The following is a 262280-nucleotide window of genomic DNA, read 5'->3' as shown; positions in this document are numbered from 1 at the left end:
CCGCAATATCCTTTCTTTCAAGAGTGCTAGTTCTGCAAGGTTCGCAGGAGAGCTTCTGTAAATTTTGGAAGGTAGGAGACAAGGTACTGGCAGAAGTAAAGCTGTGAGGACGGGGTGTGAGTCGTGCTTGCCCAGCTCAGTTGGTAGAGCACTTGCCCGCGAAAGGCAAAGGTCCCGAGTTTGAATCTCGGTCCGGCACACAGTTTTAATCTGCCAGGAAGTTTCATATCAGCGCACACTCTGCTGTAGAGTGAAAATTTCATTCTAGAAACATCCCCCAGGCTGTGGCTAAGCCATGTCTCTGCAATATCCTTTCTTTCAGGAGTGCTAGTTCTGCAAGGTTCGCAGGAGAGCTTCTGTAAAGTTTGGAAGGTAGGAGACAAGGTACTGGCAAAAGTAAAGCTGTTAGGACGGGGCATGAGTCATGCTTGGGTAGCTCAGTTGGTAAAGCACTTGCCCGCGAAAGGCAAAGGTCCCGAGTTCGAGTCTCAATCCGGCATACAGTTTTAATCTGCCAGGAAGTTTCTGAAACGTTGGTTTTATGGCATAGTTTAGTAAGATGCCATTGTAATCAACCATTCTGTGTTGAGCTACATGCTCTGCAACCAGTCATTCAGAATTTGGCAGTGGCTGTTCATACCAGTGGAAGAATTGTTTGGTGGATATGGTAATATACCAATTCATTACTACTGGTTATACAGCGAATTGTCGATGGAATGGGTTTTTGTCATTATTATAAATGGAGTTGCATTGAACAAGGTATACACTTTACTAAAATGCAATTTTTGCGTAGCTGATTGTCTTGAAGTTGGCTTCCTTGTCCTAACATAGAAGTACGATAATGGCACAGGCCTACTTTGTAGGAATAAAAACCACTGTTGGTAGGATTCTGAAAGCCTTTTGAATCTCTGTTTATGAAACAAAATAAATATTTGTATTTTAACCCTTCAATCATCATAATAACAAAATGTAACATTCATTTGCTTCTGTGAGCTATCAGGTCCAACTACAAAGTGTTTGCTTTCTACTGCTTCACAAACACGACATTTCTCCATTACTGGACAACTTTCCACCAAGCATTCCCAAAGAACTAGTAAAAAGATAACATTTAAAGCCAGTTGATTGACATCATTATCAAAGATGTTAACTGATAACTATTTAGCTAAATTTAGTATATTTAAATTTACAGTTTTTATGTTAAATCTTCTAAACATAGAAGATATAAATAATTTCTGTTATGTTGGAAGTAATTAAGTTTAATGGGTATAGTTGTATATGAACACACAAATTTATATAAAGAAATTACCAAAACCTTGCATAAAGATTTATGGATGAGAATGTGCCAGCACAGTGATTGCAGCAAGCCAGTACTAACAGAAACTCCTTTTTTTCCAATATTGCAAGACAAACCGGAAAAATTTTCAAAATTGTAGATTACAACTGTTTACAATATGTACAGTCTTGTCCTCTGGTCTTGACTTACAATCAGTTCTTCTGACTTCTCCTTTACCCACAATCATAGTCCTCACTCTGTTATCCATTAGTTTATTACCTCTTCATCATAGTGTCTTTTGCTCAAGCATGGTAATAGTAGTCTTTCACTTCGTTGAGGAACCATCAGTTTGTCCTACAAAATATTCCTTGCATTAGTACACAGAACCAGGTTCCCCTAACACATAACAAAATATATTAAAGCAAAGCTTAGTTGGAATTGTAGGAATGAGAAGACAAACTACTCAATGAATGTGAGGTAAAATTTCTTAACATATACCACTTAATTTGCAACAAAGCAATTGTAAACAATTATTACATTTAAGATGTTTTCATGTGTAAAGTTAGACAATCAATAGCATCTTCAGATGACAAACAATGTAAGTGAAGATAAATTTTATATACAAGAAACTGTCATCATGAAATATCATAAGTTTGTGTGTATACCAACAGCTAAACGACCAATCATACCCATGTACTGAAACAGATGAGGATATGAGAGAGTGTTTCACAGAATGTGTGTTGATCATATGAAATAACTTAGCAAAGCTTTTCCATATATAATTTTGCATCAATATCGACACCCCATATCTTTTGATTCATTTTTGTAGTAATTTAACATTAATACAGTTCGAAATACAGACCATTATGCACTTAAGTAAATAAGTCCTAAGCTGTGCCTAGATGCATTGCCATGGTACAAAATACGAAAAGGTTGTCACCTGATAGAAGTAACACAATGAGAAAACTGCGTAAATAAAAATATTAATAAAGCTAATGGGATTGATGTCATTCCATATCTGTGATCAGTATTTTCATTGTGAAATTATTTTTTGGAAGAAAATAGACACGCTGCCTCCATATAGTGAAAAAATAAGTATAATATTTCATAAGGAAATTAGTAATGCACACAAATATTATAGCAATTAGTGTATAACATGTGACTAAATGTACGGACAAACCATATCAGCACATGGTAAAATATTGAAAACTACAAATAAGTACAAATTAAACTAAAATGTACAGCTCCTTAACCACTCATGTATGCTGGTGATATTGAATGTTCATTCATAAGTATTCATTTCCTGAACTATATTGAAAGTCAAGGTATTATGTTTGCATTCTTACACAGCAAAGTCAAATAATGTAATCACTTTGCACAAATACTGTCATGTAACATTGTTCATTTATAACCACCACAAACTGTCATGCTCATTGCTGAGCATCATGTCACCAAGAATCAGTCGTCTACATCCTGGACTTTACCAGCTTCTCTTACAGCCTGTTGGAGGCATGAGGGACTAGTTTTTGGAGGAGGTGACTGAGGCTTTGAAAGGCCTGCAGCCAGGTTCCTCAAAGCAAGGGCTGCCTGTCTGCCACAGCCTTCTGAGTTGGTGGTCACTCATGGTCCACACTTTGTCTGAAACCACATGGACAGACCTCGTAGCGACAGTGCGGCCAATGTCAGTAACACCGTCCAGCAGAGCAGATGATGCCCTCAGCCAGAGACAGCATGCATGCCACCTTCCCTTGAATGCTGTGCATGGATGTAATTCAAATGCTGTGCCCAATCAAATTGCATTCTACTAGACCTACACAGATATGCCTTGTTCTGCTACAACAAGCTGTGTCTGAATTTAGTAAATTTCCATTATACAGCTAACAGTTCTTTCCTAGTTACATTTTAGATTCTTTCATGTTTTTGGAGCATCGTACATGCAGAACCAACCATCAAGTGTTTATGTTCCCATCCAAAATTTTTATAGAGAACAAATCCATAATCACTATCATCATAAAATAGACAAAATGTTAAGGAAGAAAGATTGTGTTTAATGTCCCATCAACATCAAGGTCATTAGAGACAGAGCAGAAGCTCAAATTGTGATGAGGATGGGGAAGGAAATCGACCATACCCTTTGAAACCGTCCCGGCATTTGCCTAGCATGATTTAGGGAAATCATGGAAAATCTATATCTGGATGGCCAGATGCAGGCTTGAACTATCCTCCTCACAGATGCGAGGCCACTGTGTCAACCACTGCTCACCTCACTCGGTAAACAAAATGGTAAAAATAAGTCAAGTCTGTACAGAATGTTGCAGTTACTGAGCACTTGTTATAGAATGAAAAGCTTCCTCACACTCTGTCCCATATCTAGACAGAATTCTTTTTCAGTAAGTTGCAGAAGTGTGATGCATTTGTACCCTTGACTACTAATGTATTCTCTATGATATCCATACATGACGAATAAGGATTTCAATTGATCCTTATTGTTGGGTACTGGAAACTCAGCAATGGCTTTAGAAAACTCTGCCCAACAGTACCGATCGACCACCGTATCATCCTCAGCCTAATGGCATCACTGGATGTGGATATGGAGGGGCATATGGTCGGTAGGTGTACTTTTCTCAGTAATGCAGTATCCCAAAAACTTCAGTTTATTAACTACAAATTTATATTTTTCTTTTTTAATGTCATCTGTCCTGATTGCAATTTGTCAAACACTTCTTTTAATAACAGGAAATTCTCATCCCAACTCTGAATGTAAAGCAAAATGTCATTAACATATAAGGTTAATTTAGAAGAAGATTCCTGACCTAAAACATGATTCAAAGCTCCGATGAACTCAGCTAATTTAAACCAAAGAATACATCACAGTGCTGGTAACCTTTGCCATTGTACAAAAATGTTGTATATTTCTGAGATTCTGGAGCAAGTGGAACCTGACGAAACCAGATATCAAATCTAAGCTTGTCATCAGTTTAATATACTGAAACTTTTGTAATAACTCATTTATGTTCTCCAGCTTGCTGTTTCCTCGATGTATAACTTTTTTCAGATGTCTGGAGTGTAAAACAAGTCTAACACATCCATTACATTTTGCCAGAACCATCAGAGGTTTATAATAATCACTGTTACTTCTCTCAGTAATACCACGCTTTTCCGTCTTTTGCAACTCCTTGCAATTGGTACATTATATAGTTTTATAAAAAAAAAAAAAATGGGCCAAGAGGTTTCAGTTTTAATACACATTCAAAATTCTGTATCTGTCCTGGTATATCACTGAACACATCCCCATCTTTCCATAACAAACCTTTTTACTCATTCTTTTTGTTGTGATAGTGCCACGACATTTAACAGTGCCGCCACGACAGTACGCACAAACGGCGATAGAGGCGCTCCGCAAATCGGATGAGCGTGGGAGCGCCACCTAGCTACGAACGGCACCGGCCGCATGTCACGGCACAGCACTCGAATACGAGAGACTGAGTTGTAATCATGTGATCAGCTATTGTTTCTAAGAGAGAGTGTGAAAATCCACGCAATTATTGTGATTAAAGGTTATAACACTTTTTGGCGACGAGGTCGGGATATTTTCACCGCGTTGTGGATTTGCGTGTTCGTGACGGAGCAGACATGGAACAGCTTATGCAAGCGCTCATTGAACAACAAACACAGCTGACGGCAGCGATTCAGGCGTTGTCGACGTCGCTTACTCATCGTCTGTCTTCCTCTTCTCCGCCTCCATTCCCTCCTTACGACGAGGCCGCTGAAGACTGGGAGAATTACGAGAAGCGTTTGCGGCAACACTTGTTGGCTTTCGGCGTTGTCGACGCTCCTATGTGTAAGTCGTTATTTCTATCTTGGATTTCCCCTCGGGTCTATCAGCTGCTATCTCAGTTAGCCCCTCTGCGGGAACCAGCCTCCCTGTCCTTCCAAGAAATGTGTGACTTATTGTCTGCCTATTATCGAACAAACACCCACGTCGTTGCCGCCCGCGTGGCGTTCTACCGGTGTCGTAAACAGCCCCATGAATCTTACCGGTCTTGGGCGGCGGAACTACACGGCCTGAGTAGGAAATGTCAGTTTGTCACGGACACTCATCACGAGTCTTATGCTGATTCAATGGTTAGGGATGCTATTCTACGGCTTGCTCCTGATAAAGAAGTTCGGCAACGTGCCCTACAACTGCCAAACCCGTCGTTGTCGGAAGTTCTAAGCATCGCTCAATCCTTTGAAGTGTCTCACGCCGCTGGCGCGCAAATAGACGCGTGGTGTGATGTAGGCGCTGTACAGTCAACTCTCGACAAGGACAATTTGCCTGTTGCACAGGAGAACGAAGATGTGGCGGCGGTTCACTCGCGTAAACAACGTCGCGTTGGGCCGCAACGCTCGCAGCGAAACCAGCAACTACAGAAGCCGGTTCGTTCCGCGCTTCCTTCTTGCCCCCGTTGTTTCGTACGGCACGACAGGGCAGCGTATCCAAAACGTTGGGCCACGTGTAATTCATGTAGGAAAAAAGGCCACATTGCTTCTGTGTGTCAGTCCCATAAAGTTCCTGTCGACGAGGACGAGGCGTCGGACATCGATGTTCACTGTGTGCTTTCTCAAACAAATAAGTTGTTTGTTACTGTTCGTGTTCTGAATAAAGACATCCGTATGCAAGTGGACACTGGCTCTGCAGTAACTCTCATTAATTCTCGCACGTATTTGGCGTTGGGCTCCCCTCCTTTGTCTCCAGTTACGCGCAATCTGAGGACTTATAATCAGCAGAAAATTCCTATCATGGGCCAGTTTGATGCTTCCACTGCCTACAAGTCTGTTGTTCTGTTGTTCGGCCCCTCACGTTTTATGTGGTGGATCATGCGGGCACTGAAAACCTGTTTGGTTATGATGCTTTCCAGTTGTTCGGGTTCTCCATTGATGATGATGTGCACCTCATATCTGAGGACATTCCGTATCAACAGCTGGATGGATTGTGTTGTGAATTTTCGTCCGTGTTCTCTGCTGGTCTGGGTTGTGCCAAGGATTTTGCAGCCCACATTACTCTTAAACCTACGGCTCGCCCTAAGTTTTTCCGGGCACGCCCTATTCCGGTGGCGTTGCATGCACCTGTCAAGGCTGAGCTAGACAGGTTAACAGCTTCAGGGATTCTCCTTCCGGTTACCTCCAGCGAATGGGCATCGCCGATCGTGGTGGTTTCTAAACCAAATGGGAGTCTGCGATTGTGTGGTGACTTTAAAGCCACTGTCAACGCTCAGAGCTCATTGACACTTATCCTCTTCCTCATCCTGAAGAGTTGTTTACCAAGCTCGCTGGGGGCCAGTTCTTTTCCAAACTTGACTTATCGGAGGCGTACCATCAGTTGCCGTTGGACGCTCCTTCCAAGGAATTTCTCGTTATCAACACTCATTGTGGGTTGTATCAGTACCAGCGATTACCATTTGGCGTCGCTAGCGCACCGGCCATTTTTCAGCGGTTTTTGGAACAGCTCACGGCTTCCGTTCCCGGCTGCATAAACTATCTGGATGACATTGTTGTCACGGGAGCCTCCACTGCGGAGCACCTTCGTAATTTACGTTCACTGTTTCGGGTTTTGCATTCGGCTGGGTTGAGGTGCAATCTGGACAAGTCACAGTTCTTCCAACCCTCCATTGAGTATCTTGGTTTCCACTTGTCCCGTGAGGGCATACGCCCTCTCCGTGAGCACGTTGCGGCCATTAACGCTCTACCCCGGCCGTCTACGGTCAAAGAACTTCATGTGTTTCTAGGCAAGATTGCTTATTATCACAAATTCATTCCATCCGCAGCAGCGGTAGCTTATCCTCTGCATCAGCTGTTACGCAAAAACGTCCCCTTCTGTTGGTCCGACGGGTGTGAGCAGGCTTTTGTCCGCCTGAAGGCTCATTTGCAGTCGGCGCCTTGTCTTGCCACATTCCGTCCGGGTCAGCACTTGGTTCTGGCGACTGACGCGTCACAGTATGGCCTAGGGGCTGTTCTCGCCCATCGGTATGAGGATGGGTCGGAACGACCCATTGCCTATGCTTCCAAGACCCTCAGCGAGGCGCAACGGCGTTACTCTCAAATCGAAAAGGAGGCGCTCGCTATCATTTATGCTCTAAAAAAGCTCAGCGTTTTTTTGTATGGTTCTAAGTTTCACCTCATCACCGACCACAAACCGCTGGTCTCTCTGTTCAGCCCCTCGGCGTCACTTCCGGATAAGGCAGCTCACCGCCTGCAACGTTGGGCCTTATACTTGTCTCGTTTTCATTATGATATTCACTATCGCCCCACGGCCCAGCACGCAAACGCGGATGCATTGTCGCGATTGCCGATGGGCCCCGACCCTGTTTTCGATCGCGATGAACTCCTCTGTTTCCACATTGATGAGGAAGAACGTCGTGCAGTCGAGGGCTTTCCACTTACAGGTTCGCAGGTCGCGTCAGCTACTGCGCGGGACCCGGTCCTGCGTTGGGTGATCGGTTTTGTTCAACGAGGTTGGCCGGACAGGACCGGGGGCCGGGCATCGGATCCCCTTCGCAACTACCATGCCTTGCGCCTTCGTCTGTCTGTTCGTGATGGTGTTGTTCTTCTGGCCACGGATGGCGCATCTCCACGGGTCGTGGTGCCAGCCTCTCTTCGCAAAGATGTTCTCAAACTGTTGCACGGAGGCCATTTGGGTATTTCTCGGACTAAGTCCCTGGCCCGCAGGCACGTTTATTGGCCTGGCATTGATTCGGACATCGCCCATATGGTTGCTGCATGTGGCCAGTGTGCTCAACAACTAGCGGCACCTCGTACAATGCCCTCTCCGTGGCCTGATCCAGCTCAGCCATGGGAACGGGTGCACGCCGACTTTGCTGGCCCCTTCCTCGGTACTTATTGGCTACTGTTGATTGACGCCTTCTCGAAGTTTCCATTTGTTGTTAGATGTCCGTCGCCCACCACTGCGGCGACGACGCTGGCTTTGTCCAAAATCTTTGCGCTAGTAGGTCTTCCATCCACGATCGTCACGGACAATGGCCCTCAGTTCTCTTCACAGGCCTTCCGTGATTTTTGTACTGGACAAGGGATTCATCATGTTACCGCACCTCCCTTCCATCCGCAATCGAATGGGGAGGTCAAGCGCCTTGTCAGCACTTTCAAATGCCAGATGAAAAAATTCCTTAGTGATTTTTCCACAGATGACGCCCTGCTGCAATTTCTGAGTTCTTATCGCTTCACGCCTCTGGGTGATCGCAGCCCTGCTGAACTCTTGCATGGCCGCCAACCGCGCACTCTACTGCACCTGCTTCACCCTGTCAGGCCTTGTACTGTGTCCCCTAGTGCGGGAAAATACTCGGTGGGCGCCGACGTGTGGGCACGAGGGTATGGATCTCGCCCTAAATGGATTCCAGGGGTGGTCAAGGCTCTTCGCGGCCGCCGGCTTTGTGAAATCCGTACGGGCGACGGCACGGTTGTTCGCCATTACGACCAGATGCGCCCACGAGCGGTGGCCACGCCTGTGCCACCGCCCCATCCTTCGCCTCCACCAGCTCGAGACGCCAGTCCTGTCGCTGCTGCCGATCTACCGTCCGTGTTGATGCAGCCGCCGTCGCTGCCGCTTCCAAGTACTCCGGAACCGGCCCCAGTCGCGACGCCGCCTTCTCCGGGACCCATCTCGCTGGAGCACACTCCCAGGTCAATGACACCTATGGATGCTGCTCCGGAGTTTTCACCCATCATCTCATCCAGGAGGCACGTTCCACGCATGAGCTTCCGTCCTGGACATTTTCGACCATACTCCCGTGTCTCTGTACGGGATCTCCTCGGGGCCTCACAAGAGGCCATGGATGTCTCTGCGCTGTCCATGTCTCCAAGGAAGTGAGTGTTTATTTTTTTCAAGGGGGGAAAAGTGTTGTGATAGTGCCATGACATTTAACAGTGCCGCCACGACAGTACGCACAAACGGCGATAGAGGCGCTCCGCAAATCGGATGAGCGCGGGAGCGCCACCTAGCTACGAATGGCACCGGCCGCATGTCACGGCACAGCAGTCGAATACGAGAGACTGAGTTGTAATCATGTGATCAGCTATTGTTTCTAAGAGAGAGTGTGAAAATCCACGCAATTATTGTGATTAAAGGTTATAACACTTTTTGGCGACGAGGTCGGGATATTTTCACCGCGTTGTGGATTTGCGTGTTCGTGACGGAGCAGACATGGAACAGCTTATGCAAGCGCTCATTGAACAACAAACACAGCTGACGGCAGCGATTCAGGCGTTGTCGACGTCGCTTACTCATCGTCTGTCTTCCTCTTCTCCGCCTCCATTCCCTCCTTACGACGAGGCCGCTGAAGACTGGGAGAATTACGAGAAGCGTTTGCGGCAACACTTGTTGGCTTTCGGCGTTGTCGACGCTCCTATGTGTAAGTCGTTATTTCTATCTTGGATTTCCCCTCGGGTCTATCAGCTGCTATCTCAGTTAGCCCCTCTGCGGGAACCAGCCTCCCTGTCCTTCCAAGAAATGTGTGACTTATTGTCTGCCTATTATCGAACAAACACCCACGTCGTTGCCGCCCGCGTGGCGTTCTACCGGTGTCGTAAACAGCCCCATCAATCTTACCGGTCTTGGGCGGCGGAACTACACGGCCTGAGTAGGAAATGTCAGTTTGTCACGGACACTCATCACGAGTCTTATGCTGATTCAATGGTTAGGGATGCTATTCTACGGCTTGCTCCTGATAAAGAAGTTCGGCAACGTGCCCTACAACTGCCAAACCCGTCGTTGTCGGAAGTTCTAAGCATCGCTCAATCCTTTGAAGTGTCTCACGCCGCTGGCGCGCAAATAGACGCGTGGTGTGATGTAGGCGCTGTACAGTCAACTCTCGACAAGGACAATTTGCCTGTTGCACAGGAGAACGAAGATGTGGCGGCGGTTCACTCGCGTAAACAACGTCGCGTTGGGCCGCAACGCTCGCAGCGAAACAAGCAACCACAGAAGCCGGTTCGTTCCGCGCTTCCTTCTTGCCCCCGTTGTTTCGTACGGCACGACAGGGCAGCGTGTCCAAAACGTTGGGCCACGTGTAATTCATGTAGGAAAAAAGGCCACATTGCTTCTGTGTGTCAGTCCCATAAAGTTCCTGTCGACGAGGACGAGGCGTCGGACATCGATGTTCACTGTGTGCTTTCTCAAACAAATAAGTTGTTTGTTACTGTTCGTGTTCTGAATAAAGACATCCGTATGCAAGTGGACACTGGCTCTGCAGTAACTCTCATTAATTCTCGCACGTATTTGGCGTTGGGCTCCCCTCCTTTGTCTCCAGTTACGCGCAATCTGAGGACTTATAATCAGCAGAAAATTCCTATCATGGGCCAGTTTGATGCTTCCACTGCCTACAAGTCTGTTGTTCTGTTGTTCGGCCCCTCACGTTTTATGTGGTGGATCATGCGGGCACTGAAAACCTGTTTGGTTATGATGCTTTCCAGTTGTTCGGGTTCTCCATTGATGATGATGTGCACCTCATATCTGAGGACATTCCGTATCAACAGCTGGATGGATTGTGTTGTGAATTTTCGTCCGTGTTCTCTGCTGGTCTGGGTTGTGCCAAGGATTTTGCAGCCCACATTACTCTTAAACCTACGGCTCGCCCTAAGTTTTTCCGGGCACGCCCTATTCCGGTGGCGTTGCATGCACCTGTCAAGGCTGAGCTAGACAGGTTAACAGCTTCAGGGATTCTCCTTCCGGTTACCTCCAGCGAATGGGCATCGCCGATCGTGGTGGTTTCTAAACCAAATGGGAGTCTGCGATTGTGTGGTGACTTTAAAGCCACTGTCAACGCTCAGAGCTCATTGACACTTATCCTCTTCCTCGTCCTGAGGAGTTGTTTACCAAGCTCGCTGGGGGCCAGTTCTTTTCCAAACTTGACTTATCGGAGGCGTACCATCAGTTGCCGTTGGACGCTCCTTCCAAGGAATTTCTCGTTATCAACACTCATTGTGGGTTGTATCAGTACCAGCGATTACCATTTGGCGTCGCTAGCGCACCGGCCATTTTTCAGCGGTTTTTGGAACAGCTCACGGCTTCCGTTCCCGGCTGCATAAACTATCTGGATGACATTGTTGTCACGGGAGCCTCCACTGCGGAGCACCTTCGTAATTTACGTTCACTGTTTCGGGTTTTGCATTCGGCTGGGTTGAGGTGCAATCTGGACAAGTCACAGTTCTTCCAACCCTCCATTGAGTATCTTGGTTTCCACTTGTCCCATGAGGGCATACGCCCTCTCCGTGAGCACGTTGCGGCCATTAACGCTCTACCCCGGCCGTCTACGGTCAAAGAACTTCATGTGTTTCTAGGCAAGATTGCTTATTATCACAAATTCATTCCACCCGCAGCAGCGGTAGCTTATCCTCTGCATCAGCTGTTACGCAAAAACGTCCCCTTCTGTTGGTCCGACGGGTGTGAGCAGGCTTTTGTCCGCCTGAAGGCTCATTTGCAGTCGGCGCCTTGTCTTGCCACATTCCGTCCGGGTCAGCACTTGGTTCTGGCGACTGACGCGTCACAGTATGGCCTAGGGGCTGTTCTCGCCCATCGGTATGAGGATGGGTCGGAACGACCCATTGCCTATGCTTCCAAGACCCTCAACGAGGCGCAACGGCGTTACTCTCAAATCGAAAAGGAGGCGCTCGCTATCATTTATGCTCTAAAAAAGCTCAGCGTTTTTTTGTATGGTTCTAAGTTTCACCTCATCACCGACCACAAACCGCTGGTCTCTCTGTTCAGCCCCTCGGCGTCACTTCCGGATAAGGCAGCTCACCGCCTGCAACGTTGGGCCTTATACTTGTCTCGTTTTCATTATGATATTCACTATCGCCCCACGGCCCAGCACGCAAACGCGGATGCATTGTCGCGATTGCCGATGGGCCCCGACCCTGTTTTCGATCGCGATGAACTCCTCTGTTTCCACATTGATGAGGAAGAACGTCGTGCAGTCGAGGGCTTTCCACTTACAGGTTCGCAGGTCGCGTCAGCTACTGCGCGGGACCCGGTCCTGCGTTGGGTGATCGGTTTTGTTCAACGAGGTTGGCCGGACAGGACCGGGGGCCGGGCATCGGATCCCCTTCGCAACTACCATGCCTTGCGCCTTCGTCTGTCTGTTCGTGATGGTGTTGTTCTTCTGGCCACGGATGGCGCATCTCCACGGGTCGTGGTGCCAGCCTCTCTTCGCAAAGATGTTCTCAAACTGTTGCACGGAGGCCATTGGGGTATTTCTCGGACTAAGTCCCTGGCCCGCAGGCACGTTTATTGGCCCGGCATTGATTCAGACATCGCCCATATGGTTGCTGCATGTGGCCAGTGTGCTCAACAATTAGCGGCATCTCGTACAATGCCCTCTCCGTGGCCTGATCCAGCTCAGCCATGGGAACGGGTGCACGCCGACTTTGCTGGCCCCTTCCTCGGTACTTATTGGCTACTGTTGATTGACGCCTTCTCGAAGTTTCCATTTGTTGTTAGATGTCCGTCGCCCACCACTGCGGCGACGACGCTGGCTTTGTCCAAAATCTTTGCGCTAGTAGGTCTTCCATCCACGATCGTCACGGACAATGGCCCTCAGTTCTCTTCACAGGCCTTCCGTGATTTTTGTACTGGACAAGGGATTCATCATGTTACTGCACCTCCCTTCCATCCGCAATCGAATGGGGAGGTCAAGCGCCTTGTCCGCACTTTCAAATGCCAGATGAAAAAATTCCTTAGTGATTTTTCCACAGATGACGCCCTGCTGCAATTTCTGAGTTCTTATCGCTTCACGCCTCTGGGTGATCGCAGCCCTGCTGAACTCTTGCATGGCCGCCAACCGCGCACTCTACTGCACCTGCTTCACCCTGTCAGGCCTTGTACTGTGTCCCCTAGTGCGGGAAAATACTCGGTGGGCGCCGACGTGTGGGCACGAGGGTATGGATCTCGCCCTAAATGGATTCCAGGGGTGGTCAAGGCTCTTCGCGGCCGCCGGCTTTGTGAAATCCGTACGGGCGACGGCACGGTTGTTCGCCATTACGACCAGATGCGCCCACGAGCGGTGGCCACGCCTGTGCCACCGCCCCATCCTTCGCCTCCACCAGCTCGAGACGCCAGTCCTGTCGCTGCTGCCGATCTACCGTCCGTGTTGATGCAGCCACCGTCGCTGCCGCTTCCAAGTACTCCGGAACCGGCCCCAGTCGCGACGCCGCCTTCTCCGGGACCCATCTCGCTGGAGCACACTCCCAGGTCAACGACACCTATGGATGCTGCTCCGGAGTTTTCACCCATCATCTCATCCAGGAGGCACGTTCCACGCATGAGCTTCCATCCTGGACATTTTCGACCATACTCCCGTGTCTCTGCACGGGATCTCCTCGGGGCCTCACAAGAGGCCATGGATGTCTCTGCGCTGTCCATGTCTCCAAGGAAGTGAGTGTTTATTTTTTTCAAGGGGGGAAATGTGTTGTGATAGTGCCACGACATTTAACAGTGCCGCCACGACAGTACGCACAAACGGCGATAGAGGCGCTCCGCAAATCGGATGAGCGCGGGAGCGCCACCTAGCTACGAATGGCACCGGCCGCATGTCACGGCACAGCAGTCGAATACGAGAGACTGAGTTGTAATCATGTGATCAGCTATTGTTTCTAAGAGAGAGTGTGAAAATCCACGCAATTATTGTGATTAAAGGTTATAACACTTTTGTTCATCATGCAGCCCCTCAGTTTCAGATACCTTTCCCTCAATTGTTTTCATTAACCCTCGAGTGGGTGTGACTATGTATAAAGTGCACCAACCACAAATAAAATTGTTTTGCGTTGTTCCATTGTTGTTTCACAGTTGTAAGCTCATAACTATACCTTCATTACTGCTTTAAACACAGTGATAAATTGTGTTGTCATATGTGCAAGTGAGCAGCAATAGTATAAAATGAACAGCAAGTTAAGTGAGAAAAAATTAGGATTGGTGCAAGAAAGTGACACAATTCTACAATGAGGCTTTTCTCAACGATATAATTTGTAATCGAGTAAATGGTTGGATGGGATCTGATGTATCTGCACTGTTTAATGCTTTGAGTGAGTAATTACTGTAAGGTAACTCCTGTCCATGGCGTCAGTGTTGCAATCAAAGTTTACTTCACTATTGTTTAATTAATCTGTGTTTTAGCTTATATCATGTAAGTTTATTTTATCATTGTTTAATTAAACTAAGATTAAACTGTGATTTTGCTCGTACATATTTCCTTGGTATCTTGAAAACAGCAATTCTTTACATGCATACAATGTGCGCTGCGTACCTGCTGGTGTTATGAAAAATAGTGTGCCAGCTTGAGGGTTAATTCCTTGTCTTCAACTTCCTGATCTGAATTATTCTGTACTACATGATTTCCCTCCTTCTTAAATGACAACCTATTTACGTTTTCACAAGCAACTTCCTTTCCCTCCTTTATAAATTTTGTTCAGATTATGTTTCCCTTTATGTCTGTCACACATAAGGTTTTCTCTTTCCGTCGAGAGCAGCACTAACTTTGTGTAACCTATCTGCTCCCAAAATAAAATCTTGATGTAGTTCTGGAACTATCAAACAATTGTGTTCAAATTCTATACACTTGATTTCAAATGTCAGTAAAGTTTGATTTCTTACCATGTGCTGTGCCTACCAGTAGCACCTCTAATCCTATTATAACTGGCATTTCAGTATAATTCTTATATTGCCTCATTTTATTACTTAAAGCCTCTGACAATTCAGAAATTCTACTATATAAATCAGCTAATGTTTTTTCTTCAAAATTCCCCATTTTCAAGTAAGCATAGGGGTTTCCTATCTCATCCGCCCGTGTATCAATGCCTTCATCTAGAAAATCCCTTAAAACTTCACTCAATTCCATATCCTTGCTATTCTGGATACTTTTTTTCCTGTTTCTAGTAGGTAAGTCACTTACCATCTTCATCCAATTAATATTTAAACCATAAATAACATTGCTTCTTATATTATAATGGTCATCCCATAAGTTACCCGAAAGCTCAATTAAATCTTCACTCACCCCTACCTTTCTTATATATGGTTCATAAATTGTATTGCAGTTTTCTTTCCACCAGTCATGGTAAACTCTTTTGCACAACATAGCTAATTTTTTTCTAAGTGAGTAACTAAGTAGCTCTTCCCTAACATTCATGCGAACTATGTACAGAAAACTTTATCACTAATTTCCAGATTTAGAACTGAAGACTGATTAGACAACTCACATCCCTATTTGTTCTGAACACTTTCTGTAACTGTTTTATGAACATAATTAGTATTCATACATATAATATATTCAGACACTTGATTTATAACTTCATTTACATTTTTACTTGCCTCTAACAAACTTAATGAATAACGTGGAACGATATTTCTTCTCATCTAACAAATCATCTTTTAATCCAACAAAATAATCTACATTTTCATTTATTATTATTATTATTATTATTATTATTATTATTATTATTATTATTCTTTCTTTCTTTTTCCATACTACGCAAGCCACCTGACAGTGTGTGATGGAGGGTACCCTGAGTACCTCTATCGGTTCTCCCTTCTATTCCAGTCTCGTATTGTTCGTGTAAAGAAGTATTGTCGGTATGCTTCTGTGTGGGCTCTAATCTCTCTGGTTTTATCCTCATGGTCTCTTCGCGAGATATACATAGGAGGTAGCAATATACAGCTTGACTCTTCGGTGAAGGTATGTTCTCGAAACTTTAATAAAAGCCCGTACCAAGCTACTGAACGTCTCTCCTGCAGAGTCTTCCAATGGAGTTGATCTATCATCTCCATAATGCTTTTGCGATTACTAAATGATCCTGTAATGAGGTGTTCCGTTGGATCTTCTCTATCTCTTCTATCAACCCTATCTGGTACGGATCCCACACTGCTGAGCAGTATTCAAGCAGTGGGCGAACAACCGTACTGTAACCTACTTCCTTTGTTTTCGGATTGCATTTCCTTAGGGTTCTTCCAATGAATCTGTCAGGCATCTGCTTAACCGACGATCAACTTTATATGATCATTCCATTCTAAATCACTCCTAATGCGTACTCCCAGATAATTTATGGAATTAACTGCTTCCAGATCCTGACCTGCTATTTTGTAGCTAAATGATAAGCGATCTATCTTTCTATGTATTCTCAGCACATTACACTTGTCTATATTGAGATTCAATTGCCATTCCCTGCACCATACGTCAATTCGCTGCAGGTCCTCCTGCATTTCAGTACAATTTTCCATTGTTACAACCTCTCGATACACCACAGCATCATCTGCAAAAAGCCTCAGTGAACTTCCAATGTTATCCACAAGGTCATTTATGTATATTGTGAATAGCAATGGTCCTATGACACTCCCGTGCGGCACACCTGAAATCACTCTTACTTCGGAAGACTTCTCTCCATTGAGAATGACATGCTGCGTTCTGTTATCTAGGAATTCTTCAATCCAATCACACAATTGGTCTGATAGTCCATATGCTCTTACTTTGTTCATTAAACGACTGTGGGGAACTGTATCGAATGCCTTGCAGAAGTCAAGAAACACCGCATCTACCTGTGAACCCATGTCTATGGCCCTCTGAGTCTCGTGGACGAATAGCGTGAGCTGGGTTTCACACGACCGTATTTTTTGAAACCCATGCTAATTCTTACAGAGTAGATTTCTAGTCTCCAGAAAACTCATTATACTCGAACATAATACGTGTTCCAAAATTCTACAACTGATGAACGTTAGAGATATAGGTCTATAGTTCAGCACATCTGTTCGACGTCCCTTCTTGAAAACGGGGATGACCTGTGCCCTTTTCCAATCCTTTGGAATGCTACGCTCTTTTCATTAATCTTAATTCCTCCCTCTTCAGTAACATCATTTACATTCAAATACCAGTTGTATTTTCATCTACCATGTTTTTCCCATTCTGCTCATGCTCCACTATTTCTTCATTTTTGGAAAAGATATAGTAAATATTTAAGTTGTTACCACCAGACTCATTAAAATTTTCTCCCATGTCAGTACCATAAAAGTTTTCTTGATCACCTTCTTGCAATTCATAATTACGATTTTTTCTATTATGTTCTAGTCTTTACCTTAATCTGACCAGAAATTACTCTAAAAATCTTGATACACTGTAATTCTATTATTTTGGTATTTTTGTGTACTTACCCTGAAGTTGTAACAATCATTCTCTATTGGATATCTGTCACGACTACTGGTACATGAATTAAGTATATTATTTTCCACTCTCACATTGTACACCTCAGATGCTGTGAGCATTACTTTACCAGCTCATTAACTTTAGTACTGTGACCCAAATGCTGAGGTGCATGTTGATTATGATTGCAGTTTCTACTACTTTGTTCATATTTTCTATTATATTGTCTCTCTCTTATCAGATTCTCTTGATGCTCCCCTTTCTTGATTTCTATGATTATTACCTTCATTTCCCCATTATTTTCTCAGTTTCTATTGTAACCTTCTTGTATGAAACGATTTGGACCAAGACCCTATTTGTTACTTGTTTCAAAACCTGTATCCAATTTCTCTATTTATTTGAGAAACTGTTCAGCTGATTGGTCAGACCCATGCATCAAACCCATTGGACATTCTTAGTTAACCTTCTCTTTAATAAGTCGATTTTGTCAGTTTGTCAAAAGGTTGGTTCAAATGAACAAGTTTCCTTGATTGATTTTTACAAAATTCTTTCATACCCCCTCTGTAACTTGGCCAGCTGAGAAATTTGCTTTTAACTGTAGCCTGTTCTGATTCTGACCAAAATTTATTAAGGAAACTCTTTTCAAAAATCTTGTATGTTAAGTATTGTATGCAAATCTAATTTGCCCAATATTATGCCTCCCTATCAGAACATCTTTATGCAAATTTAATTTTAAGATTATGAGTCAGATCTGCATAAAATTGTATTTGTCATTCTAAGAAGCCAAAAGGATGCAAACAACCATATCTACATCTATATGTACATCCATACTCTGCAAGCCACCTGACGGTGTATGGTGGAGGGTACCTTGAGTACCATTCCAGTCTCGTATTGTTCGTGGAAAGGAGGATTGTCAGTATGCCTCTGTATGGGCTCTAATCTCTCTGATTTTTATCCTCACGGTATCTTCGTGAGATATACGTAGGAAGGAGCAATATACTGCATGACTCCTTGATGAAGGTATGTTCTCGAAACTTCAACAAAAGCCCATACTGAGCTACCCCATACCCTTAATCAGTGATGTAAATGTTTATCCAGGAGTGAATGGCATATCTGGCCATATTGTTGTGTTTGTCACACTTGATAACTTACCCGATTACTGAGAAGTGGTGGGACAGAAAATAGAGTATGTATTTAATGGAGACGTATATGAAGTAACAAATGTCAATTCTAAATTTAATGTATTTGTTGATGGATTTCTATGAATATTTAACAGCTGTTCTCCCAAGAAAACAATAATATGACAGAAAAGCCTTGAGATATAAAAGGAATCAAAATAACAAGCACAAGGAAATGAAATTCATATGAAATTGCTAGCACAAACAGAGAAGTAGGACTGATTTCATATTACAAAAAGTACTGCTCTATCTTAAGGGAAGTTATTAGAAAATAAAGTAACCTTCCATACAATGCCTGAAATTGATATTTCAGATTATTATCTGAATTATTACATCAGAGATGTTTTGATTTTTTCATCTGTTTGGACAATAATTAAAAAGAAACCAAGAAATAAATTAAGGATGTGACATCTTTGTTATTAGAGAAAACAGTCAAATAACAAATTTTAGCAATCAGCTACTCAATGTATTTAATTATCACTTCCTGGAAGTAGGTAAGAAAAAAGGTGTGGGCTGATCAAGGCATAAAGCAATAGAATCCATGCAAGAAACAATGTCAGTGGTTGAAGAACCAGATCACGGTGACTCAAAGATGCTCAGCCAAATAAATTAAGAATGTATTTAATACCTCCAAAAGGAGAAATGATAGATTATACACTGATGAGCCAAACCATGATGACCACTGGCCACTGTGAGGTTGTATGCTGCCTGGTGCCACTAAGGGCATGTTGATGCAGGAAGAAAAGTACGGGGTGGGGCAAATAAAAGTGGCCTGAATAACAGAGTTCCAGGGTACAAAGAAACACAGAAGAGCAAAGGAAATATAGTACTAACCTGACTATATTAGATGTTTAAAGTGACCACCATTCATCTATGGGCACTTTTGGACCATGGTCAGCAAGCTGCTGAAGCCCAGATTGATTGCTGCAGTTTCATCAAATATGTTCTGCTGCAGTTTTTGAAGACAATGAGGGTAGTTGCAATACACCTTAGACTTGAGGGCTCCCCACATGAAGTAATTACACACCAACAGATCAGGTGACCTGGGTGGCCAGCTAGGGCCATGATCAGACTGACCTCGGCTAACAACTCTGTGAGGTGTGAAGACTGTGTAAGTGTACTCCAAGGTTCATCTGGCTGTTGGCAGTTGCTCCATTCTTTTGGAAGTTGGTGTTAGTGTAGTTATATGCATACATTCATGCCAAGTTGTATCCACTCATCCAGGCTGTTTATAAGCCCCACCCTGTACATGAGAGGAGCAGAGACAAGTAGCGCAGATACGGAAATCCACTGACTTAAGTGACATAGATAAAAGCCAGGTTGTTGTAGCCCATAGCCTGGAAGTTTGTATCTCGGAAATGGTGAAACTGGTCAGCTGTCCACATGCTCCTGTGATGAGCATCCATGGAAAGTGGTTGAAGAACGTGAAATGATGAGTAGACAACAAGAAGTTGCATGTCCATACCTCATCACAGAACACAGGGATAGGAGGCTTGCCCACTCTCTAAAGCAGGATAGTGGTGATCTGTGGCAGGTGGTGACAGAGTACAGTGCTGATGCAGGCCTAAAAGTCTTGAAGCACACTTTTCAGTGCACATGGTGTTCCACAGCAGAGGACCCCTACATGTTTCCATGTTTACCCAACGACATCACCAATTATGATTACAGTTAGCATGGGATCATCTAGACTGGACCGCTAATCAATGGAATCATGTGACCTGGCTGGATTAATCCCTTTTATTGTTAAACCAGGTCAATGGTTGTGTCCAGAAATGCCATCATCCAGGCGATGGCTGCTCGAAGCATATAGCATGCCACAGATGCAGGCCAGTGGGAGCAGTATTATGTTATGTGGGAGATTCACCTGGTCTCTGTTTCTATTCCCACACTTAATCACTTTGATGAAGTGCAGTAGCTGCCTATGGAAGTACATCATCATTAATGTGATGGTCTTGGCCTCCTGAGGCTGTCAACCCACCACAGCCCTTCTGTCAGCACTGCAGAGCACATACGCAGCACCCAGAGCACAAGCCACCACCCATACATCTGTGCTGGCCAGGGACAACAGAGTGAGGTATGTTTTCCTCACTGAACCATGACGTGTGATGTACTGGAATTAAATGAAGGCATTCTTTACCATCAACAGTGTTTCCACTGGGCCCACCAGCTTGTCACCACCACTCACTCACCCCCCTGAGTGCAACTGCACTTTTCATCTAAGTCACTTATATCTTCTACATTTACACAGTGAAGCTGTAAAATTTTGACACACACTTTAGTCTAGTAAGTTTATCACAGATGGAGTGATGGAGTAACAAACAAACAAGTAAAAAATAACATGCAATCTGATTTTGATGTATTACTGACCTTTGTAGTCAAGGTTGCAAATATACATAGTGTGGTCACATGCAGCTAGAGTAGCTAATTTGAATCCTAGCAGTGAAAGAAGCAGAGATTATTGAGAGTTGCAGAGGGGGAATTATGCAATGTTTAGCTGAAACTGGAAGGGAATACGGTAGAAGACCAGTGGTTGGCTTAGAGAGATGAAATAGTGAAGGCAGCAGAGGATTAAATATGTAAAAAGACAAGGCCTAGCAAAAATCTGTGGACAGCAGAGGAGGTACTAAACCTAATTGACAAAAGGAGAAAACATAAACATGCAACAAATTAGGCAGGCAAAAGAGACTACAGGCAAGTACAAAATGAGATTAGTAGAAAGCAAAAAATGGCTAAGCAGGAATGCCTGAAGAACAAAGTCAAGGCCATAGAAGCATGTATAACTAGGTGAAAGATAGATACCAGCTATAGGGAGATTAAAAAGACCTGTGGAGAAAAGGAAGCAACTATATGAATATCAAGGGCTTCAATGGCAAGTCAGTTCAAAGGAAAGAATGTACCCGGGTTCAATGTACCTCATGCCGAACGCTGGAGCTTGGGTTCAGTTACCAGCCACGTTGAAGATTTTCTCCACTTGAGGACTGGGTGTTGTGTTGAAACTTCCTGGCAGATTAAAACTGTGTGCCGGACCGAGACTCGAACTAGGGACCTTTGCCTTTCGTGGGCGACTGCCCTACCATCTGAGCTACCCAAGCACGACTCACGCCCTGTCCTCACAGCTTTACTTCCACCAGTACCACATCTCCTACCCTCCAAACTTCACAGAAGCTCTTCTGCAAATTTTGCAGAACTAGCACTCTTGGAAGAAAGGTAGAGTCAGGCTTGATAAAACTATTCTACCTGCTATGTAAGACACTGATCAGCCACAACATTATGACCATCGATATAAAACCACCTACGCAATAGCAACATCGCCTAGCCAAGAATGACTGCTAGTCACACACATGCATCATGGATGTAGTATCAGTGAGTGAGCTGTCAGTGGGTAGAATGTGGATGACGTGCAATCTGTCTGAATCTGATTGTGATGGTCTGAAGGCTCAACATGAATATTTTGAAAACTGCACGACTTTTTGGACATTTGAATAGTGCTGTGGTGAGTGTCTTCAACACATGGCAAAACCAAGGTGAAACCACATCCAGATGTCATGACATTGGGTGGCCACCTCTTAGTACAAATGTCGGACATCGTAGGCTGGGCAGACTGGCAAAACAGGACAGTTGGCAAACTGTTGGGGTACTAACATCAGACTTTAATGCTGGATAGAGTGCAAGTGTGTCTGATCACTCCTAATGATGGGCCTCTGCAGCTGGTGACCCAAGCGTACACCAATGTTAATACTATGACATCGGCAAATATGACTGAAATGGGCACATGACCATTGGCACTGGACATGGGTGCAGTGACAGAACATTGCATGGTCTGATGAATCCTGATACATTCATCACCATGTCGATGGGAGGGCATGAATCCATTGTCTTTCAGAGGAAGAAGCTTCTTGAAACCTGTACTGTGGGATGGGGACGAACATGCATGTGGGCATCCATGGGTTGATTGGAGCTCATGAAAGGCACCATGACACAAGGTGTATCGTACACTGGATGTAGATCACATACACCCCATCATGACAAACATGTTTCCTGGTGGCAGAGGCATCTTTCAACACAACTAGATAATGTGCCATGTCACAAGGCCAGGAGTATGATGGAGTGGTTTGAGGAACACAGTCGTGAGTCTCAATTGAAGTGCCGTACTCGCCCTGCACGCAGACCAACTGTAGTACACCGTGTTACCAGACGTCTGTGATAGTGTAGTGTTGTAGGAACTGTGACCATGGTGTATTTGAACTCTGAAAAGGCGGAGATGATACTCATCTATGGCGAGTGTCGACGAAATGCAGCTGAAGCTTGCAGGGTGTATGCAGAACGGTACCCGGACACAGAGCATCCAACTTGCCGCACATTGCAAAACATCTACGCCAACTGTATGCAACAGGTATGGCCGTAGCACGCAAACGGGTCCGTAACAGGCCCATCACAGGAGAAGTGGGTGCAGTTGGTGTGTTAGCTGCTCTTGCCATGAACCCACACGAGTACACGGGACATTGCGAGAGCCGGTGGACTGAGTCAAAGTAGTGTCATGTGCATTCTGCATCGTCACCGCTTTCACCCGTTTCATGTGTCGCTACATCAGCAATGACATGGTGATGTCTTTAATCATCGAGTGCAATTCTGTCAATGGGCATTAACAGAGAATGCGTTGCAGTTCTACCTGTTTACCGATGAAGCGGGTTTCACAAACAACGGGGCAGTGAATCTGCGGAACATGCATTACTTGTCTGTGGACAATCCTCGCTGGCTCAGAGAGGTAGAGCGACAGCGACCGTGGACTGTAAATGTATGGTGCGGAATCATTGGCGACCACCTCATTGGTCCTCACTTCATTGCAGGAGCCCAAACAGCTGCAACATACATCGCGTTTCTACAGAATGATCTGCCAACGTTGCTCCCACTGGAAACGCGTCGACGTATGTGGTATCAGCATGATGGTGCACCTGCACATTCCGCAATTAACACTAGGCTGACCCTTGACAGGATGTTTGACGGGTGTTTCATAGGACGTGGAGGATGCATAAATTGGCCAGCCCGTTCTCCTGATCTTACACCTCTGGACTTCTTTCTGTGGGGTACGTTAAAGGAGAATGTGTACTGTGATGTGCCTACAACCCCAAAGGATATGAAACAACATATTGTGGCAGCCTGTGGAGACATTACACCAGATGTACTGTGGAGTGTAAGACATTCATTACACCAGAGATTGTAATTGTGTGCAGCAAATGATGGCCACCACATTGAACATCTATTGGCCTGACATGTCGGGACACACTCTATTCCACTCCGTAATTGAAAACGGAAACCACGTGTGTATCCGAACCCCACCCCTCGTGGTAATGTACATGTGCGTGACTGAAAAAGACCAATAAAAAGGTGTTAGCATGTGGATGTAATGTGCTGTTCCAGTCTCTTCTGTACCTAAGGTCCATCACCGTTCCCTTTGGATCCTTACGTAATTTAGTGCTCTCCAATACACACGATCAAACAGCGGCGGAGTGGTACTCAGGTGTCAACTTAAGGTTACAATATCTCCGGATGTAATTAACATTTTACAATGCAACAAATGGCACAGATTAGGTATTTGTTTATATGTTCAGATGTGCTAACAAAACTAATGGGGTCCCATTTTTAAAAAAACGTAGGTTTGTGTTAAAAAACATACTTCCGTGCATTTTTTTTTATGGTTTGTATTAACCAATTACACTAGCCCCTCTCCTCACATTCGGTCTGTGGAATTGATTCGTTAGTATTTGATGTGGTTTACGAAATACATCCAGCGGTAATGTTAGGTGACTCACCCTGTATACAGTTTGCACAGAAAACACACTGCAGTTAGAGGAATTGAAGGACATGGAAGGGAACTAACTGGACAGTGTCTTGAAATGAGGTTTTAAGATGAATATCAGAAGAAGTGAAACAAGGGTAATGGAATTTAGATGAATCAAATCAGGCGCTTCTGATGGAATTAGATTAATAAATGACACATTAAAGGTACTGTGGTAAATGAGTTTTGATATTTGAGCAAGAAAATAACTGAGGATGCCCAAAGTAGAGAGGTTATAACATCCAGACTGACTACAGCAAGGAAAGCATCTGTAAGAAACAATCCAGACTGACTGTAGCAAGGAAAGCATCTGCGAGAAACAAAAATTTGTTAACACCAGACATAAGTTTAAGAGTTTGAAAGTCTTTTATGAAGGTCTTTATCTGTTGTGTAGCCTTTTATGGAAGTGAAATTTGGACAATAAGCATTTCAAATGAGAAGAAAATAGGAGCTTTTGAAATATGGTGCTATAAAACAAAGCCAAAGATTAGATGAGCAGATCGCATAAATAATTTGGAGGTACTGAATTGAATTGAAGAGATAAAAAAATTGCACAAATTAAATAAAAGAAGGGATTAGTTGATGGGACACATTCTGAGGCATCAGTTGTGGTGCTGGCCAGAAGTTTTGTAGAGGGGGACCAACAAGGTATGAATACAGTATGCTGATTCAAATCAATATAGGTTGCAGGACTTATTCAAAAACGAAGACGCTTGCACAGGCTAGACTAAGAGTGGAGAGCTGCGTTAAACCAGTCCTCAGCCTGAAGTCTACGGCCACTACAAAATGGTACAAAAATTCACCTTCTCTCTTAATTTTATTTTCATAAACATTCAAAACACAAACACAATATATACTACAAAGGACTGAATAAGTGACAGTTTCTTTCTTTCCTCCATGTACCCATACCATAGCAGGCATACCAATACCAGTACTTTGTTTAGCCAAGTGACAACACTGTGTTACTGTGGTGTTGTGGTTACGGTATTTATTTATTTTTTTTCATTACTGTCCCAGAGAAAGGACATTTTTTCCTGTTCAGCCTTCCTTCTTTGACACTGACTTACTTCTCATTTTCGGAGTGGCTCCATGGATTATTTCCTAAGGTCCTTAAGTTCTGTTCGAAGCAGGTAGCATTTAACAACAGGGTTTATTTAACCCTAAAATGGTCAGATTGGTTCTGTGAAACCCACTTGTTTTGTTTCACTTAATTTATATTCTTATAGCTGCTGATTTGACTTGAGCCCTGGCTAGCTTCCTGAAACATCTGAGAGAAAGTGTTCATGTTATGAATGAGGTTTTGCTTTATTTGGTCATTGTCTGGCAGTCTTACGAAAAGTGCATGTGTATGTCACCAGACCACATATGTTACTAAGTTCTGCCAATGTGATCCCATTTTTATTTTCGTGTAGGCCTATACTGAGTTACTTTGCTAACTATTTGTGATGTCCTACAACTGAATTATCATAGTCAATAGCTCACAGTATAAAATGGCAACAGAAAATCTTTCTTACAGAATTTATATCACGAGAGTGAAGTAGATGACTGTGATGAAGACACAGACTTTGAAATAAACAGTGATCATGACAGTAATAGTGAAATATGTGGTGGTGAAGAGAAAGATGTTTAGTCTTCTGCAGTCACCAACACACCTACTGTTGTTGATCCAAAAGAACAGCTCCTCTAATTGACTCTGGAACGTCACCTATGCTCTTTTATAAAGGAAGGAAAAGAGCAAATAAATGGAGAAAGACTTGTTCCCCAAAAAGCATTTGAACAAGACATCACAATGTACTTACATGCATTTGCCTGGAAATATTTGAGCTGTGATGGATGTACATTCACTGTTAGAATCATGGTAGTTGTTTTTTAGCAGTCCATTGACTGATTTAGTTCTTGAATCAACCAATATCTATGCATATCAAAAAAAGTTTCACACCACCTCAGTTCCGGAACCTGTACAGAAAATTGGAATAAACACATTGCATGTTGTACCACCATACAGTGAGACCTTCAGAAGTGGTGGTCCAGATAGCTGCACACGCCGGTACCTCTAATACCCAGTGGCACGTCCTCTTACATTCATGCATGCCTGTAATCGTCATGGCATACTATCTACAAGTTCATCAAGGCACTGTTGGTCCAGATTGTCCCATTCCTCAATGGCAATTTCACATAGATCCATCCAACTGGTTGGTGGGTGATGTCATCCATAAACAGTCCTTTTCAATCTACCTCAGTCATGCTCAACAGGGTTCATGTCTGGAGAACATGCTGGCCACTCTAGTCGAGCCATGTCATTATCCTGAAGGGAGTCATTCACAATATGTGCACAATAGGGGAGCAAATTGTCATCCATGAAGATGAATGCCTTGCTAATGTGGTGCTGATATGATTGCACTATCAGTTGGAGGATGACATTCACATATCATACAGCCATTACGTTGCCTTTTATGGCCACCAGTGGCATACATTGGCCCCTCATAATGCCACCCCAAAACAGCGGGGAACCTCCACCTTGTTGCACTCACTGGACAGTGTGTGTAAGGCGTTCAGCCTGACCGGGCTGCTTACAAACATGTACTCCGACAATTGTCTGGATGAAGGCATATGTGACACTCGTTGAGAACGAGAATATGATGTCAATCCTGAGCGGTCCATTTGGCATGTTTTGGGCCCACCTTTACCATGACGCATGGTGTCGTGGTTGCAAAGATGGGCCTCACCATGGATGTCAGGAGTGAAGTTGCACATCATGCAGCCTAATGCACACATTTTGGGTCATAACTGTGGCTACACGAAAAGCGTTATTCAATGCAGTAGTGTTGCTTTCACGTTTCCTCAGGATCCATAATTCGTAGGCAGCGGTCATCCATTGCATTAGTAGCCCTTGGGCGGTCTGAGTGAGGCATGTCATTGACAGTTCCTGTCTCTCTGAATCTCCTCCGTGTCCGAACAGTATCACTTTGGTTCACTCAGAGATGCCTTCCCTTGTTGAGAGCCCTTCCTGGCACAAACTAACTATATGGACAAGATTGAAAGGCAGTATTGACTGTCTAGGCATGAGCCGTGTACCGCATTCCTAGCGGAATGGCCGGAACTGATCGGCTGTCGGATCCCCTCTCTCTGATAGAAGCTGCTCATGCATGGCTGTTTACATCTTTGGGCAGTTTTAGTGACAAATATACAAGTGACCTGTTGGCACAAGATGGACTGTCAGAACCTGCATACACTTCGTTGATGTAACCACACTACACAAAAACTCCTTTGAACAATATTAACATTAGCTTTATAGGTCGCAGTCACAGGAGACGGCAAAGAATACATAGCTTGTTCGCTCTTTATTAGCTTACAGTTGAAAATAACTTAACATCCAGGGAACAAAAACATCCACATTATCTAACTAAACTGCTAGTTTGGAAGATACAAAAACAAAACACACGTGTATAAAACACAGCGCCTCTGGTGGGTGGCATACGAATTGTTTGATGGCGTGACTGTAGCACCTCTGGTGGCTGGCGTGCAAAATGCTTGGTAGTGCAGTTTCCAAACACATGCTGATGACATGCGCGATACGTTACGTAACTGCATGGCGTTGCCACATCAGCCCCCATGGTGGAAGCGGAGCATCATTCCAAATAGCAGGCTGGAAAGTGGACATGTTGACCAGATCCTGAGGTACACGTTGTAATCTGTGCTGGTGGCTCTGGAGGCGGTGATGTGGTGGCTGTTGGGTGTCGTTGAAGTCTTGGAAGCTTTGGCATTGTTGCTTCTTGGAAGATGTAAGCCGGTTGAACCGTGCCTATAGAACAGTAGTCACCTTCCCGTTAATTGAAATGTCAGTTGTGGTAGCTGTACTGTGTATGTGAGGCTGATGTGGGTGAATTCGGGTAAAGTGCCCTCACAGTTGGCGTAGGAATTCTGGTTGATCATTCCTTGGTTGTGACAAAGCGTTTGTTTGCATGAATTCTCCTGGAAGCCTCAAAGTTTCGTTGTACACCAGTTCCACCAAAGATGTGTCTAGATCCAATTTGAAAGAGTTTCTGAGGCTAAGTAGTACCGTGGAGAGGGCCTTAGTCCACTCAGTGTGATGGCAGATTAGTGCAGCCTTCAGTGAGCGATGCCATCTCCCAATCATCCCATTACTGGCTGGGTCATAGCTCGTCGTTTCGTGGTGAGTTGCGCCACAGAACTTCGCGAGTTGTCTGAACGGGTCGGGTTAAAACTGCCGTCCTCTGTCTGTCATGATGTGTGATGGAAAGCCAAAGCGAGACACCCAGTATGGCATTAAAGCGGAAGCCAGAGTTTCTGCTGTAACGTTGTCCACTGGTGTGGCTTCCAGCCAGTGTGTGTAATGGTCTATCATTGTAAGCATGTTGCTGTGGCCTTCTCCACCAGACATTATGGCGCCTAGAGTATCAGCAACCTTACTGACAGCCTGCAGCCTGGTGTTGCCTGCTTCGCAGGCCACCGAAGCACTACACAACCGACAGGCAATATTGATGAACGGCCACAACAACAACAACAACAACACAGCAAAGACACCAGCGGCCACCAGGGGCCACCACCGGCTCATATAAACATAAGGCAGAGGTCGCTGCAGATCTCAGAACTATTTTCACATATCAAACCACGTGATGGAAAATAGTTCCGAGGTACTCATCCGCCGAAGCACTATAAAGGCCGGCGCTCGGCCGCACATCCGCAGTTCATCGACCGCGAGCAGACATGGATAGCTGTCGCCCCGTCAGCCCGGCTTGGATCTTCTCGCTGATCTCTGGATTATGGTTGGTATATTGGAGAAGTCTCTGGCGGAGACTAGTAGGAAATTATTTCAGTTGTTTTCTATATTATTCTTGTATGTAGTTGTGATTCGAAGACGGATCACTGTTTTGTGTTGGTGTTGTACTTGGAGAATTTGTTTTGGTTAATTGAACAGTCCAATAAATTGTTTTCGGACTTTGATCGTTAGTTTCTTACGCAAACATATCACATGTAATGTTGGCCATCGGATGATGGCAATGAACCAACGACGTTGATGTGGACACAACTGAGACAGGCCATTGTGATCAGAAGTTCCCTATTGGTGCTTGCATGTGGTGATCTATCTTGCTGCATTGGCATTTAAGACAACACCTCGCCCATTCAGGGGCTGTTGAAAGGCTACATTACACCTTCATGAATCATATTGTCGGTCTATGCTTCCGCATTTTAAGATGATCTGGAGCCAAACGCTATGGTCTGCAAGACGCGATGGAACCGTCGGTCATCTCTATTTAGTAGACAGTGTCGTACCTTACCTCCTTAGATGTTCCAAGGGGTCGTGTCAGACCCAGAAATCCCTTCAGCAACTCTGCGTACTCGCTGTCCGTCACCTGTATTACCTTGGCAGTATGAACAGCTGCAGTGTTGTCAGCTAGGTGTGAGTACTTCATTTCTGGCAGTAGATTATAATGGGCGAGGAAGTTCGCTCCGATGATAGCTTCGACGACGTCTGCAATGGTAAAATCCCACATGAAAGCTTGTTGTAAACACATGTCTACTTCCAAGTGCAGGGTGCCACACGTTATGACCATGTTGTTTGCAGTCATCAGACAGAATAACGTAAGTCGTCGCTTCCTGTGTAACAGTCTGTGGGTAAACGAATAAACTGGATCCAGTGTCTATTAAATATATCCAGCTGGATCGTCGATCACTAACAGGCATGGAGACACTGATCGATGGAGGAGGTGCCTACTTCCTACCTGCGTTGTCATTTGGGTAATTGCAAGAGGTTGTGCATCTGCACACTTGCTCCCCAAATTTCTGGTGATAACAGAAGATGCCTTGGTGCTCAAGTTCATCTGTAGAAGAGGTCGTCGACGATCTGCTGCACGAGCAGTATAGATACCGGCTTCTCTTGTAGCTCAGGTCATGTTGAGTTGACAGCTCGCCGATCTGCTGTATCAATGGATCTATCGTGGCCGCCAAGGCGTCGTAATCTATGGGCGAAGCAGTTGGACTCGTGTTAGCACCCTGCACAGTAATTGTGCTAACAAGAGCCGGTGTCAACATGTCCTGGATTTCATCAGCCACTTCCGCTATGACATACAATGGTGTCAGATTGTGACGCTACAATTGCTTTGACAGGTGGTGGCAAATGACTGCTTCCTATTGTGCACAGTACGCTGTCCAGAATGGTTTCCTTATCTACTTTGCTTCTTAGACAAGGAAAGTATTGCCAAGGCTTTCTGTCTCCAATATTTTCATGAGTGAGGACTTGACGGATTTGCTCTTCCTGCGATGCTGACACTCAATGGATCAACTCTGCTTTAAGCCGGTCGTAGGAGTTAGCCTCTGGTGGTGAGGTAATATTATTTTACACTTCCACGGCGTACTGGTGATCTTATTGGCTTACTACCAATGCAAACTTGGTAGTGTCTGCCAAAATTGCAGAATAGAAAATCTGGCCTCCGTCTGTGCAAACCACAAAGCTAGACTGTGTGGCCAGAAAGGTGGTAGCCTTACAGCCAATCATAACATGGCAGGGTTCGTGTGAGTCATTTTGTAATTCTCTTCTGTAACCGCTCATTAATCCAATGGTACTACACAGGTGTATCACACTGTGATACCAATTTGTCAGCACAAGCTGGGCAGACTGTCGTTTGACTGTTAGCATCTGCGTGCACTTCGTTGAGGTGACCACACTACACAAAAACTCCTTTGAACAATATTAACGTTGGCTTTATTCATCACAGCCATAGGATACGGCATAGAATAAATGGTTTGTTCACTCTTTCCAAGCTTACAGTTGAAAATAACTTAACATGCAGGGCACAAAAACATCAGCATTATGTTGTAACTACACATGAACTAAACTGCTAGCTTGGAAAAAATAAAAACAAAACACAGATACATGAAACAAAGCACCTCTGGCGGCTGGCATGCAAAACGTTTGACAGTGTGGCTTTCAAATAAAAGCAGACGACCCGTGCAATACAACAATACCTAACTGTACAATGTCACCACAGACCAAAATATGGCTAGGCCACCAAGTTTGGAACATTGTATGGCGGTGGAAAGAATATTGAAGACTTTTGGAATACTGCAGGGGCCAGAATAAAATCTTTGGAGCAATTATGTCACTGAAGAGGTTCAGAGTTTTGACTCGTTGTACCATATTTGAAAACAACTGTACGTGGGAAGAAAGAAAAGCACAAAATAATCTTGCTGCCATAAGATCCAGTCTTTGTATGTTTGTCTCCAACTGCCATACATGTTTTTCTGTCAAAGAAAACGTTACTTTGAACGAAATGCTTGTTCCACACAGAGGCAGGAGCAGGTTCAGGATGTATGTCCGAAATAAACCTGCCACGCAGCGGATAAAGGTTTTCATCCTGGCTTGATTAAAAACATGCTGTATAAAACATTTGGAAGTGTATGCTGGTGCACAACAACAAGGACTTTACAAAGTCAGCAATAAGTCAGTTTTGCATCTTCCAGACTCATTGAAAGTGTCTGGAAGGAATATGAGGATAAAAAATTACCTAATAATCAAAAACGCACTACAAGAAAATAACATTACTGCTGCTGGTACGTTTAAAAAAAAAAATAAGTCTGAAATTCTAGTTGAGTTTCTACCCGAAGATTCTAAAAAAGAGTATTCAAGAATGATTGATTGATTGATTGGTCAACTTAGTGGCCTCTTTTATCATTTTTACACATAGTTACAAATTGATTTGGACAAGTCAATTTTTGTGAGATGATGATATGACACAATGTGAATTTGAGTGCTGATTATGAATTGTGCACCTACTACAACATGAATAACTTTACATCCCCCCTGCAGGTCCGGGGGTTAGAATAGGCCCGAGGTATTCCTGCCTGTCGTAAGAGGCGACTAAAAGGAGTCCCTCCCCCTCAAGGGGGTAGTTAGCGCCTGCGTCCGGAGACGGACGGTTTCACGACCTATATTTGCGTTCATTTTGATTTTTCACTAATTCTGGTTTCTTCCTTCCTTTGGTTGGTTCCTTTCTTTGTTCTTCTCCATCTCGCTGTCTTACTTACTCTTCTCCTTGCCTTCTTCTCCTTCTCTCGTCTCCGCTTCGGCGTTTGAGACAGTATGTCCTTTCTTTCCCTCTCTCCTTTCTTTTTCCTCTTCTTCCTTCCTCCCTGTGTGTGCCTGAAGGCCGACCCACGCGTTCGCACACGTAGCCGGTGACGGGGGTAACGCGTAATTCCCCGCCCTGGGTAGACAAGTAAGGCATGCACGTACCCCCTGGAAAAGGCCAGGCCCAGGGAGGGGTGATTGCCTGAGCTGACACCTTCCGACCGTGCCGATTGGTCCCTCCGTCCGTTTTTCGGGATGTGTGACCTGAGGTGTGAACAATCACCTAAGGCGGGAGTGCCCTCTGAGAGGGTCCCCACAAGGAAGGAGCGCGCCATCGGAGACGCTGGCAATCATGGGGATTCCTCCGCAATGGATTTCTCTTCTTCTTCTCTCTCGACTTCTGCCCACAAACGGAAACTTGACCAGCCACCAGCGTCAAAAGTACTACCACCTGCCCCACAGTTCCTCGTAGTTTCTCGATCTGAGGACGGAAAGGATTTTTCCTCTGTCAACCCTTTCGTTATCCAGAAGGGCGTAGATGCCATAGCCAGATCTGTCAAGTCTTGTACCAGGTTGCGTAATGGTACCTTGTTACTAGAAACTGAGAGCGCCTTTCAGACACAAAAACTGCTTCGGGCCAGACTCCTGTACACGTTCCCTGTCCGGGTGGAGGCTCACCGCACTTTGAATTCGTCTCGTGGAGTGGTCTATACTAGATCACTCGACCCATTGACTGACGAGGAGATTCAGTCTTTCCTCGCTGAGCAGGGCGTGACAGCTGTCCATAGGGTCATGAAAAAGGTCAACAATGACCTTGTACCGACCCGGACATTTTTCTTGACCTTTGACAGTGTTCAGCTGCCGTCACGCATCAAGGCGGGCTATGAGGTTATTTCTGTTCGCCCCTATGTCCCGACACCTACGCGCTGCCACCAGTGTCATCTTTTCAATCACACTCGCCATTCTTGTTCCAATGCGGCTACATGTGTGACTTGTGGCAGGGCTGTGCATGAGGGTGACTGTCCACCTCCGTCTCCTCGTTGTGTGAACTGTCGCGGTGACCATGCAGCGTCCTCCCACGACTGTCCCGTCTACAAGGAAGAACGCTGTATCCAAGAAATTCGGGTCAAAGAGAAAGTCTCCACCTCGGCTGCTCGCAAGCTATTCGCTAGCAGGAAGCCCACGTTGCTCCCAGCGGGGAAATAAAGTACTGTCCTCGCCTCTCCTCGGACTGCCAGGGAGGTGGCGACGCAGACATGCGATCTGACCTTCAGCACTACGGTCGTCCGTTTGGCCAGTGCTAAGATCACCCGGTCGACGTCTCCTCTTCCTCCCGTCGCTCCTCCGACACAAGCACTTTTATCAGCTTCTGCCAGGACGAAGACGCAGAAGTCAGAAGCATGGGCCTTCAAGAAAGAACTGTCTCGTGCAGACCTTCTACGTACCTCGAACCCTCAGCCATCGACCAATCCTTCCACAAAACGGCCTTCCAAGAAGGCTCATAGGAAGCACAGTTCTCCTTCCCCGCCACGGCGCATTTCTCCTCCTGCGCCCCCCAGCGGTTACCACCCCAGGCCGTCATCCATTTCGCCTGGCCGCACCGCTGGTAGCCAAACATCTGGCCGTTCACCAGCGCAGAAAGCTCCCCCTTCTGGCCATCTTCACAAGATGGCCGATGAACCTATAGAACAAATGGACAATGACTGTCCGCCTCCTGTTAGCAGCGGCAGTGCTCTCTCGAAGCCGGGCCCTCAGCGGCCTTCTCGATGACCCCTACTTGCATCTTCTTCTCACGATGGCACTTATTCACTGGAATATTCGCAGCATTCGTTCCAAACGAGAGGACTTGAAATTGGTGCTCCGCTCGCACCGTCCGCTCGTCGTAGCCCTCCAGGAAATGAAGCTACGCCCATGTGATCAAATTGCCTTGTCACACTACACCTCTGAGCGTTTTGACTTACCCCCTGTGGCAGGTATTCCGGCTCACGGAGGGGTTATGTTGCTGGTCCGGGATGATATCTACTATGATCCCATCATATTGCACACCGGCCTGCAGGCAGTTGCCGTCCGCATTACTCTCCCCAATTTTACATTTTCCATCTGTACCGTTTACACTCCATCGTCGTCTGCCGTTACCAGGGCAGACATGCTGCAAATTATTGCTCAGCTCCCTACACCATTTTTGTTAACTGGAGACTTCAATGCTCACCATCCTCTTTGGGGCTCTCCAGCATCCTGTCCGAGGGGCTCCCTGTTAGCAGACGTTTTCAACCAGCTCAATCTAGTCTGCCTCAATACTGGCGCCCCTACTTTCCTTTCAGACACCTCTCACACCTATTCCCATTTGGACCTCTCTGTCTTTACTACCCAAATTGCACGTCAGTTTGAGTGGTATGCGCTTCCTGATACATATTCGAGCGACCACTTCCCGTGTGTTATCCATCTCCTGCATCATACCCCCTCTCCGTGCTCAACTAGTTGGAACATCTCCAAAGCAGACTGGGGGCTCTTCACTTCCAGGGCGACCTTTCAGGATCAAACCTTCACAAGCTGCGATAGTCAGGCCGCACACTCACGGAAGTCATTCTCACTACTTCTTCTCCACGCCGCGTACCGGTCCCCTGGTGGACCGCAGCATGTAGAGACGCCTTACGTGCTCGTCGACGTGCTTTACGCACCTTTAAACGCCACCCTACAGTGGCGAATTGTATTAATTACAAACGATTACGTGAGCAGTGTCGTCGTATTTTTAAAGAAAGCAAGAAAGCCAGCTGGGCTGCTTTCACAAGCACCTTCAACAGTTTTACTCCTTCTTCTGTTGTATGGGGTAGCCTGCGCCGGCTATCTGGCACTAAGGTCCACTCACCAGTTTCTGGCTTGACGGTCGCGAATGACGTCCTTGTGGCCCCTGAGGATGTCTCCAATGCCTTCGGCCGCTTTTTCGCAGAGGTTTCGAGCTCCACTCATTACCCCCCTGCCTTCCTCCCCCGAAAGCAGGCAGAGGAGGCTCGGCCACCTAATTTCCACTCCTCGAATTGTGAAAACTACAATGCCCCATTCACCATGCGGGAACTCGAAAATGCACTTGCCCGGTCACGGTCCTCCGCTCTGGGGCCTGATTCTATTCATATTTAGATGCTGAAGAACCTTTCTCCTGCGGGTAAAGGTTTCCTTCTTCGTACTTACAATCGCATCTGGATTGAGGGACATGTTCCCGCATGCTGGCGCGAGTCTATTGTTGTACCGATTCCTAAGCTGGGGAAGGACAAGCACTTGCCCTTTAGTTATCGACCCATCTCGCTTACCAGCTGTGTCTGTAAGGTGATGGAGCGAATGGTTAACTCTCGGTTGGTTTGGCTGCTCGAATCTCGACGCCTACTTACCAATGTACAATGTGGATTTCGTAGGCGCTGCTCTGCTGTTGACCATCTGGTTACCCTGTCGACCTTCATTATGAATAACTTCTTGCGGAAGCGCCCGACCGCGGCTGTGTTCTTTGATTTGGAGAATGCTTACGACACCTGTTGGAGGGCGGGCATTCTCCGCACCATGCATACATGGGGCTTTCGCGGTCGCCTCCCTCTTTTTATTCGTTCCTTTTTTAATGGATCGACAGTTCAGGGTACGTGTGGGTTCTGTCCTGTCAGACACCTTTCGCCAGGAAAATGGGGTGCCACAGGGCTCCGTTTGAGCGTCGCTCTCTTCGCCATAGCGATCAATCCAATAATGGATTGCCTCCCAGATTATGTATCAGGCTCCCTTTTCGTGGACGATTTTACCATCTATTGCAGCGCGCAGCGTACATGTTTCCTGGAGCGCTCTCTTCAGCGTTCTCTTGACCGTCTTTACTCCTGGAGTGTCGCCAATGGCTTCCGTTTTTCTGCCGAGAAAACGGTCTGTATTAACTTCTGGCGCTACAAAGAGTTTCTCCCGCCGTCCTTAAGACTCGGCCCCGTTGCTCTCCCATTCGTGGAGACAACAAAATTTTTAGGTCTTACATTTGACAGAAAACTTAGTTGGTCTCCACATGTGTCATATTTGGCTGCCCGTTGTACCCGTTCTCTAAATGTCCTCCGTGTTCTCAGTGGCACGTCGTGGGGAGCGGATCGAACCGTCCTACTTCGCCTGTATCGGTCGATCGTCCGCTCCAAGCTGGATTATGGGTGCTTTGTATACTCATCTGCACGGCCGTCCATCTTACGCTGCCTCAACTCCATACAACATCGGGGTTTACGGCTTGCGATCGGAGCGTTTTATACTAGTCCCGTCGAGAGTCTTCATGCTGAAGCCAGTGAATTGCCACTCATCTACCGGCGCGATATGCTGCTTTGTCGTTACGCCTGTCGGCTTCTGTCAATGCCCGACCACCCATCGTATCGTTCCTTTTTTGACGACTCTCTCGATCGTCAATACGGGTTGTATGTCTCTGCCCTGCTACCCCCTGGAGTTCGCTTTCGTCGCCTCCTTCAACACATTGATTTTTCACTCCCTGCAACCTTTAAAGTGGGCGAGAGCCACACGCCACCTTGGCTCCAGGCTCAGGTTCGCGTTCACCTTGACCTCCGCTCGCTCCCAAAGGAGGTTACCCCCGGTTCAGTATACCACTCCCGTTTTGTCGAACTTCGTTCGAAGTTCATTAATATGACCTTCATTTATACAGATGGCTCTAAGACCAATGACGGGGTGGGGTGTTCTTTTATTATCGGTGCACAAAGTTTCAAATACCAGCTACATGGCCATTGTTCGGTCTTCACAGCTGAGCTCTTTGCCCTCTACCAGGCTGTTCTTTACGTCTGCCGCCACCGACATTCTGCTTATGTCATCTGCTCCGATTCTCTGAGCGCCATCCAGAGCCTCAGTGATCCGTATCCGGTTCACCCTTTCGTGCACCGGATCCAACGCTCTCTTCAGCAGCTGGTGGACGACGGGTCTCCAGTTAGCTTTATGTGGGTTCCTGGCCATGTCGGTATCCCTGGTAACGAAGCTGCAGATGCCGCGGCCAAGGCTGCGGTCCTCCAGCCTCGCACGGCTTCTTGTTGTGTCCCTTCATCAGATTGTAGCACGATCATTTGTCGGAGCATTTTATCGCTGTGGCATGCCAATTGGGCTGCACTTAGGGACAACAAGCTTCGGGCCTTGAAACCTCTTCCCGTAGCTTGGACGTCCTCCTCACGTCCTTCTCGGCGGGAGGAGGTCGTTTTGGCCCGGCTACGAATTGGACACTGCCAGTTCAGCCATCGCCATCTGCTGACGGCAGCGCCGACGCCGTTCTGTCCATGTGGGCAATTGCTGACGGTCCGCCACATTTTAACGTCCTGTCCGGATTTTACTACGCTGCGTCTTGATCTTGGCCTGCCATGTACTCTGGATGCCATTTTAGCGGATGACCCAGGAGCTGCTGCTCGCGTTCTTCGTTTTATCAACTTGACACACCTGTCTAAGGACGTTTGATTATGCTGTAGTTTTTTAATCCTATGTCTGTTAATACGTCTTTTATAGTGTTGTCCCTTTTAGTTGCTGTTTTAACCTTGTGCCTCGCGGTACATTCCTAAATTAGTCAGGGCGCTAATGACCATTGTAGTTGTGCGCCCTAAAACCACACACAAAAAAAAATAACTTTACATACATAAAACTGCAAGCAAGTGTATACATACAGGTTAATGTCTTCAAGCTCTTCTCAAGAACTTATACCAGTTTTCTAGATAAAAAGCTAGAGGATTTTTACATTATTGTGTTGATCATAGCTTGCATTTTTAAGACACAAATTTACATTAAATCATGATACTTTTCTTATTGATTAACAATTATCCTAAATAATTATAAAAGCAGAGTAATATTTTCAGTTTTTGTGGCATCTCCATGATTATAGTTTACAGCTTTTGCATTTGTACAAATGCCACAAATTTAAAGATTAGAAAATAGACTTCACTAGCTTCTAGATAATTTAAGATTGTTTATATTCATTAATGGATTCATGTTCCAAGAAATTTAGTGCTGTATATAGTTCATAATTGTTTGACAGATAACATTATGACAGGGCTTGAGAGGTGTATCATTTGTGTTGTGTATAAATGCATACTTACTGTCTTTTCTGCATTTGTGATAAGACTGTTTCTGGAGAACCTGTCAGTTAGGTGTAATGTGTGTACTTTTTTTTTTTCTAGCTTTCCAGTTCATCTGCAGACTTCCCTTCTGTCAGAATGTTGGTGTCATCTTCAAATTTTATACATTTGTGGGAAGGGGTTGCTGACTCTTTCATCTATGAACAGCAGGAACGAGATTGGACCTAGAGTGGAACCTTGGGGCGCACCATATTTAACATTTTGTTTACCTGACTGGTACATGCGTATGTTGTTTCCTTCTTGATGTTTAAGTTCCACTGTTTGTTGTCTGTTTAGTTATGATTCTATCCATTTGTGTCCTAGCCCCCTGACACCTACATGTTCCACTTTTGAGAGTAATAGTGCATACTTAATAACATCAAAAGCTTTGGCGAGGTTCAAAAATATAGCAGATAAGTGTTGCTTATGGTCTACTGTTGGAAACTTGTTCCATCCCAACATTTGGTGGAACCATTTTGATAAGATTTTCTGCTCCTTGTGTAAAGTAAGAGTTAAATTTATTTTCAACTTCTTTGGGTCTGATATTTTGGTTTACTTTTCCAGTAAGTCAATATTGTGGTGGTCTTCACACTGTTTTCCTGTTTCTTTTCTTACTATACCCATCGTTTTGTTTGGGACACGATTTACAGAATTCTCATTTGTCAGTTTCTTAGACATTTTATTGAGTTTGTTTAGGATATGTTTATATCTCCTAAAATAAAGAACCAAATCTGGTTGTTTTTCTGTTTGTTTAGATACTTCATATAGAAATCCCTTTTTCTTAAGTGGTATCACTATGCCTGGTGTGGGCCAATTACGTATCTTATTTCTGTGTATTAACTTCTTTCTTTTAGGAGAGAAATATAGTTCAAAATAATAGCAGAATGTGTTACTGAAAGCATCAAATTTTTCATTTGTGCTCACAATGTTGTAAACTTTTACCCATTTGTCCCTGGTTAAAAACTAGGCCTACTGGAAGGAATTTGTTTTGTTTTTTGTACCTGACAACGGCTGATACAGACTGTTTTGAATGTTGACAATGATTTTTTTATTTGTACAGAAATTATTTGAGCATTGTGGTCCCCAAAGCCTGTACTGAAAGTTTGCCAATTGTATTTCCATGGCATATTTGTAAATATTTGATCAATGTTTGACACTGATGTTGCTGCTCCTATTTTAGTTTTTAGATAAAAATTTAAAAGGAGCTAAAAAATTTCAGTTTTTTTATTCTTTCAGAAACTTAATAGTTCAAATGGTTCTGAGCACTGTGGGACTTAACTTCTGAGGTCATCAGTTCCCTAGAACTTAGAACTACTTAAACCTAACTACCCTAAGGACATCACACACATCCATGCCTGAGGCAGGATTCGAACCTGCGACCGAAGCGAGAAACTTTATATTTAAACCTCCACATATTATGAGAATTTTGCACCTTTTTGTTAAGATGTGGAGGCATGATTCCCAAGTTGTTAGCACGGTAGGTATATTGCGTGTTGGACTTCTAAAGAAGCAAATAATACCTACATTTTCAGCTAGTAATTCAACTCCAGATATCTCTAAAACTCCTTCTTTAGGTGTATCTTTTGGGAAATGAGTAGGTGCGAATTTTATACCACTTTTTACATACATTTTTGTCAGTGATTGCACATTTTGATGAAGCACCGAGAAATTTGTAAATAACTTTGATATTTGAAACTTACTTGTTACATAGTGTAGTTTCTTGTCGAGTTACAGGAGGTGTCATCACCATTATCTTGTGTGCTTTCGTTTCTGTCTGCCTCTGATTAAAAAATCATTCAAACAGGTAGGTGGCACTGTTTTTCTCCTGTGTGCAGTATTTGACCCTGTTTCTTCCTTCTGGACACCTTCTCTCCTTTTGCTGTTGTTGCTCTAGATGTTGAAACTGTAGCTTTTGTAGTTATTGTTGGTGTCTGCTCTGATGTTCCTGATGTTGAATGTAGCTCAGCTGCTTCTGTTGAGACTGAGGCAGATGTTTCTTCTACTACTGCAGTTCTCATGGGTTTCATCATTTAGTTCGGAGCAACTGTTTCTGTTTTTTTTTCTGTGGTCACTTAATCTGGGATCGCTTTTTCTGTTCCACTGCTTTCTGGATACCTCAGTGGGGTGACAGGTTTCTTCAGACTGTTTCTTTTCTTGCCAGCCATATTTTTCTAATGCTTGGGCGATTTTATCGCCGAGTATTCTTTTCCCATTTCTGTTCAGATGCATTCCATATTTAGTATAATTGAACCTTTCCACAAAGTTCACACTAAGGAAATAGGCATTTATATAAATTTTACAGATCATATGAATTTTACAGATCCGTTTGCCTTTTTAATTTCAGAATTTACACAGGAAGTAGACATGAGATCGTGTCTGTGTGGTATTACTGCTGCTATAAAGAGTTTCTTAGTTGCTCAGTGAAGAAATTGCCTTAGATTGCGGATTACAGTTAACAGCTCATTTCTGTAAATATGGTTTGCACCCCTAATCAACACACTACTTCCGTTTTTGCTGTCCGAACAGTCCTGCTCGATAGTTGTGGTAACTTCATGCATGGCTGCACCAGGTTTAGCATATCCATATGCTTTCACAGTGAAATCATTTTGTAAGATTTCTGCAACATTGCGTCCATGACTATCCAAATGAACAGCTATTTCTGCAGGTTTACCATATCGTTGTGACTTCTTACTTGTATCTACAGTTTTCTGTTGAGCAGAATTCTTCCCTTACCACTTTGATATGATTTTAGTGTTAACATCTGGTTCGCTTTAATAGGTCACAACACTATCACTCTCCGATTTTCAAGGCTCCTTAAAGTAATTTTAGTCCGTTACCCTTATCTTTCTTTGTTTTCTAGATTTCCACATTATGTTTGCATACTTTACTTCCATCCACTTCTCCGACAGAGTTGGACTGTCATGGCGAGATGTTGATTGACTGATTGATATGTTTATTCAACCGTATAACAGTACAAATTGTATGGATGCCGTCAGTTGTGTCTCATAAACTAAAACATACATACGTTCTAACAATGTTTACAATTCAATTCTTACATTTTTTACATGTTGGTTCTTACAATATTTATAATTTTGCCATATGCAGTCACTTTATATAGGCCTATGTAGTATTTGCGTCTACTAAATAGCTATCTACAGCTATTCTAAATATTCATTTGCCTTGTAACAACTTTTGCTTAATAAATACGATTTTAGCTTTTGGCTAAAGATATTATATTCATTTGCACCCTTCATTTCCTGTGGTAGTCTGTTGTACAGTTTTAGGCCATTATATACCATCCTGTACTGTTTTAGGGACTTGTTTTTACCTGTTTAGGTATAAGTAGTGGCTGGATCTAGTTTCATGGCCATGTATTGAGCTGTTTGTACCATACAGATGAATATTTTTCTTACATACATTAGTGTAGAATATGTATTCACATGGGATAGTCAGTATTCTAGTTTTTTGAATAAATCAGTACAATGGTCTCTATTGCTACTATTTCTTATTATCTATACAGATCTTTTCTGTACCTTGAAGACATACTGAATATTCCCATCACTTGTTCCCCAAAACGTGATTCCATAACTAAGGATTGAGTGTGTGTATCCAAAATATGTCATTTTGAAGCATGAAGTATTGCACACTGGTGCAAGTATTCGTAGACTATAAGATGCTGTGGATGGTCTTTGTTAAAGCTTTTACATGTTCTATCCAATTTATCTGACAATCTACCTTCCACCCCAAAAATTTTGGTATCCATTACACATTCTATTACATCATCATTAATTGTTAACATGTCATCATTGTCTTAATTCAACTGGAAGTACGTAGAATTAGTTTTCTTTACGTTTAGAGTTACTTTATTTGTCTGCAACCACTTGTGAACATCTTTGAGGGTTGCATTAGCCTTTTCTGTCAACTGTGTTGGAGTTTTGGCTATCATCAGAAAATTACTAATGTAAATAAGAAAAAGGATTGGACCTAATATACTACGTTGCGGGACGCCTATATTAATATTTTTTGAATCTGATATGTCTTTTATTAGAAATCGTTCTGAAGTATATGAAATCCCTACAGGCTGTTTGGTTTTACAGGTAGGGCTTAAACCACTTCTTAACTACACCTCTTATTCCTAGTAACTCTAATTTATGTAATAAAATTATGTGGTCCACTGTATCAAATAAATGCCTTTGGTAAGTCCAAGAAAATTCCATTAATATGGTGACCTTCGTCCAGTACCTCAAGAATGACCCTTGTAAGCTGTGCAATAGCCGATTCTGTACCTCTTTTACGTCTGAAACCATGTTCTTTGCAAAAATAGGTTAAACTTTATTAGATACTGCATTAACCTATTTTTCATTACTTTTTTCAATAATTTTGGAAATGGTGGATAGTAGGGAAATTGGTCTGTAGTTTTCTACATTACTATTTTTAAGTATGTGTGTTACTTGTGCCAGATTTGAATGATTCATTGATTATTTTTGTTAATGGAGATTTTATGGAATTTGCACCTTCTTTAAGGACACAAGCTGGGATTTCATATAGAGAAGTTGATTTTATATTTTTGAAAGATTCAGTTCACTGTTTTCTTTTTGTTCGAAGTTCAGGAGGACGTCACATTGTTTTCATACTTACCAAAATGAAACAAGTCAGTACTGCTTATTTTGTCAATTCATCATGATGAAATTGACATTGGCAACGCCGAAAAGAAAAAACCAAGTATAGTAACCTATAACAACAAAACAAAAGACGGCATATATGCCGTTGATGCTGTGTAGTGAATATACTGTTCCTAGAGGGACAAGACTGTGGCCTCTCTGTGTCTTTTTTTAGTTGTTGAACATTGCAGCTCTCAATGGCTACATTGTATTCAAAGCAAGCTAAACACGTTGCAGGTAGAAGCGAATACATAAGAACCCTTGGAAATTCTCACGTAACGTCATATTTGACAATGCTCCCTTGTGAAGTTCGCAGGCTTGCCTCTAACCTCTCTGGCACCCAAGAACAAGGAATAGTTGATCACAATCAGGGAAAGGGGAAGATGCTGCAAATGTAAAGACAGCAAAACTAAATACTTTTGCAAACCGTTCAAGTTGTTGTTATGCTGAAATGTTTTCCGGGGACTGATTTTAGAGAACGATATCTCTCAAACTACTCTTTACATTCACAATTTCCATTGATGTAATGAAAATTCAAAATTTTTGGTTCTTAGTTCTACAACTTATTCTCATTTGTATTCGTGTTTCAGTCAAATTTACTTGTATTTCTAGTTCACTTATATTTAGAACTAAAAAGTAGTATGTTTTTCAGTTTTCTTGCAATTCTTGTATAATTGAATAAGTTAAATTATGTCACTATAACATTTAGCACTACCGGAACAAAATAAAAAAAATCATCATTTGATGTAAATATACTGTTTTTCACCTTAATAAGTGTTTTACTTATTGGTTTCCACAGACCCAGCCCGACCATTCTTTAAAACTATTTTTCGCCCGTTCTAGGGTTACAACTGTAGACTATTTTCGCTATTAATCGCTATTCATTTGACAGAGGGTTGTCCATTTGGCCATGGGCAATACTTTAGACAGAGACCATGGCGGCCAACACTCTGCCCAAGGCATATCAGGTTCTCTGCTGTCAAAAACAGTGTGTCGTTATTTTCATCACAAGCATTTATTGGTCATATGGTTTCGTTATATATGTCATTGGTACATCGGGTGTGAGACAACCCAATTTTGCAACTGGAGTGCTGACACCAATAGTAATTAGTATATGAAGTGATAGTTGCTCATTTTTCAGGGAATTACTGGTGGCAACCAATATACACCACAACGCATAATTAGATGTTCCTAAAACTTTTGTGCCTATAGATGGGCTTTAACCATGTTCCACTAAAAATTTTCATTTTTCTCAAGTAGAAGCTCACGAACAGTCATTGTATCTCGTAACAATTCAATTGCCCACAAACAACTCGTCACAGAATGGGCCGTTTGTGTCTGGCAGCATGTACTTCGAAATCCTGTTCGATACAACAACTAAAAAAATGGTGAAATGTTCTATTTAGCCTTGACCGTATATTCCAATTTCGTTGTGCTGATTCAAAAATAAGTTTGACTACGCCAAATTTAACATCTTTACAGCGTCACCATTCATCGAATTGACTCCAGGAAAATTTGTTGCATGCCTGATTTACCACTATTCACCTGTTTCTCACTAATCGCTCTTTTGTTTAATCATGGCTAATACAACGTGGATAGAGACGTTCTGGAAGAATGATTACGAACATGGATTTGCCAGCGAAATGGTAATTAAAAACCTTAATGCCTCGAAGGCAACCCACTTAGGTGTTATGCTGTTGCAATCATAAGGAGTATATACATAAATGCGCGACGATTTTATGCTGTTGATGTTCCCTACATAACCTCCACTGCGTAATGTGGCACCACTGCGATTTTGATGCTTCGAATTCGGATCAGTAGTTTACAGACGCAGAATGTGACAGATATGCTATTTGTTTTGAATATGTGGCCATGCTTATTGTGTGTACTGAATTAACTCTTAGTAAGTGCATAATGCTTCGTGACAGAAATCATTAACAATGAACACTGAAATAGAGTGGTTTGTGTATGGAACTTCAGCGTTTTACATGCGCGATACGGAATTTTAATTAAATGTAACTGAATTAGTACGTTGGTAGTGGTGTATTTCTCGTAGGTTGAAAAATTGTATTGTGTATATTTATTTCTGTATCATCGTAATGATAAATGAACCCTGATGAAAGGCAGTTTGCAACACAAATAGAGATTAGATACGATTCAGCATTTTTCCTTGGTGCCTCAGCTAGCAGAACAATTTCACTACCACATTTTGAACTTTGTGGCACACCCATCACATTTGATACATTGCTCAAAAAATAATCGGGTTAAACCACAAAAGTGTGATACAGGTGTTACACTTTGAGCAATTTGATTGAGCACCAGGGTTTGTAATTTCTACATCTGTTCTTCATGTTGTTCTGAAGTACTTGACAATAAATTATATGTTTGCAGTTTTCATGGCGCGATTGGTTGCTATTAAGTTTCCGTGACTCAGATCACGTTAATATTTTATTTTTAGTAGGCAGAACTGCATTTGAAATGGTTTTTACATGATGTGACTTGGTGAAAGGGTAAGTCACACCTATATACAAGACTATCTGAAATGATCTACAGAACTAATCTATCTACAGAACTAATCTATCCAGACTGACATTAGTCTGTTGTGGAATCTTAGAACATTTACTGAACTCAAACATAATGTTTCCTTAACCTTGCCAACCAGCATGAATTCCAAAAACATTGCTCATGTGAAACCCAACTTGAATTCTCCCATGACATCTTGAAATCTGTGGATTAAGGTAGTCCTAATAAGGTGGATGTAACATTTGTTGGCTTCTGAAAAGCCTTTGTCAGTACCACACTGACATTTACTACCAGAAATATGATCATATTGGGTTTTAAACAAAAATTGTGACTGGATTGAGGATTTCTTGGCACAAAGGACACATGTTGCCTTGGATGGAGAGTCATTGACCGAGGTAAAAGTAATGTCAGGTGTGCTCCAGAGAAACGTGTTGGGACCCTTGCTGTTCATATTGTATATCAGTGACCTTGCAAGCAATATTAATAGTAACTAAGGACTTTTTACAAATGATACCATTATGTGTAATGAAGTACGATTTGAAAAAGACAACAATGTCCGTAAATCGTCATTGGAAACAGTCATTGAATACAAATAGCTGATGTAGCAATTTGGTGAGGTATGAAATGAAATAAATGAAATAAAACACACAGACTTAGTTTTAGGTGAGGCAGAGGTTGCAGATTTTGGTTCATTACCTCATTCATTAGCATGATATTGGAAAAATGCAATTAGTTTACAAAGTAGATTATTTACAAAGCACCACTGCATACCTTCTTAGTTTAGTGTTAGTGTGTTGGACCCATACCAAAGTGGAGTACACAGGGGAGATTGAATGTCTGTAAAGGAGGATTGCATGAATGATGATGGGTTTATTTGACTTGGCTCATGGAAATGCTGAATTGGCAGCTGCCAGCCATGCTGCCAAAATCTACTTACAAATTTCCAAGAACTAGTGTTGAGCGAGGTATCCAGATATATTTTTCAACCCTCTACATATTACTGACAAAGCGACCACAAAAACAAAATTAAACTAATTGTAGCATGCACATAGATGTTCAGTTATTCCTCCCACACTCCACATGTGATTGAAATGGGAAAGAACACTAACATTTTGTACAGTGCTAAGTGCCCACTGCTCAGCACTTCAGTAGTTTACACTGTTTATGTGTAGACAGAAATATGATTAATACAGCATGTGAACTCAAGTTTACAGGGTACGATTTAAACTTGTGTGTTCTCTGAATTGTCAAAACATGCTTTTCTGTAATATTTCCAGTGTCGAAATGCTTGTATGGGCACGTTTCTGAGAGAGAGAGAGAGAGAGAGTGAGAGAGAGAGAGAGAGAGAGAGAGAGAGAGAGAGAGAGGGGGGGGGGGGGTACCTTGAGTTAAGTAGGCATATATACTTTTTGTTCCATTGATACATATGGAAAGGATCCTGATGGATGCAAGAAATGTCATAGACAAAAATGCATATATACAAAAGAAAAGACATGTTAATTTTCCTTCCACATAGTGAAGTAGGCCTCATAGATGTTGTATAAGAAAATATGTGAAACATATTGGGGCTTTGGTTTGTGTTACCTCCTGTGGCAACAATTCGTGATTGTACTGTTCTCTCATTTCTTTGTGGTACTTGAATAGTGCAGTTTATTTTTTGAACTGCTCCTGACTGTAAAGTTCATAAATTCCTGGTGTCATTCAGTGTTGTTATAGACAACATCAGTTCAGGCTGGGGGTTCTTAGTCGTGAATATTATGGAACTTGACACATGATAAAATTCGGTACAAAGTAAGAAATCTAATTTTTGTGTTTTGAAGGAAAAAAAAACCTGATATATTGGTCCCTTGAGATGGAACATTTTTCATATAAGTCTCTTGGCAAATTATTAAAATGATACACCTCTGGTGGTTCAAGGTATTTTGCTGCTGCTTATTCCTTTAATGGCAGCCCCACTTTGGAAATGTTTGTCCAAGTTCTTTCACTGTTGCTTTCTAATTTTTTAATAATTTTAAAAAAATGTTTTTTCCAATAATGCCAACCCCAAAAATTTTGTCGTTACTAGTGTTTATCAGTACCATATGGTAATATGTTTTCTGAAAATGTAAATTTGTACTTTTCAGTGTAACAGATCTTATAAACGGTATTCATGTTTCAACTTCTGTGTATAATTTCCCTGTTGCATTTGCTTTAGATTTTTCGAATCTCAAAAGCACAATTCTAAGAAATTCTGAGAGTTTTACAGGAGCTCTTGAACTGGGGTGTTACATACCCTGTTAAGGAATCTTCTGTTGGGACTTCTCCCACCTCCCCCACTTCTTCCAGTGGGGTTCCCACATATATGTTGCCATTGGTTCCTATCTCCCCAGGCTTTGTCTTCTTGTATCTATCTTTTTCTCATGGCCTACTACCATACAACTTTCGTTCTTCTCCTTCTTTCCTGAGGATGGTGCTTCAAAATCTTTGGCCTTGTTTCATCTGTCATTTGCATTGTATGTCCGTACCAGATGACTTGCCATTCTTATATGCTATCTGTGGTGCTATCTTGAGTCTAGGTCAATTCTCTAATTATTGTATTTCTTACGTGGTCTCGCTAAGATATTCTACACATTCTTCCAAGATAGTTCATTTCTACAACTGTCAGAATTTTTGTTTCTATTTTTTACAGTAAGTAATTGTTACTTTGTCGTAAATTACAATATAGTGCTTTTTAAATTCAGTAATGTCCGAGACTGTGGAGTTATGATTTCTGTAGCATCCCTGAAATGATGTGTGCTACAACTTCAAGTTTGATTGTAAAACTATATTTTATTAAATTTCACACAATCAGTAACATGATTGTACGGAAAAAAAGTATTATCATTGATACCATATTTAATTGGTGTTAAGAATTTTTTTTATTAATAGGCAGAATGAATATCTCTTGTATTTTCCTAGTTATATATCCTCTACTGCTATTATTCAGTTTCACAACACATGGTGGACTATGTGACTTTTCTTACTGCCTACAGTCACCTTGGTCACACATTTAATAACACAACTGTTTTGATTTTATTGGTACTTATTTGTTGTTCTCTCCCATCCATGGCACATTCCTGAAATGTATAATGTGCAGTTTTGTGATGATGCATCACCAGCAGTGGTTTTTACTTATTGACACTTTATTCAAGTGATGAGTGTGCAGGATGATTCACTTAGCTCTTAAAAATGTACATACCCTATTAGTCCACATAGAAGAGTTTTACCGTATAAGGTGGATCATCATTGTCACTTAACAAGTCAGTTTACAAATCTCTCTCGACCCAAACATTCTTTCCAGTTCAGTGAATCATGGTGACTGTTTCTGTAATATGTATAATACATATATAATTTGCAAACAACTGTAGAATAAAAGTGTGTTCTGCAATTGTAACATATCATGTGGAAGAATGACTACTTAAATGTTTTTGTTTACTCTGTAATTAGGCTAATCTTGTCTTTGCCAACCCCTTTGGGAGCAGTAAGCAAGGAGTTATAGCATATTTCTAATTCCTCAAAAACTGGCTCTTGCAAATTTTTGAGTAGGCTTTCAAAAATATTGGATTAACACACAGGAAGTTGTATAAACACAAATGTACACTCAACTTTGCTACTTGAAACAGTACTCTCCTTCGACAATGAGGAGGATACACAGCCTGAACATACATTTTTTATGGATTAATCCTCTGCATAGAAAGTGCAACACCTATTCATGGACTGCCACCCAGTTTATGAACTGCAGTTCCGGGCGTAAAGTCACTGTACGAACTGATCATTTTAGCCAGAGAAACAAATGTAACTTTGAAATTCAAGCACATGCATTTTTCAGCAAATCTCTCACCACTCCTGTAACTTAATAATTATACTTGAAATAAAAGCACAAAGTACAAGATTTATACCCCACGTAGTATATCTGCCAGTGATATACTTTTCATTATGCACCCTAAGAACAAGCTTTGATTAGGAGTCTTACAAAGCATGTCAGTTGGTGTGACTTAACTGTCAGCACTGACATTTCACATTTGTTGTTGTCTGTGACATAATGTTGGAAATATGGAAGCGTCCGATCCCACTCGTCTGCTTTGACCCATAATGTCACAAATATGGTAGAAACGACCATAAACCACGATTCCAATATGGCGCATATAAAGTCGGTACGTACACATTATGAGGACGAAAATACATCGAAAAACAAACACACACACTTTCCACAAGAAGTCTAATGACACCAACGGGACAAGAGCGGGAAATGGGATATTTTTGGGTGGGGGCAAACTAAATAAAATCAAATTTAGACACCTACCTCCATACAAAGCTACACAAAATGACGAAAAAAACCGACATCACAAAACTCCCCAAATACCACTTAACACAATATCATCTGGAATCGGACACTTCCCTTGACCTATATTGCTCAACAGCAGCTCCTGATCCCATAAATTAGGATCAAACACTTCCCTTGGCCTATATAGCTCAAAAACATCTCCCGATACCAATATCAACATAGCCACACATTGGGATCGAACACTTCCCTTGACCTGCACACTGTTAATTTTATCCGTCATATCCATTCCTGAACAAAATCAACAACTGATTAATTTTACTAAAATTACCACACAATGTACAGCGAACAACACTAAATTAACCTTCACACAAAATCGTTAACTCACTGGAACAAATTACACTACAAACACAGCCGACACTCGAACAATTCTGGATAATGAGCAAAAGCAAACTGAGCCCATTACACCACACAAACGAAAACCCTGAACATACCACCAGAGAGCACAACAAACCACAACACAACGACATCTACAAACACGCCACTCTCACAAACCAAACTCCGCGCCATCATGTCGTCACACACGACAACACCCTTACGTCACGGGTCAAAGCCGACACGTTGGATCCAACGCTCCTGTATGTTACTCAGTGCTGACAGACAGCAGCTGTTCCATTGTGAAGTATTATAGACTGTGACAGGTAAATGATTCTTTTTAGCCACCAGCTATCTTAAAACCTATAAATTAGTGTTCACCTTGTGGGCATTAGGTGGTTTTAGAACAGACACCACCCTCAGCAGATGCACTGTACTGTGTCACTATCCATTGAGTGAAAATTACTTATTGTATAAAATACTTAAGATTGTTCAAGTCGTCGCAGTAGTCAACAGCCTTTCATCTCATTACTTGAACAGCTTTTGAATGAATGGACCTAAGCTGTGAATTCTTTGAGAGACGTTGTGGGATCTTACGAATCTAGATGCGGTTGACATAATTGTTTTCACCATGGACTGGAATAAATATCAACCATTGTAACTAAGAAATCTTGTACTCCACATTATGTTTTTACAGAAGTATTTTATCAATTTGTAGAGAAAAACCACAATTTTAAAGTCCTTTATGCTGATGGTTCCAAGTTGTGAGAGGCAGTCAGTTCACAGTATTTGATGCTGAGCCGTGTGTGATCTGAAGGCAATAAACTTTCTGGAATATAGCCAAATCAAGAATTTCCTCACCTGTCCAGATTCCTTGTGTTCTCCCACATATTCGACAGAGAACTAAATGGCACTGATCATGCAAATTAAACTTACCTTGTTATAACAATAAGGGAGGTAAAGACTATTCTGCTCAGTACCAGGGCAAGAGGGACTCCAAGGGAAGAAACCAGTGGACAGGACAGTAGGAGACAATATGGTGTTACTCATTGTTATGATGCGCTGCCATGCTACTGCATGCTTTCAGCCCCCATAGGAGTGGTCATGTCTCGATTGGAGATTGAGTGGCTGGAGGTGCTATAAGCAGCTACACCAGCCAAAGTACACTACAGGCCTGTGGAAGATGATGTTGAAGTAACTCTGACGGAAAGAAGTGGTATTATCAAGATTAAGAACAAGATATTGGCACAAGACTTATGTACTTATCCTGGGGAGGACCCACAGATTTCTGGTGTTTTTGGCAGACCACTTTTTAATATGCCATAATGCCATATTTTATTGGACAGCACTCTTCATTCTGACAAACTAGCAGCAGTTTGTTTGGATTCTAGGTAACAATCTGCTGAGTTTGAAATTTTTAATGCTGTTTGTGTTGTTTGACTACCTGATCTTGTCACTAGTATATTAAACCTTATCTTTCTGCTACTTTTGGTATGTGTGGTATTTTAATGTGTAAGAGAATTGGTGCTTCATTCTCTTTTAGTTATTAATCAACCAGCCACATTTTTTTTAAATATTTACTTTTGATTTAAATTTTAATAGAGCATGGGGTTTCTTTTATTGTGTATTTTTCTGCTTCATCAAAGATGTCTTCCTTATCATAACAATACTCTTCTCAGTGAAAAAACATTGCCTTTAATGACGAGTTTGTCATGCACCCTAAAGACAAATCTGAATTGCATACACACATGCAGCAACCATACTGTAACAGATTCATAGTCCATATGAGTGTTTGTTTGAAAAATGTATTGTTAACAGTGAGGAAAGAAGCCCATAAATTTTTATTTTAAATAGTTAAAAACCTGCTATGTCAATCAAAACTGATCTGAACTTAATACTGTAATAACAGGAAATATTGAAGAATGCAATACGACCCATCACCTTTGAGCATTAACACTGTCAGCCAGTATGATGGCTGTGATGATATACGATTGTGTGAAATTAACAAAATATTGGGGCCTCTGTGAGTTTATGGGGATTTAAGATGAGGATGTTCTTGTTATTAACACATCTTTCTATCTTCTTTACGTATCTGCCACATTTTTCTGTCTGTATGGGAAGGATAAGTTTAGAAACTACTCCAGGGAGTTTGATACGATGTTCACTAAGAAACAGACTGATTCATGAGGAAGATTTGTGGGCAGTGCTAGGCTGGCACGGTGTGCTCCTAAGTTTGTAAATGACTTGTGATGCAGGACATATCAGGTATCAAGCAGATTGATATGGGATTAATGTTTAAGGGGCATGAAGGGAAGTGTGGAAAAATGTCAGAGAGAGAATGTAGCTTGTGCCTGACTGATGCTGGAGTTAGGTGGCCAGCTAGTGGCCACAGCTTGCACTGAACTCAATTGTAGTTGAGTGGACTATGCATTACTGGCACAGCAGGCAAGCAGCTGTTAAGTGGCCATAGCTCATGGTGAACTGGTAGTGCAGTGAACTGCACCAGGTGGCGTGGTAGCTTGCAGCTTCCATTGTGGCTGTGAGATGCCAAGTAAATATGGAACAGATAACATTTGTCTCTCTTGATAGCTTTCCTGGCGTTCACTACTCAAATTATCAGTTACTTAATGGTGTCCTCTGAATTTTAATTATAACGCAATGCAGTTGCCCATAAACAAAATTACCACTGTCAGACAAGTCGTTTGCTTGTAGATACTTAGTACTACCATTGTTAAGCCAGGGTTGGTTGCTAATTCAAAACATATTAAACACTTTATAGACCACAGTAGGGAAATAAGGATTGTAAATAGAACCATGGGATGTGCAGTACATAAAAAAAGAAATATTGTCATGAAATGTACATTGGATTTGCCAACTTGCCACCAAGATATGACTTTCTAACTTAACATAGATCTTGTGCTATTCTCCAGACCTGTCTGTAGTACTACAAACTTAATGAAAGTAACTTGTTAATGTTACTTATTCATAGGCATCACTAACTCGCAATGAAACTATCACCTTTCAGCATAACCTAATGTTGGGCTATGCTACAATTCAATCAGTCGCCACAGTATTCACTAATTAAAAAACGCTGTTGGTGGTGAGGCCAGTGGTCAAATCAGAATGTCAGTATTGTGATATTCAATAATTCCTGGCAACCTGTTGTTCCAGTTAGAATGTTTTCTTCCAGTTTGTCTCCAGAAACCTCCACTCATGATCTCTTCTCAACTCTTTCCTTGTATTCAACGCCACAATGGAGGCATTCTCTGTCTAATTGGGCATGTGATTGTATTTGAGGGATAAGTGAGTGACACATCTAACACCTTAATGTTAGCAATAGCCTTTGAAATTGGAGCTGCTGTTTTGCCTTAAAGTCATCCAGTTTTTATTTGCATCAGTTGCTTTCCTTTCCCACTATGCACTATAAATATACTGTCTGAGTTTTCCATTTCATTGTTACCATCCATGCCACCCATGCATCTTGATTGAGTTTCTCTCAACATCCCCCATTTCCCTCCTTTACCAGAAACTGCAGAACTGTTCAGAAATCATCCTTGGCCTAATGTGTACCTTACAGTATTAACATAAATGAGTTGCAAGTCCAGTAAACCTATAACTTCTATCATTGTTTTCATTTCTGGTGCATTATTCTGTTTATTAGACAAATATTATCATAGCACAATTATTGCTGATGGGAAAAAACCTTATATTTTGCACTGTACTGTTTTTATAATAGTGTAACTTGCTGTTAGCCGAAAATGTGCTGCTGATAAATTATTTTATTGTGAATAAACTGTTGTATAGTTCTGTTATAAGTGTTTTTTTATTTTGTGCCCCTGCAGTAGTCTTAAAACAGAACACAACAAAAAACTACTGGAAAGTCAAAGAGATGTGCAGAAATGATGGACTATAAAATTTCTTTAGAAAAATGATTTTGTATAGATATTGCTCATCAATTGTAGAGTGTAGTTGTTGATCATTAACCTTAGACCTTCTCGTGTAATTTTGTGTTGTAGAGCACTAATTTGAAGGATATGCAAGTGATAAGTGCTCAATCCATCTGTGTATCAGATGGACCCTTGATGTGATACACCAGCCAGCCATGTGCCATTTTCTTGCAGTCTCTCTCACCTTTATTCACTACTTTCAAAGAAACACTTAATAAGCAAGGGGAATAAGAATGCAATGAGCAGGATAATGTTAGTGTCGAAGAATAGAACACAGCGGGAGGGGGGGGGGGGTGGTTTTTGATTTACATTGTGTCAATTACTTTGCTTAACTAATAAGAGTTAATTAATAAAACTTTTAAAATTCAAGGATGTATTTAAATCATGTTTTTGTTTATTAAACATCTTGAAATGCTTTGACAGTGATTTTGGGGACCTGGCATGATTTTTGACTGACAAAAGCTTACAAAGCTTACAAAGCTTACAAAGTTTCAAGAACCAGTATAAGGGAGGAATCCAAGAATATACTGTAGTCTTTTACAGATCACTCCAATAGGGGCCATGAACAGGATGGTGATTCTTCTGAAATACCTGGATTTCTCAGGGAATCAGATATTATCTGGAAAAATTGGAAATTTCAGGGAGTGTCATGAATTTCACAAAATCTCAGGAAATTCTGTGTTTTTAACCTAGCGTTGGAATTTAATTTTATTGAGTGTTACAAATCACGAATTTTAAAATACTTGATATTTCAAAACATGTTAATTATACGAGTTATTTAAACTATCAAAGTTTAAAAACTGCAGTCAAACTACTACTCATGGTCAATATTTCTCAGCTGAATGGGAATAAGAGTCATTATTGTGGTATGCCAAAATTGCTCCCCCTGCCAGGAATCCCCAGGGAATATTTTTTTCAAGTTTGAGTAGTCATACTGATGAAAGACTATATTAATGACAGTGCACACAGATCCATTTAAATGGCCATTCTTCCCATGCTCGATACCTAAATGGAACTCAAACTCTTAATATGTGGTATAAAGGGAAATACCCTCTGCCACGTACTTCACAGTGGTAGGTAGAGCATGGCTGTAGATTACACCATTGTACTACAAGGTAATAATTTTGATTCCAACTTTATTTTGCAGAATTCTGGTTTGTAATGCAAGCGTTTTTAAACCTGCTATCGAGTGAGGTGGTGTTGCAGTTAAGATACTGCTACAGTCAAATTTTGGAGAAGTGGGCTTAAAAGCTCCACTCAGCTGTCAATTTTAAGGTTTTCCTTGACTTCTCTAAATCAAAATGGATACCCCGAATTTCCTTCCTTGTCCTTATCCAGTGTGATCTTGTGTTCCATCTTTAATGCTCTTATCACTTAGGTGATACGGTACTATAATTTTGCATCATACTTTTATTTTTTATTTTTTGATGTTTCATTTTAGATGTGTTGATTATGTCAGTCTTTTACCCATCCTGAAGTAGTATTCTACAGGTCTGAAGAACGGCCAAATTTAACTACCATAATCTCTTTATTGTGCTTGAAACTATTTCAAGCTAAAAATTTCTTTGAATGATGGAATAGGTAGAAGTTAGAGGAGACCAAATCTTTCAACCAGTTGCTCTAGTAGATATGTGTAGTATTTGCCAATTGTTGTTCTACTCTCTGTAGGAAGACTACCATTTGCATTCCAGAAAACTCAGACTGTAACCTTCCTGCACACACATTCAAACTTCATGTTGTTTTTGGTGAAAGACTACTGGCATGTACCCACTGGCAATTTTGCTGTTCCATTTCTGGAGTTTAGTTGTGGACCCGTGTTACAGTACGAAAAAAAAAAAAAATTGTACTCCATATAAGATGGTCTCTCTCTCTCTCTCTCTCTCTCTCTCTCTCTCTCTCTCTCTCTCTCTCTCTCTCTCTCTCTCTCTCTCTCTCTAACAGTTCAAACATTGAACAGTCCACCGGTGTTCTGCCAGTTAATTGTGCCCAGCAGGCACAATATTTTTGCAATCAAACATGTTACCATTGTCAGGTGCACTGTTGAATGGACCACCTGGGGGTGCATGGCTGACTTACACCCTCTCCTCCTGCGGCCCCCATGTACGGCCCACACCCGAAGATGCACATTGGTTGCTGAAGAGACAGTTACTTTGGTGGCTGTGGCTGGCACCACCCAATGGAGTACCTCAATTCCGGAAGCATAGGTGTAGGCACCATATCTGCCCTGCCTTCTGGACACTGTGAACTGGCAATACATCCATGGACTAGTCAGTCAACTAATATGGCAAGAGAAACTTAAGAATCACAGTTCAAATGTTGCTTTTGTGTGTGTGTGTGTGTGTGTGTGTGTGTGAGAGAGAGAGAGAGAGAGAGAGAGAGAGAGAGAGAGAGAGAGAGAGAGTGCGCATTTATGGTCAGCAACAGCTCCCATCTTGTCTTATAGTTAATTTTTCATAAAAGATTGGTGCCAGCTATTCAGCTATTTTGTACACCTTGATCAGTAGCCACACAGTAGAATATTTTATTGCAGTTTTCATTTATGGTTGCAGTTACGAGATGTCATCAACAGTGATCATCATCAGTAATTCAGCTGCTTATTTCTTTACTGTGAAAAATAGAATGGTAGACTTCATTTAACCCTAGAACAGTGAAAGAGGTCAAAAGACACTTTTCAACTTTTGTTTCCATTGCAATGAATTCATTTTTTAACATCTCTCCGCCAAAAGTCTTGACTTTTGCTCATTTCTTCTACTTTTGACAGTAGTATATAGCAGTTTGCTGAATATTCACGATTTCGCTGAAATTTCAAGAAGTGTGCCGGGAACAGCAGGAGGAGTCAGTTGACCCTAGGATGTAACTCCTGTTTAGACAATTGATGTTCTCATACTTACAACAGTAATTGTGTTGCATCTTGTTATGGTCAATACTCATTGTCTCAAATGATGATGTACATGTTATCAGGAACATTTGCACGCTGGACATAATAATGTAAAATTTCAGTCATGTTTTGTGTGTTTGTTGTTACTCACATTATCAGTGGGAGGTGGTGGTGGTGGTTTTTTGCCGTAGCAGGTGTTTTCAATTATGTTTCGTCAGTTGGGTGGGTCTTGGTAAGGAAGAGATGATATATATTCTGTAGAACTCTGGTATTGACTCAGAAAGTGGCTTCTCTGATTCAGGTAGCGATTTACTACCAGAGACAAGTGACGATGAAGAGGTGTTACTATAGATGATGACGCCCCCATCTCTTTTCTTTCCACACCAATCTCAGGAGTCAACTGTTGCAACAGTGAAGAAATGCAGCTTTAGATGGAACGGAATGGAAGGTCATAACATGGCATCACCTGGAAGAAGGGCTGCTGTGAATGTCCTGAAGGAGAATTGATCCACTGCGTATGCCTGTCACCAAGTAGATAACTGTCATTAGTGCCTTCCAGCTTCATTTCGATTAATTAATGCTGCAGTATGTCACCGAATCCAGTTCTTAAAGAAGAAGTCCAGCCAGACAACCAGCCATTGGGAGAGTATGCTGTTCCGTGCCTCATGGAACCATTTCTAAATTGAGAAAGACTAACAACAGACAGTTTCTTCACATCCCATCAGCCTACATTTTGTAACACTACAGAGTCTGGTGTGGACTTCATTGATCAAATGATCTCTGAGTATCCAACTAAGGTTGGTTACAAGTGAAGATTGTGCATGACTTTTACAATATCCTAGATATCACAGCAATAAATGGGTGGATCATATGCAGTCGAATAACAAAATGTAATTTGAAGAGAAGGTGTTCATTCTTCAATTGATAAATGAACTTACAAACGGGGAAACAATAAATAGCAAGACATGAACAAGGAAGCTAATCAAAAGGAGAAGAGGTTGTAGCATCAGACAAATAAAAAAAGTGAAAGAATTGTCAAATTGTTTGCGCAAAGGAAAGATGACCAAGATGAAAGATAAAAAAAAAATAAACAAACAAAAAAGCCATCTGCAGAAAAGTGTGGAAAGTATCAGTACTCAAAGATTAATTCCAATGTTTTGGAACAAACAAGTGTAGTAAGTGAAAAAATATTAGACTTTAGAAATAGGTCACATATCTGGGTAGATGGATGATCTAATCATGTGGATTTTTTATGCATATTTCATTTGGGGTCAAATGGCACCTTCGTGCTGTTCTAGTCTTAAGCGGTTTTGGATAAATTGGTGTTAACTTTTTTGAAACAGACTTTTGTGGCTGTATAGAATTCCAGTTTATCCATTTGAACAATGGGTACTACTTAGTCATTGTAAACAAAATTATTCCATTTATAAAATTGAAATTTTACTTATGGTATGGAACAATATATCCCAACAAAACAGAGAATTTTTCACATTGTCCTCTTACAAGGTCAGCTCTGTCCCTTGCTGGTTTTGTAAAACTAGTAACCCATTACATTCAACCAGATAGGCCATACCTAGTGTCGCACCTTGCCAAAAAGTCTTACATTGTAAATTCACTCGTTTACCATATACTTCAAACTATGTGCAGTTGTTTTTTGTTTACTATTTATATTGGAAAAAGTTTAACAAATTCATACACCTGCACTTGGCAATCAGAGACAGTGAAAAATATTGAAAGCAAACACACATACTTCCGTGAGAGATTCATGTTTCAATTTTCTAATTAACCTGTATGTGTTTCACAGTAAAAGTTTTATTTTCAGGTTTGAGTATTTAATTGAAGTGGAACACCATTATTATAACAGATTCTGGTGATTAAATTCATTGTCGTGATTGATAGAGCTGGGGCAATACTGAAAAATTCATGATGGCCTTACAGTGAATCAGATTAATTTAAGAGGTTCAATTGCTTCACCAAGTTATTGTGTGGACATATGTATAGTTAAATAAAAAGCTGAAATACAGACAGTCAGTAATTTTATTAATAAACTGTAGAACAATGACAGTCACGGTACAAGTTTAACAGTGCCTGGCTGATTTAAGAAATTCATCAGTAAGTTGTGGAACATTTTACACTGAAACCATCATTTACCACTCTGTCACTATTTCTGAAAAACATGAATGGAAAGGAATATAAAACTGGATTGTTCAAATCAAATGTTTGCAGTATAAACAAATCACTAAGATGATTCATATTGACCACAAAATGCACAGAAAATTTTGTTGTGGTGTAAGTAATATTGTGGCAGTTTGTCTTGTGGCACAATAAAAGCACTAATTGACAATTGATATTTATTGTGTGAGGTGTACTGCCTTTCTATGCAAACATAACATTTGACACACAGTAGTAGAATAGTATTTCAAAGGACACAGTGTAGGCTATATTGCATTCATACTTGAATGTGGTCTGTGTAAACACCTGCTTCACCTATAACTTGTCTGAGGACGAAACTGGAACATTCATCATCTGTACTTAAAGAAATACATAAATAAGAGGCTCCAATCTTCCTTAACATTTTATGTTATCAAAGTGTGTGTTGAAACAGAATACTTGTCACCAAGCAGTGACATGGGGGGGGGGGGGGGGGGGGGGTCAATGAAACAGATGAAAGTGGATAGATACCTCTCCTTGAATACATTTGGAATTGTCTGAGATACTGCTTATCATGTTCATACTCAGATTCTGTTCACCAGCGCTGTTGGAATAGACAATGGCAAGATTTCTTTGACTGAAAGTACATTCCTACATTCATAGGTTGTTGTTATTGTTGTTGTTGTTGTGGTGGTCTTCAGTCCTGAGACTGGTTTGATGTAGCTCTCCATGCTACTCTATCCTGTGCAAGCTTCATCATCTTCCAGTACCTACTGCAACCTACATCCTTCTGAATCTGCTTAGTGTATTCATCTCTTTGTCTCCCTCTACGATTTTTACCCTCCACGCTGCCATCCAATACTAAATTGGTGATCCCTCGATGTCTCAGAACATGTCCTACCAACCGATCCCTTCTTCTACTCAAGTTGTGCCACAACCTCCTCTTCTCCCCAGTTCTATTCAATACCTCCTCATTAGTTATGTGATCAACCCATCTAATCTTCAGCATTCTTCTATAGCACCACATTTTGAAAGCTTCTATTCTCTTCTTGTCTAAGCTATTTATCGTCCATGTTTCACTTCCATACATGGATACACTCCATACAAATACTTTGAGAAACGACTTCCTGACACTTAAATCAATACTATGTTAACAAATTTCTCTTCTTAAGAAACACTTTCCTTGCCATTGCCAGTCTACATTTTATATCCTCTCTACTTCGACCATCATCAGTTATTTTGCTCCCCAAATAGCAAAACTCCTCTACTACTTTGTGACATTTCCTAATCTAATTCCCTCAGCATCACCCGACTTAATTCGACTTCATTCCATTATCCTTGTTTTGCTTTTGTTGTTGTTCATCTTATACCCTCCTTTCAAGACACTGTCCATTCCATTCAACTGCTCTTCCAAGTTATGCTGTCATTAATGCCAGGTCTTCAGCCATAGCAGCGTGGCACGAAACGGCAAGACATGTGGTGGGAAATGTAGTGTGTGCATGTGAACCTGGAAGGGGATGTAACTTGTCAATGTGTTACTAACTGTTTAACTTGTAGAAGACAGCTTCCTCTTTATGTGTGGGAGTGAGAGATTAAAAACATCAAAATTATGAACTGAATACTATATGCAGAGGCAAGTAAACTGCATAAATTACAGTAGCAATCCACCTTCTCATCGTCTTTCTCATCTATTGTCAAGAAGTTCCCTTCCAAAGTGAATTCAATAACACAAATTCTTCTTCAACTACTACTTGTGTACAAGCTCAAGTGAAACAGAACTTCCATGAAAAAGTCACATGCACCACTGAAGATACAACAAACAAAGTAAAATCAAGCAGTGTTCGGTCATCTGTAACCACAGGATATAATAAAAAATTTCCTCTCTTAAAACTATCATTCTCACAAGGTGTTGGCAACTCAACTGTTGCTGAAGATTGATATTATGAGATATTGAAGATGGCTGAGGTATATAGTGTTCAGTCTTTTCTTCCCACGTTCCAGTTGTGCCGGTGATGGTGATTTTGTAGCATCCTGGGGTAATTTTGTAATGACTGAACTGCTCTACTGTTGTTCTGTAGATTACAGGTGGAAGTTTGTAATGAAAACTCAGTGGTTAAGGCTGGAGGGGTTAGTTTCAGAATTCTAAGTTCTGCCTGCACCTCTGGTGAACAGATGCCAAACACATTGCTGCTTGTCCTTTGTCAGAAGCAAAGTGGATTTTGTAGAATGAGATGTCTCTTACACCAGTTCTGCCATACTGAGATCCCTTCTCTCTCACTGCCTTCACTACCATTGAGATATTCAGTCATCAGTACGCCATCACAAGGTTCTATCACCCTTGCCCTCCTTCAGTAGATCGTACTTTTTATTTTTTATTTCATTGCCATACTAGTATTGGACTTGTGCCCATCTTCAGGGGCATCTGCATTATGGAAAACAAAATACCTTTCACAGTGTATTTACCTATAGTTTATAGCTATGAGCTAATGTGAATGGTGTCTTTTCAGGTTTCTTAATTTGACTTACCATATACATTCTGCTTTCTAGTACATGTGTGGTTCTAGGCCGGCAAAAAAATTAGTAGTACACTCTATTGGACAGCTCACTGCAGCATGCATGTACACACATAACGACATGACATATTTTCAATATTTTGAAGCTGCGTAACACCATGTGAAATATTAGTGCATATATTTGCAGGAAATTGTTTCTGGTCCACAGATAATTGCTATGAAACATTTTATATTCAGATTATCAAACATAGTCCTGTTTGAGGTGACATTCCCAAAAGTTTACCATCCATGCTACATGCACTTAATTCACAAACATATTTTTAATATACTGGGGATTCATTCACTAAGACTACATTTTACATCTACTCTCATACAGAATCTATTGTGGTTTCATCAAGCACGGTGAGAGCGAGTGATGACATGAATTTAGTGAGTGCAAATCAGAGAGATGGATCATTTGAAAACATTTACTTCTACATTGTTAAAAAAATGTGGGTTACTTTGCAACATAAATTTTCAACAGGCTGTTCCAAGAATTGGAAACTGTGAAAAACCTCAGGGTTGTTCCGTGGTCTGTCCATAGTGTTTGAGTTTTCTATGGTTTTCGTAAATTCTTGCTTCCTAACAGGCCATAGCCTCCAGATTCTCTGTCTTCTGCCTACTTTTAACAATTTAAAAGTAGTCTTGTAACTATATTATTATTATTATTATTATTATTATTATTATTATTGTCCATATCAACTGCACCTTCATTAGGTAATAAGAATTCATCATATCAGTGGCTAAGGATAAAGCTTCTCTACTTTCTTCTGTTGATCCAGACATGAAGATGGTGGAATTTCTGTATACATAAAAACAAGGAAGCCTCTTCAAACTGTTTGGTAAAGGCCTGAGATCAAAATTTTGAAGAATTATTGATTCAGCACAGCATAACATGGATGTGGCAGTATCTTTATTTACAATAGTGACTTCTAAAAGAGTCATTGACATCACCACCACCAGTATTAGTAGATGTTACTATAAGCTATTCACAGTTCAGACTCAAATATCTAATCATGGACAGCTGGATCTTTTTTACATGGGTAATGATGTATCAGAACTGAAACAAACACTCAAGATCACCAATGATTAAACCATGACCATCTTTAAAAGAGTATTAAGTAGAGACCCTTGTACTGAAACTATCTACAGGCACAGGACGTGAATGAAAAAAAAAAAAAAGAAAAATGCATTATAAAGGAAAAATATAGAAGAAAAACTGCAAGCTCAGTAGGAAGCTACAAGAACTGAGATGGTTGGATGATGCTGAATGCTGCAAAGTATTATGAAATAAATACAGGAAAATTATAAGAGACCAAAGCTGTTATCACTACCATAAAAAAATAAAAAATTGAGTTCAGTGCAGAATACAGTTAGCACTGAAACAATGACTCAGAAAAAGCAACAAATATTAGGACAGTGAAGACAGATAATGCAGTGGTTACTAATATCAGGAAAGTAACAAACATACTTAGTGACTAGTAAATAAAAATGATAGAGAACTCGGCACAGGAAAGAAACAGTCAAATAAATAAATAATGCTAAACCTCTAAGCCCTAAGGTATTAACATCATACAGCATGATGGTCTAGAAAGCAATTATGAAAGAGAAACTCATATAAAATATACAATAACTGAAGACCACGAAATCAGCTAGCGTTTTATTGATGCACTTAGGACGTCTAGTGAGTGAACAAATAATCACACTGTTGCTGGACATAGCAAACTGCTGAGAACAGAAAAACTAAAGTTAAGCAGGGTGGTGACAGAGTGCAGGAAAAGGGACAAGCACAATCCCTATAACTAAAGACCAGTTTTGCTGATATCGAGCTTCTCAAAAATTGTGGTGTATCTGGACAAACACAACATTCTTGTGCCTTCAGAACGGATAAATCTACAGAATAGTCAGTTGCCTGCAACTGACAAGTAAATGCTCACGCAATAGTGAGAAAAACTGTGGCATTACCTGGCAAGCAGGAAAGTGGGTACTAATTGTATCTGAGCAACAGGAAACAGTATGTGTCAGTTGAAACCAAGGCCATCAAGTACATAGCTCCCCAGAGGTCCGCTATGTGACTGTTGCTGTTTAATATGTTTAAAAATGATCTAAACATGGAAAATAAAGAAGGAAAGAAAGAGAGAGAGAGAGAGAGAGAGAGAGAGAGAGAGAGAGAGAGAAAATATTGTATCTAAATGATAGGACGAAACTGAGTGAAGACAAAAATAATGTGGAACAGCTTGAGAGAGGAGCATATATTTCTGCAAATGTCACACCATAATGACTCATGAAAAATAAACTGGTTATAGACCTGAAAAAGACTGCACACACAGTGTTCAGGAACAAAGAAAAGTCTGAGAAAATGGGTTTAAAGTGGTTGAGAAAAGGCTGGAAGGTAGCGTCTACTAGAGTTTTGGCTATTATTTAGATCAGATCAGATCAGGCAAGAGAAGTTTCAGTAGAGTGTAAATAAATTAGGAGTAAAGGAGACCACATTCCAGATAGTGTTGAGTCAACAGGCACACAGAAAAGAATGAAAACTTTCTAGCTCTCAGAAAAATCCTTTGATGAGGTAGAGAATAAATAAACACATAAATAAGTGCACGCGAATGCCCGCATACTCTCACCAGACACTCACCACCCCCTCCCCTCCCCGCCACCTCCCCCCTGCATCGAAACCCTCTGCCCAGCAGTCTACCCATGATATGCCCTGTCAACCATGTCACATCATTGTCATTGTGCGCTGCATGAATTCACTGGCACCACTGTCTGCGTGTCGGGTTCCTATCCCATGCACTCTCTGCCTCTCTCTCTCCTGCATTCCTATCCTGCACACGTTGCGTCCCTTCGAGCCACCAGCCACTCCTCCTCAGCCACACCTTAGCAAGTTCTCATTCTTTTTCTTCTTTTTGTTTTGCCTGCTGACAACCCAATGCTTTCACTGTTTGGTAAGTAGTACCCACTACTATAAATTATTTACATTAGATTAGATTTACTTTTTTTTTTTTTACATAGATCCTTAGTGAGAAGATCCTCAAGAATATAGAATATGTCCAAAAAAATAGTTTCATATATCATGAGATCAAAGGAAAACATTATGTTAACACTTTCTGTAAAAGAACTTGGCTGTCGCTTACAAAAAGAATCTGTGGATAGTATACTTTGGACTGTTTGAAGCTTACCTGCAATATGGAGTTCATTGTGGGGAAACTTACACAGAAAACAAAACAGAATGTTCACATTGATAATAAAAAAGGATCATTTCAAGAACAAGACCATATGAGACATGCAGATATTGCTTCAAAACCTAGACACCTTAAATTTGATATTTCAGGGCATATATAAAACAATAATATTAATCACAAAAGTTAGCCAATAGTGAACAACAAAACAAGTATGTTCTCCCACAACACACAGAAAAAGAACCAATTAAGAAACATACTCTTCAATACTTGACAGTCTTTGAAAAAAACACCTTCGTGCACCGGTGTCAAGTTAATAGTAGATGTGCCAGAATTCTGTGGGATGATATAAAAAGAGATTAAATTTCCAATGAATCCCAAAGACTATCTGGCGGTAAAGAAATATTACAAAGTTAAAGGATTACTTATTAAATTAAATAATGTTTTTTGTAATCATTGGTGTTAGAAAGCTTAATCGCAATTGTTACTCTTTAGGAAATATGTGATATCAAATAGTTTATATTATTTATGGAATATTCCGTCAGTTCTCAAAAAATAGGAATTATAGAGCCAACCAGATACAAATAACTGTGTGGTAAACTGACCTATGTTTCGACACCTATTAAGGGTGTCCTCAGTAGAATGAAACTTCATTCTGATGAAGACACCCTTGGTAGGTGTCTAAACCTAGGTCAGTGTACCAAACAGTTATTTGCAATTGGTTGGCTCCATAGTTCCTATGTTTGAAAATTATATACCATTGCTGAGAAAGGGCCATGTTTAAAACTGTGTAATTCCATCAGTTCTTGTAAGAACATAGACATATTAAATACTTCAATATACAGTATTAATGTTCCACAATAATATGTATTTAATAGTTCATTGTGAACTGAGTTTTGGCTTCTAATGATGGTGTAAGAACCCCAAAGCCAGTTTGTAATGAACTATTAAATAAATATCATTGTGGAACATTAATACTGTGTATTCAAGGTTTTAATAGTTTACATTCTTGACATTGCTGTATGATACATATTCACTTGCTGTACACAAAGAAATGCTGCATGATAAGTTAGTTAGTTTCGTGTTCTACGGGTGGTTTACACAATAACTCATTACGAGTCTTTACTTTCACATCACAAATTAATTTGTAAGTAAGGCTACATGCTGAACATTTCAATTTTTTCTTTTGTTTTTAATTTTTATTAAAAAAAAAAGATATACAGATGTGAGTTAGTAACTCCTACTCACCACCTTTCAATAATACTTATACAATATGATAGGAGTCGTCAAAGAGGAACTTTTACACACTATTTTCCAAGTGTACTTTGCTGTCTTGCGAGACATTTTGTATCACTGGGTAAGTGATCAAAGATTGTGGTTGCAGCATTGTGAAACCATTTTTGTGCTAAAGACAACCTTAATGTGAAATAATGAATGTGATTTTTTTTTTCTCCTGGTATTGTAATTATGAGCATCATTATTACTTTTGAATTATACTGGATTACTTACAACAAACTTCATGAGGGAGTAAATATACTGAGAAGCAGTAGTCAAAATGCCTGACTCCTTAAACAAAAATATCTACATAATGGCCATTTTTGGGCACCACATATTATTCTTAAAGCTCATTTTTGAGCAATGAAAACTTTTTTTTCTGAAATGTGAGTTGCCCCAGAACATTATTCCAGATGGAACCACTGAATGAAAATAAGATTTCCAATTTTTCTAAGTGCACATGTGGCTGAACTAGCTTGTTTTAGGATCTCGAGAATGTACTTTTCCCAGATTAAATTCTCAAGAATATGAACACGTAAGAGTTTCAAAGTTTCTATGCTATTTATAATTTCTTCTCCATGTCTGACACCTATCACTTGTGTTATATCTCTAGATAGGCAAAACTGAATATGTTGGCACCATTTTTTTCTGACGTTCCTTAGTTGGTTCAAAATTCATGGAGATATGTTCTGTCTTTGCAACTGAATGAAAGGTGTTTTTTCCATGTGTGTTTCGCTTCTTTTATTTATAAAGCATATTCAATGGCCTGTAATACATGTTTATTTTTACATATTTTCAATTTCTGGTGTTGTTTCACTTACATTTATTACAACACAAATGCTGGAAATTGGGCAGCTGGTGCACGGAAACTGAATGAATACATCTCCAAGACTACACACATGGACTAGCAACATTGTAAATTGTAAGTACCACCAAACAATAATTCAACCTCACAAAACTTGTTGTTTATAATCTGAAAAACAAGAGAAAAATGTTAAAAACCTAACATAGTAACATATTTGTAACTCCTACATTACCATTTATTAAAGCAAGTATTACAGACTGTTGGAGATATTCATAAATAAAAGAAGTGAAACACATATGCCAGAAAACAAACTGCCTTTCATGTAGCAGAAAAGCTGGAAAACGCCTCCATGAATATGTTGTGTCTTTATAAAATTGATGAGTGGGGGACCATTCACAGAAAACCAGTGGTATTATTAAGAACATTGTTTACAGTCCTTCTGTAAGTGTATATATGCTTGGATTCATTACAATACTAGTGTCTTCTGCAAAAATAACTAATTTTGCTTGTTGTTTATTAGACAGAAGATTGTTCGCATGTAAAAGGAGGAACAGTAGCAGACCTAAAATTGAGCCTTGGGAACCCCAGATGTGATATGTCCCCATACTACGTTGGTCGACTTACGAAGTACAATTTCCTGCATTCTTTTGGGTAGATATGACATTATCCATTGGTTGGCTACACCATCAGTTCCATAAAACCTCAAATTATCTAGGAGAATATTGTGATTCACTCAGTCAAATGCATTAGATAGGCCGCAGAAACTGCCAACTGCAATATTTTGTTACTTAATGCTTGTAAAATTTGGTGAGTGAACAAGTAAATGCCATTCTCAGTAAAGCAATTCTTCTGAAATCCAAACTGTGGTCTGCAGAGGATATTATTGTTTCTCAGGTGAGATCTAATTCTAGAACACACTACTATCACAGAAATTGTGGAAAATGTCAGTAGTGAAACAGTTCTGTAGTTATTGACATCCCTATTATCACCTGCCTTATAGAGGGGTTTAGCAACGGCATATTCCAATTGCTCTGGAAAAATGCCTTGGATAACTGATGAATTACGTATTTCAGATAAGAATGCATGTATGATATGGGAACAAATCTTTCGTATTCTGTGGGAAAGACTGTCAGATCTAGATGAGCTTTTATTTTTGAGAGGACATATAATTTTCTTCATTTCGGAAGAAGTTGGTGATACATTCCTATGATAGAATTTGATTAGACTTGCTTCTTCAACATACTGCTGTGGTGTTTCTCTTGAACTATTTGTTCTCATATTTTCTACTGCATTTAAGAAATAATTTTATTTGTTACCTGTCACTCATCATTTATAGCCATTCCATTCAATTCAACAAAGATGTTATCCTGTTCTGTAGCTGGTTGTCCGTTCTCCCATTTCACTATGTTCATTCTAGCCTTAAGTACGTTGTTGGAATTACTGACTTCTGAACTAATGTTTATGTTCCTTGATTTTTAATACCTTTTCTTTGTAAATTTGAGTAGTGTTTCTAGTGTGTAACTACTGCAGGATCTCTGTTTGTTCTTGGCAACACACAAACTTCCTTTTTCCTTTCACAAGCTACTTTAATCCCTCTAGTGGTGTATCATTTTTCACATGGCTGTTTAATATCCTTTCTTATTAGCTTGTATGAAAAGCTATTTTCAAATAATGATATGCATTTATCACAGAACAGATTAAGTTTTGTCAGCATTTGGTTCATTATAAATTTTATCCCTCATCTCTTGTAAACTGCACTTAAAAACATTTTTTCTGGCGTCATGAATTATTCTAACTGATGTCCACTATGGGTATCGATACTGTAAGGCAGTATATTATTTATCCTGACTAACTGTGTGTCATGATCAAAGAGAATTTGTTAGTGGGAATACAGTTCTTTTCTTACCTTGAGCTTCATTAAAGAAAACATTATCCGTTGGGATCCCAATGTCTTTATTCACCCGCCCTGGAAAGTTAATTACTGAAATCAAATTGTAGGATCAAATAAGGTTTCCAGATAATTTTTCATATTGGAATCCTTTAGAAAATCTATGTTGAAATCACCACAGACTATTAACTATTTAAGGAGTAGTAAGGAATCTCAATTCCTCATAAACGATTCAAAATTTCCTAGTGGCGATCTATGTACCATTACAATTAAAAGTGAACTGTTTTTCAGTATCACTTCACAAGCACACACTTCTGTGTGATGATTACTACAAAATCAACTTGCCTCAATGTTTTTGAACTTGGGTTCTGTCTTAATATATTTAACTATTCTAATCCTGTGGTGCTAATATAGACACAGGATGTTTACATTTTCAGAGCATCTAAAGTACACAAACAGACAAGAAGCTCATCTACTTTATTACTCAATCCTCTAATATTATGATGAAATAAGCTAACCTTACTTCTCTGCACATTCTCAAGAATTTTCTGGGGCTCTTGTGTTATTTTAACACCTTTCATAACAGGCTGCCTGAATACTGATTCAACAGGGTGCCTGAACACTGATGCTAACCTAAGAAAGGTATCTCTCTGATGCCTGCAACCATGGGGATGTTGATTTGTGTGATGATGCCCCTCCCCCCCCCCCCCCCCCCCCCTGTAAATTTTCTGCAAGAAGCTCAGAAAACCCCTTTTTTCCTTACTCTGTATATCATGTTGCATCATCTGAATGTAAGGTTCAAAGTCATCCTTTGCAGTGTTATTAATGAAATTATGATCTACCTCATAAAGGCAAGAAAGATTTGTATGTTCAAGTAGGTGATTACTGTGTTACTGTTATCAAGTGTGCAGGAAAGACTGGAACAAAGTCAACCCTCATCTGTTTCCAGTCTGAGTTTGGAAGGTACCATTCCATCTCTTGATAACAAAACAGAAGAGTCTGTCCAATGGAAATATCACATCACAAGGGCCTTGTTCAAGACAGAAAGTTTGTGATGGTAAATAAAAATATGATATCCAGAGACAACACCACAAGTCAGCTTTGTAGACTTTTGCCAGAATTTCTAAAATATTTTGTAACATAGTTTTTTCTGTGACAAAGTTGGCAGTCCCATTCCAGACACATTCATTTTGTGGAATGATGTAGCTCAGAAAATTATTTCAGATGTAATTCTGATGCAGAAAATACCATAATATACACAATAGAGACTTATTCCTATTGTTCTCTAATTTTGGAGAACTTTTATTTTCACATCTTCCAGCATGGGAGCTACAGAACTTTGTCAGTTAACTCTTCAGAATCTGTAGAAGTGGGTAACACTCACCAATTTTCACTTTCAATCACAATGGAGTTGAAGACTGATCATTGAAATTAGTACCACCTCTGCTCTGATTTCCAGAGTGCAGAACAGACTACCACGCAGATTTATTTAGCTGAGAAAATGATGCAAGACATTATGGATACCTTTCTCTATGTATAATAACAGGAGAGTGGGAAACACAGTGTGGAATTAGGACAATAAGAAAGATGATCACAGAGCCCAATGATACATATAAAGAAATCGGTGGCAAAATATTTCATCATCCTCAAAAATCTTTTGAGACCCAAACTTTTGAGAGATAAGTTCATATATTTGTTTGTGGCTATACATACAAAAAAAAAAAGAAGTTAGGGATCATAAAACTGACAGCCCAGCCTTGGAGAGCATCTTACCAGTTTGTGACTTCTTAGGCTTTCCAAGGGTAATAATTCTTGATAATCTCCCTGTGGTTTGGTTCTATATCCTAAAATCAACATTATTTGACATTTGAGTGATCCATCAATCTCTTCAGGAGAATGCTGCTGCTGCTGCTGCTGCTGCTGCTGCGTCCCCAATGAAAATGGGACTCAGCAGATTTTCATTGGGGACTCAGCAGTAGCGTTTTCCTGAAAATGGCAGACAGATGGATTGCCAAAATATTGAATTGTGTGGATTTTAGAATCCAGCAGAAAAGCCGGGTGGATTATCCTACCAGTTTATTTACATGAATATATGGTAAATAGGATTGATAAGATCTTCTACCTTATACATTTAGTATTTTGCACTTCTCAGTATTCACTCTGGTTTTGCTGCATGTTGCACTTTTTTGTTCAGTCTTCAAGTGCTGCAACCATATTCTCCTTTACTGTGATGTCTCCAGTGTCTTCCGAAGTAAGTTGGACACACATTTTTGTAATAATAGAGCTAATATTCCTAAGTTGTCTCTCTAATTTTCCTGTTGTTTCTCCATCAAATCACAGAGTATACTTTGTAAGCAGAGGGAGTTCAACATATGACTAAATTTGTTTGGGAAGTATAAGGTATTCAGAAAAAATTAATAAAAAAATGTGGACAGACTGAGTTAGTGTGTGTGTGTGTGTGTGTGTGTGTGTGTGTGTGTGTGTGTGTGTGTGTGTGTGTGTGAGAGAGAGAGAGAGAGAGAGAGAGAGAGAGAGAGATTGCTTTTAGTTTTATTAGCAAAATTAATGGGAATGCTTATTATTAAAAAATTAATAATGATATAGAACTACAGTAATTAAAAACCAACTTCCAGTCAAAATTAATAAAGTACTAAGATTTTTTCCAGCTGCAGAATTTTTAGTTCCATTATTACAAGAGCTGTAATTTCAGTTCAATTTAGTATTACTGACAATGGAACAAAGGTTTTGCTCATCATGAAACCATAAAGTGAAGTGTTTGACAATGCATGAAAATTGTTGACATAGTTGAAGTACTAACTATTCTTGACAGTTCTCTCATATCACTAAAAGTGAATATAAAGTCATCAGTGTAGTAGATGAAGTTTGTATGAATTGTCTAATAACTGGAATATGGTTGAAATAGGCTATATTGATGTAGATGTACTTTTTATTGTTGCAATAATTGTATTGTCTGTCCTGTTCGCAGGTGACAATGTTCCTGAGTACTTTGACACCAAAGTTCTATGTAGCCTTGACTGGAACATCATCACTAATATCTGGACTGATTTTGGTGAGCTGATGTTTAGGTTTTAAATTTTTGTGTCACTTTTACACAGCTACTATTATTTTCTGTTTACTTGCACTCACAGTTTCACAGTATTTCAAACAACATGATTTTCCTCCTTTACTGTTACTGAATCTTCCAATATAAATTTTGGCATGTTTCCCAATTTCAAGTGATCACTCAACAAGAAGACTGTCCATACATATTTTTTAATGTTTAGTGGACACTGCTGTTGTGTCCAACCATGTTCACATATTTCACTTCACCTGTGTGAGAACAAACAGATTTCCCATAGTCAGTATAAATGGAGGTCATAACAGTTTGTATAATAATTTCTATCAAACTCAGTGTTGAAACTCCCCCTTTCTACCATAGTCCGTGCACCAGGTACAATGTATGACAGTTCGTGCAATTATACAGACAAAGTTAAATATGTGAATATATGATTTATTTTAGAATGATGTCTATAACAGTAAAGAATATGTATTAACATACTTCATGTTGAGTTATCACTTGCCAGTGGCACACATCCCAAAATCTCAATTGTGACGTAAATAAATCGGGTAACAGTCCAGGTAGAAAATCTTGTCGTTCCTTAAGTACAGTACAAGTAGATAATTCGACATGCTCTGGAATCTGTCAGTGCTGAATTATGAATATGCTGGACTCTGAAGATCATTTTTTTAAAAATGTTGTTGTCATACAAAAACAAGTAACAGTAATGTAATTGGGATAGATAAAAATGTACTCGCCAAGTGGCTGCAGAACACGCACGTAATAGAAGATGACAATTAGGCAAGCTTTCGGAGTCAGTGGCTCCTCCTTCAGGCAGAAGTGTTGAAGGGGAAGGGAGATCTACTTTCATTTGTGTGTTATGCCACCACTTGGTGAGTAGATTTTTTATCTATGCAGTTACATTATATTGTCAAAAATTGATTGCTTTGTTGTTATAAAAACAAATAACTGTTATTCATTAAACATATCAGGAGAGATTATGCTATAAAAAATTAAAAGTATGTAGGATTATTACTTTCTTGTAAAAACAAAATTGAATTAAAAGTCAAATACTGTAAGTCTCTGTCAAATTATAAATTCAGACACATTGTATTGTTGGCTACATCCAGCGAATTTCACAAAAGTTTTTAAGGTTGTTGAAGCCTGAGCTCAAGATATGAGAGTTTTAGACTTTTCTTCTTGTCACTTTGTTTCTGGTGTGTGTTTTGGGTTGAAAGCACTTTCGTATATCACATCGCCTGTCATCTCTTCTTCAGTAACTAAATTTGTCATTGTCAATTCCCGTGTTTCTTGGAGGCGTCCAATAATACAGCCAAAGCCAACATGCTGAGCTAAAAATATGGGAAAATCTTTGATGTGTGGACCACTATTGGGTCTGTCATATTACCGATTGCTGGATTATCACTGTGTTACTGTACTATGGTGACAGTTGTAAGAAACTTCCATTTAAATAAAACTTTTGTTCATTTTGTTTGTAATAATTTGTGACATCTGAAGAACTATTGGATCACATTATATGAAGGGAAGGTATAACAGTGGTGCTATAGTGTAGTTATACGATATGTGTTATGAGGACAGTAATTAAAGCTGTGGTATTGTCATTGTCATTTACTTTCTCAACTTATTACAGTAATCATTCCAGGCTAATACTTACAAACCAGGCTAATGCTTACAAAAATTTCTATTCCAGAGCATGGGCAGTTTTCTATTATTAGGCTTGATTATATTAAAGTCTTCCATTTACACGTGTCAACTCTTGTAAGCAGTCCTGTCAGTGCTAGTAAGATGCATGACACTCCAGACAGACAAGAAGTACCATGTTGAAACATAATATGAATCAAAAGGCATTACTTTGAGCGGACTTAAATTTCTGCTTTTCATATCTTAGTCACAGTGAATGGACCGTGCTGCCACCTAGCAAATTTTTAGTCACTTGCATCACTTGTCAAGTCAAAGCTGGAGTCACTTGCTTTTGAACAAAGGGGAGAGGGATGGATATTTTATTCACTATTTACCATACATTAATCTGATGACAAATGTAAAATGTGTACAGACTAGTCAGAATTTGCAGTTTGGAAAAAATGTGAGTGAATGTTCGTGATGAAAAGTATTTAATTATTTTCTCTCATTTATTCAGTCATTAACCTTATAACTCAATGATGATAGTTCTCTGTAGGCTACTAAGGTGCAGTTGCATAAGTATATTCCCAGACTTATCCATCAGCTATTATTGAGGGCTAGGGACTGTTTTGAATATTTGACTAAAAGTCACCAGTTACTTATAAATACAGTAGAAATACATCTGGCTTTAGGAGGTTACAGATCCCTATGGTACAGTTCCAAAACAGTACCAGCAATATATTCAAATGCAAGGTTTCTTTGTGAATTACACTGATAAGCTCTTCTTGCGAAATGAGCCACGTAATACAGTGATTTCAGAGTAATGTTTTGACAAGTTTCTTACTTATCCTCAGATGAGATGTCTGAATCTTGTAGGACTGTTATTTACACTTTACAGATTGTGTATGTTGATATTCTTGTTGTCATATTTCTATGACATGGCATCTTTGTCTCTTCAGAATTGACATATATCCCTCCGTGATGCTGTGCTCTGCTACCACTGACTTCTCTGTGTACCTGAGGAGGACATTTCTCACCTGTCCCATGCAGCTCTGTGATATGCAGTGTTGTGTCTGGCTGATGATGTGTATGATGTATTGGCAGAAACATACATGATGCTGTGCATACCATTTGTCCTTAGTCCTAAGATATCTTTTATGGAGCCCTGGATGTTCCTAATTTTACATGCAGGATGGAAGACTGTCGTCATGTTAAGCTTGTACAATATCCATTGGAATATAACCTCCCTTAATTGTGTACATAGGCTGGGGAACCTAAAAAGAAAAATGTATTAGTTGAAGTTAGATATAATGGGAATTAGTGAAGTGTGACAGCAGGAAGGTAATAACTTCTGGTCTCGTGAGTACAAGATCATGAAAACAGTCATATGGGCTAATGCATTAGTAGGTCTGATAATTGAATGAGAAGGATGTGGGTTGGCTCTTATGGACAATGCAGCGAACACAATATCATAGCCGATACAGTCACAAAGCCAACAACCAGCACAGTAATGCAAGTTTTTATGCACTTACTAGGTCTGCAGTTTATAAACAGACTGACAGACTGTATAATGAGAGAGAGGGAAAAAAACAGATAGTTAAGGGAGGAAAGAGTATTTGCAGTGGGATATTGTAACTCAGTAGTAGGAACAGGAAGAGAAGGAAGATAATAGGAGAACATATCTTGGTGAAAGGGGAACCAGCCTTGTAGAATTTTGCTCAAAGCACATTTAAACTTTTTCAACTCCTTGTGTAAAAATCATGAAACTAGGTTGGATGTGTAGAAGAGGGGTGGAGACAAAGGTGTCAGGTACAATATTAATGATAAGACAGATTTCAAAATCAGATTTTAAACTGGAAATCAATTCCAGGGGCAGATGTGGACTCTCACTGTAACTGTTGGTTATGAACTGTAGATTAAAGCAAAAGAAATTGCCGAAGTTGGGAAATTATGGATATGGGACTTGGATAAATGAAACAAACCTCTGGTTTTCAGAGTTTCAAATAGAGAAGCAGGCAATGATTTACTGAAGCAGAAGAAAATTATAAACTGGAAGATAAATTGGTACCTTTTATAGATGAAATAGTGAAGGCAGAAGAAGATTGAAAAGACAAAAATACTAGGTCCAATAGAAATCCTTGGGTAACACATCACATATTGAACTTAACTGATGAGGAGAGAAAATATGAAAATGTGCCAAATGACGTAGACAAAAGGAAATATAGGTGTCTAAAAAATAAAATTGATGGAAAGTAAAAATTGTAAAATAGGAATGGCTAGAGGAGAAATGTCAAGCTGTGGAAGCACGCATGACTATACGAAAAATAGATGCTGCCTATAGAAAACTGAAGAAATCGTTGGAGAAAAAAGGAGCAGTTATATTAATATCAATAGCTCAGATGGCAAACCAGTACTAAGAAAAGAAGGGAAATGAAGGTAATATTATAGAAAAGGAAGAGGAAGTAGGTAAAGATGTGTTGGAGATACACTGTAAGAATAATTTGACAGAGCACTGGAAGTCCTGTGTCAAAACAAGGCACTGGGTGTCGACAACATTCCCTCTGAGTTATGGAGATCCTATAGAGATCATAACATGACCGAGCTATTCCACCTTGTATGCCAGACACATGAGACAGGTGAAATATCCTCAGAATTCAGGAGGAATGAAATAGTTGCATTTCTAAAGGAAGCAAGTGCTGAAATGTGTGGGTATTACAGAAGCCTAAGTTTAATGAGTCAAGACCTCGTGGGAGGTTAGTTTGTGTCCCGGACAAATACAGAATGTTTTAACCCCTACACGGATCACTACATACTTATTTTATGAGCTCACTCTCAGATCAGAGGTGACGCAGGATTTTTGGTCATCTGTTTGTTGGTACATGAGCAGCTATTTTTAAGCTGGAATTTTTCAGATGTCTTTGGTTGGAGACAGTATAGAATGTCTTGGATGTTTTAGACTAAGGAAGGAGATATGGTTGCGATAGTGAAATGAGTCTCTGCATTAGCTTACTGGTCTGCTTTTTATTGCTTCTTCACATGTTAGCAATGGACATGCAGAAGGGCACATATGCTGGCTTACAACAACATAGATGAGGCTTGCTAGATTCTCCTATCAATTACCAGAAAAACTGGCCAATCCCACCTATCACTTTAGTTATAATTGAACACTTATGTTCAAGTACTTGTCACAGTGTAACTGACATACAGACATAGGTACATGTAGGCGTATGTATGTTGGAAACCAATAACCCTAGCCCAGAGATACATACAGGCAAGCTTTGCAAGTCCTCTTAGTGCATGAAGTTAATTGAGTCTGATTCCTCATTTAAATAGCACCTGTTGTAGGCTCGTTCATATGAGGCATCTGTCACTGGATCTCTTCTGTTCACCAGAACTCTCAAACTCTGCCAAATTATGTCTTGCTTGGCATTTGAGGACCTCTGTATAGAGCATTTGAGGCTTTTTGCTTAGAGACAATATGTAACTACATCACTTTTTACCTCTAATTTGCAATCAGAGAGTGTGAAATCAGCAAATTTCTTAATACATATATTCTCTTAATGGTTTGACAAAAGTGGCTTACACTGTGTGCCTGTACCTACAACACAAGTTTTATGGTTAATATTCAAATTTGAATAATTTTTCTTTTTTTTCTGGCAGTGTTCCATGATTCTGTCATTACACCTCTGTTACTGGGGGAAGATTCGCCCTCAAATCTTAGACACTAATTTTACAATTTTTCTTATACAATTTACATTGGTGCATACATATACGTACATAAAGGCATGGGTTTCGCTTTTCTTTTTACATATAAATATACATACATAGATTTTTCCATTGATACATCTAATACACCCATAAATACGTACAAGCAGTAATCACGTCTTCTCCCATCTTCCTCTGTGATCTTGTACATCTGGTGATGAAGTGCTGGGATTAGGAACAATTTCACTTAGTGGGTGCACATCTCGTGAGATTTTCCCATGAGTTAGATCACAATCCACATACACATGGTCGTAATACTTCTCCTCTTTCCACTTTTTGCACTGGATGATGCATCTGAGATGTATGAGTTTCTAACTTTTACACTTCTCACTGATGTATTCCATCTTTGTCGTTTCTTCCTGTTTGCTACTGCAGCCGGGGGTTGGCTGGAGTGACAAAGAGACTGGTGTCAGGCTGGACTGATGACATTGTCTCCCTCACCTATGCCTTTAGAATTTATATAAGCAAGACCCTCTTTGTATAAACTCAACTTTATCACAGCCTCACATGTCTAAAGTCATTATCTGCCTTAATCTATTTGTGTGTAGTGTTATGAACTACTTATTTGTTCATTGGAATACATTTATTCCGTGAGTCCTTACAATATGGAAAGATCCCCTCTGTGGGCTTGTTAACTGCTTTGACTGCTCTCTTCTCACACTTTTGTTGTGTAATAATAGCTTGTCTTCTTTCCTGAATTCCTTGGGGTTTTGAGTGCAATCATAATACTCTTTATTCTTCTCTTTACATTCCTTATTAAATCTTCTTGCCACTTGATGCATTTGGCACATCCCTTCCTTTAGTTCCATTACCTAATCATCATGGTTGTATTGTACTTTGGCCAGACCCCACTGTAGGATCCTGGTTATGTTGCATATTCTCTCAAAAAATAACTCAAATAAGGTGAACCCTGTTGATGAATACAGTGTGCTGTTGTATACAAAAGTGGCAAAATGCAGCCATTCATCCCAGTTTTCCTATGTCATCTCCACATAATGGAGTAGATATTCTGTTAGCATTCAATTCATCATTTTGAATGCCCTATTCATTTGGGGAAGGTGTGCACAAGATTGAATCTTCTTGACCCTCAGTAAATGAGAAACTAGATCTGCACTGTTGTGTCAGCATCCTGTTGCACTATAGGCTCTGCTGTAGTGAATTTTGAGAGGACATCTTGTACATTGTGATTTATCTGTTCCCTTTATCTGTTATCTGAAGTGGTCCAACCATGCTGATATCACAATTAGCTAATTCCTGGTTGGGTATTTTGGTCAGTACTAAGGGCATCTTCACCTTATTCTGTGTTATCTTTTTCTTCTGATAACTCTCACAACTTCAAATGTACTCTTCTATGTCTTTCTTCAGACCTTTCCATGGCCTATACTTTTTAGTATGGTCATATATGTGGCTGATATCTTGGTGTCCAACTACTAGTAAATCATGAAATGTCTTCAGAATAGTTCACTTCTCCTCTTTACTAACCGCGGGTTGCTGGTCATCTTGTTCTTTCATGCTGATCTCTTCCACATCCCTAATGACTGCAGTTGGCTCTTGTGGTATCTATGACAATCCATTTATTATTGCGTTTTGCAATCCCTGTTTTGTATATTATCTCAAAATCATATTCTGCCAATTTAATCCTGATTTCATTCATCTTAATGATGGATCACTTACATGTGCCAACCATTTCCAAGGTTTGTGATCAGTACATACAATGAGTCTTCTTCCATACACATAAGGCCAGTAGTGCTTCACTGTCCCACACAATGGTTGAGAGCTGTTGCTCAATCATATTATGTCCTCTCTTGGAGTAGTTCAATGTTCTGGATGCAAAGGCAATGGGTAAGCCCTGTCCTAATCCTCCTTGGCTCAGTTAGGCACCAATCAACTGCTTGCTAGTGTCCATTGCAGTTATGAACTGCTTCATAAAATCAGTATACTGTGAGATTGGGGGTGAACTATTTTTGCTTTCATTGCTTGGAAAGCTGCTTCCAGCTGAGTCAACCACTCATATGTTGCTTCTTTCTACAGTAATTCGTATAACAGTTTCACTGTCTGTCTGAAGTTTTTGATAAAATGATATGGTCCTTAGAAAGCTCTTTAATTATTTCATGGTACTGGGTCTTGGATACAGTCTTATCATGTTAGTTTTTAATCCATCTGTCATAATTACATGCTATAGGTAAGTTACTTGTTTCCATAATGGTTCACACTTGTCAACCTGCAATTTCAAATTGTGAAATAGGAACCTCTCGAATGCTTTCCTTAGTCTGGCACCATACTCTTGTAACATAGCTCTGAACATGACCACATCATCTAAATATACAAACATCACGTGTCCCTGAAGTCCATTTAATACTGTGTTCATCAGTCTCTGAAAAGTAGCTCCACTATCTATTATTCCCATCAGTAATCATTTGTATTTGTAATGTCCTTATGGAGTAGATAATGCTGTTTTCTCTCTATCATCCGCTTTTCCTAAGTAGTGTAAAATTTCATCAATACTGGGTAGTAGAAATGCAGTGTTAATGCAAATGTCCTTTAATCTCCAATAGTTTGCAACTATTCTCCAGTTTCGTTTCCCTGAAGCATTCACGTGTTTTGGAATCATCAGTAATGGAAAATTACACCCACCTGTGCTTGGCATAATGATATCCTCCCTTAACATTGCATTTATTTCATTCTTTTGCCTCTGTGTACGTTAATCTGTCTGCAGGCATATGAAATACTTCATGATACGCAATATACAATTCAATAACTGAAGTCCTTTCTTCTTTGTTTAAGTGATCCACTCAAGCCATATCCTATAATCTGCTAATTTGTGACCTTGTCTCTCGGTCCACTGGATGTATACTATGTATGCGGCATTCCTCATATTCTCCCATGCCAAGCAAGGCTTCTGTTGTCAATTTAGGACATTTTAATATAACTTCTTACACACGTGCCTATCTGCTCGATCACCAAGGCTGCAGGAAAATACATTCCCATCTGCAACTGCTGCTTCTCCACTATTTCTTTGGTCAGATCAGTGTTCTGCACTTTAATTCTTAAAATCTTTTCTTGTCGTGGGCCTATTTGTATAACTTCACACAGCCACAATTTCCTTTCCACCTGTTGCTCACCTTTGTTCCTTGTTCCTTGTTTCCTGTAGATGTGCCATTGTATCACTTTTTATCTCTTCTGGTTCCTCACTTTGAAGGTCTCTCTTCTCTCTCAGCTCTGAGTCTAATCCTACCTGTGTTCCTACTGATACCTCTGGCTTTGCATTTGCCCTCGCAACTCATTTCTCTCAATGCAGTTCTCTCCCAGTACTCAAGGTTTATTTCTCTGAAACACTTGCAGATGTCTATGCCTACAATTCCTTCATGTGGAACATCTGAAACTTGTGTTCCACACACATTGTCAACTATTGGTGTTAACATCTTGGTTCTGTTACTTCTTTAGTGATCTTTAAGTTTTATTCTTTCATCTATGCTACTGCCCACCATACTCTTCAATGCTGGTTCTTTTGTTATGCTCACCTGAGTGGCACCATCTACAATGAAACTTGTAGTTCCCAAGCTTCCCTGTGTGCATCTTATATTTATAAAATCATTCCTGCCCTTGCTGCCTACTGAGTACAATTTTGCAGTACTGGTCAACTGCCTATTTATGCCATTCTTTTGTTTGCCAGTTTTTGGTCTCACCTGATCACATGGTCCTGTATGCCTTGAAGATAGCATCATCGATGGTACACTGTTGCTTGCTTGTTTCCCATTTCCCTGCGACGACCTCTACATAGTATTTCCTCTATCTTTCTTGGCAGTAATGGAGGATGGTGTGCCCATTTTTCTGCTCCACCGCAACTCAGGTGCGTGGCATCTATTTTCATGTCAAGTTTTTCTATAGTGCAGTTCCTCACATGGTGGCCGCCTCTCTTACACTTAAAACAGAAATCTCTCATTATACTGGATTCACCAAACTTTTCTTTACAAGAGGTGATGGGCACTACTTCTGCTGATGCTAGACTCATTGCATGTGCTAATGTTAAATCTTCTCCTTGTGCTATCATGACTCTTTTTACTCCTCTCATCCTTGATTCCCTGTATGAACACTGTTTGCGCCAGCTTCCCAATTAGAGTATGGCTATCTGGAATGTATGACCCCCTTGACTCCCTAGATGGCTTCTCAAAATCGGTGTTGCTATTTTTTCAGCCACACTTTCAACCCTTCTCTGTCTACTAGAGAATAGTAAACAATCGTGGTAATCCAAAGTCTGTTTTGACTCATAGTTCTACAATAAAATCCCTTCCACATATGCCCAAGTTGATGTCAAAGTGCATGCAAGTAGTAGCTGCACCACAATCCTAGTTATAACAAATTTTAATAGCACACTGTGACTATGCTGTGGTGTTAGTTTGAATGATAGGTGACAGTTGTGTATGAATTCTCTAAGTTCACCTTCATTTTCATTAAAAGCTCTCAGAGTTAACTTAAATGTGTCAGACAAGACTACGTCGTGAGCAAGGCCTCACTACCTTCCAGATTCATATTAGATGTTTTTTTGATCTTTCTCCCAGCTGTAGACTGTGTTTCCACACTATTTTGTGAGGCACTCAATGTGTTTCTCGATCAGGTGGCAGTGCTGTGTTGACATCTCGTGCAGATGTGAGGTTTGAATCTGGTGTGGTCAATGCACAAGTGCCGCTGATTCAAGTGTCGGTGCTCCCAACGTCGGTTGTCATAACTGCTTTAAAGGTATCCTGATTAGTTCACTGCTTCAGGCTGCATGCAGCAGTCTTGTAATTCTTCATCACAGGACGGTGACTTCTTATCATCATCATCATCATCATCATCATCATCATCTTCTTCTTCTTCTTCTTCTTCTTCTTCTTCTTACCACCTTGCTACTGCTGTGCACTACAAAGCAATGTTTTGCCTGGGCACTGCACTTGAGCTACCTTAAAAGCTCAAGCTTGTTCGTCCTGAGATAAGGCTTGTTAGTTCTTCGAAGAGGAAATCGTATTTTCCGTACTCTAAGGCACCTTAGTTCTCAATAAAGCTACTCAGCCATGAATCGAAGGCTGGACCCCCGAACCTTACACAGTTTTATATATTGTAACCCAAAGTGGGTCATGATATACTGTAGCAGCTCACTCTTAGATCAGAGGTGGCGGGAGAGTTTTGGTCATCTGATTGTTGGTACACGAATGGCTGCATACAGGAGTGAAACTGTGATGGCGTCAAGCTATGTTTTAGTTGTCTGTGGTTGTAGACAGTACAGAACGACTCAGATGTTATACTAATCACCATTAAAGTTCAATGTTTCTGCAAAAAGTGTAGAAAACTTCAAGAGGTGTTAAGATATACAAAAGAAAAACTGTTTACTTATCTTGATTATCTCGTTGTTGTAGGCTCCTAGTCTAGGGGTACATTCTTGCGGCTGAAATTTTGATTTAACATTGAGGATTTCTGAAGATAAAATAACTGATGAAGATTTGCCTGTTACTGTGAATATTTTTATATTTTATCCAATTTTTCTATACCACACTGGCTACACAGAAGACGAAATAACTGATGAAGATTGGCCTGTTGCTGTGAATATCTTTTTATTTTATCCAGTTTTTCTATATCACACTGACTTCAGAATCTCCATTTTTCTCACACCAAAAATTACATTGTTGTTGGCAAGTTTAGCAAAATAAGTGTTTTTCCATCAGAGGCATGCCCACTACTGACTTACATTCTGCAGTACTCACATTATTCCAAATAGTTTACAAACTTTCATGATAAAAGGAGAACCATCACCAGTACATGGCATCATTTTATAAACTGATCCAGAAATAAATTTAATAATTCACATTAGATTCTGTAATTAATAATATTAATTTTAAGCATACCAAAAATTTTGTGATTCCAAATATTTCTAAGAGAGGAGTTAGTTTAACTGTTAGTACACACTCAGGGTGTATACGACCCGGGAGATCGGGGAAAAACCCGGGAATTTTCTCATCCGGGAGAAAACCGGGGAAAACCTGGGATATTTTTAGAATTCTGGGAATTTTTCATTGTTCGAGTTTTCAGTTAAATTTTTGTAATTTTGACTGGTAAGAACCGATACTCTAACAATGGATATTACTGTATCCCGCTACTGCGGAATAATACTTCAACAATAAAACATAAACAAGAGAAAAAACGAAAATAACTTATATTGCAAAGGAAATGCGCCATATACGACGACGACACACAGTGCTCGTGCAAGCGTCTGCCAATTGAGAATGTGTCAAAGGCTGTAGGAAGACTATGCAGTGCTTCGTAACAACAAATTGCCTCCAATGAGCGTGAAGTCGCAACTGTTTATATTCGATTTGTTTTAGCAGTTACGCGCGGGCTCATGCTCACGTTTGAGTAGTAGATTCTCCGGCTTCTGGCTACAGGAATGTGGCTGTTGGCTGTGCAAGCAGCTAGATGCTACTGGGAAAAGAGGGCGCCAAATTTGTATTCTTGAGGGAAAAAAACTTGTTTAACAAAGTGCCTAGCATCCAGTGCACGTTTGTCTATCGATTATTCATATTATTTTGAAACGCTTCCCTGCTGGTTTTTGAACACATTTTAAGTTGATTTCTGAATGAATCATTAGTTGACTTTTGAATACATATATAGTGTACGTGATGTCTCTATCAGGAGAATCCTCGTCGCATCTAGAAATAAACTATCCGCAGACAAAAGGGGGCGGGGCAGTACGAGCTGAGGGAATAAAGCCGAATGGATGAATGTCAATCGCTGTCTGATTATGTGGTTGATTACCTTTGTGAATGATCAGCATTGTTATAATTACTAGCGAAATCCATAGATTCAGACTACCAGAGTGGAAATAAACGACTAACAGGAATAATAGGTGAGAAAGATTACGTATTATCATCTCGGTGTATCCAAGAAAATGAAATTTTGAAAAAATGGCTCTGAACGCTATGGGACTTAACTGCGATTCTGACAGGGTTAGTGAAGTTAATCGCCAAACAAATTTTGACAATGGCAGCAATAGCTACAGAATTGGTGATGACAAGATTGTTAGAACGAGGAAGGAGAAGAAACAGAGACATTACACAAATTATGGAAGAATGAGACGATTCGAAATTTATGTAAAAATTTTGTACTACTACTTTTTGATCTCATGCTTGAAAGCTGGTGTTTATGAATGAAATGTGAAACTATTTCCTAAAATAAAGCTTTTTGCTTGTAGTAGGCCTAATAGGCATTAGATATTGGTACTTTATGGATTATATTCTGTCGTGTTATAAAAATGGCCATTTGTGCCAAAACAGTCTCATTTATTTGGTGTGTTTCAAAATTGCTGCCATATTAGAAAGACCTATTTTGTTTTATCTAGCAGACAGTGACAGAATAAACATAATCAGATGGAGAAACCACACCAATCTTTGGTATTATTTGCGTTAACAGCTTTTTCAGTATTAGATAACGACATTTCAATTTTTCATGTAGCAAAACGTTTGACGAACTTTGATGAGGTAATAGATTCTTTTACAGAAGGGAATGCACGCCATGTAAAGCTCTAGCAAGATTAGAGAGAAAAAAATGCCAGGAGCTAAGGTTTGAAGAAACGTGTAATTTCTTGGTTTTATATATCCTATATTTAATTTTATCTCTCACAAAACAGAAAATTATTAACTAATAGGCAATAAACAGCTCAGCTTTTCTGAAGAGTTCTTGTTCTCTCGATTACAAATAGTACCATCTGCTATTAATTGCGAGATTTTTTAAGAGGGGCAGGCTGTCAAACCGGCCAACTGGGAGCAGGAGAGGCACCACAGGACATTTCAATTTCCACTCGCCTGAATATAGTTTGGACGTGCGGTAGAAAAATGCTTTATGAAGAGGCGTGGCTCTGCACTTTGGCATACTTAAGGCCAAATAATATGTCCTACATTTCCTCGAATACATATGTTTTATGGTTCAAATGCCTCTGAGCACTATGGGACTTAACTTCTGAGGTCATCAGTCCCCTAGAACTTAGAACTACTTAAACCTAACTAACCTAAGGACATCACACACATCCATGCCCGAGGCAGGATATGAACCTTCGACTGTAGCGGTCGCACGGCTCCAGACTGTAGCGCCTAGAACCACTTGGCTGCTCTGGCCGGCCATATGTTTTATGTTTCAGACTTTTCAGAAAGATGTGCGCTACAAGATTAACATATTTTGAAAATTCGATTTTTTTTTAGTATTTACTCAGTTCACAAATGTCGTAGATCCGGGGCTGATGCGCAGAGCAGTCTGAGTTATAGTGGGTAGTCTACACGTGACCCTTGTTTACATTTAGTGATTTTGCTGTTTCCCCTTCGTTTACTCTCGCGTCAAATGAAAACAAAAAGGATATCTGTGGCTGGGAGCTATCAAGTGAATTAAAACACATTCACATAATTAACGGAAGGCTAAAATATGTCATTAGTTTCAGATTTTATTTTATTTCCACCTTTCTGACAGCCAAGCATTAATCACCTTGTGAAACAATGAAGTTATTTTTGTCTGTTAGCTAAAGAAATTTAACTTGTGTTAACCTTTTCCGCAGAGGCAGTCAATGTATTTGAAACAAAATGTTTAATTCCACAGTACTGGCTAGTTTCAACTGTTCGCTGCATTGCAAGTACACGTTTTCATTTTCTAGCACGTATGGAATTATATCATAATAAAGAAACAAACATGATATATACCGAGCGAGGTGGCACACTGGACTCGCATTCAGGAGGACAACGGTTCAATCCCGTCTCCAGCTATCCTGATTTAGGTTTTCCGTGATTTCCCTAAATCGTTTCAGGCAAATGCCAGGATGGTTCCTTTGAAAGGCCACGGCCGATTTCCTTCCCAATCCTTCCCTAACCTGAGCTTGCGCTCTGTCTCTAATGACCTCGTTGTCGATGGGACGTTAAACACTAACCACCACCACCACCACCACCACCACCACCACCAAACATGATATAATACAGTACTGGTGCTCCAAGAAAATTTACATCCCGAAAGCCACACTGAAAAGCTTAATATCAGGTCGAGGTCCACTTAATTGGGAATCCGGACATACGAATGTGCACTTTAAGTGTGCACATTTTAATATTGTTCATGAAATTCCGATGCTCTTGCCGTATCCTCTGATGTCTTGTTTCTTTTATGACATAATGTATGATCTTCCAATGTTTTACACGTACATACATACGGGCATCCTACATCATGATAGCTACCCAAGTGCGGTGTTGCCTGTTATCTGCGCTTTCTGGCAACTGTTGAAACGAACCTTTTTCTAACAGGTTGCTGCAAAATATTGGGAATAGTGATTTGAAAAGCGTTACTTTCAAAGTAAATATCCTTTTACGTAAGTTGAACTATGTGCAAGAATGTGCCATGAATTTATTAAATCACAGAGCGTTTGACTCTCATTCAAAAATCAACTCTTTGATGACGCGCCATGTAGAAGAATTTCGAACCCTGAAGATGAGACATTTATGTCAGCATTAAAAATTTTACTGGCGCATTTGTGGGATATATCTTAAAGTGTAACACGCGCAAAAAAGATCAACAGTATATGCGAAAGCTTAGCTTCTCTTGCAGGTTGAGAACAATATTATATGTGAAAACCTTGCTTTTCTTGTAGCAACACTATGTATATTAATTTAAACTATTAACTTTCCTTACCAAGCGAGGTGGCACAGTGGTTAGCACACTGGACTCGCATTCGGGAGGACGACGGTTCAATCCCGTCTCCGGCGATCCTGATTTAGGTTTTCCGAGATTTCCCTAAATCGTTTCATTCAAATGCTGGGATGGTTCCTTTGAAAGGGCATGGCCGATTTCCTTCCCAGTCCTTCCCTAACCCAAGCTTGCGCTCCGTCTCTAATGACCTCGTTGTTGACGGGATGTTAAACACTAACCACCACCACCTATTAACTTTCCTTGTTTGTGTGTTCGTGCTACTTAACAGTGATGTTGCTGTTGCTGACTACATCGTGTGTCCTGTGCTCTGAATATCCGCTGTCATCGGCTGGCGTGATCACATGACATGAGCTACAAATGGCCTACAAAAGCACATCAAAAACTCGATTTCAACGATTCGGAAAGTAACGTGCAGTGTTTGGTGGAATTCCAGTGTATACTTTCGTAATACAAAAATACCCAGCGTACATGTTGCTGCACATCACAGATGTTTCCAAAACGTGTCTCTTTCCCTGAGTTTCATTTTCTAAAGTGCCAGGAAATTGTACGTCCAGGTATAAAACTATAACCATTCAAATGATTGATAAGGGAAAAAATACTGTCACCTGGGAGAAAGTGTATTTTTAACCAGGAAATCCGGGAATTTTTTTTTCCTTGTCCACGTATACACCCTGACACTGACTTTAACACATTAATTTCTTTTTTATGCATTTTAACCTGAAATATAATACATTGTATACAATACGAGAGAAGGAAAGTTGCTACTCACCATATAGCGGAGAGGCTGAGTCGCAATAGGCACAATAAAAAGATTCACACACTCATAGCTTTTGGCCATTAAGCCTTTGTCAGCAGTAGACACACGTACACAGTCACACAAATGCAACTTGCACACATACCTGCAATCTCAGAGAGCTGAAACTACACTGCGAGCAGCAGCACCAGTGCATGATGGGAGTGGCGACTGGGTGGGGGTAAGGAGGAGACTGGGGCAGGGAGGGGGAGGGTTGTATGGTGGGAATGGCGGACAGTGAAGTGTTGCTGTTTAGATGGAGGGCAGGAGAGAAGATGCGGAGGGGGGATGGGGTAAATAGCGGGAAGGAGAGAAATAAAAATAAATTAAAAGACTGGGTGTGGCAGTGAAATGACGGCTGTGTAGTGCTGGAATGGAAACTGGGAGGGTGCTGGATGGGTGAGGACAGTGACTAATGAAGGTTGAGGCCAGGAGGGTTATGGGAATATAGGATGTATTCCAAGGAAAGTTCCCACCTGCACAATTCAGAAAAGCTGGTGTTGGTGGGAAGGATCCATATGGCACAGGCTGTGGAACAGTCACTAAGATATGGGGTATCATGTTTGGCAGCATGTTCAGCAACAGGGTGGTCCACTTGTTTTTTGGCCACAGTTTGTCAATGGCCGTTCATGCAGACAGACAGCTTGTTGGTTGTCATGCCTACATAGAATGCAGCAAAGTGGTTGCAGCTTAGCTTGTAAATCACATGACTGGTTTCACAGGTAGCCCTGCCTTTGATGGAATAGGTGATGTTAGTGACCGGACGGGAGTAGGTGGTGGTAGGAGGATGTATGGGAGCAGGGGTTGTGTAAGGATGGACGGGTATATTGTGTAGGTTCAGTGGATGGTGGAATACCATGGTAGTAGGGGTGGGAGGAATAGTGGGTAGTACATTTCTCATTTCAGGGCACGATGAGAGGTAATCGTAACCCTGACGGAGAGTAATTCAGTTGCTCCAGTCGAGGATGGTACTGAGTTATGAGGGGAATGCTCCTCTGTGGCCGGACTGTGGGACTTTGGAAGGTGGTGGGAGACTGGAAAGATAAGGCAGTGTTTTTGTACAAGGATGGGAGGATAATTACGGTCAGTGAAGACTTCAGTGAGACCCTCGGTATATTTAGAGGAGAACTGCTCATCACTGCAGATGTGGCTAGACTGTACTGAGGAGACTTCTTGGCATGGAATGGGTGGCAGCTGTCGAAGTGGAGGTATTGCTGGTGGTTAGTAGGTTTTATATGGGCGGAGGTACTGATGTAGCCATCTCTGAGGTGAAGGTCAACATCTAGGAAGGTGGCTTGTTGGGTTGGGTAGGACCAGGTGAAGCAAATGGGGGAGAAGTTGTTGAGGTTGTGGAGGAATGTGAATTTTATTGTGCCTATCGCGACTTAGCATCTCCACCATATGGTGAGTAGCAACTTTCCTTCTCTTGTATTATTACATTCCATCCTGGATTTTCCATTGTTTGATACATTTGTTAACCTATGTAAGACTCTATAGTATACATGTTATCAGTTATCTCTATAAGAAAAAGGTAATGTTGGAGGAGGATGATTCATTATAAGGTAGATATGGTGACGATAGTGAAATGAGACTCTGGGTTGACATATGGGGCTGCTTTTTGTTGCTCCTTAATGTATTAGCAATGAACATGCAGAGGAATACCAGGGTGTATACGACTCGGGACTGCCAGAAGATCCGGGAAAAACCCGGGAATTTTTTCACGTGGGAGAAAAATGGGAAAAACCAGGGGAATTTTTCATTGTTTTTGTTTTCAGTTAAATTTTTGCAATTTTGACTGGTAAAAACCAATACTCTAACAAAGGATATTACAGTATCCCGCTACTGCAGATAATACTGCAGCAATAAAACATGAACGAGTGAAAAAACTGAAATAAAACTTAAATTGCAAAGGAAATGCGCCATATACAGTAACAAAACACAGTGCTCATACAAGCGTCTACCAACAGCAAAATATGTCAAAGGCTTTAGGAAGGCTGTGCAGTGCTTCGTAACAAAAAATTGCCTCCTATGAGCGTGACATCACAACTGTTTACATTAGATTCGTTTTAGTAGTTACGAGCGGGCTCAAGCGCATGTGCAGTTGAATAGTAACTTCTCCCACTGTTGGCTGTGTAAGCAGTCGCAGCCAGCAGCTAGATGCTACCGGGAAAAATTTTACTGGAGCGCCCAAGCTGCCAGCTTAATGCATGCGCAGCAGGTCCAGATCTTGGGGAGGGGGACCTTGTTTCACAAAGCGACTAGCATTCATCACACGTTAGTCTATAGATTATTCATATGACTTTGAAACGCATCCCTGTCAGTTTTTGAACATTTTTACACACACTGTAAGTTGATTTCGGAATTAATCGTAAGTTGATTTGTGAACGTGTGCATAGTGTACGTGATGTCTCTGTGAGGGGAATCCTCGTCACATGTAGAAACAAACTTTCCGACAGACAAAAGCAGCTATAAGAGCTGACCGGAGCAAAGCCGGAATGGATGAATGCCAACCGCTGTCTGATTGTGTGGTTGATTGGGTTTGCAAATGATGAGCGTTGTTATAATTACAGGAGTGGAAGTAAACGAATAACAGGTAAGAAAGATTACACATTACATTCTCGGTGTATCGAAGAAAATGAAATTTGACGGAAAATTTTTGGCCAGATTGCTATACTAGTAAATGCCAGTTGTACAGTCCCCAGCTAGCAGCCGCCTTAAGTTCTATTCTGGAAGAAGCGCGGAAAACGCGTTGTACAAATATGTAACAACGCCTAACCGGGGAATAATCGCGGGATAACTAAACCGGTAATTCTGGCAGAGTTAGTGAAGTTAACCTGTGAATATGTTTGACACAGTCAGGAATAGTTACAGAAATAGTGATAACTAGGCTATTTGTTAGAACGAGGAAGGAGAAGAAATGGGGACATCACACAAATTATGGAACTGTATGACGATTCCAAGTTTGTATAAAAATTTTGTACTACTACTTTTTGATCTCATGCTTGAGAAAATGGAGCGTCTGAATGAAGTGAAACTATTCCCTAAAGTAAAGCTTTTTGCTTGTAGTAGGCCTAATAGACATTTGACATTGGTACTTTGTGAATTATGTACTGTTGTTACAAAAAAACACAGTTTGTGCCAAAACAGTCTAGTTTATTTAGTGTGTTACAATTGTTGCAGTATTAGAAAGGGCTAGTTTATTTTGTCACTGTCTGCTAGATAAAACAGACGTAATCAGGTCGGGAAACCACACCAGTCTTGGGTCCTATTTGTATTAACAGCTTTTTTAGTATTAGACTGCGACATTTCGATTTTTCATGTAGCAAATCGTTTGACGAACTTTGATGAGGTAATACATTCTTTCGCAGAAAGGAAAGCACGCATGTAAAGCTGTAGCGAGATTAGAGAGAAAAAAATTCTAGGTGCTAAGGATTGAAGAAATGTGTATGGTCTTGCTTGTCTTATGTTCTGAAGAGTTGTTTTTTGTTTTGTTTTTGTTTTTTAATCAAAGAGAGGGGCAGGGTGTGAAACCGGCTGACTATAAGAAGGAGAGGCACCACAGGACATTTTAATTTCCTCTGTCCTGAATATGGTTTGATGGCATCCATTACAAAATATATACGTTTCAATTCCACAGAGCAAAATACAGTGACATGAGGTAGAAGAATGCTTTATGCAGAGGTGAGGCACTGCACTTTGGCCTACTTAAGACCATATAATATGTCTTACATTTCCTCGAACACACGTTTTATGCATCAGACTCTTCAGAAAGCTGTGCCCAACAAAACAAACAAATTTCTGAATTTTTTTTTCTTTGACGTTGTATCTCAAATGCTCGAGGGAGTGGCGGGGTATTGCCCCGGTTCGGAAATATCGTAGACCCGGGGCTGATGCGCAGAGCAGTCTGAGTTGTAGTGGGGAAGTGGGTAGTCTCCACGTGACCTGTGTTTACATTTAGTGATTTTGCTATTTCCTCTTCATTTACTGCTCTCATGTCAAATGAAAACAAAACAGATTTCTGTGAATTAAAATACATTCACATAAGGCCTTCCTGACAGTCAAGCATTAATTGCCTTGCAAAACAATGAAGTTATTTTTGTTGGTTTGCTAAAGAAATTTCCTTTTATTAATCTTGTCTGCTGAGACAGACAACATATTTGAAACGAAGTGTTTAATTCTACACACTGTTCGCTGCATTTCAAGTGCTTGTTTTCAGCTTCTAGCACGTATAGCATTATGCCATAATAAACAACCAAATATGAGATAACACAGTATTGGTATTCCAAGAAAATTTTCGGCCTGAAAACCACATTGATAAGCTTAATATCAGGTCGTGGCCTACTTCACTGGGAATCTGGATATACAAATGTGCACTTTAAATGTGCACATTTTAGTATGGGTCGTGAAATTCCAGTGCTATTGGAGTAACCTCTGATGTTTTGTTTCTTTTATGACATAATGTAAGATCTTTTAATATTTTACACGTACGAACATATGGACTTCCCACAGCGTCGTAGCTGTGCAATCGTGGTGACGCCTGTCATCTGGCGCTCTCTGGCAACTGCAGAAACGAACCTATTTCTAACAGGTTGCGGGAAAATATTCCGAATGGTGGTTTGAAAAGCCATTTAGATGAATTTAGAGCCCAGAAGATCAGACATTTATCTCGTTATTAAAAATTTTACTGGCACATTTGTGTGATGTGTCGTAAAGTGTAATATACACATAAAAGACCAACATTATATGTGAAAGCTTAGATTCTCTTGTAGCATATTAATCTTATAGACCAATATTATATGTGAAAGCTTTGCATTTTGTGTAGCAACACTATGTATATTAATTTAAACCATTAACTTTTTGTGTTTGTGTGTTCGCACTACTTTAGTGGTGTTGCTATTGGCTGACTGCATTACCTGCCCTAAGCTCTGAATACCCCGCTGTCATTGGCTGGCAAGATCATGTGACGTGACCTATGACTGCGCATCGCTACCTCGATTTCAGTGCTTCAGAAAGTAACATGAGGTGTTTGGTGAAATTCTAATTAATACTTTCGTAATACGAAAATATGCAGCGCACATGTTGCTGCACATCAAAGCTCTTTCCAAAACGTGTTTTTTTTCCCATGTTCGGTTTTCTAAAGCGCCGGGAAATTCTACGCCCATGTATAAAACCGTAATCATTCAAAGGACTGATAAGTTATACAGTTCAAAGAGAAAATATACTGCCAGTTACCAGGGAAAAAGTATGTTTTCACCTTGGGAGAAAGTGTATTTTTAACCGGGAAATCCGGGAATTTTTTTTCCTTGTCCACATATACACCCTGAATACAGACATTGGCTTATAAAAACATAGATGAGGCTTACTAGATACTCCAGTCAGTTACCAGAACACATGGCCACCCTGACTTTAGACCACAAACCATGGAGGTGCCAGTCACTCTTGTTCTAATCGAACCCTTGTGTTCAAGTACTCGTCAAAATATAGGTGACCTATAGACATGGGTATACGTAGTCAGATGTGCGATGGAAACCAATAACCCTAGCCCACAGGTACATCAGGCAAGCTTTGCATGTCCTCTTCAGTGCACAAAGTTAATTGAGTCTGATTGCTCACTTACATAGCATCTGCTGTAGGCTTGTTCATACAAGGTGGCTGTCACTGGGTCTCTTCCATTCACTGGAACTCTCAAACTCTGCCAGACTCTGTCTTGGTGTTTGAGGGCCTCTACATATGGCATTTGAGGTGGTTTACTTATAGGTGGTAAGTGACTGTGTCGTTTTTTACCTCTAATTTGCGATCATTGACTGTGAAATCTGCAGTTTCTCAATGTGTTTGACCTCTTAATGGACTGACAAAAACAGTGTGCAGGTTAAAAGGCTTGCAGCTAGTATTTATACTTGGATGATTTTCCTTTTTTCTGGCAACTTTTCATGGTTTGGTCATTACAAGGAGCGGATGAGCCAATATTGACGCTACGACTTATCTTAGGAGATAGACTGAAGAAAGACAAGCTTGTGTTTATAGCATTTGTAAATATAGAGAAAGCTGTTTACAGTGTTGATTGGATGACAAGTTTCAAAATTATAAAGGTGAAAGGAAGACAGTACAGGGAGCAGAAGGTTACATACAACTTGCACAGGAAGCTGACTGCAGTTACAAGAGTCAAAGGTGGACTTGGTTTTGCGTTTTATTCGGGCAGGTTTTTTTTATCCTTTAATCTGAGTGTTTGTTTTTTAGTGTTGATTCTGGCTTTTAGCCTCTGATTTTAAACTGAGTTTTTAATGTGTTCTTGGTGGTTGGCTTTTCTTCTTTTTTTTTTCTCCATGGTCGGCCAACCACCATCACACTGTGTGTTTTAATTTGTTTTGTCTGGTCTCTGTCAGAGTATTTCTTGTCCTGTTTCGTCTGCTGTCTTTCCTGTTGTTCGTTTTTTATTCTCTTTGGGTGGTTTTTTGCAAAAAGGGACCAATGACCGTAGTAGTCTGGTCCCTTTACTCCCACAAACCAACAAACAAGAGTCAAAGGTCTTGAAATGAAATGAAATGAAAGCAGTAGTTGGGAGGAGGGAGAGGCAGGATTTTAGGCTATCCCCAACATTAATCAATCACTGCATTGAGCAGGCAGTAAAAAGCTAAGAAGAAATTTGGGAAGGGAATTAAAGTTCAGGGAAGAGAAATAAAAACTTTGAAGTTTGCCATTGATATTGTAATTCTGTCAGAGATAGCAAAGAACTTGGAACAGCAGTTGAACAGAATAGACAGTCTCTTGAAAAGAGATTATAGGATGAATATCAACAAAAGTTAAAAAAAAGGGGGGTAATGGAATGTTTCTCAATTATATCATATGATGCTGGGGGAATTAGATTATGAAATGACAAGCTAAAAATGAGGTGAGTTTTGTTATTTGGGCAAAAGAATAATAGATGATGATCAAAGTAGAGCAGATATAAAATGCCTGTGGACAATAGTGAGAAAAGCATTTCTGAAGCAGAGATATCTGTTAACATTGAATATAAATGTAAGTGTTAGAAGTCTTTCATGAACGTATTTACGTCGATCGTAATCTTGTAATGATGATAAACAATTCAGACAAGAAGAGAATAGAAATTTTGTAATGTGTTGCTACAGAAGATTGCTGAAGATTACATGATTAGATCAAACATCTAATGAGGAGATACCAAATTGAATTGGGCGAAAAGAAATTTGTGACACAACCCAACTAAAAGAAGAGATTGTTTGATAGGACACATGCCAAGGTGTCAAGGAACTGTCAGTTTGTTAATGCAGGGAAGTGTAGGGGTAAAAATTGCAGAGAGAGACTAAGGCTTGTCTACAGTAACTAAGTCCAAATGGACATAGTTTGTAATTGCTATGCAGAAATGAAGAGGCTTGTACAGGATAAAGATTAGACGGGAGAGCAGCATGAGATCAGTCTTCAGACATTAAGCAACAGTTAACCAAACAAGTTGATAAATCAACTTCCAAAAAAGAGTTATGATCACCTAGACACATGTTAACAATTTGAAAAATCTTTTAGAATGAGTATTCTTCTCTTTTATGTTGAACTTTGCTATTAATACTGTCACTGCTAGATAAATCAATTATTACACAATGTATAAAAATGAGGAAGACAGCCACTCCCGTATAGCATAGAAATGCGTCTGACAACACAGTGTCCTGGCAAGCTTTTGAGCTTCCTTTCTATTTCTGTTGTGTGTACTTCCTAAAAAAGAGCTGTTCTGTGTGTCTATGTGCCACACATTAATCAGCTGTGAGAGAGTTGTCAACTTTCATAGTTTTTGTTTGTTTTTGCCCATACTGGAATGCTTGTTATTGCCAATTTTTTTTAAGTATAGCCAAATAACCAGCTCATAGAAGTTTTCTAATATGTTAGTGTGACTAGAACAATTGAAAAATTTAGAGTTTATAAGTCAAAAGTGGTATGCAATATGTTGTTCCTGAATTTTTTTTGCTCTTTCATAAAGCAGTTTATTTATGGCCCTGTTTTTGAAAAATAGGGAACTTTGTGAGTGGTGGACAGACAACTTATTTTGAATCTCAAGTCCAAGGGCTTTCTATCTGAAATTCATTGTGGATTATGGGATGCCTGCTCTACTAACCACCACCTAATTCTTTTGACTTGGCTATCAGAATGGCATTTGTTTGCCACCAACATTTCACAGATTTTTTTTTACCAGGTGAAAGTCTATGACATAACTTGGCTGCATCATATTTTTACTATTCTACATGGATGGAACTTTAGATGTGCTGTTTTCATTTTTATCTCATTGTTCCTTCCATGTTTGGGTAGGAGCTTCTCACAGCCTTCCCACCCCACAGAAAAACATTGTCCCACAAGGTTCTGTTCTGAATGTAGCCTTTTGTATAATAGCTATTAATGGACTTAATGACATGGGTTGACAAAGTGACGAGATGGTCAACTGCAGAAAGGTGCAGTCAAAAACAACATTGTTCAGTGGTTAGTAGATGGTGAGACTTGAGCCACCATACCAGCCATCCATGAATCATATGTTTCATCAGCTTGCAAACACAGCTGGTAAGAGAAATGGGGCAGTAGCTAGAAGGAAGGTGTTTGTTCTTACTGAGCTCACATCATCCAACCCTGGGGTGGCAGATTGGGATGAAATGATTGTATGGTCTAGCTCCCTCGTAGTAAAGTTGTAGCATTAATGATTCTGAGAGGTGAATATATCACTCGAGCCGCCTCCACTCATTCCTGAGGAAGAATGGCGGGATGATAGAGGATGGTGCTCAAAATCTCCACGAAATAGCGGCCCAAAGAGTTGGAGATGGCATAAAGTTCCACAATGACATCTGCTGTGGACAGGCCACGGGCACTATAGTCTCACCTTCCCTGTATGTTGATGACTACTGCATTTATTACAGTTCTTCAAACATAAGTGTCATAGAATGTCAACTACAGGGCACCATAAGGAAATCTAATCTTGAGCCTTCATCCATGGCTGACAATACTCTATTTCCTAAACATATATAATGCACTTCTCCTGTCGCTGAACTGCTCGTCCATACCTGGACATGCCATTTTGAATTGCAGAAGGTAGTATTAACATATGACTTCATAGGGCTAATTATTGATGCTAAAATGACGTGGCTGCCTCATATACACTAGTTGAAATAGAAGTTCCAAGCAGAATGCTGTACACTGCCAGAGGAACACTTTTTGTGGTGGTGATAACTCCATTATTTTGTGACTAAATCATACTATCCCACTTGGGCCTATGGATAAGCAGACCCATCAGAGCTACATTTTTTAGATCCAATTCATGTATCTGACTCACAACCAACACCTTTTGAATAAATGTTGGTAGCCACCTGACACAGATGAGCATAGCCTTGCAACAGAGTTGACAGCTTCAACTATCACTTAACTGCATGTCCATGTACCTAGCCTCAAAGACCATCCAAGCCACCATATTCTGTTCTCAGATAAGAGGACACTACCTACACGAAACACCCTAAGTCTGGTGTCCTGTCATCAGTCCATCCTCTCTGAACTAGAAGTAACTTTTGAACCCTCTCTCACAAGCATTTTCAAGAAAACACCTTTGAAGGGTCTGAGCCCATAACTAGATGCATCCTTCAGCTCAAAAGGCATAACAGACTCATATATTCAGGGTGAGTATTATATCCAGTTGTGAACAAATTCCAGAGTTCAGAAAACAAGTATACCATTGGATCATGGGTTGATGGCCAGTGGATGTGGACAACAGGACACCAGGATGCAGTGTCTTCACTGCAAAAATTGTAACCATTATATAATCTCTAAGATACATTCAGATCTGCTCACACAAGTCTTTTCTAATTTGCAGTGAGCCTGTGAGCAGTTTGCAAGTTATAACTTAAAGTGCGACCTTTGCCACCCACTGGTATTGTCCATTCATGACCTTCTCTCTGAGCTCCAAAACAATGCCACTCTGACTGTATATCTAGGCATGATGCCAGAATCCCAGGAAACAAACTCACATTTGAAATGACAAATGAACCTACCAAAAAGGACACCCTAGAATTAAAGATACTGGGCCTTAACTTCGAAAGTATAGAGAGTAGGATGATGTAGCTACCACTAGTATGTTATGCACTTCAAAAGATTCGACTGCTGCATGGATGTCTTCATGCAGAATGTCTCACCAAGAACCTACAACCTCCCAGGGGAGTCACCATTCTTTGGTGAGTTTGTGTGTGGCTACCATGAGGCCTCAGCCTTTTGAGCACCTCTTCCCTTTCCACACTGCATGTATATTCTCCTATCATTCTTTTTCACCTCCCTTGGTTGGGAACATGTCTTGAGTATCTTCAGGAATGCATTCTGAAACTTTGGTAGCTTGGCATCGGAACAGTCCCTTGTCAGCTTTTTCCTTCTTCCATAATTCTCCATCTCCTCGCATTCCTCTGCTTCAGCGTTTGAGGTCTCTCTTTGTTTATTCTTCCTCCCTGTGCACTCCTGAAGACTGGCCCACGCATTTGACTTGTTGCAGGTGATTTATGAACAGTCACCTAAGGCTGGTGAGCCCCTCTCTGAGGGGGCCACTAGTTGGAAGGAGCGTGCCATCAGAGATGCTGGCAATAATGGGAGATTTTTTCACAATCAGCCAATCACCATCTCAGTCTATGTCTGTTAAACGTAAATGGAATGAGGTTAAATATTCAAAGACTTTCCCAGATGCACCTCGGTTCCTCGGGGTATCACATACTGAAAGAGGTCAGTCCTTTGCTACTGTTAATCTGACCAATTGTGATTTTCAAACAGCCAGATGTGTCACTTGTGATGTAGATGCTCACTAGGGTGATTGCTCGCCTCATTCTCCCTGCTGTATCAACTGTAATGGTGATGGTGCCACCTCATCCCATGAGTGTGCCATGTATCTCAATGAGTGGGCCGTCCAGCAGATCCAGGTGAAAGAAAAAATACCATACCCTGTCACTTGCTAGTTGTTGGCTAGTTGAAAGCCCTGCATTTTACCATCTGGCACTTACAGTACAGTTCTTGCTACACCTTGCTCCATGAAGGATATGACCACACAGACTTGCAACCTCCAGCTTAGTATTGCAGTTGTGAAATGGCCCAGTGTCACAGGAGTGTCCCCATATCCTGCTCCTACAGCTGCACAACAGACCTCGAAATCCACAGTGAAATCACTTGCTACACAACCGACAGGCCGGAAAGGACAAAAGGGATACTTGTGCAAAGACTTCTTGTGCTCCTCCAGCCAACAAATGTCTGAGTATTTGTCTGCCAACCATGAAGGCTCTAAGAAATCAAAGAAAGACAAGTGATCTTCTCCTTCCTCGACTCAGATATCCTCGTCAACAGTGTTGCTGTGTGATGTCCTAACCGGCCAACCTCTATTTCACTGGTGCATATTGCCTACCATTTTTCTGCCACCTCCATTTCACTGGTGCACATTGCGTACCATTTTTCTGCCACGGAATCCACAGGCTGACCCAGGGAGATTGCCAACACCTCTGTAGAATTTTTCATGGGACAGAATCCTCTGGCCTCTACATCCTATAGCAGTGAGGCTTTAAAGACTGGTACTCGGCAGCCACTGAGGTGACTAACCTTCATTTATCTCCTCCTCCCCATTCCCTGTTATGACTCTTCTCCTCCCTGGCGACCTTCGACAAACATTTCCTCAGTTGTGATGAGCAGGTAGAGTACCTTAAAAATGTTATCGTTACTGCCACAGAATGTTCCACAACTCCCACTTTTTCTTTACCGCGCTGTGTCCTGGACCCTGTGTGGACCGAGATGTGATTCACACATGGAGATATGCTCTCAACGTTTTTAACCATCATCCTACAATGGAAAACTGTATTCATTATAAACGGTTGCATGCACAGTGTTGTTGCATTCTATGGGATAGCGAAACAGCTAAACATTTACTAGTTCTTTTAACAGTTTCACTCTCTCTTCTGTTGTGGGGCAACCTCCATTGGCTGTCTGGGACTGGGGTCCATTCCCTGGTGGTTGGACTGACCACAGCAGATATTATTGTGGAACTTTATGCCATCTCCAACACTTTGGGCCACTGTTTTGTGGAGATTTTGAGCACCATCCTCTGTCATCCTGCCATTCTTCCTCAGGAATGAGTGGAGGCAGCTCGAGTGATATATTCATCTCTCAGAATCATTAATGCTACAACTTTACTATGAGGGAGCTAGACCATACAATCATTTCATCCCAATCTGCCACCCCAGGGTTGGATGATGTGAGCTCAGTAAGAACAAACACCTTCCTTCTAGCTACTGCCCCATTTCTCTTACCAGCTGTGTTTGCAAGCTGATGAAACATATGATTCATGGATGGCTGGTATGGTGGCTCAAGTCTCACCATCTACTAACCACTGAACAATGTTGTTTTTGACTGCACCTTTCTGCAGTTGACCATCTCGTCACTTTGTCAACCCATGTCATGAATGGTTTTATTATGTATATGCCACACTGTGGCTGTGTTTTTTGTTTTGGAGAAAGCCTAAGACACATGCTGGAGGACCGATATCCTCTTTACTCTATACATGTGGGTCTTCTGAGGCCGCCTGCGCCATTTCCTTCAGGAATTTTTAATAGACAGAATTTTCAATATGTGTGTGAATTTGGCCATGTTTTTCAGGAGAAAAGGATGCCTCAAGGCTCCGTTCTGAGCATCATTCTCTTTGCTGTAGCCATTCACCCAATTATGGACTGTCTACTGCCCAACATCTCCAGCTCCCTTTCTGTTAATGACTTTGCAAGCTGTTGCAGTTCTCCATGAGCTTGTCTCCTTGAGTGATGACGTCTTCAGCAATGTCTCGATTGCCTTTATTCACGGAGCATCAGCAGTGCATAAATTTCTTGTGGTGAAATGTGTTTCCTCCAATGTCTTTACATCTTGGGCCTGTTGCTCTTCCATTTTCTGAAAATACAAAATTCCTGTGGCTCATGCTTGATGGGGAAACTTTCGTGGTCCTCCCACGTGTCTTACCTAGCTGTATGCTGTACCTGGTCCCTCAATGTCCTGTGTGTCCTAAGGGGTACTTCCTGGGGAGTGGATTGGACCACCCTCCTCCATTTGTACCAAGCCCTTGTCTATTCAAAACTAGACTGTGGGTGTGTTGTTTATTCGACTGCATGTCTGTGCATCTTACATCATTTTAACGTAATCCGCCATCGTGGAATACATTTGGCCACTGGTTCCTTTTACGCTAGCTTGGTTGAGACTTTCTATGCAGAAACTGCCAGATTACCCCTGTCACACAAGTGTGATGTACTCCTCAGTGGGTACGCATGCTGTTTGTGTGCCATACTTGGCCATCCATCTTATGCCCTCTTCCTTTGATGACTCTCTTGTCCACAAGTATGTAGCGTGCCCTTCTTCTCTGTTACCTTGCGAAGTTTGCTTTTGACTACTGCTCCAACAGCTTAACTTCACAATACCTGCCATGTTCCCAGTGGCCTGGCTTCGTGTGGTGGCCCATGTTCATCTTGGACTTCATTCGCTTCCCAAGGACACCACTCCAGATTCAGTCTGTTGATGTAAGTTGCTCAAACTTCGCATGCAACTTGCGATAGCACCTTCATGTACAATGATGGCTCTGAGCTAACTGTGGCATTGGGTGTGCCTGCATCATTGTCACCAACTAATTCCAGTATTGGCTTCCATAACAGTGCTGCATTTTTACAGTAGAGCTCTTCGTCCCCTATCGGACCACCCAGTACATCTGGCGACACAGGCTCTTCGATTTTCATGTGCTCGGATTCTCTCTGTGGCCTTCAGAGCCTCTGTGTGCTGTACACAGTCCATCCTTTAGTGCAATGTGTCCAAGAAAGCTTCCACTTGCTTGCTGTTGAGGGAGCCATCATAATGTACATGTGGGTTCCTGGTCATGTCGGACAAACAGGAAATGAGATTGCTGACACTGCTGCCAAGGCTGCAGTCTTCCCACCTCTTCCATTCCTTCAGATGATCTCCATGTTGCCGTCTGTCAGCAGATGGTGTAACGTTGGCATCACCACTGGTCTTTTCTTCATGGGAACAAGCTCTGGGGAATTAAACCTCTCCCAATGCTTGGAAGATGTCCCCTAGACCCTCTTGTCACAAGGAGATAATTTTTGATAGGTTGCATATTAGACACTCTCATTTTAGCCACTGCCATTTTTACATGGTGATCTGTACCACTTTGTGCTCCTTGTCATTAACCTTTGATGGTTCACCATTATCTGACCCAATTCCCTCTTTTAACTGCTTACACTTCAGTGTATTTTTGCCGTCTGAGTTATTGGCTATTTTAGGGAAAAATGTGTGGGCTGTTGGCTTCGTTTTACTTTTCATCCATTGTAGCAGTATGACATTTAATCTTCGGTTCAGGAACTCCACTGTCTCAGTGGTGTATGTTGTGGATGTTTCTCCAAGGGGAAGCCCATGTTTTTAGCTCTGTTTCATTCCATTGGTTGGGTTTAACACACAGTAGCTTTTACTTGTTTTACTTCATGGTGTTCTAATGTTATGACATGGGCATTTGTGACCTCAGCTGTTTGTATGCCCTGGAAAAAAAAATGAGCAGCACATTTTAATAAAGAGCCCCATTTTTGTCACATTAAGGCGATCACTGAAGCTAACTGACGCATTACCCTCAATTTTAGTTGATATAATCCCAGTTTTACACTTAATCTGACTGTGCAGCTTGTATAATCTTCTTTGGGGGTCAGAAAGTATGGTCTTGATGGCTGCAAGTGAGAGATGGCTGGTTGTATGTTGCTGCTGCCTCAGCCCGGAGAGTGCTTGACTTCCTCTTGCTACTGTGTTGGGTTAACTCCACCTTTTAATTCATTAGTCTTTCTACATGCCTCAGTGTTTTAATCTAAGGATGTTACCTTATTTACTTTTTCCATTTTGTTGGTCTGACTATCTCACCAACTTTTATAATGATCAAGAGTCTGACAGTTGGTTGCAGAAGGTGTACTTCTCGCCACTGACAAACTCCAGAGGGCCTTTGGCTGTTCCTTTTTTTTTTTGTACCTTTTTCATTGCAGATGAACATACAAATGATCATTTTGGCAACCTGTCTCATTCCTTTTAGAGGAATTTTATTGATTAGGTGCTCTCAGGATGGAGGGACCAATGACCTAGTATTTTGGTCCTCATAAATCCAATCCAATTGAACCTGGGTTTTCAGGGGTGTCTTGTATCCATCCTCCCTATTCATGCTGTTGAGGCATTTAATGATCTCAGTAGCCTCTATTATTTTCTGCTGCTGCGTTGATGGATACATAGCAAGCACACAAGGTTCTTGAAAATTAATAGGTCATCGTTAGTCCAGGAGGTGTTTAGGTATTGCTGATTTGCTGTGTTACCCCAACACCTTAATGCCCTGACATGTGATTAATGGATTTCTGATTTTCACCAACATAGATGTTGCGATTCATCTCAAAGGCCATGGAGAGCATTTGCAGGTTCCTATTTGCCCCTCAGTAGAACTCGTTTATTGCAGTTGCACTGCGACATTGGCTTAATGACTCCATGCTGCAGCCAGAAATACGGCTATAGTGATGTAAAATTTAATTATTCATTAGGTGACTTCCATGAACACATCAGCTGAAGAGGCAAGGAAGAACTTATTGCCATTCTTATCTGCCTGCTAGTAATATTTGCCTTGACAACAGTAATATGTTGTTCACAGGCACAGCTGCATCAAGTTTTTGTAAATATCTGACAGTACTTGCTCCTGTAAGGTATTGGTAGTCTCAGCTATAGACATATTCAGAATCAGAAGTTTTACATCAAACTGACCAATAGATCTGTAGCTTGGACGTGTTGTTTCTGTATTAGTTGGTTAAAATGTGTGGAATCCTTTTTTATTTATTTTTTTGTCTCTGTTTTTTGGCAACCAGGTGGCATAACTGGTAGACTATGTGTTTTGCCTGATAGTACATTGGTCAGTTGATTCCACTGATAGGTCTTAGAGGGCAGTCCTCCGTATGTACCTTTGGTACACGAAATATACTTTGTGGCACTGGAAATATCGATGTCAGTCATAGGTCACACAGAAGGGGAAAAAAATAAGAACAATGAAGATGCATGAACCGTATAGAGAAACTGAACAAGCTAGGACAAAATGGCTACAAGAGGACTGTGATGGAGCTGAAGCACTGTAGAAGAAGGGAGAGTAAGATTTGCTGTGTGACAGAGTAAAGGGTACATACAGCAAGGGACCAAGTCAGACATAGAAGTTCTTACTCTGCAAATTCTCACCAAGGACAAAAATATAGTGTACAAAGGTTGCAAGGAAGTCCCCCAGAGATGGGAACACTATTTATTTTGTCAGCGCATCAGCTTGTAACGTTTTTGTTTTGCATTTTGGTGCATATGCACCATGTTTGGGGGTAATACCATTGGACAGAGAATGACAAGAGAATGGTTTTTTTTGTTTTAAGGAGGATAATTTTGACAGTGACTCTCCATGTCCAGGAAGACTTTCAGGGTTTGATGGAGATCATGTAAACACATTAACCTTCAATGATCCATGCCACTGTACTCGAGAAGTGGCAAATTTAATGTACTGTGATCATTCCACCATTGTATGACATTTGTATGCAGTGTGGAAGGCTTAAAAATTGGGTGTATGGGTACTGCCTGTTCTCGGCCAAAATCACAAAAAATCTGTGGGTGGCCATGTGTGCATCTCTGCTTGCTTGTCATCAACTCTCATGTGAATAATGGCAAACATTCCTATCTTGACTCATTACTGGTGATGAGAAATGGTGTCGTCATGCTAACATAAGGAAAATACAGGAATGGTTTAGCCCAAACATAGCAGCAACTCCCTGTACAAAGACCTGCGTGCATCCACAAAATATAATGTTATGCATCTGATGAAACAGTGATGATATGTTGTTCTATGAATTTTTTCCCCAAGATGTAACCATCACTGCTGACATTTATTGTCAACGACTGAGATGTCTTGAATATGCAGTGCAAGAACAATTGCCAGGAAAATGCATGAAGTGATGCTACTCCACAATAACACCTCCCCACATTCTTCTAGACTGACAAAAAACAGCTATAGGAGTTCGGTTGAGAAGTCATTTCACACCCACCTTATTTACCTGATGTTGTGTCATCAGATTTTTACCTTTTCTGCCCACAATCAAACAGTCTTCAAGATGAAAATGTGCTTAGAACATGGCTTGGCAAGTTCTTCATTTCAAAACCATGAGATTTCTACAGTCGTGAAATTGAAAAGTTACCCAAGAATTGGCAGACTGTTATTAATAGTGAAGGAGATTATATTATTGATGACTAAAGCCTATGTTATATGTCTCTGTTGTGTTTATTAAACTTACGGGAATCGATAAATGATGTGGATGTTGATGAGAAACAACCACAAATTATAATTTAAGAAGTAAAGAATGCAATAGCTGTAATGAAAAATGTGAAAGCAGTAGGTATAGGTACGATACCAGGAGAAATACACGAGTGCATGAATTAGGAATGAATTAGAGATAATGACGTTATGCTACAAAGTTTTTGGTGGTGCTGAACGGACAGAGGACTTTTTGACAGTGGTAAAGATTCCAACAAAAAGAAAAAAAAAGAAAAGAAATTTTATTGTGCACAGGAAAACTAATCCCACATACAGCCTAACTTACGTTAATGATCATGACTAAAAGACTGGAAAAGGCAAAGGAAAAGAATCTGGCTGAGGAGCACTTCAATATTAGAGATTTATTGAGAAGGAAAGAGACTTACACATCTTTCTTTGTAAGCCAGGAAAAGGTCTTTGAGAATATGGCTTGGGATACTCTTACAACTGCAACGAGAGAAAACAGTGTGTGCTAGAAAATCAGGCAGCTTATAAAGGCATTATATTTAAATCAGAAGGCAATGGGAAGAGTGAGAGGAGAAAGTAACAACTTGACTTAATTAGAAAAAGGATTAAGACAAAGCTGTTACCTGGCTGTTACCTTTTTTAGTCTGCTCATAGGTAATATGATTGAGAACTGCCCACTAGACAACAAGTGGTAAAAAATGGGAGGAAAGAGAATATGGTGTTTAAGGTTTGCAAATTACAAGATCGTTCTAGCAGTGGATGGAAAAAAAGAGTTGCAGGAAATAGTGGAATTCATTGAAACTAAAAAAAAGAGCTATGGAATGAAAATTAGTACAAAGACAATGAAAGTAATGTTACTAGTAGGAAATGAAATAGTAAAGATACTTCTGTATAGAAACATTGGAAGATGGGCAAAGCTTTGAATACCCTGCAACCAGAATAGAAAGTGACTGCATGTGCAGCATAGAAATTGAAATGAGAATAGCAATGGTGGAAGAGACTTTTTGTAAGGGAAGGAGAATTTTCTGCAGCAGTATGGACAGAGAACTGAGGAAAAGACTGATAAAAGCATTTTGTATGGAATATTCTCCTGTATAGTGTTGAAATATGGACAGAATGAATGGAGACTTTTGAGATACAAATGAGGTGCAGAATCAAAGGAAATAAGTTGGATGAATGGAAAGATCTCTTGAGAAGAGAGAGGGAACAGTGTCAGTTACTTGGTGTCATAAAAAGGAGGAAAAGAAACAGCATAGGTCATATATTAAGAAAGAAGAAAGGGCTTATAAAAACAGTCCTGAAAGGTTATGTGGAATTGGGCTATGGGGCCCTATTCAGTCACCTGTCTGGTGAGGCAATAGAAGATACCAAAACAAAAGCTGAAGTTTTAAATTTCATTTTTAAGAAATAATTCATGCAGGAGAAGTTTACAAACATAGCATATTTGATCATTGCACAGAATCCCATATGGAGGGCATAGTAATAGGCATCCCTAGCAAAGAGAAACAACTGAAATCATTGAAAACAAATAAGTCACCGGGTCCAGAGGGACTCCCAGTTCGGTTTTATGAAGAGTACTCTACAGCATTGGCCCCTTACTTAGCTTACATCGTTCGCGTGTCACTCATCCAGTACAAAGTCTCAAGTGACTGGAAAAAAGTGCAGATGACTCCTGCATATAAGAAAGGTAAAATAATGGACTCACAAAATTACAGACCAGTCTCCTTAACATCAGTTTGCTGCAGAATTGTTGAACATGTTCGCAATTCGAATATAATAAATTTACTCAAGGTGGAAAAGTTTCTGTCCATGAATCAGTGCGGTTTTAAAGAGCACAGCTTGTGCGAAACTGAGCTTACCCTTTTCTCACATGGTATCTCATGCACTGTGGATGAAGAGCAACAGGCAGATTCCATATTCATAGATTTCTGTAAAGCATTTGGCACCGCGCACCACAGCAGACTGTTCATGAAGGTAAGAGCATATGGTATAGCTTCTCAGAAACATGAGTGGCATAAAATATCTTAAACAACAGAACACAGTACATTGTTCTAGACAGTGAGTATTCTTGAGGAACAAGAGTATTGTCAGGAGTGCCCCAGGAAAGTTTGATAGGACCGCTGTTAATATCTATATACATAAATGATTCAGCAGATGAGGGAGCAGCATTCTGCATCTGTTTGCTTCAAGGGAAGTTGTTGTTGTTGTTGAGTGACTATGAGGATATAAGATGAATTGGACATAATTTCTGGTTGGTATGATGAATGACAGCTAGCTGTAAATGTACAAAAATTTAAGTTAATACAGATGAATAGGAGAAACAAACCTTTAATGTTCGAGTACAGCATTAGTATTGTGCTGCTTGACTAAGTCACATCAATTAATTATCTAGACATAACACTGCAATGCTGGCCGGGGTAGCTGAGCGGTTCTAGGCTCTACAGTCTGGAACCGTGCGAGCGCTACGGTCGAAGGTTCGAATCCTGCCTCGGGCATGGATGTGTGTGATGTCCTTAGGTTAGTTAGGTTTAAGTAGTCCTAAGTTATAGGGGACTGATGACCTCAAGAAGTTAAGTCCCATGTAAAGATTTCACTATGAAAGGTGAATGGTCAACTTTGTTTTATTGGGGGAAGTTTAGGAAAGTGTGTGTCATCAGTAAAGAAGACTGCATATAGGACACTAACGTGACCAGTTCTCCAGGTCTGCTCAAGTGTTTGGGATCTGCACCATGTTGAATTAAATGAAGACATGAAGTAATTCAGAGGCAGGTTGCTAGATTTGTTACCAGTAAATCTGAACAACAGACAAGTATTACAGGGATGTGTCAAGAACTGAAATGGGAATCCCTGAAGGTAAGGTGACGTTCTTTCCAAGGAACACAAGCGAGAAAATTTAGAAAACCTGGCATTTGAAGCTGACTGCGTAACAATTCTACTGCTTCCAACATACATTTCATGTAAGGACCATAAAGATAAGAGAAATATGGATGCATATAGATAGTTTTCCCTTTCTCTGTTTGTGAGTAGAGCAGGGAAGGAAATTACCAGGAGGCTAACATAGTTGAAATATGATTGTGGTTGTGGTGGTGGTGGTGTAAGGGATCACTCAGCCACCCATTCATTTTGGATTCATACATTATAGCATGCATTATTGTTGTGGCATTTCCTTTGTCTGCCTGTAGAATCATAATATTGTCCTGTAGAAGAAGGTGTAATTAGGTGAATGATGAAAACTAAGTTCACTTAATGAAGGTTTATTCAGCTCTTGCACATACAAGAGTGCGGAGTATATATACAGCTACAGAAACAGAACATTCCAGTACAATAATTCTTCACATTTGTGGTTACTTCTAGAATGTACTCAAACTGAATATAGAAATTGAAATTGTACATTCAAGGTGAGTTTTGAACTCGTGACGCGCCATGCAACAGTTTAGTATCATAACCACTACACCACAGTGCTACTCAGCTTCTAGTGGCATTGCTCCCTCCTTAAGAGAACAGCATCTCGGTGTTACATTGTCCTAGTCCGAGAATGTGTCATCAGTCCTGCAAACTCTGACTCCTGATGACTGATTCTCACCCTGGTGGTGCTCTTCTTAGAACTTCTTTTGTCGCTACGCTCTTCGTCACCTTTCCACTTGTTGCCTGTCACTGGAGCTCTAAATTTACCCTGGGTTGCTGGATCCTTATAGGGCTTCATTCGAAGGACGTGGACTGTATCTCTGATCTTTCATCATCTTGTGTCGGGGTCAAAATCTTCAACTTCATGTGTAACATCAGACAATTGTTTTACAACTTTATAAGGTCCAAAGTAGCGCCTGTGGAGCTTCTCAGAGAGACCAACCTCCCAAACAGGAGTGAAGATCCAAACGAGGTCACCAGGCTAGTAGACAACAGAGCGGTGGCTTGCGTCATACCTTCGGCGATCATTTTCTTGAGCCTGCAATGTGTGAAGACGAGCTAACTGCCAAGCTTCCCCAGCTCTGGTTAACACCTGGTCAATGTAGTCGTCGTCCACGTCATCAGGATGTAACGGAAACAGTGTCCATCCTCGTAGTCGCCTCATGCCTATGCACCAGGAAAAATGGCATAAACCCTGTGGTGTATTGTTTAGTGGTGTTGTAGGCAAACGTCGTGAAAGGTAGCACCTCATCCCAGTTGCTCTGCTCAACATTGACGAACACTGATATCAAGTCAGGCAAGGTCTTATTAAGGCATTCAGTAAGCCCGTTAGTTTGCGGATGGTAGGCAATCGTCATGTGATGAGTAATGTTGCACCAACGGTTTATCTCTGTCACAAGATTCAATTGAAAAACTTTCCCTCGATCCATAATTAACGACCTTGGGGCACTGTATTTTAATACAGTGTCTTCCACGATGAATTTGGCTACCTCGGATGCTTTGGCTGTTTTCACAGCTTTTGTAATGGCATAGCGTGTGCAGATCAGTGCAAACAATAATCCAACTGAAACTTCCTGGCAGATTAAAACTGTGTGCCCGACCGAGACTCGAACTCGGGACCTTTGCCTTTCGCGGGCAAGTGCTCTACCAACTGAGCTACCGAAGCACGACTCACGCCCGGTACTCACAGCTTTACTCTGCAGCGCACACTCCGCTGCAGAGTGAAAATCTCATTCGGGAATAATCCAACTATTGCCACTAGCAGATGTTGGAAATTGTCTGAGGAGATCAATCCCAACATGCTGAAAAGACGTTTCAGCTGGTGGAATTGGTATGAGTCGGCCAGGTGGTTTATGAGGAACAGCTTTTTTCCTCTGGCACTCTCGACAGTGCGACACATATTGACAGACACTCCTAAATAAACCAAGCCAGAAAAATCTCTTGCGGATTCTATCATAAGTCTTAATAAATCCTGAATGTCCGGCCTCAGGTGTCTCGTGGAATTTCTGTTGAACATCCAAGTGCATGTGTTTAGGAATCACTGGCAGCCACCTCTTTCCAAATGGATCAGAGTATTTTTGCAAAGTAATCCATTAACCACCTTAAATTGTCCTTTCACATCCTCTGACCAATTTAAGGCAAGGATAATTCGAGATATCTTGACGTCCTTCTGCTCAGCAGAGAGGTGCTGGAGTGCAGCGAGACAGTCACTATCTTCATCAAAGTCTTGATGGTCTTACACAGGGTTTCTTGAGAGACAGTCAGGCTTTTGGTGTTTTCTTCCCCTTTTGTACATTATGGTAATGTCATATTCTTGAAGACGTAGTGCCCACTTGGTGAGTCGTCCTGCACCCACATCTCCTTGTTCATCTTCGTTGTCCCGGAGTTGACGTCGGCTAACATCGGTCTGCTGTTTTCTGACACAGCTGTCATCAAATATCCGCTGCCTTTCTCAACAATAGCGCACCACATGTCCCGGTCGTCCATAGTGGAAACATACTGGTTGGTTGTCTTGGGTCCTCCAGACATCAGTCTTCCTTGGTGCCCAAACATGTTCCTCATGCAGCATTGTTGGAATGTAACTTTGCCTGGGTCTTGACTTTTTCACTGTTATGAAGGGAAATGAAAGACAAGAAATTGGGTTCAATGTCTGCTCCACTTCCTCCCTTATCACCTCTTAAAGTGTCTGTTTTTTGCTCACCATGCAGTCCAAGTGCCTTCTGAACTTCCTCTCTCACTATGTGATGAAGAACACTTTAGAAATCAGTTGCTTCCTTTATGACAGACATCGATACGACATTTGGAAGCCATTCAAACTTCTTGCATGTAATGCTTTTTTGATGCATTGTCTTGATATACTGGCACCATTTTATGAAGTCATTTGCTGTCGAAACCACTTTCAGGAGTAGGGCTTGATACATGTCCTCGGCAACACCCTTCATGAGATGTGCAACCTTATCTTCCTCCTTCATTCTAGGATCCACTATTTTACAGAGCTCCAAGACGTTTTGAATGTAGGATGCTGCAGTTTCCCCTGGACACTGTGCCCTGCACTTTAATTTATCTGCAGCCTTGCACTTCTGTTGTTGTTGTGTCACCGAAATACTTGTGCAGATCCACCTGAAATACTTCCCAGCTTGTGAACGTCTCCTCGTTGTTCTGATACCATTGCTTGGCAGTGCCCCCCAAGTAGAAAAATATGTTAACCAAACACATGGTGTCATCCCATTTGTTAAATTTGGCTATGCGTTCACATACCTTCAGCCACTTGCTTGGATCTTGGCCATCGTCACCAGGGAACCTGGAAGGATGTCACATGTGGTGGCACACAGTTGCTGTCATTGTAACGTCCCCTCCTTCTTTTGTCTCCGATAGATTGCAATCTGTTGAATATGGCTCAAACTCGGGTCTCGCCACGTAAACGGTGACTCTGTTGTGGCCTGATGGGAGCTACTGTGTCGTCGATAATGTGTGCCATCACGAGTTCCAATACCCAACGTCCCCACCAAAATAATGCACATACAAGAGTGCGGAGTGAACTGCCTCCGGCCAGAACACATACAATATATGTACAGCTACAGAACATTCCAGTACAGTGATTCTTGACATTTGTGGATTCGTCTAGAGTGTACTCTAACTGAATATAGAAATTAAAATTGTACAATCCAAGTGAGTTTTGAACATGCAACAGTTGAGTATCATAACCACTGCATGGTATTATAACTTAGTAAATGTTTACACTTGTTGTTGTTGTTGTTGTTGTTGTTGTTGTTGTGGTCTTCAGTCCTGAGACTGGTTTGATGCAGCTCTCCAGGCTACTCTATCCTGTGCAAGCTTCTTCTTCTCCCAGTACCTACTGCATCCTACATCCTTCTGAATCTGCTTAGTGTATTCATCTCTTGGCCTCCCTCTACGATTTTTACCCTCCACGCTGCCCTCCAATGCTAAATTTGTGATCTCTTGATGCCTCAGAATATGTCCTACCACCCGATCCCTTCTTCTAGTCAAGTTGTGCCACAAACTTCTCTTCTCCCCAGTTCTATTCAATACCTCCTCATTTGTTATGTGATCTACCCATCTAATCTTCAGCATTCTTCTATAGCACCACATTTCAAAAGCTTCTATTCTCTTCTTGTCTAAGCTATTTATCGTCCACGTTTCACTTCCATACATGGCTACACTCCAAACAAATACTTTCAGAAACGACTTCCTGACATTTAAATCTATACCCGATGTTAACAAATCTTTCTTCTTCAGAAACACTTTCCTTGCCATTGCCAGTCTACATTTTATATCCTCTCTACTTCGACCATCATCAGTTATTTTGCTCCCCAAATAGCAAAACTCTTTTACTACTTTAAGTGTCTCATTTCCTAATCTAATTCCCTCAGCATCACCCGACTTAATTCAACTACATTCCGTTATCCTCATTTTGGTTTTGTTGATGTTCATCTTATACCTTCCTTTGAAGACACTGTCCATTCCGTTCAACTGCTCTCCCAAGTTCTTTGCTGTCTCTGACAGAATTACAATGTCATCGGCGAACCTCAAAGTTTTTATTTCTTCTTTATGGATTTTAATACCTACTCTGAACTTTTCTTTTGTTTCCTTTATTGATCGCTCAATATACAGATTGAATAACATCGGGGATAGGCTACAATCCTGTCTCACTTCCTTCCCAACCACTGCTTCCCTTTCATACCCCTCAACTCATATGACTGCCATCTGCTTTCTGTACAAATTGTAAATAGCCTTTCGCTCCCTGTATTTTACCCCTGCCATCATCAGAATTTAAGAGAGAGTATTCCAATCAACATTGTCAAAAGCTTTCTCTAAGTCTACAAATGCTAGAAACGTAGGTTTGCCTTTCCTTAATTTTTCTTCTAAGATAAGTCGCAAGATCAGTATTACCTCTCGTGTTCCAACATTTCTACGGAACCCAAACTGATCTTCCCCGAGGTCGGCTTCTATCAGTTTTTCCATTCGTCTGTAAAGAATTCACGTTAGTGTTTTGCAGCTGTGACTTATTAAACTGATAGTTCGGTAATTTTCACATCTGTCAACACCTGCTTTCTTTGGGATTGGGATTATTATCTTCTTCTTGAAGTCTGAGGGTATTTCGACTGTCTCATACATCTTGCTCACCAGATGGTAGAGTTTTGTCAGGACTGGCTCTCCCAAGGCTGTCAGTAGTTCTGATGGAATGTTGTCTACTCTGGGGGCCTTGTTTCGACTTAGGTCTTTCGGTGCTCTGTCAAACTCTTCACGCAAAATCTTATCTCCCATTTCATTTTCATCTACATCCTCTTCCAGTTCCATAATATTGTCCTCATGTACTTCGCCCTTGTATAGACCCTCTATATACTCCTTCGACCTTTCCGCTTTCCCTTCTTTGCTTAGAACTGGGTTTCCATCAAAGCTCTTGATATTTATGCAAGTGGTTCTCTTTTCTCCAAAGGTCTCTGTAATTTTCCTGTAGGCAGTATCTATCTTACCCCTAGTGAGATAAGCCTCTACATCCTTGCATTTGTCCTCTAGCCATCCCTGTTTAGCCATTTTGCACTTCCTGTTGATATCATTTTTTAGACGTTTGTATTCTTTTTTGCCTGCTTCATTTACAGCATTTTTATATTTTCTCCTTTCATCAATCAAATTCAATATTTCTTCTGTTACCCAAGGGTTTCTACTAGCCCTCGTCTTTTTACCTATTTGATACTCTGCTGCCTTCACTATTTCATTCCTCAAAGCGACGCGTTCTTCTTATACTGTATTTCTTTCCCCCATTCCTGTCAATTGTTCCCTTATGCTCTCCCTGAGACTCGGTACAACCCCTGGTTCTTTCAGTTTATCCAGGTCCCATCTCCTTAATTTCCCACCTTTTTGCAGTTTCTTCAGTTGTAATCGACAGTTCATAACCAATATATTGTGGTCAGAGTCCACATCTGCCCCTGGAAATGTCTTACAATTTAAAACCTGGTTCCTAAATCTCTGTCTTGCCATTATATGATTTATTTTAGTATCTCCAGGGTTCTTCCATGTATACAACCTTCTTTCATGATTGTTAAACCAAGTGTTAGCTGTGATTAAGTTATGCTCTGCGCAAAATTCTACCAGGCGGCTTCCTTATTCATTTCTTAGCCCCAATCCATATTCACCTACTACGTTTCCTTCTGTCCCTTTTCCTACTATAGAATTCCAGTCACCCATGACTATTAAATTTTCATCTCCCTTCACTACCCGAATAATTTCTTTTATCTCATCATACATTTCATCAATTTCTTTGTCATCTGCAGAGCTAGTTGGCATATAAACTTGTACTACTGTAGTAGGTGTGGGCTTTGTACCTATCTTGGCCACAATAATGCGTTCACTATGCTGTTTGTAGTAGCTTACCCATACTCCTATTTTTTTATTCATTATTAAACCGACTCCTGCATTACCCCTATTTGATTTTGTATTTATAACCCTGTATTCACCTGACCAAAAGTCTTGTTCCTCCTGCCACCGAACTTCACTAATTCCCACTATATCTAACTTAAACCTACCCATTTCCCTTTTTAAATTTTCTAACCTACCTGGCTGATTAAGGGATCTGACATTCCACGCTTCGATCCGTAGAATGCCAGTTTTCTTTCTCCTGATAACGACGTCCTCCTGAGTAGTCCCCGCCCGGAGATCCGAATGGGGGACTATTTTACCTCCGGAATATTTTACCCAAGAGGACACCATCATCATTTAATCATACAGTAAAACTGCATGCCCCCGGGAACAATTCAGCCATTCGCAGTACCAGAACAGGAAGGCCATTTTGGTTAATATTAAAAGGCCAGATCAGTCAATCATCCAGACTGTTGTCCCTGCAATTACTGAAAAGGCTGCTGCCCCTCTTCAGGAACCACATGTTTGTCTGGCCTCTCAACAGATACCCCCCCGTTGTGGCTGCACCTACGGTACGGCTATCTGTATCGTTGAGGCACGCAAGCCTCCCCACCAAGGGCAAGGTCCGTGGTTCATGGGGGTGGGGGGAGAGTTTACACTTACACATGCATATATTATTCATTACCTTTATTGTTAAAAATGAAAGGAAAGAAGAGAGAAACATAGGGGTTGAAGAAAAAAATTGCATTCCAACTTGGTGTACCAAGGAAGGGCAGATGATGTTGACACCCCCTTATCATTTACAATGTGCCACACACACACACACACACACACACACACACACACACACACACAGCATTGAACAGCTGTGTGGTTATTGTCATTAGGTCATCGCTGTGTAATGTAACACATTTTATTATCTGTGTTAAATATTTTATTCATTGAAGAATGATTATTGACAAAAAAATTACTACTGAATGTGTTAAACAGCTGACATGTGTTTCATCATAAATGTATTCTTAAATGTTAAACAGTATTCAGGAAGAAAATATGCTGTATTGACAGATGTAGTGATGTTTAAGACAAACTATAGTTTCCTATTCGGTTCGTTTCTTTATTTACTTTTGTATGACTGCACTGCTGTGAAGATAAAATGATAAAATTAACATAAACAATATTTAATAACAAAGAATTGATGCCCAAGATTCTGGAATCATTTGATTCTGATATTAGTCGATTCCTAGAGAGTCGATGATTCTTGGAATCGTGGAACTGGAACAAGACACATCCATAATTATAATCATTATGGATAAACTTATTTTACTCTAATTTTTTTCAGTAGTATAGTATAAGTAAAAATATTACCTGCAGGCTATCTTCTTAATATAAACTATACTTGACTTCAGAAATTACTTTTAAATTTGAATGTTGTTTTCTTATTTTATTATATACTACCCCAAGAACTGACATCACTAAAGATGCAAAAATTTATATTTACAGTCCAATCTATTTCCCATAATAATTCTCCCCTAACTCTGAAGCTGCTTTTTCAGCTTGGTTACCCCTCCACTGCAGAAGCAGTGTTGCGAAACACCTTTTCCAATACAAAATATGTTTTATAACTGCTGCTTGTCAATTAATCTTTAAAATGCATAAATGGCTGGACATTTGGACTTTGGCCCTGGCATTTCCCCTGGGCATTTGCCCCAACTTATAAATGACCAGGCATTTTACACCACTAGCTACAGTATTGAGTGTGACGTGGTGAAAACAGCCTCTGCAACAACCCATACCAATGTTGGGCTGGTGCCTGCTTTCGTGTCGCATGATCAGCCCCAGTTGAACTGCTCTGTCAGGAGGGCAAATATGGAGTTGGATCAGTTACGTAGGGTGGCCACTCTGTCAGACATCGGATTGGTTCCTGTCGAGGGTATTGATAGGGGGAATTTCACAAGGTATGGCCTACACCTCAATAGGAAAGGGAAGGGTAAACCTCTTTTTTTAGACTAATATCAGTGTCCAATGAGAAGTTCAGACAGGCAGGTGCTAAAGAGGTCCACAAGTCACAAGATTCTCACAACAGTAAAGTAAATAATAATGTTACCATATTTAATAAAAATACTGGTGGATTAAAGAAAAAGTAGAGTCTCACAAAAGTAAAGTAAAAAATAATGTTACCATTTTTCGCCAGAATATTCTGGGATTGAAGAATAAAGTAGATGAGCTCCTGGCCTGTTGAGATGACATTGAATCTGATAATGTAATAGATATACTGTGCCTGTCTGAGCATAAGATTGTGTCTGATATGGAAAAGGTAAATATCAGTGGTTATAAACTAGCTGCACATATGAGTAGAGAGAATAAGGTGACAGGAGGAGTTGCTATGTATGTCAAAAGTTATCACTGTGTAAAAAGCTTAGATACAAAAAAGTTTTGTCTAGAGCAACATATAGAACCACATGCCTGTCAACTTAAACTGAAGGAGGGCTCTTTTATAATTGTAACAGTATATAGGTCCCATTCAGGAAACTTTCATTTATTCCTGGGAAACTTGGATGCCTTGCTGTGCTATCTGTCAGATAGGGGAAAGCAAATTATTATTTGTGGGGACTTCATTGTTGATTCGCTGAAGGAGTGTAATAGGAAGAATGACCTGGAAGTCTTGCTCGGTTCTTTCAATTTGACATTTGTCATTAATTTTCCTACTCGGGTAGTAAAGGACAGCAGCACATTGATAGATAACACTTTTATAGACCAAGATAAATACTTGTCCTGTTGTGAATGGCCTTTCTAATCATGGTGCTCAGCTAGTTACAGTATATGACATAGCTCCATTCAGTAATTCGAAACTACCCTCCAAAGTTGTGTGTTCAATTAACGACTCAACAATTAGAAGTTTCAGGGAAATTCTTCAGCAGTTAGACTGGGATGAAGTGTTCAAGGAATCCAATGCTAATTTAAAATATAACTTATTTCATGATACACTTGTAAGAGAATTTGAAAACTGTTTCCCCAAGAAAGTAGTTAAATCTAATTATAAGAAACCATTCAGGAAACCTTGGCTTACTAAAGGAATAAAAACATCTTGTAACCACAAAAGGGAACTATATCTAACAACAAGAAAGAGTAATGACCCAGAAACAGCCAAATATTATAAAAACTACTGTGCTACATTAAGAAAGGTTATTAAAAAGTCCAGAAACACGTGCATCATGTATGAAATTAATACCTCTGATAACAAAATCAAAATAATTTGGAATATTATTACTAGGAGACAGGGCAACCAAGAGAACAGGATTGCCATCAAAGTGAATGGAAACTTGACAAAGAACAAGCCAGAGATTGAAAACATTTTGAATAATCATTATTTAAATGTTGTAGAGAAAATAGGATCTTAATGTTCATTAGAAGAAGCAAGGCTGTTAATGGAAGAGGCCTGACCCACACAGTTGGATACAATTGAAATTCCAACCACCTCTCCTGCTGAAATTAGGAAGATAATAAACTCTCTCAAGAATAAAAGCTCACATGGAATTGACCCACATGGAATTGAGGGCATTTCCAAGAGGATAATAAAAGCTTGTTCCCAAGAGATTAGCCACATATGTAATAGCTCTCTGAAGCAGGTTATTTTCCCAGAGTGGCAAACTTCAGTCTTGAAGTATGCCATTGTTAAACCACTGCATAAATCAGGGGGTACGTCTGATGTCAACAACTACCGCCCAATCTCTCTTCTGACTGCCTTACCCAAAATTATTGAAAAAGTAATGTATTTTACAGTAGCTTCACACCTTTGTAAAAATAAAGTTTTAACAAAATGTCAGTTTGGTTTCCAGAAATGTTTTTCAGTAGAAAATGCTATATATACTTTCACTAATGAAATATTAAATGCTTTGAGTAACCGGAAGTCACTCTTTGGAATTTTTTGTGATCTCTCAAAGGCGTTTGACTGTGTAAATCATGGAATACTCCTAGATAAGCTCAAGTACTCTTATATGAATGGGACAGCACTCAAATGGTTTAAATCATATCTAACTGGAAGAGTGCAGAAAGTTTGAAATAAACAGTTCATATAATATGCTAAAAAACTGGTGATTTCTCAACCTGGGAAACAATCAAGAATGGGGTGCCGCAAGGTTCGGTCTTGGGTCTTCTGCTGTTATTAATATGTATTAATGACTTGCCATTCTATATTCACAAAGATGCAAAGCTGGTACTTTTCGCCGATGATACAAATATAGCTATCACACCCAACAGACAAGAATTAACTGATGAAATTGTAAACGATGGTTTTCAGAAAATCATTAAGTGGCTCTCTGCAAATGGGCTCTCATTAAACTTTGACAAAACACAGTATATTCAGTTCCACACAGTAAATGGAATGACACCATTAATAAATATAGACTTCGATCAGGAATTGGTAGCTAAGGTAGAATATTCAAAATTTCTAGGTGTATGCATTGATGAGAGGTTGAACTGGAAAAAACACTCTGAAGATCTGCTGAAACGTTTGAGTTCAGATACTTATACTATTAGGGTCATTGCAGATTTTGGCGATATACATCTCAGTAAATTAGCTTACCACACCTATTTTCATTCTCTGCGTGTAATCAGAATAATTGCTGGAGCTCATCCAAGATCATCCTGCAGACACTTATTTAAAGCGCTAGGGATCTTCACTGTAGCCTCACAATATACATATTCACTTATGAAATTTGTTATTAACATTCCGAACGAAGTCAAAAGCAATAGCAGTGTACATGGCTACAACACTAGGAGAAAGGATGATCTTCACTACTCAAGGTTAAATCTAACTTTGGCTCAGAAGGGGGTAAATTATGCTGCCACAAGCGTCTTTGGTCACTTACCTAATAGCATCAAAAGTCTGACAGATAGCCATATAGCATTTAAAAGGAAATTAAAAGAATTTCTGAATGGCAACACCTTCTACTCATTAGATGAATTTTTGGATATAGTAAGTGGGTAATTCCCCTCCCCCCTACACACACACACACACACACACACACACACACACACACACACACGGTACAAATGTCGACAAAACCAGCACTGCTGGGGTACCTGCCCAGCAACAAGAGGTTGAGCATTGTCTGTGGCTGGCCGCACTCGACATCATTCTCTAAGTGCTTAAAAAAAAAAAAAAAAAAAAAAAAAAGGGAGCCTCCATAGCTGGGAAATCTTCTACATACTTGCGCATCTGCGTCTAAATGTTCGGACATGACATTCTGCATTGCCATATGACTGCCAGAGAAAGGCAGGTGCTATGGCATAGTGAATGCCATTGTGTGGACAAAAATCCTTGCAAGATTGTGTCTCAAACTGAGGACCATTGTCCAAAACCAGGGTGCAAGGCAAGCCTTCTATGGAGAATACCTCCTACAGGGCCTAGACAGTTGTGTCTTATGTGACAGATGTACAATGAACAACATAAGGGAAATGAGAAAAAGCATAAATTTCGATTAACCAGAAGCTGTCTGCAAAAGGACCAGCGAAATCAATGTGGACTCTTTCCCAAGATTGTGTAGGGGCCGGCCATGGTGAAAAAGCAACGTGTGGTGCCACCTGCTGCCTCGAACACAGGTGGCCAGTTGTTTCACCTTTTGCTCAGTGCCTGTCCAGAACACATGGCAGCACAGTAAGTTCTGTGCAAGAGATTCCCCCAGTGACCCTGATGTAATAAGCAGAGGATCTCCCACTGCAGAGCAGCTAGAACTGTGATACGGGGAGTAAACCTTCTTCAGTTGAAACTTCCGGGCTGAGAGGCCATGGTCGATGTATAAAATTTCCACCTAATGTTTCATCTCCATCTGTGGGATACATCTTCTGAGGTCCTCCGGCTACTGCCACTGAGGCTCCAGGTACTTTCACATTTATAGAGCGCATAGAGGGCACCACCATTCATTACATGATCCTGATGGTATGTCTATCTTTGGAAGGCGTCATCATTCTCGATTAAGAGTAATTGATTGTCATTCTGCTGGCACAACCTCGACATCCAAATTTTGTCTAACTTTAAAATTTCCTCTTTTCTATTAAAATTGTTATGGTGTTTGTGAATTTCTATTGCTTCTCTATAAATGCGCGCATGATAATGGGATGTCCATGCTAGAATGCTTGTCTTGTTAAATTTAATTTCATGGTTCCCATCTCGAAAAACATGCTCAGCTATGGCCGATTTTTCGATGTGTCCTAAGCAACAGTTTCCTTTATGTTCGGCTAAGCAGGTGTTTACACTTATTTTCGTTGTTCCAATATATACTTGTCCACAACTGCATGGAATTTTGTATACCCAAGGTGTTGCTAGGGGGTGTCGGGTGTCTTTTCCAGTTCTTAAGTATTCCTTAATCTTCTTGGTGGGTCTGATGATTTTTTTGATCCCATACTTGGTCGGAACTTTCCTGATACGGTCCATGACTTTAGTAATGAATGGTAGGAAAACTTTTCCAGTAGGTGACCGTTGTTGCTCTGGATTTCTGGCTTTTCTTCTTTGATGGAGGTCTTAATCAATTTCCTTGCTGGTATATCTGTTTTTCATGAGGGTTGACCTTAAGTTATTTAGTTCATCTTGTTAAGTAAGCTGGCTCACAGATTTTGTTGGCTCTGTCCACCACGGTTTTCATGACACCTCTGTTTCGCCTAGGATGATGGTTTGATTCTTTGTGGAGGTATCGGTCCATGTGAGTGTTCTTTCTATATACCTTGTGACCCAGCGTCCCATCCACCCGTTTAATTACCGACACATCCAAGAAATTGAGTTGACTGTTGCTCTCTTTCTCCATCGTAAACTGTATCTTCGGGTTAATACTGTTCAGATGCACCAAGAAGACATCCAGCTCTTCTTCACCATGAGTCCACACTACAAATGTGTCATCAACATAGCAGTACCATTTAGCTGGCTTTTTACTGGCAGTCTGCAGCGCTCGCTGTTTGAAGATCTCCGTAAATAAATTGGCAACAGCTGGGCAGAGAGGGCTTCCCATCGCCACCCCGTCGATCTGTTCGTAAAGCCCGTTGTTATACGGGAAATAAGTTGTCATCAGGCAGTCTTTAAATAAAGCACTATGTCAGTCAGAAAAATATCTGTTATATATGAAATAGCTTCGTTTACAGGAACCATGGTCAATAATGTCACTACATCGAAGCTCACAAGAATATCACTTGGGCTGATGTTAATCTCCCTCAATTTTTCAATAAAATGCGCCGAGTTTTTAATGTAACTGTCCGTTCTGCCAATGTATGGTTGCAGCAAGCAGGCAAGATATCTGGCCACCTCTTGTGTTGGCGATCCTGTGGCACTCACAGTTAGTCTCAACGGGACCTGTGGTTTATGTACCTTTGGGAGTCCATATAGTCTGGGTGGATAAGCTTCCATTTTGGTGAGTTGTTTTTTATCATCCAAAGGAAGAGAAGATGTTTTACCAGTTGACGAATGGTGGTGCCCTCTATGCACTCTATAAATGCGAGAGTACCTGGAGCCTCAATGGCAGTAGCTGGACGACCTCAGAAGGTGTCTGCAGCAGATGGACATGAAACGTTAGGTGGAAATTTTATACATTGACCATGGCCTCTCAGCCTGGAAGTTTTAACTGAAGACAACACCAGCTGTGAGAGCCTTCATTGTATGAGTAAACCTTCTGTCAACAGCAGAATAACGCCATCCTAAACAGAGAAATTATGGTGCAGTGCATGAAAATTCTTAAGAGATCCAGTGACTGTCCTGGTGGTCAGTCAGGCCACCTATGTTGGACTGTGCCTATGACCAGTAGGAGTACCACATCCTCCATCACAGCAAAAGCAATATGGGAACTGGGGATGGGAAAGCCATGCATTTTGTTCCCCCTCTCTGTATGCAGTTGGAAACAAAGCTGTTTCTCCTCATCAAGTGAGGGGTCAGGACCCGTGGAGAGACCCGGGACACAGCATCTGTGTTCACATGTCACAATGTGGGATGAAAAAAAATTTCATGATTTTACTGGGACAAGAACAGAGTGCAAAAACAATGATGATGATGATGATGAGGAGGAGGAGGAGGAGGAGGAGGAGCAGCAGCAGATTTGCCCAGTGAGGATGCTGATAAGCTACACAGAGAAACCAAGGGCTTATGATCAGTAATTAAATGAAATTTTGCACCATACAGGAACATATGAATGTTTTTAAGGCATCATCATATAACACATGGGAATAATGTTTCTGAGGCACTTTGAGTGTTTTTGATGCAAAGGCAATAGGCTATGTGAAGCCATCTGAATGGCAACAGGCCAGGACTGCCCCCACCCTGTACTGGGATATGTTTGTAGCCAGGACCAGATGCTCGCTGGGTTGAAATGATGCAAGACACAGCACAGAGTGAAGAATATCCTCATGCTGCATACCAAACAAAAGGAGTGCTTCCCCAAAGCAACAGATGCAAGAGGGATTCTAGCATGTCTGGGAATAAACTTGTGATAGCATGCCACTTTGCCAAGGAATGCCTGAAGTACTTCTAAATTACACACATGGAGCAAAGCGTTAATGGTGGTGACATGTTTCCATGGAGCACATGCCCTGCCAGGAAGTTTCATGACCCAAATAAACAATGGTTAGCTGGAAAAAGTGTGATGTAGTGAGATTACATTTGAGGAACATGACCCGTATAACAGTAAACAAAGAACTCGGAGGGACAACTGTTGTAATGTGTTCTAAAAAATTTTGAAACATGCCAGATGCAGTAGCTACCCAAAATGTTAACCATTGATACTGATAGAGATGAAAGGGTATGTTAACCATGAACAACTGTTTCTCCTCATCAAGTGAGGGGTTTCTGTCCAACAGAATCTGAAGATTGGCGTCGACTGAATTGATTTTTGGAAAGAATTGAACCCCAGCCAACTTTGTGAGCAGCTCCTCCAGGTGAGGCAGAGGACTACCTGTGCATTAACAGTGACTGTGAAGTCACAGTTGAGCTGAAGCTGGCTACACAACTCCCTTACAGTCACTAAGGGCATAGCCCATTCTCTTGAACAAATTGGTTTAGTAACTTTCAGTAATGTTAAACGTACCAGCTCCATCTTAACCTTGTTGTGTAAAGCTACTAACACTGGCTGCACCAGTAAAAAGTGATGGTCGGTGGATGGTTTGAGGGCGATGTGTGCTGTGAAATTGTTTACACAACCTAACCCTGAGGCTAACAGATGGAAAACTCAGCCCACCAGGAATGCAATTTGTGATAAGGCACTCAGTCCAAAATCAAATGCACTATTTCTGCAAAAGAAGAAATAAAAGTAGCAAACAAAATTTCAGTCTTGCCTCATTAACCACTAAGTTTATAATGAAACAGACAAATGGCTTGTAAACTATGTTGGTGAAAAACTGGCTGAGAATAGGAGTCTGCTGTTATAGTTTACCAAATGCCACTCAAAGCATGCCACTGTTGAGGACTGTAGCCTGGCAGGCATCTGCAAGTTGCATGGGGACATGGTGTCACCCATGTCGACTTGTAGGATTAAAGGCTTATCCATCACCCAAACTTCTACGAGACGTTTGTTCTGGCCAGCAGACAAAAACATGAGGATGAAATAGTATGAATATCAATGTCCATTGATTCCTGCAGAGACTCCTGGAGGCATAGAGATCAGCATACCACTGCTGTGCGGACCCCAATTTTCTTTGTAGTAGGTCCACTGTTTGGGGCAGGCTGTGTGCTCGACCTGTATGAAATAAGATTGGGCATGAAGGAAGTGGCTTTTGCTGTTCTTGCTACTGACAATGTGTTCGTCCTTGTCTTTGTGGTTGGCTTGTTTGACTGTAGGTACCTCCTGTTTCCCGAGCATGCTAGGCTACATATGTCAGGGCTGCATGCCATCTGCAGTGGCAACATTACTCCAAGCCTCCAATTTGTGGCCCCTGGTGTGAGAGACCTTGAAAGACTGTGGTTTAATCAAAAACTCTTCTAATTCAGGGTCTTCAAACTGAGGGCACATTGACACACCTCCTTTATCTGGGGTTGGATGAATGATTGCATCTCTGACCACTGCGTCCACAGAAGACTCCTGACAATGAAGCCACAATGAACTGACACTTACGACTGAGACCATGAAGCTCAGCTGCCCAAGTTCAATGAGATTGCTGCAGCTGTTTGTGAAATTGGTAGAATTTGCCACATGCGGCAACCACATTGTATACTTGTGGTGACAGGAGGACAGCAAATTAAACAAATTGTCAAAATAAAGTGACAGTGGTTTTTGCAGTAAATGATACAGATATGAAATTCTTGCAAAGCTGCTTCTTGTAAGCGTTCCACTTGTCCATGGAGTTGTCATAGGGAAGGAATGGTGGCAGGTGAACAACCAGTGGCTGGGACTGGGTCAACGTAGTCAACAATCATTCAACGTGGCTGTACATGCCATGGAAGAGCCAAACAACAGGAAAATAGCAAAATCCAAAGCACGCAAAATTCTGCCCGTGACATCACCACTTATGTTCTAACAAGGAACACCATAAAAGAGACACAGTTTATTGGATCACAATGTGATATCAACAAGGACACAGTGAAAGTAGTTTACATATCTTCAACACATTTAGCAACTGAGGGCCTGGAGGTGTGCGCATGCCCCTCTCTTTATGTAAGATGTACATTAGTGGCAGTAGAAACTTTCTGTAGTCTGTTGCAAATGTCAGTTTCCTAAACTTTCTCAGTAGTGTTTTTCAGGAGGAATGTCTTCTTCCCAGCAGGGATTACTATTTGAGCATACAGAACATTTGTGTAATACTTGATGGTGATAAAAACTACTGCTAACAAAATCTTATCAGTACTCTTCTGAATTGCTTTGATGTCTTCCTTTAAGGCAAAGTTCTCAGTTAAATGAGTAAAAAATAGGCTAAGTTAAGAATTTTTTGAGACAATGAAAATACATACAAAGGATATGTTTAGGAATTATGATTGATCATACTTTGAACTTCATTTTAGATTTTCAACACAAAGAAAACAACAAAATGGCACTCATAATTATGGTTTGATCAACCACCTGTTAGTTTGAAGTATGCAGAATGCATGGCATGATAAGTTTTCTACCTGAGCCAGGTATTTCCAGCTGAGAGCATCCCAGGGCGGCTGTGATGCTGCTTCAAAACTTTTGCAACACATGGTTTTAAAAACCTTTTCATACCAACATTTCAAGAAATGCAGTAAAATAAAAATTGAACTTTGGCCATTTTGAATGAGAACTTGGCTGTAATCCTAGTCGAATGGGATGCAGAATTGCTCTGAAACATTCTTCTTTCGTATATGACGTACAATTTCCTAGAATTTTCCCAATGAACAGAATTTGACCATTCGCCTTCCTAACAACTGACCTCGTGTTCTTGGCTGTGCAATGTTATGCCCAGATATTTGATTGATGTGACTGTCAAGCACCACACCACTAATACTGTATTCACAGAACTGTTTCTCCTATTCATCTGAATGAACTTACTTATAGCACAATGCCACTCATCAGACCAAATGTATATTCTATGTGAGTCATCCTGTACCATCCTGCAGTTGATCAATGGCTACAGAATAGTCGCAAATTGGTATATACGTAAATGATCTGACAGATCACCTTATCCTTCAGATACTTTATGTATATAGAGAACAGGAGTTGTGCCATCACACCTCTCTGGGACACTCATGATATCCTTGTCTCTGGTGAAGACTTGCCTTCAAGGATAAGGTGTTCTGTTACTTAAGAAGTCTATGAGCCACTCACATATCTGCGAACCTATTTTGTATGCTCCATTCTTCATTAACAGTCTGCAGTGGGCTCTTTGTCAAATGCTTTCTGGAAATATAGAAATAGGGAATCTGCCTATTGTCCTTTAACCATATTTTGCACTATATTGTGTGAGATAAGAGCAGGCTGAGTTTCACATGAGTGATGCTTTCAAAAACTTTACTGATATATGGACAGAAGTTTTTCTGCCTCAAAGAAATTTATTATATTCAAACTTAAAATATATTCAATAATTCTGCAGCAGATTGATGTTAAGGATATTGGTCTGTAATTGTGTCGGTCGATTCTTTTACCCTTCTTATATACAGGAGTCACCCTCACTTTCGTTTTCTGAGTGCCAGCTATATCTGTTTCTGCATCCTTCATGTGGGAGTTCGTGTGACTGTCAAATGATGGTATGTCTATATGATACTCTGCATGAATGTTTTTTACGTGAAATTTAGAACAACAGTTTTCCTTTTGCTGCCTTCTATGCCTACATCATCCTCGTCAATAAGTGACTGAATGCAAGCCTTCAAGCTCTGACTATGCCAGTGTTCCTCACTATAAACCCCGCTGCAGGACCTAACAGAAGTGGAATAGTAATAGACTGTAGGCAACTAGTCTTGGAGTATACACTCTCTTTATATTCATAACTCACACCCCTGGCAGCTGTGATGGGGGCATAACCCATATCTTGAACTAATTTCTATTTTTTTTCTTTCTTCTTCCTGCCTCTTGGTTAGATTTGTACCATTTTATGTTTACATTAGATCTTTTAGGTCAAACAGAAATAGCCTGCACAAACCACTAGTGGAACTGTTTGCGTCATTTCATTCTACTTGCAGAACAAATGTATATATGAGCTGTGATTGAATGCCATAATTGTGTATAATTTTATTGTTGTAACTTTGATACTGATTGTGTCATTAATGTAATGTGTGAACTGCCATTGTATCTAGATGGTAGACCGTAGTTCTTGCAATAAATAAATAAATAATTAAATAAAGAAAGAACTTATAACCAAACATGACATTTGTAAGTTAAAAAATAATGATAAGTTTTCACCCATTACAAAGTTTGAAAAACATGATTGACAAAAATTGAAATGTAAACTCAATTAGAAGTTTTAACTTCAAGAGAGATTATGCTTTATGATTTATTTAGTGCAAAAGTGGAACAAAAATGTCTTATAGGTAACTAGTTACAGATTTGATTTGGGTGTTTAACAATCAAAACTAAACAGTTATCTTTCACAGTGTTACTAAAAATAGTTGTTTTTGTCACAAAGGTATGTGTCTAATGTCCATAGAAATCAGCAAGCAATTTTTAAATGAATGATAACTGTTAATCAATAAGGACTAAATTACTATTAGCAATTTAAAAAAATGCACAAATACTTCCTGTTGTTGCACCTAAGTCTCTTGGAAGTGGCAATATGCTGCTTGCATATGTATCTGAGGTGTAAACTGAGATATAAAATGTTTGTTGTACCGTTTTGCAACAAGTTTTATAAATTTTAATTGGCAATTTTCTATGCCATTTAAAAGATTTTTTTTCAAACACAAGCTGCAGAAATTGCAGTTGTGCTTGAACATTTCCAAAAGTGATAAACAGTGATAGTTAGCAATAATTTGTACATGTGTTCTACCTGACAGTAAACAAAATAAAATGATATTTAATGTTAATCAGACTGTATCAAGTAAGTGCATAGAATCTCACCGCTATTACTGCCCCCTTCCACCCCTATAATTAAACTTATTTCTTAAAAGAATTTTGTGGTGCTTGAATCTTTTTTCATTAGAGGACTTAAGTGATATTATTTGCATCTATCTTGCAGATTTTTGAATGGTGGTACTTCCGCAAATATGGAACATCATTTATAGAACAGGTATCACTAAATCACATCAGCCCATGGATTGGAGGTAATGACAGTTGTGGAGATATCGCAAACATACCAAATAATGAAAATACCATTGTCAATAATCAGCAGACTGTTCCAGGTAAGATACTGTCACCAGGAATACGTAATGGATAGACCTATGCATATACTGTATTTTGTATACCCCCACATCTAAACTGAGAGCATCTTCATCCTCAGATAATTCCGTTATATTATTGTAAAGGAGCACACTGCATTTTTAATTACTAAATAAGACTGTTTGGATTTAATTTTCAGTGTGATATGCTTGCACATACATATCATGGATTTTAAGGTGATGCTTTAATGCAGATTGGAAGGAGTTCTTTGTCAGATCTTTTTATATTCCATTTTGTGTCACCCTTATGACAGTTGTTGAATGTGGAACACTCATTTATTGAAGAGGTTTACTCCGTCTTTTATCATTCATTTTCAGCTTTTTCCCAATTCAAGTTAATGACAAATTTTAAAATCATTTACAGATTGCAAAGTATGGAGAAATCCAATGAACCTTTTTCGTGGTGCAGAGTATCAGAGGTATTTTTGGGCCACTAACAAGGAACCTCTGACTTATTATGATATGAATTTGTCTGCCCAAGATCATCAGACGTTTTTCACTTGTGAAGGTGATTGTGGGAAGCCTGAGTATGAAAGTAAGTCCATAACTAAGCTCATAGATTATGTATCACTACATTATTATTGTTGTAATGGATAATTTAAAATGACAGCATTCGAAAAGGTAAGAGAGAGAATCTGAAAAGGGAGGACATCATAGTTTAGCTTTCAGAATCATGTTCGATACCATGTAGGAGTGGAGATGTTCTTCTGTTTCCTTTTCTCAAGATGGGTTTGTCCAAATGACCATGTTGCCTACCTGACTTCATCATTGTAATATATTTCTCTATCTTGCAAGTTGTTCAAAAGATAATTGAATACATCTTCATGGACAATGACATAGACTGCTTTACAGTCTTTTTTAGTGACCCAGGGGAAATACGTCTCCAATCATGTGACCTTTCAATACAATTATTCATCACAGAGCTACATTAAGTGACACAATTACAAGAAAGATTACCTACAGTCTTTTTTCCATTATTTTTCTCTCTGTACCAAAAATAGGACTTGTAATGTTAATTAGAACTGAAATTGTATCAATTGTATCTTATGAAAGATACAGTCTTTTGTGAAAAATGTGTGTGATCTTTTGTATTTTAACTTTGTTAAGAGTCCTCGTAAAATATCAGTCTCTCTCTCTCTCTCTCTCTCTCTCTCTCTCTCTCTCTCTCTCTCTCTCTCTCTCTCTCTCTGTGTGTGTGTGTGTGTGTGTGTGTGTGTGTGTGTGTGTGTGTGTGTGTGTGGGGGGGGGGGGGGGGGGGGATGCAAGCATGTGTGCATGAGGGGTCTTTAACTGTTGCTGTTTCTTTCATCTGCCAATCTTAACAAGATATTTATGTTATTAAATATGAGATTGCAGAAAAATATTTATATTAATTTTTATGTTATTGAAAATGATTTCAGGTTTAATGTTTAGTACATAATCTATATTATGGAATCTTTCATAATCTGCTGTGCTTCATCTTGGGCTGCTGTTGATTTTGTGAATGTAATTTCCACTTGTTTAAAAACGTTAATTTTGTGGCATAATTATTGCTTTGTGACAGTAATGCAAACAGCGTGGCGGGAGCGTAATCCAATTGCTAGAATCAAAGCTGCCCATGAAGCTCTTGAGAAAAACAATGAGTGCACACCTGCATTTATACTTCTGGCAGAAGAAGATGCTACAACAATCAGTGAGGCGGAAAGAACATTTAAACAAGCATTAAAAATAGCTGAAGCAAATTACAAGAAGTCACAGCAGTTGCAAAACCAGAGCTCTGTTGCAGAAGCAGTACATCGTAAGTGAACTTTTTATCTTGAGGTGAAACTGAAAATATGTTATTTCAATGCTATGCTTTAATCCTTGAAAATTAATACTCTGATTATCAGTAGAATTAACATATCTCCTTGGTCAAGTGTGCCATCCCTCTTCCCCAACCCATGCCCCCTCTTTCCCCCTCAATGACGATGGGGTTTGTGTAGCATAAACTCCATAAAATATAAGAAGCAATACACTTTGTATGGTTGAGATCAAGTTGGTAACAATAAGTTCATGTAGTATATGACTAGCTAGCAACACAGTAAAAAAAAAAAGAAAAAAAGAACCGGTTAAGGTCATTATAAACATACAAGGTCAGTCCATAGTGAATGCCAAACTAGCGAAACTGTACAACAAGCTGTTGAGCATTGTGTCCACTGATATGATCTGAAAGCTCTGAGATAACAGTTAAGTGGCTGTATATGAATCCACATGTGTTTTTAAGCAGAGAACTCTGCTACACTCCATATTGATTCTGTAACATTGTGGTAAATCTAAATCAGTATAAGAATAGTGTGGCAATGCATTGTCTTGCTGGCTCTTCAAGGGGCCACTGTAAGCCGACAAATTAATACCATGATCGTGCTTAACAGCTTAATATTAGTGTTTGACAGTGACAGACACTTTTGGAACCTATAGTGAGAGTATGGTATAGCTCTTCACATATTAGACGTGGCATGTTGTTACACTGCAGCCTATCTGCTGTTAAAATTCCAGCTAACTGAACTTCAGCAAAGCATACATAAGTAAAATGAAGGTGAGTCATCAACAACATGATATGAATAAGTAGGAAACTGACTGGAAAAAATGGATAAGTTGGACTGAATTACTGATGTTAGATTATTGCTCTTCTTTTACACTGCTTGCTTTTGTCATGTCAGTCATGTGTAGCGTATTAGATGGACTTGTTATTACATACTGGCAGTATTATTTTTCTGCTAGGGCTATGAGTGATTAACATTTCCTGCTATGTCACTGTCCTCTATTTACATTTGCTACAATTGCCTTTTTCGTACCCTCTCAAGAAAGCTAGATTTTAATGAAACTGTAGAAAGTAAGTCTCTGTTGCTGTTTATCTTGCCTTGATTCCTCATTTGAAAGACTATTTCCATCTGTCAGATGAGTTGCGTTTATGATATTTCTTCAAGTGATTATTAATCTGGCAAATGCTTATTCTATCTTACATTAATGTGGATGCTAGTCCTTTAACATTTCCCTGTATGACATACTAATAACATATGGTGGTGGTAAAGATATAGGATCTTTTGATTAATCGTGCACTTCACATGTGCTTATGACAGGTCAGCAGTCTTGTACAAAATACTGGTAATCTGCACCTCATCCAGCAGTTTATAACCATTTACCACATAATACAAAAAAATGGCTCTGAGCACTATGGGACTTAACTTTTTTGGTCATCAGTCTCCTAGAACTTAGAACTACTTAAACCTAACTAACCTAAGTATATGACACACATCCATGCCCGAGGCAGGATTCGAACCTGTGATCGTAGCAGTCGCGCGGTTCCGGACTGCGCGCCTAGAACCGCTAGACCACCGCGGCCGCCCACATAATACACGTAACAGTACAATACACGTAAGCAGTATCACTCCAGAGATTTCTCAAAACTACCAGCATTATCTTATAACTCATTTCTATACATTGTGAATAATAACTGTCGTCTTATATTTATGTGAAGCACATCATTGCTGGACAGTAAGAAACAAGACATCAATCTGAGAGACTTTCTCTGTCTTCTTGTGGATTTTGTGAATATATAGGGTAACCTAAATTCTGGTTTGTGGAAGCTAATGATTCCAACAGTCTACTCTGAGGTGACAAAAGTCATATATCTGAATATAATGTCGGATCTCCTTTTGACAAGCATAGCACAGCAACTCGATGTGATATGGATTCAACAAGTCGGTGGAAGTCTCCTGCACAAATATTGAGCCGTGCTGCCTTTATAGCCATCCATGATTGTGAAAGTGTTGCCGATGCAGGACTTTATGCATGAACTGACTTCTCGATTATGTTCCATAAATAGTTTGATGGGATTCAGCTGAATTTCCAGGATGTTCATCAAAGAAACTATGAACAATTGTGGTCTGGTGACATGGTGCATTTTCATGGGAACACGAAGTCCATGAATGGCTGCTATTGGTCTCCAAGTAGCTGAACATAACCATTTCTAGTCACTCGTTCAGTTGGACCAGAGGATCCGGTCCATTCCACCACCAGTTGCACAGTGTCTTGTTGAGAACGTGGGTCCATGGCTTGTGGGGTCTGCGCCCCACTTAAACCCTACCATCTGCTATTACCAACTAAAATCGGGAGTCATCTGACCAGGCCATGGGTTTCCAGTCATCTAGGGTCCAACCGACATGGTAACGAGCACATTCTACATGTCACATTGACCTCTGTGGTCATTTCATGCAGTGTTACTTGTCTGTTAGGACTGACAACTCTACACAAGTGCTGCTGCTCTCGGTCTTTGTGAAGGTTGTCAGCCACTGCGTTGTCTGTGGTGAGAGATAATGCCTGAAATTTGGCATTCTTGGCACACTCCTGACACTGTGGATCTCAGAATATTGGATTCCCTAATGATTTCCAAAATGGAGTGTCCCATGTGTCTATCTCCAACTGCCATTCTGTATTCAGAGTCTGTTAATTTCAGTTGTACAGTCATAATCAAGTTGGGAACATTTTCACATGAACTGCTTGAGCGCAAAAGACAGCTCCGTCAACACACTGCCTTTTCATATCTTGTGTACGTGATACTACTGCCATCTTTATATGTGCATATTGCTTTGTCATGACTTTTGTGGGGTCTCGTGGTCTCTGTAACTCATAGATGTTTCATAATTCTACAAGAAGTTGCATGAATCATATAAGACTTGTTTTTGTGAACTACTTTGAATATTGCATACCTCCTTTTCCAGTAACAATAACAGGGAATACTCAATTGCTTCAGCATTCGACTAACAAACAGCTGGTAGAATCCCACAAGTTATGACATGTGAAGCTAATATCTATGTTCTGGCTATTAGAAAATGATTGCACTTACTTTTAGGCTGTTGTCTTTTGTCATTTCACAGGTAGAGATACAAATGTTTTGCTTTATATAAAGAGGCGCCTAGCAATGTGTGCAAGAAAATTGGGAAGGGTCAAGGAGGCAGTAAAATTGTTTAGAGATGTAAGTATGTTTTTTCTTAATGCGTATGCATAATGTATTTGTCCCAGTGTATAAGTAGGTTTTGCACCATTATTTTTATACACATTTATCATGTTTTCATTTGTGTGACTTGCATTTAGTAATTATTCTTTTTCCCTTCTGTTGCTGTAGAGTATTTTACTTTCTACATCTTACTCACAGTATTGTTCATGCCTCTGCATAAATTAATTACTGCTGGATATTAACAGCTTAAAGAATTATTTTTTTCTTTGCAAACACTGCCTTTTTTTGTCATTCATTTTTGTATGTGAAACTTCTTCACTATCTCTCTGTGTGCTGCAACATGTACTATTTGCTACTCTCCTTTTACTACATATCGTAATTCTGTTTACCTGTTCTGTAAGCCTATTGTGTAATTCCCTTTTGGTAATTCATTCAATTCTCTCTCTCATTAAGCTTTTTTCATTGTGTATGGTTCCTTGTGGGTATTTTACGGTGCTATTATTTTCCTTTTTCTTCTTATCCAAACATTTGCTATTAAATATTCCCATAATAATTTTCTCTGTTATTGATATTGTGTATGGCTGTTTCTTTTTGCTTGCTTAAAATTATTCAGTTACTAATTTACTTCTTATTTTTACTTCTTATTTTCAGTGGAAACTTGTGGTGATGCCTCAATGTGCAACATTCCTCTGTGTTTCCATTTACATTTGTAACAAGTTAAAACATTGTTCCCATTGGAGCAGTTAACTGGACTGGTCTCTTTTAGGCATTGCTTGCATGTGGAACATCATTGGTAACCATTTGTGTTAATGTCTAAATCTCTTAAGGAAATAATTATTTAATTGTTGCCATTTGCCATTTTATGGTGGCCATTCTGCACATATGTACAATTCAACTAATTAAATAATAAAAGCATGATAGGGATCCATTAGACTGCGTAGTGTGTGTGGGATATTACTTTAGTACTGAATGCAAGGACCAAGGAATGCCTTCTGAGGAATGGTTCTTCATTGTCCCTTCAGATCAATCTGGTTCTCACTATAAAAGAGTGAAATGGGATTATCTTGTACCATGCCTGATGCCAATATTTTTTTTTCTTTTCCGATCTCCTTTATTATTAAATAAAATAACAAAAGTCCTGTTCAAGCTATGTTTTGTTAAACCACATTTTTTACAGTATAATTTACCGATTGTTTATGACAGTAATAGAAATAGTTCATGTAAAATGATTTTATTTGAAGAAATTTTCTAAATTTAGAACACCTATGATCTATGTTCACTTCAAAATTCAAACCCACTGAAAGATATTTGTTCTTCAATTTATATACCTTATAAAGCCCTCTTTCTCCACTTTTCAACCAACATTTTACTTCCTTCAAAAACTGTGTATTTAAAAAAATGATAACTATTCAACATTATCAGTTCCAGAAGCTCTCAATCTTAAACTGCAATCCTGTCAAAATTCTACCATTAGTGTAGTAGCTCTTACCCTTTAGATTCCAAAAATGTGTGATTTTCGTGAAATAACATGTTAGTTAGCAAAATATGCCAATTAGAGAATCTAATTTCACAGAAAATTCGTGGTGGGCTTTGAAAATCCGTGTCCAGAGAAACTTCCATGTCATAAAATAGTACCTATAATTGTGTCAGTTCTATTTATACAGCTTATCGTTAATCAAGATAACATCACTACCTAATTTATTTGTTTATGTTTTTCTTTCTCTGTCTTTTATGTTAATATCTAACCGTAACAGTCTTTTATGTTACCATTGTGTAGTTTATGTACTACACGCATCTTTGTATAGGCATCACACACGAAGCCACATGCAGACTGTGGTAGTTAGTCAACATGTTAACTTATAAGTAAGTCTGTTTAAACAAGATGCTACTTGTTAACATTTGCTACGCTAATAATAGCCTCTGCAGCTTAGTGACCTGTCATGTTACACTGAAATTATTAATGACAAGCAATATGATCATCTAAAGTGCTTCTCTTCTCTTTCCTAGCCTTTATTCCCTGTGATTATCTAAAATGCTTATGAACAATAAATATGAAAAAAGCAAAGGGTAGTATCATCTGGCTTGTATGCAATCATTTTATAAGGTGTGATAAAAAGAAAAGTTTCCACTCAAAGGCTATACAGTTCAGAATCGGCATGCCAATCAGGCAAAATCACTGTGAGCATTGAGGTAATCATGCTCCGATGCACCAGGTTGAAGATATCTATTTGATAAAACACTGTGTCCTACTGTGTGAAGTAGTCCGTAACTGCCTGATGCACATCCTCATCCGACAGGGATTTTTGTCTATTCAAGGCCTTTTCTAAGGGACCAAAGACATGATACTCACTTGAGGAGATATCAGGACTATAGGGTGGGTGCTAAAGTGTCTCCCACTTGAGTTTGCATAGCTTCTGCATTATGACATTCGCAATAGGGGGACATGCAGAGTTATGCAGCAGCCATACCCCTTGTCACACCATTCCACAATGTTGGTTTTCAACATACGTGTTGCGCCATACACATTCTTCATTCTCAGATATATGTCTACCAATGTTTGTCCTTCAGCAGCCAAGAAAAGAATAACAGCATGTTGATCCTGTTTGGACGCATTTGATACTAATGTCATACTGTTGATGTTTTCCCATTTACATATCAGAAAGACACAAATGCCATACACTAATCCCTTGCCTACATGTCAGTGCTTCTCTACCCACATTGGAGTTGTGCTACATTGCACATACGCTGCAGCAACACCCTCAAATGAAAATTTTTTGATCATCCCTTATATAATGCTTCAAATTTCCTAATACTCATCAATAAGATATAAAGCAAAAGAAGAAATTTGATGAGATTTAAGAGAGGAATCAAACAGGTCATTAAGTTACACTGCCCCTGTCTTTTTGTTCTTTTTCCGGTGGTCACTAGTTTCTTGTGCCAGTCTCAGTTTTCCTTATTCCTGTCTCAGTGTCCTTCATTTTTGAGTGGTCAGTCATTACTTGTCCCACCACTGTACTACGTTCAGTACTAGGTTGTAATTCCTTTTGTTAATTGAATACTCTCGTTCTCGTTCACTTTTAAACTGTTCTCAAAAACTCGACTTCTTTGCCTACAGATGTTGTTGTTGTTGTGGTCTTCAGTCCTGAGACTGGTTTGATGCAGCTCTCCATGCTACTCTATCCTGTGCAAGCTTCTTCATCTCCCAGTACCTACTGCAACTTACATCCTTCTGAATCTGCTTAGTGTAGTCATCTCTTGGCCTCCCCCTATGGTTTTTACCCTCCATGTTGCCTGCCAATACTAAACTGGTGATCCCTTGATGCCTCAGAACATGTCCTACCAACCGATCCCTTCTTCTGGTCAAGGTGTGCCACAAACTTCTCTTCTCCCCAATCCTATTCAATACTTCCTCGTTAGTTATGCGATCTACCCATCTAATCTTCAGCATTCTTCTGTAGCACCACATTTCGAAAGCTTCTATTCTCTTCTTGTCCAAACTATTTATCGTCCATGCCTACAGGATAACTTTTATAATTATATTTTCAAATTAAAATAAGACGTCCCAATTCACTGGAATGTGTTTCTCAACTTAATATTTCATGTTTTTTGGAAGGAAAGTGTTCATAATTTCACTTTAGCTTTCACAAATAAAGTTTATTAATGCCAGTGTTTATATTTGTACAGTTATGTTCTATGAATTGTTAAAAAATAAAATTTTAAAATTAAATTAAAAGAATTTATCAGAACTGTACTATTTTTACTTCTCAGCTTCTGAGGCAAAGTCTGTCCCTTGAAGATATTAAAGAGCAGCTGGACTATGTGGAGTCCTTCTTAATATAAGGTTTTTCAATCAGGCCAGAAACTTTTGTAGTTTTAATTTCAAAAATTTCTTAGCCTATTTGAGTCTGACATATATACAAAATTTATCTAAATATTTCAATTTTAAAAATGACAACTTTATTACAGTAAGCAAAGTTCTGACAGAATGTAAATAATTTAGGAGTAAAGGAGACCACTCACTGAATAGCAGAAGCCTTGAGACATCGACAGGCACAGTAAAAAGAGTGGAAGCTTTGCTAGTTTTCAGGAAAAAAAGAATGACAACTCTGCTAGCTTTTACAAAGCAGTTGCAGGATCAGCACATGGTGAAACTGACAAAACCTGGTTGTTTATAGAACATGAGCATAACCAGTTTGGAGGGAGGTGGAGAAGGGGAGGGGTGCTAGAAGAAAATGTTCATAAACCGGACTTGCATCCATACCCTGCCTCATCTCACAGAGATGCATATCAATTCATTATCAGTTTGAAGTAATGCTAAACATGTAATAGATACTGATTGGTGGCAGCATAATCATTTGTTGTAAAATTTCAAAATTATTTTGCTGTTCACAAAGAAACTACGAAGAGTCATCACTAACAGATGCCACGTTCCCTCCCCTGCTTCCCTTCCAGATTTGCGGTTGTTTCCTGATGCTATGGTGTACAGGCAGGTATCGAAGATGAGTGACTGTAGAATGATACAAGATGTCTTGGACAAAATTTCTAGTTGATTTTATGTATGGCAGCTGGCTCGGAATATTGAAAAATGTAAGTTAATGCGGATGAGTAGGAAAAACAAACCTCTAATGTTTGGATACAGCATTAGTAGTCTCCACCTTGACATAGTCATGTCATTTAAGTATCTGGGCATAACAATGCATAGCACTATGAAATGGAATGATCATGTGAGGATTGTGGTAGGAACCGCGAATGGTTGAGTTCGGTTTACTGGGAGAATTTTAGGAAAGTGTGATTCATCTGTAAAAGGGACCCCACATAGAACGCTGTTATGACCTGTTTTGAGTACTGCTTGAGTGTTTGGGATCCGCATCAGGTTGGATTAATGGAAGACATTGAAGCAGTTCGTAGATGGGTAAATGGTTGCGAAAACACACTTGACCTCTTGGCCACAAACAATCCAGAGCTGATAGAGAGCATCATGACTGATACAGGGATTAGTGATCACAAGGTCATTGTAGCTAGGCTCAATACCATTTCTTCCAAACCCATCAGAAACAAACGCAAAATAATTTTATTTAAAAAAGCGGATAAAGTGCCACTAGAAGCCTTCCTAAAAGACAATCTCCATTCCTTCCGAACTGACTATGCGAATGTAGACGAGATGTGGCTCAAATTCAAAGATATAGTAGCAACAGCAATTGAGAGATTCATACCTCATAAATTGGTAAGAGATGGAACGGATCCCCCGTGGTACACAAAAAAGGTCCGAACGCTGTTGCAGAGGCAACGGAAAAAGCATGCGAAGTTCAGAAGAACGCGAAATCCCGAAGATGGGCTAAAATTTGCAGACGCGCGAAATTTGGCACGTACTTCGATGCGAGATGCCTTTAATAGGTTCCACAACGAAACATTATCTCGAAATTTGGTAGAAAATCCGAAGAAATTCTGGTCGTATGTAAAGTACACAAGCGGCAAGACGCAGTCAATACCTTCGCTGCGCAGTGCCGATGGTACTGTTACCGACGACTGTGCCGCTAAAGCGGAGTTATTGAATGCAGTTTTCCGAAATTCCTTCACCAGGGAAGACGAATGGAATATTCCAGAATTTGAAACAGCTCCCTACTTAGCACTCATATACAACCGCTCGCTCACCGATAGATCTGTACCTACAGATTGGAAAATTGCGCAGGTCGCACCAGTGTTCAAGAAGGGTAGTAGGAGTAATCCATTTAACTACAGACCTATATCATTGACGTCGGTTTGCAGTAGGGTTTTGGAGCATATACTGTATTCAAACATTATGAATCACCTCGAAGGGAACGATCTATTGACACGTAATCAGCATGGCTTCAGAAAACTCTTGTGCAACGCAGCTAGCTCTTTATTTGCGCGAAGTAATGGCCGCTATCGACAGGGGATCTCAAGTTGATTCCGTATTTCTAGATTTCCGGAAAGCTTTTGACACCGTTCCTCACAAGCGACTTCTAATCAAGCTGCGGAGCTATGGGGTATCGTCTCAGTTGTGCGACTGGATTCGTGATTTCCTGTCAGGAAGGTCGCAGTTCATAGTAATAGACGGCAAATCATCGAGTAAAACTGAAGTGATATCAGGTGTTCCCCAGGGAAGCGTCCTGGGACCTCTACTGTTCCTGATCTATATAAATGACCTGGGTGACAATCTGAGCAGTTCTCTTAGACTGTTCACAGATGATGCTGTAATTTACCGTCTAGTAAGGTCATCTGAAGACCAGTATCAGCTGCAAAGCGATTTAGAAAAGATTGCTGTATGGTGTGTCAGGTGGCAGTTGACGCTAAATAACGAAAAGTGTGAGATGATCCACATGAGTTCCAAAAGAAATCCGTTGGAATTCGATTACTCGATAAATTGTACAATTCTCAAGCCTGTCAACTCAACTAAGTACCTGGGTGTTAAAATTACGAACAACTTCAGTTGGAAGGACCACATAGATAATATTGTCGGAAAGGCGAGCCAAAGGTTACGTTTCATTGGCAGGACACTTAGCAGATGCAACAAGTCCACTAAAGAGACAGCTTACACTACACTCGTTCGTCCTCTGTTAGAATATTGCTGCGCGGTGTGGGATCCTTACCAGGTGGGATTGACGGAGGACATCGAAAGGGTGCAAAAAAGGGCAGCTCGTTTTGTATTATCGCGTTATAGGGGAGAGAGTGTGGCAGATATGATACACGAGTTGGGATGGAAGTCATTACAGCATAGACGTTTATCGTCGCAGCGAGACCTTTTTACGAAATTTCAGTCACCAACTTTCTCTTCCCAATGCGAAAATATTTTGTTGAGCCCAACCTACATAGGTAGGAATGATCATCAAAATAAAATAAGAGAAATCAGAGCTCGAACAGAAAGGTTTAGGTGTTCGTTTTTCCCGCTCGCTGTTCGGGAGTGGAATAGTAGAGAGATAGTATGATTGTGGTTCGATGAACCCTCTGCCAAGCACTTAAATGTGAATTGCAGAGTAGTCATGTAGATGTAGATGTAGATTTGTTACTGGTAGGTTTGATTAACATATAAGTGTGATGGAAATGCTTCAGGAATTGAAATGAGAATCCCTAAAGGGAAGCCAACATTCTTTCTGAAGAACACTATTGAGATATGGTAACTTGGACATAATTCTGTATTGTTGTTAATGAGATGTAATTATCATATATTGTATACATTTACTAACTACTCGGGTATGACTCTTCCTTTTTTTTTTTTCAGCTATCGAAAGAGGTTCCACCAATTATGAATGTTCTCAATGTTCATGAGAATCTCATTGAAGCCTTACTAGAAATGCAGGCCTATGCTGATGCACAGGCTGTCTTAGCAAAATATGATGATGTTACATTACCCAAATCTGCTACGATATGCTATACAGCAGCTCTTCTAAAAGCAAGAGTAGTGGCCGACAAGTAAGTGTGTGTGTGTGTGTGTGTGTGTGTGTGTGTGTGTGTGTGTGTGTTTAATTTTTATTTATTTATTTGTTTTTTATTAGGTTATCAGCAAAGTGAAAATAGAAACATAACACTATATTCTCTTCCCCACACTATACATTCTATAAAATATTAATAGGTCTGCTAAATTCTTTATCGAAAATATTCTTTAATGTTTAATATGGATCATTAAAACCTTGATCCCGAAATCAAACTCCCATTCTTTTTCCAGTGAAGAATGCTTGTGTCTGTGCTTTACTGAAAAAATAATGATAAAATTAATAATATTATTAATTGTAATGATTATAATTGCTGTATGCACTTTTTAAATGACAGTTTAATAGCTGGGGATACTGTATTGATTAGGCTTGTCAAAGTAACTAAATGGTATGTATTTGGCACAGGCAAGCCATCTACCCATTATGAAGTATTTGTTACTCATTACTTTTCTTACTAATCACATGTGACCACAGACATGCTGTACTGTGATTCCCAAAATATTTTATGCACCAGGCAACCACAGCTGTTGAAAGGTATGATATTATGAAGAACTCTGATCACAGCTACTAAAATTGTTGTTCATCAAAACCTGACTGGTTTTGCAGCTTTAAGCCTTATCATCAGGTGAACCTATGTGGTAAAAAGCAAAGTACAGTGTCACCACTTTTTGTGAATATTAAAATTAGTAAAAGAATGCCTAAAATATACTCACAGTACTAAAAGATCATACGCGTACCCATTGCCACTAGTCAAAATGTACTATTCAGAGAGTATCGTCAGTACTATGGTGAGCGAAAGATAAACTAGTAGTGCCCCATTCTTTAAAATTTGCCTGCATCTAAAAAGAAAAAAGAAAATATTTTATAGTGAGCAGACAACTATTTTTTTTATTTTATTTTATATTTTTTAAAAAGAGGCCAGATTGGTGACAAAGAATTGTCACTGCTAACATGATTAGTCATGGCACACAAAAATTAGAATGTGGAAAGAATAAGGTGGCAGTGTCTTACCAATATGCCAGCAAGGCAGCTCAGTGCAGGCAAGGCAATAGCGGCCTCCACGAATGACAAAGCTGGCTGGCGGAATGGAAGCAAGCTTGTAAAGGTAGTGACCCAGCACTCCTAGTCATAAGTATACGACACCACACTGTCCAAATTAATAGCTTCCATTCTGCCAGCCAGCTAGTCTCTCTTTGTCATTCGTGCAGGTCACTTATGCCCTGCCCTCCACTGAGCTGCCGTGTTGTCATACTGGTAAGACACTGCTACTTGATTGTTTCCACATTGTAATTTGTGTGTGCCATGACTAATCATGTTAGCTCTTTATCACCAATCCGGTCTCTTTTTTAAAAAGAATTTATTGTCCATTCACTATAAAATATTTTCTTTTTTCTTTTTTGAGGCAAGCAAATCTTAAAGACTGGGGAACTTCTTATTTATCTTTCGCTATCTTTAGTATTGATGATAATCTCTGAATAGTACATTTTAACTAGGAATGATGGGCATGCCTATGATCTTTTAGCATTGTGAGAATATTTTACACATTCCTTTACTAATATCCACAAAAAATGCTGACACTGTACTTTGCTTTTTACCATGTAGGTTCACCTGATGATGCGGCTTAAAGCTGGGAAACTGGTCATGTGTTAATAATCAATAATTTTACCAGCTGTGAACAGAGTTTGTCCTAACATCATGTACTATGATTGGCTGATGGAGAGCATTCGGCACGTGCACCATATTTGATTTCGTAATCCTGAAGTTAACATTTTTGTTTGATAATTTTGTATTAAAATGTGCATGCAATGAAAAAAGCAGTGTGTGAATATGTCTAGAAGGGCACTTAATGTTACAGTGCACAATGCTTTCATTGTTTCTCAAGCAATTGAAAAGGCAAAGGATGATGTACATATAAATTTCAAGTCTTGTATTGTAACAGTATTGCTGGAAAATCGCTGGAAGAGACTGTAGTGTAGGACTTTCTGTTGAAGGTTGCTGCAAAGTGTACCATTTTAAATGTAATAATGACCTAGTAGTAAAATTTTGTTAAATGTCATGATTTAAATAAAATGATTCATTTCTGTACCAGCTGGCCTTGTAAACTACAGCCAGTACGCTAGGTGTGTGCATGGAATTTACTGACACGAACAGTTGATACATGGGATAAGAATATTCTGAACTGTACCTTCATCTTGCTAGTTTACTTTGTAGTACCTTCCAATAATGATATTTAGAAGATTATTGACTTTCAAATATTGGATTGCTCTCAAATCAGTAACAGCAAGTTAGTTTAAAAAGTACATAAAAAACTGTCACAACACTGCTAAAAATGAAAATTTGAATGATGATTTCATCCTCGTGCATAAAATATTCCTGAGGTAAAACAGTCCCCCATTTGGATATCCGGGGAGGGACTACTCCGGAGAATGTCACCATCAAGAGAAACAAAACGGGCATTCTGTGGGACATGGCATGGAATGCAAGATTCCTTAATTGAGCAGGCAGATTAGAAAATTTGAAAAGGGAAATGGATAGGTTGAAGTTAGATATAGTGGGAATTAGCAAAGTCCAGTGGCAGTAGGTACAGAGCTTGTGGCCAAGTGAGTACAGGGTTATAATACAAAATAAAATAAGGTTAATGCAGGACTAGGTCTCCTAATAAATAAGAAAATAGAAATACATCATAGTGACTGCATTGTCTTTGCCAAGATAGACACAAAGACAACACCCACCAGAGTAGTACAACTTTATTTGAGAGCTAGCTCCACAGATGATGAAGAGATTGAAGAAATATATGATGAGATAAAAAAAATTATTCAGACACTTAAAGAAGATGAAAATTTAATTATAATGCCGGACTCGAATTCAATAGTAGAAAAAGGGAGAGAAGGAAAAATAGTAGATGAATATGGATTGGGGGAAAAGAATGGAAGAGGAAGGTGCTTGGTAAAATTTTGTGCAGTGCCTAATTTAATCATCACAAACACTTAGTTTAAAAATAGTGAGAGGAGGTTGCATACATAGAAGAGACCTGAAGACATCGGAAGTTTTCAGATTGATTATATAATGGTAAGACAGAAGTTTTGGATTAGATTTTAAACTTTAAGACATTTCCAGGGGCAGATGTGGACTCTGACCATAATTCATTGGTTATGAATTGCAAAAAAAGTAGAATGAGCTGAGACCTTAATAAGTTGAAAGAACTAGAGGTTGTTGACAGTTTCAGAGGGAGCATTAGGCAACAATTGACTATAACAGGGAACAGAAATGCAATAGAAGACAAATGGGTAATTTTGAGACATGAAATAGTAAAGGCAGCAGATGATCAAGTAGGTAAAAAGACAAGGCCTAGTAAAAATCCTTTCTTGGATATCACAGGAGATACTGAATTTGACTGATGAAAGATGAAAATATAAAAATGCAGCAAATGAACAGGCAAAAGGGAATACAAACATCTAAAAATGAGACTGACAAGAAGTGCAAAAGTGCTACGCAGAAATGGCTAGAGCATAATTGTAAGGAAATAGAAGCATATATCACTAGGGTAGAGAGAGATACCACCTACAGGAAAATTAAAAGGCCTTTGGAAAAAAGAGAAGTGGCTGCATGAATATCAACGGCTCAGATGAAAAACTAGTACTAAGCAAAGAAGGGAAAACTGAGAGGTGGAAGGAGTATGTAGAGGGTATATAAGGGAAATGAAGTTGAAGGCAATATTATAGAAAGGGAAGAAGAAATAGATGAAGATGAGATATGATACTGCAAGAAGAGTTTGACATAATGCTGAAAGACCTGTTGAAATAAGACACCTTGAGTAGATGACATTCTGTCAGGACTGCTGACATCATTGGGAGAAATGGTTCAAATGGCTCGGTCATCAGTCCCCTAGAACTTAGAACTACTTAAACCTAACTAACCTAAGGACATCACACAACACCCAGCCATCATGAGGCAGAGAAAATCCCTGACCGCGCCGGGAATCGAACCCAGGCGTGGGATGCAAGAACACTACCGCACGACCACGAGATGCGGGCCATCATTGGGAGAGCCAGCCATGACAAAACTATTCCACGTGGTGTGCAAGATGTTCGAGATAGCCAAAATACCGTCGTACAAGACGACTGGAATAATTCTAATTCTAAAGAAAGCAGGTTCTGACAAGTTTGAATATTACTGAACTGTCAGTTCAATAGATCATGGTTGCAAAATATTAATGTGAATTGTTTACAGAAGAATGGAAAAACTGGTAGAAACCAACCTCAGGGAAGGTCAGTTTGGATTCCACTGAAACGTGGAGCACATGAGGCAATACTGACCCTTTGACTTCTTTTAGATTGGTAAAGAAAAAGCAAACCTACATTTGTAGACCTAGAGGATGCTTTTGACACTATTGGTGGAAGACACTCTGTGAAACTCTCAAGGTAGCAAGGGCGAAATACAGAGAGTGAAAGCCTATTAACAACTTGTTGGGATACAGTTTTGCTAGAGGGTGAAGTTTTTGAGTTATTCATGGAAAACTACAAAAGTGACCTTCAAACATGCCCCACTCCCACACTCAGCCCCCACTGGTCAGGATTTCTAGTATGTTAGTCATGGCACTCCCTCCTGCCACTGTACAAATATCTACATCTACATCTACATCCATACTCTGCAAGCTACCTGACGGTGTGTGGCCGAGGGTACCTTGAGTACCTCTATCGGTTCTCCCTTCTATTCCAGTCTTGTATTGTTTGTGGAAAGGAGGATTGTCGGTATGCTTCTGTGTGGGCTCTAGTCTCTCTGATTTTATCCTCATGGTCTCTTCACAAGATATACGTAGGATGGAGCAATATACTGCTTGACTCTTTGGTGAAGGTATGTTCTCAAAACTTTAACAATAGCCCGTACTGAGCTACTGAGCGTCTCTCCTGCAGAGACTTCCACTGGAGTTTATCTATCATCTCCGTAATGCATTTGCTATTACTAAATGATCCTGTAACGAAGCGAGCTGCTCTCCGTTGGATCTTCTCTCTCTCTTCTATCAACCCTATCTGGTACGGATCCCACACTGCTGAGCAGTATTCAAGCAGTGGGCGAACAAGCATACTGTAACCTACTTCCTTTGTTTTCGGATTGCATTTCCTTAGGATTCTTCCAATGAATCTCAGTCTGGCATCTGCTTTACCGACGATTAATTTTATATGGTCATTCCATTTTAAATCACTCGTAATGCATACTCCCAGATAATTTATGGAATTAACTGCTTCCAGTTGCTGACTTGCTATTTTGTAGCTAAATGATAAGGGATCTGTCTTTCTATGTATTCACAGCACATTACACTTGTCTACATTGAGATTCAATTGCCATTCCGTGCACCATGCGTCAATTCGCTGCAGATCCTCCTGCATTTCAGTACAATTTTCCCATTGTTACAACCTCTCGATACACCACAGCATCATCGGCAAAAAGCATCAGTGAACTTCTGATGTCGTCCATATATTGTGAATAGCAACGGTCCTATGACACTCCCCTGCAGCACACCTGAAATCACTCTTACTTCGGAAGACTTCTCTCCATTGAGAATGACATGCTGCATTCTGTTATCTAGGAAATCCTCAATCCAATCACACAATTGGTCTGATAGTCCATATGCTCTTACTTTGTTCATTAAATGACTGTGGGGAACTGTATCGAACGCCTTGTGGAAGTCAAGAAACACGGCATCTACCTGGGAACCCGTGTCTATGGCCCTCTGAGTCTCGTGGACGAATAGTGCGAGCTGTGTTTCACACGACCGTCTTTTTCGAACCCCTGCTGATTCCTACAGAGTAGATTTCTAGACTCCAGAAAAGTCATTATACTCTAACATAATACGTGTTCCAAAATTCTACAACTGATCGACGTTAGAGATATAGGGTCTATAGTTCTGCACATCTGTTCGACGTCCCTTCTTGAAAACAGGGATGCCCTGTGCCCTGTTCCAATCTTTTGGAATGCTACGCTCTTCTAGAGACCTACGGTACACCACTGGAAGAAGGGGGGCAAGTTCCTTCATGAACTGGTATCCCATCAGGTCCAGCGGCCTTTCCTCTTTTGAGCGATTTTAATTGTTTCTCAATCCCTCTGTCGTCTATTTCAATATCTACCATTTTGTCATCTGTGCGACAATCTAGAGAAGGAACTACAGTGCAGTCTTCCTCTGCGAAACAGCATTGGAAAATGACATGTAGTATTTCGGCCTTCAGTCTGTCATCCTCTGTTTCAGTACCATTTTGGTCACAGAGTGTCTGGACATTTTGTTTTGATCCACCTACCGCCTTGACATAGGACCGAACTTTCTTAGGATTTTCTGCCAAGTCAGTACATAGAACTTTACTTTCGAATTCATTGAATTCGCGTAATTTTTGTTTGTCTGCAAGGCTTTGGCTATGGCTATGTTTATGTTTGCTGTGAAGTTCCCTTTGCTTCCACAGCAGTTTTCTAACTCGGTTGTTGTACCACAGTGGCTCTTTTCCATCTCGTACGATCTTGCTTGGCACATACATATTTGTGACTGCACGAATTATTCCAACATTCAACTTCTTGTTGGTCTTCATTGGCCATTTTCATTATGCCACTGACTTGGTTGAGTCCTTACAAATTGTAAAATTTGAAGTTTGTGTAAATTTTACATAATAATTTTGTGACTATTAACAGCATAAAATAAATGGTTACATCGTTGCATTTGTCAGGCCTTCTGACTATGAAACTACTGTTGTTATAAGGGTTAAGTTCAGATCAAATTGTAAATATAATTAGTGTAACATCAACAAAAGTAATTTTTCTTTCATTACGCTTGTGACACGTTTAAATTGCTGATGTTAACTAAATAGCCAACTATGATAGTGTTGTAATAGGCCCGTCAATAGGGACCAAAAAAAGTTGAATATTGGGAATAGTTTATGTAGTTGGAAATTTTTGTACAGTGGTAGACAACTTACTAGAAATCCTGAATGATGAGGGTTGAGTGTTGTGCGGAGGTGTGTCTGACAGTCACCTTTGTATGTTTTTCCCTGAATAACTCGAAAACTGTGGCCTCCAGTGAAAACATATTCCAGTACAAAATTTAACTGCATAAAATTTCCTACAAAAAGACACTGTTCTTTTTTTCTGTAAGATGAATAATTTGAGCATAGAGAGTGAGAGAATATGAAAATCTTGCACATGGTTTATTTATTTATTTATTTATTCGCACTTCAAGTTCCGTAGGACCATATTGAGGAGCAAATCTCCAAGGACATTGAACGTGTCAGTGCATGAAATTACAATGTAAAAGTAATAACAGATAAAAATAAAATGTTTATGAACCCAAAAAAGTCAATTACTGCTAAGATTTTTAAATTCTTATGGTAGCTTATTGAAACTGAATGCATCAGTATACTGCACACCTTTCTGCACAAGAGTTAAGGATGTCCAATCCAAATGCAGATTTGATTTCTGCTGAGTATTAACCCAGTAAAAACTGCTTATTTTTGGGAATAAGCTAATATTAACAAGAAGGGACTATAAAGAGGCCAATTTTAGAATACCCAGACTCGTGAACAGGGATTGACAAGTACCGTTTAAATAGTAAAAATGGCTACATTAAGTCTTTGAACAAGATCCTGAATGTGGGATTTCCACAACAGTTTACTATCGATCTGAAAACCCAGAAATATGATCTGTTCAGTTTCACTAAGCATTTGCCCATTCTGTGAAATTAAAAGGTTAGGTTTTGTTGAATCATGTGTTAAAAACTGTAAAAACTGAGTCTTATTGTGATTTAGCATTAGTTTATTTTCTACAAGGCATGAACTTATGTCACGAACTGCGCTATTTGAAACCAAGCCAATGTTGCACACAACATCCTTTACTACAAGCTAGTGTCATCAACAAACAGAAGTATTTTAGAATTACTTGTAGTACTAGAGGGCATATCATTTATATACATAAGGAAAAGGAGTGGTCCCAACACTGATCCCTGGGGCAGCCCCTGCCCCCTCTCCCATTTGAGTGCACCCCACTCAGACTCTACATCACAGCCATTCTCAGCACTATGAATAATGACCTTTTTCTGTCTGTTGCTAAATTAAGAGGTGAACCAATTGTGAGCCACTTCCTGTATTCTGTAATAGTCCAACTTCTGGAGCAATATTTTGTAATCAACACAATCAATTGCACAAGTTAAATCAAAAAATATGCCTAGTGTTCAAAACCTCCTGTTTAACCCATCCAGAGGAAAAAGGAATATAGCATTTTCAGTTGTTAAATTACTTCTGAAGCCGAACTGTATGTTAGATATCAAATTGTGTGATATAAAATGATCAATTATACTTACATACACAGCCTTTGCAGTAACTTTAGTAAACACTGATGGCATAGAAATAGGCCTAAAATTGTATATATTATCCCTTTCTCACTTTTTATTAAGCTGCTTTATTACTGAGTACTTCAATCGTTTAGAAAACTGACCATTCCTAAAGGAAAACTCACAAATATGGCTAAATACAGGGCTAACATGTGCAGCACAGTACTTTAATATTCTGCAAGGCACTCCATCATACCCATGAGAGTCCTTAGGTTTCAGTGATTTAATTATTGACTCAAGCTCCCCCTTGTCACATAGGCGTAGGCCAATCTCGGAAAGGGATATACCAATAGTGTTACATAATTCCCTCTAAAAACTAAATTTCTATTTAAAAAATCAACAATGCTCAGAAAAGATTGTTAAATACTGTACATATATCTGATTTATCAATAACCGAAATATTTTTACTATTAACTGACTTCATATCGTCGACCTTGTGCTAGTGACCAGACACTTCCTTCACAGCTGACCGTATGGTTTTAATTTAATCCCATGATGTAGCTATTCTATTTGCATACCACATACTCTTTGCCTTCATAATAACACTTTTAAGCACCTTACAGCACTGTTTGTAATGGGCTACTATAGCTTGATTGTGACTACTTCTAACATTTTGATATAATTCCCACTTTGTTCTATATGATAGCCTTATCCCACTAGTCAGCCACCCAGGTTGCCTTTTACTGATAGTACCCCATTTAGAACATTCTAATAGAAAGCATGTCTCCAAGAGCATGAGAAATTTGTTAAGGAAAGCATTACATTTGTCATCTGTGTTATCGGCACTATAAACATCCTGCCACTCTTGTTCCTTGATGAGGTTTAAAAAGCTCTCTACTGCTGTGGGATTAACTCTCTACGTAGTTTGTAATTACATGTGACATTTGTTTGAATACAAATGCCTTTTAGTGTTGAAATTTGTGCATCATGGTCTGAAAGGCCATTCACCATTTTACTAACAGAAGGTCTATCTAGTAATGAAGAATGAATAAAATATTGTCCATGGTTGTTGCTATTGTTCCCCTGCACCCTGGTTGGGAAAAACACAATCTGCATCAGATCATATGAATTTAGGACATCTACCAAGATGTTTTTTCTTGTACAATTGTATAGAAAATTAATATTGAAGTCACCACATATAACTAGTTTCTGGTAATTCCTACATAGTAAATCAAGAACCCTGTCTAGCTTGAGCTAAAATGCTCTGAAGTCAGAGTTAGGGGACCTATAAACAACAACAATTAGAAGTTTAGTTTCACTAAATTCAACTGCCCCTGCACAACATTCAAATATCTGTTCAGTGCAGTGTCGTGATATGTCTATGGACTCCAATGGAATACTGTTTTTTACATATATAGCCACTCCCCCACCCCACAAGGAAGTTCTTGAAAGCAGCCAGCTAATATGTGTCCTGATAAAGGAAGTCTCTGAATTTTCAAATTATTTAAGTGGTGCTCTGATATACCAATAATGTTAGAGTCAACATCTTAAAGCAGTTCACCTACTTTATCTCTAATACCTCATATATTTTGATGAAATATGCTAATTTCTTCTCTACTTGGAAACATGATGTCCTCTGTAGGTGATTCCTTAGTTACGAGGGACTTCCTTTAAGCAGGTATACCTATCAGCTGACTTCAGTCTAAAAGAGATGCAGCTCTAACACTAACTACTATAGGAATTTTTCCATGAGTGATCCCACCACCACCCTCTACACTGTCACCTATAACCTTTGCCGGCCTCCTCCTCCCATACCTATTGACGTGCAGGCCATGCCTAGTGAAACCTGGTCTAGTGATAGACTCAACTGGCACCAGTGCAATGTGACCCATGCCCTCTCCAGCCCCGTGTTAACACGCGTAACAGCCACATTAAGATGAGGCCGATCATGATGCTGAGACAATTGCATGAAATTCACATTAGTGCCACCAGTTTGAGTAGCTATCTTTACCAAGTCACCACATACATCATAGTCCCTGTCCGTATCAAGACATACTTCACCAACTATCACTACCCGATCCTCCTTTGTAAAATTCCTACATGACTCCCCTGTGCTGTCAGTCACCAGAGCCAACACTGCACTAGGTTTCACAATGTGGGTGACCTGGTACTCACTCCCCAACACTTCCTGCAACTGCTGGCCCACACGTCTCTATGCGAACTACGTAGCAGCAGAACCTTCTTCTTTCTGTTAGACTTTGCAAGTGACATAGGCCTCGTAACTGCTGAGGACTGCTGCATGTTTTGTACACCTACTGCTACCAGAGGCCCCTATCCACTCAACTCTGACAGTTGGTCAAATCTATCACATATACGCAAAGTACAACTGTCTGAATACCTCCTCCTTCTTGCTGCCTTTTTGCCAACTGCCAGTTCCCATTCTCCAGCACCCTTCACCCTCAACCTACCTATTTCCTGCTTTGCGTATTGTGCACCTGAAGGGCACAGATTTTACGTTCCTGCTCCTCTATCAACTCATTTCCACAACGGATTCTGCATTTCTAGGAGAGTATATCACTAGAATGCCCACTGGCTTCCTCACTGCATTCCCCCCAATGAAAATACTTTGAACAAATCTCACACTGTAACCAACTACTCACAAACCTACAACAGAGCCCACACTTCTCACTCATGGTAAAATTTAACAGTTACTGAAAAAACTATATGTCTATGTTACCTAAGTTGAGTTACACCAGTAGAAATATTTATAGAACTAACAGTAGCTGTTTTGAAATTCTCCCTGTACTAAGAAAGAAACTACTTTAATTAATACTACTAAACGACAACTAATACCAGTACCAAGAAAACTTCACAAAATTGATTAACTAAATCAAAAATTCAAACGGCCACTGGAACACTCAATGAAGTTAAAACAGTAAATGAAAATTTTACTGAAATATTTCACTAGAAACAATAAGAAATGTCAGCTGAAAACTAAAGTGTGAAATTTACTAAATGATATCAACACTCAGAAAGCTCTAAAAAAACACAGTGAGTGAACATTTCCAAAAGTTTGTTAAAGTGTTATTTTACCACCAACAAAACGAAGCACCATTGAAAACTATTACATTTAGTAACTGTATAACAGCGCACAAACAACTTTGTCAGTACTTAGCTTTATAACCACTGCAGCTGCAACTGCACACCGCGAAATGCACACACACTACTAAGGCGTGAGGCTTGGACGAATAACGTAAGCACACTCACGAATAACAGACCACTTGAGTCAATAACACAGGAAGAAAGACTGAGATTAATGAAAATCAACAAATAAGTTACTTTTACAGCAATTATTAACACAAATAAACTTTAAAATAAGTAGCTGAAGACTAAAACTTTATAAAATGTTGACGAGCAATTTCAGCAGCAGTCCACCACATGTGACATCATGTCAAAGAGTCTGCGCCACTTCATCGAAGGCCTGGTACAACATTGTGGGTTATGTAATATGACAGTGGTAGGGGCAGCTGTATTGTCATTTAGATTTAAGTGTTAGTAAGAAGCTTTTGAAGAGTTGTGGTAGAGAAGAATGCTGAAGATCAGATGAGTACTTGAGGTAAAATCTTCTGGATTGTTAGGATACATCGTATTTCTTATAAATGATCAATGGTTCAACCTTGTGGTAGGATGTCTTCAGGATCTGTTGCTGTCCACTGTAGACTGAGCCCTCAGTCTACAGTGAACACCTGAACAACATCCCAGCAGAGGGGTCGAAATGTTGACCGTTTATAAGCAGTATGGTGCCGCTTAACAACACGGAAGATTTTAACTTCAGTGAGAATGGCGCTGGCCATGGCCTATGGACAAACATTAATTGGGTCTGTATGTCCATCTTCTCAGATATGGTTACGGGACCTCAGCTGTTCAGTGCAGAATGTCAAATCAAACACCATTCAGCTGACTAATTTCCAAACTGTTATTTTATTGGGCTGTCAGTTTTGGTGGTATATTATGCCATCCTCAGGCCCCCTAACCAATTTTTAGGAAGATTCTAACCTTAGTTCCAGTCAAAATAGGGCCCAGAATTGCAAGACTGGTATCTGTAGATTTTTGATACAGTGATCACTTAAATCATCATCTGACCATTCCAGAACCAAGGTTGGAATCTTCTTACACATCAGTCAGGGGCTGTGAAGATTGCGTAACATATCACCAAAACTGGTAGCCCAATAAAATAACAGTTTGGAAATTAGGCAGCTGAAAGGTGTCTGATTTGACATTCTGTTACTTTAAATGGGTAGATCATGTAACTAATGAGAGAAGCAAGCATTTTCCTGAACATTGTTACCATTGAGGAAATGCTTCAACAATAACACCAGATTTAATTTACTATAAAATGTGCCAGATTTAATTCCCATTTCAATTTGAGTATGTATGCTTCACATATTATTTCTTGAATCAAACAGGTGCAAGAAGACTTGGCATCTTCTTCTTCTTCTTCTTCTTCTTCCATCCGTAAAAAAAAAAAAAAAAAAAAAAAAAAAAAAAAAAAAAAATCTTGCAGCTCTAGGCTGATTGTAAATTGGCTGGAGGGACCTGGAGCTGGGGCTTGTGGAGGGTAAACATCGGGTGTGCCCACTAAAGTCCACACTGGTTTTTTTGGTGGTTCAGTGACATTGTTGTCATTTTTCCAGCTTCCAAGATATCAAAAGTGTTTGACTGTAGTTTCAACGCCTTGTATAGGCCATTGTACTCAGGGTGGAGGGTGGGTTTGATGGCATCAATCCTGAGCATGACGTGTCGACACAATTGGAGGTCCTTGGGGACAAAGATGGTTGGTTTGGCATGGTAGAATGGTGGTGGGATGCGGATGTGGCAGATGTGGTCCCAGACACATTTTACTAGATCTGGGAGGTTGATGTCCACGGGGTCAGTGGTTTCTGATACGAACTCTGCTGGGAGGGTGATCGGTTCCCCGTAGAGAATCTCTGCCAGTGAGGCATCCATATCTTCTTTGTAGGCAGCTTGTATGCCCAGCAGCACCCAGGGGAGGCCCTCTGTGCACTCCTGGTCATTGCATATGAACGCTGTCTCGAGGGTGCGGTGCCACCGTTCCACAAGTCTATTGGAATGAGGCCGTTGTTTGAACCAGCGGCACCCACAGAGGCGGCAGACCTCAGAGAACAGGGCTGATTTGAACTGCCAGCCCTGGTCAGTTGTCAGGGACTCTGGGCAGCCGAAGCATGCAATCCATAGTAAGAGGAAAACTCGGGCGATGGTGTGGGCCAAGATATCGATCAGAGGTGTGGCCTTCACCCATCGAGTTGTTCTGTCGGCTGACAAGATGTACTTGTATCCATTTGAATCTAGGAGTGGCCCCTCCATGTCGATGTGGACATGTTGGAAACAGCCCTTCGGGATGGGGAATTTCCCGGAGGGCAATTGGGCGTGACGTCCTGTGTTCTTTCTGTTGACATTGGATGCAGACTCTCGTCCACGCAGTGAAGTGCCATTTAATGTTGTGGCGGAATCATCAAGAGGAGGTATTGGTTGGTGGGTTTTTAATAGTGTCAGACAGAGGACAGTGGTTTCTGTAGATAGTAAGCAGCCAGCCCTTGATATCATCTTGGAAGTACCAAACTGCCTCGTATATTGCCAGAAGCTCACAGTCGAAGGTTGATCACGTTTTCTGGAAGCCGGTAAGTTTCCGCAAGAAAAGCCATAAGGGTTGGGATCCACTGGGTACTTCTTGTTGTAGCAGCCCTGTCACTGGCATTGGCCTTTATAACCATATGGGCATCCGGCGATGAGAGTGACAGGTTACGGATTTGGTCTCTCCATTACGAGGTGAGCGGATGCCTAAAGCATTAATGAGGTGGCCTACAAATGTAACACATTTTCGCTGGAGTTGGTCTTTGTCCTCATTGATCACAGCATCATGCTCTGCTGGTTTGTTGAATACCACGTGCAGATGCTTCTCATGATCTTGAGCTGTTTGTGAGAAAATAATAACATTGTCCAAGTAACAATAGCAGAAAAGCAAGGTAAAAAGCAAGCCGTCAATGAACCGTTGCCAAATCTGGGCTGCGTTCTTTAGTCCAAAGGGCATAAAGAGGAATTCAATAGGCCAAATGGTGTAATTATTTCCATCTTTGTGATGTCCTTTGTGGCCATTGGGATCTACAAATAAGCTCTTTTGCAGTCGATCACACTAAAGATTGTTGCAGCAGCCAGTTCCTGGGAGAAGTCCTGAATATTGGGCATGAGATAACTATCAATGATGGTGTCATGTTCAAATGTCTACAGGGTGAGTCACCTAACATTACCACTGGAAACACCTCCCAAACCACAACAAACACTGAATAACCAATTCCACTGATCAAAAGTGAGGAGAGTGCTGGTGGAATTGGTTAATACAAACCATTGAGAAATGCACGGAAGCATGGTTTTCAATACATACTTAATTTTTTTTGAGTGGAAACCTGTTGTTATTTTTAGCACAACCCGTTTGCATGTTACGACCATACTTTTTGCATACAATTGTTTGTAGATGTTTTCAAATGTGTAGCACATTGGTTGATCTCTGTCTGGTTACCTTTCTGCATACAACCTGCAGGCTGCAGCTGCATTTTGTGTACACTCGCCATAGGTGAATATCACCTCTGCTTTTTCAGAGTTAGAATAAATCATTTTCACAGTTCTTACAACACTGTTCACACTGTTGTAATTGCGACCTTCGCCCATTCCTACTATGTGTACTTCTGTTATTACTTGTGTACAGTACACTATCACAGATGTCCAGTAACACAGTGTACTACAGTTATTCTGAGTACAAGGACTAATTCAGCAAGTGCTACATGCAGACACTGAGACAGTCAAACTCGTAAACATTCTAGTCGTTATAAGCATACCCCTACAGACCTTGTTTGTTACATCACACAACTGAACGTCTGAGGTTTCAAGTGTCAACCTTACATTACAAATTACTCCGGATGTACTTAACATCCTACAATGTAACAAACAGCATTGATTAAGTATTTGTTTTTATTTTTAGTTGTGCTAAAAATAAAAACAGGTTTCCATTTAAAAAACATAAGTATGTGTTGAAAAACATACTTCCGTATATTTCTCAATGGTTTGTATTAACCAATCCCATCAGCCCCTCTCCTCACTTTCGGTCTGTGGAATTGCTTATTCAGTGTTTGTTGTGGTTTGGTAGATGTTTCCAGTGGTAATGTTAAGTGACTCACCATTGTATAGTTCCCACACAAGGGCCAAGCTTTATCTTTATAAGAATGAATCTCATAGTAATCGTGAGGCCCACACGTGGCGGCATCTCGGGCAGGCGGCTCTTGTTGTTGCTGGTGTTGTGCAGTTGTGCAGTGAGCTCAGAGCAGTGGTTGCATAGCTGTTTGTTAGCTGCTCATGAGCTGGCATTCATATGGCGGAGGTAGGTGTATGCAGTAGTTTGCGGTTTTAAGCTGCTCAAACAATACATGGCACTTTAGCGTGAGGTCCAGTGCTGTTTTAGAGGTAGGAGGAGCAGACGGCAGAGTCTCGTCCATCAGTAGGTGGTTGCTATTTACTCCACAGATCATCTTGTGGCTGTCACGATGTAGTATTAAGGTTGTAATATTACAGGACATATTGGGACATATTGAAGTATTCGATACTGTAGACTTTTAGGGGATGTCGATACAGATATGCAAAATGTAAAGGGAAACTTTGGTGATGTTTAAATATTGTACGGTGTCAATATTAGGACATTTTGCACAGAAAGAACAAAAATAGAATTAATGTAAATATATATTAGTGTTAGTAACCTATTTTCATTCAATTTTGTAATTATATTTCATTTTGTGGAGGAGGGACTCGCTGTTTGCTGTAGCTCTGATTAATTGTGTGAATTATCAGTTTTGAGCTGGATTGTTTCGTATAATATGGACAAGATACTTTTGGGAACTCACGAGCTAGAGAGAGGGTCTGTGAATGAACGTTTGGTGCACACTTCTGGAACTTTCTATGGAGAAATTCTGTATTGTGATCGCAAAAATACGAAAACTTGTGAAAACTGTTTCATAGCCTAGTTTCGAGGGACGATTTGTATCAAGAAATATTGCTAGGAGGATTTGTTTACGTTTTGAAACACGATTTAAATCATTTTGCATGTAGATAGTTGTTCTGGATCACTCAAGAAATATCCAGAATCAAATGTCAAGATATTTCTGGAAACATCGGTACAAATCTGGTGAAGGTTATCCAGAAGCTGGTAGAAAAATGTTATAAAATCTATTTGGAAATTATGCTTGTAAAAATTTATATGTACTGATCCTTTTACTTACTTTAATCTGTACTAAAATTCTGTAATGTCTAATTTAGTTTTGGGTCGTGAATTGCTATCGTATTGTAAACAAAACATTGTCAAAGACTCTCATTGTTTGGAAAGATATTAATACACCTAGGACTTGTCAGTTGCCAGTTCGGATATGCAGTGCGGTTAGCTCTGAGAGTCAGTTGTTGAGTCTGTGAAGTCTGTCAGTTCTGTTTGTAAATAAATGTCTGTAAAGAAGAATTACTTGTTGTCGTCAATATGAACTCAAGACCTTTTGCACGAAGCAGACACCTCCTAATGCAGCGTTTTAATTTGGTGTTGAGGAGCTGAAACGTTATAATTTGGTTGAGGAAGCTGGGATCGCTATAAGTGCAAACAAATTGAAGTGGGATGTTATAATTTGGTGGAGGAGCTGAAATGTTATAAGGTCCTACCCAGGTCTGGCAGAAGATTATAATTCCTCAAAAAATTAGTACCCAACACTGGCTCTATCGTGTCGGCCATGAAAAACGTACATGGGTGAGGGGTGTGGTTGTACAGTTGAACTGTGATAGAGGCCATGCATATCATGGGAATCACTGAATTGTACATGGTGCTTAGTTATATTGCGGATGGTGTACGTTTTACAGGTGCCAGTTGAGTTGGCAGCGAGCTGTTGTTGGCCGCCGTGTCGACTAGGAAGTATGTTCTAAGATGGTTGTCGTAGACAAAGAGCCATGCACTGTTAGAATGTAGACACGGAATATGATGAGTGTTGTCATGTTTCATAGCGAGGTAGCTTGAAGTAGGGGAGCGGCTTGATGTACCTTTGTCAGGCCACTGTGCTAGTTTGGGTAGCTGCAGTATGGACGACAGCAGTGCGCTTAAGCACCGAAGTGTGCATGGAAACAGCAGGGACAGTCGGCCGAGTAGATGCAACATTCTGACTGGGTTAGTTGTGAAGGTTAGGCATGGGTCAGCAGCTGGGCGAGAATGAGGCAGGTGGTTGTTTACAGTTCGCTACAAATGTGGTGTCTAGATCTGTTGTGGTATGTGATTGTTGGTGCCTCGACGCAGCAGTCTTGTGAGGCTGCTGCGGGTGCAACATAGAAGGGCTCAGTTGAGGTTGGAGCAGCTCAGCGACTGTCGGTTGGCCAGGTGCTGCACAGTAGTCTCTGTGGGCATGGTCAGTGTGCAGACTGGCCCAGGCTGGCTGCAGATGCAACCAGTGTTGACTTCAGTGCCAAAAAATTTTTTCAGTGCATGATGTTATGTGAGGGCAAACATCCCATTGGCAAGTCGTAACTGGGTTTCCAGCGGTTTATCCTTGTGCATTAGCATGGCCGTCTGTACGTTGTCAGGCAGCTTGAGAAGCCATAGTGACCAGAGAGCACGATCTGGTAAGATGTTTGTGTCGATTCAGAGGCGTAACCTATGCCAGAACACTGACAGGGTATCATGGCTCAGCGACATCTCAGTGGAGTTGTTGTTCAGATGAATGGGACAGGCACTGCAGTATGAGCACCTTCACTGTCTCGTATCTGTCAATGGTTGGTGCGTGCAATAGGAGGTCACTGATAAGATCAGTGTTGGTATGGTGGTGGTTCAAAGCACCAAAGACATGTCGTCGCCATCTGTGACTGTACCGTGCACTCAGAGTGCAAACCATACATGCAGAGAATCAACTTGCAGCGATGGCAGATGTAACTTGGTCTGTGGCTGGTGGTAATCTGCCTGGTGGTAATCTGCCTGGTGGTGAGCGGCCGAGCCCTATGAAGTTGTTGTTATCATGCGAAGTACATGGAGCGGGATCATGAATATCATCTGGTGGCACTGATAGAGGTGGCAGTTGGCATCGTGTCTTGGTAGTCATGTCAGTAATGCACGTCTTGTGACCGATTGTCATGGGACGTGGCGCGGATGTCGCAACTGGTGCTTCGGTGTTGTGGAGGATAGCATCGTACTTGGGTACCAAAGAACGCAGTGCAGTGGACGGGTCCTGGTTGGTGGGTGTCATGGTGGGCAGTTCATCAGTGTAGGTCATCCAATGCAGTGGCTGTTGTAGGTTCTCCACGTGTTCCCATGGTGCGTAGGTTGTAGTTGCCGGCAGGCTCGCCATACTGATATGCTGTGGTCACGAGGTGTGGAAACTGTGTGTGGTTGCATGTAGACATGGTGCTCCAGCTTGTCGAATGATGTCACGTGGCAGGCGTGGCCCAGAGTGCGGCTCAGCTGTTGTTGGTGTGACATCATTGTGATAACATGACGTAGGTTTGAGCATGGCCGTAGCAATTGTGACCTCACCTGGGTGATGTACAGTATCGTGCAGAACGCAAAGTTTGAGCATAGGCTGTGAAGAAAACAGTGTCTGGCACAGGAAGGTCACTTGTAGGATGGATTTGTCTGCAATAACCTGTAAATATCGGTTCTCTGCTGTGGAAGGTGGTCATGTACAGTGGCGATTATTTATCAACAACTACGGAACTCTTGAGGGTGTCCATAATTTGGTATGTTGCACACAGACTGTCAATATGTGCTGAGTCAGTAGAATGAAAATGAGTGATCTGTAGTTCGTTAACTCTGCCACTGATAGGTATATTAGTAGCACTGGTTAGGTGCAAGGTGGGGATGGCAGCAGACAGCCATTGTCCACCGTGTGTGGTCACTGTTGATGTAGCACAGTTAATTAAGGGAGTGACAGGCTTCACCTCACCACCTTCACTGATAACTTAGTTACTTGCTATTAATACATGCAATTGGCAACAATCTTGTTATTGTTTTGATATGGGTGTGGTAATGTGTAATTAACCATTTTCACTGCTCTAGGCATGTTAATGTGCACCACTATACCTGTCCCTAATGGCTCTAGACATGTTAATGCATTTTCACTGCTCCTCTGAACAGGTGCTCTAGAGGCGTTTACACACATTGCGTTGTGAACCTCTGTGCACTTCTTTGTACTGTGTACATACTAATGTACAGAGTTGTGTTCCCACTTCGAGTACTTTGTAGCTTTTCAGTGTTCCGCCTGCCAAGTTGGAGGCTCTGTTTGAATGTGCTGATGTAGTTTGGTGTTGCTGTGATTATCTTCATTATTAGTCATTAGCTGTTGAATTAGATTTCGTTTTGTGAATAAAATGGCACACCATCCTTGTTGCACAGAGGAAGAAATGTATGAGATTCTCACTAGAAGTGACAGTGAGAATGAACTCTTTGATTTCTATGATAATGACCCCTCTTTGATAGAATCTTGAAGTTGCTATCTTGAGCCTTGTACATCAGCTCATACAAGACAGCCATTTGTTTCTGCAAGAGATGAAAACTCTTCAGAACCTAAAATGCCTATGAGAGAGCACTAAATGTTTTGTAGAAGAGCACATTTTAGCAGCAGGTATGACTGGAAGAAGAGTGATTTTCATCACACTGTAGATGTGTTGACAGTTTCTGTCATTTTTATCTGATTTCATGGCAAAAGGTATGATGAAACCCATAGACTTTAGTTGTACATGAATCCAGATATTCCAGAATCAGTGAATTTTTAATTGTAAATATGGAAAGAAACAGGATTTGAGGCTATCTTCCTTCACTGCTGTTTATCTGCTTATGGGTGTTGTTAAAAAGTGGAAAATTAGTGAGTATTGACCCAGTTATACGTTCATGAAAGTTCTAGTTTTCAACAAAATTATATCCAGGGTAGGCATGGATCCAGGGAGGGGTAGTAAGCCCCCACCCTCCCCCTCCCCCCCCCCCCCCCCCCCAACAAAAAAACTATAAAAAAAGGTACTAACCAACCACTGAGGTAAACAATCTGGTATGACTGTGTTAAAACATTTTATATATTTAATTTTTATTAAAACCAATTTATTTTAGTTAAATGTCTGTGTGACTGTAAAGTGAGATTTTTCTTTCTTTTTTTAAGTAGGGGGCTTGCAGGTGGATCTGTACTTGGTTTGGAGATCATTTTCTGTTAATTTTTATAATGCTTCGCATTAGTAACATCTTTGACTGACACAATTATCATTTTTCGAACAGTATATTCCATCAGAAAGAAGTAGGTATGGAATAAAAACTTTGTGCTATGCGACTATCAGACTGTATATGTCCTAGATCTTATTATGTGTACTGGTGCATCAATGGAAACTGGCTTACACAACTTTGAAAAAGGTGGTGACACAGTGTTAATGCTCATCAAGCTTACATGGAACAGACATACCATTAATGCTGATGACTGGTATTCAGGACCAGACCTGTTTCTGCATCTTCATAACAATGGAACAGTCACGTGTGGTCCTTTATGTAGGAACTGGCTTGACACCTTTGTGTAGGAACTGGCTTGAGATGCCATAACTACTGGACAGACTGAAAGGAGAAAAGATTCAGTTTACATCCTGTATTATAACTTTCCATAAAGTGGTGCAATAAAAGGGAAGTGTGGATGTTGATCAACTTTAATACCACAGAAATGTTTGAGATGGGAGAGACTGACAGAAAGAAGGGTGTGTTGCAGTTTACAACTCAGTGTATATGAGCAACCGACCACACTGACGTGCTAATGAGTTCAGTTCAATCAACTGCAGAAGACTTTCAAGTGGGGCAAAAATTTGTTTTTCCACATACTGAACCTGTGCATACTTCAGAGTCATAAAAGGACAATAGCAGCACTTCATCTGTCTCCAGTAGCAGAACTTGTTGAAGCTTATGTCACAGAATAAAGGGAATCTGGCAGATCTTTGGTGACAAGAATCATTTGTTATATGCTGGGATTCTTTTGACTAATACAAACATTATTGAGAATGAACACTTAAAAAAGTATTCCAATCTGTAGATGTGCAGCTTTCTTGAAACAGATAGTGTACTGTGAAACAAAGCATAAATGCTGAACATGCACTGTACCACTGCATATTCTGCCATCTTTTGAAGCTTATTATTAAAAAAAAAGCTAGTCAGTAGTTGCAACAGGAAAAATGACATTACATTAAGACTCCTACAAAACTAAATGTAAAACAAACAGAAAAACAAAAAAGCCAAAGATATACAGAAAGTGTATAAGGCATTATTGACTTTGAAACTTCTCTCCAGATATAAACATACAGACTTCACAGATTTCTGAGGCTACAATGAGTGATTGGTACAGGAAGGAGAAAAAGTAGAAACACAGCATAAATTGTGTCTATGAAACAAAATTCTACATAATCACCTCTTTCGAGTGCGCAGCAATTATTTGGACACTAGCAGAATGTATGTGGATACCTTGATTATTTTGTTTTGGAGGTTGTCTAGGGAAATTTTATGGGGTTTCTGTGATTATAAGTAATGATAACCTACCAGAGAGTTTTCCAGCACACAGACTTTCCTTTAAAGTCAATTGCAGAACTGCTGTGGTGGCACTGATGGACAGTAACGGTCGAACATGTTCTACAGTGTTTATTTCGTAAGTTACAAGCCAGTGAAAGCTCTGTGGCAGACATGTAACCATTTCTGATTCACATGAAATGATTCTAAATTAAGGCAATTCTTTGATGGCCTACTACACTAGATGATGACATGCATGTCTTACCAACACTATTTACACATTGTGCTTATTACAAGTAGACAATATGCTTGTGATTAAGATCTCAGTTTGCTGTTGTCTAAGGAGGAGATTGACATGATATTACCAAACAGCTTTCATTAAATGGTTGGAAGAAAATTGAGTTAAACAATTCTTGCTTTGTTTCAGAGTTAGTGACGATGTATGGAGAGGTGTAATTCTTAGTAAAGAAAACAATTTCAACAACTCTTGCAAATTTTTGTAGTCATAGTCAAAAACTTTAACTGTCTGAATTACTGACAGGGTCACCATTGTGGGCTGTATAACAACACTGGGTGAGGCAGGCTGCATGGGTAGCTCAGTCCTGGGCAGCAGCCCTAGCAAAAGGTACTTACGATGGGATGATGCCTATTTGTTGTGACCAATTTTGTCCAAATTTAAGAAATATGCAGGGGTTGACCAGACAAGAATGTGACAGAAGTAGGAGCTCCAGATAGCCAAGTTCAGAAAAAATAGCATTTTTGACTTGGGTTGAGTGAGACATGAGCCATTTATGCTAGTGTAGTTTCCAGGCAGCGGTTGGCATAGTGGGAATATTACAGAATGGTAATTTGAGAGTCAGGCGATTGAAACTCTATTCAGAAATATTTTCTATTTTGAGTTTTCATATTACTGACACTAAATATAATCAAAATCTGGGAAACGTGGCAACAACCTCACACAAAAAAATTTTATCTGATGCAATGAAGCCGTAATGTAGGAGAACAAATTTCTTATGATAACTGAGTAGTGGGGGGGAAAAAAATTATATGACAAGATTTTTCAAGATGGAGGAGGATTACTGTTGTGCAGTATTAAAGTCTCCACCCCCCTCCCTCCCCTCCTCCAAATGCACTCCACTAGTGCACCCCTGCAATGTATTATTTTTATTGCCAGGTAAATAATTTGATCAAAAGTATTCAATACTACTATTATGTTAGTGAGAAAGGAAAATAAATCACATCCAAAGATCACTAGATCAAAGTACAGTGTATTGTACGAGGGTCAGTCAAAAAGTAATGCCTCCTATTTTTTTTTTTCTACGTTTAATTGTCAGGAAATTTAAATGCAATTACATAGGTTGAAAACCACAACATTGAGGATCATTTTGTCATTTTTCAATGTAATCTCCGCCCATCTCTACAGTTTTGGTCCATCTTTGAACAAGGGCATGTATCCCAGCACGGTAAAAATCACAGCTCTGCTTCCTAAGCCATTGACGCACGGATGTTTTGACGGCCTCCTCATCTTCAAAATGAATCCCACGATGAGCTTCTTTTAGTGGCCCGAACAGATGGAAGTCTGATGGTGTCAGGTCAGGGCTGTATGGGGGATGAGGCAAAACTTCCCATCCAATTTTGACAATCTCGTCAGAGGTGTGACGACTGGTGTGTGGTCTTGCATTGTCATGCAAAAGAAGAACATCTGCCATTGATTTTGTTTGGCGAACTCGCTGAAGACGTGCTTTACGTTTTTTGAGGGTTGTGACGTATTGAACAGAATTTATTGTGCATCCCTGCTCCAAAAAATCAACCAGAATCACACCCTCTGTATCCCAGAAAACTGTTGCCATAACTTTCCCTGCCGATCGCACAGTTTTGAATTTTTTCTTCCTCGGCGAGCTTGTGTGACGCCACTCCATTGACTGCCTCTTTTGATTCGGGTTCAAAAAAATGCACCCATGTTTCGTCCCCGGTCACAATTTTTTTCAGAAACTCATCTCCCTCCAAACGGAAGCGCTGCAAGTGTTGGGAGGCTATTGTTTTCCTTGCCTCTTTATTCTGATCGGTTAACATTCTTGGAACCCACCGTGCACAAACTTTTGAGTACCCCAATTGTGATCACACTGCCTTTACTAAGAGAAATAATGCGACACACTTCATCTGCAGTCACCCGACGGTCACCACGAATGATGTCATCAACTTGCTGAATGTTGTGTGGAGTCACTGCACTCACCGACCTGCCGCTCCGCTTTTCGTCAGTCAACGGTGTTTGCCCTTCAGCTTCCTTACAACGACGAACCCATCGTCTAACAGTGCTGACATCCACTGTCACAACACCATACACCTTCTTCAGTCTTTCATGAATGCGTATGGGCGTTTCACCTTCTGCATTCAAGAATTCAATCACACAACGCTGTCTCAAACGAACATCGATGTCGGCCATCTTACAAATTTCTGCTGTGCTGCCACCTGTTGACACAGAAAGTTACTACTGCAGTGGATTGCAGAAGAAGGTTTGAGGAATGTCGCCAAATTCAAATTTTTCACTTAACTTAATTTTTTAAGTAGAAAAAAAATGGGAGGCATTACTTTTTGACCGACCCTCGTACATCACCAACTATCCTCACCAATATTTGGTGAAATGATGTATTATGTGTGGTTTGGTGCCAAACTGTGGGATCAGAGAGAGCCTTTTATGAATGTAAACCAAGTTTGTTTTTCTATAGGTACTAAAATAATGTCATAATTATGAAAATTGAGCATTTATGTAATATACTGATAAAATTACTGCTTCCACTGTTTTTATAATGAATATCACCCCACCAACTGTGAAGTAGTAATAAATATGTAACTTTATGTATGAAGTTCTTGTTTATACCTTCCAGTTCCTTCTTAATGTTTATTTGCAATCCAAAATTTTCCCTTCGCTTTCCTTTTTGTGCCTTTAATGAAAATACTAATACATGTAATGTATTGGGCATATTTTGTTCTATTTGCAGTGTGAATAATGTAAAAATTGAAGATAAAAATAATTAAAAAGTTTCTGGTTATGGACTTGAACCCACAACCCTTGGATTACCGTTCTGTGCTCCTTCCACTGTGCCAACCACTGCCTGTAAAGGCCACCTGGAGCTCCCACTTCAGTGATTTCTGTTTTGGACCAAACTCTGCATATACCATAAATTTGAACAAAATCAGTGATGATCAGTAGATTTGGTCCACTCGTTTGTTAGCTGGTAGCTTAATTACCAATAATGACACAACAGTTACATGTCTGCAGCAGTCAAAGGATTAAGAAACAATTTGTTTCTGTACATAATAATATATTGTTTTTGTTTCCTTGTTATTGGTGTTTTAAATCAAGGTTGACACTGATGAAAAGTGGAAGTTTTATCATGTTCAGCATTAGTTTATAATTAATCACCTTTTCAGTGACTCTTATATCTACTCTGGTAGCTAAATTTTTTTCGTAAATCATTGAAAATATAAAATAGGATTGACATGGCATAGTTTTCAACTGTCAGAAACTAAAAATCTACTTATAATCGGTACTGTGTATTTCTGTACAGTACTCCATCAAAAAATGGTATTGTAATTTTTTTCTGCCATTGATGCTATCCTTAACTATTTCTATCATTAGTAGAACTGATGGTGTATGTGACACCTGTGCTAGTGGAATAACTGTTTTTCTTGCACACTTTCTGCAAATATACTCTTCATTCTGTCTGAAAATATGAATAAGAAAATATGACTACAACATAAATTAAATGATACCATTCTACCTTTTGCAAAGATTTTATTTCTGCACAATTTTCCTTTCAGATTTTCACCTGATGTTGCAAGCAAACGGGGTCTTACAACAGCAGAAATGACAGCTGTTGAAGCTATTCATAGGGCAGTCGAATTCAACCCTCATGTTCCAAAAGTAAGTGCAACTCCTTAATACATATATGCTATGTAAGTAAAGTAGCTGGACTAGACTCAACAGTGATATTATAGACATAGTAATGTAACGTAAATAGACTCTACAGCTGCAAAAAGGTAGTGTAAGAGATCAGAGTGACACATTCTGCAGAATTCATGGAGACACATAATGTCCAAGTGATTTGCTATCACTGATGTAATAAATTTCAGCTCTTCAAAACATACTAAAGTCAATGTTCTTAAAATTTCATTGGGAGATGACCATTTTGTTTTAATATTTTTGTGCCAAAAACTGATTGTATGGCATTTATCGGTGGAAGTCCTCACCTGCAGCAATTTGCCCACTGAGTTACAAGTTTTGTCAGTTGACGCCACATTGAGTGACTTGCATATCAATGGCGATGAAATGATAAAGAAGACAACACAACATCCAGACCCTGAGTAGAGAAAATCTCTGATCCGATTGGGAATTGAACCATGGCCCGCTGCGTGGGAGTCAGATATGCTGACCACTCAGCTAAGGAGGTAGACTTTGTGTCAGGGAAAAATATTGTTGAGTAATGAAGAGAGTATTCCGCCAAATGAAGAGTTTTTTCTTTCATGACACCAACAAAGAATTGTACAATTTCAGTAAAGAATTTTCCCTAGCATGACAGTTTCCAATAATATGTGTAAACTTAACTGTCATGGCCTGTGAGCTGCCCATAAGCCACAATAGTGATATTGCATTGAATAATCTTTTTCGAGCAAGAAAATGGGCCATAAAAAATGAGAAATGTGTTTTGTGTAGTGATCAGTCTCATAAACGATGTAGTTTTCTAATGGAAGCATGTTATTTTGCAGAATATCTGATAAATGGCATGTGTATGCATAGAAATCAGCAGTACGTGGGGATAGGCAGTTAAAATGAGGTTTCACTACTAAGGACAAAATCATAGGCTCTTGTTCTATTGGAGGTTTATAACAGTGTCTTACTGTGTTTTTACATTCTAGTATTGAAGAATTATTTAGAAAAAAAGGTATTATATCAGCATAATATACCGGGTGATCAAAAAGTCAGTATAAAATTGAAAACTTCATAAACCACGGAATAATGTAGATAGAGAGGTAAAAATTGACACACATGCATGGAATGACATGGGGTTTTATTAGAACAAAAAAAAAAAAAAAAAAAACAAAGTTCACAAAATGTCAGACAGATGGCGCTAGACAGCAAAAGGTCAGTGGCTGCGCATGACAATAGTGTTACAGAATCGCATCATCCCCAGTCTGGCTGATAAACACCTGCTAGAACGTATGATGTTTATGCAGGAAGGCGCTCCACCGTATATTGTTAGACGCGTGAAAGGTCTCTTGCACGCTTCGTTTGGTGATGATCGTGTGCTCAGCCGCCACTTTCGTCATGTTTGGCCTCCCAGGTCACCAGACCTCAGTCCATGCGATAATTGGCTTTGGGGTTACCTGAAGTCGTGAGTGTATCATGATCAACCGACATCTCTAGGGATGCTGAAAGACAACATCCGACGCCAATGCCTCACCATAACTCCGGACATGCTTTACAGTGCTGTTCACAACATTATTCCTTGACTACAGCTATTGTTGAGGAATGATGGTGGACATATTGAGCATTTCCTGTAAAGAACATCATCTTTGCTTTATTTTACTTTGTTATGCTAATTATTGCTGTTCTGATCAGATGAAGCGCCATCTGTCGGACATTTTTGAACTTTTGTATTTTTTTGGTTCTTATAAAACCCCATGTCATTCCAAGCATGTGTGTCAATTTGTACCTCTCTATCTACATTATTACCATGATTTATTCAGTTTTCAAATTTATCCTGACTTTTTGATCACCCGGTAGTACCGATCGCACACTTTTACCCGGTCCCTGAGCGGAGGCCACTGGCAGCAGCAGCAGCCTGCAATTCACTGGCAGCATATTGGTTCTGAGGCAAGCCCTGCCTCCTCCTCCCAGAGTGACCAGCTTACAGTTTATAAAAGAAACAAATGTGTAATAGGTTAATGCAGCACAGAAGTGACATGAAAGTTGATGGTGAATCACTAGGGATCAGTTACTGCCTCTTTGTTCTGTCTTGTAAATAATATAATCACTATCCACAACACTGCACATGGATCAAAACAATATTCACAATGGCTACTTATTGTTATGGTACACAATACTATTATGTGTAGCTAATGTTGGCAGCAGGCATAAACATACTGGAGTGGCACAACATCAGCTGATCCACCGATCGCAAAGGTGCTAGGATAAAATGTGCAACCTGTATACTAAACTCTCACTAATGCTACCCTCTGAATCCCCAGTTCTCAGTAATATGAATGAGATTTTCACTGTGCAGCGGAGTGTATGCTGATATGAAACTTCCTGCAGATTAAAACTGTGTGCTGAACCGAGACTCGAACTCGGGACCTTTGCCTTTCGCGGGCAACTGCTCTACCAACTGAGCTACCCAAGCACAACTCACGCCTCGTCCTCACAGCTTTACTTGTGCCAGTATCTCGTCTCCTACCTTCCTTTCTTTCAGGAGTGCTAGTTCTGCAAGGTTTGCAGGAGAGCTTCTGTAAAGTTCGGAAGGTAGGAGACGAGATACTGGCAGAAGTAAAACTTCGCAATAAGGAAATCCCAGTCAGTAGCCTAATAAGAAGGGGGGGGGGGGGGGGGGGGGAACAGTTGCATATAACAACGTGGTGACTGTAACTTGTTTGTAGCAAGTGAGGGTAGGGTATGAAACTAGAAAAGATTACAAGATGTGAGACAGATACAACCATTGGGGAAAGTTGCTCATCTAATGAAAAAAAGATGCTGAAGAGTTTGTAAAAGAGACAATGAAGATAATACTGTAAGAAGTTTAACTACCGTTTCCTTGCACAATGCTGATGAAACTGGCCTTCTTTCAGGATGCTTCCATTAAAAAATATTAACTGCCAAGAATGAGAAGGAAGCTTGTGGATACAAACAACAGAAACAGGGTGTAACATTAATGATGGATTATAACGCAAAAAGGAAGTCATAAAGTCTTGCTCATGGTGACTGGAAAAATCCCAACATCCACTGGGAAAATCCCAACATCCACGTTGTTTTCAACTCGGTGACAGGAATACAGTACCAGTGCACTACTGTATTGTGCTCAGAAGAAAGTGTGGATGCACAGATAAATATTCTCTCAGTGTTTCCATGAAACATTTGTGCCAACTGCGAGAAAAGAGCTGAAGAAGGAAAAACTTCCACTGAAATCTGCCCTTATAATTTACAATGCTCCCAGTAATCCTTTTTATGTGAATCTAAAGTCCAGTGTGACATCACTGATTCAGCCAATGGACTAGGGAATTTTTGGAATCAATTGAATGTCATTATTGACATGCGTGTCGTGCCCGCTTGCTGCACAAATATGAAAATGACTCTATTGAGGCTATGCTGAAGGTGTGAAAAGCAATCAACATACATGATGACGTTTTCTGAATAGCTGAATGGCATAACATGGAGAATGCTAGCATAATGAAGAGTTGGAGAAAAATGTGTGGCCATCCATTGATGCAGTGGAGCCACTACTGAGCAACAGTAATGAGCCAGAAACATCAGTTTCTGACATTTTGTATCTTGACATGTTCCAAAAGATTTCAGGAGGAGGAGAACTTGATGAGGATGATTGGTGCTGAGTGACTGAATCAGGAGAACGGTGAGACCAATCTTCAGAAGATGAAGTAGTAGTCAAAAACATGCAGAAAAATAATGATCAAAGTGTTGAAGAGGCAGACATGGGAAGAAAGAGCATGAAAATGTCTCTCACTGCTGGTGCTGAAGCTACAAATGTCTTTCTGGAGTATGTAAAACATAAACTCCGTCCACAGGCACTGGCAGACCCAGCAGTACCAACCGGCCACCATGTCATCCTCAGCCCACAGGTGTCACTGGATGCAGGTATGGAGTGGCATGTGGTCAGCACACTGCTCTCCCGGCCGTAGGCCAGTTTCCAAGACCAGAGCCACTACTTCTCAATCAAGTAGCTCCTCAGTTTGCCTCACAAGGGCTGAGTGCACCCCACTTGGCAACAGTGCTCGGCAGACCAGATGGTCACCCATCCGAGTGCTAGCCCAGCCTGACAATGCTTAACTATAGTGATCTGATGGGAACCGGTGTTTCTACTGCGGCAAGGCCGTTGGCCTCTTTCTGGAGTACAGTATGCAACAACTAGATACATGCAGTGCTGATGTAATGGCTTGAAAGCGGTTGCATGATAAAGCATGCTGTTGTCATGTATCATCATTTCAACAACTAAAAATTCATGGCATGTTTCATAGTGAGTGATACTACCATATATTAATATACGCAAGGCCTAAGCTTTCTGTGAAAATGGATGTCTTATTGGATTTAATAAAGTATAGTCCCAGTAAAATGGCACTTCCACTAATATGTCACCCATAAAAGCAAGAATAGCTGTCTAAATAAGAGTCTAATGTGTATTAGTTACTGGAGAGCGATGTCAAAATAAAATGTACTTGTGTTGTGACTGAGTCTAATCAGAATCCTGGTTTTGGTATTGACAAAGAATGTCTGTGTTGCCCACAAATCTTTTACTATCTAACCGGTAGTGTGCCAATATGAATAGACATTGCATTGGATAAATTGTTCATTCTGTACACCCATAGTGATGAGGTCTCAGTGGATATGTACTGTGCCATGGAAAGTGTAAACTGAAATAGGTTCTCAGTGGGATTCATCAGTAAAATATTATAGCAAAATAGAAGATGAAAAATAAATAGCAAAAACATTTGTGTGTTGGAATATTTAATTAACTATATGTATTATTTTGCTTTTGTAGTCTTGATGTATGCAAAAAGTTTCTGATGCTTTAAGTAATTATATGATATTTTATTTCTTTGCAGTATTTACTTGAAATGAAACCATTGATTTTACCACCAGAGCATATTCTCAAAAGAGGAGATTCAGAAGCAATAGCTTATGCCTTTTTCCATATACATCACTGGAAGCAAGTGGAAGGAGCATTGAATCTTCTTCGTTGTACTTGGGAAGGCGCTTTCCGTATGCTTCCATTTCCCCTTGAAAGAGGTCATTTGTTTCTTACATACGAAACATGTACAGAGTGTGCAGATAGGGAGTTACTGCCTGGTAAGTTCATGGTGAAAACTATTGATTGGTGCTCTGGATTTTTTACATATTTTTCAAGTGTTCTGTATAACATGAACATCTAAAACACCACTGGATTTGTGATTATGAGCATCTTGTTTTATCATCAGTGGTTTACCTGATTCAGTTTTGTGACTACTCTATCGAATGGCATGCAAAGTACCACTTTAAAGTTAATTTTGTTTGTGATGGGAAACATTTTCTGCAACATTGTGTCTTGCATGAAAGCTGTGATGAGCACTATTTGTCTGGGCTGACTCCAGTTACACAGTGCAAAAACAAAACTGCAAATATCTGCTGAAACATCAGAGAAAATGCGCTTGACAACTCTTAGGAGAGACACCATCTATATATGTATGGGCATCAGATTTTCTGGGCAGATGTCTTTGTGAAGAATTACTGTATTATCGCTAATGTACAGTCAGGACTCTATTGCATTCTGTGCATTTGTGCTGAGTGTATTTCTTAAGCCACCAGGCACGTTTTCTCTGGTGTTTCAACATATATTTGCAATGTGTAAATGGTGTCAACCAGTAGGAATACTGTTCATTTTGTGTGCCATCCAGCACCCAGAGTCAGCAAAAATGTTGTATGTTTTTTAGTACAGACTTTTTTAAAAGTGGGACTTTGTGTTCCTATTTTGATAGAATGGCCCCAAATTAGTGTACTCTGTTTCGTGATATTGGTTAACAGGGACATTTATTTATTGCTGTGTGTATTAAACTTGCTTCCCCGTTGTCTGAAACTAATTTATTGTACACAATGTGTTTGAAAAAAATTAAATCATAAAAGTAACTTCTCATTTCTGTCTTTGCAGACAACAGTATTCTAAAAAACCTGAGATAATAAAGAATGACAAAAACTCCCAAACATTTAAGATTTTGGACAGAAAAGTCCTTCTGAAATAGAAAACACATACAGACATTCACACAAGTACAACTTGCACACACATGCCCAGAGACAGCGGCCTTGTGTGTGTGGTGTGTGTTTGTTTTTTTTTTTTTGCTATTTACGGAGGAAGACTTTTTTGTCCAAAAGCTTCAATATATAGCAGTCTTTTTTCATTGTGCCTATCTGCAACTCAATGCCTCCTCTATGTGGTGAGTAGCAATGCATGTTTTCATATCTACATCTACATCTACATCCATACTCCGCAAGCCACCTGACGGTGTGTGGCGGAGGGTACCCTGAGTACCTCTATCGGTTCTCCCTTCTATTCCAGTCTCGTATTGTACGTGGAAAGAAGGATTGTCGGTATGCTTCTGTGTGGGCTCTAATCTCTCTGATTTTATCCTCATGGTCTCTTCGCGAGATATACGTAGGAGGGAGCAATATACTGCTTGACTCTTCGGTGAAGGTATGTTCTCTAAACTTTAACAAAAGCCCGTACCGAGCTACTGAGCGTCTCTCCTGCAGTCTTCCACTGGAGTTTATCTATCATCTCCGTAACGCTTTCGCAATTACTAAATGATCCTGTAACGAAGCGCGCTGCTCTCCGTTGGATCTTCTCTATCTCTTCTATCAACCCTACCTGGTGCGGATCCCACACTGCTGAGCAGTATTCAAGCATTGGGTGAACAAGCGTACTGTAACCTACTTCCTTTGTTGTCGGATTGCATTTCCTTAGGATTCTTCCAATGAATCTCAGTCTGGCATCTGCTTTACCGACGATCATCTTTATATGATCTTTCCATTTTAAATCACTCCTAATGAGTACTCCCAGATAATTTATGGAATTAACTGCTTCCAGTTGCTGACCTGCTATTTTGTAGCTAAATGATAAGGGACCTATCTTTCTATGTATTCGCATCACATTACACTTGTCTACATTGAGATTCAATTGCCATTCCGTGCACCATGCGTCAATTCGCTGCAGATCCTCCTGCATTTCAGTACAATTTTCCATTGTTACAACCTCTCGATACACCACAGCATCATCTGCAAAAAGCCTCAGTGAACTTCCGATGTCATCCACCAGGTCATTTATGTATATTGTGAATAGCAACGGTCCTATGACACTCCCCTGCGGCACACTTGAAATCACTCTTACTTCGGAAGACTTCTCTCCATTGAGAATGACATGCTGCGTTCTGTTATCTAGGAACTCCTCAATCCAATCACACAATTGATCTGATAGTCCGTATGCTCTTACTTTGTTCATTAAACAACTGTGGGGAACTGTGTCAAACGCCTTGCGGAAGTCAAGAAACACGGCATCTACCTGTGAACCCGTGTCTAAGGCCCTCTGAGTCTCGTGGACGAATAGCGCGAACTGGGTTTCATACGACCGTCTTTTTCGAAACCCATATTGATGTTATTCCATCCTGGACTTTCCATTGTTGAAAGAATGACCAAATATAATCAGAATACATAAACTAAAAAGCAAATGTGATTACACAGAATGAAGTAGTCCATGAATAGGGAAAAAAAGCTTGCCCATAAATTCCTGCCTCCAGCTTCCTATTATATGGCTGTTGTTGTTGTGGTCTTCAGTCCTGAGACTGGTTTGATGCAGCTCTCCATGCTACTCTATCCTGTGCAAGCTTCTTCATCTCCCAGTACCTACTGCAACCTACATCCTTCTGAATCTAAATCTGCTTAGTGTATTCATGTCTTGGTCTCCCTCTACGATTTTTACCCTCCACACTGCCCTCCAATACTAAATTGGTGATCCCTTGATGCCTATCCTGAAGAAAACTTCAAATCTGGTGACATGCCAGCAGAGGTCTACTAGGGTAAGCATCAGTGACCACATCTGTTGGTACAAACATCATCTACTGCCACTGGTATATTCCACCAAATTGGTGGAATTCCTCAAAGCTTTCTAAGGCAAACACAATTGAATACTGTCTTTGGTTTGTGTGCATTGTTCAGGAGAACAAATCATTCTGCAGTGACATATTCTTCGCTGCTGGTGTTACATTTTGGATAGATGCTGAGGGTAAGTAGTCAGCAGGTGTAACTTCAGTCATTCCTTGATATTTTGAAGACTTTGTAGTTCTGTCGATCTTTATCACCATTTTTTATTTGGACACACTCCTGTATATCTGCACACAACGTACCTAGATGTGGAATTGTCTGGTAACCTTATAATTGGGTTCCTGTTAGTGGAATGCTGATCTTTCAACTGCGTTTACAATGCGAATTGAATTGAATTGAATTTTATTTGATCCTGTAAGATTACATTGTGTACAGTAAATGTACGTGTAATATAGGACATGTCAAAGTAGTATCATTCATTATCACTTATTTTTCTACCCATTTAGCTTACATTTTTACATCATTGATAATGAATAACAATATATACAAATTTATTGGCTTAAGTAAAACTTTTTTTTCAATGAGATAGTCTTTAAGTTTCTTCGGAAAGTCATTGTCAAGTACACTATCTTGCAGGTTTTTAGGCAGACTTCTTAGTAGTCTGGTACCAGAGTACTGGGGTCCTTTTTCTAGCATTGCCAGTCAGTGGGGTATGCTCCATACTTCATTCTTCCTTCTTGTATTGTGGGTGTGTACACCAGCATTTGTAATCCAGTCCTCACTACCTTTTCTTATGTACATTATTGTTTTGCATATATACAATGATGAAAAAGTTAAGATACCTAACTTCTTGGAACAGTTTCTGCACGTTTCAGAGGCATTTCTTCGTAACCTGGTTCTAATTGTTTTTTTAAATGTGAACACTCATTTTCTCTCTTGTTTGTTAGAGTTTCCCCCCACAGTCACTGCATACTGTAAGTATGCTTCAAAAAGTCCATGATACGCTGCACACAGAAGGTTCTTGTCTGAATACTATGATAGCTGCATCATTAAGAATATGACAGAGCTCAGTTTCTTACAGACATTATTAAAATGTTTTTCCATTTCAGTTCATTATCCACAAGAATACCTAAGAATCTAGCAGATTCTACTTCTTTCATCCTTGTTCCATCAACCTCTAAATCCATGTCCACAGCCTTCTCTTTGTTTTTAAACACTGCGTACATACCGTATTTACTCAAATCTAAGCCACACTCGAATCTAAGCTGCACCTGAAAAATGAGACTTGAAATCAAAGGGGAAAAAAAAAAATTCCCGAATCTAAGCCACACCTGAAATTTGAGACTCGAAATTCAAGGGGAGAGAAAAGCTTTAGGCAGCACCTCCAAATTGAAACAAAGTTGGTCCATTTTAATATGAGACACAATTTAGGTCAAATGAGTGACGATAGAGCTACAGTAGTTTGGTTCGAGTCATAAGCTTAGCAGTTAAGCTTTACCAGGTAGACATTTCTATGTGTCAGGTGCTCCATCTGTATTTATAAGGGTACCATTCCTTTTTCACGTACTTTGACTGGTTTGAATTGAGTGCTTATTTTTCTTTGATCTGATACGTACCGTTCTCTTTGTTATAGGTGTTTATGTCAGTATAAGCTAAAAATGCATTATTGTACTGTGTCATGCCTTGTTTGTCACAGTCGGATAATGAGTGTTTACAACCTTTCACCGCTCGCAGCATGGCTTGCTTTTGTGAGCACTACTGTCAGTTAGTTTTAAAAAAAAAAAGGGAGGAATTGTCTCATTAGTGAAACAATGGCAAGAGACTGCTATTTGTTGTTACTTACACTACTGCTTTCTTTGATAATGATCAACAAGACCCAAATAATAGACTGTGTATGGCAGATGTTCTGAACGAGAGTTTGACAAAAAATTTTCTCCGTTTGAAAACCCTTGCAGATGCCTCTTTAGTACATTACAGTCTGCACAGAAATTAGAGTTATCTTAGATTTAAAAATCTATTCAATTGCCGTGCTTCATTTCTGACTGTATCACTATTAGTCATAAGAATAATACGAATATAAACATGACATGATATGTATATTTTTCCGCGTTTGCTGTTGTCTCGCTCTAGTTTCGTTGTTTATTAGGCAGACAGGATTTAAATGAAATAGCATCACACATGAAGCAGTACATGGCAAAATGTTTATATGCGTATTATTCTTATGGTGAAGAGAATACTACATGTGATTCACAATTCATAAAAGTTCCTATTAGCAACCATCTCTTCTCACAGGTAGGAAAAAATTCAGAACGTAGAGTTGGCCATATTGACAAACATCCCAAAAAGTCTTGCCAGTCGGATTTTCGTAGTACATTGAAATGCTGCTACATTCGAAAATGAACAATACGGAATTTGTATTTACTTCGTTGGATAATGTATGAAAATGCAGTGGTCGAAACTCGGTGTGGAGAAAAAAGCTTACTCCACCTTTTTTTTAAAAATGTATTTACTGACGCAGAGGTTTTGGTGCCAGTATTTATCTTTGTGCCTGCAAAGCATGCCTGTGTAGTGCTACATACATTCGACGGCATAAGTTAGTTGTGGCGGCACCTACCAACATTTTTCAGAACTTCCGCTTACTTTGCACTCAGTTCTAAGCTGCAGGCAGTTTTTTTTTTTTTTTTTTATTACAAGAACCGGAAAAAAAGTGCGGCTGAAATTCGAGTAACTACGGTAGTCTTTTTTAGATTTATAACCAGTTCATTTTCCAACAGCCATTGAGCTTTGACATTTGCAGATATGTATGCTCTTCTTTCAAGCTGTTCCATATTTTGGTCACTATTTAGTATTGTCATGTCATCAGCATACTGTAGTTTCTTTTCTTCTTCCTCCTCAACACCTATATCATTAACAAACACATTAAATAACAATGTCCCCATTACTGAACCCTGCGGCACTCCATATTTGATGGGTTTGGTTTCTGATTGGTATGAGTTTCCTAATGATACATACTGCTTACGGTTACACAAGTATGATTTTATCCATTCACCTGGTTGCCCTCGAATGCCATAGTTGCCTAATTTCTGTTTCAGCATTTCATGGTCAGTGGTGTCAAATGCTTTTGAAAGATCAAGAAACATTGCAGAGACAACCTTTTCTTCATCTAAGGACTGTAAAATGTATTCTGTTAGACTGGCAATTGTATAAAACATTCTCGGTATTCTTGCCGCGTCAGTTCTTGATAAAATCTCAAGCTTTCTACGAATACCTCCATCGCTGACTGTCTCCACTGCTGCTATGGTAGCCTCTATATAGCCCAAAGACGGCTTCTGATTGGTCGGCTTATGATTGGTCGGCGATTATGTGCTACTGTCTGTGACTGTGTCACTGTGTGCTCTGGTGGCGCCACCGCTTCCGTTTGAATGTAAACCTTGGAAGGAATGTCTGTGCTGCTTCTCTGCATCAAGCGCTCGTTTCCACGCACAGCTCAGATGGTATCTGCTATCGCGGTTCAAGTTCTTTTGGCTCATTCTTATTTCAACAGCCTCCTTAATAACAGAATCCCAATACGTGGAGGCATGGGACAGAATTTTAGTTTCATGAAACAATATTTTATGTTTGTTCGTGAGGCTGTGCTCCGCAATTGCTGATTTCTCCAGTTCCCTATTTTTAATATTGCATTGGTGTTCTGCACAGCTGTCGGAAACGGTACGAATCGTCTGACCTATATAATTGCTTCCACACTCACAGGGTATATTATAAACTCCAGGGACCTTCAGGCCGAGATTGTCCTTAACAGGGCACATCATCACCTTAATTTTCTTAGGAGGATGATGCATACCGATTTATACCTGAATGCACAGTGTCTCCATCATCCTGCTCAGAAGACAGTCGTTTTGAACACATTGATATATAGAGTCAAAACTGTTTCTGACAAGGACCACTTAAGGTCAGAGATTAACCACCTGAAGAATGTGTTCCGAAAGAATGGCTATGGTGCACGCGATATAAAGGCAGCGTTCTCCAAAAGAAGGAAACGTGAAAATGCTGTAACCTCACAGGATGAAACGCTGATTGTGGTTCTTCCTGTTTGTGGCGCGATTTCTAGCAAAATAGGAAGAGTCCTGCGTAGATGTGGTATAAGACCTATTTTTCGTCCTCCTAAGAAAATTAAGGAGATGATGCACCCTGTTAAGGACAATCTCGACTTGAGGGTCCCTGGAGTTTATAATATACCCTGTGAGTGTGGAAGCAATTATATGGGTCAGACGATTCGGACCTTTGCCGATTGCTGTGCAGAACACCAACGCCATATTAAAAATGGGGAACTGGAGAAATCAGCAATTGCGGAGCACAGCCTCACGAACAAACATAAAATATTGTTCGATGAAACTAAAATTCTGTCCCATGCCTCCATGTACGGGGAGTCTGTTATTAAGGAGGCTGTTAAAATAAGAATGAGCCGAAAGAACTTTAACCTCGATAGCGGATCCCATCTGAGCTGTGCGTGGAAACGAGCGCGTGATGCAGAGAAGCAGCAGAGACATTCCTTCCAAGGTTTACATTCAAACGGAAGCGGTGGCGCCACCGACGCACACACTGACACCGTTGTGAGACAGCAGCACGTAATCGCCGACCAATCATTAGCCGACCAATCAGAAGCTGTCTTTGGGCTATATAGAGGCTACCATAGCAGCAGTGGAGACAGTCAGCTCCTGACGATGACGATGGAGGTATTCGTCGAAAGTTCGAGATTTTATCTAGAACTGACGCGGCAAGAATACCGAGAATGTTTTATACATAAGTGCCGCCGTGAAAAACTTCGTTCCCATAGACTGCCAATTGCTGATTCTGTAGATGTAACCTTTCTGAAACCATGTTTTGTGGGTATGAGAATGTTATGTTTGTCAAAATAATTAACTAATGTGGTGTACATAAGCATTTCTAGGATTCTCAAGAAACCTGATATAAGTGAAGCTGGTCTGTAGTTGTTGGGTTCATCCTTATTCCCTTTCTTGTACGCTGGCACCACCTTCGTTATCTTCAGTTTTTCTGGAAAAATTCCATCCCTGAAAGAACAGTTTGCTATGTTCGGCAGTGATGTTGTTATCTGCTCACTTACCAGCTTTATTACACGATTTGATATTTCATCATCACCAGCTGATTTCTTGGACTTCAATTTCTGTATAGTTTTCCGTGTTTCATCTTCCGTGACTGATCTTAATAACATAGTACTGCATGAACTTTTTGGTACCTTAATACTCTTCTGTTTTTGATTATTTCTGTCCAAGTTTAAGTTTTCTGCTACACTGATATAGTTATTATTCAGTATGTTTGCTATTTCCATACCATCTGTGACCACTGTGTTGTCTATTTTAATTGACCTAATAACATCTTCTTTGTTTGACCCATCTTTTTCCTTTCTTTCAGCATTAATTGCATTCCAAGCTGCCTTTGCCTTGTTGTTTGAGTTCGTTATGGTGGTGTCAGTTGCTCTTGCTTTTGCTTCTCTTATTGTTTTTCTAAACTTCTTTTTTAACATTTTATAGTTTTTATCTTTGCCCATCCGTTTCGGGTCCTGCAGCTTCCTTCACTGTTCTAGTATTTCACTGGTAATCCACTGTGTTTGATCTTTCAGCCTTTCTTGTCTCTTTACTTTGGTAAATACCACATTAAAATGGTATTTCATTGTTGAAATACATGCATCATATTTTTCATTTGCACTCTGGGCCTGTAGGGTTTCATTGCAGGTTTCCTTACTTAACATTGTTCTAAAGATGTGCCAGTAGTGTCAGTGTCGCCCTAACCGCCGTCTGCTTCACGTCTGCTGTGCAGCGAGCTACCTTAATTTAAGTATTAACTGTATTTTTCTTACTTGTCACTTCTTCGTCTGCGTGTTTTTGCTTTTAGGAAGCTTTAATAGTCGAGTGCTATTAAGTGTTCCATAGATCTCGTGTTTGTTTTGAATACAGTCAGAGAGTCCCTTTAGTCAGCCATAGTGCTAGTAGTGCTAGTGTTTGTTTTGAATACAGTCCAGAGACAGGTAGTGCTATTTTCCTTGTTTTCTACAAGGAGTGGTTATCAATCACAGTTTAGTCAATAATCAACCGCCTTTAGTGAATTAGCAGTCTATTTAAAAGTTTATTAACACTCTATAGTAAATTGACTTCTTAGGATGGATAGGATGTGTGGCTGCTGTGTACGGACGCAGGAGGAGCTTGCCACTCTTCGCGAACAGCTGAGCGTGTTGATGGCCGCGGTCAGCCGTCTTCAGGCTGCTGCCTCGGAGTGTAGCGGCAGTGGGGAGTCTGGTGCGTCGCAAGGTACACCCCAGGTGTTACATGCTTCACCCACTGTCCCTGCTGTCGAGACATCTTCGCAGGTACCGGGCGCGGTTGGGCCACCCTCTCCCCAAGGGGAGTGGCGGGTTCAGCGGCGTTCGCGGCGCACGAGGCGGAGGGTCAATGTGGAGGCTGGCCGTGTGGCATCGCCCACTCTGCCTGTGAGTGGACATATGACTGCTCCTTCAGCAAGGTCCGAGCAGGCACACGGGGGCAGGGGTTTACTAGTTATTGGGAGCTCCAACGTTAGGCGGGTGATGGAGCCCCTTAGGGAAATAGGGGAAAGGTCGGGGAAGAAGGCCAGTGTTCACTGTGTCTGCTTGCCGGGGGGTCTCATCCGAGATGTGGAGGAGGCCCTACCGGCGGCGATAGAGAGCCCTGGGTGCACCCGACTGCAAATTGTTGCTCATGTCGGCACCAATGACTCCTGCCGTCTGGGTTCAGAGGTCATCCTCAGTTCATACAGGCGGCTGGTGGAGTTGGTGAAGGCGGAAAGCCTCGCTCGCGGGGTGGAATCAGAGCTAACTATTTGTAGTATCGTTCCCAGAACCGATCGCGGTCCTCTGGTTTGGAGCCGAGTGGAAGGCTTAAACCAGAGGCTCAGACGATTCTGTGGAGAGTTCGGGTGCAAATTTCTCGACCTCCGCTATCGGGTGGAGAAATGTAGGGTCCACCTGAATAGGTCAGGCATGCACTACACGCCGGAAGCGGCTACGAGGGTAGCGGAGTGCGTGTGGAGTGCACATGGGGCTTTTTAGGTTAGAGAATTCCCTCCCTAGGCCCGACAAGACGCCTCCTGAGACGCGGCAAGGCAGGAGTAGGCAAAATGCAACAAGGAATAACAATATTAATGTGCTTATAGTAAACTGCAGGAGCGTCTATAGAAAGGTCCCAGAACAGGGAATCAGCGATCATAAAGCGGTTACTGCATCGATGATTTCAGCCATAAATAGAAATATTAAAAAAGGTAGGAAGATTTTTCTGTTTAGCAAAAGTGACAAAAAGCAGATTTCAGAGTACTTGGTGGCTCAACACAAAAGTTTTGTCTCAAGTACAGACAGTGTTGAGGATCAGTGGACAAAGTTCAAAACCATGGTACAATATGCGTTAGATGAGTATGTGCCAAGCAGGATCGTAAGAGATGGGAAAGAGCCACCGTGGTACAACAACCGAGTTAGAAAACTGCTGCGGAAGCAAAGGGAACTTCACAGCAAACATAAACATAGCCAAAGCCTTGCAGACAAACAAAAATTACGTGAAGCGAAATGCAGTGTGAGGAGGGCTATGCAAGAGGCTTTCAATGAATTCGAAAGTAAAGTTCTATGTACTGACTTGGCAGAAAATCCTAAGAAATTTTGGTCCTATGTCAAAGCGGCAGGTGGATCAAAACAAAATGTCCAGACACTCTGTGACCAAAATGGTACTGAAACAAAGGATGACAGACTAAAGGCCGAATTACTAAATGTCTTCTTCCAAAGCTGTTTCACAGAGGAAGACTGCACTGTGCTTCCTTCTCTAGATTGTCGCAAAGTTGACAAAATGGTAGATATCGAAGTAGACGACAGAGGGATAGAGAAACAATTGAAATCGCTCAAAAGAGGAAAGGCCGCTGGTCCTGATGGAATACCAGTTCGATTTTACACAGAGTACGCGAAGGAACTTGCCCCCCTTCTTGCAGCGGTGTACCGTAGGTCTCTAAAAGAGCGAAGCATTCCAAAGGATTGGAAAAGGGCACAGGTCATCCCCGTTTTCAAGAAGGGACGTCGAACAGATGTGCAGAACTATAGACCTATATCTCTAACGTCGATCAGTTGTAGAATTTTGGAACACGTATTATGTTCGAGTATAATGTCTTTTCTGGAGACTAGAAATCTACTCTGTAGGAATCAGCATGGGTTTCAAAAAAGACGGTCGTGTGAAACCCAGCTCGCGCTATTCGTCCACGAGACTCAGAGGGCCTTAGACACGGGTTCACAGGTAGATGCCATGTTTCTTGACTTCCGCAAGGCGTTTGACACAGTTCCCCACAGTCGTTTAATGAACAAAGTAAGAGCATACGGACTATCAGATCAATTGTGTGATTGGATTGAGGAGTTCCTAGATAACAGAACGCAGCATGTCATTCTCAATGGAGAGAAGTCTTCCGAAGTAAGAGTGATTTCAGGTGTGCCGCAGGGGAGTGTCATAGGACCGTTGCTATTCACAATATACATAAATGACCTGGTGGATGACATCGGAAGTTCACTGAGGCTTTTTGCAGATGATGCTGTGGTGTATCGAGAGGTTGCAACAATGGAAAATTGTACTGAAATGCAGGAGGATCTGCAGCGAATTGACGCATGGTGCACGGAATGGCAATTGAATCTCAATGTAGACAAGTGTAATGTGATGCGAATACATAGAAAGATAGGTCCCTTATCATTTAGCTACAAAATAGCAGGTCAGCAACTGGAAGCAGTTAATTCCATAAATTATCTGGGAGTACTCATTAGGAGTGATTTAAAATGGAATGATCATATAAAGTTGATCGTCGGTAAAGCAGATGCCAGACTGAGATTCATTGGAAGAATCCTAAGGAAATGCAATCCGACAACAAAGGAAGTAGGTTACAGTACGCTTGTTCGCCCAATGCTTGAATACTGCTCAGCAGTGTGGGATCCACACCAGGTAGGGTTGATAGAAGAGATAGAGAAGATCCAACGGAGAGCAGCGCGCTTCGTTACAGGATCATTTAGTAATTGCGAAAGTGTTACGGAGATGATAGATAAACTCCAGTGGAAGACTCTGCAGGAGAGACGCTCAGTAGCTCGGTACGGGCTTTTGTTAAAGTTTCGAGAACATACCTTCACCGAAGAGTCAAGCAGTGTATTGCTCCCTCCTACGTATATCTCGCGAAGAGACCATGAGGATAAAATCAGAGAGATTAGAGCCCACACAGAAGCATACTGACAATCCTTCTTTCCACGTACAATACGAGACTGGAATAGAAGGGAGAACTGATAGAGGTACTCAGGGTACCCTCCGCCACACACCGTCAGGTGGCTTGCGGAGTATGGATGTAGATGTAGATATCTTGTTCACTGATGATCCTAATTTCTTTGGTTGTTTGGTATGGTTCTGATACTGTGTCATTACTTCTGCAAAAGCTGATTAGTTGTCCATGATGATCAGATATTTCTGTCTGAACTACATGTGACTCAGAGTTTGATAATTTAGTAATTATGTTGTCAATAACTGTCTCACTGTGTGAAGTCACTCTTGTTGCCACAGTTATTGTTACTTTCATGTTCTGCTGTATTAACAATTATTCAAAATCCTGTCTTATTTTTGTGTCTTTTCCCATGTCAATGTTGAAGTCTCCACATATAATAAGGTTTCTCTTCATATTAATTCTCAATAAGCTAGCATTTTTTTTTTCTTCTTCTTCTTCTTTGCCCCCCAGGAAGATGCTAATATTGCCACATGGTGATCTGTACACACAAAACACTCTAAAATCCTCTGTCACTATACCAGTAACTTCAAAGTCTTTTTCTCTAGATATGGGCATGTAGCAGCTTCACTGTTTACATTCTTTAGGGGAGTAACTGTTTATACAAAAGCCACCACCCGTATATTTAGATCTGCAGAAGTAACTAGTGTTCACTCTGTACCATTCCTTCATTTGACTAAAAACAGTAGTTGCCCTCACCTCCATAGCTGCATTGAGGTCAACTGAAACCATTACCAGAAAGCGTTCTATTTGGTGAATTCAGTCCTTTCCATGATCATGAGCAGTGGTTTGATGCACGTATCCCAAAAAACAAGGCTTGGAACCAAATTTCATGGGTATCCCTTGGAAATATGTTTGATTACAGTATGATTTCATGCATTATATTCTACTAATCTCTCCTGACAGTGATCTGTGATGCTAAGGTAGACTGTGCTGGAAATCCCGAGGTATTTTAAGAATAGAAACATTCTAGATCATAATAGATTGCCAAAGAAGCCTGCATTGTTAATCAGTTTTGCAGCTGCATATTTGCAGGCCAAATGACTAAGCAGAGTCCTTGATTAATGACGTCATAAATGAAATGATTGTTCCTAAAATCAAACTGGCAATATTTAAAGGCCCTGTATCTCCATATATCCCTGCAATTGGTCCCACAGAATATAACATGTTGATGAGGCCAATAGGCCTGAAAGACTTAAAATTCACTTGAGCTCCATACTTGGATGACTACTCTTTTTCCAATAATCTGTAGCTCTTCAGAGTCATTGATAATGTTGATGGTTCTGTAAAAAAGTTGGTAACTTGTGATATATCACAGAAGACTTTGGGTTGAGTATCATTACCTGGGGCCTTCCTTGGCTTAAGATTTGCCCAGCTGTAAAGGCTACTTTCTTGTCATATAAGACTACAACTGAATTTATATCCCTCAGCAGACACTGTTTTTTGATTGAAGCACCTTAGAATGCTTGTCCTCCTCCTCTGGTACATTAATCTCTGTGTCACTTCCTATTGTATCCTCTGCAGTAGTTCACTTTACACATGCACTTGGTAGCCTATGCATCCTACCACTGCTGAGTGGGAAAGGCAGCTACAGTTTGCCTTATTCTTTCTGAGTCAGCTTGTTTTAGGTTAAACTTCTGTGGGAAGTTCCTCACATGTGGAGTTCTTTATTTTTCTGGATGTTTCTATAAAAATAGCATTATGGTCCCTGTATGTCAAATAATCCAGTTGCATAGTTTTGTAAATGTCTATCTTTGGCAAAAGGGATGCTGATGTTACTGCATCCATCACCTGCCACTCCCTGGCATATATGGGTTTACCTTGGTTTGTATAAGTCACTCCCCTGTTGTCTGTGCATGAATTGTGGCAAAGGATTGAGTATGTGCAATATCAGCCATTATTATCAGGTTTGCCACTCTGGAATAAATGACCATGTCTCTAATCTTTCCTGCTCATATCTGGATGTCGTGGTAATATGGGTGTAAATACTGTCAGTTTTTTGTTTACACACTGAATATTGACTGTCACTATGCCCTGCGAGTGGAGTTGAATAATTTTTGTGGCAATGTATGATTTGTTCAGTATTATGATCACTGACTTTGGGTAGCATGTCCAAGAATTACTTCAGTTTGTGTGTGAACTGAGGAATCTGACCATACATAGCTTGTGGCTGTTATAGCCAAATAAATCCTAGTCACAACTCTTCCACCACTTTTTGAAAATCTGTCATCACCAGAGTGCTCCTCAAGGCGTTCAGGTGCAGAAGCCTAATTGCTAAAGACTCCTGGTGTAAGTGAAACACTTCAATGTATACTGTGAGTAGTCCATGTAGTCTGTTCCATGATCTCTTACTAAGTGCTTGCATAGTTTTTGCAGGTCAAGAACCTCATTATGAAGAAAACAGGCTTGCCTCAGAAGACCACAGAGTTCGTTCAGTGTTAGTAGGTAAATTATTTGAGCTTGTAATCATTATCAAATTGTTCCGTTCTGGGGTATGTAATTTATTGCCCATCAAACACACCCAATCTAACTACCGATCTTCCTGTTGGCTGAAAAGATAGGTACAATTTCTAATGTATTTAGATATATATTATACTTAGTGTCTGTCTGCTTAGACAGACTATTACTGATACCATTAACACTGCTGTAAGTGGCATTGCCTCCTTTTACTTTTTTGTCATTCACAGAAGTTTACTTGCTGTCGGTATATTATCCATTTCCTTCCCCAAATTTTGTTGGTGATTGCTACTTATAATGTTACCAGGCTTTTATTGCTCCTTGTTTCTTCCTGGAACTTCAGTTACAGGTCTGCCAGATATAAATGGACTGATTTTATGTATATTCAGCTTTCTGATGTGTAGTATTCTTTTGTTGTCATTGACACATCTTCACACTGAGTATTATATGCAGGATACAGTAAAATCTCATTATGATGTATAGATCTGTGAGTTAACTCCACATTAAATAGAAAAAAATTTTAAAATGGAAGCACCAGATTGGCTGCTTCTGTAAGAATTAATGTAAATATGGGCCTACATAAAGGAACTTCAGATGATATAAGTAGTAGTATATGCATTATTATAACTGAGATTTAATGTTTCATGCAATATAATCACAGCAACTACACAATTTAAAAAAAAAAATCTGTGAAATGTCTGTTGCTTTTGTCTGCATTGGTATTGTGTTATGGTTAAGCATTCAGTTAACATCGTCGGACAGTTTGTGTGCTGCGAAGACGTATCTGCAAATCAGACGAATCATGTATATTACTTGATGTTTTGAAGAGACATACTGTGACAAACCTTTCCAGCTCTGCTTCATTTTCAAAGCCATTATTTTCTGCATTATCTTCTATTATATCATCTGTGTCCAGCATATGAGACGTCCTAACATTATTATTAAAAAAGCAAAGTTTTGAAAGTAGACGTTGTTGTGGACTGTCTACCAGTCTTTCGTCATCAAGAATATTAAAAATTGGCATTCCCCTCTCCCTCCTCCTCCAGTGCATATGTTGTTAACTACAGCTCACCATTTCCCTTGCCTTATGTGATAAGTGGCCTGACACCTGCTGATAAACTTTAGTGAGCTTTCTGTAGTTCACAGAAATGAACAATTGGAGGAGAAGCAGTCTCTCTAATGTCGGCAAGGATGACTTTGAACAGGAGCATCTTAATGATGTTTATTGTAGACCTTGTACAGAAGAACCTCAATTACCCAACCTTTGATTAACTGAATCCTCAGATTATAAGTCCCCCCCCCCCCCCCCCCCCCCCCCCCCCCCGGACTCCTAGTGACTTCAATAATCCAACCAATGGACCAGGGATTTAATTAAAATGATGTTACAGGAGGAAATCTGTGAGTGCTTTGTTAGAGAAAATAGAAGAGTGTTGTGATTCTTTTGATGAAAAGTCTCAACACAAAAGTTTGGAAGAACTTAGAAAAATCACTCTACAGAAATTACGGAAAAAGGTTTGTCCTAGCCTGAACCAAGTATATGAACTTCCAAAACCTAATGAGTCAGACAATGCAGATTTAGCGATGGATTTGCAAACACTTCAAAAAGATATGCAGTCTGTTGATGTAGAGGAATGGCTAGCAGAAGGTGACATTGCTGCTCTACCAGTGAATAATTTTGCAACAGTACAGTGTTGACCAAGAGGAGTCAGATGAAGAAGAAAAGGAAGAAGACAAAAAGATCAGTCACTCTAAAGCAAAGGATGCGTATTGAGACTGCTGTCAAATATTTGGAACAGCCAACTTCTACACCTATGCACATATTGTCGGGAAAGAAGTGGCATGATGCAGCTGCAAAGTCAAGGTTTAAGAGAAAGAAACAAAACCCATTTTACAATTTTAAAATTCATTTTCATATCTACAATTTTTGGTTTTCCTATTTTTTTATTAGAAATATAATTTTTGTCGAGGTTCTACTGCACTTATCTTCAGGGGTAATAGACTTGCTTTTGAGTATGTGTGAGTCAACACTGTACTGTGCTAACCTGCTGTTAAATGTTACTACTTGCATAAATATTTCTGACAGAGTTCTGTAATATCATTTTATTTGTTTAGGCATGTGTAATGAGACTGCCAGTGAGGCAACTCAGTGTCCCACATAAGATGCATGGAATGAGAAGGGAGGCATTCTTGTTTGAGCTGTAATACAAGAAGCTCGAGACTAATGATGCCCATCCAGTGAAATTCCAATGAAACAAACATGTGCAAAAAATCAAAACAGTGCCATTGCACTGTATGTGGTACATGCAGATCCACACACCAGCAGAAAATGATTCTCAGACAATTTGAAGTCTTACACAGCATGGTGCATTACATTTTAAGAGACTCAGAAATGCACCAAAAGCTTTCAGGGGAGGACAAGGGTAATTGGCTTATCTTTTGTAAGTGCCAATTAAATCATCTTATCAACTGTTTAAATCACACACACACACACACACACACACACACACACACACACACAGTGTTCACAGATTAGCCAATGTTTTGCAGTACATATATGTCAAATTGTACTGCTAAGCACTGCTGGTCCTCCGTGAAGTCTTACTGGCTGCATGAGCTAGGTAGTCAGTCAGTTGGTTGCGTGTTACATTGATCAGTCGCACGGTACGCTAGCTGTTATGATGTGGAACGTGTAAAGTGCACAAGAAATACACATATAAAATAAGACAAGATATTTACCCTATTCCCTTAAATGGCACAAAATGCATATGCTATGTTTATAGATTTATTTATTCCTATTCAAGAATTCATCTATGATATGGAAGTAGTTGTCAAGGAGATAAGATTTCAGTTTATTTTTGAAGCTATTACTGCTGTCTGTCAGACATTTTATTTCATTTGGTAATGTGTCAAAAATTTTTATAGTAGCATATTTTACTCCTCTCTTTCAAACTGGTCCATGTTTTTGAGAACAAATTTCATTAGTGAGTAAATGTACTGTGAGGCTGTTGTAAGAATTCCCAATCTTTTATTAATTCCTACAACACGTGAATATGAACACCACGCATTATTCTAACCACTTTCTCTTTGACCAGTGAATACTTTTTGTCTAAATGTTGAGTTACCCGAAAATGTTATTCCATACGACATCAGAGAGTGAAGGTATGCAATGTATGTTAGCTTACTACTTTCTGTATCCTCAAAATTGGCAATTATTCTGATTTGCAAAAGTTGCTGAACCTAGTCGCTTTAGAAGATCCAAAATATGAATTTTCCAATTATGTATGTACACCCAAAAACTTAGTATGCTCAACCCTGTCTACTGACTTCTGTTGATGTGTTATATTTATTGAAGGAACTGTACTTTTGCAGCAGAAAATTGGATGTACTGTGTTTTTTGAAGGTTTAGAGCAAGCCCATTTGCAGAAAACCAGTTAATGACTTTTCCAAAGACCTTGTATCGTTTTCAATCGGAGTTTCTTTTACTGGGTTAATAATGATGCTTGTATAATCAGCAAACAGTGTAAGTTCAGCTTCCTGTTTCAGATAGGAAGGGAGATCGTTCACACATATCAAGAACAGAAGGGGACTCACGATTGAACCCTGTGGAACACCTAATGTAATTTCACCCTAGTTAGATGAAGCGGCAAACTTATTTAAATCACTTGACCCATATAAGGAAACTTTTTGCTTGCTGTTCTGTAGGTATGACTTAACCACTCATATGCTATTCCATTTATACCATATAATTGTAATTTCTGTAACATAATGTCATGGTTCACACAATCAAATGCTTTGGACAAGTCACAGAAGATTTCTATTGGTGACATTTTACTATTTAAGACTCTATTATGTGTACAGTGAAGTTGTATGTTGCTGTCTCAGTGGAACAGCATTTTTTAAATCCAAACTGTGATTTACTGAGTATCCCATTATTGTTGAGATGGCTAACCACTCTTGAGTACATTACATTCTTGAAGATTTTTGAAAATGCTGTAAGCAAGGATACTGAGGACATGTACACTGTTGCTAATATCAATAGTTCATTATCTAACTGAAGTTCACATGCACATACCTCAAAGTGCTGATCAAGACAAAAATTGATTACTTCTACAGTTTTGCATATATATCCTTGTTTTATGAAAATGGCAACTCCTTTATCCATCCTAGATCTACAAGTGTAAGATGCTAAATTATACCCACTTATACTGACACTATCCATGCCTATAGTTACATGGTGTTCAGACAGACAGAGTATATCAATCTCATTCTTATTTTTGAGATCATATAAACACACTAATAGCTCATCTACTTTGTTTACTCCCCTGATATTTTGATGAAGTAAGTTGATACTGCCCTTAGTGTTACCCCTGTTTACTGTATATGAAGTTTCTTTTATTCTATTCATCTTGATTGACATCTGTCTGGACTTTGGCTTTAACCTATAAAACCTGTCTTTGTGGACCCATTAACCACAGGGATCACCCCCTTGTGTGACTGTGGACCTTCTTACAGTTTCTGCTAATAAAGAAGCTAACTTATTTTCCCACATCCTATTCGGGTGCAGGCCATGTGTTGTAGATCTCCACCTACAAATAGAATTTACTGGAATAACACGTACGTGAGATTTTGCCTGTACCTGGAGCATTCTGTTCAGCTCAGTGTTAACATGCCTTACAGCAGTGTTTACCCAGGGCTGATCATGGCACTGAAAGACCTCCACAAACGCCACATTTGTGTGCTCAGTTTCTGCTCCTATTTTATCCAGGTCACTCCTAATACTTTATCTTGGATTCACAGCCAGGCTGTTTCCTGCTCCTCCAACTATAATTACCTGATCTTCCTTCTCAAAGCCCTTGCATAGCTTACCTAAGTTTTCTGTCACCTGGCTAAGGCTAGCACTTAGTTTCACGAAACTTGTGACCTGGTACCCTGCACCTAATTTCTCCTGAAGCTGCTAGCCCACACCCCTCCCATGACTGCTGCCTATAAGCAGAATTCTTCTTTTCCTACTCTGGTTTGATCCCGACCTGTCTTTTTTCTTTAAGCTAATATTCTGCTTCAACCTACTTTCAACTACAGCTGGAAGATCATCATCGATTCTTGAAGAAACAAAGTCTTTATTGCTCAAAAGCTTGTCTCATGACTAATATATGGTCCTCGCCATCATTCACCTTGTGTATGCCTGTTTAAGGTGTTAAATATTTTAACTACAGCAATCTTTTCTGTCATGAAATTTATTGCAAATAACCTGTTAAGAGTTCAGAATGAACAATGACATGTATAATTATAATACTAGAACAAATTAGCTTCATTGCTCTTCATGGGAACTGACTTTTGCTCATAAGGGCGATAAATAATGCTGCTATCAACATCTGTAATCACTTAACCAGTGGTATTAAATACCTAGAGATAGCAAAGCTAAAATTAAAAATAAGCTGAAAAGCTTCCTCTGGATGATTCCTTCTATTTCCTGTCAGTGAAAAAGTCAGAGCTTGTGCTCCATCTCAAATGAACTCAGTGTGGAGGGGTCATTGAACCCTATTCTTCCATCCTTCTCTTTATCATGTGTGATGGTTTATTTTTCCAAACATAACATAATAATCTGTAGCCACAGTTTTCCTTAACTGGCTCAGATATCATTTTGTAGTACTTTCATTACCCAGTTAGCAAGCTCTTGTTTTTAAGATTTTGAGTAGTGCCCACTAGATCAGAGATTGTGTAAGAAAAAGTCCTGATTTTTCATTTTGTTGTACATGTCATCCATCATAATGTTGCTAAGGCTTTATGTGTAACTTGATAAACACTGTATGTATTCCAACTTGTTCAAATTGCAAAGAGGCTTCTAATAATGAATATGTCTATCACCTGAAGCTGTTGGCTTGATCACAAAGGCTTATAGAGGAGGCTTGGCTAATGTGTAACTCTCTAACACCTGTACACTGTTGTATTGTGTTAGTAGTATTTTTTGTCTTGGTTTCAAGAGGAAGAGTTGCAGAAATTTCACTAATATTTGAGATAGTATTCCTTCAAAGCATCATAACAAGTGGTGGAAGTAGTTGAGACCTTGATGTAAGCTACTTACCGTATTTACTCGAATCTAAGCCGCACTTTTTTTCCAGTTTTTGTAATCCAAAAAACCGCCTGTGGCTTCGAATTGAGTGTAAAGTAAGCGGAAGTTCTGAAAAATGTTGGTAGGTGCTGCCACAACTAACTATTGCCGTCAAATATATGTAGTGCTATACAGGCATGCTTTGTAGGCACAGAGATAAATACTGGCACCAAAACCTCTGCGTCAGATTTTTAAATCTAAGATGACTCTAATGTCTGTGCAGAATGTAATGTACTAAAGAGGCGTCTGCAAAAGTTTTCAGACAGAGAAAAAGTTTCACTAAATTCTCATTCAGAACATTTTCTATCATGAGCAGTCTTTTATTTGGTTCTTGTTGTTCATTATCAAAGAAAACAGTAGTGTAAGTAACAACAAATAGCAGTCTCTTGCCATTGTTTCACTAATAAGACAATTCCTCTCTTTTTTTATTCTAACTGGCGGTAGCGCGCACAAAAGCAAGCCATGCCACGGGCGGTGACAGGTCGTAAACACTCATTATCAGGATGCGACAAACAATGCATGACACAGTACAGTAATGCATTTTCAGCATAGAGTGACGTAAACACCTATAACATAGAGAATGGCATTTATCAGATCAAAGAAAAATAAGCAATCAATTCAAACCTGATGAAGCACGTGAAAAAGAAAGGGTACCCGTATAAATACTGACGGAGCACCTGACGCATAGCAATGGTTACCTGGTAAAGCTTAACTGCTAAGCTTAAGACTCGAACCAAACTACTGTAGCTGTATCGTCATTCATTCGACCTAAATGGACCTCATATTACAATGGACCAACTTTGTTTAGATTTGGAGGTGCAGCCTAAAACTTTTCTCTCCCCTTGAATTTCGAGTCTCAAATTTCAGGTGCGGCTTAGATTCGGGAAAATTTTTTTTTTCTTTGGTTTCAAGTCTCATTTTTCAGGTGCGGCTTAGATTCGAGTAAATGTGGTATACATTGTGCCAACAGCATTTTAGCTTACAATGTCTAAATACTTGCCATTAAAGTTCTCTGAAGTTACCTTTCCCTGTATGTCTACTACAGAGAGAAACATAAGAATGTTCTTCTTGAGGTCAATAGAACAGTACTCATTGCCACCACCAACTTGTGATGCTCATTATTGTTATCAGATGAATGTAGTAACCCGCCAATGACTACACCTACTGCCCACAGTGGGCATAAGTCATGCCACTATGGCAAGTGTAGTATGACCGACAGTCAAATGACGCACTCGTACGCAACTATCCGAGATGGCCTCCTGGTTCAGTCCGGTCACCAACTACCATCGGCAGATTCGCTATGCATGCGCAGTACTACACCAGCAACACCTGATATGGATAGGCATGCACAGGCCTCCAGGCTCTTTGTTGTCAAATGTGTTTGAGACATGTGAACTACTTTCATTGTATTCTTGTTGATGTCATGCTGTGGCTCAAAAAATTGTATCTCCTTTACGGACATATGTTCCTAGTTAGAACGCAAGTGGCGATGATGAGGGTCCAATTTTCGTATGTTTCAGATTCTGTGGTTTTCCTGCTGTTCCGCTCTCCAGGGAAGCTTTAGTCTGATCACTCCAACAACAGATGCATATGGTGTTGGAACAGTTATTGGCTATGTTGACCCGGGTTTAGCCGCCGGTTGTTCACCCACTGCCATTCTCCACCTATGATGAATCCGCAGAAGACTGGGGTGCTAATGAGAAATGGCTTCTCCAACATTTCGTGCCATTCTGGGTGGTCAACACGGAGGTCTGTAAGGCTGTTTTCTTATGTTGGATACTCCTCATATGTATCACTTACTGCATCAGTTTCTGATTAGCAAGAATCAGCGTCGCTTTCTTTTGATGATGGGTGTCCTTTGCTGCCATTCTGTCACCACAAGCGTACACATGTGGTCACTGCACATGTTGAATTCTACCAGTTCTGTCATAAACAGTCGCAGCAGTCATATTGAGCTTGCATGACTGAGCTTCATGGCCTCACAATAATAAGTGTCAGTTTGTCACAGCTAGTCTTATGCAGACATCGTGGTTTGTTCAGCCCCAGTTAAGGAGGTGTGGCAACGTGTGCTTCAGTTTGAGAACCCTACTTTAGAAGAGGTTTTGAATATTGCACAGTTGTTCGAGATTTCTCACATTGTGGGCCACCAATTGGAGGCTTGGAGTTGTGTTGCTGTTGTTGAGAGCACGCAGCCCCGGTGGTTATAATGTAGTGCACAGGGGGAAGAGGAGGTAATAACAGCATCAACAATCCAACTGGTCTGATGCAGAGAAACGTGACATTGGCAGCAGGAACAGTGATTACCACTTTTTGCATGCCCTTGTTTCATACAGCACAAGTAGACCTGCCATAAGTGGTGGACCTCTTGCCATAAATGTAAAGCTATTGATCCTACAAGTCAGCAGAAGGGCCGCCATCTCCGTACTCAGCTCACAAGTGTATGACAGGCTAGGGTCTCCACCATTGGCACACGTCGAGCATCAGTTGGTAAGCTACAACAGACAGCAGATTCCTACTCTCGGCCGATTCATGGCTGACAAAGTTTACAAGTCAATTGCCTGTACCATTACATATCTTGTGGTTAATGATTAAAGTACTGAAAATTTGTTTGGGTTAGATTCCTTTGTTACTTCTGAATTTTCTGTTTCGGATGCTTCTCAGGTCAGACCAAGTACCTTATAACAAATTGGATTCCTTGGGTTCTGAACTTTTATCTCTGTTTGCCCCCGTGTTAGGGTATGCAAACAATTACATGGCACACATCACACTCAAACTCTCTGCCTGCCCTCACTCATTTTGAGTGTGGGTGGTGACAGTAGGTTTACACGACCAGGTTAAGATTTAGCTGGATCGCTTAACTTCAGTTACTTAACTTCATTGGGAGTGATTAAACAAGTTTTCTCAAACGAATGGGCTATATCCTTAGTGACTGTAAAGAAGCTATCTGCTCAGTTACAGCTCCCTGGGAACTTCGGTGTCAATCTTAATGCACAATCAGTCATAGACACTTATCCCCTGCCTCTCTGAGATGAGCTGCTCACAGAATTCGCTGAGGGTAAATTATTTCTGAAAATTGATTTTGCCACAGCCTAGCTTCAGATTTCATTAATATGCCGTTCAGTTTCTATCAGTATTAATGACTAATGTTTGAGGTCGTTAGTGTGCCTGCCATCTTTCAGTGTTTTTTAGAACAAGTTTTGATGAGTGCCCTTCATTGCATTAACTATCATCATGAGACTGTCATGACAGGTGCTACAACAGATTTACTGCTCTACAGACTGCAGGTCTCAAATGTAAGCTCAGTAAACCTCATGTTTTACAGCCTTCCATTGTTTATTTGGGACATGAAAATTCATTCATGGCAGGGTGTGCACTCCATGGAATAACAGGTATCTAATCTGTGAAAACTTCTTGGCAAAGTGGCATAGTATCGCACGTTTATTCCCAGAGCAGCTACTGTCGCCCACTCCTTTGCATCTCTTGCTTCAGAAAAGTGCTCCTTATGTTTATTCTGGGGCCTGTCAGTGTAGTTTTGTGCAGCTTAAGGATAGTGTCTTTACTTTGTACCATGTCTTGTAACATTTCAACCCGTCAAGCATCTGAGCCTGGATACGGATGCATCCCAGTGCAGGGTGGGGGTGGTCCTGGCCCATCGCCATTCAGGTGGCTCCAAACAGCGTATTACTTTCATGTTGAAAACACTCAGCTCAGCAGCACAATTCTCAGGTGTAAAAAGAAGCTCTTGTTATTGTCTGTGCATTAAAAAATTGTGTGTTCTTGTATGGTGCAAAATTTTATTTAATTACCCACCATAAGCCATTGGTTTCCCTGTTTAGTGTGTCAGTTTTCTTATCATTGTCTTCAGCATTGTTCCGTGTTCTTGTCCCGGTACAAGTATGAGATCCATTTTCATCCCATATCGCAGCATGTGAACACAGATGCTCTATCACGGCTCCCCATGGAGCCTGACCACTCTTTTGATCAGGAGGAATAGCTTTGTTTGCAATTGGACACGGAAATGAGGCACACGGTGGATGGCTTCCCCATCATCAGTTCCCGTATTATTATGTAGTGATAGTGGATCCGGTACTCCAGAAGGTTGTACACATGATATAACATGGGTGGCCCAACTGTCCTCAGGACTGAGCATCGGACCCACTTTGAAATATTTGTGTGTTGCGCCATTGCCTCTCCTTCCTGGATAGTGTTATTCTCTTGTCAACAGAAGAGTTTACTCTCCATGTTGTGGTGCCAGCCGCTCTGCTACGTGAGGTCCTCTCCTTGTTATATCAGGGTGACTGGGAGTTCTGGTGGTGTGCTGACATGTGACTTGGCTGGGTATCTGTGGGGAAGTGCAACACCTTGTTGCAGCTTCTGCAAGTGTTCGGATCAGCAGGTGGTGTGCCATACACTACTTCTTCTTCTTCCCCTGTCTGACCCCTATGCAGCATTGGGAGAGAGTCCACCATGATTTTGCTCGTCCTTTTCTAGACAGTTTCTGGTTATTGACAATTGATGCTTTTTCTCATCTTGTTCGCTCTACGTCTGTGACAGCAGACATGACTATCAAGGCCCTGTCAGAGCTATTATCCATAGAAGGCCTGCCTTGTTGCCTGGTTTTGGACTGTGGTCCTCAGTTCATGACACTATCTTTCAAGGACTTTCATACACACAATGGATTGGGGCCAAGATTCCATCAGAGTTTCTGCTAGCTGTCAGTGGCCACGGGTGCTCACTTCTTGCTGCTGGGCGGGAGTCCCCCAGCAGCATCAGTATTGTCATGTTTGCAATTGGTACACCAGTGTGGGCCAGAGCATTTGGCTGGGGCACTCACTTCATTCGAGTCATCATCATCAACAGTCAGCGTGATTTCATGTCTTCTTGGTTCACACCAAAGGTGAACTCGCAGCATGCCACCAGAACAATTTGCATGAATTTGCGTAGTTGAATAGGCACATGCTGCCGCCTCAATCCATGGGCCCAATGCCTCGTTCTATGTCAGATCTAATCACTTGGGTGTCGAACAGATCTGTTTTGTGCCTATCTACCCTGGTGGTTGGGCTATGTCAGCATCAAAGATGGCTTTGCTTCATGTGGCCGGTGCCGGCAACTTCAACTGTGCTGAGCAGGCGCTGCCATCAGTGGGGACAGAAACTGTGTCCTAGTTGCCAGAGCCTCTGCTCTGCAGTCTGCCACTGTTGTGGATTCTGAATTCCAGATGACTCCCAACTGACTGTTGCTGGTCCTGACCTGTGGATGTACCGAGGTCCACAGGCGGCTGAGGGTGCCCTCGTCTCCCTCACTTTTGGTCTGGTCAGACTGAAAATTCTTACACCTTCAGCTGCCAGCCTAGGCACCACCATAGATACCATGAATGTCTCTTCAGTCACAGCATCATGAACAGCAGTTCTTGGTCTTCCTCCTTCCCTCCCCCCACCCCCCACACTACCCTTGCCCACAAGGAAGTAGCTTTGTAGTAACCCATTGGTTACTACACCTAATGCTCACAGCAGACATAAGTCAGCCCACTATGGCAAGAGTAGTGCGCACCGATATTAAAACGATGTGCCAGCAACTACACGAGGTGGCCACAAGGGGCAGCCCTGTCACTGATCACCATCACCAGGTCTGCTTGCGCAGCACTAAATCAGTGACACCTGACATGGAGAGCATCTATATAAGGTCTTTAAGCTCTCAGCTGTTAAACGTGTTAGAGATGTGGGCCACTACTTTCATTGTATTGTTGTTGATATCACTCCATGACCCATTAAACTGTATCTATTTTACAGCCATATGTTTCCTTGTGTTCCAAGTTAGAACAATGAACAGTGCTTTAAAAAGTGTCTGTGAAATACCTCCAATGAGCGATAAAGATACACAGTATATCAACATTCAGTCAACACCCCTCAAAAGTCTTATAAGCAAGCTGAAAATTTGGATATGCGAAGTGTATATGGTTATGGTACAGAATAGGAGAGCTTCTACTATTGTTCTAGTCTGTAATTACTTTTTTTATTGTGTTATTGAGTTTGTAAATTCTTTTGCAGTTGCCAAGAGAGAACTCATCGCACTAAAATATGATGTTGGAATGTTTCTCATTGCAATATTTTGAATTTAGCCGATGATTATTTCTGACAGTCACTGTTGTCATCTAGTAATATGAGGGCTATCCAAAATGTGGATTACATTTTCGCCTGTAGCAACAATGGGCAGGGTAGTATGGCCATGTTGTTGTCTGTACATTTGTCCATTCAGTCGACATGTAGCTGCACCATAGTGAGATTTGTGTCATTTCCTGTTATTCCACAGTAAAAGTTTCAAATCCATGCTGCAATTGAAAATCCCATGAATTGTAAAGTGCAGTCAGTAATAAGGTTTTTGTTGGAAAAAAATTATAAAATGATAAAAATTATAGGTTACTGTGCAAAGCATATGGAAACAACGTAATCACTGAAGACTGGGTGCACCAGTGGTGCATTAGATTTAAAAGTTCACGATGAAGAGCAAAGTGGGTGATCAAGTGTTGTGACTGATGAACTGGCTGCAAAAGATAGTGAGAAGATTGAAGAAAACTACTGATACACGATGCTGTAGCTCTCATTTAGTTTTCCACAAATTTCATGAAGTGTGTTGCATCAAATCATAGCAGTGCTTTGATGATGTGGAATTGCTGTAGTGCATGACTCTGAGGTGTCAGGCAGCCAAATGTTATGACAATGGTATTTCAAAAATTGTTTGCCACTTTGATAAGTGCCTAAATTTGTATGTTGGAGACTATATTGAATAGTAGTATTTAAGTGTCACTTTGAAATGAATAAAACACAATTTTTTTGTATTTCATTTTAATATCAAAACATAATCATTTTTCTGGATAGCCCCTGTATAATAATATTGTAGTGCGCAACAACGTACAGAGGACTACAGGAGAAAGATTTACATAACACTCAACAATTCTGAACTCTGTTAACAGTTTAAAACATAACATATGAATAAAAACTGTTCATTTTGAAATGCTGCAAAGCGATGGTAATGTGTTCCATTGTATTTTTAATCAAGGTTTATTGTATGTATGTTGTTTTAAAAGTAGTGTGTCAGTTATTTTGCCCGAGACAGCAGACCAACACTTTCTGCGTACTTGTTGATGTTAAATGGAAGACAAACTTTGGTTTACAAAGTGGCATGTAATCACCTGTGAAATACCAATAGTATCTATTCAACTATGACCTGTTATTACCTTCTCGTTCTGCCTGCTTTGGTAACTAAATCACAAGGTCACTATCTTGTCACTCTTTCAGCATACTTCACTCTTTTCTTCTATCGCATTTTCAAATTCTGTGCTTCGGCTTTCTGGTACATATAAGTTTTTACATTTACATATAATCTACCTTTTTGTTTGTGGCTTTTTATGCCAAAGAACTTGTTCTCTAAATGTTAAAATTGTATCATACATGTTAAATATTTCTGTTTAAGCTGCAGCCTTCAGTGATGTCAGCATGTATCCAAAGAAGGAGCTCCCTTTCTTCATTCTGTTTACGGCTGGCCTGTGTTCCTTCACAGCCTTGCTGGCACTGCTTACACACCAGTATCCAGAACCTATGGGAGTTATTGCAAAGACGGTAAATTGTTATTCTTTGCTGGCATTTATATGTAATGAGAGAAGTATTAAATCTGCATAGAAACAAGCATTCAAAAATGGTTCAAATGGCTCTGAGCACTATGCGATTTCACTTCTGTGGTCATCAGTCATCTAGAACTTAGAACTAAATAAACCTAACTAACCTAAGGACATCACACACATCCATGACCAAGGCAAGATTCAAACGTGCGACTGTAGCGGTCGCTCAGCTCCAGACTGTAGCACCTAGAACCGCACAGCCACTCCGGCCAGCTGAAACAAGCATTGAAGGGTATATCTATTCATTAGTTTTTTTTTTTTTTTTACAGTGAAAGACATTAGTGTCAGCTAAAATATCTCATTTATTTAAAGCATAATACCTTAATTTTTGCAATCCAGTCCCACTACCTTTAAAAAGGATGGAAAATGGAAGGATATGATGTCTTTTTGAGATTTTGTAGAGATGCTACACAAACTCAGTCCTCTTTGATATCTACATTAAATGATTCAGAGAAGCAGTGGAAAACCCAAATCAAGATGGCAGGGCAGATATTTTAGTGTCTTTGTTCCCAAATAAAAGTCCAGTATTTGAAATGTTTCTCCACTTAACTTTGTGACGACGACCCTCAGTGATATTGCACACATTTTTCTTATTCCTTGGCAGTATTGCCCCATACTTATGAAATTGAAAAATATGTTTTCATTTCATTAATTCATCAGATGACTTGGTTGACCTAAAAATTTCAACTCTGAGTTCCTTAGCTAAGTTCTTTGGTTGGTTTACAACGTACTTCAGTTATTACCAGTTTTTATTGCAGTGTATAAAAACTATCAAATCTATCTCGTACTTTATTATGTTAGGTAACAATGGATTTGCGGGTGCTCTTTTCTCAGAAAAGAGCTGTTGGTGTGGACAATTGGGGAGGTTTGGTTATAGAAGAGAAGACTTCACTGAGGAGGACTTTTTTACAAGGGGAGAATAGTTAAGCAACCATGGTTGTAATTTTCGTTGGTTTCTAGAGAACTTTTCAGTAAATACTGAAAATACTGCGGTATAATGGCCATTATTAGCAACTGTTAAAACAAATGTGGCAGGTGTCTAATGATATGATTGTCAATAAGAATATTAAAAAATGATGGCATGGACTACAAAGAAATGAGATAAATTTGTGTGTGTGTGTGTGTGTGTGTGTGTGTTTTTCTCATTTATTTGACAGTAATGTGCTGTTGGTTTGTTTTCTGTTGTGTATTTGTGTTTCAGATTATTTATTGGAAGAAGATAATATGCCTTTCTTATTTTGTTTTTACTTTTATTCCAGCAGTAATGATTATTGTCTTCATTTTTGCAGATCTGTAATTCCAGTGAGGAGAAATGAAGAAGAAAGGAACCAATTGAAAGAAAGGTGTCTGTTGATATTGAATTTGCAAGATTTATAGATGGATGAAAGGCAATATAGAAATGAGGAATTGACTGATGTATGTGTGGGTTACCTTGTTGGGATCGTGTTTCATTTTCCTAAAGATATTGTGTTCAAAGAAATAGAGCTAACAATTTTGGAATGGGGTGTTGAGTATCAGAATGTTTGTACTTGGTCCAGGGACACTGCACAAACACCAGGAATACAGAAGATTGTAATACTTTGCTATAATGCAATGAAAGCCAGAACTCTACAGGTCAAAGTAATAGATGACTGAAAAAATGTCTGTTTTCTAGAGGAACAACAATGAATGAAGCATGCAGCAATGGAAAGAGTGTAATGTGAGTTTAAAAAAAAAACGTTTCAGAGTATTGACTGCACTGACTATGCAGAGTATTTTTCTTGGCAGTTTAGTGTAAAATAGTTTCCAGTTTACACATGGCAACCAAGACATTGATCTCTTGCAATAAGTTTTGATGATGTACTCATATAACTTCTGCTGACAGTTTGTCAACTTTTCATAAGATGCGAGACTTCTACCAATGTGAATGATTTTTTTTTTTTTTTTTTTTTATGAACAGCTTTACTTTATCAAAGTTTGAATGATAGATAAATTTATGTAATATGATACATATGTAGAATTTGAGAGGCATCAGCTTCATTACAGTTTGTCACCCACTTAGGCTCATCTGAGCAATATTCAACACTAAAATTCACAGTAGTGAGAAAGTGTGTTTTCCAGTTTTACTCAAAAACAGTTCTGGTATGTATATGAAGTAGGAAAGTAATTTTGTATTTATGGAGTAAGACAGTGACGAAATATTGTATAAAAGGAAATAGGAGCCCTTGTTTACATTTTTTCAGTACTTTGGTTACTATTTTGAAGTGAAAATATTACAGACTTCTGTAAATAAATTTAAATATTATACTTTTTTTGGATATGCATTAACACCTGTTCTGATGCAACACTAGACAAAATGCTAGATGACTGTACAGGTTTTTAATAACAAAGTTAAAGTTTACCAGCAACTGTTTTATAGTAAAAGTTCTGTGACAAAAGTGTAAACAATTTTTAAACATAAGATAATGTAGATACCTAATGTTGTCTACCGAGCGAGGTGGCGCTGTGGTTAGCACACTGGACTCGCATTCGGAAGGACGACGGTTCAATCCCGTCTCCGGCCATCCTGATTTAGGTTTTCCGTGATTTCCCTAAATCGTTTCAGGTAAATGCCGGGATGGTTCCTTTGAAAGGGCACGGCCGATTTCCTTCCCAATCCTTCCCTAACCCGAGCGTGCGCTCCGTCTCTAATGACCTCGTTGTCGACGAGACGTTAAACGCAAACCACCACCACCACCTAATGTTGTCTCTGTTTAGTTCATGTTGGATGTATAAACTGTACTTTAATTTGTTAAGCTTGTCCAGTATTACAGGTGCTTGTTTCCTAAAGAACAAAATATTAACAAATTTGTAGTTCTGTAAATTGCTGAGAGATTGGAGACACAATGATAATCAGGCTTTCCTTCTGCCATCTCTGGAGGAAGATAGTCAAAGATGCCAGACATTGTCTTCCACTGATTGCTTGGTCCATCTACAGAACAACCAAAATGAGCCATTTTTATTTTACCATAATTAGTAAGAAGCAAACTCTCAGTCTTTGGCTTGATGAATCATATTATTTTAATGGAAATACTACAAGGCGTTTGCAACCGGTAAATATGTCTTGCTGCTATAGGTTTGATAAAATGGTCATTTGGGCATGCACTATGCACTTTGTACAGTTCACCTTTAGCAGCAAGCTTTAAAATTAAATATATCTTCTTATAACTTCTTAAAATAAAAGTGTGTATAGAGCTATAGGACATAGGGGTGCCTCAGATCTGTATCTTTATATCTCAGAAAAAATGTCTTTCAAGTCTGACACCAACAATTTCTGATTATAACATTATTTTCAGGGAGCTAATAATCCCTGTTGTCTTATCTGTTTCTGTGTACACATGTCCATGCTGCTGCTGCTGTTGCTGGTTGTACAAGGTCCCAGATTGATTAAATTGCACAGTTATATGAATTCGTACTGCCTGTATGGTTTAATGTCATACATGTTACATGTAATGACATCTTTGTTAATTGAGAATTATATAGCTGAAATAGCTGGACAAATGATTGAGTCAAAAATATGACATTTGATGTGTTCACACTGCCTTTTACCTTTACATCAGGCACAATTTATGTGTCTGCAGATCCATAATGTTTAGTTTTAGGGTTGAATCCTTTGTGACGAATGGTGTTCAGTGAAAGAGCATTTGTCTAAATAACGTAGGCTTTAATCATTAATAGTTAAATTGAACAATGAACTAAATCAATAATTTTTTATGTTTTATATCTGCTGTTTTCTCTGCTGGCAGGAATTTCAGCAGTTGAATGTGTCTGTTGTTCTTTCATTATTTATAAGTGGGACCACTTGCGTACTCCACATTTAAGGTCGTGTATGAATTTATAATGGTAGCAGTTTGCTTTTAGCTGATACTGCTCTTGTCTTTGCCTTATTGTTGAAAATAACAGATCTAACTTTGGTTATTTCTAGGAATATATTATGTGGATTCCAGGCTGGTAGGAGAATGTTGTTATTCATTAAATGTAAATGTCATCACCAAAGAATTCATATGGAATTCTTCATCCAACTGTTATGATTGTAACTGCGTATCCTCAAGGCTCGTGATTTTTTATGTAAGGTATTGTTGAAAAGTTATTGTTGTGATTTTTTATGTAAGGTATTGTTGAAAAGTTACTGTAAAGTTTTACTGTGTTACAATTTGTCTGCTTGTGAGCTTATTTAGACTGATAAGACAATCTGCCAAGGATAGTATACAGTGAATTTACTCACCTGATAAAAGTGAGCAAATAAAGAACTGAAATAATAAAAGCAGCCAATATGGCATATTAAGGAATTTTTGTTATATTTTATATTGTCATTTGTGTAGATTTTCTGATTGTAGTAGGTTATCTTGTGCTGTTTGTCTTAACAAGAAAACACTGTAATAATTTTCTCAGAAGAAATTACTTACTTCCTTTCTGTCTTCAAATAAAATTACTAAAAGACCAAACATTTTTTTTTCTTTTTAATGCTTTGCAATATGTAAATGAAAATAATGCTGTTACTTAGGGTTTGCAAATATGCTTCCTAGATTTTGTAAAAAAAAGTGTATCAAATTAAATAGTAAAGAAAACACATTTAATAGAACATACATGAAGATTTGGTTTGAGTCATAACTATATTCTAGGATCATAGTGAGAAGATTGAGATACTGGTGGAGATATGGGAACAGTGCTGGACACAAAGTAATGTGACTTTTGATCTCTCCCTGCTGTATTTCTTCAAATAATGGAATCTACAGTCATGGATCTTGACCACCATTACCATTGGTAAATTAATAGAAAGTACTAGTTGTGTAATACAACAGTAGAAAACAAATAAGAAAGGGAATAAACATACTGATAAGCAATGTCAAATCCAGAACAGAATATGGGAGAGACATAGTCAGTAACTGGAATTGGAAGCAATAAATTTTTTGGTTTTAGCTAATAATTTTCTGAAGTTTTGTTGGTATTGGTATGAGCTGTCATGTTGTAGTATTAATACAAGTAATTGCTTTCTTAGTTGGCAGAGAATTTTGAGACCATTATTGTTAGTTCAATAAATAGTTCTACTGGTGTAACTGAAGTTTGGTAACACAGTCGTATAGTTTTTCTCAGTAGCCTTAAAATTTTACCGTGAGTGAGAAGTGTGGGCTCTGTCGTGGGTTTGTGAGTAGTGGGTTACAGGTGGGATTTGTTCAAAGTATTTTTGTTGAGGGGAATGCAGTGGGGAAGCCAATGGTCATTTTAGTGAGATCCTCTCCTGGGAATGCAGAATCTGTAGTAGAAACAAGTTGATAGAGAAGCAGGAGCCTAAGATCTGTGCCCTTCGCGTGCAATTACAATGTGCCAAGGAGGAACTAGATAGGTAGAGGAGGGTGATGGGTGTTGGGGAATGGGAACTGGCAGTTGGCAAGAAGGCAGCTAGGATGAGGAGATATTCAGACCATTTTACTTAGTGTATATGCAATAGATTTGGCCCACTGCCAGAGTTGAGTGGAGAAGAGCTTTGTGTCGCTGTAGATGTAAGGAATATGCAGCAGTCCTCAGCAATTAGGAGGCCTAGGTTCGTTGCAAAGTCTATCAGAAAGGAGGTGGTTCTGCTGCTAGGTAGTTCTCATGGTAGAGGTGTGGGCCAGCAGTTGCAGGAAGTGTTGGGGATTGAGTACCAGGTCACCAGCGCAGGGTTGGCTCAAGTGACTGACAGTATAAGGGAGCTATATAGGAGTTTTACGGAGGAGGATCAGGTAGTGAAAGTGGGTGGAGCAGGTAACAGATTTGATAGGGACGGGGAATATGATGTACGTGTTGACCTGGTAAAGAAAGCTACTCAAACTGGTGGCACTAATGTGCATTTTACACAACTGTTTCTGTATCATGACCGGCCTCACCTTAATGAGGCTGTTAGTTGCGTTAACATGGGGCTGGGGAGGGTGCTGATGGCAGAGGGCATGGGTCACAGCACAGTGGTGCCAGTTGGGTCTATCAGTAGATGGGGTTTCACTAGGCATGGCCTGCACATCAATAGGTATGAGAAGGGGAGGCTGGCTAAGCTTATGGGTGACAGTGTAGTGGGTGGTGGTGGGGTCACTTTTGGAAAAATTCCTATAGTTGTTGGTGTTAGAGCTGCGCCTTTTTTTAGATTGAAGTCAGCTGATAGGTATACCTGCTTAAAGGAAGTCCCTCTAATTAAGGGCTCCCCTTCAGAGGATGTAATTTTTCCAAGTAGAGAAGGAATTAGTATATTATATCAAAATATAAGAGGTATTAGAGATAAAGTTAGTGAACTACTTATAGATGTTGACTGAAATTATTTGTATATCAGAGCACCACTTAAATAATTTGACAACTCAGAGGCTTCTTTTACCAGGATATAGATTAGCTGACTGTTTCTCAAGGAGTTCCTTGTGGGGTGGGGGAGTGCTTATGTACATAAAAAAAAAAAAAAAAACTATTCCATTTGAGTCCATAGATGTATCACGACACTGCACTGAACAGATATGTGAATGTTGTGCAGGGGCAGTTGATGTTTATGGGTCCCCTAACTCTGACTTCAGAGCATTTTCCCTCAAGCTAGATGAGGTTATTGATTCACTTTGTAGGAAGTACCAGAAATTAATTATATGTGGTGACTTCAATATTAATTTTTAATATGATTCTGCAAGAAAAAGGATGTAATTAGATCGCCTAAATTCATATGATCTGATGCAGACTGTGTGTTTTTTCCAACTAGGGTGCAGGGGAACAGTAGCACAGCCATAGACAATATTTTTATTCATTCTTCATTACTAGATGGGCATTCTGTTAGTAAAAGTGTGAATGGCCTTTCAGAACATGATGCACAAATTTTAACACTAAAAGGCTTTTGTACTCAAACCAATGTCATATTTAATTACAAACTATGTAGGAAAGTTAATCCCAGAGCAATAGAGAGTTTTTAAACCTTGTCAAGGACCAAGAGAGGCAGGATGTATAAAGTGCCGATAACATCGATGATAAATGCAATGCTGTCCTTAACACATTTCTCATGCTCTTGGAGACTTATTTTCCATTAGAACTTTCTAGATAGGACACTAGCAGTAATAGGCAACCCGGGTGGCTGACTAGTGGGATAAGGATATCTTGTAGAACAAAGCGGGAATTATATCAGAAGGTTAGAATAGACACAATAAAGCTGAAGTAGCCCATTACGAACAGTATTGTAAGATGCTTAAAAGTGTTATTAGGAAGGCAAAGAGTATGTGGTATGCAAATAGAATAGCTAATTCACAGGATAAAATTGAAACCGTATGGTCAGTTGTGAAGGAAGTGTCTGGTCAGCAGCACAAGGTAGACGATATAAAGTCAGTTCTTACTAAAAATATTTCTGTTACTGATAAATCAGATATATGTACAGTATTTAACAATCTTTTCTGAGCATTATTGATTAATTAAATAGAAATTTAGTTTTTTCAGGGAATTATATAACACTATTGGCATATCCCTTTCCGAGATTGGTATCTGAAATATGCCGCTGTGACAAGGGGGAGCTTGAGTTAATTATTAAATCACTGGAACCTAAGGACTCTCATGGATATGATGAAGTGCCTAGCAGAATATTTAAGTACTGTGCTGTACATGTTGGCCCAGTATTTAGCCATATTTGTAATTTTTCCTTTAGGAGTGGTCAGTTTCCTGAGTGATTAAGGTACTCAGTAGTAAAGCTGCTTTATAAAAAGGGGGAGGGGATAATGTAATTAATTTTATGCCTATTTGTATGCCATCAGTGTTTGCAAATGTTATTGGAAAGGCTGTCTATGTAAGGATAATTGATCATTTCATATCACACGATTTGCTACCAAATGTACAGTTTGGCTTTATAAGTCGTTTAACAACTAAAAATGCTATATTCTCCTTTCTCTGTAAAGTACTGGATGGACTAAACAAAAGGTTTCGAATGCTTGGCATATTTTTTGATTTAACTACGGCATTTGAGTGTGTTCATTGCAAAATATTGCTCCAGAAGTTGGACCATTACGAAATACAGGGAGTAGCTCACAATTGGTTCACCTGTTACTTTAAGCAACAGTCATCACAAGGTCATTACTCACAATGTTGATAACGGCTGTGATGTGGAGTCTGAGTGGGATAATGTCAAGTGGGGGGTGCCCCAGGGATCAGTGTTGGAGCCACTCCTGTTCCTTATTTATATAAATGATATGCCCTCTAGTATTACGGGTAACTCTAAAATATTTCTGTTTGCTGATGACACTACCTTGGTAGTAAAGGATGTGTGCAACATTGGCTTGGTTTCAAATAACACAGTACACGACCTAAGTTCATGGCTTGTAGAAAATAAACTAACTTTAAATCACAGTAAGACTCAGTTTTTACAATTTCTAACACACAATTCAACAAAACCTGACGTTTTCCTTTCACAGAATGGGCATATGCTTAGTGAAACTGACCAGTTCAAATTCCTTGGTGTTCAGATAGATAGCTAGCTGCCATGGAAAGCCCACATTCAGGATCTTGTTCAAAGACTTAATACTGCCATTTTCACTATTTGAATGGTATCAGAAATGAGTGATCGTTCAACACGAAAAATAGTCCACTTTGCTTATTTTCATTCACTTTTGTCATATGGTATTATATTTTGGGGTAACTCTTCCCATTCTAAAAGGATATTTTTGGCTCAAAAACGGGCGGTAAGTGTAAGTTCACGAACCTCTTGTCGACCTCTGTTCATGAGTGTGGATATTTTGACATTGGCATATATATATATATATATATATATATATATATATATATATATATATATATATATATATATATATATATATGACGATGTAAATAAAACAGAAAGAAACTTCCACATGGGAAAAATATATTAAAAACAAAGATTCCAAGACTTACCAAGCGCGAAAGCGCCGGCAGACAGGCACATGAACAAAACACACAAACACACACACAGAATTACGAGCTTTCGCAACTGGCAGTTGCTTCGTCAGGAAAGAGGGAAGGAGAGGGAAAAATGAAAGGATGTTGGTTTTAAGGGAGAGGGTAAGGAGTCATTCCAATCCCGGGAGAGGAAAGACTTCCCTTAGGGGAAAAAAAGGACAGGTGTACACTCGCGCACACACACACACACACATATCCATCTGCACATACACAGACACAAGCTTGTGTCTGTGTATGTGCAGATGGATATGTGTGTGTGTGTGTGTGTGTGCGCGAGTGTACACCTGTCCTTTTTTTCCCCTAAGGGAAGTCTTTCCGCTCCCGGGATTGGAATGACTCCTTACCCTCTCCCTTAAAACCAACATCCTTTCATTTTTCCCTCTCCTTCCCTCTTTCCTGACGAAGCAACTGCCAGTTGCGAAAGCTCGTAATTCTGTGTGTGTGTTTGTGTGTTTTGTTCATGTGCCTGTCTGCCGGCGCTTTCGCGCTTGGTAAGTCTTGGAATCTTTGTTTTTAATATATATATATATATAATATATTCCTTACTGTCATTTCTTGTTAGCAAAAATATTAGCTTAGTCCCAAGAATAAGCAGCTTTCACTGGATTAATACTTGGCAGAAATCAAACCTGCATATGAATTGGACTTCCTTAACTCTGCTAAAAGGTTTGCAGTATACTGCTGCATCCATTCTCAATAAGCTACCACTCAAATTCAAAAATATTAGGAGTAATCCACACACTTTCAAATCGAAGCTGAAGAGTTTCCTCATGGGTCACTCCTCCTATTCTGTCAATGAGCTCCTTGAAAAATTAAGCTGATTCTTATTGCATTGTTGATTGTGTTTACTTAAACTTATGGAGTGAATTTTTTGCGTTCATAATCATTTATTTTTATCTGTTATTACTTTTATGTTGTAATTTCATGTACTTAAATGTTCCATGACATCGGAGATTTGCTCCTCCATTTGGTCCTACGGAACTTGATCTGTAAAAGAAAAAAAAAAAAAAAAATTAATTTAAAATGGAGAAGTATAAAGCTTTTCTATAAATTTTATGTTAAGCAGACTCTGCTCAAATGTCGGAGAGACTGACATTCTTTGTCTTGTGATGGACAATTTATTTCTTCTTTCCTTAGGTATCATCTCTTTTTTGTCTTTTTCTCACTGACACTGGACCTTACAACTATATTTCTGTATATTAAACATGAAATATTTATATTTATGCATTTCTGTCAAGCATTCTATGACTGCTCTTTAAGTGAGGTGGTAAAATGGAAATGTTTCTAGCTTCCTTGTGCGATTTCATCATTAAGACATTTGTCTTTCAACATAAACTGCTAATATAACAAAAAATGTAAATTAGTAAATATTTCTTACAATATGTTCATAAAAACATTTCTCCTTTTAAAACTTTTTATTTCAATTGAAAGAAAGTGATTTGAATATCAGTATTAATCTAACAACTTTCTTCTGCGGAACCTACCTCTTACAAGGAACTGCTGTCCTTAAATATATTCATACTTCTGCAAACTCATAGCCTAATGTCCACGATGTGGAGATTGATGAAGTGCTTCGTATTCATGCATATCTTTTCTATATTTTGCACCGCCTTCAATCACATGTCAGCTACAGCTACAGCTACAGCTACAGCTTTTTAGCTTCGATAGTTCACAAAATTAAACTCTCAGTGAAAATCTGAATGACACTTAGTGCAGATATGTTGTGCAATCTTGCTAGTATGTCTGTCGATCATGTCACATCACGTTTTGCAATTCTGAGCACATAGTGAACACATACAGATGCTTAGAACACAAGTGTCTCCCACCAAGTGTGAAGAGCCTGCTGAGGGGTTCCACTTGATTTCATGCAGCCCACATAATGTAACTGTTGTGAGTTTCCTTCTTCCTGACAGTGCTCAGCTGTGGGTGTGCTTATAGTGTTTCTGCAGCATTTGATGCTAGAGAGCTCCCCAACCAGTAACAGATTTTCATAGATCATGAAATGCATTTCCTTATCTGATTGATAGCTATCCATATTTCACCTCTTTGCCCACATTAACTGATGGCTATGAGGACAGCATTTTGCTACAGATAATGAGCTGCAGACCATTGTAGGGAACTGACTGAAAGCACAGGTGGCTGCCTTCTCTTGCAAGGGTATTCAAAAGCTGGTTCCACAGAACACGTGTCCTAAGATGGAATGTTGTGCAGGTGTCCATCCAGAGGTATAGCTAAATGTTGCAAATAAAACATTTTTGATTTACACTGTGGTTTCTATCTCATGACTGAATTGAAACTGTGGGGGGGAAGGGGGGAACACAAGCTCTCTTAAACAGGGGGACAATAATGGGCTTCTATGGTTTGCCATGTGTGTGTGCTCAAGCACCTCGTACACACATGCGACCTTCAGGGCCCGACACATGCGACCTTCAGGGCCCGACACAGGTGAGTATTAAAGCTACAAAATTCTTGATCTGCTGAGGGGGCATGGAATTCAAGTTATCCAGTTCATGAAACCAATTGTAAAACCAGAACAGTCCATGTAAGACACCCTCATATTTCTGCATCATGTAGGGAAGGAGGTGATTATCTGCTGGATACCACGTATTGAAATTTGATGCAGTGAATGGTTAGACATTACAACGAAGGATTGATTTTGCTGGTGGAACATGGAGCCATACATCATTGAAAAGAATAGTGGCTAGAAATGAGGGACAACAAACCTCTGGCAAAGAAGCCAAGTACCCAACATTCCAGTCACTAAAGTAGAATAAAGTCCTGAAACATACCTCAGGAGTACACATGGTTCTCCTAACAGATTCCTTCTCCTGTGAGAGTGCACACCAATGTGTGGTGATACTTGTCGCCATAGCGTACCATATGATTTGCTTTCTGTTTTAGAAAACGGAAGGAGAAATGTGATATGAACTTCAAGGTACTACAAAATGTCTGATGCGCTTCTTAAATTATTAGGGAGGAGAATTTAATGCATTCATTCATTCACACGCCGTCTTCCATAAATCCTATCATGAGGGAGGTTGTGGAATGGGTAAAGTCGTACACAAACAGGTAGAACCCAATACTGAAGCCTCCTACTTTTAAATATACTAACAGCATATTACTATGAGAGCTAATCCGCTCAAATTTTATATGCTAATATGTTATCAGGGTGGATAGCTCATCCAATTTTTCTGTTTAGTAATCAGCTATCCAAACTTTGTTGAATGTGTATTTTAATCTTCACTCGTAATTTGCATAGTATTTGAGCAGAGTTCAGAATAGAGACTATAATTTTAGTTTTACATTACCTGTGTTTGTGTGAATGAAGATTAAAGAGACTAAGTATGATGGTAACTGAGTTTGTATTTTACACTCTTAGTTTTTTGCATCTCAACAACATTTCTTACCAACAATTTTTTTGAGAGTGCTGATTACATCACTGTTGGGTGCAAGATTGGAGGAAAGATTAAAAAGGTTTGGTATTTTCCAGGCTTACTATGAAGATATCATTTTTCTTTGCACTGACATTACTTTACATGAATATTGTTCTCGTTCTAGAAGTTTCAGTCATTTATGTTATGAGTTTAGCATAATTCCATCAAGTGAGAATGTGATTGGTTTAATTTATGGTATCTGACTCAAACAATTCAGCAGATTACTGCTGTGTCTGCCTCATTGTTTATTAGTGCCAGTAAGCCTGTGCAAATTGACATGGTGTGCCCCAACTCACTTGCTCAGGATGCAGTAAAGGAGGTTGCTACAGAGTACAACAGCCACCTGTTGCCTTTGTAACTAAACTGCTTTCTGATCGCCTACTACACTGCACACATCATCAAACCTTGACCTCGGACTTCCACTTCGAACTGAAACTGTTAGCCAGCTGCTGCATAAAATGAAATGGAATAGTATCTGGACTTTTTTCTTCTGTACTGCTGTAGCAGACTCTAAATCTAGATTATCAGTGGCCAGTCATTGTGTAACAACTGTAGATCCTCTGTGGACTGGTCGGAGAGTGCTCACTCAGTGTTAGTAGCACATAAGTGGCCTTATGCTTTTAGCAGTTGACTGATATCGAGCATTTATGTTTTCTGCAATAAAAGAGGTGGTTTGGCAATTATTTCATAATTTTGTCTGGCTTCCCGTGTGTGCCAAATTTTTGAGATAGCAAACAAATCTGGAAAGCTGAGCTTTGTGGTAGGTTAACAACTTCATGTTAATATTACTTGAAATCCCTCCCTCATGTCTTGGCTACTTACCTTTTTGCACTATTTTAGACTCATGTTCAGAAATAAGCAGAACACCTTGAATGACTGGAGACAGGATGTTCATATTCACAGGATATGTACATTAGTATGTTTTGCAGAAATTATTAGCATTTCAGTCACCTCAGATTGGCTTGTGTTCTGTTGCCTATAGGCATAGGGTCTGTTATGGGCCCTGATAACTTGTTCCATGCATGATGTATCTACATGTATAAGGCGTGAATGGTGTCCTGTGATATAGCTATCCATGCTGCGTTCACCTGGTTCCACAGTTCATTTTTGGTGGTTAGCATTGGGTTACAGTGCTGCACCTGTTGTTTCACCATATCCCACATGTTTTCAGTTGGCAACAAGTCTGGTGATCTGTAGGCCATGGCAGAAGGCTGACAGTCTTTGACACCGAGAGTGTATGTGTTTGTGCAGCAACATGTGCTCATGCATAGTCTTGCTGAAAAATGGGGTCTGGGGTGATGTGCATACAGGGTATTGCAGAATGTCATTCATGTAGGTCACATTGGTCACAGTGCTCTGGACACACACCAACTGTGATTTGTGGTTGTACCCAACAGCACCCCACACCATAAGGCCTTGAGATGGTGCTGTATGTCTTGTGCAAATGCAGTCACTCTGATGCTTCTCCCCTGTCTGTGGCAAACCTAAGTGCAACCATCATTTTCAAACAAAGAGAACCTCGATTCGTCCAAAAACACTACCTGATGCCATTCCCATCCCCAGTAATGCCTTTTTATACATGATTGCCATCTAACATGTTTTTGGACATTTGACAAAGGGAGGCGGAGAAGTGGATGATGCACACGAAACCCATTCCATAACAAAGGGAGATGGACTGACACTAGTGATGGTGTACAATGTTTTACACTGTTCAACTGTTGCTCCAGAGCCAAGGAGGACACAGGTCTGTCCTGCAATGCGATTCAGGTGACGTGTCAGTCTCCTCAGGGTGTGGTCTTGGTGTTGTGACTGAACCCATCTCATCGTTTTCTACGTATTTCCATGAACTGCTCTGCACACACTCATCACACTGCCGAAACACTTCATCACACATGAGCATTAGTTTCCTGGATGGATGCAACACATTCCCTCATGCCAATAAAGTGTCCTCTGTGAAGCTCACAGATATGACTGTATGGTTTGTACATACATCTGTGAGGCATCCTGTACGTTTGCTCAAGTCACACTGATCCATTACCTTTGGTTTATAGCAACAATGAGAGGCACCATCACATTTTACTGGTAGGTGATGACGTGCCACGGTATCAATGTTGACCTTGAACCCGCAGGCCAACATGGTTCCAATGCTAAGCATTTCTGCAGAGCATGCTGATGTACATGTCCTGTGAATATGAAGGTTGTGTCTCTAGCCTTTCAAGGTGATATGTTTTTTCTTTACATGAGTGTATCTTCTAGGTATCAAATATTTTAAATGATGAATATTAGTAAAACAGCATGAGTATATTGAGACTTCGGCTCCTAACATACTTAATGATTGCCCAGTCACTACAGAAAATTAAATTTAATCTTCAGTGATATTGGAGAAAGCTGTTGGACCAAATATGAAAAATTCAGAAAATGTTCATTCTTTATTTTGTTTACTGTAACTATTCAATGGAATTTCAAGTCTGACTAATGTGGCAGTTATGAAGGAACAAACAAAAGCACTGTACACTGTGAATGCATCACACCATGTACTGACACTGTGAACATTGCCAATGAAGGAACATTGTATAAGGAAAGTACCACTCGAGGTCCATTACCAGTTCCCTAGTGTAGTGTGTATCTATATCACTGTGCCAGATGTCACAATGTGGCCATAACACATATTTGTGCACACATTATTGTCATGTTTTTGTATGGCTTTTGGGGATATCTCAGCTTATCGGTGCGATTATCTATGGTACGTACAGTGAGATGCCTTCCATACAGCTTGTAGAACCTGGGAAATGTTTGTAGCCAAATCTTCCTGTTTTAAGTGGCTACAGCCCAACCCAGCATATCAGTGTAAATTAAGGAGAAGCCATATGACATCATAAATGTGATGCTCCTGAAGGATAACTCTGGTCAAAAAAGTCATGTAAAGAGTGCACAGCTGATCTCGATGAGTGGACAAATATTAACAACTGGAAAACTCAACGATGTGGTCAGAGACAGGTTAACTGGGTAGTACTTCATAGCCTGGCAGATGAAATATAAAAGAGCCATGGAAGATTTTGTTACTGGTGAAAGTGGATCAATGCTTATACAAAAAGATGGAAGAAAAGTATGACAGACATGCTGCTACTCTTACAACAGCAACATGTTGCAGCCTAAACAGAGAGCCACCAGGATGACTGAAACTGTCAGTGAAGGATTAGGCCTTACAATGTTATGGTCTGGGTTAAGCTATGCCACTTTCTTTTCATATTGTCAATGAGGTGTGAATGATGGGGCATGGGATTCTCTTCCTGTTATGTGATATGAAAAGGAAATCTTTGAATAATAACAGATGATGATTACATTTCCCATTTGCTACATGGAATTACATTTTGTGAATAATGCTCATAGTTAAAATTCTCTTTGTTTTCATTCATGACTGCTATTTTCATCTGTTGTACAATACACTTAAACTGACAATCAAGTATCCAGCTACTCAAACTGTTTGACGATACTTAATGACAGAACAGCTCAGTTTAGGTACTAATTGAAAGTATTATTAATAACAATAAAATGTAATACTGAGACAACAATGAATGGTGGTGTAAGTCTTACACATACTGCACTGCACTATAGCAGTTGCTTTACCTGTGCAATGCTAAGCAGGTTGTGAGGTGAGGGGTGGTTGTCATCAAAACTAGAATGGCAGAAGCGGCGAAAATGACACCTGTCACACTTTTTTCTTTAATGTTGTATCCAGTTTTTTCAGTTTGCTCATGAAATCAGACTGTTTTTTCACTAATGCTTTTTTCTCTTTCTGATGTATTAGAATTGACAAAATATTTATATTTTCTTGGACATTTCATTCAATATACCTAGAACAGTTGAAGGGGTCAATTTGACACTGCTGTCATTTATCTTCTGATTATATGTAAATAATCCAACAGTGAAGAGGCAACAATCAGCAATAATGCAGGGTTGTTGCTGTTCATTATTGCAATATGCCACAGTTTATACTGTGTCATTCAGGTGACATTCTTTGTTCATGAAAGACATTTTCAAAGATGTCATGTCAGTGTAGACATTCTGTTGGAGAAATGCTATGCCCCTAGGAAAATCCTGACTTTTAATCAAAAATTGACTTCATTGATGATGATGATGATGATGATGAAGACATTCTGAATGAGGAAGGGTTATTGGAGGAGGATTCAGATACTGATCATCTTCAATCTTCACCTCATCCATTACAACAGGCCCAGCTGAAAGCCTCTGCACAGGTAGTTGCAATGGATGGAAATAAGTGGGAGATTGCCAATTTTTTCATCTTCTGGAAGAAAGTTGACTGAATGTTCTAAAGAGGAGAGGAGGTCCTATTACTTATGCCTGCCAACAAGTAGACAATTCTCTCATCACTGCTTTCCCTCTCATTTTTGATGAAGCAAAGCTATGTCTCATGAAGAAATACACAGAATCAAATGTTTGAAAAGTACTAAAAAAAACAATGATTCGACTGTATCACTTGAGGAACTGGAAAAATTGATACTGTCATATATGTCTGTGGTGTCATTTGTACATGAGGTATGTCTGCAGATTATCTTTGACTGCATTCTTGGGGGCTGACTTTTGTCAAGGACATTGTGCCAGGGGACAGATTTCAGGAGCATCTCAGATTTCTTTGTTTTGATGAAAAATCAAGCCCCAGCTGTATGTTTGCCAGTCAGAAAATTTGCTCTTATATCTGAAATTTGGGAAAATAGTACTTGTTCTTACCACTGTAGAAAAAAAATGTAACCACAGATGAGACACTTAATTCCTGTCCAACAACCTGACTAATGTGGTCTCAAATTCTTGATTTCTGCTGATGTAGTGACAAAGTATATATGCAATGTTTTCCCACACCTGAGAAAAGAAGATACACACAGAGAGAAAGCAACCACTTAGAGAGTAGGTCATTCTGAATTTCGTGGAGTCGCTCTTGAATCAAGGAAGAAATGTGATACAAACTTCTTCATGTCTGAACTCCATGACAAGAAGCCAAAGAAAAGCATTAATTACTGTATGGTTGCATTAGTTGTTACAATGAACGAGATTCATCATGAAATCCCTTATGAGGTAAAGAAACCAATTGCTGAAATACACTCAACCACTATCATCTGTGAAACTAGTGAAACACATTTGTACTATGTCTGTATAGCAAGAAAATTAGAACAAAACGCCATTTTTCTCTGTAAACTCCAACAATGAAGTAGTAATAAACAAAGAAAGAAAGAAGAAACCTCAAACCAGAACATTCTGCAGTGCAACAAAGTATGGGGTGGATGTGGTTGATGAAATGGACATGTAAATATACTACAAAGGTTTTGTGTAGGAGAAGGCTGATGATGTCTTCTACAACATCTTGAACATGGCAGCAATAAGTGCATAGGTCATCCATGAAACAGCAATGGAAAAGAAAATTTAAATGATGGAGTTCATACTTCAGCTGATGAATGAACTCAAGGAAATGAAAGAGCAGGATGGACAGACAAAAAAAGAAGAAATAGGACCAAAATCAAATAGAAAATGAAAGAACTGCCTCAGCAAAGGCAACAAGAGCAGCAACACCTGTATAAAGTGGCACAAAGCCATGTGCAGGAAATGTGGGCATAAAACAGAAATCATCTGTGCTAAGTGCATCTATCTGATTCCACTGACTTTAGTTTAAAAAAAAAAAAAAAAAAAAAAAAAAAAAAAAAAAAAAAAAAAAAAAAAGCCATGTGTAGAACACATGTGAGAATAATATGGGTCATGTTCTAAATGTGTCTACAAGGTTCTACAAATAGTTAATGTATGAAAGTCTACAGTTTTGGAAAACTTGTTAGCATTAGCAATGATAAATTGGTAAGATTTTTTTTGTTGAAATAAGTACTCTATTAATTATCATGTTAAGTAATTGTTATAACTCACAAAAAAGTAAGGATTAATATGCACTAGAATGAAGTACCTGTTAAGTGAAATGTAAAATATTTTCAGCTGGGTCAAAGCGATCCCTTACTGCTTTTTTAGGAATGTCAGAAACTGCTCCAGTCTACTGTTAAAGAGCATATTTGGCTATGGGGAGCAATTGTGTGGCTAATGACTGTTTATTGCAGTGATAATTTGGAGGTGGTCATATCAGTATGAAAGTCTGCACAGAGCCAACACTGTAGCTATTGATGTACATATGACGAATTTGAGGATTTGTGTATTAGGGTAGGAAAGGGAGTTAGTTAGTTAGCTGCATTTTCCATGGATCATTTTGCACAATAGATCGTAATGATGTGGACCAAATCATTCTACATTCACAATGCAAATTAATTTTTACATATGGTTTCATTCTGAACATTTCTAAGTTTGTTATTTTATTTTTTATTTCTTTATTTCACTTTCTACAAAAAGAAAAAGACGTATAGATTTGAGTTAGTAATTTCTACTCATCACCTTTTACACACGCAGTAATAGAAATTCTTATACAGAATAGAAGAAGTTGTCAAGGTGAAACTTTTTCAGTTTGTTTTCAAATTTTACTTTGCTGTCTGTCAGATATTTTATATCAGTGGGTAAGTGATGAAAACTTTTTTGTTGCAGCATTGTGTACTCCTTTTTGTGCCAAAGACAACTGTAATATGAAGTAATGAACATCATTTTTCGTGCTGCTGTTGTAATTATGTACATCACTGTTCCTTTTAAATTGTAGTGAATTATTTACTACAAACGTCATGAGGCGAATAAATATACTATGAAGCATTATTCAGAATGCCCACCTCCTTAAACAGAGGTCTACAAGATACCTCATATTCTTACAGCATATTTTTTCACAATGAAGACTTTCTTTCATTAAGATGAGTTACCCCAGAACATTATTCCACTTGACATTATTGAATTAAAATATGCAAAATATGTCAACTTACTGATTTGTTTCCCTTCGAGGTTTGAAATTATTGTAAGTGCAATTATTTAGGAGTTCCAAAATTTGCTTTTTCCAATTTAAATTCTCATGAATATGGACACCTAATAATTTTGAAGTTACTACCCTATTTATTATTTCCCTGCCATTTATTATACTTACCTTTGGTGTAGCACCCCTACATGTGCAGAACTGAATATGTTGTGCCTTTTTTAAAATTGAGTGTGAGACCATTCACAGAAAATCAGTCAATCATACTTTTAACAACTTTGTTTACCATTTCTTCTGTTTATGCATGTATGCTTGGACTGGCTACAATGCTAGTGTCATCTACAAAAAGAACTAACTCTACTTGTAGTATGTTAGATGGAAGATTGTTTACATATATAAGGAACAATAGTAAAACTACAATTGAGCCTTAGGGGACCCTAATATGATTTCTCTCCAATCAGAATTGTCCCCGGACTATGTTGACTGAAATTACTAAGTGCAACTGTCTATATTCTTTTCATTAGATATAACATTGGCTATACAGTCAATCCCATTAAACTTTAATGTATCTAGTGATTTAATTTATCTGTGATTCACACAGTCAAATGCCTTAGGTTGCAGAAAACACCAACCATTACTATTTTATTTTTCATTGCTTGTAAAATATGGTGAGTGAACATATAAATGGTATTCTCAGTAGAGCAACCCTTCTGAAACCCAAACTGTGATTCGCTAAGGATATTATTGTTGCTAAATGAGATATTATTCTAGAATATGTCACCTTATCAAAAATTTTGGAAAATGATGTCACCAATGAAACAGGTCTGTAGTTATTGACATCTCTCTTATCCTCTCTTAAAGAGAGATTTAACAATGGCATATTTCGTCTCTTGGAAAAATGCCTGGAGTTAGTGACACATTACATATTTCGGATAAGACCGGGCTTATTACTCGTATATGGGAACAAATCTTTAGTACTCTACTGGATCACCATAAAAAAACAGGTGAGCTTTTACCTATACAAGGAAAGGAGACATAGGCAACTGATAACTGTCAAGTGTCGTGGTTGGGACTCATTAGGTTGCTAATGGAAATACTTGTGCAGAGATGTGGGTATAATTTTCAGAAGGATAGTGTTTCAGTGAGAAACCAAAAGAAATTTCGGCTCTGGTGTCATCTATGTCAGAACGATACAATGAGTGTTAGTTACCTTTGAGACTGGATGTGGCAGGTTGATGCTAGTCGAGAATGCCTTTAAAGTGACAAAGACACCAGAGTATTTAGGTGCACTCAGATCTTGGATGAGTTTCAAGGAGGTGTTGATGGGAAATATCTCTCTGAATATAAAATAGGAAGGTAATTTTAAAACATAAGATTGTAAGTAAGACAGCAGAGTAAAAACATTTGGTTTGTGGGACCCATTTGTAATGTATGTAAAAAATAACTATAAATTCAAAATTACAGACACATGTTTTTACACACAACATTGAATGGAATCGTGCAGAATCACACTGTGATGTATCTTCTGAGAACTGACATGAACATACTGTTTTCAGACTATGTGCTTGATGATATTCACTAGCTGAGACATTAGCATTTTACTGTCTAGAAGATTTACTTAGTTCCTTGATTTCTGTAATTAGCTGCAGTTGATTGGATTGATGGTGTACAAAGTATATGTTCAACTAAATACAACAGGTAAGTTTTCTTGTAAATTTCACTGCCAGTAGTTCACAAACCTTTCTCCATGTTGAAGCGCAAGTAGTTGTGAAGTTTTGACTTTAAAAGCAATATTTATTCTGATCAACTGTGCGAGGAGATGAATCGTCACTCACCTGACGGAAAAAAATTGCAACACCAAGGAGTAGTTGTGTGACATAAATGAAAGTTGTAGTTGTGTTTGTGCATCTGAAATATGACGCCTGTTCAAATTTCACACCAGTCACATAAGAGTAGTGCTAGTAACTCCACTATGAGGATGCAAATCATGTTTGCTTTAAATACATGGTGTAATGGTCATGTGCAAAAGTTACCTTTGAGACTGGACAAGGTGAGTTGATGTTGGTCAAGAATGCCTTTAAGGCTCCAAAGATGCCATTATCAACACTTCACCAAGTTTGAAGGTAGTCATGTAATAGGGCTATGAGAAGCTGGATGCTTCTTCTGATATATTGCAGGAAGACTTGGCAGGAATGTAGCCACTATACGTGACTGCAGGCAGTGGTGGTCACGGGTAGGCCATCGTTTTCCACATACGTCTGAGGCGCATCGTACAGCTTCTGCAGCGGCAATAGCCAGACGCCCTGTAGCGTGTATTCCACTGACCGCAAACCACCACCTTTTTGTGGCTTCAGTGGTGCCAAGCGAGAGTTTATTGGACGGCGGGATGCAGGTCTGCTGTGTTTCCTGATAAATGCTGCTACTGCCTCGGCGCCAATGGTGGCTATGTGCTGGTTAGGAGGAGGCCAGTTAAGGCCCTGCATCCAAACTATCTACGTCCTACACACACTGGACCAGGGGGTGCTTTCCAACTGGATCCCTACAGTGTCGACATGTTGCCTTGGCCTGCTCGATCACCAGATCTTTCTCCAGTCGAACACATGGTGTATCAGCAAACAACAACGGCAGCATCATCCACAACCAGCATTAAACCGTCCTTTTATTAACCGACCAAATGCAACGGGTATTGAAATTCATCCCACAAACTGAAATCCGGCACCTGTACAACACATGCCTGCACGTTTGCATTCAATATTCTGTCGGTTACACTGGTTATTAGTGTACCAGCATTTCACATTTGCAGTAGCTTATCTCACGCTTACATTAGCCAGCGATCTTGCAATGTTAATCATTAAATACTATACCTCGACAAATGTATTGCCGAAATTTCATTAGACTTAGAGACAAATTTCTCCTTCGGAGTGCTGCTCCGTATTTTTCCGTTAAGTGATCATTCTCATAAAGTGATTTATATTCCGTAATAGATTTTACACCATTTGATGTATTCCGAGCGCTGTTTCTTGTGCTGTATGAATAAAGTAACTTGAAATTTTGTTCAAAGACGGTAAAAAATGTGAACAAAGTAAGGGGTATATTTCACACATTTTCTTTACACTGGTAGTAAAGCAGGAAGTACGTTCATAAAACTAAGCATTGTGGGATAATGTCAGATGATTCTTATTACATTGAAACACCAAGCTTTGTGTAGAATGATGTTTTATTTACAAAAACGCAAAAGTGACATACATACACTTCTGTTTGTGGACAGTACACTTGATTTAATGTTAAATAATGTGTAACAACAACCTCAAATAAATGGGAATTTGTATTTGAGCAGACGCTGAATGATAACATTCTTTGAAATCAGTTTGTTCTTTTGGAGGGTACAATATACATCGAAAGTCAGCAAGCACACTCACATTCGTATATTCAGTTTACGTATAGGACTTTAGTAATTGTACGTAGAACTTTGCATAATATTGTAAACTAAATTACAAAATCAGTTACATTGACAATAAACTTGTGCACTAATTTCACCAAACTTTTCTGTGGATTTCGGTCTCTCCCGTTCTCAGTCCTCACCATTAAGAAGAAGAAATTCTCGACGGCCGTTTCAACTTCGGGCAGGCGACGACACGCACGGGTAGTCGCCATTCTTTCCAACGTACGCTCCACAGGAAAGTGGCGGGAAGGTCCTCCGACACGTGTAGCTCCGGACGTGCTCTTACGTTCACTTTTTAAGTCCCAGGTTCTTGAGTGCCTTCAGGTCTAAGTCACCGTAGTAATCTTCACTGCACATTTATGTAAAATAAAGGTAATATTACTCGAGAGATTTCGAGACACTGCTCGCAGGTCCTATTTTCTTTTTTTTTCCAAAATGAATGCGTTCACAAACCAGGTTTTTAATGATAGTTTTAAGAAGTGTACAAGTTAGGACAGTGCCCGGAAGAATGAAACAGTAAATGGACAGTGCCCAGAAGAATGTAAAAGAGTAAATGCCAGAGTAGTTTTCATCCAACAGAGAAGTTCAGTAGCAAAGGATAATTTCGTGTTAGCGGGAGTCTTTTCGTTCTTAGGAGTTGGTGCCGAACATTGCCGTCACCCGAGAAGGCGGATGCCGAATTAAGAAGTCAGTTTAATGCTACGTACCCATTTTCCAGGCGCTGAAATTTTATCGGAGTCTTATTTGTTGGCAAGTGAATGTTGTATGAAATATGACATCAAAAGGAGATGGACAAATTTACGAGTTTATAAGGGGAGAGAGAGGACATCTGCGAAACTGTTCGTCGGGTACAAATAGGGGGGTACGCGGTTTTGGATGTCGGGTGAAGTATTTTTCAAAAGTGTAGTTGCAGGGTCAGTGAAGGCTCTACGAGCTTCCGCCTGTGAAACAGTTTCGAAGCGCAGAGAACAGAGAGACCGCTGTGGAGTGTGGCGTACCAGAGTCGGAGTGGCGACGGCGGCTGCGGGGCAGGCGCCGGGTGTGGGGCTGGGGTACGAGTGAGGACAGGGAGCGGCGCGCTTAGGCGGCGTCGGAGGGCCGGCCGGCGACGCCCGGCGCGGGCGGCCTCGGCTTGCCCGCCTTGGGCTGGCCTCCCGCGCGGCTGGACGAGCCGCCGCTGCTGCCGCCGCTGCCGTTGTTCAGCCCCGCCAACAGCTCGCTCTTGCGGATGCTCTTCAGGTCCAGGTCTCCGTAGTAGTCCTCGCTGTGGGACGCCGTACACTCGGCTCAAAGCGCATGCATGCACGTGCTCTCCTACCGCGCGGCTCACAATTTGTGCTCACACTCGCGATTGTTGTTTTCAGTCTCTCGATTACCTTTGGCCGTCATTACACGGGATGTGGAAGCTAACGTGGACTACATCTACATCTACGGTGTGTGGCGGAGGGCACTTTGCGTGCCACTGTCATTACCTCCCTTTTCTGTTCCAGTCGCGTATGGTTTGCGGGAAGAACGACTGCCGGAAAGCCTCCTTGCGCGCTCGAATCTCTCTAATTTTACATTCTTGATCTCCTCGGGAGGTATAAGTAGGGGGAAGCAATATATTCGATACCTCATCCAGAAACGCACCCTCTCGAAACCTGGACAGCAAGCTACACCGTGATGCAGAGCGCCTGTCTTGCAGAGTCTGCCACTTGAGTTTGCTAAACATCTCCGTAACGCTATCACGCTTGCCAAATAACCCTGTGACGAAACGCGCCGCTCTTCTTTGGATCTTCTCTATCTCCTCCGTCAACCCGATCTGGTACGGATCCCACACTGATGAGCAATACTCAAGTATAAATCGAACGAGTGTTTTGAAAGCCACCTCCTTTGTTGATGGACCCCATTTTCTAAGGACTCTCTCAATGAATCTAAACCTGGTACCCGCCTTACCAACAATTAATTTTATATGGATCATTACACTTCAAATCGTTCCGCACGCATACTCCCAGATATTTTACAGAAGTAACTGCTACCAATGTTTGTTCCGCTATCATATAATCGTACAATAAAGGATCCTTCTTTCTATGTATTCGCAATACATTACACTGCATTACATTTGTCACTCCCTGCACCGAGTGCCTATCCGCTGCAGATCTTCCTGCATTTCGCTACAATTTTCTAATGCTGCAACTTCTCTGTATGCTACAGCATCATCCGCGAAAAGCCGCAAGGAACTTCAGGCACTATATAATAGGTCTTATATATATTGTGAAAAGCAATGGTCCCATAACACTCCCCTGTGGCACGCCAGAGGTTACTTTAACGTCTGTAGACGTCTCTCCATCGAGGACAACATGCTGTGTTCTGTTTGCTAAAAACTCTTCAATCCAGCCACATAGCTCGACTGATATTCCGTAGGCTCTTACTTTGTTTATTAGGTGACAGTGCGGAACTGTATCGAATGCCTTCTGGGAGTCAAGGAAAATGGCATCTATCTGGGAGCCTGTATCTAATATTTTATGGGTCTCATGAACAAAGAAAGCGAGTTGGGTCTCACACGATCGCTGTTTCCGGAATCCATGTTGATTCCTACAGAGTATGGTTTCCAGAAATGACATGATACGCGAGCAGAAAAAATGTTCTAAAATTCTACAACAGATAGATGTCAGAGATATAGGCCTATAGTTTTGCGCATCTGCTCGACGACCCTTCTTGAAGACTGGGGCTACCTGAGCTCTTTTCCAATCATTTGGAACCTTCCGTTCCTCTAGAGACTTGCGGTACACGGCTGTTAGAAGGGAGGAAGTTCTTCCGCGTACTCTGTGTAGAATCGAATTGGTATCCCGTCAGGTCCAGTGGACTTTCCTCTGTTGACTGATTCCAGTTGCTTTTCTATTGCTTGGACACTTATTTCGATGTCAGCCATTTTTTCGTTTGTGCGAGGATTTAGAGAAGGAACTGCAGTGCGGTCTTCCTCTGTGAAACAGCTTTGGAAAAAGGTGTTTAGTTTTCAGCTTTACGCGTGTCATCCTCTGTTTCAATGCCATCATCATCCCGGAGTGTCTGGATATGCTGTTTCGAGACACTTACTGATTTAACGTAAGACCACAACTTCCTAGGATTTTCTGTCAAGTCGGAGGAGGACGAGTTTTATGACGTCATAACATCGAATTCGAGGCCCGCGAGAAAGGCCGTGGTGCGTACGTCACAGCACGTGACAATGCAGGTCTTACGAGTGCCAGCAGCCGTCTCCGGCGGGGAGCAAATAGCTATTTCAGACGAGTTAACTGCGCTTTTAAATGCGCGCGAGCTCTCGATAACACAACGACAAAGTTAGGACATTCACCTCTTCAATTACATACTGATTTCCCTAGGCCCTGCACGGAGTCGAGTGTTCGCGATGTGTAGCGGACGAGTCGACTAGTGTGATGTCACGAGTTCGTTGCGGGGCCCGTGTTTCTCGTGGGGCCCCGGTGAAATTTCACGCTGTGTAGCATTCACGTGCGTGAACAACACATTAAGCCCCGTCGGATTTTGTCGAAATATCAACCAATAAGCTTCTGGATCGGTCTCTACCTAGCACGAATACATCTCATCAAGGTTAAAGTGGACTATTTTGCGGTTTTTGTATAAAATCTTGCAAACTATGAAAATGTACTGCTTGAAAGCACCGGCACGTCGCAGATGTATAAGAACGAGTAATTTCAGGCAAGATTCGTTATAGATAAAGGTCGGGAACCAAAAAATTTCAAGGTGTCTTGCTCAAGCAATTTCTGTGTTCGTCTCTGCAGCTGATGTAGAGACGAACTTGGAACATGTGGAGACTATCAACTTAGAAATACAAACTTTGATGACTCTGTGTCCTGTTCGCACGCAGCAAAGCTGTCAATTTGTCGGTTTCTCCATTTCAGAACCAATGTTTCGTTTTAAAATTTTGAACGTAGCTGCTGTTCAGCAACAATGAATGTGAATGAATGGTCTGAGAAAATCAGCCAATCAGTTGCAGGTATAAGGGTTTATTAAGGGCCCTTGACCATGGTTTCAACGACTGTAAAACTGTCTTCTTCAGAAGAACATGCCGGCCGCTGTGACTGAGCGGTTGTAGGCGATTCAGTCCGGAACCGCGCGACTGCTACGGTCGTAGGTTCGATTCCTGCCTCGGGCTTGGATGAGCGTGATGTCCTTAGGTTAGTCAGGTTTAAGTAGTTCTAAGTTCTAGGGGACTTACGACCTTAGATGTTAAGTCCCATAGTGCTGAGAGCCATTTGAACTATTTAGAAGTACATGGACGCTTAAAATCACCTATTGGCCACGACACATTTCAGAGAAAAGAAACTCACGTCAGGTAATATAGTATGCATAACCATCGCATGACAACAGCCAAATACGGGTTGTTGCACTGCCTTTTAATTCCAAGTATATTTTAATGTGAAGACTTTTACGCTTGACCCAGCTCCTACGGGAATGTTTTTAAATGTATTGTATTTGGTGTTACTGATGGTCACACATACTATGTTACTTCGCATGAGCTGCTTTGATCTGTAATTTATCGTCGCCAATATGTCATTCTACGTGTCCATGTACTTCTGAAGAAGGCAATTTTACAACTTTTGAAACCATGGCCAAGTGTTGGTAATAAACCTTTATACCTGCAACTGGTTGGCCGATTTTTTCAAATCATTTACTACGCTCAGTTCCTGGTTGGATATATTATTATAACTTGCCTCGAATGTTCCAAACGTGGTTTGCTTTCTAAATATGCGATCAGTGATGTTTTGTCAAGGAGGAGATGGTATATGACGGAAGTCAATCTCTTCGTCGCATGTTACTTTATTAAAACTGACTGTCGTTTTCAGGTTTACATTTATCGTCAGATACCTTTCTGAGCGTTCGCCGACTGCGATGAAAATATCATTTGCGTCCACATCCCATGTAAGGGAGGTTTTACACGAATACCTTTCAATCGCGAGAGATGACGCTGCGTTTATCATCGTAACCTGAAGTGTAACATACATCACAACTTTTCACTGACGCAGGCGCCGCAAATCGCAGGAAAGTGCATAGCAGAGGGATTTTTTTTTTTATCGTGGCATTATAATCCGTTCTAATCGCAGACGGAGCGTGGGAAGGGTGATAGGTGTGAGAGTTACCACCAATCCAATTTCTGTGCAGGTGATATATCTATGGGACTGCAAAATATTCGTAAATTCCGATTTACATACAGGTTCTTACAATTTTATACACTAGTTTTCGCGAGATATTTTCCTTAAAGTGTCCGACATTTAAGGTCTCAGAGCGAGAGTCAATTAAGCCTGTGGCTCTTGGCGTTACCCTTCTTTGGCATACCACACACTTGCAGATTATTCCACTATAGGTCGCAGAAGAATTATACTAGCAATATCTTTCATGAAAACTGCAATTTGCTGCTATCATGCAAGTTGTGTTTCGTATTCCCACACAGTTACTTCAAGGTATATCGCCGGAATTATTTCTGTGGCTAGTGTAGTAGCGATTTCCTTCCCAGTCTAAACTTGTGTTCCGTGTCAAATTACATCGGCACGTTAAATCCTAATCTTCCTTACTTCCTATATATCTTTAGACATGACTAACTACAGTTGTGATTCCTCGATCGTTTACTCTAAGGTTAACACATAAATACGTTTCGTGAAATTCACAACTTCACATTTATCTATACTAAGAGTGATTTGCAAATCTTTCCACCAGGCTGATACGTTTTCGAACTCTGATCAGACGTTACTACAGCTGTTTTAGAAGATACCGCTTTCACATAGATAACAGCGTCATCTGTGAAAATTTTATGGGAGAAAGTAACTCTAAGTCTTTATTACACTAAACTATAGTGGCACTCTCACACTACCGGTTCTCTTTCTAATAAGGCAACGATTGCGTCTCTGATTTAACAAATTGGAACACCTTTTACTCTTATCTGAGTTCGTCAGAAAATGCAGCGAACCAATTCCGTCTTAGAAGTTTCCGCTATGTGCTACGAACGAATTGTATTTTACCACAAATTGTGAGCCGCACGCTAGCGTATTTGTTAGTAGGAACACACATTTATAAATTTAGTTTGAGTGAGAGAATTATTAATAAATCACACATTTTAATGCTAGTATTTGTTTCAAGAGCTGTGAATTCATAGATGTGCAAAGAAAAGACAGCATGCTACTTTATACATTGTTCATCTCATATTTTTAATGAATGTGTTTAATAGTTTTTGCCCTTTTTGTAGTGAAATATTAGCAGGATATAAAAGTACCATGTTACTTGATAGGTTTTACTTCTGAAAGTTAACGAAGAAGTGTGATCAGTTTTAGAAAGTGCGAAAGTTATCTTGAAGTGTAATTTAATAATGGATTGAAGACACAACTATACAGAATACAGAGATGGACAGGTTGCATTACAGTAACATTTTAACACAAAATAGTAAATAAATATAAGAATTAAAAATTCAACTCAGCAGATTGCAATAAAATGACAATTTTCTTTCCACTTTTTAAGATTGGAATCTTAATACTAGACTTGTGGAACAATAAAAGTTTTTTGCTAATAAAATTAATGCGTGAAATAGGACCTACTGTTTGTAACGAATATAATGAACAAAAACATTCTCATAAAAGTTATCTCATTAGTTAAATATTTAATGGGCCCTGAGACCAATAAAAAGGTATTTTTGCTGTTTGTATCCGAAACCGTTGATACCTGCTTTCTACTACTTGTATCGTAAAATACAAAAACTTATTCGGTGTTCAAAGTATATGCCATAATGCGCGTCATAGAAAAAAATGTTGTTTCTTGAGGCTAGTTTATCAAGTTCCTAGTTGCTCTAACAACGGTATCCTTAACATAAAGAATTAAATTGTTAACTTCCAACAGCTCTACAAATACATTATTTTAAGGTTTCAGACACGCTTGAAAATAACAGTAATCAGGGCGAGATGGTGTTTTTTCTTAAAAATGGGTTATATTTGTTGAGGAAATAATCTCTTTGCAGGCTGCCCTACTGAATTTATTCTACCTTAGCGCAGTTGCTTGAAAGTTGTCAACAGAATTGCGTGCTGCTGCTGGCTATGAGGGTGAAACAAGTTTCAGGAAGAATTTCCGTTAGTAAACAACAGTAATTGCTGTGGATATGGTTACGATAAGTCAAGCAACAAGTCATTAATTTAGCTACTATTCCCGTGGAAATAACAGTTTTGCAGAGTGATGCACTTAGTCAGAAAAAAAAAAAAATCCACGAGAAGTTCGGCGCTCTTTTTACCATTTTTTTGTTTCACTTGATCTATAAATTTGCATTTCTTTGCTGTTCGACTTACCGGAATCTTATTAGTCAACATTATTAATAATAATTTCTTAAATTTGAAGACAGAGGCAGTCATCTTTGCTGCTTATAGATTCTTTCTGTCCAAAGGATTCACAAGTTTTGACACTTTCAGTTTACAATTTCCATGTGCCAAATTGTAAATGATTTCCTCAATAATTGAATCCTCTGTCCCACTATATATATATATATATACTGTCCTCTGCGTGCACTATAATTTTCTTTCTATTTTTCTATGACGTGGCTGACTTTGTACGGTCATGTTAAATGTACCCCACTTTTTGTAATGATGCATATGAAAGTTTCACCTGCTCTCATAGTTATCAAATGCTTTTGTAGTATTTATTTTTCGTACCAGACACCATTTTGAATCACTAGGCAAATGAACTTCGCAATGTATGGCCTAATTGAATACTCCAGACAATCTTACGGCTGATGCTAGACAACTTCAACATGGATAATCTTTTGAGTCACATAGTGTAGCATCCACACTGAAGTCCTGTGAAAATTCTTTCACTACTGTGATCAATTTTAAATTTACTGTGAGTTTTGTAGAAGTCTAAAAACTGACTAGTTAATTTGGTTGGCGTCATTTTCATAATACGCACACAGAATTTTAAGCTGAATTTTTATATGCGAAAACATATTGGTATACTTTTTAATTTCCTTATCTCTTCTTAGTCGGTTTGCTCCTCCACTGCTTCTCCGTTCCAGCAATGTAGTTGCGGCCTAAAATTTTCCTGATTACTTTTCGTTCTCTCTTTCGTCTCTCTTTCTGTTTAAAATAAGTGTTTCGGTCCAGCTTAAATATTTGAACTTAATAATAATTCGGCTTTTGTTTACCGAAATAACTCCTTTCAGCTGCGAACTATAAAAATATGGTTTTCCGTGCAGAGAGAAGTGTCATTCTGCAAGTGCTATATGCAGAAATACTTCAGCTTCTTTCCTAAATGACGCGTTTCGTTATCACTTTGCATTCGCCTGTGCTCTTATCCTTGGTAAGTTGTAACAACATGTCGAAATCTGGCAGATATATTTATCTTTTGCTAAACCTTGCGAATCACAAACTTAGGTTACTCACCATCCGGGAACATCTTCAGGGTCCTCACAGTTGCCCGAGCCGTCGGAGTCTCCGATCTTGAAGACAGTGCCGATGGGGCATCCGTACTCGCGGGCCACGCCCTCCAAGCAGACGTAGTATTTTCGGCAGTCTTCGGGATGAGCGTGTCTCGAGAAAGATCCCGCGTTCGCTAGTTCTCCTGGCGCCGGGCAGTTGAATCCGTTCGCCACTTCTGCAACACACACATCTCAGTTCCTTACCTTCCCTGAAACGGGCAACGCGTAGCGCGTCAGTATTCTTCCTGGACTTCATCGACATACTCCTTGCTTCTACGTCGTTCACACTGGATCAAGTGACAGCCGGTCAAGACGCACCATACTTATTTTAACTTACTGCCACTCTGAACAAAGACAGAGATCAAGAATTCCAGGTCACGTAATCGAACTTGGCTTGTCAAGAATAGGGTTGGGTTGGGTTGTTTTGGGGAAGGAGACCAGACAGCGAGGTCATCGGTCTCATCGGATTAGAGACGGACGGGGAAGGAAGTCGGCCGTGTCCTTTCAGAGGAACCGTCCCGGCATTTTCCTGGAGCGATTTAGGGAAATCATGGAAAACCTAAATCAGGATGGCCGGACGCGGGATTGAACCGTCGTCCTCCCGAATTCGAGTCCAGTGTGCTAGCCACTGCGCCACCTCGCTCGGTTTTCAGGAATAAAAAGACAATATTTTGATACAATCATCGGAGGTGGAAGTGATGGATGCTGTTATTTTACAGTCTGTGCACGAAAAATGATATCAAGGTACTCTGAGGATTTAACGTACCGTCTACGGCGAGGTCATTAGAGATGGAGCCCGGTCTCGGGTTTGGGAAGGACGGGAAACGAAATCTGTCGTGTCCTTCCAGAGGAGCCGTACTGGCATTTGCCCTATAAGCGATTTAGGGAAATCACGAAGAATTTGAATCTGGATGGCTAGACGGGGTTTTGAACCGCCGCCCGCGCGAGAGAATTTAAACGTTGTTAAGTGGGTGGGTACATGGCTTTCCTCCTTTCAAGATAAGTTAAACTGTGTGGGACGTAAGTTGTCGTGGAACTTTAAAATCATGTTTACTGGCTTCGATAGGCTCTAAACTCCAATTCTCTCCTCGCCCTTATCCCCAACAACCATTTTTTAAGCGATCACTGACCTCCAGAAGTCATTCTCAGTGTACTCCTCAAGACGTGACATCTGTGCAGTGATAACATTATGTTGCAGAATATGCTGACATTTTATTAACATCCACCAGAATACATCAAGTCGTACGCCAGGCTGGCAATGAACATAGATGTGTCTAATGGGATTGTAGGAGGAGTTTTCGTTCATGAAATGAAACAGATGACCAGTATAATGTTCTGTTGTATATGTATAATAGTGAGTTTCACAGAGTCTGTCCCAGTTTACCGAAAAGAAAGGACAAGTCATCGATAAAGAATCTTCCCGTACACTTCCTGTTTGAAAAATTGTTACATTTAACACATACGAGTGAAATGTGTTGAGGTGGAACAGGACTTTTAGCTACTACTTTGTATTTAACTATTCAGTACTTAGAGGAGAGAGGGGAGATTCAGTGTTCAAATGAAGTTATAACAAGGAAAAAACATTTGAGATACGTAAAGAGTCCAACAGATTTCCTTTCGTTCCTGTTTCTATGCGGTGTATGAAAGTGTGAGGCAGCACGACATTTGCTAATGCCGTGGTTAAGAGCTCACTCAAAGTCAGCATGACAAAGTGAGTTTTTAAGGATAACAGCATGGGGAGACAATATTATAAATAAGTCCTTGTAAAGGTGTTACCTCGATCCTCTGTGAACATGTCACAAAGTGAGAGTGCTTCATTGTGTGGACCATTATAGCTGAGCGGCGTTCGCAGTGAGTTTGTTACGTTAGAATTGCATGGTAGCACTGACCTTCGATCTTGCATTCTGGCACTTGGTCGGCCCACATGCAGACACGCGCATCACGGTCGTATGCGAGTCCCGGTGAGCACTGATAGCGGCTGGCTTCTCCGTTCCAGCAGTTCCAGAAGACGTCGCATTTGGCCTCGTCGGGGAAGATTCCGTACAGGCGCGGGCAGTGAGGTGCGCTGATTGGTGGTTCTAAGAACATCGATACAAAAGGTGCTCCAGATAAACTTAAAAACTTGGAGCCTGACACGCATAGCATAACAAAATTCAGCAAGTTTTCATGGCCGTAGTCGCTGAAGGTAATGTCTTCTCAGTGACTGGGCCGCGTCACATTCATCTTCAGCTTCTTCAGATTCGTCGTTCAGCTGTAATTTTTGTCGAAAGTCTTCTGGTATCCCCAGATGACTGAACACTGAACCAAGTGATCAACCACCTGAGGACGTCAGAAGATTATTGACGAAGATCCCTGGACAGGGGCTGAAACGCCCAGTTTGAAGAAGAAGCTGAAGAGGAATATGAGGTGGTCCTATCATCCAGGAGAATTTAAGTTCAACATATAGGGAAAATATAATATATAGTTCTGCGTCAGTCAGCTTTGTGACTGTCGCAGCATTATACTTCTTTCATTTTAGTCAACAGTCGCGGTCCTCGCACCATAGTCTATAATGGATGTAATTATTATTCAACGTATAATATTAATTACGTTTCTGTTTCGACCCATCGAGTCACGTTACTAAAGTGACAATTTTGGTGCTTAAATAAAGCGAAAATCTAGGAATTTGCTAGTATGACATAGCCTGACAATCCAGAAGATTTAGGAAAACGAGAAGAATTAAGAAAAATTATCATTGTCGTTTTTTGTGTTGAACCGTCTTACTTTTACGCTTGTCCCAAGCGACAAAACTACTTTTTATTCCTCTTATAGTTGTAAACAATATAAGAAGTGTCAGTGCATTACTCACCGAGTTGCGTGCGCTCGTTACACTCGACGTTGTGGATATAGTCGCAGTTCTCGGTGAGGAACTTTGAGTCGGTGGCGTCGAAAGCCAGTCCGTTGCCGCACGTCTTCAGCTCCGCGACGCCGTTGTCACATTTCCAGTATTTGTCGCACGACCGACTGTGTGGGTAGAATCCGTAGTCGTCCGGACACTTGAAGCTCTCCTGGGCGGTAACTGTAATCATAAGAAGAATGCTCTTACAGACTGCAATCGCAATGCCATTTACGAGTCAACAAAGCGTATTTGTAAAGATTAAGCTTTATGCTATACGAAGAATGGGCTTCTGTTGCACATTTCTCTATGTGGATAACTAGGAATACTTCAAAACTAGGTGCTTCGTAAGTTGGTGGTAGTCGACGAGGTATTAGACAAAGTTTTGTGCATTGAAAATATGGAGGAGGTAGCATTAGGGTTTAACGTCCCGTCGACGACGGCGCCGTTACTGACGAGGCACAAGCTCGAAATGAAGAAATCGACCAAGGAATCATGCCGGCATTTGCCTCTGGCGATTTAACGAATCCACGTAAAAAATAAATCTTGATTTAAGGAGAGGATTTGAACTGTGGAAAGTACTGAGGTGTGACGCTCGATCCATGATTACATTCCGCTGTCGATTGAAAATGACTGAAGATAGTGCTTTGATACTGACCTCTTTCTATTACACGGATTACACGAGGTATTTTATTTTTAAACTTGGAAGCGCCAACTATCTGAATTTAACACCTAATTGAAGAGTGAAAAGTATGGCGCTGTAGCTTCCACAATTTTCAGGAAAATCCTTCGCTGAGTTGAGTTGCTGTTGAAAGGAGCATTAAGAGTGATGGTGAAAGGCTGATCGAGTGCAGTTGTGGTACTTGTGGCTCATAGGGTTGAAAGGTTTGTTTAGGTGGATAAATAGAACATTTCTATCACATAATGTTCAAGATAGGGCTTACTTGAAACTACCTAAACTTTTCTAGGTGCGATCGGAACAAACGCGAAAATGTTGGTGTCTGCTTTAGGAGCGTAAGGAATTCCCGATCCAATAGTGTTCAAACTAACAGGCACAAGCATTTCATGCCAAGAATCCTATCTCCTGCATACTTGTGTCGCAACGATATTCTACCTACATCGAAGTTGTTCACTCCAAATGTTGTTGTGACAATCAGGTTACGCTTTGCTTCGGCTTGATAACTCTCTGCTGATCGAAACCGTTAGCACTGAGCATAAAAATAAACAGCTGATGATCATCTTCAATGAAGTTTCACAACTCTAGCTCCACTATCATTAGGAGCATTGAAGGGTGTTACAGTCGGAGACTGCTTCGGCAAATTATGCAGAACGCCACGAGTCTAGATGTTTAAACTACGCGTTTCAGGAACTTCGTCACTGGAATCGAAAGCTTTTTCAGTATCAAAAGTCCTTCTCAGCCATCGATACAGATGTGTCAGAACGAAATTCGTGTTAATGAGCTTCTGACAGCATTCTTTCACTGAAAATTATACTTTTTCCGAACGGAATGATCGAAAGGTACAGTTTGCTTTGCAGACTCTGAATATGAATTTCGAGCATGGTGGAAATAATCTCTCAGTTTGAAGACTAGGAACCGTGTAAACTGAGAAGTAAAAGCGAATAAATTAAAATGCCTCTTGCAGGCAGACGATACATATTCTCGGACCCGAACAACACAGATGCTCAGAGATATTGCAGCACAATATAAGCGGAGCTGCAGTATCTCGTTTCTAGTCAGTGATGTTCCTCAAATTTCATTGTAAGCTAGTCGTCCTAAGCCAGTTACTTACACCACTACCTGTTGGTCACGAACTTTGTTGATGTAATTAACTTTTGTGATATGGACTTCCTGGCAGATCAAATTTGTATGACGGACGAAGCTTTACTTCATTCGTGTTTTGAAGGTTAATTTTATTAGGGAATACACTTAATGAAACTCGATTGTTACTAATCTATGACTGTGAACCCTTCGTGACGCTACCCGATTACTGATTTCTTCCTGAAATGTTATCCTACGTTTCTTCCACGAAAATATAGCGAAGCAAGTTCGTGGTGTAGAACACGAGCGTTGTGGCGGTCGAAGGGAAGGAAGATCTTTATTTCTGAATGCGGTGGTTCCCCCCCCCCCCCCCAAAAAAAAAGTTCTAGCGTTATCGCAGGGTCGTGGAAACGCTATAGTCTTCTCCAATGTGCGACTCAAATTGCAAATGAACTTTCGTAAACTGTTTAATTTTTTTCGGCGCATCTTAAATGCACATCTCCTTTGGTTGGCTAGTGATGAGAGACTGGACCCGCATTCGGGAGGATAGCGGTTCAAATCTCCATCGGGCTATTCTTATTTAGGTTTCCACGGTTCCCCTAACTCGCTTAAGGGACGGTTCCTTTGGAAACGGTGCGGCCGATTTTCCCTCGTCATCCTTTCCCAAACCGAGCTTGTGTTCCGCCTATGATGGCCACGTCCTCGGCTGGGCGTTAAATATTTATCTTCTTTCGTTGTCGAGTGAAAGCTCCAAAACAGGAAGTGTGAAACAGCGAGTAAGAAGTTATATCGATGATTCACTTCTACAAGAGTTTAGCGATATATCAGTTCTGTGTATGCAACAAAATACAATAATTTTATTTATTTCGTTTCCATGCTCTCGGAAGCGGAGCAGGAAAGTAGTTGCATGGAAGTTATGCGATTAACAGCTGGGGACAAACTTTTGGATTTGACGCTTTTTCAGCTGTCACTTTTACAGTTTGTTTTATCAAGCATCTTATCATTTGGCCTAATGAGGACGAGTACAGCCTGATTCGAGATCTTTCCCATAGAGAAAAACCGTAGATGGTTACCAGGAATCGAACCGACGACCTCTACGTTAGTAGCCAAGAACGCTGGTCACTTGACCACGGAGGCAGTCTGTGTGGAGCCGGCGGCTGCCGGCGAGCGAGAACGAGGGAGTGCGTCTCGTGAAGGGGTTGACCTTCGGCCTAGCCAAGGCCGCCGACTGTTTCCGGTTTCACTCACATTCGTAGCCTTCCACACCTTTTTCCTCGGCGCCATGGTACAGATCTAAAAAAAAATCACAAGGAAGCCGGCGCTTATTCGCCTTCTGAACTCTGATACTAACTAACGTAGCGACGAAGTTTCAGACTATACGAGCAAACGTCCAGGGTTCGACTCTCAGTTAGTCGTAGAATAGTTTCCGATAATTAACAAGCTGACTTTCAAAAGCGTTAAATCTATGTCAGATAACCTGTCGTGGTTCATATTCCACGTTATACTGTAGACTCCATTGCAGCTATCTGTGTGAACCGGTTCTCGCCCATAAAAAGGCATAATGTCTCCACTAGGATCGTGGCTAGTAAAGCAATGTGGTATTCAAATCCACCTTCAGGTTGAGGATAGTAGTGCTCCAACAACCTGATCCACAACATGTATTTCTCCTGCTTGTTAGCTCAGTTTTAGATACTGGAAACTTTGAATATATATAGGGGTTTGGCGACATGACACTATATTGGAGAAACTGGAGACGTACTGGGCAAAAACAGATTTAAAAATCTGTATTCTTCCTCTACAACATTTCAAGGAATACTGGGGCTGTTACTGAGACAAGGTGCTGTGTGACAATGTTCCCAAACTTATTCACCTGTGACAGCACCCGTCTCGAGTGAATTACGATGTCGATGATGGAACGTCCAATCCGACGGAAACGAAATTGGGAACCTAACAAAAACCGAAAAGGCACAGCAGCTAGCTAGTATCTGAAATCTATAATTTTCTGATTGACTTAAATTTTTAAAAAGTAACAGCTAGTCGATGTGAAAATGTGCTCGCCCATTAGCAGAATAAAACGATATTTTTACACCAGCATCCAACAGTTACTTATCAGTTGTGTAAATTATTTCAGACCTAGTAGAGTTGTGATTAATACATTTACATCTTTCGCGAAACGTTCCTAATTTGAGAATAAATTTTAGGGGCGTGTATAACTGTTTAGCGTGCACTAAGCGAGTTGACGTAGTGGTTAAGGCACTGAAGTCTCACTCGGAAGGAGAAAGAAGGGGAGACAGGGGTTTAATTTCTCGTAGATGTCGAGGTTATTGGAGACAGAGCGCAAGCCCGGAAAGAAAAAGGATAGGGAAGGATATTGGTGTTGTGCTTTCAAAGGAACCATCCTCGCATTTGTCTTAGGCGGCTGAGAGAAATCACGGAAAACCTAAATCAGGGTAGCAGGACGGCGATTTGAACCACGGCCCTCCCGCATACGAGTCCTGTGCGTTACCACTGCACCACCCTGCCTAGGCCATCGGAAAGAGCGGGTATCCAATTACTGTTCGGCCATCGAGATGTAGGTTTTCTGTGGTTTCCCTGAATCGATTAAGGTTATTGGCGGAATGCTTCCTTTTGCAAGGAAACGGCCGACTAGGTTTTCCATCCTCGTCGCATCCGATCTCGTGCTCAGCCCCTGGTGTCGGCGTCGACAGGATGCTGGACTCAAATCTGCCTTCCTACCTTCTCCCACTAGGAACCGGACAATAGGGTCTAGACTATCACGACGACGAAGTGAAAGCAAATTTCACGCTTTTGCCTCTTCTCAAGTCTTTACCTGAATCCTTACAGTTTTGTAGGATATTACTCTTCGAATGAGACACACCCTGTCTCTATCTTCTCATTAAATTTCTTTCTACAGGTGAGAAGCACCTGCCTTTGCGGACATCTGTGGAAGGAAATCAATGGAGATCAGATTGACCCGTTCAGAGCTAACGGACATATTTGTCTTTTCTCTCGATGCTGTTGCTGGCTGGGGAAGATCACGAAAAGATTACCAGTAAAGGCTGAGCCCAGCTACGATGATGCTGTTGTAGCCTCAGTCTTAAGGCTGGTTCCATGCAGATCTCGACGCTGGTCTGCATAACTCCTGCAACCTAAGTCCATGTGAACCTGTTTATTGTATTCAAGCCATGGTCACGCTATTTTTACTCCTCACACTTCCCTCCAGTTCCAAATGCATTATTCGTTGAAGCCTCAGGATGTGTCCTGTCACAATATGAATGAGGATTTCACTTCGGCAGACCATTACATGAATGCTTACAGATATGTATAGGATACTGTACACGGGAAGATACGGAGAAGTCTCTCTCTTCTAACGCCCACATGTCTAAAAATAAATTAATCAAGCTCAGATTGTCCTGTTCGGAGGAAAGGGATGTATCTGCTAAACCTTTTAAAAGAATTACGTGTTGGCAAGGGTCGTGAAATGATTATCAGGAAGACTCAGTCAAGCTGGGACAATATGAATTCACACTCTGGCTCAGTGCACCATGGTTCACTACCCACGTTAAACTGTAGGTTCTCCTGTAACTGGCTGTCTAAGTCAGTTCAAAGGCTGGAGGAAGACAATGGCATAGCACCTCCAACAGGATCGTGAATAGTAAAGCATCCCTTTCTCAGAGCATTTCATGAATTCTCACACAGTGGATACCGTGCGCAATTATTTCATTCCGCAGGAGAAAAGCTCAGGCCTTTGGAGAGACCAGGTTGACCAGTTCAGAGGTAATGGGAGTATCTACTTTTCCTCTCGGCAGAGCTACCGGTTGGGGAAGGTCGTGATGAGGTTACCAAAAGAGAGACAGTCCAGTTATTCCATGTCTCTCTCGTCTGAACTGGGCCAGACCGGTTTCAGAGCAGAGCAGCACGGCCAGAGATCCACGGCGCGAGCTGAGCTCTGGGATGGCGGCGGCAGCCGTTCGCAACCCGGTTTGGAATGCGTGGCCTTGTGCAGGCAGCTCACGCCATTGGTCAAGAACACGCGGCCAACGGGGTTCCTCCTCCGCGATGTGCCTACGTGGCTGCCGCCGTCCATAAGGCAGCCACGCCCCAAACCGCCACGTATCTGCGCTCCGTTCCTTCCATCTACTAAAAGAACCTCGCAGCTCAGGAACTAATGCTTTGCAGTTTTCCTCGAAAACGATTCAAACGTTTTTCTGTCCATGTCAGTCGACTTAGCTGCTTGTGGATAGCAAATACAATACCGTACCTCATCTTCCGAACTGGGCATTAAGACAACACGATGTCAAAGAATTAAAAAAAATTGTACAGAAACTGAAGACCAACCAAAAGGCCACACCAAACAGTAAATACGTTAAACGTAAGAAAAATGTGCGCTGCAAATTGTGCGCATATAGCATGGCATACGTTGGGCAGATCATAAGAATTGTTAAGCAAAGACGTGAAGAACACAAGTATTACTTTCCGCCCAAGCAGCCAACTAAGTCCTATATCGCCGAAGACTGAGAACTAAAACGAAATACGACGATGGTAGTATCTTGGTGCACGCGCCGAACTTTTGGACAGTGGAATATGGAAGACAATCGAGATTACAGTTGCGGATAAATTTATTAACAAAGACAGAGGCTTTGGTTCGAGTAAAGAGAAGGATACAGCGATAGATTTACTTGAATCACGTCGTAAGACTTACCAGTGCTCCCTCGAATCATGGCTAATGTCTGCTATGCTTTTTTGAGAGAAGGACATCATTGTCTTACGGGTTTTTCCTTACTTACAACATTTTTCACGGTTTGGCATAGCGATTTGGTTTATCTTAAAACAAATTTTTGTGTGACTGTTTTATTCTTTGACGACACTGGTAAACAGTTGCTAGGTCGAACCGAAGAGCAAAGCGTCTGCCACAAACCATTTGGTCCGAGTCTTAACAGCAAGTAGTGGAATCTTCAACATTATAGTTCGACGCTCAGATTTAACTGTAGGTAAATACTGTATTAAGCGTGAAAATTATTCGGTGGTCACGCCGATTTCTAGAGTAGTCTGATAATCTGTCACCCAGTTTACAAGTCCTTTAGCTGCGATCCAGTTCATTGTGACTGCATCCGCGTGTTGTGTAATAGTGGTAGGCCTACAGATGCTGGTGAACACTCCGTAAGTATCTGGTTTGAAGCCCGAAGTTTATGCAGCGTTCATAAGTGAGCGGGCGATGTATATGGATGGGACTAGGACAGGGCTGTGTCGACATTCATGCCGTCAGAGCGGGTGCAGATCGGTGCTGGTGTAAGGGCTGAATGCACGAACGAAAGCTGCTCTGGGACCACACCCTGTCGAGAAAGCTGCAGGCTTTCACTTTCCGCATTCCCCGCCATGTTTATTCTCCACTTCTACTGTCATTTACACGCCCTAAACGTTTCATAAGCTACTTGGCACTAACATTGTTGGCACGGCACATGCGTCGCAACACAGCGTACTCACAACGAATACGTACAAACTTGTCGGTACCTTATTATGTCATTGTACTGGGTAACAAATACAATGCTTACGATTTTATTTTCAGCAGATGGTAGTTAGTTTTATCTTTGAAACAGCACTCCAAAAATATCAGATGCACTGTTTAATGGAACGTAAATGTCTGAACATGGTGTATGGGTATGAAGTGGATCGACTATATACGCTCAAATGTGGGTAAAACAAATGGTTGGCTGCGATCTGCAGTCCGTCTATTACACCTCAAAATATGGGAACCGTATCAGGTAAGACTTGAGGGTGACAAGATCGTATACAAAGGAGGGCGCTGTGAACGGTTACGGGGATGTTGACTGGCGAGAGTGTGTAACAGAAATGTCAGAAAATGTTAACTAACGAAACATGACAACAGGAGCCGTGCATCTCGCGAGAACCATGTCATAGAACTTCAAGAACCATCTTTCAGGGCTGGAACTACGAACATCATTTAGCCTCCTACTTACCTATAGGGTAGAGAAGGCACAGATAAAATAAGGGAAGTAACAGCTCGCGATTTGGCGTACGAGCAATCATTCTCCATCGACTGCAACGGGCGAGGCTCTAATATTTGGTACAATGAAGCACCGTCTGCGACACGCTTCACGATGATACGCAGAGTATAGCTGTAGAAAGAAACGCGGTAGGTAAGCGGATGGTATGTTGGACCCCTCGTGCTACACTAAGCGGCAATTTGCATCAGTGTCTGTGCATATCCTTTCCTACTAACAGTTCTTCCACAGAAATACGTATAGGCTCTTGTCGGAGCGAGCGTAGCAATTTCTCACACAGTCCCTGCTCATGCGCGAAAAAGGCGGTGCTTTCTAAATCGTCGAAAGTATGCTCTAAACTCCAGACAGTCAGTCTGAAATAATAGTATTCGCTAGGAAGAAATATTTTCCACAAATAAAATGTGAAAATGAAAAGGCTGTAGGTGACAATCTGAAGACTAAAGATAACAGGAGATAAACTGTGTTCTCTGTCACATAGCCCCAACGCTTAGGTCAACTCCTAACGTCTATATTGCAGTAAGACTGGCTGACTGGATCGCCCCCGCTCCGCAGCTGGGGCACAGCTTCGAGTAGTTCCAACAACACACGAAATTTCATCACGAAGTGAAACCGGTGTTCGACTTTCTTCCGTGTTGGGCAGGGCAATACTTTCACCGAATCGTTACATGGACCGTTTGTAAAGGTCATCGAGTCACTCCCTCTGATGCAACAAGCAGCCACAGTTCGTGCCCGCCTGTTAAGTGACAAGCACAAAGTGCCGACAAAACGAGCTCTTCTGTCATCGGAAAGAATTCGAGAGAGAGTCACGTACCAGGCTTGCTGCACCACTGCAGGCAACTTCTGAGGATATGCGCAGAACGAATTGGGATAAATCGTCGCTCATATTTGTCTGAACCGGAGCGATTGCGAAAATTAGTCGTTTCTGTTGCGTAGTTCTTGAAGCGTTCGATTATCATGCGCTTAAGTCCTTCAGGTACAGCAGTCAGGTTTTTAGAGGCCACAGCTGCTGAATTTTCGGTTCAGAAAGGTGTTAAAACGACATGGTGCTCCGAATTGGTACTACATGGTGTGGAAATTGTCAAACCTGTTGCCGTAGGCAAACTCGCTTATGCACAACAAAAAAATAAATGAATGAAGTTCTTTGCACATCGGACAGGCAGCTGCAAGGGTGTTGTGCTACCTAGATACGCACTAACGGCGGAGCTGGAAGAGAAACACGACCTGAATTTCTGTGACCCGCATGTGGGAGAAATTTAACAGCGAGAGTTGTTCCAGCGTGTGGGGCAGTGAAGGGACGGACGAGGAACGGCACGCCTTCTCTTGGGTTTCAAATCAAGACAACAGGATTAGCCACTCCCTGTCAAACCAGCGCTACAAAATCAGATTCACATGCTCTCTAAGCTTAAACTTGAAGGTTGCTATTTTTTATAACACCTGTCTCACGTAAGGGAATAATGGAGCTAAGCAGATGTAGGACTATTTTGAGCTTAGTCTGTTTGCTAAGGCAAGCAAGTTAATTTTTCCGTTGCGTGTCACTGGAGACTGTATCTACAACAGACTCTTTCTCTTCATTTCTAAAAAGAAAGTGAACTATCCTTAGCGGCCCTAAGCCAAAATTTCTGTGTAGAAACGCTGTGTGTGCATATGTTGTGTCACCTGCTCCACTATTCAGTTCTAACACCTGCATCCAGTTGAGACATGGCCCAATACTCACCTGGACAACGAAAAAAGCGATCATATTCTAGTCTTATACAGTAATCTAGAACTTATTTTGGGTCGTGAGAAAAATATCATGGAGTTAGTGTACAGTCCAACAGAAATAAAAATAAACTTACAATTCTAGCCGTAATTGTTTTAGAAAACACTTTTCTGGACCCGCCTCTTACTGATTCTGTTCCAACTTATCCACAAGCAAGCAGTAAGAAGACTTCAACTCACTTATTACACCTAAGCAAACCCTTTGCAGACAACGCCCTCTTTTCTTCAGTCAAAGCAAGAACTGCGTAGTTTTCTAGAAGTCGGGCTTGCTTAGTGTTGTAGTAAGAACGCAATAGAGAGAAAGGCTTCCGGCGACGATTACTGGGTGTACATAAACGTAGTACGTAACTGTCACGATTCGACGTCTCATTTAGAGCTTAACGTAACTGATCTAAAAAAATTCGCTTAGCAGTAGCCAAAGGAAAGGCTTTAGCCTACTGGGTGGAAATGATCTGACGCGGAAGCTGTCGTTTGTCTTATTTAAGTTGGACTGAAGGCTCTCTTTCTCTCATCAGGAGTCGACGGAAGCCTGGGTGTGTTGCAAAACACGCCGCTTTCGTTTCACTTTCCCCGGACAATAAAGTGTGATCTACATTCCGGCGGGCCGTTCCAGCGATACTTTTTCAAACACTTCCACGCCTATTTCTCTGTCACGCTTGCACAAAACGTTCATTTTTATCTCTGGGTGAAAGTAGACACAGTGTTCCACTTCAGTTGTTGGGCTGGAACGGTTTTGGACACTCGTCGAGGGGAGATGGTAATTAAGCTGTTGAGGCTAGTAAGATCGCTGCAGATTGCAGATATTCTCTGCAAATGATGTTTACTTGATCTTACAATGCTGCATCATTGCGTAAATTAAATGGAGATACTCAATCTACTAACAGCTTGAAGCACCAAGCATATCAGTTGTATTCAAAATTACGTATTAGAACGAGAGGACTAAGAATCACAGGTATCTTAGGCATTAAAGGCATTGCGAGGAAACACTTTGGAGTAAACATAAAATTTTAATCAATAGTTACTGTGTGCATTTTTTGAAAAACTACTTTCTGTCCCTCAGAAATGACTTTTATCGGTTTCACTTTCAGTATCCGGGCTCCCATGGTCTCAAAACATTTCCAAGGCAGCCCTTTACATTTTAGTAAGATACATTAGATACTAGTTAGAAGCTACTTTCGACAGATGGGAGACAACTGTGACACCTGTTGTACTTTGTACTAGAGTAGGAGAGCCATAATATCTGGGAGGTACGGGAAGAGAAGTAGATAAACAGATCTACATTGGCCCATATTACCATCCAGAGATCTGTGGAAGGCCACAAAAATTGTACAGCCGAAATTTTTTCCATAACATATTGGCGAATTTGAGTAGAACTTGATAGATTTTCGTCCATAGGACGTAGATCAAACGAAATTAGTATTTTCTTGCTAGACAAAGAATGTAGCGACAACAGCCGAAATTCTAACGAAATTTTGAGATACAGCATTGAAGCTAATAGCTAAAAGGTTTATAAAACGTCGTCGCTACGTCCGAGAACTTGTCGCTGTGAAGGTAGGGTGATTGGTAGTGTAGGCAGGCCGGAACACGAGAGCGACAGAGACGATCCGCAGGAAACACTGGTACGTACCCGCGGCGGCGGCGGCGAGCACTAAGACGCACAGGCGGAGCATGCTGATGGTGAGGGCTGGCGGCACACTGGCTTACTAAAGGCTGCGGCGGCGCGCAGCCCGCTTTATACCCCGGCGCGTGACCTACTCTGACGCGCGACACTTTCACACCAATCTTCCGTTCCGGCCGGCGCGTTTTTATCCGAGTAACCTTCGGCGTGGCGGTGGCGGTGCCGACGCTGGGGGAGGCCCAGGTAGCATCCCCATGTCAGATGGCTCCCGCCAGCGGGACGCGCGCCCTCGCCCGTCTACGTCACCGTCGTCAGGGCCGGGCGCGCTCCTGAACCACTGACGGCGACGGGTTCTGCCGCAGCCCAGCTCAGGAAGGTCGCGAAAACGTGAACGCCCTTGCATTTCCCGTATCTTCGATACGCGCTCATCACGGGAAACAGTTATTACTGACGGCACCACTATCTGACCAGAAGTATCCGGAACCTGTTAGTGAACATTAAGACGAGATGTGTCCACCCTTCTCGTTTATGACGACTTAGAATCTAATTACAATGAAATGAACACCCTTCGCTGCTTACAAGCGTTGACATACGTCAACGGGGGCAGGTGAAAATGTGTGCCCCGACCGGGACTCGAACCCAGGATCTCCAGCTTACATGGCAGACGCTCTATCCATCTTCTTTTCTTTAAAATCTCATTATGTTCGTTATTGTTAGTTTCAATTGTTCGTGGCGGACGTCACCTGACGCCCATTGAAGTTCGTTACTGATCCAGTCACTCAGTTTTTTTTTATTACAGAGGGCAGCTAACCCTCTGACCGAACACGCTGAGCTACCGTGCCGGCTACCCGTCTGAGCCACCGATGACACAGATGATACCGTGACTGCAGGGATTTATCTCTGTCACGACTCCCACGAAACCCACATTCTCAACGCACTACATTCGTAGTGCCCCCGCCCATTATACTCATTACTCGCGGCGCGTTGCCGATTCCCGTAAGAGTTCGGGCACTGTTTGTACATTCGCACAGAAGAAGAAGGTGGTCAAGTGGCCGGTGAGCCTTATATATATATATATATACTAAGATGTCCGAAAGAACAGATACCATCTTAGTATAGACTTAGAATCTGTTGGGGACAGTGTCAATAAAGTGTGTGAATGTGTAGAAAGGTACGGCAGCCCATTCGCGCTCAAGAGTGAAAAGCAAAGAAGGCAAAAATATTCGACGGTGGGGTCCGGAGCGCAGTCGACGTTCTAGCTCATCTCAAAGGTATTCGGGACTCCGGAGACGCCAGTCCATTGCAGGAATGTTATTGTCCACAGACCACTGCTCCACAGATCCTGCTTTGTAATAGGGTGCATTCTGAAGACGCTACAGTCTTCTTCGAACTGTTGCTCTATTGTACGCAGTACATAATGCTGCAAAACGTATTCATATTCTTCCGAAATCAGTGTTTTCTTAGTCGCAATAAGGTAACCACACCGTAGCCACGAAATACTTACCCATACCGTAACACCACCTCCTCTGTACTTCACTGCTGGCACTACACATGTTGGCAGGTGACGTTCTCCAGGCATTCGCCACACCCAAACACTTTCATCGGGTCGCCACTGGATACAGCGTGAGTCATCACCCCAAATCACTCATTCTCTGTCATCTACTGCTCTCATTCTTTATGTCACCTCAAGCGTCGCTCATATTTACTACAGAAATGTACGGCTTATGAGAAACTGCTTGAACATTGTATTCTATTCTTTTGAACTCCCTACGGACAGTCATTGATGGCAGCACTTTGGAACTCACGAGTGATGGTTTTCGCTGATTTCGTGCGATTTTTTACAACCGCCCACCGTACTGCTGGTCGGTCCCTGTCCGCCAGCATACGAGATCTGTCTGATAGGGGGTTAGCTGTGGCATTTTCATCGCGTTTCCACTTCACAGTGATATCAGCAACTGTCGCCTTCGGTAGCTGCAGAAGGATTGAAATGTCTCCGGTGGATTTCTTACTCAGATGACATCCGATGACTATCCAACGTTCGAAGTCACTGAGCTCTCCTGACAGTTCCATTCTGCTGTTACTCTGCTGTCTCTGCTGACTAGAGAATACGCTCTGCCTCCTTTTCAACTGGCGGGTCCACCTTTCGTGACTTGTAGTGGACAGTTACGCATTACAGAAGAATGTCTGGATACTTCTGATAAGATAGTGTACATTTGAGCTCTGAAACCCACTGTAAAGCGTATGGCAGATTGTACTTCCCAATTTACCATATGTTATGGCTTCTCTCCATTCCACTGGCATATGATCCGTGGGAAGAATGATACGAGAAATAATCATAATGTTTTAATTACCTCATGTAAACAAAAAAAGAAAAGAAAGCTGTGACCATGAGCCAAGGTAACGGTGCTAGATCTTCCCTACATGTTCATCCTTCAATGCAATACATTTTTCCCAACAATGGATGACTGGGCGGAGACCTTTGCTGTGAAAGTCTTGACTTATAACTGTCGTGGAAAAGCTCCACCTCGGGTCTCAGTGGTCGTCACTCTGGGAACATATAAAAAATTTCTTTAAGATGGAAAATCTTCTGCCTAAGAATCAGCACGGTTTTAGTAAGCATCGCTAGTGTGAAACTCAACTTGCCCTTTTCTCACATGATAGCCCGCCAGGTATGGATGAAGAGCAACAGGCAGATTCCATATTCCTGGATTCCCAAAAATCATTTTACACAAAGCCCCACTGCGGACTGTTAACGAAGGAACGAGCATACGGAATAGGTTCCCAGATATGTGACAGGCTCGAAGACTTCTTAGGTAAAAGAATCCAATACGCTGCCCTCGACGGCGAGTAATCATCGCAGGCAAGAGTATCGTCAGGAGAGCCCAAAGGGAATTGTGATAATACCGCTGTTAAGGAAAATGTGGAGGCTGGTGAATCTCATCCATCTGTATCTGTCACAGAATCTGACAGTAATTAAAGTAATTACCTCTAAACGCTAACAATGGATCAGTTTTCATTAATATCTTACTATCTTTTCCATTGTTGTATTGAAGTGAATACAAAAATTCTGCGAATTTTATATACGGTCTAGATGACTCCTGTAACTGTAGACACTGATACACCATCTATGCGGTTACAGAGGATTTGCCCTCATTTGAATTCTGAGTTTGATACGACGGTTGATCAACGCAACAATTTCACAATTACAGAAGGTCTGAAGACTCCGAACACTTTGAGAGATGATATAGTACTTGGGAAAAGACAACACAGCTCCAGTGCACTATATACAAGTTAAGAAAGTATTTCCAGAAAACGAGTTGTTTACTCCACGGCGCTCACATTATTTTTCAAGCCCCAGCACACAATTATGATGAGGAAAATGAATTACTTGCTTACATTCTGAGAAAATAGAAAGCATTACATTTAAAATTACTGTCTCAAAATTACATATGACGTATGAAACAGCAATGGAATTATGTTAATAATATAAGTAACTGATCTGCATAGATTGTATATATATTACACTCCTGGCAATGGAAAAAAGAACACATTGACACCGGTGTGTCAGACCCACCATACTTGCTCCGGACACTGCGAGAGGGCTGTACAAGCAATGATCACACGCACGACACAGCGGACACACCAGGAACCGCGGTGTTGGCCGTCGAATGGCGCTAGCTGCGCAGCATTTGTGCACCGCCGCCGTCAGTGTCAGCCAGTTTGCCGTGGCATACGGAGCTCCATCGCAGTCTTTAACACTGGTAGCATGCCGCGACAGCGTGCACGTGAAGCGTATGTGCAGTTGACGGACTTTGAGCGAGGGCATATAGTGGGCATGCGGGAGGCCGGGTGGACGTACCGCCGAATTGCTCAACACGTGGGGCGTGAGGTCTCCACAGTACATCGATGTTGTCGCCAGTGGTCGGCGGAAGGTGCACGTGCCCGTCGACCTGGGACCGGACCGCAGCGACGCACGGATGCACGCCAAGACCGTAGGATCCTACGCAGTGCCGTAGGGGACCGCACCGCCACTTCCCAGCAAATTAGGGACACTGTTGCTCCTGGGGTATCGGCGAGAACCATTCGCAACCGTCTCCATGAAGCTGGGCTACGGTCCCGCACACCGTTAGGCCGTCTTCCGCTCACGCCCCAATATCATGCAGCCCGCCTCCAGTGGTGTCGCGACAGGCGTGAATGGAGGGACGAATGGAGACGTGTCGTCTTCAGCGATGAGAGTCGCTTCTGCCTTGGTGCCAATGATGGTCGTATGCGTGTTTGGCGCCGTGCAGGTGAGCGCCACAATCAGGACTGCATACGACCGAGGCACACAGGGCCAACACCCAGCATCATGGTGTGGGGAGCGATCTCCTACACTGGCCATACACCTCTGGTGATCGTCGATGGGACACTGAATAGTGCACGGTACATCCAAACCGTCATCGAACCCATCGTTCTACCATTCCTAGACCGGCAAGGGAACTTGCTGTTCCAACAGGACAATGCACGTCAGCATGTATCCCGTGCCACCCAACGTGCTCTAGAAGGTGTTAGTCAACTACCCTGGCCAGCAAGATCTCCGGATCTGTCCCCCATTGAGCATGTTTGGGACTGTATGAAACGTCGTCTCACGCGGTCTGCACGTCCAGCACGAACGCTGGTCCAACTGAGGCCCCAGGTGGAAATGGCATGGCAAGCCGTTCCACAGGACTACATCCAGCATCTCTACGATCGTCTCCATGGGAGAATAGCAGCCGGCATTGCTGCGAAAGGTGGATATACACTGTACTAGTGCCGACATTGTGCATGCTCTGTTGCCTGTGTCTATGTGCCTGTGGTTTTGTCAGTGTGATCATGTGATGTATCTGACCCCAGGAATGTGTCAATAAAGTTTCCCCTTCCTGGGGCAATGAATTCACGGTGTTCTTATTTCAATTTCCAGGAGTGTATATACGATGTTAGGGAGCCTAAGATATGATTTGTGGTATTTTGTACTGTCTATTGTCCCTGACATGCTTTTGGAGCATAAGATATGATTTGTGGTATTTTGTACTGTCTATGGTCCCTGACATGCTTGTGTGCTATACACAAAGCTGTATTTCACTATCATTGTAACTTGAACTCTTCTGTTAGTCTGTGACTGTGTAAAACAATATGGGACTATGGGTCGAAGTTGATGCCAGCCCAGAATCGCATATTGTATTTCGTATATTGGTACGGTAGGTCAACTATTTTCTTGGCCTTCCTGAACACACCCAAGAATGTGATCACCCTGGAAATTTCTTATGTGCTGTGTACCTCAAGTAATTATGACTAACAGAAAATGTTATTTATGACGGACAAATTGCATTATACACTCCCTGACAGAAAAGGGAAGAACACAGAATGGGATGAGGAAACGAAATGAGACTTCACGGGTTGAGAGGTTATACTATGTTCTTTCAGTGATTACAAAGTGGAGTCAAATTTATAAGGAACTTGACAAAAAAATGGTTCAAATGGCTCTGAGCACTATGGGACTTAATATCTATGGTCATCAGTCCCCTAGAACTTAGAACTACTTAAACCTAACTAACCTAAGGACATCACACAACACCCAGTCATCACGAGGCAGAGAAAATCCCTGACATCGCCGGAAATCGGGAATCGAACCCGGGAACCCGAGCTTGGGAAGGGTGAACGCTTCCGCACGACCACGAGCTGCGGAAAAGGAACTTGACAGTATGAGCCCACTGATCAATATGGTGTTCAACCTCCAATGGCCTTTCGGTCGGAAAGGTTGCCATAAAGCCGTTGTTGGTTGGTTGGTTGATTTGGGGGAAGGAACCAAACAGAGGGGTCATCCGTCCCCTCGAATTAGGGAAGGAAGTTGGCCGTGCCCTTCCAAAGAAACCATCCCAGCATTTGCTGAATCCAGTGTGCTAACCACAGCGCCATAAAGCCATTGTATTCTTTCCTGAGACAAGCTGGCCCACAACTTCTGTAACTGACCTTTGATATCTTGAATACAGGCAGTGAGACAGAGTTGACATCCGAGCTGGTCCCACACGTGCTCCATCGGGGACACATTTGGGGATCTTGTTGACTTCGGTAGTGTCTCAATATCACACAGGCTGTTCAGAGAAACACATGCTATGTGTAAACAAACAGTCTCCTGTTGAAAAAAATGGCAACGGTACTGTCGTATGAGAGGTGACACAAGAGGATATGAAACACCTGTGACGTAGCATTGTACCATCACAGTTCCCTCAGCCACTAGCAGCAATCATGTGAAGTCGTACCCAATTGCTCTCCCCACACCATGATGGCAGGAGAAACACTGCTGTGCCTCTCCAAAACATTATGGGAATGGGACGTCCCCCCAGTCGCCTCCATATTCACTGATGGTCATCCGGTGTAGTGCAGATACGCGATGCATTGCTGAACACAGAACGACACCATTCATCCACAGTCAGTCCATCCTGGTCATGGTATCCTGTTTGTGTTATGGTGTTAACGGCAGCCTACACATTGTAGGATAATCCCATACTCCAGCTGCTGCTAGTCCCCAATCAATGGTGCGGGGTGATATAGGATGTTGCATGGAGTCCAATACTTGTTCTCAGACGGCAGTCCCTGATGTGTTTAGTGCATAATATGGTGACTCTCTCTTGTGGTAGTCAGAACTGGTCAACCGGAAACTTGATGACGAGTATGCTTGCCTTCACTTTCCCATGCTGTCCAAAATCGCGCCACAGACTCATCCGAATGCACCCAAATCTGGATGTTACACGATTCCACCAGATGGCCCAACGGAGACCACAATGACGTCACTGTCCTACTCTTTAAGGTGATGATAATACTGTCTCGCACGAGTACCCGGCATCTCCGTGTCCATCACAGTGAACACGCAACATCTGACGCTGTTCACGCCCTTTATATACGCTTCCAGGCCTGTAACAACACTAAACACGTACAACAGTAACGCTCTCTGGTGGCAGCTCTACCTGTCATAGAGAATTGTAACTCTGATCATTTACATACCCACCATTGGTGTATAAGTGTACAAAGTTACATTGACGTCTGACCATGTCTTCTGGTGCTTCTCTTCTTTTGTTAGGCAGCGTAGTACGAGTAGTAACGAACGTTGAAATGAGATAAATGAATTGCACTCGTAGAGTGGATACAAAAAGATATCGACGACGCTTAGCGTGTTGTATGGGACTATAAACTTGTCGTTTTTCAGGAGATTACCCTTGTGCAGGAATGCAGAGTTTGGGCTCTACGGTAGCGTTAAAGCTTCTTTCCACCGTGTTTCGTATTGTAATTAATTACGCAACCCGTTAGCAATCAGTGTAAAGGGGGTGCACGAACCGCTTAGCATGTTGCACGGAACGCTAAACTGATCCTTTTTGGAAGTGGGGTACCCATGTTCGGAAATTAATTGTTTGGGCACTGTGAGACATCATGTTTTGTGAATGATTCGTATATGGTGATGGCTGTGCGTTCTACAATTTGTAATGAACCCATTAAGAGATTCAAACCCTGGAGTAAGTTATATAGGGAGTTCAAAATTTTGCTTCGAACTTGATTGTAGAATGTACATCGATGATGTAGATTCTGGCAGTCATGATGAAATAAGTGTGGGGTTGTGCACAACATTTCAGTCGCAACAGGAATTCATGCGATAACGTCTTTCTCTGATGACAAGAGTAACGCAAAAAAAGTCCTTACAGTAACACAGAAAATAGTCGATAGTCGAGTGTAAGATCTGGTGAAAGTGGTAGCCATAGACAGCCCTTCCCCCCCCCCCCCCCCCCCATCAATCCATTGATTTGGATGTGGGGAACAAATTGTCATCACAGTATTGCAACCACTTTACCTGACGAACCAGTAATCGTATGCAAAATGAGATAGATCGATTCTGTTAGTCTCGTCGGCATTAATCACGACCATCTGATGTGATCACAAACTATCCACGCCCATTGTTTCATACTGCACTTGTACTGGTTACTTTTAATTACTTGCACTCGTCGACTTCTTCTGAACATTTATGAACGTTATGCGAGTTAACAATGCCGTCTCGAGTGAACGTGCAGTAATTGGTACGTAGCAGAAACGTCAGGTGGAGTGTGCAGCGACGTAAATGTTGTTCCGAAAATTGGATTCATCGTGGATATTCCTTCATTACTATTGCCTGGACTTTCTGCAGATGGTATGGATGTAGCTATTGTTTACGAAAAACACCCCACACGCTAGCATAACATGTACCCAACGCTTTCACCGCTTGGCAAATGCTGCTTGATTGTTCCTCTTCAAAGTGGCTCAAAACGTCGTCCTCAAAGTCACCTCTAACCGAGTGTGGACATCCGGCATCTGTTATTAACTCCTAATAAGTATTTTTTATTTATCCGTAACCATTTTCCACGCAAAAATGAGAACATGGATTTTCTTGAATTACAGCGCCAACTACCAAGAATCAAAACAAATGTTTAAGACAAAATGTACGTGGTTTTTTTTTGTGTAGAATCTGCTTCTGCAATAAAAAAATGTGGGTTCCCATTTGAAATTTTTAAGTTGCCTCCCGCCCCACCCCCAAGGTGCTGGGGTGGCGGGCTAATTTTAGCACCAGCAGTTGCCCCCCTCGAAAATAATCAACTTTGGATTCTACACATTTTTTCGTCTGAAGCTTATTTTTCAAGTTATTCTGGTTTGTCAACTTAAAATTTACACCCTGCATAACAAACACAGAAAACGCAGTTCGGTGTATATACACGGCACAATTTTGGAAACCGTTTAAGCAATAAATGCTATACCTACTTGTAACTTCCTGGTCCCTCCTAGTCTTAGTTTAGTTGCTCCGGACGTGAAATGATGTGGTGTGTACCTATTTGGAAATCTTTCCTCATACAATCATGTAGTATAGCTCTACCGTTGCCATTAACTTCGCTATATGCAAGAAGCATATCAGTTGTTCCGTTTCTTGTATACTAGTATATGTCATACAGCTGTGAAGAACGTTACTGCACTGGTACACAATACACCTATCCGTCATGAAGAGAACACAGGGCTATGTAAATATGTAGCGCATGCACAGAAAACCGATTAGGTGCAGTCTGTGCATCCACCTTACACTTGTGGCTAATGGGCTGCATAACTGATTAGGATACCAAATAGAGCCCGAAGAATCTTTGATGCCATTGTTCCCGGACTTCGGTGCCCCACAGAGCCCGCACTATAAACTACCAGATACGTGTTCCCTCTTTGAGAATGACAATTTTGCCGCCATATTCACTTTAAGAATGACAATTTGGCCGCCATGTACAAAACACTCTTGATTTGTTGGTGTTTTTTCTATACACTCTGTGTATGTTAGCCAAGTGAGTAGTATGAAAATGATCACGAAATGAAGAGAATAAAAAAGAAATAAATACATCCACGTTAATAATTTCCATTGATTATTTTTTGAAAAATGTTCCCCTCTGCTGGTACATCTTAGTGACAGAGAAGTGACAGATTCGACAACTCAGTGGCTGACACTAACTGAATTCTCCGTATCGTGAGCATCATCGTAATACTGGACGATTTAGGATAGAATAAAAATAAAAATGTATTTTTGGGAAAGACAAATGTTAGACTGAGATTATTTACAAGAATCCTTAGAAATGTGGTTCATCTTTATATGAGATGTTTTGCAAAACTCTAGTCCCATAGATTCTTATATATTGTTCCTCGATTTGAGGTACAATAGGATGTTGTATCGGCGGAACAGAGCGAGAAGACTGGAGGAAGAGCTGTACGAATCGTCAATGTCTTATTCAATTAGAGACAGAGCGACGCAGAGAAACTCCAAAATTCTCCAGTAGGCAATGTTACAAAAAAGATATTGAGCTTCAGAAAAAAGCTTTCCGTGCAATTCTGATGGTGTAAGTTCTTAGAAGAGATATTACGCTGTCGTCCGTGTATATCTTGTAGTGATCGTAAGCCGAAAACTAGAGACATTTGGGGTTATATGGAGGTGTACCAACGGCGTACCAACGGCAACGGACTGGGAGGTGAAATGTGATATTACTATACTTTCTTTCCTCCACCACACACGTCAAGTGGTTTCCCTAATACGTGTCCATATTTAAATGTAATCCATTACTGGCGCGAAGATTTGTTTGAATGCCCTAGAGCTATACTAGAAGTGTTTATTGAAGGGGATGAGTACCCTTGCTTTCCTCAGATCTCCAATCTGTTGACACGAATCCGAATAATAGTGTAGCTTTACATTTTTTACGTGTACAAGGCGTTGCCAGAAATAAAATTCACGTTAAAAGAAAAAGAATTAGAGGCATTCGTGGCATGATAATCAAACTTTTGTGTGAGTTGTATATATAACACGTTCTTCGTCCCCTTTTCTTTGTACATCATAATTGTTCAACAGAAATTTGCAAAAGAAAACAACTTAAATTACAGTTACAGTTGCTACTTTCGAAAATAGCATCTAAAGTTTCCAGCCTTACTTTTCGTAAACTTGAACTTCTTCTGTACTTTATACTTCTTCTCAATTGCGTACTTGGAGGCCTCAGTATAACTCATAAGAGTCATAACAACCGTTTATTGTGTACGAATGAGAACCTAAACAAACAGCTTCGCTAATTAGCTTCTATAAACCTTTCATTTTCCCAAACTCCTATCTATCTTTCTGGGGTTATTATTGATCTTCCACACGAATGCATGTACTGCACAAATGGTTTATCGACTGAGAGGTCATCAGCCTTCCTTCCTCTTCAATGTCGTTTAAGGGCGGTTACGGTTGTACCTGCTTTATTGTGCTTGTGATTCCTACACGAATTCTTGTACCACACCTCAATGAAGCGCCAAGTCAGTGTTTTGTTTATTCGGTTTACTTCTCGCACTTGTATAGTGCTGTGTGTGAGAAACACGCTACACTCACGCAGGATATTGTTTGATATTGTTGAACAATTTTATTTGATGACCGATCAAAAAATAATAATAATAATAATAAAAGATACCGACTGCCTCCGCGAAAAGCTGCTTGCATACAACCATTTTCCTCCGGCCACGACTGTGGTTTTGTTGACTGCTCGTTGAGAAGCCTCATCAAACTAAGCACGTGAAATATTGAAATATTAGTTCACTTTATTACATAAATGAATTTACTTTGACACACTTCTTTGCCACAGAAATACTGGGTAATTTACAACTGTCATGGACTAGTGAAGCATGACTTATGCATTGTTTAACGAACTGTTATCTGGAGGTACAACGTTCAACATTAACGACACTACAAGTTCACCTGAAACTTTAACTACTCGTTATATACACTGAAGAGCCAAAGAAACTGGTACACCTACTTAATATCATGTAGGGTCCCCGCTAGCACGCAGAAGTGCCGCAACACAACGTGGCGTGGACTCGACTAATGTCTGGAGTCGTGCTGGAGGGAACTGACACCACGAATCCTAAAGGTCTGTCCATAAATCCATAAGAGTACGAGGGGGTGGAGATCTCTCCTGAACAGCATGTTGCAAGGCATCCCAGATAAGCTCAATAATGTTCATGTCTGGGGAGTTTGGTGGGCAGCCAGGGTGTTTAAACTCGGAAGAATGTTGCTGGAGCCGCCCTGTAGCAATTTGGACGTGTGGTGTGTTGCATTGTCCTGCTGGAATTGCCCAAGTCCGTCGGAATGCACAATGGACATGAATGGATGTAGGTGATCAGACAGGATGCTTACGTACGTGTCACCTGTCACATTCGTATCTAGACGTATCAGGGGTCCCTTATCACGCCAACCGCATACGCACCACACTAGTTTGAACAGTCCCTTGCTGGCATGCAGGGTCCATGGATTCATGAGGTTGTCTCCATACCCGTACACGTCCACCCGCTCGATACAATTTGCAACGGAACACGTCCGACCAGGCAACATGTTTCCACTCATCAACAGTCCAATAATGTCGGTGTTGACACGCCCAGGCGAGGTGTAAAGCTTTGTGTCGTGCAGTCATCATGGGTACACGAGTGGAATTTCGGCTCCGAAAGCCGACATCGATGAAGTTTCATTGAATGGTTCCCACGCTGACACTTGTTGAGGGCCCAGCACTGAAATCTGCAGAATTTGCAGAAGGGTTGCACTTCCGTCACGTTGAACGATTCTCTTCAGTCGTCATTGGCCCCTTTCTTGCAGGATCGTTTTCCGGCCGCAGCGATGTCGGAGATTTGATGTTTTACCGGATTCCTGATATTCACGGTACACTCGTGAAACGGTCGTACTGGAAAATCTCCACATCAACGCTACCTCGGAGATGCTGTGTCCCATCTCTCGTGCGCCGACTATAAAACCGCGTTCAAGTTCACTTGAATCTTGATAACCTGCCATTGTACCAGCAGTAACCGATATAACAATTTATATACATCTGTATTTGAATACGCGTGCCTATGTCAGTTTCTTTGGCGCTTCAGTAAACGATATCGCAGTGCCTGTATTTTTCCAAATTACGATGCAATATTCCTTCGGACATGCATTCATGTCCGAAGGAACATGTCATCGTAATGAAGAATAACACAGGCACTACAGTATCGTATATAATGAGTAGTTAAAGTTTCAGATGAACTTGTGGTGTAGTTAATGTTGATGTTTGTCCATATTTGCAACTGCGAACACCTTTCTTGTATTAACTACTCGCTGGTCCTATGTTATGAGATCACTAACTGGGCTGAGCTCTTGCATGCTTAATACTACACTCCTGGAAATTGAAATAAGAACACCGTGAATTCATTGTCCCAGGAAGGGGAAACTTTATTGACACATTCCTGGGGTCAGATACATCACATGATCACACTGACAGAACCACAGGCACATAGATACAGGCAACAGAGCATGCACAATGTCGGCACTAGTACAGTGTATATCCACCTTTCGCAGCAATGCAGGCTGCTATTCTCCCATGGAGATGATCGTAGAGATGCTGGATGTAGTCCTGTGGAACGGCTTGCCATGCCATTTCCACCTGGGGCCTCAGTTGGACCAGCGTTCGTGCTGGACGTGCAGACCGCGTGAGACGACGTTTCATACAGTCCCAAACATGCTCAATGGGGGACAGATCCGGAGATCTTGCTGGCCAGGGTAGTTGGCTTACACCTTCTAGAGCACGTTGGGTGGCACGGGATACATGCGGACGTGCATTGTCCTGTTGGAACAGCAAGTTCCCTTGCCGGTCTAGGAATGGTAGAACGATGGGTTCGATGACGGTTTGGATGTACCGTGCACTATTCAGTGTCCCCTCGACGATCACCAGAGGTGTACGGCCAGTGTAGGAGATCGCTCCCCACACCATGATGCCGGGTGTTGGCCCTGTGTGCCTCGGTCGTATGCAGTCCTGATTGTGGCGCTCACCTGCACGGCGCCAAACACGCATACGACCATCATTGGCACCAAGGCAGAAGCGACTCTCATCGCTGAAGACGACACGTCTCCATTCGTCCCTCCATTCACGCCTGTCGCGACACCACTGGAGGCGGGCTGCACGATGTTGGGGCGTGAACGGAAGACGGCCTAACGGTGTGCGGGACCGTAGCCCAGCTTCATGGAGACGGTTGCGAATGGTTCTCGCCGATACCCCAGGAGCAACAGTGTCCCTAATTTGCTGGGAAGTGGCGGTGCGGTCCCCTACGGCACTGCGTAGGATCCTACGGTCTTGGCGTGCATCCGTGCGTCGCTGCTGTTCAGTCCCAGGTCGACGGGCACGTGCACCTTCCGCCGACCACTGGCGACAACATCGATGTACTGTGGAGACCTCACGCCCCACGTGTTGAGCAATTCGGCGGTACGTCCACCCGGCCTCCCGCATGCCCACTATACGCCCTCGCTCAAAGTCCGTCAACTGCACATACGCTTCACGTCCACGCTGTCGCGGCATGCTACCAGTGTTAAAGACTGCGATGGAGCTCCGTATGCCACGGCAAACTGGCTGACACTGACGGCGGCGGTGCACAAATGCTGCGCAGCTAGCGCTATTCGACAGCCAACACTGCGGTTCCTGGTATGTACGCTGTGCTGTGCGTGTGATCATTGCTTGTACAGCCCTCTCGCAGTGTCCGGAGCAAGTATGGTGGGTCTGACACACCGGTGTCAATGTGTTCTTTTTTCCATTTTTAGGAGTGTATATTGACTTCATCATGAGGGAGCTGTTTTAGCCAAGAGGGAGACGTGGTCTTGTGGAGCGCCTCCAATACGTCGTTGCTGATTGCAGCTCCCGGTAATGTCTGTGATATCGATTCGCTTTGGTTACTTTGCTGTGTCACCGCTATCTCTGGACGATACTACCTAAACTGTCTATAATTCCATACAGGGCTGTTCAATACTGAACCATGAGAATAAATTCTAGCTGGTGGCGTTGCGGGCGTATGATGAGGTAAGGGATGTATGTTGAGGTAAGGGATGTACATAAGCGGAGCAAAGACGGTTTGGGAATCGTTCTCGTGCCGATACGGGCCGCAGGTGGGGAAATCCACTGACATAAGCGAATTTGTAAAAGAACGGTTTGTCATGGCCAGACGTCTAAGAACAAGCATCTCGATTCGATCATTAATCGGACACGTTGGTGCATGACGTGTTCGGTGCTTTTGGTAGAATAGCCAACTGGTACCCTCAGAAACGGCGAGGAAACAGCAACAGGGTCACTGTCACAGTACTCGATAAATCAGAGCCACTGCGAGAGATTGAGGCAATATTTCGAAGTTATTATTAAGAGTTTATGTATAGAGAGATGAACAAGCGAATATTATAAGTATGCTAAAGCTGAAGCAACATTTTAATCTCCTATGTACTAATTAGTGCGAAGAGCTCATTCAGTTTTGTGTGAAGAGAAATTCTCTACTAAAACAAAACATATTCAATATTTGGCACAATAAACCACATGAGGTTTTCCATGTATTCAACCATTACAGTCAGTGTGACACATACGTCTCTAGAACATGCGTTCCTTCAGCGTCTGTTACGTCTAATTGGTAAGGACCCCAAATATTAGAGCAGCAAAGGGTGCTAAAAAAGATTCATCCGGTTTCTCAATACTACACTCCGCAACAAAATTAAAGGTCCATTTTTTCGAAACCCCGTAATAGATTCCCATTGCGAAGCAGCAGTTAGAAATTTCTCTCATAGGTTCCTACAACCTTCCTCTACATTTGTGCAAAAGCGTGGCGACCTGTGACGTTACAATTGAACTTCACGGCGTTTCAAACAGCAACATGTCATCACGTGCGAAAAAAGGCCAGAGTTCAGAAGTTCATGTGACGCATAGCTGGGTTAATGGTGTCAGACTGGCATCAAATTTCACAAAAAATTTACCTGGCACCGCTGTGGATGTGTCACACGATGGCAAAATCGTTACAAGCACTCTTACCCACATTTCATCCCTTTCTTTGACACCCCTGCGACTGAGGTCAGAACTGCGACGCCCGGCGTTGAAATCACGTGGTTTTGTTATGGGTGGTCGAGGAAAACATTTCATAAACACCATCGCTTAGAATCGACGTAAAAAGGCTTCAGGAGGTGGAATAAAGCGCGTTAGTGCAACCACCCCTTTCCTTTGGCGTTGATCCCCACTCATGTCGCGGTCGAAAACTACTTTACGTAGTGCGGTGAACAACGGGACGACTTGCTTGACAACGAGTGACACTGTTGACACCCCCGAAAGTTTCAACCGTTCTCTAAGGACATTGTGGGGCTGCATCCCCGTTGGTCGTGACTGTACCTCTTTGGAGTGTAGCGCGACCACAGTTTTTGCTTTTGTGTACAGGTTAGAACCACTAGGGTCCGTTCAAAACCATTCGACGAGATCTGCACGTGATGCGATGTATTTTCAGCCCACCTGTTTCGAGCTCTCCTTGGTGTGATAACGTCATGGTGTGACATTGACACGTGCATGAATAAAACGGCGAAGGGTTCCTCTAAGATCTCCCATTTCGGCAGCACACTCGGTAGCACCTGCCCACTTTTATTGAGAATTTTAAAAATGTGGTGGAATCGGAGAGGCGTCAATGGGTTGCTTGCCTCCAGGACCCGAGGACAACTTCACAGGTTTCGTCTGTACAGCTACCTTTATATTTTACGCCATTTTATTCACACACGTGTCATTGTCACACGTTCTGGTCCCCTGTGTCAATGTCGCATCTCCCGCCATTCTCCCCCCCCCCCCCCCCCTCCCCCTCCGTTCCGTGATCACGCCATAGGAGGGCTGAAAATGCGTAAGCACCCATTGCTGCTTTGGATCACGTTCAAATTTCGTCGATTGGTTTTCAACGGTCCCTAGTGGTTCAAACCTGTACAGGAGAGCAAAAATCGCACCCGAGCTGCATTCCAAAGGGATGCTGTCAAGTTCAATTCGTATGTAGTCCCACAACGTCCTTAGAGGCGCGCTGAAACGTCTAGGGGTGTAAGCAGTGTCAGAGGTTGTCAAGAATGTTTTCTTGTTGCTCATTACACTGTAAAACGTCATTTTCGGCTGCGAAATGTGTGGGAATCAACGCCCCAAAGAAAGGGGTGGTTTTGTTGGCGCTATTTATGCCACCCCTGGAGGTATTTTCATGTCATTTCCGAGTGGTGGTGTTTCTGAAATGTTTTCCTTGGCTACCCGTAAGAAAATGATGTGATTTCAACGCTGAGTTTCGCGGTTCTGACCTCCATTGCAGAGGCGTCGAAAGGAGGGGTGAAACGTGTGTAAGACGGGGTGAAATGACCTTGTCATCGTGCGATACGTCCACTGTGGCACCTGGGAAGAATTGTGGTCAAATTTGG

The 262280-nt window shown here is 40.7% G+C and overlaps 2 protein-coding genes, 1 long non-coding RNA gene and 1 other non-coding gene across 10 annotated transcripts; 1 reads left to right on the top strand and 3 right to left on the bottom strand.

The window, feature by feature from the left end:
* The first annotated feature begins 44591 nt into the window (after positions 1–44591).
* LOC126299612 (protein ST7 homolog) lies at positions 44592–202722 on the top strand. Of its 7 annotated transcripts, none has more exons than XR_007552830.1 (12): positions 44592–44956; positions 72170–72253; positions 128365–128527; positions 128928–129098; positions 130107–130340; positions 133459–133556; positions 140779–140969; positions 166720–166822; positions 171727–171970; positions 190079–190237; positions 194165–194393; positions 200121–200208. XR_007552830.1 is itself a non-coding variant. In XM_049991649.1 (12 exons), exons 3-12 carry the CDS (start codon positions 72176–72178, stop codon positions 201633–201635), a joined length of 1455 nt encoding a protein of 484 aa, XP_049847606.1. In that variant the 5' UTR covers positions 44875–44956; positions 67346–67412; positions 72170–72175; the 3' UTR covers positions 201636–202722. The 7 variants fall into 7 exon arrangements, 4 of the variants coding, with proteins under 4 accessions (XP_049847605.1, XP_049847606.1, XP_049847607.1 ...); XR_007552831.1 differs by having other exon boundaries at positions 200115–200203; XM_049991649.1 differs by lacking the exons at positions 190079–190237; positions 194165–194393 and adding exons at positions 67346–67412; positions 201609–202722 and having other exon boundaries at positions 44875–44956; positions 200115–200260.
* On the bottom strand, positions 169225–169299 carry Trnas-cga (transfer RNA serine (anticodon CGA)). The gene has a single exon. It is a non-coding gene; the product is annotated as a tRNA-Ser (tRNA).
* On the bottom strand, positions 202230–204831 carry LOC126299615 (uncharacterized). The gene is made up of 2 exons (XR_007552833.1): positions 203036–204831; positions 202230–202773 (listed from the first exon to the last, which is right to left on the bottom strand). It is a non-coding gene; the product is annotated as an uncharacterized LOC126299615 (long non-coding RNA).
* Positions 204832–222781: 17950 nt separating this feature from the next.
* LOC126299614 (protein obstructor-E) lies at positions 222782–245629 on the bottom strand. The gene is made up of 5 exons (XM_049991652.1): positions 245507–245629; positions 234313–234522; positions 233354–233542; positions 231430–231640; positions 222782–224288 (listed from the first exon to the last, which is right to left on the bottom strand). The coding sequence occupies exons 1-5, from the start codon at positions 245547–245549 to the stop codon at positions 224105–224107; spliced, it is 837 nt and encodes a 278-aa protein (XP_049847609.1). The 5' UTR covers positions 245550–245629; the 3' UTR covers positions 222782–224104.
* Positions 245630–262280: the final 16651 nt, after the last annotated feature.

Source organism: Schistocerca gregaria, chromosome X (genome assembly GCF_023897955.1).
Source record: "Schistocerca gregaria isolate iqSchGreg1 chromosome X, iqSchGreg1.2, whole genome shotgun sequence".
Classification (NCBI taxonomy): domain Eukaryota; kingdom Metazoa; phylum Arthropoda; class Insecta; order Orthoptera; family Acrididae; genus Schistocerca; species Schistocerca gregaria.
Note: the sequence above shows the minus strand (reverse complement) of the source record. Positions and strands in the feature narration are given on the sequence as shown.

What these genes read in the sequence shown, in the direction of transcription:
- LOC126299614 (XM_049991652.1), bottom strand. Translation starts at nt 245,549, where the DNA reads ATGCTCCGCCTGTGCGTCTTAGTGCTCGCCGCCGCCGCCGCGG. An exon ending in GCTCGCCGCCGCCGCCGCGG is followed by an intron (nt 234,523 to 245,506) that starts GTACGTACCAGT and finishes TTATGATTACAG; the next exon opens with TTACCGCCCAGGAGAGCTTC. An exon ending in TAACGAGCGCACGCAACTCG is followed by an intron (nt 233,543 to 234,312) that starts GTGAGTAATGCA and finishes CGATGTTCTTAG; the next exon opens with AACCACCAATCAGCGCACCT.
- LOC126299612 (XM_049991648.1), top strand. Translation starts at nt 44,888, where the DNA reads ATGGCTAATACAACGTGGATAGAGACGTTCTGGAAGAATGATTACGAA. An exon ending in TAATATCTGGACTGATTTTG is followed by an intron (nt 72,254 to 128,364) that starts GTGAGCTGATGT and finishes TCTATCTTGCAG; the next exon opens with ATTTTTGAATGGTGGTACTT. An exon ending in GCAAGAGTAGTGGCCGACAA is followed by an intron (nt 140,970 to 166,719) that starts GTAAGTGTGTGT and finishes TTTTCCTTTCAG; the next exon opens with ATTTTCACCTGATGTTGCAA.